General features: G+C 40.1%; 1 protein-coding gene across 3 annotated transcripts; it reads right to left on the reverse strand.

Moving 5' to 3' along the window:
• Positions 1-34,035: 34,035 nt before the first annotated feature.
• CCDC85A (coiled-coil domain containing 85A) lies at positions 34,036-241,039 on the reverse strand. 3 transcript variants are annotated; one of them, XM_061156292.1, is made up of 6 exons: positions 240,085-241,039; positions 231,393-232,344; positions 80,599-80,675; positions 45,972-46,106; positions 42,801-42,920; positions 34,036-35,098 (listed from the first exon to the last, which is right to left on the reverse strand). In XM_061156292.1, the coding sequence occupies exons 1-6, from the start codon at positions 240,340-240,342 to the stop codon at positions 35,009-35,011; spliced, it is 1,632 nt and encodes a 543-aa protein (XP_061012275.1). In that variant the 5' UTR covers positions 240,343-241,039; the 3' UTR covers positions 34,036-35,008. The 3 variants fall into 3 exon arrangements, with proteins under 3 accessions (XP_061012275.1, XP_061012273.1, XP_061012274.1); XM_061156290.1 differs by lacking the exons at positions 42,801-42,920; positions 45,972-46,106; XM_061156291.1 differs by lacking the exons at positions 42,801-42,920; positions 45,972-46,106; positions 80,599-80,675.
• Positions 241,040-288,358: the final 47,319 nt, after the last annotated feature.

Below are 288,358 nucleotides of genomic sequence, written 5' to 3' on the forward strand. Positions count from 1 at the left end.
AAGATCTTTTCTGATAGCTTCTGATCTTTTTTATTGATGGTTGTTCTGCAAATATGTGATTTTGATGTCCCTGTGAAAGGAGCTGAGCTAAGTCTTTGTACTCCACCATCTTGGCCAATCTCCTTAAGAAGGCTTTCTCAAACTGTGCAAAAAGCAGAAGTCATAAGGGAACACTAAAATTTTTCCTACATAAATATTTTAGGTTGGGAAGATCGCCTGGAGAATGAAATGGCTACCAACTCTAATATTCTTGCCCGCAGAATTCCATGGACAGAGGACTGAGGCCACAAAGAGTTGGCCAAATGAGCAACTAACAAACAAGAAGTAATGAAAAAAATTGGGAAAGATATGTGCAGTACATAAAGCACTCAGGCATACTAAACAAAATATATAAAGCCCTAAAATTTAAAAAGCAACCTAGAAGACAAATGGTTAAGTATGTGGACTTCAGGAGGAAAACCAAATGACAATAAATATTATTATGGTTAATCTCACTAACAGTGGGGTAAAGCAGACTAAAATCACAATGAGATACTATTTTATACTTATCGGATCAACAAAACCTGTTGTACCAAGATCCTATGTACCAAATGCTAAGTACATAGGTAAATAGATCTCTTGAATGTTCTACTGGTACATAGACACAATCATTCCAGGGGACAAGCTGGTAATATATTATAATTGAAGACATTCATATCCTTCAAACAAATCATTCCATTTCTAAATGTATATTCTAGAACTCTGGCACAGGGGCACAAAGAGAAATGCACAAAGGTTTTCACTGAGCTTTGTTTATTTTGCTACTATAGATTATTTGGTTATTACAATCTAAAATAATCTAACTTTGGGTCAAAATAAATTGTGGCATATTCTTATGATGAAAAATTATGCAGCAATTTAAAAATATTAATTAGATCCTCATGAATTAATATATACGTATCTCAAGTATTGAATGAAGAATTTGCAGGATAACATTTATGTAAATGCATAAAACATAAGAACAATTTTCTATACATATGAACATATTTATGTTATAAAAGTATGAGTGGAAAGGACACATAAAAACCCTGGAACACATTTTACCTTTAGAATGGGGAGAACGAGATAAATACAGAAGGAAATTCAAAAGAGACTCTGTAAAAAATATTCTCTGTTAAGAGTGAATCAACGATTAGCAAAATGTCACCATTTGTTAAAACATTCTCTTTTCACTAAATATTTGAAATATTTTATAATTTGGAAAAATGGGCAATCTCCAAGTCCAGAGTTTTATTAACATCTCTGGTCCCCTTTTATTCTTGGAAATTCTAAAACTCCTAGGATTCCTTTATTTTCCTCCCAGTGGCCCTCTCCCATCCTCCACTGATACATTTCCTTGCCCCCTCTCTTCTCAGCTCCCAGCATAGCTGGGTCTGAAATACTTCTTCTCACTCTTCCCACTGCATTTCTACTGTCTTCCTTTACCATTGAGACTCTGCCTCAGCACTGTTTTATTTTTTTTCCCAGATGGATTGTCAGATGGAGGAGTTGGGAGAGGTGACATAACAGATGAAAATAAACAAGCAAAAGGAAACAGGAAGGCCATGAAGCCCCACTGGCGATTTTTTAAAAATTATGGTATAGTTGACACTTTCGGTCATACTGCATAGTGATTTAGTATTTTTGCAGATTATACTCTATTATATGTTATTACAAGATAATGACTGTAATACCTTGTGCTATAGAGTAAATCTTTGTTGCTTATCCATTTTATATACAGTAGTTTGTTAATCCCATACCCCTATATAAGTCCTCCCTACTTTCTTTCCTGTTTCATAGCCATAAGTTTGTTTTCTATATCTGAGTCTTTTTGTTTTTACAAATACATTCATTTGTATCTTTGAGATTCCACACATAAGTGATATCATACAGAATTTTTCACTCTCTGATTTATTTCATTAAGCATAATATTATCTAGGTCCATTCATGTTGCTGTAAATGGCAGTATTTCATTCTCTTTCATGGTTGAGTAATATTCCATTGCACTCATCTCACACGCTAGTAAAGTAATGCTCAAAATTCTCCAAGCCAGGCTTCAGCAATATGTGAACCGTGAACTTTCAGATGTTCAAGCTGGTTTTAGAAAAGGCAGAGGAACCAGAGATCAAATTGCCAACATCCACTGGATCATTGAAAAAGCAAGAGAGTTCCAGAAAAACATCTATTTCTGCTTTATTGACTACGCCAAAGCCTTCGACTGCGTGGATCACAATAAGCTGTGGAAAATTCTGAAAGAGATGGGAATACCAGACCACCTGACCTGCCTCTTTAGAAACCTGTATGCAGGTCAGGAAGCAACAGTTAGAACTGGGCATGGAACAGCAGACTGGTTCCAAATAGGAAAAGGAGTACATCCAGGCTGTATATTGTCACCCTGCTTGTTTAACTTATATGCAGAGTACATCATGAGAAACGCTGGCCTGGAAGAAGCACAAGCTGGAATCAAGATTGCCGGGAGAAATGTCGATAACCTCAGATATGCAGATGACACCACCCTTATGGCAGAAAGTGAAGAGGAACTAAAAAGCCTCTTGATGAAAGTGAAAGAGGAGAGTGGAAAAAGTTGGCTTAAAGCTCAACATTCAGAAAACTAAGATCATGGCATCTGGTCCCATCACTTTTTGGGAAATAGATGGGGAGACAGTGGAAACAGTGTCAGACTTTATTTTTTGGGGTTCCAAAATCACTGCAGATTGTGATTGCAGCCATGAAATTAAAAGATGCTTACTCCTTGGAAGGAAAGTTATGACCGAAATAGATAGCATAGTAAAAAGCAGAGACATTACTCTGCCAACAAAGGTCCGTCTAGTCAAGGCTATGGTTTTTCCAGTGGTCATGTATGGATGTGAGAGTTGGACTGTGAGGAAAGCTGAGCGCCAAAAAATTGATGCTTTTGAACTGTGGTGTTGGAGAAGACTCTTGAGAGTCCCTTGGACTGCAAGGAGATCCAACCAGTTAGGAGATCAGTCCTGGGTGTTCATTGGAAGCACTGATGCTGAAGTTGAAACTCCAATACTTTGGCCACCTCATGTGAAGAGTTGACTCATTGGAAAAGACCCTGATGCTGGGAGGGATTGAGTGCAGGAGGAGAAGGGGATGACAAGGATGAGATGGCTGGATGGCATCACCAACTTGATGGGCATGAGTTTGAGTAAATTCCGGGAGTTGGTGATGGACAGGGAGGCCTGGCATGCTGCGATTCATGGGGTCGCAAAGAGTCAGACACGACTGAGCGACTGAACTGAACTGAATATTCCATTGTGTATGTATATATGTGTATGTATATGTATATTTTGTATGTATATATACACATGTATATGTGTATATGTATATATGGTGTTTGTGTTTCTTACATGTCTTGGCTATTGTAAATAATCCAGTTATGAACTTTAGGGTACAAGTATCTTTCCAAATTAATGTTTTCATATTTTCTGGAAATATACTGAGGAGGAGATTGCTAGATCAGATGGTAGCTCAATTTTTAGTTTCTTGAGAAACTTCCATGTTGTTTTCAATGACTGCACCAATTCACATTCTTCCCAACAGTGTGCAAGAGTTCTCATTTTCCCACATCTTAACCAACATTTGATATTTATAAACTTTTTGAAGATGGTCATTCTGATAGGTGTGAGATGATAGCTCCTTGTCTTTATTTGCATTTCTCTAAAATAATTAGTGATGTTGAGCATTTTTTCCTGTGCCTGTTAGCCATCTGTATGTATTCTTTAGAAAAATGTTTATTCAGATCTGCACATTTTATGGTTGGTTTATTTTTTCTTTTTTGAATTATGGTTGAATTACAATATTGCATGAGTTTCATGTGTACAGTGTAGTGATTTCATTTTATTTCAGAGTATGTTCTATTATAGGTTATTACAAAATATCAGATGTAATTCCCTGTGCTATACAGTAAATTCTTGGTTGCTTACATGTTGTATCTATAGTAACTTGTATCACTTCATCCCATACTTCTAATCTGTCCATCACCTTTTTGGTGACCATAAGTTTGTTTTCTTTGTCAGTGAGTCTGTTTTTGCATATAGACTCATTTATACTATATTCACTATTCCACATACCAGTATATGTAGTGTTTGCCTTTCTCTGTTTTACTAAGCATAATATTCTCTATGTTTATTAATACTGCTGAAAATGGAAATATTTTACTCTTTTCAATGATTGAGTAATATTCCATTGTGTATTAATATATAATTTCTTCTTAAGCCTGTTAATGGACACTTGCCATGTTTCTATGGCATGGATATTGTAAATAGTGCTTTTATAAACATTAGGGTGCATGTATCTTTTTCAATTAAAGTTTTCACTTTTTCCCAGATCTATACACAGGAGTGAGCTCACTGGATCATATGGCAGCTCTATTTTTAGTTTTTTTAGGGAACCTCCATACTATTTTCCATAGTAGCTGCATGAAGTTACATTACAACCAACAATGTATGAAGGTTTTCTTTGTTTACACCCTCCTTATTATTTATTATTTGTAGATTTTAACATTTTTATTATAGTAGATTTAAAATATTGTGTTAATTTCGAGTGTGCAGCAAAGTGAATCTGTAGTACATATACATATACCTACTTTTTTTTGCATTCTTTCCCCATATAGGCCATTACAGAGTATTGACTAGAATTCCTTCTGCTACACTGTAGGTCCTCATTAGTTACATTTTACATATAGTGGTGTATACATGTCAACCTTAATCTCCAAATTTATCCCTTCCTCCACCTTACTCACGGGTGTTGTTTTCTTCCTTACATCGGTAATTCTATTTCTGTTTTGTAAAGGTTTGTTTTTACCCCTATTTTAGATTCCACATATATGCAATATCATATGATATTTGTCTTTCTCTGACTTGACTCTGTGTGACAGACTCTAGGTCCATCCACATCTCTACAAATGACCTAAATAATGCATTCCTTTTCATGGCTGAATAATATTCCATTGTATACATGTACCACATCTTCTTTATGTATTCCTCTGTGGATGGACATTTAGGTTGCATCTGTGTCTGGGCTATTGTACACAGTGCTGCAATGAATATTGGGGTGCACATATCTTTTGAAATTATGGTTTTCTCTGGATATATGCTGAGACATGGGATTGCTGGATCACATGGTTGCTCTATTTTTTAGGTTTTTAGAAAACCTCCATACCATTCTCCATAGTATCTGCACCAGTTTACATTACTACCCTCAGTGTAGGAGGGTTCCCTTTTCTCCACAGCCTCTCCAGCACTTATTGTTTGCAGACTTTTTGATCATGGACATTCTGACTGGTGTGAGATGATACCTCATCATAGGTTTTTTCTGTTTGATTTTTGCATTTCTCTAATAATTAGTGGTGTTGAGCATCTTTTCATGTGCCTGTTGGGCATCTGTCTGTCTTCTTTAGAAAAATGTCTATTTAGATCTTCCACCCATTTTTTTGACTGGGTTGCTTGCTATCTTGACCTTTAACTGCATAAGCTGTTTGTATATTTTGAAGATTAATCCCTTGTCAATTGCTTCATTCCCCAATATTTTCTCCCATTCTGTAGGTTGTCTTTTTGTTTTGTTAATGGTTCCCTTTGTCTTGCAAAACCTTAAGTTTAACTAGGTCTCATTTGTTTATCTTTGTTTTTATTTTCATTAGCCTAGGAGGTGAATCAAAAAAAAATCTTGCTGAGATTTATGTCTAAGAGTGTTCAGCCTATGTTTTCCTCTAACAGCTTTATAGTATCTGACCTTACATCTAGGTCTTTAATCCATTTTGAATTTATTTTTGTGTATGCTATTAGGGAGTGTTCTAATTTTATTCTTTTACATGTGGCTGTCCAGTTTTCCTAGCACAACTTACTGAAGAGACTGTATTTTCTCCACTGTACATTCTTGTCTCCTTTGTCATGGATTAGATCATCACAGAAGCATGGGTTTATCTCTGGGCTTTCTATCCTGTTCCATTGGTCTACATTTCTATTTTTGTGCTATACCACCCTATCTTGATTACTGTAGCTTTGTAGAATAGTCTAAAGTCAGGGAGCCTGATTTCTCCAACTCCGTTCTTCTTTCTCAAGATTGCTTTGTCTTTTGTGTTTCTATACAAATTGTAATTTTTGTTCTATTCCTGTGAAAAAATACCATTCGTAATTTGGTAGGGTTTACATTGAATCTGTAGATTGCTTTGCATAGTGTAATCATTTTCAAAACATTGATTCTTACAATCCAGGAACATGGCACATCTCTCCACTTGCTTGTGTCATCTTTTATTTAATTCATCAGTATCTTACAGTTTTCTGAGTGTAATTCTTTTGTTTCCTTAGGAGGGTTTATCCTTAGGTTTTTTAATTCTTTTTGACTCAATGGTAAACATGGTTTATTCTTTGATTTCTCTTTCTGATCTTTCATTGTTAGTGTATAGGAATGCAAGAAATTTCTTTGCATTAACTTTTTATCCTGCAACTTCACTAAATTCATTGATGAGCTCTAGTAGTTTTTCTGGTGGCATCTTTAGGGTTTTCTATGCATAGTATCATGCCATCTGAGACAGTAACAGTTTTACTTCTTCTTTTTCAATTTGGATTTATTTATTTTTCTTCTCTGATTGCCTTGGCTAGAACTTTCTGTTGACTAATAGTAGCAATAGTGGGTATTTTTGTCTTGTTCCTGATTTTAGAGTAAATACTTTCTGTTTTTCACCATTGAGAATGATGTTTGCTGTGGGTTTCTCATATATGGACTTTACTATGTTGAAGTAGGTTCCCTCTATACCCACTTTCTGGAGAGCTTTTTTATTTTTTTTTAAATCATAAATAGATGTTGAATTTTGTCAAAAACTTTTTCTGCATCTATTGAAATGATCGTGCATTTTTTATTCTTCAGTTTGTTGATGTTGTATTGTGGTATATCACACTAATTTATCTGCAGATATTGATAAATCCTTGCATCCCTGAAATTAATCCTACTTGATCATGGTGGATGATCCGTTTAATGTGTTGTTTGATTCTGTTTGCGAGTATTTTGTTGTGGCTATGCTCGTATTTTGCGTGTCTATGCTCGTCAGTGGTATTGACCTGTAATTTGGTGGGAGGGATGTGGTGGTATATCTTTGTCTGCTTTGGTATCACCATGATGGTGGCTTTGTGGAATGAGCCCTTAAAATTTTTTGGAAGAGTTTTGGGTTGACCTCCCAGGTGGCTCAGTGGTAAGGAATCTACCTGCCAATGCAGGAGACACAGAGACATGGGTATAATCCCCTGGACAGCGTGATCCCCTGGAAGAGGAAATGGCAAACTGCTCCAGTATTCAAGAGACTGATCTAAGAAAATATTACTGGGATTTTTATGAAAGAATGTTTTACCTATGTTCTCTTCCAGGAGTTTTATTATGTCACATCTGATAGTACTTTAAACCATTTTGAGTTTATTTGTATGTATGGTAAAGGGAGTGTTCATTGATTTACATGTAGCTGCTCAGCTCTCCAATCAATATTTGCTGACCAGACTGTCTTCTCTTCATTTCTTCATTGTATATTCTTGCTTCCACTGTCATAGATCAATTGACCATGGGTACACAGGTTTATGTCTGGGCTCTGTATTCTGTTCCCTAGGTCTACATGTCTGTTTTTGTGCCGGTATCACACTATTTTTGGTTATGTACCATTGTAGTATAACATGAAGTCTGGAAGGGATACACATCTAGCTTTCTTTTTTTCTTGTAATTGCTTTGACCATTCTCACTATTTGGTGCTCCCATATGAATATTGGAATTATTTTTTCTAGTTCTGAGTAAAAATTGTCATTGATATTTTGATAGGTATTGCATTAAATCTGTAGATTGCTTCCAGTAGGATCGCTCAGTCAGTCAGTTCAGTTGCTCAACTGCTCAACTCTTTGAGACCCCATGGACTGCAGGACACCAGGATTCCCTGTCCATCACCAACTCCTGGAGCTTGCTCACACTCAAATACATCAAGTCGCTGATGCCATCTAACTATCTCATTCTCTGTTGTTCCCTTCTCCTCCTGCCTTCAGTCTTTCCCAGCATCAGGGTCTTTCCCAATGAATCAGTTCTTTGTATCACATGGCCAAAGGATTAAACTTTCAGCTTCAGCATCAATCCTTCCAATAAATATTCAGGGCTGATTTCCTTTAGGATTGACTGGTTGGATCTTCTTGCAGTCCAAGGGACTCTCAGGAGTCTTCTCCAACACCACAGGTCAAAAGCATCAATTCTTCAGCACTCAGCTTTCTTTATAGTCCAACTCTCACATCCATACATAACTCCTAGAAAAACCATAGCTTTAACCACACCTCTTTTGGCAAAGTAATGTCTCTGCATTTTAGCATGCTGTCTAGATTGGTCATAGCTTCTCTTCCAAGGAGCAAGTGTCTTTTAATTTCATGGCTGTAGTCACCATCTGCAGTGATTTTGGAGCCCAAGAAATAAAGTCTGTCACTGTTTCCATTGTTTACCCAGCTATTTGCCATGAAGTGATGGGACCAGGTGCCATGATCTTAGTTTTCTGAATGTGGAGTTTTAAGCCAGTTTTTTTCACTCTTTTCATTCACGTTCATCAAGAGGCTCTTTAGTTCTTCTTGGCTTTCTGCCATAAGAGTGCTGTCATCTGCATATCCAAGGTTACTGATATTTCTCCCGGCAATCTTGATTCCAGCTTGTGCTTCTTTCAGCCCAGCATTTTGCATGATGTGCTCTGCATGTAAGTTAACTAAGCAGGGTGACAATATACAGCCTTGACGTACTCCTTTCCTGATTTGGAACCAGTCTGTTGTTCCATGTCCAGTTCTAAGTGTTGCTTCTTGACATGTATATAGATTTCTCAGGAGGCAGGTCAGGTGGTCTGGTATTCCTATCTCTTTCAGAATTTTCCACAGTTTGCTGTGATCTACACAGTCAAAGGCTTTGGCATAGTCAATAAAGCAGAAGTAGATGTTTTTCTGGAACTCTCCTGCTTTTTCAATGATCCTATGAATGTTTGCAATTTGATTTCTGGTTCCTCTGCCTTTTCTAAATCCAGCTTGAATGTCTGGAAGTTCACAGTTCGTGTACTGTTGAAGCTTTGCTTGGAGAATTTTGAGCATTACTTTGCTAGTATGTAAGATGAGTGCTACTTTAATAATATTAATTATTCTAATCCAAAATGTAGGATATCTTTCCATTTATTTACATCATCAATGTTCTTTATCAATGTTTTCCGGTAGTTAGAGTATAGATCTTTCACATCCTTAAGTGAATTTTGTTACTAGATATTTCATTTTCATAAATGTAATTTAAAATGGGATTTTTCAAACTTTACCCACCTGATATTTCATTAGTGTAAAGAAACATAACAGATTTCTATATATTAATCCTGTTTTCTACTACCTTGCAGAATTTATTCTAATAGTTTTTGGGTGGTGACTTTGTGGTTCTGTGTCATCTGCAAAGAGAGACACTTTTACTTCTTCCTTATCAATCTGGATAACTTTTATTTCTTTTATTGTCTTATTGCTGTGGCAAAAAGTTCCAATACTGTATAAAGTGAAGTGATGAGAATAGGCATCCTTTTCATGTTTTTTCTAAATTTAGCAGGGATTTTTTTTTCAGTTTTTAACCTTTAAGTATGATATTGGCTGAGTTTCTCAAAAATGACCTGTATTATGTTGAGATTTGTTCCCTGTATAACTACACTGGTGAGATTTTTTATTTGAAAAGATGTTGAATTTTGTCAAATGTTTTTTCTGCATTTAGTGAGGTTATCAGGTATTTTTTTCTTTCCTTTTGTGAATGTGATGTATTACATTTATTTGCATATGTGGATTCATTCTTGTGACACTGGAATGAATCCAACTTGATCATGGTAGATACTTCTTATGTATTGTTGAATTCATTTTTCTAATATTTTAAGATTTTTGCATCTGTATTAATCAAAGATACTGGACTGTCATTTTCTTTTTCATAGTTTCTTTGTCTAGTTTTGGTATCAGGATGATGGTGGTACCATAGGATAAATTTGTGAGTGTTCCCTCTTCTTCAGTTTTTTGGAACAGTTTGAGAAGGATAGTTGCAAGTTCTTTGTATACTTACTAGAATTCCCTAGTGAAGCACTCTGGCCCTGGACTATTTATTCCTGGGTGGTGTTTTGTGTGTGTGTGTGTGTGTGTGTGTGTGTGTGTGTGTTTAGAGAGTTTATTTTGCTTCTAGAGTTTCATCTGTTCAGATCATCTATTTATTCTTTTCTTGGTCTTGGCAAGCTGTATACTTCTAGAATCTTGTCCTTTGCTTCTAGGTTGTCCAGTTTGTTGACATTTAACAGTTGATAGTATTCTGATAGGACTTTAAGGGTATTTCTATTGTATGAGTTGTTATTTCTCTTCTTTCAATACTTACTTTGATTTTTGGGTCTTGATTTTCTTCCTGGTGAGCCTGACTAGGGGTCTGTTGATCTTTTTTCTTAATCTCTTCAAAAAGCCAGCTCTTGGTTGTATTGATCATTGCTCTTGTTTTTTGATCTTTGTGTCATTCATTTTCTCTCTGATCTTTATTTCCTTCCTTCTTCTGACTTTGGGCTTGTTTTTTCTTATTTCTCTAATTCTTTTAGGTGATAGATTAGGTTGTTAAGATTTTTTTCTTTTCTTCAGGAACAACTGTATTTCTGTGAACCTCTTATAGCTGTTTTGCTGCATCCCATAGATTTTGTGATTCTATTTCTGCTTTATTGACTAGAAAACAAGATTCTCCTTCTGCTTTATTGACTACACCAAAGTCTTTGAATGTGTGGATCACAACAGACTATAGAAAATTCTTAAAGAGATGGTAATACCAGACCACCTGACTTGCCTCCTGAGAAATCTGTATGCAGTTCAAGAAGCAACATTTAGAACTGGACATGGAACAACAGACTGGTTCCAAATTGGGAAAGGAGTATGTCAAGGCTGTATATTATCATCCTGCTTATTTAACTTAAATGCATGGCATATCATGTGAAATGCTGGTTTGAATGAAGCACAAGCTGCAATCAAGATTGCTGGGAGAAATATCAGTAACCTCAGATACACAGATGATACCACTCTTACGGCAGAAAGCCAAGAAGAACTAAAGAGCCTCTTGATGAAAGTGAAAGAAAAGATTGAAAAAGCTGGCTTAAAACTCCACATTCAGAAAACTAAGATCATGGCACCTGGTCCCATCACTTCATGGCAAATAGCTGGGTAAACAATGGAAACAGTGACAGACTTTATTTCTTGGGCTCCAAAATCACTGCAGATGGTGACTACAGCCATGAAATTAAAAGACACTTGCTCCTTGGAAGAGAAGCTATGACCAATCTAGACAGCATGCTAAAATGCAGAGACAAAAAAAAAAAGCGGAGACATTACTTTGCCAAAAAAGGTCTGGTCAAAGCTATGGTTTTTCTAGGAGTTATGTATGGATGTGAGAGTTGGACTATAAAGAAAGCTGAGTGCTGAAGAATTGATGCTTTTGACCTGTGGTGTTGGAGAAGACTCCTGAGAGTCCCTTGGACTGCAAGAAGATCCAACCAGTCAATCCTAAAGGAAATCAGCCCTGAATATTTATTGGAAGGATTGATGCTGAAGCTGAAAGTTTAATCCTTTGGCCATGTGATACAAAGAACTGATTCATTGGGAGAGACCCTGATGCTGGGAAAGACTGAAGGCAGGAGGAGAACAGCAGAGAATGAGATAGTTAGATGGCATCACCAACTTGATGTATTTGAGTGTGAGCAAGCTCCAGGAGTTGGTGATGGACAGGGAATCCTGGTGTCCTGCAGTCCATGGGATCGCAGAGTCAGACACAACTGAGCGACTGAACTGAACTGAACTGATCCATTTGTTAATATCCACTTTACAAAATTTACTTTAGTTGCCCCTCTATTTGGTGCATAGACATTAATAAGTGTAATATTCTTACTGAATTGATACCTTTATCATTATATAATGCCTTTCTTTATCTTTCTCTATAGCTGTGTTTTAAAGTTTATTTTGTTTGATATGAATATTGCTACTCCCACATTCTCATCATTTTCCTATGCAAGTAATATCTTTTTCCATCACATCACTGTATTCTGTATTTTGCCCTGAAGTGGATCTCTTGCAGACAATATATTGCAAACTGTTTTTGTTTCTTTTAATTGAGGTATAGTTGCTTTACAGTGTTGTGCTACTTTCTACTGTACAATGAAGTGAATCAGCTCTAAGTATACATATAGCCCTTCCCTTGTGGACCTCGCTCCCACCTCCCACCACCCCACCCATGTCAGTCATCACAGAACACTGAGCTGAACTCCTTGCACTTTATTGTCAGTTCCCACTGTCTATTTTATACATGGTAGTGCATTGGAGAGGAGGAGGCAATGGCACCCCACTCCAGTACTCTGGCCTGGAAAATCCCATGGACTGAGGAGCCTGGTGGGCTGCAGTCCATGGGGTCGCTAAGAGTCGGACACAACTGAGCGACTTCACTTTCACTTTTCATTTTCATGCATTGGAGAAAGAAATGGCAACGCACTCCAGTGTTCTTGCCTGGAGAATCCCAGGGAAGGTGGAGCCTGATGGGCTATCATGTATGGAGTCGCACAGAGTTGGACACGACTGAGGCAACTTAGCAGCAGCAGCAGCAGTGTATTTATGGGACTTCCCAGGTGGCAGTAAAGAACATTCTTGCCAATGCAGGAGACATAAGAAATGCAAGTTGAATCCCTGGATTGGAAGGAGTCCCTGGAGAAGGGCATGTCAACCCACGCAAGTATTCTTGCCTAAAGAATCACATGGACAGAGGAGCTGGGCCGACTATAGTCCATATGGTTGCAAAGAGTCAGACACGACTGAAGTGACTTAGCACACAGGCACGCACATGTATTTATGAGCTTCACTGGTATCTCAGATGGTAAAGAATTTGCCTGCAATATGGGAGACCCAGGTTTGATCCCTGGGGCAAGATCTCCCAGAGAAGAGAAAGGCTACCCACTCCATTATTCTTGCCTGGAGAATTCCATGGACAGAGGAGCCTGAGAGCCTACAGTGTTTTATGTCAGTCTTAATCTTCCAGTTCATCCCTCTAGCCATCAACCCTATGTCCAAACATCCACTCTTTATGTCTGCATCTCTGTTTCTACAAATAGGTTTATCTGTACTGTTTTCATGTAGCCACATATATGTGTTTTTATCTTTCTGACTTCTCTCTGTGTAACAGATTCTAGGTCTTCCACAAATGACTGATTTCTTTTCTTGTTATGGCTGAGTAATATTCCATTGTATATGTGTACCACAATTTCATTATCCATTCGTCACTGGACATTTAGGTTGCTTTCATGTCACGGCTATTGTAAATAATGCTGCAATGAACATTGGGGTGCATGTCTCTTTGAATTAAGATTTTCTCAAGGTATATGCCCAGTACTGGTATTGCTACATCATATGTTAGTTCTATTTTTAGTTTCTTAAAAATCCTCCATACTATTCTCCATAATAGCTGTATCATCTTACTTACATTCCCCCCAACAGTACAAGAGGGTTCCCTTTTTTCCACAACCTCTCTAGCATTTATCGTTTGTAGATTTTTTGATCATGGCCATTCCGACTGGTGTGAGGTGAGTGTTGCATTAAAGCGACACTGTAGATTTAATCTTCATTTCTATAATAATTAATTATGTTGAGCATCCTTTCATGTGCTTTTTAGCCATTTGTATGTCTTTGGAGAAATATCTATTTAAGTCTTGCACTCATTTTTTTATTGGGTTGTTTCTTTTTGTGATATTGAGCTGAATGTGCTTTTAATATATTTTGGAGACTAATTCCTTGTGAGTTGCTTTATTTGCAAAGATTTTCTGTCATTCTGAGGGTTGTCTTTTCATCTTGTTTATGGTTTCCTTTGCTGTACAAAAGCTTTTGAGTCCCATTGTGTTTATTTTTGCTTTTATTTTTTTTACTCTGTCGCTGTTCAGTCACTAAAGTGTCCAACTCTTGGGACTCCATGGACTGCAGCATGCCAGGTTCCTCTGTCTTCCACTATCTCCTAGAGTTTGCTCAAATTCATGTTGATCAAATCGGTGATGCTAGCTAACCAGCTCACCTTCTGCCACCTCCTTCTTGTTTTGCCTTCAGTCTTTCCCAGCATCAGGGTCTTTTCCAATGAGTCAGCTCTTTGCATCAGGCCAAAGTATTAGAGCTTCAACATCAGTCCTTCCAATGAATATTCAGATTTGTTTGACTGGTTTGATCTCCTTCCAGTCCAACAGACTCTAAAGAGTCTTTTCTAGCACCACAATATGAAAGCATCACTTCTTCGGTGCTCAGCCTTCTTTACAGCCTGACTATCACATCCATACATGACTACTAGAAAAACCATAGCTTTGACTATACGGACCTTTGTCAGAAAAGTGATGTCTCTGCTTTTTAGTACACTGTCTAGATTTATCATATCTTTCCTCTTAAGGAGCAAATGTCTTTCAATTTCATGGCTGCACTCACAGTCTGCAGTGATTTTGGAGCTCAGGAAAAGAAAATCTGTCACTGTTTCCACTGTTTTTCCCCTTCTATTTGCCATCAAGTAATGGGACTGGATGCCAAGATCTTAGTTTTTTGAATATTAAATTTCAAGCCAGATTTTCCATTCTCCTTTTCCACCCTCATCAAGAGGCTCTTTAGTTCCTCTTCGCTTTCTGGGATTAGAGTGGTATCACCTGCAAATCTGAGGTTGTTATTTCTCCCAGCAATCTTGATTCCAGCTTATGATTCACCCAGCCTAGCATTTCACATGATATATTCTGCATATAAGTTAAATAAGCAGAATGGCAATGTATAGCCTTGTCATGCTCCTTTCCCAATTTTCTACCAGTCAGTTGTTCCCTGTCTGGTTCTAACTGTTGCTTCTTGACCCACATACAGGTTTCTCTGGAGATAGATAAGGTGTTCTGGTACTCTCACCTCTTTCAGAACTTTTCCATAGTTTGTTGTGATCCACACAGTCAAAGACTTTAGCATAGTAGGAGGTGGTTAAAAAAGATCTTGCTGTGATTTATGTCAAGGAGGATTCTGCCTATGTTCCTCCAAGTTTTATAGTATCTGGCCTTATATTTAGGTTTCTAATCCATTTTGAGTTTATTTTTGTATATTGTGTTAGGGAGTGTTCTAATTTCATTCTTTAACATGTAGCTGTTCAGTTTTCCCAGCACCACTTGCTAAAGAGATGGTCTTTTCTCCTTTGTATTTCGTGTCTTCTTCATTATAGATTAATTGAGCATAGGTATGTGGATTTATCTCTGGGCTTTCTATCCTGTTCTAAGGATCTATGTTTCTTTTTTGTGTCAATACCATACTGAGTTGATTACTGTAGCTTTGTAGTATAGTCTGAAGCCAGGAAGCCTGATTCCACCAGCTCTGTTCTTCTCTCTCAAGATTGCTTTATCTTTTGGGTTTTCATACAAATGGTAATTTTTTGTTCTAATTCTGTGAAAAAGCCATTGGTAATTTGATAGGGATTGTACTGAATCTATAGATTGCTTTGGGTAGTATAGTCATTTTCACAGTATTGATTCTTTCTATCCAAGAACATTGCACATATCTCCATCTGTTTCTTTCATCTTTGATGTCTTTCATCAGTGTTGTATAGTTTTCTGAGTACAGGTCCTTTGCCTCCTTAGGTAGGTTTATTCCTAGGTATTTTATTCTTTTTGTTGCAATGATAAATGGGATTGTTTCTTTAATTTTTCTTTCAGTGCTGTGACTGTTATTGTATGGAAATGCAAGAGATTTCTGTGCATTAATTTTATATCCTGCAACTTTACCAAATTCATTGAGCTCTAGTAGTTTTCTGGTGGCATCTTTAGGATTTTCTATGTATAGTACCATATCATCTGAAACAGTGACAGTTTTACATCTTCTTTTTAATTTGGATTCATTTTATTTCTTTTTCTTCTCTGATTGACATGGCTAGAACTTCCATAATTATGTTGAATAATAGTGGTGAGAGCAGAAATTCTTATTTTATTCCTGATCTTAGAGGAAATGTTCTCTGTTTTACATCAGTGAGAATGATGTTTGCTGTGGGTTTGTCATATACAGACTTTATTATGTAGAGGTAGTTTCTCCCTATACTCACTCATTGGAGAGTTTTTAGCCTAAATGAACTTGAATTTTGTGAAAAGCTTTTTTTTCTTTTCTTTTCTTTTTTTTTTTTTTTTGAAAGAAGAGAAGCTAAAGGCAAAAGAGAAAGGAAAGATATACCAATTTGAATAGAAAGTTCCAGAGAATACCAAGGAGAGATAAGAAAGGCTTCCTCGGTGATCAGGGCAAAGAAATAGAGGAAAATAATACAATGGGAAAGACTAGAGATCTCATCAAGAAAATTAGAGATACCAAGGGAATATTTCATGTAAAGATAGGCACAATAAAGGACAGAAATGGTATGGACCTGACAGAAGCAGAAGGTATTAAGAAGAGGTGGCAAGAATATACAGAAAAGATCTTCATGACCCAGATAACCACGATGGTGTGAGCACTCACCTAGAGTCAGACATACTGGAATGCAAAGTCAAGTGGGCCTTAGGAAGCATCACTACGAACAAAGCTAGTAGAGGTGATGGAATTCCACTTGAGCTATTTCAAACCCTAAAAGATGATGCTGTGAAAGTGTTGCACTCAATATGTCAGCAAATTTGGAACAACTCAGCAGTGGCCACAGGACTGAAAAAGATCAGTTTTTATTCCAATCTCAAAGAAAGGCAATGCCAAAGAATGTTCAACCTACCTCACAATTGCACTCATCTCACATGCTAGCAAAGTAATGCTCAAAATTCTTCAAGCCAAGCTTCACCAGTATGTGATGCATGAACTTCCTGCTGTTCAAGCTGGATTTAGAAAAGGCAGAGGAACCAGAGATCAAATTGCCAACATCTGCTGGATCATTGAAAAAGCAAGAGAGTTCCAGAAAAGCGTCTACTTCTGCTTCATTGACTATGCCAAAGCCTTTGACTGTGTGGATCACAATAAACTGTGAAAAATTCTTCAACAGATGGGAATACCATCTACCCCGTGAGAAATCTGTGTGTAGGTCAGGAAGCAACGGTTAGAACTGGACACGGAACAACAGACTAGTTCCAAATCGGGAAAGGAGTATGTCAAGGCTGTATATTGTCACCCTGCTTATTTAACTTACATGCAGAGTACATCATGCAAAATGCTGGGCTGGATGAAGCACAAGCTGGGATCAAGATTGCTGGGAGAAATATCAATAACCTCAGATACCCAGATGACGCCACCCTTATGGCAGAAACTGAAGAGGAATTAAACAGCCTCTTGATGAAAGTGAAAGAGGAGAGTGAGAAAGCTGTCTTAAAACTCAACATTCAAAAAATGATGATCATGGCATCTCATCCCATCACTCCATGATAAATAGATGGGGAAACAATGGAAATGGTGACAGACTTTATTTTCTTGGGCTCCAAAATCACTGCAGATGGTGACTGCAGCCATGAAATTAAAAGATGCTTGCTCCTTGGAAGAAAAGCTATGACCAACCTAGACAGCATATTAAAAAGCAGAGACATTACTTTGCCAAAAAAGTTCTGTCTAGTCAAAGTTATGCTTTTTCCAGTTGTCACATACAGATGTGAGTTTTGGACTGTAAAGAAAGCTGAGCACCGAAGAATTGATGCTTTTAAACAGTGGTGCTGGAGAAGACTCTTGAGAATCTCTTGGACTGCAGTGAGATCCAACCAGTCAATCCTACAGGAAAATCAGTCCTGCATATTCATTGGAAGACTGTGCTGAAGCTTTAACTCCAATCGTTTGGCCACCTGATGTGAAGAACTGACTCATTGGAAAATACCATGATACTGGGAAAGATTGAAGGCAGGAGAAGAAGGGGACGACAGAGGATGAGGTTGCATGGCAACACCTACTCAATGGACATGAGTTTAAGCAAGCTCTGGTACATGGTGATGGATAGAGAAGCCTGGCATGCTGCAGCCCATGGGGCTTCAAAAAGTCAAACATGACTGAGTAACTGAACTGACTGATTGAGATGAGATTATATATGTTTTTTATTTTTAATTTGTTAACATGGTATATCACATTGATTAGTTTAGGTATAAAGGAGAATCCTTTCATCACTGAGATAAATCCATTTGATCATGTTGTGTGATCTTTTTAATATGTTGTTGGATTCTGTTTGCTGGTATTTTGTTAAGGATTTTTGTGTTTATGTTCATCAATGATAATGCCCCAAATTTTTTTAGGGGGGGATATCTTTTTTGTTTTTGATATCAGGATGATGGTGGCCTCATAGAATGAACTTAGGAGTGTTCCTTCCTCTGGAATATTTTGGAAGCATTTGAGAAGGATGGATGTTATCTCTTCTTTAAGTGTTTGATAGAATTTGCCTGTGAAGCCATTTGGTCCTGGAATTTTGTTTGGAAGATTTTGCCACTTTGTCTTTTCATCAGATTATTTTTTTTGTTATTTAAAGTAATTATTCTTAGGCATGTACTTATTGCCATTTCTGTCCTTGTTTTCTAGTTGTTTTTGTTGTTGTTCTGTTTTTTTCCGTTTATGGTTTGATTTTCCTTGTAGTATGTTTGAGTTCCTTTCTTTTTGTTTTTTTATAAATCTATTTTATGTTTTTGATTTGTGGTTATCATGGAATTTAAGAATTTGACACGTAACTATATCTATTTGCTTTAACCCGAGTCATTAAATTTAAAAGACATTCCAAAAGAGCTATAATTTTGTATACTCCTCACCCACATTTAGTGATTTTCGTGTTCTGTTTTATATCTTAATGCATATCCTTTTACTTTTTATTGCAGTTATAAGCATATTTACAATTTTGGACTGTTCTTAATCTATGTACTGGATTATTTAAATAATTTTCAATTCTTTCAATATATTTGCCTTTCGTTTTGGGATTTTTCTCTTTCCTTTAGATTTTTGTGTTTTGTTTTCTATTTTAAAAATATCTTTCTGATTTGCATTTCTCTGATAATGAGTGATGTTGAGCATCTTTTCATGTGTTTGTTAGCCATCTGTATGTCTTCTTTGGAGAAATGTCTGTTTAGTTCTTTGGCCCATTTTTTGATTGGGTCATTTATTTTTCTGGAATTGAGCTGCAGGAGTTGCTTGTATATTTTTGAGATTAATCCTTTGTCTGTTTCTTCATTTGCTATTATTTTCTCCCAATCTGAGGGCTGTCTTTTCACCTTACTTATAGTTTCCTTTGTAGTGCAAAAGCTTTTAAGTTTCATTAGGCCCCATTTGTTTAGTTTTGCTTTTATTTCCAATATTCTGGGAGGTGGGTCATAGAGGATCTTGCTGTGATTTATGTCGGAGAGTGTTTTGCCTATGTTCTCCTCTAGGAGTTTTATAGTTTCTGGTCTTACATTTAGATCTTTAATCCATTTTGAGTTTATTTTTGTGTATGGTGTTAGAAAGTGTTCTAGTTTCATTCTTTTACAAGTGGTTGACCAGTTTTCCCAGCACCACTTGTTAAAGAGGTTGTCTTTTTTCCATTGTATATCCTTGCCTCCTTTGTCAAAGATAAGGTGTCCATAGGTTCGTGGATTTATCTCTGGGCTTTCTATTCTGTTCCATTGATCTATATTTCTGTCTTTGTGCCAGTACCATACTGTCTTGATGACTGTGGCTTTGTAGTAGAGCCTGAAGTCAGGCAGGTTGATTCCTCCAGTTCCATTCTTCTTTCTCAAGATTACTTTGGCTATTCGAGGTTTTTTGTATTTCCATACAAATTGTGAAATTCTTTGGTCTAGTTCTGTGAAAAATACCGTTGGTAGCTTGATAGGGATTGCATTGAATCTATAGACTGCTTTGGGTAGAATAGCCATTTTGACAATATTAATTCTTCCAATCCATGAACACGGTATGTTTCTCCATCTATCAAAACCACAATGAGGTACCATTACACGCCAGTCAGGATGGCTGCTATCCAAAAGTCTACAAGCAATAAATGCTGGAGAGGGTGTGGAGAAAAGGGAACCCTCTTACACTGTTGGTGGGAATGCAAACTAGTACAGCCGCTATGGAAAACAGTGTGGAGATTTCTTAAAAAACTGGAAATAGAACTGCCATATGACCCAGCAATCCCACTGCTGGGCATACACACTGAGGAAACCAGATCTGAAAGAGACACGTGCACCCCAATGTTCATCGCAGCACTGTTTATAATAGCCAGGACATGGAAGCAACCTAGATGCCCATCAGCAGATGAATGGATAAGGAAGCTGTGGTATATATACACCATGGAATATTACTCAGCCATTAAAAAGAATTCATTTGAACCAGTCCTAATGAGATGGATGAAGCTGGAGCCCCTTATACAGAGTGAAGTAAGCCAGAAAGATAAAGAACATTACAGCATACTGACACATGTATATGGAATTTAGAAAGGTGATAACGATAACCCTATATACAGAACAGAAAAAGAGACACAGAAATACAGAACAGACTTTTGAACTTTGTGGGAGAATGTGAGGGTGGGATATTTCAAAAGAACAGCATGTATACTATCTATGGTGAAACAGATCACCAGCCCAGGTGGGATGCACGAGACAAGTGCTCCGGCCTGGTGCACTGGGAAGACCCAGAGGAATCGGGTGGAGAGGGAGGTGGGAGGGGGGATCGGGATTGGGAATACATGTAAATCCATGGCTGATTCATATCAATGTATGACAAAACCCACTGGAAAAAAAAAAAAAAAAAAAAATAATAATAATAATAATAAAATAAAATAAATAAAAATATCTTTCTGTTCTCCTTTTAAGGTAGGTTTAGTATGCTGAATTCTTTTAGTTTTCACTTGTTTCAGAAGTCCTTTATCTCTTCTTCTATTCTAATCCAGGAAAGAGTATCCTGGATTGTAGTTTTTTCCCTTGTAGGACTTTAACTACATCATGCCACTCCCTTCTGGCCTGTAAAGTTTTCTGTAGAGAAATAAGCTGGAGAGCCTTAAGGGAATTTCCCTTGTGTATCACTTTTTCCTCTTGCTGCTTTTAGAGTTCTATTTTTAAACTTTTACCATTAATTATATTAATATGACTGTTTGGGTTCATCTTTATTGGGACACTCTGTATTTCCTGTACCTGGATATTTCTTTCTTTAGATTTGGGAAGTTTCCAGCCATAATGTCTTCAAATAACATTTTGAATGCCCTTTTCTCTCTTCTCCTCCTGAAACACTTATTATGCAGTTGGATGGCATCACCAACTCAATGGACATGAGTTTGAGTAAACTCGGGGAGTTGGTGTTGGGCAGGGAGGCCTGGCGTGCTGCAGTCCATGGGGTCGCAAAGAGTCAGGCACGACTGAGCGACTGAACTGAACTGAATTGAACATTCTTTATATTACCCCAAAGATCTTGTATGGTATACTTTTTTGGTCTCTCTCTCTGTATTCTGATTGGGTGATTTCCATTATTCTATTTTCCAGATCACGTAAGCATTCTTTGTTGTCATTTAATTGACTGTTCTTTGCTTCCTGATGGCCTTTTATTTCAGCTGTTGAATTTTCTATTCTTGATTGTTTTATCTTTATACTTCCCATTGCTTTTTACTGTGTCTGCATTTCTATTGATAATTTTCTTAATTCAGTTAACATTTTTATTACCACCCTTTTGATCACAGAGTGTGGTGGACTGGTAAGCTCTGTTTATTACTCTTTCAGGGATTTCTCTTGTTTCTTTGTGCTCAGTCACTTGGTCATGTCCAGTTCTTGGGGACCCAGGGACTATAGCCCACCAAGCTCCTCTGTCCATGGAATTTTCCAGGCAAGAATACAAGTGGGCATCCATTTCCTACTCCAGGGGATTTTCCCAACCAAGGGGATGAACCCCTAACTCTTACTTCTCCTGCATTGGCAGGCAGATTCTTTACCACTAGTGTCATCTGGGAAGCCTCAGGTATTCCTTTATTTGTTCCTTTAGTTGGGTATAATTCCTCTGCCTTTTCATTTCACTTTACTGTGGCCTTGAGGGTTTGTTTCTATGTTGGAGCAACCTTGTACAGAGTGTGTCTGTCCAAAGTCTTTGGTACAAGGGCTGGTTTTGGTATAGACACCAGTCATGTCTTTGCTCAGGGTGTGCTGGCCTTTATCTGATAGGAGGTGCAGTTGGTGTTGGAGAATGTAAAACCTGTGCAAGATGTCATGTAGAACTTGCTCTCTGCTCCGTGTATGTCACTGCCCTGTTGGTAGTGGGTTCTGCTTCCTAGTTGTTGGAGTAGAAGCCCTGAGGGTCATCTTTGATCAGGCTTCACGCCCTTGAGGGCATGTCCTGCCCCAAAGGAGGTGATTGCTAAAGTGATTCCCATGTGGTGATTCCCACATGCACTGCCTGTGTAGATGTCTACATCTCTGCTTAGAAGCAGACCAAGGTCACATCCCTTCTCATCTGTGTTCACACCAGATCTAGTCCACGGTTATGTTGTGGAATAATCTGGGACTGACGGTATGGCATTCTCAGGTGGCTGCAGTGTTGCCCAATATCTGGGCTGCCTCTGTGGCAGTATTCTCTCAAGACCTGTCTGCCCCAGATCAAGTGCTAAGTTTTGGTGTGGAATGGGCAGGGTCAAGGTGGTCTCATCGGGAGATGAACCCCTGCATGCTCTTGCAGCGCATGGCTGCCACTGCCTGCCTGGACCACACCTAAGTCCCCCAGGTGTCTCTGCATAGCTAGGTTCTGAGTCCTTTCCCAGAGCTCGTCTGCCAGTCTTCCAGATCTGAGCTGCGGTGCACTCCTATAACATCGCCTCTGGCATGTGCTGACAGCGGCCGCCACTGCTCCATGCAGATTACACACCAGACACTCATCTGGGTCTGTGTACCTAGTCTAAGTCTCTACCCAGGGCCATGACAACTTTGGTACAGAGTGAGTGGAGCCAGGGTGTTTGCCCTGTTTGGACGTGGGAGTACAGCAGCGAGGTGGCAGCCCATAGTACAAGACTTTCTCCACCCTGATGGTTGGCAAGCCAGCACACATGCACTCCTCATGAGCAGAGTTTGGGCTTCTCTAGCCCTGCTGTCTGTGTCAGTGGTTCTCCCAGCAGCCAACAGGATTTGTCTCCTCCACACAGGCCCCTAGGACTAGGATACCCAGATTGCAGTTTGACTGCTTGCTCCATAGGATGAGGGTTCTACGGTGATGCACAGTTAGGTCTTTAAACCATTTTGAATTTATTTTTGTATATGGCATGAGGAAATTGCTTGTTCTAATCTGCTTGTTCTACAAATGACTGTCCAGTTTTCCAAGCACCACTTTTTGAAGAAACTGTCTTTTCTCCATTGTATATTCTGGCCAGTTTGTCATAGATTAATTGACTTTATGTTTGGGGGCTTATTGCTGAAATCTATTCTGGTCCATTGACCTATTTGTCTGTTTTTGTGTCAGCAGCATGCTGTTTTGATTACTGTAGTTTCATTGTCTATTGTCTGGGAGGGTTATAACTCCAGCTTTTCTTCTTTTTTCTGAAGACACTGTGACAATTTGAGGTCTTCTGTGGTTCCATGTGAATTTTAAGATTATTTGTTGTTGCCTGTAAAAAATGTGATACCTCTCTGTGAGGTGTGCCTCATTTGATTTGCATTTCTCTAATTAGTGATGTTGAACATCTTTTCATATATTTTTTGGCCATCTATATGTCTTCTTTGGAAAAGTTATCTATTTAGATCTTCCATCCATTTTCTGATTATGTTGTTTGTTTTTTGATATTGAACTACATGAGCTGTTTGTATATTTTGGAGATTAGTCCCTTGTCAATTGCTTTGTTTGCAAATGTTTTCTCCCATTCTGAGGCCTGTCATTTTGTTTATGGTTTCCTTTGCTATGCAAAGGCTTTTAAGCTTAGTTAGGTCCATTTGTTTTTTTCTATTTTTATTGCTCTTTGAGGTGGATCAAAAAAGATGTTGCTACTATTTATATCAGAGTGTTATGCTTATGTTTTCCTCTAAGAGTTTTATAATATCTGACCTTATATTTAGGTATTTAATCCATTTTGAGTTTATTTTTGTGTACAGTGTTAGGAAGTATCCTAATTTTATTCTTTTACATGTAGCTGTCCAGTTTTGCCACCATCACTTATTGAAGAGACTGTCTTTTCTCCATTGTATATTTTTGCCTCCTTTGTCATAGATTAGTTGACAATAGGTATGTGGGTTTATCTCTGGACTTCTTATTTTGTTCCATTGAAATATATTTCTGTTTTTGTCCCAGAAACATTGGTTTTTTTAGTAGCATGCTCTTTAGTGTCCACACGTTTGTCCTTTTCTCATTTTTGCTTCTGTAGTTGAGTTCTAATTTTGTACTATTAAGGCAAGAAATAGTGCTTGATATAATTTCTATCCTATTCAATTTGTTGAGCACTGTTTTATGCCCTAGTATGTGCCTTTCCTGGAGAATGTTCCATGTGCACTTGGATGTGTATTATGCTGTGTTTGGATGTATTACCCTGTAGAAGTCAATTAAATCCAACTCATCAATTGTGTCATTTAATACCACTCTTGTCTTGATTTTTCCATCTGGATGAGCTGTCTGTTGATGTCAGTGCAACAGTTAAAATTTCCTACTATTATTGCACTACCGTCAGTTTCTCCCTTGAAGTCTGTTAGTATTTACTTTATATACTTAAATGCACCAAATATAGGGGCACCTATGTTAGTGGATATTATAATATCCTCTTACTGCATTATTCTATCAATATATAACAGCCCTATTTGTCCTTCATTATCATCCTGATTTTAAACTCTATTTTGTCTGATATGACTATTGCTATCTCTGCTTTCTTGGGAGTTTCCATAGAAACTTTCTTTTTCCCAGCCTCTCACTTTGTGTGTGTATGTCTTTTGCACTGAAGTGTGCATATTGCAGGTTCTTATTTTATTTTGTTTTTTAAAATCTAACCTGCTACTATGTCTTTTGATTGGATCATTTAGTTTGTTGATATTTATCATAATTATGGATAGGATGTACTTATTGCCATTTTAATCATTGTTTTCTGGTTATTTTTGTAGTCCTTCTCTGTTCATATTTTTTTGTTTCTTTTGCGATTTGATTATATTTTATAGCATGATTGGTTTCCTTTTTATTTTTTGTGTCTGTTGTAGGTTTTTGATTTGTGGTTACTAGGAGGTTCTTATTGTTGACCTATAATTATATCTACTTGATTTAAATTGATATTCATTTAATTTCAAATTCATTCCAAAAGATCTACAATTTTTACTTTCCTTCCCCATTTCTTTCTAATTTTATATTTTCTATCTTAAGCTTATCCCTTAACTGTATCATTGTTATAGTTGCTTTTACAAATCTTTGTCTTTTAATCAACATACTGGCTTATTTAAATGATCTTCAATCCTTACTATATATTTGTCTTTCATATTGAGATTTTCCCTGTTCTGAACACTCTTGATTCTTTTCTATTTAGAGAAGATACTTCAGTATTCCTTTTAGGGTAGGTTTAGTATGGGCAAATTCCTTTAGATTTTGTTTGTCTCCTGCTGCAGTCCATGGGGTCGCAAAGAGTCGGACATGACTGAGCAACTGAACTGAGAAGTTCTTTCTCTCTCCTTCTATTCTAAATATTTAATAATCTTCCTGGGTAGAGTACCCCGGGTTGCAGCTTTTTCTATTTCAGGACTATCACGCCAGTCCCTTGTGGCCTGTAAAGTTTCCTTAGAAAACCAGCTGACAGCCTTATGGGAATTCCCTTGAAAAACTTTTTCTCCTGCTGCTTTTACTCTCTTTTTGTCTTTCAGTTCAGTTCAGTCACTCAGTTGTGTCCGACTCTTTGCGACCCCATGGACTGCAGCACGCCAGGCTTCCCTGTCCATCACCAACTCCTGGAGCTTGTTCAAACTCATGTTCATCGCGTTGGTGATGCCATCCAACCATCTCAACCTTTGCCTTCCCCTTCTCCTCCCACCTTCAATCTTTCCCAGCATCATGGTCTTTTCCAATGAGCCGGTTCCTCTCATCAGGTGGCCAAAGGATTGGAGCTTTAGCTTCAACATGTCCTTCCAATGAATATTCAAGGCTGATTTCCTTTAGGATTGACTGGTTGGATCTCCTTGCAGTCCAAGGGTCTCGCAAGAGTTTTCTCCAACACCACGGTTCAAAAGCATCAATTCTTCAGCACTCAGCTTTCTTTATAGTCCACCTCTCACATCCATACATGACGACCGGAAAAACCATACCTTTGACTAGATGAACCATTTTTGGCAAAGTAATATCTCTGCTTTTTTAATATGCTGTCTAGGTTGGTCATAGCTTTTCTTCCAAGGATCAAGTGTCTTTTAATTTCATGGCTGCAGTCACCATCTGCAGTGATTTTGGAGCCCAAGAATATAAAGTCTGTCACTGTTTCCATTGTTTTCCCATCTATTTGCCATGAAGTGATGGGACCAGATGCCATGATCTTAGTTTTCTGAATGTTGAGCTTTAAACCAACTTTTTCACTCTCCTCTTTCATTTTCATCAAGAGGCTCTTTAGTTCTTCTTCACTTTCTGCCATAAGGGTTGTGTCATCTGCATATCTAAAATTATTGATATTTCTCCCAGCAATCTTGATTCCAGCTTGTGCTTCATCAAACCCAGTGTTTCTCACGATACACTCTGCATATAAGTTAAATAAGCAGGGTGACAGTATATAGCCGTGACATACTCCTTTCCATATTTGGAACCAGTCTGTTGTTCATGTCCAGTTTCTAACAGTTGCTTCCTGACCTGCATACAGATTTCTCAGGAGGTAGGTCAGGTGGTCTGGTATTCCCACCTCTTTCAGAATTTTCCACAGTTTGATCCATACAAAGCCTTTGGTATAATCAATAAAGCAGAAGCAGATGTTTTTCTGGAACTCTCTTGCTTTTTCGATGATCTAGTGGATGTTGGCAATTTGATCTCTGGTCCCTCTGCCTTTTCTAAATGAAGCCTGGCTTGGAGAATTTTGAGCATTACTTTGCTAGCGTGTGAGATGAGTGCAATTGTGCAGTAGTTTGAACATTCTTTGGCATTGCCTTTCTTTGGGATTGCAATGAAAACTGACCTTTTCCAGTCCTGTGGCCACTGCTAAGTTTCCCAGATTTGCTGGCATATTGAGTGCAGCACTTTGACAGCATCATCTTTTAGGATTTGAAATAGCTCAACTGGAATTCCATCACGTCCACTAGCTTTGATCACAGTGATGCTTCGTAAGGCTCACTTGACTTCGCATTCCAGGATGTCTGGCTCTAGGTGAGTGATCACAACATCATAGTTATTTGGGTCATGAAGATCTTTTTTGTATTGTTCTGTGTTTTTACCTTTAACTTTTGCCATTTTAATTATGACATGCTTTAGTGTCAATCTGTCTGGGCTCATCTTGTTTGGGACCCTCTGTGCTTCCTGTCTGAATATTTCTTTCCTTCTTTAGGTTTGGAAAGTTTTCAGCCATAATTCCTTCAAACAGTTTCTCGAAATCTTTTTTTTCTTTCTTCCTGTAACCCCTATATTGGCACCTTTGATAGTATCCCAGAGATTTCATATGTTATACTCACATATTTTTATTTGTCTGCTGTTCTGATTGTATGCTTTTCATTAGTCTATCTTCCAGATAATTTATGCAATCTTCTGTGACATTTAGTCAGCTATTTGCTGTTTTTAGTGTGCTTTTATCTCAAATATTTAATTATCTATTTTTTTGAGCTACTTCTTTATAATTTCTGATTCTTCATGAGAAATTAACTTTGTTTACATCAATTTTCTCCCCTAATTCAGTCAGCCTTATTACTACCAATATTTTTGAATTATCTGTCTGGTAGATTACACTCTGTTTCATTATTTTTTCACAAGTTTTCTCTTGGTCTTTCAATTGAGAGTAGTTCATACTTTCATTCTATTTAACTTTCTGTGTCTCTGTGAATTTAGGTGAAACAGTTACCTATTTTGTTCTTGAAGGGGTGTTCTTATGTGGGAATGTACCTGTGTAAACAGCATGTGTTCAACCCCTTTGATGTGGGTGCCAGTCATGTCTTTCCTCAGGGGGTGCTGGCAGCTATCACTTTGGTAGGAGGTTCAGCTGCTGATAGAGGAGCTAGAGTCTGATAGGGGTATGAGGCAGGACTTGCTCCCTGCTCAGTGGCCATCACTGCCCTGTCAGGTCGGGGAGTCTTCTTTCAAGTTGCTGGAATAGAATACCTGAAGGTTTGGCTCAAGCTAGCTCCATTCCCTTCAATTGTGTGTTTTTCCTTCTCCCCCCACTGGGACCTTTGTACCAAAGGAGGGCACTGCTGAAGTAGAGTTGGTATGCTCACAGAGGTCCAGTGCTCTGCCTGTGTAGGCATCTGGGGCTCTGCTCAGATGTAGCACATGGTGCATCTTTTCCCCTGTTGCAACCACCTTAGATCTAGTGTTAGACTATGGCATGCGGTGGACAGGGCCAGAGCATTCACTTGGCTTGGACTGGGGATCTCTCTCTGCCATGCCTGAGGGCAAACCAGCACCTGTACACTCCTCAGGAGTAGAGTCCAGACTTCTCTAGTCTTGTTATCTGTCCTAATGCTTTTCTAATCAGTCAAATGGGCTTGTCTGCTATACATAGGACCCCAGGACTGGGATACCCAGTCTGTGCCTTGAGCCACTCACTCTCCAGGGTGAGTGTTCACATGTGCAGTCTCCCTTTTCCTCTTGGTCCCCTCCCAGGTGGACCAATCCTGGCTCAGTGCTTTTCTTCCCATCCTACCCAAATATGTCTGTATCTTTCTTACAGCATTGATTTTATAGGAAACCTTCTGCCCATTTCTAGTTTTTTATAAGAAATTATTCCACATGTAGATGTATTTTTGATGTGTTTGTGGGAAGAGATAAGTTCCCCATCATCTTACTCCATCATGTTGACCTCCCTTCTGCTAATTTTTATTCTACCACATAAAGATAACATAGAATCTCTTTTCTATGACAGCAGTTAGAGGAATCAGTTGTTTGAACACACTCCTTGTTCTTCCCAATACAACTAAGCCATCATCATAGAATATTTATCCTGCAATTTTCCACATCAGGAGACCAGGTATTCAATTCATAGCATTTAAAGTGTACAATATTAGTAACAGAATCCCAAATCAAAAACAGTAAGGAAATTTGAATCTCTAAGAGTCCAGAATTAGGGTAGACTCCAGACAAGGTATAATCCATGTTTCAGCTCCCTTCTTCACAGTTCTCTTGGCCCTAACCTCCCCTGTATGCATGCTTTCTCCTCAGGATGACTTCTCAATGACAGTCAGTATGGTTTCATGCAACAGACAACTCTTCCTTATACATCCAAAAAAAAAAAAAACTTCTTCCCCAGTAAAATTTAGATGAACCCTGTTAGATCATGTTGCCACAATTGGGCCATAGGAATGTTTTGTACTGATGGGCTGATGCTGGGCTTCCTAAACCAATTACTGGCAACTAGCATGAGAGTACCAAGATGAACTCTGAGTCTAGGCTTTAGAATAATCAAGGTTCAGCGATAGGATTGGAAACAGCTTCTCCTCATTCTCTTGGGCAGTGTCTTTCTAAAGCAAAGGCGAACTATCTTAGGAAAAAGAGAAAAATGAATCTTGGATAGCCAGTCAGTATGGTCACTGTTGAGTGGTAGGGCTAGACTGAACCTGGTGAATGATGATGGTTAAAAAAGACAGAACAAAGCCCTCCCTAGAGACTGTTATCTGGATTGTCAGAAACTCATTCTCACCTAACCCAGATTTTTGAAAAGGGAAAACAGATTTTGTATAATGCTATATTAAGTCCATGCAGGTTGACCCATACACAAAAATGGCCCATAGAATCAAAGGCCAATTTCAGACCCTTTGTGCTTCTTTATAACTGCATTCCTGATTAGCATATGAATCCTGTTGCCATGGCAATTACAGTGGTATATATTGTATGCTGTCACTTTAGAACAGGATCTAGAAAACTAAAGGTCCTAGAATAGAAAATGAAAGCCTTCTTGGTAATAGGATCAAATGGAATTATAACTTGGGTGTCAAAACTGAGAAACACTTCCACAAAATGAGAGGCTCTTGTGTTTTACAGAGACATTCTGAAATTTCAGTGAAATGAGACTATGCTTCACTTATGATTGCTCCTTGCTTCCAAATGGTTTTGTGGTACCTTTAACACTTAAACTCATAAAATAGGGCAACTAAACAACTAGGAAAGAGAAGGAAGAAGGAAATGTAACAAAGTGAGAGAAATGTTGGGTGGTGTTTGGTTGTATACTCATCTTAATTTCCATATTAGCCTGCTATGTTTATTCTACTACTTGCCTGAAGAAGAGGTAAGGATTCTGGGTGTGGGAGATACTTTAGCCTCTTTAAGTGCAAAGGAGTGGTGGGACAAACTTTTAGGCAAGATGTATCATTAGCTAAGGATCTGAACACAGAGGGTCCCTTTTCTACTGGGTGTTACCAATCTGAAAACTTTGCACTGTGTCTGATTCAGTCATGTTTCTCCTCTATTCTAGCCTGGGAGTAATTATCTCTTTTGTTCTCTGCCTGAGCGAGGGAGGGAGAGGTTATAGGCAGGAGTCAAAAAGCCTGACTACTGCCAATTATCCCAGGATCCCATACCGTGGGTGTATCAAACTCTTCCTTGTTTAACATCCTTGGAGCCATGACTCCTTCTTAAACAATAACCTCCATCATGTATTTTGAATTTTGGATCTATTCTTCAATAAGATAATGTTTTGTTTCCCTTCTTTCAAGAATTCATCATAATTGAGGGTCTACAGAGTACACTATTTTTTTCATGTTCTACTGGAATTATGAGTTTATTAAGTATCTTTTCCACCATTTTTAGGGTTCAAGGCAAGAGGGAGAAGCTGTAGTATGTACTCATTCTGCCATTTTGAAGTGAAAGTGTTCTCAGACATTTCTGTGGTGGCATGAAAAATAAAGAATTAAATGGTTGTGTAAATTGTTTTTCAAACTGTGAGGCTGCGCCATGACAGGCAGCCTAGATTAAGAGTAGGCCTGGTTTTCCAGGGTAACATGATTATCAGGCCACCTGGAGCCAGCCAATCAATATGCGCCCAGTAAGGAAAAGGGAACCTATCGGGAAAGCTGAAAAGCCCGCGAACGCCCAAGTTTGAAAAAAGCCCGCGAAGGTTTGAGCCAATAAGATTACTTTGCAAACATGTAACCAATCTGCTTAAGCCAGCTACCAACTGCTTATGCACACCTTTTAAATTGGGTAACAGCTCAGGCTCAGTGCTTTCTGACCCTGCACTACTGCGTTGGTTGCGGCAGTGAGCCCTGACTCGAGTCAGCAATAAACTTCCCTTTTTTTGCGAGTTGCATTGTCTTGGAAGCCTTCTCTCTTCCCGCTCGGGGATTCGGACATGAGGCATAACACAAACATACTCTTCCTATGTGAGAATCAGACAAACACCCTTTTTCTGCATTTCCAAAATCACAGTCTATGATTGGTCATGACAGGGCCTGTAGTAGGCTGAATGAGATGTAAAGGACAGAACCTGGAAGTACGTATGCGCAGCTAGAATCTCTATGTGGTAGATTGTCCCTTCAGTGCTGATGTGGGCCCTTCCCCCAGCCTAATGGTATAAATTGCTCACAGGTCTAGGCTCCAGGATCTTAAAGGACTCACCATTGTTTCTTGTGAACTGTCAAGATCATTGAACTTTGGAACTAGGAAGACTACTAAAAAGCTTAGAGTAACTCAGATGTTATCTCCATTCAGCCTATCAGGACAGTGAGGCTCAATGAGGTTAAGTTATTTATTCAAATGCACAAAGCTAATAATAGTCACATGCTCAACTTGCTGCCCCAAAGTCAGCCTCACTAAGCCAAAGGCCTTTTATTCAATGCTGCACTTAGTAAAGCATACTGCTCCAGCTCAACATGCTGACACTAACTTGTACTGCATTTAATCCCACAAAAAAATCTACTAATCATACAAAGTCGTACCATATGAAATTGCTGTTTTTATAATCCAAAGATGGTCAAATATTGGTAATCTCATATGGTTCAGTCTGATATATTGTCCTTTAATTGTATAGTGAGATGGAAAATTTTTTCTTTGAGAATTAAATATATGAATTCCTCATAGAAGTATATCTTGAGCTTGTTGAGAATTTACCTTGATAAGCCAGTCTGAAGTAGGCAGATCCTTTCCGAGAATGGGTGATAGGATTTCTAACAGAATCAGTTTGTCTTTGCTGTGAAGGAGGATGAGTCAACAGAAAGCTTGCCATGGAGTGAAAACTCTGGAAATGAGAAGTCACGAGGAAACGTAGCACTTCCTCAAGATCACAAAATGGGTATTTGAGGGAAACTTATCTAGGTCTCAAGGATAAAGGAAGCTCTTCCTGGTACCCAAGATACTATGGTTCCATGTATTTCCTTAACAGTCACATCCTGAGTAAGGAACCAAAATATGCTAACTCATGTGATAGTGGTAGACATTCTTGAAAAGTTCATTGAATTAAAGAATAAGATTGTCAGTATTTTGCTGGATGCCACATACGATCTAAATATTCTTTTGTGCATTTAGCATGTGCTAGAAACTTATAAAGCATGAATTTAAAAAGCTTAGATTCTGATAGACTGACAGCTTCAAGGCTGGTAAAGGTAACCTACCAAGATATGTAAATTAACCTTTTTTTCCAGGGAAAATGAGATAAATAATCTGGTCACATAAAAGAAGGGTATCACTCAGTTTTACTGATAAAAATGTTGGGCAGTAGCAAGATTCAGACCCTGAGCTGTCCATCTACTATGCCATTTAAAGTGGGGACTAATGCTAAGTGTAAGAAGCCTTATTCCACAGTGATTTCCAAGAAGTATGTCTGTCCTCTGACTTGCATCTTGTCATTCTTTCCTCAAAAGTGCAGAAGTCTCTTAGAGACACCAAGTTGTCCATTTCTTTAATACTTCCCTTCTAGTTTATATCCTTCTGACTACTAATATTTTAATAATAAATAATTGAGGTTTAATATTAATCTATATGAATTAAAACTAAAAGATACCTAATTTTTAAATATTCTTAAATATCATTCTAAACTTTTTAACTACATTATACTAAAAAAATAGTGAATTAAGGAATCTCTAAATATTAAATCCCTCATTAAGAGCATATTTAAACATGCCTTTGTTTTATATTATTATAATTACTGTCATACAGGAGCAATATGATACTTAGCAACTATGAGAAATCTCAATTTAGGGAAAACATTTTGAAGGAAAAAAACACTGGGATTAAATAATTTATTACCATTGCTAAGATGAACACATATACTTGATACTCAATTTTAACTTTAGAACTTTAAAAAAATAGTTTTAATACAGTATCAAAATTTACACAAGTATTTTGTCAAAAGACCAGTGTTCCTTGTATTAGCTTCTGCAGGCTCTACTGCAGGCACAAAACTTTTTTAAAATGTCTTCAGAGTGTAGGAATACAACAATTTAAGGATGAAAGCTTTTCAAGAAAAGGTGTAAATATAGTAAGCAATTTTCCTTTATAGAGTAATAATATTCTTAAAATATATAACATTTTAAAAGAAAAGCTTAAATGGTAACCCAATTACAATAATTAGAAAGATAATTCTATAGCAAATTAATTCATAAATATTTTCTGAGAACAGGACTGCCTTTTCATCACAATAACATTCAAAAAAGTGTAACAGGTCCTTCATCAATGACAATTAATACATGTGTAATGAGCCCATTTAAAAACAAGAGCAACAGAATATCTGCTATGAATCAAATCTGAGTAATTTAGAAGAAAACTAGGAATCACTGCATTCCTACTTTTATAATTTTATATTACAATATAAAGTTAGCATTCGGTCAGAGGCCTCTTGCACATTCATACAAGAAACTATCATTGCATTTGAATAAACACAAAATACCTATCATAGCATTTCCAATACACACAGTCTATTATTTTATATATATATATATATATACATATATATATATATATATATATACCAAAAATAAGGAAAAACTAAAGCTAGCACACCTCTTTTCAAATCTCAAGCAATCTGAACGAGAGCTTTTAGCTTCAATAATGAAGGACATGCGTCAGTTTCATAAAACGTTAAGATAGCTGCTGTAGGCTAAGAAAGCTTTTTTCATAAATGCAGTGCAATATTTTAAAGTTTACAGAAAGTTTATTAAATATAACAGCATGTCTAGCAACTAAATTGTAGAAATTGACATCTCACAGCTGGAAACACTTAGAAAAATTGTTTGCTTGTTCTTTAATTGAAATTGTTAATATTAACATTAATGAATACACTGAAGGTGGAGCTTGATATGTCCCCAAGATGTGTCTTCATGAATAATACATTAAGATGAAAGAAAAGATATATTTACTTTGATTAATTTAAGTAAATGGCACTCTGATAATGCACTCGACAAAGTCCTGCTACCCTTCTAGCTGGTAAGGAAAACTGATGTGGTATTTTAGTACCTCAAAAGTCAAAACAAAATCCAAGAAACCTAACCTTATCTTGCATCCAAATTAATTATGCATCAGGAACTAGTATTTTATTGACTAAAATATAATAGGTTACCAACTCTCCAACTTGGGAAGCTGGAAACCACTTGTTATCTTCAACAACATGGTAGAACACTCCCACCATGATATGCAATGATTCGATTCTATCAAAACCACTGAGGCTCTACTGGACTCTTCCAATCATGCAGGTTTCCCCATTACAATTTCAGACCTGAAGAGTCAAAAACATTTTAGTTCTAATGAAAATATTGGTACCAAAATGGTGATTTTCAAAGCTACCTTGTTTAAGATGGACTGTAGTGAACATCAAAGTGAGAGACAAAAAATACAACTTCAGCCATACTAAAGTTTTTCGAGGGAAAATATGTGCAATGTACAATTACTCCAGGTTTGTGGAAATCCACTCTTTCCTCTCTTATCTCTCTTGCAGTGGTGATGTCATGTTTGAAAGAGAGTGCGTCTCACATGGGTCCCTTGTACTGGTTTCCAGACAAATGTTGCCTAATTCCAGGACACGAACCTGCAGCATCTCCAAGTTTCCTCCATACAACCTTAAGAAAAAGAAGAAAAAGAGTAAGCATCTTAATTGTCCTGTTCCATACAGGGGTGTGTATGGTTTTTTTTTTTTTAAGGGGGGAAATCTATGAGGACAAAGAGGAATATAAGACAAGAGACAAAATATTCACACGAATGAGCTCAAAAATAAAATGAAATGTGATGCAAGTTTGTAAATCATGAGAACTGCTCAACAGACAGGAGTGCTATGCTTCTTTAGCAATCAGGGTCAAAATTACAGAATGATATGCCAACTTACACTGGTTATGAGACTGGTCCTCAACTCTGGGCGTCCACTAGGAATTACTCTTAAACAGGTAGGGTCATCTATTTTTTTTAAAGCTGTCAACATGATTCTAATGTGTAGTTAAGAATATATGAGCAAAATCATCCTGGTTCCTATATTATACATCTAAAATGAGGAATACCAAAATGTTAAATAACTAAGAACAAAAACTCCTTCACTGTCTGTAGTGGTTTAAAGTCCTGAGCTAGTAGCCTTAGGGTCACTAGTAGATTTCCCTTGTTTTCCCTGTAGAATGGGGGGCCTTAGTTATCATAAATCTTAGCTACCCAATAATATATCTCAGATTACCACAATAGAAAGCATTCAGATGCAGGGAAAAGATAAAAATAAATTCAAGAGTCACTAAAAACAATATGTTAAAAATTAGGCTATTTTAAAGGGACAATAGCAAAGGGTGAGATTAATAAGTAAAACCACGGAATCCAACAATGACATACCAATATACTACATTAAGAAACCACATAGTAACAGTCATAACTCTCAGTGTTTCCCTGTTAGGATTATGATCCGATTGATTACTTCCACATAAATTTACACTGCTCTAACATGAACACAAACCAGCTAGTTCATCAATACTTCTTTGTTTTCTGTTTTAAAAGAGCAGATATTCCAGGGAAGCAGATTTCTAGTCATAGTAACACATAAGCATGTAGGGGGTCTGTCTACCTTCATTGTGAAACCTATGGAACTATTCATCTCTGTGTGTTAGCAGACACTACTATGTGGTAGAGATGTCCTGTCATATTTGAAGGGACTGTAGTTACAGTCCTTAAATATTTGGGAAGGAATTTCCTAGTAGCTTAGATGGTACAAAATCCACCTGTAATTCAGGAGGCCTGGGTTTGATCCCTGGGTCAGGAAGATCCCCTGAAGAAAGAATTGGCTACCCATTCCAATATGTGTGCCTGGGAAATCCCATGGACAGAGAAGCCTGGCTAGCTACAGTCCATGGGGTTGTAAAGCGTCGGACACAACTGAGCATATCTAGCAGTGAACAGTTCAGGCTGTACCCAAGGGAGTGAGGAAAGTGTCCTTTCTCAATGTATGGACTGAAGAGGGACACATTCTGAATCAGGAAGCCAAGGAACACCATGGACTTTCCCTTTCTAGCCCTTAAATGGTATTACATCTACCCAGAAGGCTTTCACATCTTGTTTAGAAGCAAAGGATAGATTCAAATGATCAGGAACAAAAGGCATTAGATGATGACAACTCCTAAGTCTTGTACACAACTCCCTCTTCAAGTATTCAAATGTAGAACGTAATAGGCCTTACCCCTGAAATTATATGGTAAAAGGAAACTCAGAGAAGACAGAACTTTGAAATAAGCCAAAGACATTAAGACAGGCACAGAGTAGTGACTTGTTAAATAAGTAAGAGAGCCGAACAGTGGGTGTCTGAGATGGTCACTGAGATGGCGGCCCATCAAGTGTCTCAGCTGTTCTCAGGGAACTGACAAGGGCCAAACAGAAAAACCTAAGATAAAACCATTACTACGAAAAGATAGATAATATACTGTTTCTTAGAGGACAGTATATCTTTGTGGTAGAGCTGGGAAGAGACTAGAAGCACTACATGCTTACTAATCAAAATGATGGTGCTGTGAAGAAAGGTTGTTAACATCTATAAAATGGAAAGACTATCTAGATGTTAACAACCTATTTCCAGAAAGAATACCAGAGACGGATATAAACCTGAGTGTGTTAACTGATCTCACATTATGAGAAAGCTTTACATTTCTGTAACGCTTTGTAAAAGCCCATAATTCCTCTAACAGGTTTCATAATCTTATGTACATTATTATTTAGAAGTTTTGAAACTGTCCCACAAACTGTATTTTTGTTTATTCTCCAATATTTGCTATGCGTTCTTGATGTGGATATAACTTACAATGGTGACACAAATATTTTAAATCAGCACTTTTTTTTCTTATGGCTTTTATATAGTTTCCAAATATAACAGTGCTAACAATCAGATTTGAACTAACTTACTTTTTTTGTTTCTCAAATTTCAGTGACCAAAGGCGAAAACAGAAAAGATGCCCTAGAGAACTTTCCAAAGTCAAAAGCTCTTGGATTTCTGAAGGCAACAATAATTACCACTGTGTGTGTCCTTTTGAAAGATTTTCGGAAATACAGGCAAATCAAGATCAATGCAAAACTAATCAAGATCCAATTCATTAGTGGGTCCCTTCTCTAAGAAATAAATTTTCTAATATCTAAAAATATTTCATCAAAAAAAGAGACAAGAAACAGTCCTGTGTTTATTTAGAAAAATTCTGGCATTAAGCACAATAGAGATGGTTTCCTCTGTAAGATACAGTGATTTTCATTCTTGAGAAAGAAAATGGAAGTGCCTAGATTCACTACAATTGGGAAAGTGGAAAGAACTGGTCCTCAAAGAAAATCTGGGTATATGCCTGACTTCCCTATTCATTAGAGGACAAATTGGGGCAAGTAACTTAATTTCAGAATCTTAGTTTCTTCAAGTATGAAATGAGAGTTTCTACCCTGACTGCCCAAGATCTGGTGCAAAACTCAGACTTCTGAATTATGAAGGAGCCTCAATATGACTGAGAACCACTGAAGGTATAACCTCCTATGGTCCCTTCCAGTTTTACAATTCCTAATGTTTGAACTTTAAAATTTACCTGAGGGAGGTGTTCAAATTGAAAAGCTTAAGAACAGACAAAAAGCTACATTTAGGAAATCATGACATGATGCATTTCATCATGCAAATCAATCATGATGCATTTAGGAATGACATCTAGAACCAATGACCATTTGAAAAGAGACAACAGATATGTAAGAAAGAAAAATGACAACACAAGCAAGCAAGAGGCTGTATGTGCTGGGGCAAGAGTGCTACATGCCCATGGGGCTTATTTAACATTTCCTGGATTCTAGGAATGCCTTGGGGACCAGATACCTGGTCCTAATAGCCTAAAGCTGAAGGGTATTTCTAAGCAATTTTGATATCCTAATGAACAAACGATAAAAGCACAAGGGAATACCAATTCAAATCAAAGCTTAAGATAACTGACCATGAATTTTTGCTTTTAACAAATGTCTTCCCCATCATATTCTACTTAGTTTTTAAGTAAGTTCCACAAATTGATTAAATGATATATCCAAAGCATATGACTCAAAAATTAAGATTAATCAAACCCAATAATGATTACATAGGCTAAGCATTGTGAAAATAGCATGTCTTTTTTTTTTTCCCCACTGTATTTCTGTGATTTCATAGGTAGATTTCTGTGTGGCCATCTCTTAAGTTCATATCTATCGCTTACTGTTTTGAGATACTGCTGGGCATGACATGAAGCACACATCATATGAATGAAGAACTTAGCAAATATTACCTATTGGGTTGGCTAAGAAGTTCGTTCCAGTTTCTATGGGAAAAAACAGAACAAACTTTATGGCCAACCCAATATTAAGATGGTGATTTTTTTTCCCCAAGTATTGTTACAAATAATCTGCAGAAGGCTGCGTTTTCTTTGCTTATCATAGGTTTTTAAACACTGCTCTTTAAGGACAATTATGAAATGGAAACTGATTTATTTTATCAAAACTAGTAACATTTTAGGAAATTTATTGTTCAGAAACTTTCACAGTTCATTCTGGAACACAGAATTGGCTGATTCTTGCTCACCTGCATATTTTACATGATTATTGTGTTAAAAAATACTGCAATAACATTTACTAAAGAAAATCAAGGGAAGGTTGGTTTTACTTTCACATAAAAATATAAAGGCATTTGGCCAGCATTTTAAAAAGTAGGTATTCATGAAGCAAAATCTAAGCTATGATGAGGCTTTCAACACAGAATACACAATAAAGCACATTAAACTTACATTGCACATTTCTCTGACTATAGCTTTTTCTGTCTCACTAAGGTCATGTTCATACTCTTTACCCTGTTGACGATCTATAGTTTCCTGAACATCCAAGACCTGGATTTGTTGAAAAAGAAAAGCAAATTTCACATGGAAAAAAAAAAGTTTGTTAGTTATGAACAAAAATCATCAAGGAGCTCCACTTTGTAAAAAGAAAAAAAAAAAAAAACCTTAGTTTTTTTTCCATGTCTGCATATCAGAGTAGGTTAGTATATGGCAAAATCTTTTAAAAGAGTTGATTGTTCTGAAAGCTATCTGGAGTCAATTCTACTTGATTTTCAAATGGCCATTAAGAGCAATCTACTGCATCACTAATAGTCAACTGAATTCATTTATGTCCAAAATAATTAGATACATTTAGTTAATTTGGTCATTAAGATAAAGCTGACTGTCAACCATTTGGAGATAGTCAATAAATCTTGCTCCATTGTTAAGACTGGCATGTAATTAATTATATTACTCAACAGTCCAAATGATATGTAGACACGGCCTATAGAAAAAATGACTAAAAAGGATAATAGTGACAGGTGAAACTTGTCGGAACCCATAAGAACTTTTAACATGAATGTTACTGATCTCAGAGTTCTTGCCTTGATGTGTTCCTGGTGCCTAGGACAGGACTATGGAGATAGCTCTTTGACAAAAGCAAAGAGAAGCAATGGCTCTCCAGTCATGAAAATATGTGAGCAACACTAAGTATTTTTCATTTTTCATCTGAGAATGAGATGCTTTTAAACAATTTTAGATTCTATCTCTCTAAATTATTCCTAAATGAATTGAGAATAAGATTCTGTTCAAAACGTCTTTAAAAGTTTCATGCCAATACTCTATATAGTACAAAAGAAGACAAAACTTTGGCCTTGAGTGCTATTTGTTATTTTTCTTTACATCAGCTTCTAAATCAAATCGCTGATGTAGTATTAAAAAAATGTTTCTCCTAAAAGCTCTTGTATAATCCACAATGAACTGTAACACTGCTAAACCCCTTGGTTCTATTGCCACGGTCAATGCTGATGGCCACACCTAAAGGTGTCATCTGAGAATTCACACTTAAAAGCCTGAAGCAGAACCCTACAGAGTCAGTTCACATTCTTTTCATACTTAGAGGAAATTATTGATGATGCTTAATGAATATTCATAGAAAACTTAAAGCACTCCTTGGAACAAGCTCATTTGCCCACAAATTCGATTTGTTATGCACCTGAGAGAAGTGTACTTCAAATCAGTTAATTTCTACTAAATGAAGTGAAGCTCCAATTAATAGTTATGAATTTTAAAGCAAGAAAAATGTGGCATATTTCAAGTGGACTAATTCCTCACATTGATTTACAACTCTTTCCCCCAAACTATGACCATGGAGTTTATTAAAGTTTAGAAATTTTTAAAACTTTACAAGAAGATAAGAAACTGAGCCACTGTTTCAACTACTACTTTCAGAACAGAAAAATCTTATGAGATAAATCAGCTCTAGATTGGTAGCTTTTAAAAACAAAACATGTCAAGAGGCTACTTTTTTTTAATGTTGAGATATTCCAAAGATGCGTTTCCCAGAGGCTATGTTTGCACATATTTCTGTCTCAACTCATGGAAACAAATGCATTCTATATTCAAGAGCTTCCAGTTACCCAATCAAGGTGCTTCAGTTGCTCAGCATTACCCATCAGCCAAGTGGGGACACTTAATGTGTTCTGATTATAACATAATATCTTCCTCTCAAGATAAAATTTTGTATGAAAATTAGAAAATGAATATGGAGAAAACTGAAGAGCTCTTCCTTGCCGTCCCCTTCCTTTTAGGCCATACTACCACAGCTGCATTGAGAATCTAGGGAAAGATGGCAGTGTGACCCACTATACCAATCTGATTCCAACTGCACCTGTCATTGAATAAGGCAATGGGCTGAAACAGGTTTCAGTTTGGAAAGCAGGGCATTGTGTCATTTATGGAGTATATGTAGATACCAATACCACAGGCTTGAAGCCACTCCATTTTTCCATTTCTAAAGTGCTTTCAGATGCTAGTGTCTGATTTATGCTCAAGTAACAGCTTGTTTAGCATGCTGTTCATACTAAACAGTATCCAAGTGCTGTTGCTAAGAGCAAGCCAGTTGATAAACCAGCAGCTGTCAGACAAAAGGCAGGGAGGGCCCCTCATTCTGGTGTGCCTTCCCACAAATTCCTCTCAGTTGTTCATTTTGTGAGGTTTCCCAATCGAGACAGGAAACACCACGTTCATTGCCACTGGCCCCCAGCATAGTTCTACCACCTCCCCTTGTCTGCAATCTGTAAGTGCTTGGGAGAAGCACACTCATTTTATCTAAGTTACAGCAAAATGTAATGAGGGAGCTAAATCAACTGCTAAAACAATCATCCTCAAGTCAAGTAAATATTTTGAAGTTCTCATCTACTTCTTTGCTTTTTCGCATGCCAAGGAAAGTGTGGCATAGGAGTGCCTCATCAGCCTGTGGATAAATCATTCTGAAACCAAAACAAATTTAGAAAAGTTGTGAAATCCATGTGGCAAAAGCAAGACAGGTCTGTGCGACCCCATATACAGTAGCCCAGCAGGCTCCTCTGTCCCTAGGATTCTCCAGGCAAGAATATTGGAGTGGGTTGCCATTTCCTTCTCCAATGCATGCATGCATGTTAAGTCGCTTCAGTCATGTCTGACTCTGTGCGACATGTTAGGAATTAGAGATAATTTGGAGGACAGTATTTTATACTTTGGAGCTGATGAAATTTCAAGGAATTGTCTCAGTTTTTAATACGATTTTTATTGCCTGCAGTTTCTTCTTAGAGAGGTAAATATTTATATTGCATATTATTAATTTTACTTATTGGAAAGCTCATTACTGATAAAGAAAAATAAATGATAAATTTAAGCCACATCTTTCGTTAAGTTATTGCAGAATCTTAATTATAAGCCAAAAATAAAATATCTTTATGAATAAAACCAGATGTCTATTTCCTAATAGTCTATAAAGAGGCATTAACTAGAGTTTGAAGACTTAATTTCTATTTAGTGGTGACCAGAGTAGGTTTTTATTTATTTGAAAACTTTTTTTAGTAAGTTGCACAACATACTTCAGTTGCAAAAAGAAAAATATGATATCCTTCCTTATTTTGGCTATTAAGTTCCTGTATTTGAAGACGTCCATGCTACAAACATTGCACAGAAAATACCTGTAACAATATTTTACACATACATGCACATCAGACTTCAACTTCAATGCAGGTAGATATGAATCACATTACTCAAAACAAAATGATAAAATCAGAGATTCAATTCAACCATAAGTACTCAAACCCACTATTAGTTTATAAAATTAAAATCATTCTTCAAAACTTAAGATTAAAAACAAAATTATACCATAGGGGTCAAAAAATAAAGTATCTATGGTTAAAACGAGACCGTGAGGATTACCAGACTATAGTGAACAAGCCACAACACAACTGAAGTACTGAAGAAATGGTTGTACACAGTTGGTTACCTTAAGAGAGTGTACCACAGGTTCAGGCTGCTGAGAAGGTGTGGTATGTCCACTGAAGCTAGCTGGAGAGTTGGGTGAACTGTTACTCCCATCAGCCCCTGATGACAACCTAAAAGAACCCTTAGTAGAAAATCAACAACTTTGTTATTAAAACAAAAGTCGTTTATAACTGAAGAGATGTCATTCAATATTCAATATGCCAAATGAGAATTAGCTTTTTCTAGCCTGTCATAAGATGCTATCAACTTGTTAACTGGAATACACTTGCTGCTTGACCAGCAAAAAAAAAAAAAAAAAAAAGTAACCAAGAGCCATCTCTATGCATTTCCAGATGCCAGTTCTGATTTACTGAAGAGAGCAATGCCCCCTAAGGAATGCCCATTAAGAACATTTTAAGAATGATTTTTGAAACTTAAAGATACTCAAGAGTAGGGAATTTGTGAGTTACTCCACATTTGAGTTAAACATGCTCACTCAGCATGACAAATGCCATATTCCATATGTCTCAGAAAATGCAGATACATCACATTGGAGAAATGGTGTCCCTTACCTATGGCGGAACATTTCCCAAAGAGATTTAACCACATGCAACATTTTCTTCAAGAATTCTCTTATTTTATGAATTTTTAAAAAATGAAAAAACAGATTGCACATTACATGTTTGTAGTTTAGTGACTTTTCAACTGAATTGCTGAGAAGTCAGAACCTTGGCATTATTAATTTGATCTGCAAAGTCACAGTCGCCCATACAGGAAATGGGAAAAAGTAAAAATGTCACTTTTTCCAGGGTTCCTTGGGAAAAATACTAATGAATCAGGAAAGAAAAAGAATAGCAGTGACCTACCCTCCTAGCAAAAACAGTCTAGTGGGAATTTTCCTGTTTTTAGGGCCTGAAAGATTTTCATTTCTATCCATCAACAAATCTGCAGATTTTTTCACACCTACTAGATTAATAGCTGTTCCCTTTAACTTGATCCTATGAATCTAATCCCCTGAGAAGGAGCCATGGAAGGTGCATCATATGTGGATTCTCGGTAGGAAGAAACAACAGTGATCTGGGACATTAATTTTCTAGCATCTTCAGGAGCGCTTCTATGTTGTGCATCTTAGGGATGGGTGGGAGGAGCTGAGCACAGCAATAGTTACAGGTGTGGGTTTTACACAAACCATGCTAACAACTCTTGCTATTGATTTTTACAGAGATTATTATTTATAATGAATTGGGACTATCTTCTCCCTTCCCTCGTCACTGTCCTTTCTATCTATATGTCCCTGAAGGCTGTCCTTGCCATCTCATAAGCCAACTGAGGCCATGTTCTTTCCTATGCAACCAGGTCAGGTCCTGCCCCCACCCTTACTAGCCAACAGGGAGAGGAAGCCATGGATTATGGCATTTGGGTGACCTTCCAGCTTCTGCCTGCCACTGCAATTAATGATGAAATTAATAGCAGGTGATGACACAGGACATACATTTATCACAGCCCGAACCCCCTCTGGGAAAAAACATAAGGTTTGTTTTGTTGTAATTTGAATCAAATCAGACATAGAGTACCTAAAACAAATAGTAGAAAGTAAACTATATGAAGTTTAAAGATGATTAATAACAGGCACATGCCCTCCCTCCAACCACAAATTTGGACATTCTCTTCCTTTGTGGAAATCAAATATTTCCAAAACAAATGAGTTCTAAAGGAAGCTCTTCCCTGAAAAGTTCTGGTTCTCTACTATTCTCTTTCCTTACCAGTACCACCCTTAGGAACTCTTTGGAAAAGGTTTCTGAGATTACACAGAGTTCACATCCACGTCTCATTTGGGCTCCACAACTGCAGTGCTGTTTGCTCTGAATGGTAATCTAACTTGTCAGGCAAGATCCTTCCCCCTCTGGAACAAACTCTCTTCAAATTCTTCCTTTTCTGCCCAGCCTGTTTCAAATCCCAGACCTGGCAAAATGTGGTAGGCATATCCAATTCTAGCTTCTTTGCCCTTGGGCACAGGACCTCTATCTTTCAGGGTAATTTGGTTTAAGAGAATTTCTGAAATCAATGATAAGTAGCTTCCCTAAACCACATCCTTTGGGCAATTTAGCATTTGTTTAGACTTAAGGACAGTCCTGCCTATTCAGAAAGGCATACCCTTTTATTAAAGAAGTCTCACCACCATCATCATAAAAGCTACAATGGAAGCTACATGGGCGGGGGAAAGGGGAAAAGGCGGTGGTAGGCAACTTATTCAGGGATTCAAGCTCTACTTCAAATTTGCTTTGCAAGTCATGGACTTAATCATCACTAGAAAGGTAAAGGTCCATATTTCATGTAGTTTTTGTGAAGCTGCAAATGTTACTGAATGCAGGTTAAGTTGTATACTAATAGATGCTAAATAGTTTTCTTGATTATAACAGAAACAAGCACCTCATTCTTTCTGTCACATCTCATTTAGTTACTATAAAATGAAATTTTAGATTTCTACTGCTTATTGGTAGAGTTTTATCTGGGCTTTCTCTAGGCTCTGGGCTCCATCAATACACATTCTCAGTTGAATAATATATTTTCACTGAAGTACTTTTTAAAATATGCTACTGGGTAAAATACTAGCACAAAAAATATTTTAAAAGAGTCCCTTGGAGTTTATTTCAATAAGATTTAGCCTGCTTATTTAAATTGTATCTTGGCTGACTCAGGAGACAGGGAATTTAAAAAGAAAAAAATCTTACTGAAATTGGAAATGTGAGTCCCAGCTTTGGGGTTGCTTGTTTTCAAGCTACACATGACCACACACAGTGTACATACCACCTCTTGGGTCAGCGGTAAGTTTGAAAGGGCAAGGAATAATTTTCTGAGCTGGTCTTGACACTTCTGTTGGTGTCTAACAGTTCATTTTCATGGTCACTAACTTTAAACCCCTTTTCAAAAAAAAGGTGCAGGTACCTTTCTCCTTCTTCAATGTTTGGGGTTATTCAACTTTCACCTCCAGGTTCAGGGGGAAAAGCACTGAAGATGACTGTTGAGAAGATAAAAGACTCAATTCCCGCCTTCCCTCCCTGGATCTGGACACACAGTGACTTTATTTCATGTGTGCAGACTTGTTCTCTCCCCCCAGTATAACTTTTCCGCTAGCAACAGAATCCATCTGGTTATGCACAAGCAAATCAGCAGCTGACTCATCTTCACTCACCGGGAGAGTGGGCAGGCATCGTCCTATTCCTCGGCACCCTTGCCACCACTGCAAGACCCGCCGGGCTCTGGGCCCCCAGCCTTTCTCCATATTTGAGCTGTTTCTAGTTGGAGGTTGCCTTCTATTCTGGGTGGCCTTATATTTGGAACAATATAGTACAATCACTCAGAAAAATGCTGTTTCCCAAGTCTCAAGAAAGCAGATAGAACAAGAAGCTTAATGAAATGAACCACAATGACCACAATGGCAAGCTGTAACATGCACCTCTAACAAGGGAGAACATTAAAAAACTCATGAAGTCCTGTATGTAAGAGCTAATATTGATTTTTTTTTTTAAAGTTTTGGGCAGAGGTATAACTAATTCTCAAGCTATCAAAAAGATAGATGATAATGCCAAAATTCTACCAAAAAAAAAAAAAAAGAGGAAGCTATTTATACAACTTAATTTTGTTGGTTTTATTTGTGAGAAATAGAGAATTAACATAAGGTCTTCTAAGTATTTAAAGTGATAACTTCATAACTTAGAAATTATTAAAATGCAGTTGGGAGCACTCAGACCTTATGTTAAGAAACACAAGTTGGGTAGATATATTCAATACTCAGAAAAACTGACACTGCATTAAATTCTCAGCAAAATTTCTATACACTGAGGAGCATATAATGAACTTAGAGATCACTATTGCAATAAACTATTTTACATGGGGCATATACATAATTATCAAGATTTGTATTAATCAGTCATTTCCCAAGTTTCTGTACTGGTTATAACTAGAGCTATCACATAACTGACATAAAAAGAAAATACAAAGAGTTTTCATCCCTAAATTTCAGGTTTTTTTCCATGACCAAACTGTAATTTTATTAAAATGAACAGAAACAAAATGAACTCATTTGTCCATAATTTCCTTTCCCTGCCAACTTTCACTAAGACCTTCTAAGAATGCTATGTCCTAAAGAATAATAAGCAATTTTTGAAATATAGAAAACCTGCAAATATAGTCTAAAAATTCCAGTGTCCAAACATTTAAGTTAATTTTAGGAGACTGAAAATGAGAAACTAATTTTTTAGTTCTCATTAATCTGTTATTTGCTTTATGGTAAACAGCACTGGTCTAATTTTTACTTTTCTCAGACTTTTGGAGGCCGAACAATAAAGAAAATATACCATGGTATGAAGTGAAATCAGAAAGGGAGCAATGTCGACCAGCATTTGGTACTCACAAAAATTTTCTCTGAGTCTACAAAATAAGTATGAGTTACCTATTAAGTAAGAAAGTCACACATATTCTTCACATATAGCAGAGAAAATCATATATTTGCATTTGAACCACAATGATCATTTCCTCAAAGCAACATGAATTTAAACTTTGCTCTCTCAGTAATCATCTCATATGTCAGTGTCTATATCCATCATAAAGAGTTATATCCAACAATTTATAATATGGTGGATGGCTGAAAAGTCACCCCCCCTCTGAATCTGCACAGTTTTGTTCCTGGGATTATAATTAGCAATGAATGCAGGTTTTTGTTTTTTTTTGTTTTTTTTCCACAAATGAGCTCTATATTCTAAAATTGGTTCTCTCCAAGACTTACACATCTCACAGATTTCACGTTTTTTGTATCCAACAACCAAATAAAACATAAAAATTTCTTTCATTTGTATTTAATGTGGAATGAGATTAAATCCCAATGCCTCTCCACTGTAACAAAACTTATTACAATAACCATGAAAACTAAGGTAATATCTATGACCAGTTAGAAGCCTACTAGAAGAAGCAGTCATTTATTTTCATTTTCAGAAAGTTGAGACAACATGCAATAGCAAATTTTTCAGTATCTTGTAAAAGGTTCTTTTTAAACATACTCAAAGCAGATTGTAGAGGATTAATCTCATAAAAGGGGGCAATATATGTATTCATGCCTTGAGAACCCCATGAACTGTATGAAAAGGCAAAATGATAGGACACTGAAAGAGGAACTCCCCAGTTGGTAGGTGCCCAATATGGTACTGGAGATCAGTGGAGAAATAACTCCAGAAAGAATAAAGAGATGGAGCCAAAGCAAAAACAATACCCAGTTGTGGATGTGACTGGTAATAGAAGCAAAGTCCAATGCTGCAAAGAGCAATATTGCATAGGAACCTGGAATGTTAAGTCCATGAATCAAGGCAAATTGGAAGTGGTCAAACAGGAGATGGCAAGAGTGAACATCAACATTTCAGGAGTCACAGAACTAAAATGGACTGGAATGGGTAAATTTAACTCAGATGACCATTATATCTACTACTGTGGGCAAGTATCCCTTAGAAGAAATGGAGTAGCCATAGTAGTCAACAAGAGTCCAAAATGCAGTACTTGGATGCAATCTCAAAAATGACAGAATGATCTCCATTAATTTTCAAGGCAAACCACTCAGTATCATGATAATCCAAGTTTATGCCCCGACCAGTAATGCTGAAGAAGCTTTAGTTGAATGATTCTATGAAGACCTACAAGACCTTCTAGAACTAACACCCAAAAAAGATGCCCTTTTCATTACAGGGGATTGGAATGCAAAAGTAGGAAATCAAGGAATACCTGGAATAACAAGCAAATTTGGCCTTGGAGTACAGAACAAAGCAGGGCAAAGGTCAATTAAGTTTTGCCAAGAGAACACACTCGTCATAGCAAACACCCTCTTTCAACACAAAAGAAGACTCTACACATGGACATCACCAGATGGTCATTACCGAAATCAGATTGATTATATTCTTTGCAGCCAAAGATGGAGAAGCTCTATATAGTCAGCAAAAACAAAACCAGGAGCTGACTGTGGCTCAGATCATGAACTCCTTATTGCCAAATTCAGACTTAAATTGAAGAAAGTAGGGAAAACCACTAGACCATTCAGGTATGACCTAAATTAAATCCCTTACGATTATACAGTAGAAGTGAGAAATAGATTCAAGGGATTACATTGGATAGACTGCCTGAAGAACTATGGAGGGAGGTTCATGATATTGTATAGGAGACAGGAATCAAGACCATCCCTAAGAAAAAGAAATGCAAAAAAAGAAAAATGGCTTTCGGAGGAGGCCTTAAAAATAGCTGTGAAAAGAAGAGAAGCAAAAAGCAAAGGAGAAAAGGAAAGATATACCCATTTGAATGCAGAGTTCCAAATAATAGCAAGTAGGGATAAGAAAGCCTTCCTCAGTGATCAGTGCAAAGAAATAGAGGAAAATGATAAAATGGGAAAGGCTAGAGATCTCTTCAGGAAAATTAGAGATACCCAAGGGAATATTTCATGCAAAGATGGGCACAATAAAGGACAGAAATGGTATGGACCTAACAGAAGCAGAAGATATTAAGAAGAGGTGACAAGAATACACAGAAGAACTGTACAAAAAAGATCTTCACAGCCCAGATGATCATGATGGTATGATCACTCACCTAGAGTCAGACATCCTGGAATGTGAAGTCAAGTAGGCCTTAGGAAGCATCACTACAAACAAAGCTAGTGGAAGTAATGGAATTCCAGTTGAGCTATTTCAAATCCTGAAAGATGACGCTGTGAAAGTGCTGCACTCAATATGCCAGCAAATTTGGAAAACTCAGCAGTGGTCACAGGACTGGAAAAGGTCAGTTTTCATACCAATTCCAAAGAAAGGAAATGCTAAAGAATGCTCAAACTACCACACAATTGCACTCATCTCACATGCTAGTAAAGTAATGCTCAAAATTCTCCAAGCCAGGCTTCAACAGTACATGAACCATTAACTTCCAGATATTCAAGCTGGTTTTAGAAAAGGCAGAGGAACCAGAGATCAAATTGCCAATATCCACTGGATTATCAAAAAAGCAATAGAGTTCCAGAAAAACATCTATTTCTGCCTTATTGACTATGCTAAAGCCTTTGACTTTGTGGATCACCACAAACTGTGGAAAATTCTGAAAGAGATGGGAATACAAGACCACCTGACTTGTCTCCTGAGAAATTTGTATGCAGGTCAAGAAGCAACAGTTAGAACTGGACATGGAACATCAGATTGGTTCCAAATAGGAAAAGGAGCATGTCAAGGCTGTATACTATCACCCTGCTTATTTAACTTATATGCAGAGTACATCATGTGAAACGCTGGGCTTGATGAAGCACAAGCTGGAATCAAGATTGCCGGGAGAAATAACAATAAGCTCAGATATGCAGATGATACCATCCTTATGGCAGAAAGTGAAAAAGAACTAAAGAGCCTCTTGATGAAAGTGAAAGAGGAGAGTGAAAAAGTTGGCTTAAAACTCAACATTGAGAATACTAAGATCATGGCATCTGTTCCCATCACTTCATGGGAAATAGATGGGTAAACAGTGAAAACAGTGACAGACTTTATTTTGAGGGGCTCCAAAATCACTGCATATGGTGATTTTGCAGTCATTAAATTAAAACACGCTTGCTACTTGGAAGAAAAGTTAGGACTAACCTAGGCAGCATGTTAAAAAGCAGAGACATTATTTTGCCAACAAAGGTCCGTCTAGTCAAGGCTATGGTTTCTCCAGTAGTCATGTATGGATGTGAGAGTTGGACTATAAAGAAAGCTGAGTGCCAAAGAATTGATGCCTTTGAACTATGGTGTTGGAGAAGACTCTTGAGAGTCCCTTGGACTGACTGCAAGGAGATCCAGCCAGTCCGTCCTAAAGGAGATCAGCCCTGAATATTCATTGGAAGAACTGATGTTGAAGCTGAATCTCCAATACTTTGGTGACCTCATGTGAAAAACTGACTCATTTGAAAAGACCCTGATGCTGGGAAAGATTGAAGGCAGGAGGTGAAGGGGATGATAGAGGATGAGATGGTTGGATGTCATCACCAAGTCAATGGACATGAGTTTGAGTAAACTCTGGGAATTGGTGATGGACAGGGTGGCCTGGAGTGCTGCAGTCCATGGGGTTGCAAAGAATTGGGCAGGACTGAGTAACTGAACTGAACTGAGCTGATATGGGCCAGATTTTCACAAATGAATAAACTCCTTGAAGATATCATTTTAAAGGAAAAGGTACTCTTTTAGAATCAGGATTATTGACTTTCTACTCATTTCAGCAACTTTCTTGTTTCAAATCAGGTCTTGGAAAAATGTATTCTGGACTGGCCATCATTTTTGACCTTCAAGTAAAATATAATGAAGGTTTTCTGCTAGTTCTACAGTTGTCAATCATGCTATTTTTTGAAGACAGATTCACAGAATATAAATCATCAGTAATTCTGGTTGGAGTGATTTTTGGCAAATTCAGAACCTGAAGTGGGGACACCCAAATTCTATCCATGAATTTGGAGAACAATTCCCAAACACCTTAACAAAGTCATTTCCTGTTTTCTAAGGAATTCTATTTTGCTTTGTTTTCTTCAGTTTTCCAAAAATTCAAATTCATTTTTTTCCTAAAAAGCATGCATGAATGACCCTGCTATTGAAATCTGTGTACTCATCAACTACTTTATATACAGTTAACCTGAAAATTATTTAGTATTTAGTATTCTATTTAGCATTTATTTAGTATTTTGCATATTATTTAACATTGTTCTTTTGTTAATAGCAAAGGAATGCTGCACATCCAGACGTATAAGAAGTAAATTACAGATCACTTAATATGTGGTAAGTACTCATTATAAAAGTCACAAATTCTACTATTATAAACAAATACCCTAGATCAGGAAACAAAGCACACCTCAACATAACATAAGCTAAAATTACCACCCAAAACAGACAAACAAAAAAAACACATAGCCTAAATGTGTCAGCTATGATGACATAGCTGACATCATACTCAATGGGTGAAAAGCTAAAAGCATTTCCCCTAAGCTGAGCAACAAGATAAGGATTTCCCCTCTTGCCAGTTTTATTCAACATGGTGTTGGAAGTCTTAGTTATAACAATCAGACAAGAAAAAGAAGTAAAAATACTAATTGAAAAGAAAGAAATAAAAGTGTCACTGTTTACAGATGGCATGATACTATACAGAGAAAATTCTACACATCACCAAAAAACTACTAAAGCTCACCAGTAAGTTAAGTGAAGCTGCAGGATACAGGATTTATACACAGATCTGTTGCTTGTCTATGCACTAATAATGAACTATCAGAAAGAGAAAGCAAGAAAACAATCACATTTAAAACTGCATCAAAAAGAATAAACTACCTAGGGGTAAACTTAACCAAGGAGGTAAAAGACCTGTATTCTGAAAATTATAACACTCTGATGAAGGAAATTGAGGATGATACAAATAAATGGAAATATATCCTGTGTTCATGAATTGGAAAAAAAAAATAATATTGTTAAAATGTCCATACTATTCAAAGGAATCTGCAGTCCTAATGCAATCCCTATCAAAATATCTGTGACATTTTTCACAGAACTAGAACAAATAACCCTAACATTTATATGGAACCACAAAAGACTTAATAGCCAAGGAAATCTGACAAAACAGAACAATGCTGGAGCTATCATGTGCCTTGAATTCAGACTATACTACAAAGCCACAGTAATCAAAACAGTATAATACTGGCACAGAAATAGACACTTAGATCAATGGAACAGAATAGAGGGCCCAGAAGTAAACCCACACACTTATGGTCAATCAATCTATGACAAAGGAGTTGATAATATACAATGGGGAAAAGATAGTCTCTTCAATAAATGGTGCTGAGAAAAACTGAACAGCTACATGTGAAACAATGAAATTAGAACATTTACTTACACCATATACAAAAATAAACTCAAAATGGATTAAAACCTACATGTAAGATCAGACACCATAACAGATGAAAACATGGGCAGAACACTCTTTGACATAAAGCAGCAATGTTTTTTTTGGATCTGTCTCCTAAGGCAAAGGAAACAAAAACAAACATAAACAAATGGGACCTAATTAAACTTAAAAACTTTTGTACAACAAAGGAACCCACTGACAAAATAAAAAGACACATAATGGGAAAAAATATTTGCAAATTATATGCCCAATAGGAGTTAATATTCAAAATATTTAAAATTCATATATATTTATATAACTCACATATATATATATAAAACTCATATATATACATATGAGTTTTAAAGCTCATATATAAAAGCTCACAATACTCAGTATCAAAAAAAAATCTGACTAAGAAATGGACAGAAGACCTAAATAGACATTTCTCCAAAGACACACAGTTGGTGAACAGGCATAAGAAAAGATGATCAACATCACTAGTTATCAGAGAAATGCAAATCAAAACCACAAAGAGGTCATCCTGCTCACATCTGTTAGAAAGGCTATCATCAAAAAGACTACAACTAACAAACACTGGTGAGAATGTGGAGAAAAGGGAACCTTTGTGCACTGTTGCTAGGAATGTAAATTGATGAATTCTCTATGGAAAATGGTATGGAGGTTCTTTAAAAAACTAAAAAGAGAACTACCATAGGATCCAGCAATTCCACTCCTGAATATATATCTTAAGAAAACAACAACATTAATTCAAAAGGATACCCCCCAATGTTCATAGCAGCATTATTTACAATAGCCAGGATACAGAAGCAACCTTAGTGCTGACAGATGAATGTATACAAAAGATATGGTAACCATGCATGAATGATCCTAGTTCCATAACCAGGGACTGAACCCACACCCCCTACATTGGAAGCACAGAGTCCCAACTACTGGGCCACCAGGGAAGTCCCTACTACCCTTTTTTTATGACATGATATCTGGGATACTTTCTATTATTTGTCCTTAAAATAACTGACCTTTGAAATCAAGGAAAAAATATAAAACCATTCAAATTTTTAAAAGATCATCTAAACACAAAGAAAATACTTACTGTCCCAGAATACTTCTTACTTATGGTCCTGGAAGAAAATTATTGCAATTCACGATGTGACATTTAAGAGAACTAGCAAGATAAAGCTTTTGTGATTATCTTCTTGCTATTTTATGGTTATATTTTACTAGTTCTAATAAAATTATATTTAACTGACACTCTAGAAGCTTCCAGTCTTTTGCCTCATTGAAGTACATTTTTTAAAAGTCTTTAACAAGAATAGGAGAATATTATGTTTTTATATTTTATCATAAATACATGCTTCCCACTTTGATATAAATCAGATGTAAAGCATTTGTAACAAACATTAGAGTCCAGCCCCCTTACCTATTACAGAAAGCCAACTATGAAAGCCTGAAGATTGATCGGCTAAAGTGGTTTCCTGTTAGTTAAAGATGTTTAATTTTTTATAAATCCTGAAGCTAGGTCAAATTATCAGACTGTGCGCCTCATACCTCATGAAAATGCATGCCTAGTTTAAGAGTGAGGATGAATTATCTTTTTCCTTATTATATGGCAAGAGCAGATGCTTTGGAAATAATATTTTGCTCAGTTTGATCAGTCTTCATTCTGACATATTGCAATACTGCAACAGCACACAAACAAATGCTCAGATAAGAAGAGATTTTAAAGGTCACTTTGACAAGTCTTTTCCAACAGATTCCTGAGAATAGACTTAGAATTGCTAAGAGACCCTCTGCTTTGGTCTAATAGATAATAGTTGACCTGTATTCACAGAAAAGTACTTCTTATTTAAATTAAAGAATCTATTCAATACTACCTTAAAATATTAGATAATTTCCTAGATTTACAGATATTCATTTTTTCATTTCACATGTATTTACTAAGCACCTACCAAAGATAATATCCCATATGATGCCAAGTACATTTCGATTCCAAGAAATTTCTGTTGAAAGAAAAGCGCAGTAATTTTGTATTGTTGACTATAGGATCACAATGCTTAGGTTCAGAGTCTTAATCTGATACTTAGCAGAGGCATGACCTCTCTGTGCCTCAGTTTCCTAGTCTATAAAATGTGGATAGTAATGCTACAATGGAGCATCAGTCTACAGGTTTGGTTACTTACATGAAAAGAGCTTTACAACAATGCCTGGCCCACAGTAAGTGCTAAGTAATTGCTGTCATTATCACAAATGTTTTATCTTTGCTTGTCAACACATTTTATAACTTGTTTGTCAATCTACTTTCACATGTTTACTATTTAGAGCAGTTCTCAACCTGAGGTGATTTGGCCCCCAGAAGGAGATATTTGGCAAAAAGTCCTACAGATATTTTTAGTTGTCAAAGCTGGGCAGTTTCAATAGGAGTCTAGTTGGTAGAGGACAAGGATGCTGCTGAATATCTGACAATGCTCAGGATAGGGACAGCCCACTACAACAGAATTATCCAGCCCCACGTGTCAATAGTCTCAGGTTGAGAAATCTGAATGTAGTGAACGTAGTGAATCTCTGAATTTTGCATGTGAAGACAAGTTGCCCACAAGATTGTGATGGAGCCTGTGATGATTTTAAAGGAAATTCTCTGAGCTTAAGACCTCAAGTGATCTAAGTATAAAGACATCTTTATTTCCACCTCCCCCCCCCAAAAGCAAATTACTCTTTCTAACAAAAGGCATAGTATTAAAAATACCTGATACATCCTACTGTAATAACACTAGCAGAAATAGCACACAGAATGGGCAGGCTCAGGGCAGCAGTCCAGAGGACAAGGAACTGTCAGAGTGGAGAGAGACAACACGCTGCAGCGCCTTGAAAACAGAGACACCAATCCCACAGAGAGTAAAATTGGCAGAGGTGCTTTGTGGACATTATGCGAGAAAATGAATCTACTTAGCAAAACAAAAGGTAAAGATTCTGCCCTTAACTTTAAGTAGTCACACCAAGAAAGAATAAAATTGCCCACAAATAGAAATGAGGGCTCTGACACATGAAACGACATCCCAGGGCAGATGAGATCACGCTGTGATAGGCAGAGAGGAATCAGAGAACACTGGACTAGAACACGGACCACTCTCTCCAGATGTAGCTAAGTCTGTTAACATGTTTGTCTCCTCAATAGGAAGAAGACTCCTTGAGGGTGCCTCTGAATCATAACAGCTCTCAGTTACTAAGCCCCTGCTACGTGTTAGGACTCTCCTAAGTGCTGTCAATTAAAAGATTATTAAGAGTAGCTCATATGAGCTTCTACTATATGATAATATCCATTAAGACATGAACTGTTGGCCTGCCGCTTGTTCTTAGTAATTTACACTTTGTAGTGACTTTGTTTTTTCTTTTTGGCTTGGGGCCCTGAAGGTCTTCTATTCCAGGTACGCATCCTTTAGCTCCTGGGCTGCAAGGAGATCCTGTAGATCCTAGGGAGCATCAGGACTGACCCATGGGCTTGAGGAGGTCAGAATAGAAGCATGTTAATAACTGATGCAGAAGAACTGGTACATACCAGATGAACATCAGCTGTGGGCCCAAGGACTTTGTCCACTCCAGACCCAGAATTGAGGCCACAACAGTTACATAAAGCTTGCAGCTGTAATTTTCCAAAGATTTTGAGACTTGAGATTTGATGAAGTCACCTAATGAATTTGTTGAGAATTGTTAGCAACTCACTTTGGAGTACTATGTGAGTCATGGTATAAATGAAATACAATACGGTTCCAGTTCAACACAGTTATTTAGAGAGTAGTCTATTTCCTATTCTAGCTTTCTGCTCTCTGGGTTTGCAGTTCCCATGATAGTTTTCTGGATCCCATGCTTTTCTTATTTCATACTGGTGTGATCCTGGATGTCACTCTCTTGATTCTGGTTCCTTCATATTTATTCACATTCTTTCTTTTATTCTGGAACAGGTGTTGAAATAGTTTGCTTTCATCCTGACTCTGACGAACAAATCATGTTCATGGGGACTCTCATGGTTTGACAGAAGGTGTAATTACCCTGACCGCTCACTGCAAGGTGAGCTCATAAGACTGTTGTTCATAGCCCTGTCCCGTTTGATAGTAATATTTCATGTATCATGGAGCTCCTTAAGGTCACTGCACTTGACTTTTATTATCTCTATAATCATAATAACCAGTATCCTATCTCCACATAGAAGCTGCTCAATAAACTTAATATATTAATGGATAATAAAAATCTATGTGCAGGACAGTGGGTTTTTCCTCTATCATCTCAGAAGTAGTTGTGTAAATGCTTTAATTGTGTGTCTGTGTACTCTGTAATTAGTAGGTACTCAACGATTTATTGAGTCATTAAAGCATACTTCTAGAGTGCCAAAATGGTCTGAAACAAATAAAACTGACATTTCTGTGATGTCTACCGAATTTAAACACAGACTAAATTTCCATTCTTTTTTCTGATTCATCAGAATTTAAATATAGACTAAATTTCTATTATTTTTTTCTTATTAGCCAGAGCAAAATTAATTTATTCTGAAAATCTTAATCACTTCCTTCTATTTCTAAAGCTGCAGTGAGCTCAAATATGTTAAAGGGGGAAAAAAAGTAACTGAAAAGATTACTAGGAATGGTTAGCAAACCAAAAGTAGAAATAAGACATTATGGAGGCATCCAAAGTATATGGTGATTTCCATCAAAATCATTGTATAATGCCAAACACCAAACGGTGAATATAAAAAAAGTTATTATCAAAAGAGGTATTATTCTCAGCTTCATTAAGTCAATCTATAGGCCAGTCAATCTATAAGTATTCACAAGTTCCCAGCTAAGGATTCAAGAAGGTACTATTCATTCATTGACCAGGTGGCACCACTGGTAAAGAACTCACCTGCCAATGCAGGTTAGACATAAGAGACATGGGTTCCATCCCTGGGTCAGTGAGATCCCCTGGAGGAGGGCACAGCAACCCAATCCAGTATTCTTGCCTGGAGAATCCTATGGACAGAGAAGCCTGGCAAGCTGTGGACCATGGGTCGCACAGAGTTGGACATGACTGAAGTGACTTAGCCTGCTATGACTCATTTATCATGCCAAACAATGTCTAAGACTGAGGTCTGTGACGTCACAGTTGAGGTGGTGAGGAGCTCCAATTCAGACAACCTGAAATTTTAAGCAGTTGTCACATTCAGGGAAACAGGAAGTTGTTCAGAAGAATGTGAGGCTAGAACATTAGGGACAGGGTAGCAAGAAATGAGGCTGACATGAACGGCAAGAGGTGAGATGATGAAGAACCTTCTATAACATATAAAGGATTTGAAATATTATTCTATGATGAGGCATGAGCTGCATGACAAGACCTGATGTGGTTTGGTAGATTGTTCTGGGAATAATGTGGAGCTTGATCTGGGTGGCACAACACTTGTACTTAATCGCTCAGTCACGTCTGACTCTTTGCAACCCCATGGACTATAGCCCACCAGGTTCCTCTGTTCATAGGATTCTCCAGGCAAGAATACTGGAGTGGGTTGCTGTGCCCTGCTCCAAAGGATCTTCCCAATCCAGGGATCGAAGCCAGGTCTCCCACATTGCAGGCTGACTCTTTACTGTCTGAGCCACCCAGGGAAGCCCATGAATACTGGAGCGGGTAGTGTATCCCTTCTCCAGGGGATCTTCCTGACCCAGGGTCTGAACTGGGGTCTCCTGTAGGTGTGCTCTTTACCAGCTGAGCTACCAGACTAGCTGGTATGAAGACAAGCTAGTCTGGGATGAAGTCCAATTATGAGATTAACAAAGAAGTTCAAATGAACAATGATTACTCATCACCTACACTGGACAACAGCTGAAAGAATAAAAAGGATGATATTGATGGATTAAAGGGAAGGAACTTATGAGCTTTAATATTTATTTGAATGTAGGTAGGGAGGCTGAGGGAGGCTGAAAGAGGACTCCAGGATGGGGACCAGCTAACTGGTTATGTCATTAAACATAGGAAATACCAGGGGAAGTAATATATCTAACCCTTTCATCAGATTTTAAAATCAACATCAAAGAGGGAATTAACAGTATAAAGCACAAAAGCATCTTTCTCACAAATATTCCCCAAAATGGTTTACTTCTGACATGTAAAATAGGAGCTTGCAAAATATTTAAATTGTAAATGACTTGAACTTCATGCCATAATGAAAATATGTTCTTGGAAAAGAAAATAATTCTGAAATATCTATAACGCCAGGTGAAACCTGCAGATATTTAAATGCAGTTTCCGAAAATAATAATAATAAGTGAAAGTAATTACAGAGGTTAGCAGGATGCCTTTTTACAAGAAGGAGAGAGGGCAAACCCCAGGAAGAAAAGAGTAAATATCTTGAAAGGGCCAGAACAGCCAACACCCTCTGTCTCTGCAGCCAGAGCAACAACAAAGAATAACAACAAAGGCATAGCAAAAAAAAAAAAAAAAGCTATTCAACAATAGGTAGGAAATGTGGACAATTAGATTTACATCATTCTGTAAAGTAAAGAGTTTACGTGCTTAATTCTTGTTCTGTATTAACCATACACCTCCCTGCTGAGAAAGATTGAAATTTCTAGGGCAAAAGAAAAAATAAAGATGATATCTAAATGGGTTTCCAATCAGGTTGACATTAAATAGTAAGTGTACAACACTGTTGTTGAGATAAACATATCTGAATATTTTTAAGTCTTGAGCTTATAAAAAAGGTGGTGGGGGTGGGGAACAAGGAAAGCATGAAGGGGAGTGAGAGTTCAAGGCCTAGAACACAAATGACTGTGCAGATGCAAAATCAAAAAAGTAATGCTAATTAACACTGCATTTGGCTTGCAGAGCAGAGCTGAGTAATGATTGTGTTAAACACCTCAGCAATTCAGAGCCCAGTGGAAGAGCTAGAGTCCCGGGGAGTAAACAGAAATTTAAGACAAATCCTTGTGAGGTGGTGTTTGCCGGTTGGGCTTTGGCAAACGGAAGGATCTCCAGTTTTTTCAAAGAGTCTTGCATTCCACAAGAGTCCCACACAAAATGGGAGGTCAAGATACAAGAGAGGTTAACAGAGAAGTGCAAAGAGTCAGCTTCATCCAAGGGCGGTTACCACCCTAGGACAGGCATTCATAACACAAATAAGGACACTGCCTGTCAGACTGCAGCTCCGCTGTGCCAGTTGTGGAAAATGCTACCCCGGAGCAATTCACAATGATCTGAGTGTGAAAGGTTTATAAAAACCAGAGTGGCCCAAATGAACCGAGACCCCATAGCCTCTGCTACACATGGCAGTAATATCACCAGTGGGGAGAACTGAGATCTCCCATCAGTGACAGCACCATTAGAGCTCAAAAGGAAGCATCACGGGGACTTGAGCTCAATTTTCACAAACAGCTCTTACTAGGGAAGGAAGAAAATAAGTGATTTTACAAATATGTTTATTTCTGCACTACTTTCTAACATAAACAATTTACTCCCCTCTCCCCTACCTCTAACTTGTGCCATGTCCCAGGGCACAGTCCACAAACCACTCCCCCCCCCCCCCGCCCCAAAAAACATGCATTCACAAAAATTGCTTATTCAGTCCCGTAGTCGTGTACTCTTTCAAATTTTTATATTCAGCACTGACTTTTCCCAAGTTCCATGTATCTGACTCTACATGTGACATCTCGTCTGTGTCCAACAGCTCACCTTTCCCACAGCCCGAAGAACTTGATTCCCCTGAAACCCCTCACCTGCTCCTTCCATGCTTCCCCATCTCAGTAAGAAGCGCCACCAGTCACACATACAGCTGCTTAGATCATAATCCAAGGGTCATCCTTGATTTTCCCCTCAGCCACCATTCACTGCGCAGTCTCTGTAAACATCTCCTCCTGGGGTGGTCAGTGCCGAACCCAAGCAGTTTCTTTCCTCTAGGTCCACATCCAATCTGTCATGAAGCTCCATCAGCTCTACTTAAAGATATAGCGTTGTGAATCCCACGCCTCCTCACCATTTCCACCCCTACTTCAAGCTACCATCAGTCCTCCACCCTCCAAAACAGCTCCCTAATGAGTGTCCCTAAGTCCCCTCCCCCTGCCTCTACCATTTTCATTCCAGTCTCCACCCAGCATTCACAGAGACCTTTGGGAAATGTAAACAGATGACACCATACCCTCACCCAATCCCTCCAATGGTTTTTCATTAACTAAGACCCAGAATCCACCCACTTGACCTTGGTCAATAGAGCTCACAGGGTCTGTCCCCTGTCTCAGACTTCACTTCACGTCGTGTTACTCTCTGTTCCAAGCATTCTGTTCCAGCCACTCTAGCCTTGTAGCTCCTGTTTCCTCAAACACACCTATCTCAATCCTACCTAAGTCTCTTGTCCTTGCTGTTCTCACTTACTGCAATCCTCTTTTCCAGTCATAAGCCTTTCCTTCTTTCAGGCCTCTTCAGATGTCACATCCTAGAGAGGTGTCTTCTAACTCCACGTAAAATACCCCTTACTCCAGTCACCATTCAATTTTTTACCCTGCTTTTGTTTTCTTTACAGTTATCATCACTTCCCATTACTATGTATCTATGGCTTTCAAACAATAATTCACCTATTAAAATGTTAGCTGCATGACTATTTTATTCAGGGCTGTATCCCCACTGTCTGAAACAGTATCTGTATATGAGGGATGTAAAAAAAATACTTGAGGGGTAAAACACTGACTGAGTTGCCAATACAAGTCATCAGCCTCCCATAATCTACAGCAATTCCATTCCCTATTTGTTAGGGGTTGTTTTGGTTATACTAAGAAAAGCAGAGAAAGCCCAGTGATCACTTGTTATTGAGTGACTATCACTGAACCAATTTAGCAATAAATGTCAGCATCTCTCCTTCCAAAAACTGAGGTTACTGCTTTTGTCTAGCCTATATGAGCTTCTGGGAAGAAAAGACGGAATAACTGAAATAGAAAGCAGTTTTACCTTACCCTTTCATACAGATTTTTTTGACAACAGCTAATGCCACAAACCAAGTCTGCCTGGTTAAAAATTTTTATTTCTCCTGAAATCTCTCCTGAAGTCTCTAGGTGAAGAATTCAAGAGAAATAAAAAGGGCCAGAATTATGAGATCATTACCTAAACAAAGGAGCTGGCTAAACTTTAAAATGCACAGCTAAATTTTTTCTGAAAAGTTCTGAAAAGTGACATTATAAAGCTTTAAGAAAGGCAAATTTAAAAAACAGATTAAAGTTAGAATTTCTGTAGTAGTATTATCCTGGAAAACAATCAGGTCGATGAGTAGATAAGTTTTCCAAGGTTAGAGTTGTCTTTAAAAACGAAAGAGAGAGAGAATTTTGCTAACCCACGAGAGATGACCCAGGGACTAATGACTTCCATAAGCAACTCACTGCCTGACCCTCAGCAGGTCACTTGTCCTCAATGCTAAAGCAGAGAGGCGCCTGTCAATTAGCTTCACGTGGTGACTGAGACAGGGGACTAAAAAGCTGATTGCAAGGTACTCTGAAAACAACAAGCAATACAGAGAAAGGCTTGCTAATGGCTACGTTGCCATCAGTCACCATCTAAGCATTGCGCATGCACTTAGTTCTTTTTAAGCTCCCTTCTTCCTCTTGACTCTTCTGATGTCAATCACTCCTGGTGACAAAGACAAGTGAAGATTCCCCTGTTTCTCTCACTCATTTCTCATTTCCTGATCTAGCCTTTGTATTCCTCTTTTGTTTCCAAAGCACCTTCCAGATCCCCTATGAAGTAAGAGATTGTGTGTGTGTGTGTGTGCACGCGTGCATGCACGGGTTTGGTTGCTCAGTCATGTCTGATTCTTTATGACCCCATGAACTAACTGTGGCCCATCAGACTCCTCTGTCTGTGGAATTTTCCAAGCACAAATGGCCAACTGAAGGCCTTTCTTTCCTTTCCTTTCTAAGCACACACAGATCATAGTGAAAGCCACATATTTGACAAAGATGATGAGAGAGAAGATTAATATAAAGGACCTGAAAACATACAATTCACTTCATTCCTGTCAGCGATCTCCCTATATTTTCATTCTTTCATGAAATGCTCTCACTAAAGGGAAAGGGAGATTAACTGATTTCTGACCTCCTCCCAAGCAAGAAGTGGTTTTCCTCATTTATTGATAAACATGGATTTAAAATTTTGCTTGTCTGTGAAGGACTTTATAGAAATTCACATTCTTTCCAAGCCACCAACCATATGGTATCTATTAAAGACAAGCCTGCCCCATGTTATCTTCCCAGCCATCTCCTGAAGGCAGGCAAGAATAGCCAGGACACAAAACCAATATAATCACTCATTCACTAAGTGCAGATTCAGTCACCATATGTATGTGTTTCAGAAACACACATATTCCTGTTAGCATTGCAACTGTCCTTGTAAGGGAGGACTTGCCTTTTCAAGTCAAATGCAAGCACCTTGATCAACAAAATTCTTCCAAAGCTAAGTCGTTTGTTAGGAAACGATACCTTTACTTTTGCTCAACTACTCCTTTAGTTCAATCACTTTTCAAATCCCAAATACTGATAACATGTTTGGAGATGGTGAGACAAAGGAACTTCAACCAATGAAAAAAATAATACTTATTGAGAAAACTATTTGCATACAATAAATTCTTTATGCACAGATGAAAATTTATGTAACACTGAAAATGTTAGTCACTAAGTCGTGTCTGACTCTTTGTGACCCCATGGACTGTAGCCGGCCAGGCTCCTCTGTTCATGGAGTTCTCTAGGCAAGAATACTGGAGTAGGTAGCTATTCCCTTCTCTAGGATATCTTCTATGAGAGACCAATTTTAAAAAAGGTATTAACAGCTAACCCAACTGACACACAAATGTTTTTAGTGTAGGACAGGAGTCAGCAAACTACTCCCGACTGAGTTAACTCCAGCCCCTTTTACCTATGCTATAAAGTCTTTTTAGAAAACAGCCAAACCTATTCATTTAGATAGTCTGCATTTGTTGTCATCTGTTTTGGTTCTACAATGACAGACATGTGATGCTGAAACATACTGTATGGCTTTCAAATTTGAAAACGTTTACTATCTGCCCCTTTACTTAAAAAGCACCAACCCCTGGTATAGAAGATAACAAGGTCACTGCCAACCGGAATAGTCTGGGAAGCTTCTGGAGAAGGAGGTAAGCAGTTAAGGAGAGACTATAACTGAACCAGAAGATAAGTGATGTAAGTGAACAAGTATGTTTTTTTCCTGAGTACTCATTTATCTAGAGGCTAGAAATGTCCTTAAGACTGATAAAAGGATGAGACCTTCCCATGCTGAGAAAATCATTATTGGAGTGCTGAAAACTCTCAGTGAATAGCAAAGCAGATGGACTAGAAAATTAACTGGGTCTCTCAGCTAATTCCCAATTCACACCTCAGTGGTACCACACCAGAGGTTTGTCTTGGATGGTGGCAGAGACGTTACTGGTTAGGGTGTTTTCGTAGCTATCTTGTTTCAAGAGAAACATACTTGCCACAGGACAAGTTTCAGCAAAATGGGAAGAATACTATGCTAGTAGCAGTACCTGAAAATCTGCACACAAAGCTTGTCTCTGCCCATTAGTGAACATATACTCACCTGCAATAGGGATAATCACAGAGACCAAGGTCAGAATGGGAACCAGTACCAAGATGGACTCAATGTTGGTCCAGTCCTCAGGACCTCAACTGTTACTTGCGTTGTGGTTTAGTGCCTATGACCTAAATGAGCCTCCTGGGTGGATGGGAGAAAACTATTACATCCTGTGCACTGTCTGCACCCTGAGGGGGACCCAGCTGCAAGGGTCACAGACTCTTCTAAGTCACCTACCATACTGTGGGCCAAGCTGTTTCTCAAAGAAAGAAAGGTTCATTTTAGGCTATTACCACATCATTTAAAAGAAGGACATATTCAAATAAAAGAATTAGACACTATCTTTTTTATAACTTACAATAGGATATCTCCGTGGGCTCTGAAAACTTAAGATTCTGAACAAACAGAAACTTAAAACTAGTAGGATTGATGCCTTCAAACAGAATTACCATAAAAAAGACATAAAATAAAAAGCATACTTTCCACAAAGAATAGCAAGGAGGGATAAGAAAGCCTTCTTCAGTGATCAATGCAAAGAAATAGAGGAAAACAATAGAATGGGAAAGACTAGAGATCTCTTCAAGAAAATTAGAGATACCAAGGGAACATTTCATGCAGAGATGGGTACAATAAAGGACAGAAACGGTATAGCCCTGAAAGAAGCAGAAGATATTAAGAAGAGGTGGCAAGAATACACAGAAGAACTATACAAAAAAGATCTTCACAACCCAGATATGATGGTGTGATCACTCACCTAGAGCCAGACATCCTGGAATGTGAAGTCAAGTGGGCCTTAGGAAGCATCACTACAAACAAAGCTAGTGGAAGTAATGGAATTCCAGTTGAGCTATTTCAAATCCTGAAAGATGACGCTGTGAAAGTGCTGCACTCAATATGCCAGCAAATTTGGAAAACTCAGCAGTGGCCACAGGACTGGAAAAGGTCAGTTTTCATTCCAATCCCAAAGAAAGGAAATGCCAAAGAATGCTCAAACTATCACACAATTGCACTCATCTCACATGCTAGTAAAGTAATGCTCAAAATTCTCCAAGCCAGGCTTCAGGAATACTTGAACCATGAACTTTCAGATGTTCAAGCTGGTTTTAGAGGAACCAGAGAGTAAATTGCTAATATCCACTGGATCATCAAAAAAGCAAAAGAGTTCCAGAAAAACATCTATTTCTGCTTTATTGACTATGCCAAAGCCTTTGACTTTGTTAATCACCACAAACTGTGGGAAATTCTGAAAGAGATGGGACTACAAGACCACCTGACCTGCCTCTTGAGAAACCTATATGCAAGTCAGGAAGCAACAGTTAGAACCAGACATGGAACAACAGACTGGTTCCAAATAGGAAAAGGAGTACATCAAGGCTGTATGTTGTCATCCTGCTTATTTAACTTATATGCAGAGTACATCATGAGAAACGCTGGGCTGGAGGAAGCACAAGCTGTAATCAAAATTGCCAGGAGAAATATCAATAACCTCAGATATGCAGATGACACCACCCTTATGGCAGAAAGTGAAGAAGAACTAAAGAGTCTCTTGATGAAAGTGAGAGAGTGAAAAAGTTGGCTTAAAGCTCAACATTCAGAAAACTAAGATCATGGCATCTGGTTCCGTCACTTCATGGGAAATAGATGGGGAAACAGTGGCTGACTTTATTTTGGGGGGCTCCAAAATCACTGCAGATGGTGATTGCAGCCATGAGATTAACTCCTTGGAAGGAAAGTTATGACTAACCTAGACAGCATATTAAAAAGCAGAGACATTACTTTGCTGACAAAGGTCCATCTAGTCAAAGCTATGGTTTTTTCAGTAGTCATGTAAGGATGTGAGAGTTGGACTATAAAAAAAGCTAAGTGCCGAAGAATTGATGCTTTTGACCTGTGCTGTTGGAGAAGACTCTTGAGAGTCCCTTGAGCTGCAACCAGTCAACCCTAAAGGAAATCAGTCCTGAATATTCATTGGAAAGACTGATGCTGAAGCTGAAACTCCAATACTTTGGCCACCTGATGCGAAGAGCTGACTCATCTGAAAAGACCCTGATCTTGGGTAAGACTGAGGGCAGGAGGAGAAGGGGACGACAGGGGATGAGATGGTTGCATGGCATCACTGACTCAATAGACATGAGTTTGGGAGAGCTCTGGGAGTTGTTGATGGACAGAGAGGCCTGGTGTGCTACAGTTCATGGGGTCGCAAAAAGTCAGACACAACTGAGCAACTGGACTGACTGAATAAGACAATAAAATATTTTTTTTAAAGCAATGAGATAACAAAATTAAATATATTTTCCTGGGTTAAAGACCAGTTGAAGTATGATTCACAAATTACTCTGGCATCACTTATAGCCCTGAAGCCCTGAGAAACCACCTAGAATTGAGAGATGTCTTATCGTATTCTGGTGACTGATTCTGAAGGACCTTGTCAATACCCAGATCCTGAGCAGGGCACTTATTTTAAGTGAAAAACATTGGAAGGGAAGCTGTCCTTACCTGCTCTCAGGCCCATTTTGATCTTGTTCTCAAGTGTCAAAGGCTCAATATAGCTGGTTCCCTCACCAAGAGAATCCTCTCTAATAACATGAAAGCTGGGAGGCTACATGAGCCACCTTCTTGACAAGTGGCCATTTAGTAGAGGGTCCAGTCTTCAACGGACCTCTCCAACATCCTTTTTAATTGACAGTGAACATGAGCTGCCATCACTACCTACCATTTGCAGAAATTATCAGCAAAGACATGTGAGTTTTGCTGGTGAAGGATCTGTGCATTATAACAGGAGTGGGATGAGAACAAGGGCTGAAAAGTGAACAGAATTTGTCCCAAACAAGATAACAAATTTCAGAATGCAAAATCGCTAGATCCCCCTTTGTCTAAAACTCTGTCAGAAAGCAAGCATCCAGATTCTATCTGCAGCTTCTGTTACCTTCTGGCCCTCAATACATGCCTGGCACCCAAAACAATAAAGACCCATCATTCCCACACAATTTATTTGTGATCAAATTTACTGGAGTTGTAATTTATTTCTGAGTGTGTATTTTATGTTTTTCTTTTATGATACTTCTGTAGCTAGGGTTATTTTTAATAAATTTCTTAGAACATGAAAGTGTTTAAATTAAAAATTTAAAAAATCCCTCTTTTTAACATTAAGACATACCTGCCCTGAATGTAAAAAACAGCCGAAATATTTTGATGATTAAAAAGCCTTTTTTAGAGCCAGCTTTTATGTAAGCCCAGGATGGCTCCCATCTGGTCGTGGGTTTATTAGTTATTTGCTGTCTGTCAAACATTAGAACTTTTGCTTCACATGTTGTTTCTGTTGCAAATGGGAGGCATTTTAGGTAAAAAAAAAAAAAGACAGTATCAAATTTCTTTATTTGCTCTACTACATTTAAGTCAGATTTATATTTCTTCTGTGATCCTTACATTTCTATATCCAATCTTTTTTCTAAGAGCAATAGCTGGATGAATAAAACTACCAAAATACTAATTAGTCCAAGAGTTTTTAAGCAAGGTTAGCTGTCTCCTTATGTTTTATTTTTCTCTGTTTTAAAAAACAACAATTCGAAACTTGCTTCTACTCCACTAAACTATATTACGGAAGTTACAAAAATCTGAAAGAGGAAAAAAACTCATAAAGAGGACTTGATGATCTGTGTGCCTTGGCTAAAGCACTCCTGAAATCACAAGTATCTGAGATGAGTGGATTTGTATGAGGTATCAAAAAGTTAGGGTATAAGATGTTCTCCCAAAGGAAAGAATTACACCAGGGAAGAGACACTTAAATCAAGGATAAAGAAATACTTTCAAAAGGGAGGAAGAGTCTTTAAGTAGACTGTCCTTTCACTAATCATACCTCTTCCTTCCCACCTCCAGTGCTGGGTTTAACACTAAAATCTTGTGGTAAGAAATACTTTTTCTATGGGCTTTGGGCCTGAAACAAGGTGGATGACAAATAGGAATTGGGGGATTTTCTCAGACCAGAGAATGCCCGGAGCCCCGATCACAGGAGCCCTGGGAAAGGGCCAGGACATCACTGTAGCAGCCAGTCAACAGCCCAAGTCAGGACCAAACTTAGGAGGATAGGGAAACCTATACACTTGAGGGGGGAGCAGCTCCCAAAGGCAGGCCCCCAAGGGCTGAGCACAGACCCCATCCACCCACCCAACTTGTGCTGGCCTGGCCTCAGCAAACAGTCTACCATGACGTTCAAAGGAACACCACATTTACACAGGTATATGGGTTGCTTTTCAAAGTACTCCACTGCTTAGCAATACAGAAACTGCATTGTAGAATTTCTAGATTAAATTTTAAATAAACCCTAAATCCAGCCCCTACAGACCCTTAGGTCATAAAACAATTAAGGGGAAGCCTGTAGTGTATTTCATACACTTTTTCTTCATATTGCTTCTCTACATATGCTTTAATTAACTTCATACATCAACACATTACCAGTTTATACAGATTCCATGGCACACAATCCAAAAGACAGTATATAAGTGTTCCATGGGAACTGTAAAAGCAACACTGATCTCACAGTGTACCTCCTACCAGCATTCTTTCAATCTCTGCGTCATCTACCATATCCAAAGAAAGGCCTGGTTCACTTCTTGCTGGCTGCTGTTTCAGATGCTTTAGTCTACAGTCATCTATGAGAAAAATCAGTTTCCTTTGAAAGAACATTTTCTTCCTTCTGTAGATCCCAGTATATCTGCCTTTGATGCACTTGCAGGTCCTCTTGCATTATTTTCCTCAGTCCGGCCACACTGCAAAAGACTGTCTGATACCTCATATCTTTGTCATCTCTTTTTCACAGTACTTTATTTGGGCTTCTCTCTGAATCGAATTCCTGAAAAGTATGTTACATTTTAGAATAAAGGATACACATTGTTTTGGCATAAATTAGAGGTAAATAATAAAAGTTGATTTCCTAACATTTCCTACACTGGTGTTCTCTTTCATCATAATTTTAAAAATTGTGTGAAATATTCTCCATTTATTATATAAAATCTTTTGAAATATTTTAAATATGATTTTTTAAAAAATGTTTACATTAGTTTTTCTGCTCAAGAGAGAATATCCTAAGTTCTGGTGATCTTTAACTATCATTGGTATCAACTTTGAAAACACATTTCTTCTCAAATGATACTACCTCATAGATAATACTGCATTTTCAAAAAGTAATAAGGCTGTTCATACTTTGGGGCTCTCTTTGAAATGTTGTATTCACAAACTGGATGTAGAGCACAGCTCAGTGATGCTTGAGGGGTATCACGGAAAGCATGGAAGAACAAAAAGCCTGTGCTCACCAGGTGATGAGTGATACCCATCCATATTTCACGTGGGCTCCTCATTATCACTGGATAGAACCAACTCAGTCATCACTGCATTTCTCTATCTGTTCTGGACTACAGACCCCTTCATTCTGGGGCTTAGTAGTTTTGCATGGTTTTAAGACACATACTCACTTTTATTTGTCCTTGGGTTTGGAATGTTCAAGGCTGAAAGGAACTAAACTTTCCAGTCAACAGAGGCTTTTGTATCTGACCGGAGAGAAATCCATAAGCAATCATTACTCTCATCTTGGCTCTTTTTAAATATGTATACTATAGGGAAAACGAGTGCCTTTATGTTTATTACATATAATTTTATATAAAGAATAAAAATACACATTAAGGGGACTGCACATTATCTCTCAAAATAGACATAAGCTGACATGGCCCAGACTTGAATGTGAGCCCCATTATATGCATACTTGATGTGATATGAACCTCAAAGTTTTATACACAAGACTGTATGTTAACTTAAATTTAATAGCTATCTGATGAAATTTCATTAACATTACAACACAATGAGGTAGAATAACCCACAATGCACACCTGTAAATAAAAGATCCAATCCAGTGTCAAGTTGTAGTTTTAGGGAACTTTCTATCAGAATTAAAAGGGGCACACCTCTTTTGTGCATACATTACACAGACACTCAAACTTTCTCTGGATAAAAAGTCATGGATTTCCAGTGTTCCATCAGGATGCTATAAAAGTCTTAGAGGAAAACACAGGAAGACCATTCTTTGACATAAATCATAGCAAGATCTATTTTGACTTACCTCCTAGAGTAATGAAAATAAGAACAAAAATAAACAAATGGGACTTAATGAAACTTAAAAGCCTTTGCACAGCAAAGGAAGCCATAAACACAATGAAAAGACAACCTTCACAATGGGAGAAAATATTTGCAAACAAAGCAACTGACAAGGGATTAATCTCCAAAACATGCAGATAGTTCATGAAACTCAATATATTTTTTTTTTTAATTTGCAAAATATAGGGCTTCCCTGGTGGTCCACTGGTTAGGAATCTACTTTGCAAATGCAGGGGACACTGGTGCAATCTCTGGCCCAGGAGGATCCCACATGCCCTGGAGTAACTAAGCCCAGTGCGTCACGGCTACTGGGCCAGCACTCCAGAGGCCAGGAGCTGCAACTACTGAAGCCTGAGTGTCCCAGAGCCCGGCTCCAACGAGAGAAGCCACCGCGACAGGAAGCCTGCACACCACAACAAAGCGGAGCCCCTGCTCACCGCAACTAGAGGAAACCCACGCAGAACAACAACTCAATGCACTAACAACGACAAAATTACAAACAGTAAATGCTGGAGAGGATGTGGAGAAAAGAGAACCCTCTCACACCACTGGTGGGAATGTAGATTGATATATCAACTATGGAGAGCAGTCTGGAGAGTCCTTATACTGAGAAAATCAAAATTCAAAAAGACACATGCACCCCAATGTTCATTGCAGCACTATATACAATAGCCAGGTCATGGAAGCAGTCTATGTGTCCATCAACAGATGAGTGGACAAAGATGTGGTTCCTATACACAATGCAATATTAACTCAGCCATAAAAAGGAATGAAATTGGGTCATTTGTAGAGACGTGGATGGACCTAGACACTGTCCATCTGTAATTCTTATACAGACTGATGTCAGAAAGAGAAAAACAAATATTGTATATTAACACATATATGTGGAATCTAGAAAAATGGTACATATGAACCTATTTGCAAGGTATGAGTAGAGATGCAGATGTACAGAATGACATGTGGACATGGGGGATAAATTGGGTAATAGGGACTGACTTATATACAGTACCATGCGTAAAATAGATAATTAGTGAGAACCTGCTGAATAGCACAGGGAATTCAGCTCAGTGCTCTGTGGTGACCTAGAGGGGTGAGACTGGGGGCAGGGGAAGGCAGTGGGAGGGAGGTCCAAGAGGGAGGGGATATATGTGTATATATACATAATTGATTCAATCTTCCTTTTTAATCAAGCATTTAAGGTTCACAGAGGTTAGGGTTCCGTCCTGGTCCAACAGCTCATTAGGTCAAGTCCTCAGTCTTGTAATTCCTAGTCGGTGCTTGGTCTAGCATATTCACAGTGACTCCATTAATTACTTGTTTACTAAAAGCGTCCAAAATCATGGCTGACCATGTCTCAGCTTTTAAAAGCAACTTAGTTATGTTTTGCTTATTTTTCACACAATGATAGCTTTTAAAATATAATTTAGGAAAATCTCAACTCACTTGGAAATATATTGACAAACTGTCTTCCTTTGTGAAAGAATATAATTATTTGCCTATATTACATTTATTATTTATATTGTATTTATACTTAGGAAATAGATATTGTTTATATTACATTTATGTTTGTCTACTTTACACTCTGAAGATATAGGTAACTGCCAATTATTAAGACACATCAATTTTAATTTTTATTTTAAGTTACACATTTTCCTCAGCGGCAATAGCATGCGTGTGTGCTCAGTAGTGTTCAACTCTGCGGCCCCATTGACTATAGCCCACCAGGCTCCTCTGTCCATGGGATTATCCTGGCAAGATACTGGAGGGGGTTGCCCTTCCCTCCTCCAGGGGTCCTTCCAGACCTGGGAATCAAACGCGTATCTCTTGGATCTCCTGAAATGGCAGGCAGATTCTTTACCACTGTACCACCTGGGAAGCCCACACACTTCCTCAAGCTACAGCAAAGAAACAAACTGAACATTTAGATTCATAAGTGAAAAAATGCCTAAACTCTACTGTAGGAAAGGGTGGAACCAGAGATAAGAGGAGGATAGAACATGGTTCAGATGCCTCTCCTCCATCAGTCAGAGAGGTCATGATCTCCAGCAGGAAAACAGAGATGAGAATGAGGCTGTGCTCCAATGGGGGTCTCAGCACCTTCACAAGTGTCAACTAACCATGGTGTCATAACTTATTTTATATCCATATTTCAGTAGTATTTAATTTACTTAATTTAATCCCCAAGTCAAATATGATACAACATTTCCCACCACATTTTTTTTTAATGTTTATTTATTTGGCTGAGCCAGGTCTTCTTTGTGGCACATGGAATCTCAAGTTGTGGCATGTGGGATCTAGTTCCCAGACCAGGTATTGAACCTGGACACCCTGCATTGGGAGCGCTGAGTCTTAGCCACTGTACCACCAGGGCAGGCCCTCCACAACTTTCGATATGACTGTTTTCTTACCCTTAAAAAGGAGCAAGAAAAGGGAAGACTGTTCCATCTCTACTTTATAAAAATGTTTTGACTCAACTCTGGATTTAAAAAAAAAATGAGTAAAGAGCCATTACTATAGCACAAGGCATCGTTAATTTCTCTTATAGTTCCATCTCAAATTTTCCCCAATATTCCTCCATATTGCTTCTCATTCTTTGACTCTAGTTGATATTACTAGACAGCAAAACTTTGTGCTCAGAGCGTCCCATCATTTTTGGTGACAAATTCTGTCACAGACAGGTAACAAAACTGCAACTATTTTTATGGTGATGACAAATGAAAAACCTTTTTAAAAAAATGCCTTTGTGATTGAATTACTAACATACCAGTATAGCTATAAAAAGACAACATTGTTGAATATGAATTATTGACACCACAGCACTAATAACTGAGTACCTTTTAAAATCAATAATTATATTAATAAGTTTAATAAGTAGTATAGCTGCATTTCCTATTGCATTTCTACTTCATCGATTTTCTCTCATTAGAAATAAGATTTCTCATCATGAAGCAGATTCTCAAACAAGAATTCTTAAGCATGAAGGGGTCACTGAGGAAAGCTATAAATACCCTCTTAGAGAGAGTCCATGTTGTCATAGACATTTTTCCTATGAGCTTTACTTTTTTATATTTTCTGACAGATTTTCGATTTTCCCTTAACCTAGTCTCCATGTATTTAGATTCTCCATCATGACTTTCCTCCATTAATTTACTTTCCATATCTATTTGTCTCTTTTATTCCAATACACCCACACCACTTGTGTAGCACCCATCTGTCCTTTGAAAACTCTATTGAACTACACATAAAAGCTTTTTTCCTTGTGCTTAATTATATAAATCATGGTGATTTAGAGAAAATCATATTCCACAAGCACTGTTTCTCTGGTGGAGGTCTATTTTCTCCCCAAATACGACTAGCAGCAACCAACCCTTAACGGATTTAACTAAACTCTCTTATCAGTAGCATCCCGATTCTACTCAGGTTATGCAACGTAAGTAGAGCTGCTATTCATGAAAACAATCTTTTTACACAAGTTACTCCTCAGGAGTGTCACATGCGAATAACAACAGGAGGATACCACCACTCACTTGAAGCCTCCTAGAAAGCATCACTGTGTGTCTCCTTTTGTGCAACTGTTACTGAATTTTCCTTCTAGAGCAATTACAGCTCAAGAAAAGCCAAATATATTTATGACCTGATAAGGCAAAAATGATTTGCAAAACATAAAGTCAGAAAAATCTGGAAAGCAGAAAGAGTGACACAATCAATAAATAGCTCCACAGCAAAACAGGAAGAACACAGGAGGCAAATCTACATGTCAGAGAGAAGCACCCCCAGCCTCATCTCTGCCCAGCGCCTGGCAGTCTGCATAAACACACAGGTGAGGGGGCCTTTCTGAGATGTGATGCTGGACCTGGGGTGCGTTGCCATGGAAGTGAGGAGCCCGATTTCCTCAGCTCCAGTGTACCCTCCTCAGCACTTCTGGGAACAGTGACAGCTTCTTTCTTTTGTTCAGAAACAGTTCTAGAAACGACCCTGCCCCTTGCCCAGAACACTGAAAGACCGCACTGTTTTGAGGCCACATTGCAACCAAATTACATGAGAGGGAGATTTTTCATTTCCATTCCTAAAATTAGCCTCTTGCATGTGCGCTAGCACAACAGAAATAGAAACACTTGCTGAAAGGGCCCACTCAGTGGCGATCCAAGTTGCTAGTGTCTTTCAAACACACAGCTGAACCCATAGGGCAGGCACAGGACACTAGGCACACTGATTCTGGAAACTGGCTCTAAAATGTTGGTCTCAAGAGGTGGGTGGTTTTTTCTGGAGAGGGTTTCTGGGGCACAGAGGACATACAATGCTTTCCTAGCAGATGCATGTGCCAGAGCATTAGAAGAAAAAACAGATTTCCCAGTAAGACTTGTAATAAATTTACTTAATTGACTTTTCAGCAAACTGCTTGTTTCTTGTCTCTAACCCTCTCCATGATGCAAGATTCAGACTCAACACAAATTACATGAGAGGGAGATTTTTCATTTCCATGGGTGAAAATAGCTTTAAAAATAATAGTTTTTACCTTATGGTTGTATCTGAAAGGTAACTGATGTCTTTAAAGGATACTACTTATAATAAAATCATCAGATAAGTAATCATCATCCACTTTAAGATATTTTCTCCTGGTGAACAGACTGCATCTCAGACATAGCACATAAACGCTATCGGTTAGGTCTGGATTAAAAAAATCTTTGTGACCATCAAGAAGAGGACAATGGAATGAGTAAAGACATCCAGGCAAGGGTTTTGAATTTAGGCTAAAATATCAAATGTCACTGGGATATGCCTCAAAAACCACTACTGCATCTACTAATTTCCCTGCTCACCTGCCTCCCAATCATCTGAACGGAATGACCGTCTCGGACCACATGCTGTGAAATACCAATTTCTAAGTATGTAGATATGAGTCGGTGTGTTTGTATAATACAATTTTATGATTCTAAAGTATTTTGGAAATGTGTCAGGAAGGAGAAGACTCTAAAATATGTTTTTCTTTCATTTATGATGGATACTGCATCCTGAAGAACAGTATTTCCCTGAAAGCAGGGCCTAACAAATCTTAGATGGCTACTCAGATCTAATGTTAATTCTTAAGATGGTGGTGGTTTAGTCGCTAAGTCGTATCCGACTCTTGTGACCCCATGGATAGTAGCCCACCAGGCTCCTCTGTCCATGGGATTCTCCAGGCAAGAATACTGGAGTGGGTTGCCATTTCCTTCTCCAGGGGTTTTTCCCGACCCAAGAATCAAACATGGGTCTCCTGCATTGCAGGCAGATTCTTTACCAAATGAGCTACGAGGGAAGCCCGTTTCTTGTTTTTTTTTTTTTTTTTTTTTAAGATAAATGTTTAAAAAAAGAATTTGACAGTAGGACAAAAATAGATATAGCAGCTTAATTCCAGTGAATTAAGTTAATGGTATGAAATGAGTAAAGGCGGCACTGTGTGTACACTAGAGAGAAAGCTGAACAGGCCTACTTCTTGGCCTGAGACAGTCTGCAATTAGCTGTCTGACCAGGCACTATACTCCCAGACTCTGTGAACCTTATATGCCTTTTCTAAAGGAGGGGGTTGTCCAATCTGATACAAAACTAAGGTTCTAGTCAAACTTGAAAATTTATAACTTTATCCAGAGCAAGCTGTGTTTATGTGTAAATATACATGAAATAGGTATGTTCCTTTTAAATTTCATATAAAATTCCTGGGACTTCTCTGGTGGCCCAGTGGTTAAGAATCTGCCTTCCAATGCAGGGAATGCAAGTTTGATCCCTGTTCGGGAACTAAGATCCTACATGCTATGGGGCAACGAACACCCAGTGCAGCCAAAATAATAATAGTAATAATAAATTTTATATAACTACAACTTTATACCATCTTGGGTCCTTTAGTTACAAATGGCTATGTATGACCTTGTGGGTAAATCTACCTTATTGGATTTGAAAGTTAATGTAATTTCATAGACAGCAGCTACATTTATTTAAGTAACACACAATTTTCATTTAGGGTTCATATCATATTAAGTGGGCTTCCCTGATAGCTCAGTTGGTAAAGACTCTATCTGCGACGCAGGAGTCCCCGGTTTGATTCCTGGGTCAGGAAGAATCCCTGAAGGAGGGATAGGCTACCCACTCCAGTATTCTGGCCTGGAGAATTCCATGGACTGTATAGTCCACGGGGTTGCAAAGAGTCAGACATGGCTAAGCAACTTTCACCATATTAAGTATATACATAGTGGAGTTGATAGACCAGTCTGAGCATTTTTATCATTATATGTATTATAAGAAGGTAGATGCAATCATTTGAAACATTTTTAAACATAATTTGTAAAAAATGTTGTTAGTTTAAGTGTTCAAGGAAGAATATCCCAGGTCCACGTTATTTTTAATGACCATTTCTGCCAACTTTCAGAAATGCATTTTCAAGGTTTACCCATGTTGTCTTGTATGGCAGGATTTCCTTCTTTTTTAAAAGGCTGAATAAAGATCTATTGTATGTTTATACCACATTTTCATTATCTTTTCACCTGCTGATGGATATTTAAAGTTGCTTCCATATCTTGGCTATTGTTAACAGTGCTGCAATAGACATAAGAGTGCTAATATCTCTTTGAGATCCTAATTTCAACTATTTTGGGTAAATTGTCTGGAAGTGGGATTGCTGGATCAAATGGTAATATTACGGCAGGAGAAAGAAGCCAGTCACAAAAGGACCAACATCACATGATTTCACTTACATGATGAGGTATCTAACACAGTCAGACTCATAGGAGCAAAAAATAGAATGGTAGTCACCAGGAGTTGGGACAGGGGGAGGGAGAGATGAAAAGTCACTAAATCTACATGTGTAAAATTTTCAATATGCAAGGTAAGTTCTGAAGATCTAAAGTACAATGTTGTGCCAATAGGTAACAAGACTGTATTATACACTGAAAAATCTATTGAGGGTAGACCTCATGTTGTCTTCCTCACAAAATTTTAATAACAGTATAAAAAAGCATTTTCTTTTCAAATAATACCTAGCAAATAATAATAATGCATTTTCTGAAATTAATGAGACTGTTCTTACTTTAGGACACCTTTGAAATACTGTGTTAACAAACCGGACTTCCAGTGCAGCTTAGTTGTCCTCGGAGGATAATTCTGTGCTTACTAGTGATGACCTCCACAGCAGCCGTACTGACATTTCATCCACACCTCCTGTGAGCTCCTCTTCACCACCAGACAGAACCAAACTGAGTCTTCACTACATTTTTCTATTTTATAAAAAATCCTTCATTCTGGGACCTGGTAACTTTGCATGGGTGGAACACTGGACCCAAGCTTTAATTACACTTAGGTCTATGAAATGTAAGAGCTAGGAGAAACCTTGTCATTTACATATTAGGAAATGGAAGCCTTTGCAACTACTCCAAGAAAAATCCACAAGCATTTATGACACTCATCCTGGTTAGTTGTATTTCTAGGGCAAAGTTGTGACTTTCTGTTCATTATATACAATTTTATATAAAGAATAAAAGTAGGCATTAAGGAGATTCCTTCATCCAGGAAAGGTTTTATGTAATTTAGTCTAAATACTCAACCAACAGCAAGGAACCTTGCTACATCCACAAAAGGTATCTGATACACTTGGAATTCCAATTGTCCACTATATTCTTATTCCTGCTTATCCAAAGACAAGTGGACTTTTTTTTTTTTAACAAACTTGGGAATTAAAAAAATAATACATTCTAATCAAGGCACAGTGAGCAAGTTCTTATAATTGAAAATCAAGTGTTCAGATACTGATACTAATTTATACAGGGATGTCAGCTTGTCACATTGAACTGACCTTGCAAATCAGCTCACATCATGCAGTCAGAAATTGTTTCTGAAGGGAAATTTCATGATTAAACATCTAAGAATAAGTTACATATGTCTGTGTTATTTAGTCCAAGTCTAAGACTTCTACAAGGATTCAGTTGACATGATTCCCACTGCTCTGAGGTCCATTTACTATATTCCATCCTCAGATCTGATCTACTGTCCATGTTTTCAGTTTTTTTTGTTCATTTTGTTCATTTTTTGCTCGCCAATTTCACTTCATTTCAGTATTTATACAAGTAGTTGCAAATGGTGATTCTATCATACCTATCTTAGCTATAAATGAAGGCAACACTCTCAAGTACAGAATTTTAAAATGAATAATATTTTTGATATTTTTGAACTGAGTCAGATTATATTCATTGCATAAGTCCAAGAGAGTATTGTAAACAATAGATCTTCTCTGCATTAAAGTACTTTAGACACAGAAAAAGCTGAATTCTAAAAATTATTTTTCCTTCTTAACATCCATCACTGAAATCAGCAAGAATCTGACAATAATTGACAACATCTTTTTTCTTTCTGAAAAGTACATATGATAATGGTGCCTCCCACATTAATAACATCCTAGGTTCAATAAAATATGGGGTTCTTAGCCCTTTCTTGTAGAGAAAACCAAACCCAAAACCAACAGCAATCTTCTTTGATGAAAAACAGTAATGCACTTAAAATTATATGAATTTGTAAAAAATAAGTAATAGCGTCTATTCTTAACTACGCAAATATTTAAATACACATGTGCATATCAGGTATAGTTGAGGATTCTTCTGATTCCCCTTCAAGACCTCTAAAACTCACTTTCACAGATTTTTAAAAATCAATTTTATAATTATTTTCCCATTTGTTTGTACCTCTTTTTCAATAAGACAGCACACATGCATATACCCAATACTTGGTGTAAATTTCAATTCCCACTCAGAGCAGAAGCAAGAAACACACCTCTTTTTTCCCTCTCTTTTTGTCGCTTACAATCCCAGTTGCCTCAAAGACGGCATAACATGTATAAGATAAGCTAATCACATTTTTTAGGTTTCTTGGAACAGAGAAGTTAGATGTTGTCATTGAAGGTATTAGGATAGTCATACCCTGATCCAATATAAAAAGGAAAATGGCAAAGAAATTTTAAAAATACAAAGTATAAAAGAACACGAGAAAAAACTCTACCAGTAGTATTTTATTTCATAATGCAAATAAACCTTTCTGTCATCATAAGCATTGACATATGTACAGTTTGAGAAGGGTGAGAAATAGACTCATTTCATTTAATCTCCAATGACTGACCAATAAAAGAAAGAAAGAGACATTCCTACATCCAGTACCTGACAGTCTAAACCATCATCAGTGAGCAAAACTAGTTTAAAAACAAGGTTTAAAAGACCTAAAACAGCTTTCCAAAGTCTTTGGTTAATTCTTTGTATTAATGTTTATATATCTTCTCCTGAATTATAAACACTCTTTGTCTTGACATTTAAATTGTTTACTGTTAGAGGTTTAATTTTCTCTTAGTCACTGATGGAATAGAAAGAGTCACCAGAATGTAGAAAGAACACTAGTGACTAAATGTTGAGAAAATTCTTTTTTATGAAATATTAAAATACATTACTGTTTACCTGTCTGTCAAGGAAACCAAGTCAGAATTAGCAGATTTGTTCAACTCTTCAACAAAACATTTCCCAAGAACCATGACCTCAACCAACATCATTCCAAGATAAACAGCCCGTGGAAAAAAATAAAATACATATTTAAGTAAAATATATGGCAAGGCCTTAAATCCCACAAAAGGTACCATTTTATATTCATCCAGGAAAAGAAATTAAGCCCCAAGGTAAAAACTATCAATTACTGTCATTTCTTTGTTGCACTCAAAGTGTTCAATTATATCACAAAAAATTTTAGGAAGTACTCATTTAGTTAAAACATGAAATCTTCAAACTACCTGTAGCTCTCCCTAGCTCATACATTAGCACATTTTCCACCGAAATAAAGTCCCTTTCCTATGTTTAACAACAACATGCATGACAGATGTGAGCAGGACCATCAAAGCACTTTCTACCCTTGTTTTCTCTTTCTTCTTCCTTACAAAATGGTATGACATTCTTATTTTAGACATATGTACCCTTTAGTATCATGCTTAAGAATCTGGACAATATGATGATTCATTATGAAAAGCAGTCATGCTGTACATTGATGAATGACTATTGACAAAATGATGTCTATCATTTAAAGAAGAAAATGTAATTGAGACTTTAAATTCCAAATAAAATACTATAACTCAAATGACACTGACTAGCTGTGAGCTTCTAGAAGTCACCCACCTGGGGCAGCATGCGATTTTCTTCCTCCAGCTGTCTTACTCTTGCCTCCAGCTGCCTAACATAGGACAAGGTTGATTCTAAAATTGAAAAGAAAGAACTCACATTATACACACAGGTCTTGTTTGGTACACTGTCAGGCTACTTCTGGCTCCATTTATTTAAATCAGGTAGTGACTACTTAGTCTGATATTTAGAAAAAAAGATCTCTCCCCAGAAAAGCTATAACAGAAGCCATTAAAACTCTAAGCGGTTTGAACAACTGCACAATGTTAAGGAGAATCAGAGAAATACATAGGTGGTAAGATCGTAGGTGTCTGTACACCACGCAGCCTTCAGAACATTAGACATTTTGAAGATAGTTATTGCCCCTTATCTACTTATTTTGTGCATTTTGAGCTTTCCCATACATAAGCCTTCTTGTAACATTCATTATAACCAAGCTAAATTACAAGGTCTTTTAAAAAATTGAAAATAAAATATTTTGAATACCCAGCTGCCTTCATTTTCTCAATAAACTTTTCAAATATTAAGAGGAATGGTTTGTTCTTCTCACAAATCTCTAGACACCTATGACCGAATCTAGGGAACAGCTACAAAAGGGCTAAGTAATAAAGCTAGTCTCAATTTTGACTTGATTTTGGCTCAAGTTTTTCCCTATTTAGATAAGTCAGGGCAGACTTGAAAGTTGTTGTTTTCCTTTCTTCAACAAGCTCAGGTGTGTGCTGACAGCTCAGAATCATGTTAGTGTCTGTGAAACTCTAGATTTTATAGCTTTACATTATGAAAATGTGGTCCACATGTGGGAAAAGGTGGCGTTTCATTCTGAGCAACCATTTGACAGCCATGCTTCTTCATTAAACCGAAAATAATCCAGAGCATAGCATCATACTGCAACATAGCTGGAATTCATTCCTTAGCCAAGAGCAAACATACTTCAGGTACAGTGAAATGTACCTGACCAAAGAATTCCTCCAGAGCACACTTAGACAATTAATATTGAAGCAACAGATCCTCAATACATGTTCTTCAGCCTCAAAAATACAAAAGAGTAAGAGGTAAGGCCAAGTTGGTAGTGGATTTAAGAAGACAGCATTTGAAGCCCCTGATAGTCTGCACTTAGGATGACTATGTGTGCAGATGAATACCTTGACCTGAAATTCGTCATGGAAACTCTATAATTTTTATATGAAAATTGGTTATATGAGCCCAGTTCCATTTTGTGACCTCCAAAGCAACAAAATAACATTTTATTTTCTTAAAACACATAAGAAACTTCAGTACTTAATTCACAACATAAAAATTAAACTCACCCTTACCTGGTTTATAGCCTGTTTTCATAAATGTTTGCAGAAGTTCCCATCACTAACATTAATAGAACCATCCACTGATCTCACACCAATGATGATGACTTGCCCTGAGCATTTCTCAACAAGACAGAAGAAACACAAGGTAGAGGAAACTGGTGACATTTGCTAGAAATATGTTCTCATTCTTTTTTAGCTCAATGAAATGTTATGTGTTTGCCTTACGGACTTCAAGAGGAGAAAAAGTGTCTGGTATAAATGAATAACAAACTTACTGATTTCATGAATCTGTTTTACTCTAGCAAATGAATAAGTGATTTGCTGATCATCAAAATGTGAATGTATAACAGATTCCCTGATTTACACAGTTCTACAAGCTCCCCTCTCTTAAAAACAAAACAAAACAAAAAAAAAAAAAACTTAATAAATGCCATTGAAGTGAAAAGGTGCTCAGAAACAGTCTATGTAAACCATGAACAGATACAATCCTTTTATACTTTGTTCACAATTTATACCCTATCTTTATTGTACTTACTGCACTATCCTTAAGGCTAGGGTACTGAAAGGAGCTATACAGAGTGATTTAGGTAACAGTCGAAATGCTACTGAATTTTAACTCAATAACTATCTTCAGTCGCTTTAATCTATTTCTCTTCTTTAAATCTTTGTAGTTTACATATTTGATGACTCCATTAAGTTTCTACTTACATTATGAAAGGCATATCATGTCAATTCCTAAAAATGGGAAATTCCTGAATTTGGAAAACATTCCTTAACTGCAATTTTTACTGTCAAGTTACAACAGATGAATTTCAAATATTTGTTTCAAAGCATTCACTGCAAATATGGGCAGGGACAGGAAATGATAGGGAATATTTTCAGACAGGCAACGTAATGAGACAAGTTAGCTCTACAGTAAAGGCAGAGTTAAGGAAAGTCTCGAGTTCATTTGTTCCACACAAGTGTTTATTGTGTCACTGATGTCCGTCAAGGCACTCCTGGGGTTGGGATGGAGAGAAGGCCAGTTATTGGAAGTCTTAAGTTTCTCAGAATGCAGACTCCATTTTAAGATTACATGCCCATGTGCTTTGTTCCAGAGGGTCCTGTTCTTCCAGGTTCAGTTTCTGTTGCAATTATTACTTAACAATGAACGGATACAATGAATGGAAAGACTCCTCGTGTGTGTGTGTGTGTGTGTGTGTGTGTGTGTGTGTGTGCGTGTGTGTGTGTGCGTGTGTGTATGGAGGAAGAGGGGACAGGAAATATAGCTGATCTGCATAAATAAATACAAAAATTCTCACTGTTCACTGTTTAGTTCATCAAGAAATTGGTTATATACTGGTTTTACATGGGTGTAGAGCAGGCACACTTTTTTTCTGGAATATACTAGAAGATCATCACTGAATCCCTGAGTCCCTATATGAAGAGCTATTGAGGAACCATTCAATCTTTCAATTGTGACATGACAGAAAAACAAATATTTGTTTTGTTAAACCTTTACAACTTCAAGATTTGTTACTGCACCATAGGCTAGCCAAGCCTGACTACTAGTACATAATCAAAAATGGTACAGAAAATATGTAAACATTTTAATAAAACATAAAAGGATAAACTGTAAGAAACTCCACTTCAAAAAATACATCACAATCCACATCCTAGTCCTAGTTGATCATTAGAAAAGAAAGATAAAATCTTTTAAGAACAAAAAAGAGCCCTTTGTGTGCTGGAATATATTTGACCATGTCTGCGACAGTCCCTTCCGCAGACTGCTGCTTCCTTTCCCTTTCTTTCTCAAGGACCTTCCAGTCCTTGAGATGTCAACTCTAAGCCAAGCTGGTCTTTCATTACACCCAGGGAGTGTGGAGTACAGCTGTACTCCCAAGAGAAGTATATGACAGAAATAAGTGTTTTTATTATAAAATGATACATACATGCATGTGCATGCACACACACACACAACTGCATTAGAACATGCTATCATTTGAACTGATAGCTACATTTATACTAGTGGCTGACAGCTGTTAAAACAGATTTTGGGTGTCATTTTTGGCTTTCAGAACTGTAAGGATGAGGTTCCAAAGTAGCAGCAAGATTCCCTGCAGAAAATAGCCAAATATGAGGCTATACATAGATGTCCAACATATTAAAGAAGGATGCTATCTTCAAGGAGTGTATAAAGAGTTGAGGGGAGATAAGGAGGGGAAAAAATAAAGCAATAAGGTAATATGATATTCTGAGCTGAATCATGTGAAACAGGAGTACGCAAAGATCAATACTGTCTGTGGTTCTTCTGAAGAAACCTCACTAATGGATCAACAAGAGCTTCAGAGATCAGACAGAAGCCAGTGAAGTCACAGGATGAACAAGAATGATCCTGCTATAAATGAGGGAGAGAGAAGGAATTTACATGAAAGAAGAGAAGGGGATATACTGGGAGCAGACAGAGGAGAAGCCAGTTACGTCCCAGTCTCATGGATCTGAAGAACCAATGTCAAATCACAGATATGCAGATGGTGAGATTTGCTTTTTACTTCCGCCAAGAGCATTTTCTATTTCCACCCTGGGAAATCTACAGACATCTACACATTAGAAAAGCTAGGTGAAACAAACAATACCACTGTGAAATTCTAATGACATTCTCAGGATTTTTTGGGCAAATCTTGATCATATTTTCAAGGCAGAAACCATTCTCTCCATGTAACTCACTCTCTTTTTTGAACCTATATGGAACATGAGTTCACAGTATCTCTTGCAATAAAACAAGTCTAAGAAACAGTCAGAAGAATTCCACTAATAAACATCTTCTAATTGATTCCACTTTTAGAATTGAAATATACCTAAGCGATTCCCTAATCTAACCTATCCCTAATCCCGACTCATTTGGCAGATGAGAGAATAAAGTCCAGAAGCTAGTGAATTTGGCCTCTGACACTGGGGATTAGCTACATACATCCAAAAGATTTTGTTTCATTCCTGGGGCATCACAGGGATTCCCACTGCGGATCTTCTAATCACTGAAATGTCAAGCTTCTCACACAGATCATTAAATTCTAACTTCTTTTATTTTTTCCTGACTTTAGATATTCTGGATGGACTTTTACCTTTAAAAGAACTTGATATTCTCCTTGGACAACATCCTGGACTTGATTTCACTTCAATTTACCTGAAATGCATTCAGTCATATAAAGTAGCTTGACTTTTTTTTCTCTGCTAGTTTGAAAATACCCTGGTCAAAATATTAAACCCTCTAATTTCCCCTTTGGTTTCTAAAGTGATGTTTCTCTCCCTGGAGGACTCCCATCCATGAAATCAGCCATGAGTTCCTCTGCTCATTGTACCTAAAAGGTTTACTGTTGATATTTGCAACTGTCTAAGGTTTGTCAAACTTCTAAGTGGTTTTGGTTAGACAAAGTGCCATCTGGTCTTTAAGATTTCAGGGCAAAAAATAAAATTTGGTAATGGTCCATTCTAAAACACATTACAGCATTTGGAAGGATGTGCAGGAGGAAAGTCATCTGGAAGACTTTTGCTGCTAAGACAGGCCTTAGCATTTCTGAGGCTAATAAGTTAGTCTCCCTCAGCCAGAGAAAGTCTAATGGCCAGATGATTTCAAATCCGTAGGCAATCTCTTTAATAAACTCCAAACTCTAAAGACACTCCTTGAATTAGTTTCAAATTAATCCCACCATCCACAGGCTTTTACATATTCCTAAGGGAAAGTCTTCAGAACTATATATTTTAAAAATTATTATGGTTCTAAAAGTGTTACTCTTTCTTCCTCAGGCAAGCAAAGTTCAGCCTCCTACTTAAGAATTAATATTAGCTCCAGAAGTATAAGTGATTACCATTTCTCACTATAATTTGATACTTTTCTTATTAAAAAAAAAATCTTGTTGGCATCAGCATTTTAGGATTTGACTGGATATTTAACTCAGACTGCTTTATTGGCAGAGATAGAATTTTTTATTTTTAATGGGATCTTTAATTGTCCTCAGTAGGTTAAAAAAAATGATGTCAGGTCTTGCTCTGGTTCATCATCTACGAAGCTAATTCTACTCTTGTCAGACCTTTCTCTAGGTGGCAATCTGAAAGAAATATGAGATGGTTATTTTCTATTCCAATCCTCCCAAGTGGAAACCTGTTCACTGTTTTTCACTGACCCCAACTTCTCTTTGCTCTTGGTCTCTGCCCACATCTTCCCTGCCAAACAATCTTTCTCAGTCTAGTCTATAATCCTTATTCCTCTATACATGTTATAAAATACAGCTGTATAATAAGATGCAGAAAAGATTTCTACCTGTGTATGCTGCTTGGCTAGTCTCTACCTCTGAAGATCAATAATTGTACAATTTTAAATTCTTCTCCCTCCGTAAGTGCCTTTCAGTTTTCCTTATCATTTGCCGAGAAATCATATATTGAGTGTCCTGGGATTTTTCTTTACATAGTTGTTTATGTTGTTGCTGTTGTTCAGTCGCTAAGTCGTGTCCGACACTTTGAGATCCCATAGACCACAGCTTGCCAGGCTCCTCTGTCCTCCACTATCTCCCAGAATTTGCTCAAATTCATGTCCACTGATTCAGTGATGCTACCTAACCATCTCATCCTCTGTCGCCTCAATCACCTCCTGCCCTCAACTTGTCCCAGCATCAGGGTCTTTTCCAATGAGTTGGCTTTTTGCATCAGATGACCAAAATATTGGAGCTTCAGCTCAGTCCTTCCAATGAATATTCAGGGTTGATTTCCTTTAGGATTGACTGATTTGATCTCCTTGCTGTTCAAGGGACTCTCAAGAGTCTTCTCCAGCACCACAGTTCAAAAGAAAGCATCAATTCTTTGGCACTCAGCCTTCTTTATGGTCCAACTTTCACATCTATACATGACTACTGAAAAAACTATAGCTTTGACTATACAGACCATGGTCAGCAAATGATATCTCTGCTTTGCTTCCAAGCAGCAAGTGTCTTTTAATTTCATGGCTGCTGTCCCCATTTGCAGTGATTTTTATGTTATTTATTTTCACATTTTCATTTCTTGCCCAAATATGCTACATTAAAACATTCCCTTAAACCCTACACAGTAACTGCTGATGTTCCCTGCAGGGATTTAAGACACACTTGTTGATTTCCTGTAATATCAATTCTTGGTCGTCACCAATAGTGATTATCTGCTGTGTACCAGACACTCTTCTAGATACTGCAGATAAAGCAGCAAGCAATAGCAAGAGCGATAAGCTTGTGAGTTCATGATAGCACATTTCAGAGGGGAAGACAGGCAACGGAAAGCAAATACACTCTTTTGTGAAGGCAACATGAGAAACAAAGGCAGCAAGACAGAGATCTTGGGAAGAGAGATGAGCACAAGTAGGGCTGCATGAGGAAGCCTGGCCTGGGAAGAGTTCTCTGGGGAAGACAAGCTGCAAATAAGTCAACTATGCAAATGGCAAGGGGAAGAGAATTCTCCCCATCAGGGAGGGAAGGGTGTGCACAGGCTCTGCTGCAGAGTCCCTTCTGGGGTCTAGCTGTGAAGGGGGAAGGGACAGCAGCTTGAAACTGGGACCTGTTTATCTCATCACCTTTCTCCACTACTTACACTTTTAAAAAACCTTGTGTTCTCTTTGGCTATTTACACTTAGACCTAGACTTTAATCCTTTGACTATTTGGTTTCCTTTGTGACAAAAGCCTTAGCATTCCACTTGGCTGCATCCTCTCACACACCCTGCTTCCCTCCCATCAGGAAATTCTGTTGACCCTGCTGCCAAAATATCCTGAAAACCCAACCTACTAATAGTCTCCTAACAGGTGTCCTCTCTTCTATCCCTACTTCCTTTCCTGGATCTACTATCATGCAAGATCTATCTCAAACCCACAGCAGCCAGGGTTTTCTTCCTAAAATGATGTCCCATCACGTCATTCTTTTAAACGCCACAGGAGCTCACCGTTTTGTTCCACATAAAAGTCAAAGTCCTGGGGCTCCTCTGGTGCTCCAGTGGTTGAGAATCCGCCTGCCATAGCAGGGGACACAGTGTCAATCTCTCGTCCAGAAAGATCCCGGACGTGCCACAGGGCAACTAAGCCTGTGCACTGGAGCCCAGTAGCTATAACTAGTGAGCCTACTTGCCCTACAGCTCCTCCTTCAAAATGAGAAGCCACTGCAATGAGAAGCCCACACACAATTAAAGAGTAGCACCCCTGCTCTCCGTAACTGTGCACAGCAACTAAGACTCAGTGCAGCCAAAAATAAATAAATATATACTCTTAAAGTCAAAGTCCTTAAAAAGCCCAGCAGGGCCCCATGTGATCTGGATACCCGGCAAGTCACCTCCCCCAGGCTTCCTTTCTATTCCCAAACATCCCAGGGACACTTGCTTTTGTTGTCCAGCTTCTGGGCTGCTGGTCCCCCAGGGAGATGCTTGGCTAATTTCCTCACTGCCCCCACCTCCAACCCACATCTTCCTGATCTCTGGTAGCTTGTTCTATTTCCTTATTTTTCTTCAAAATACGCTATCACCTTCTATCATATAAACTGTCTTATTCACATGCTATGTTTACTCTATAAGCCCCATCTCTCCTCATCAGAATGTCAATTGCAGGAGGCAGGGATCTTTGCTGTGTTGGGTGATGCACTCCACGTGCTTAGAATGGTGTCTGGCACCATAAAAATTTATTGAATAAATCAATAAACCAATTACACAGATAGTGTCCTGAAAGGTCACTGTTTCATAGGACAAATCTACACGTTTCAATCACACCAGGGAAGACAGTTTTTATTTGAATGGAGCCAATATCAATTCGGTTGTGCCACTGAACATGAAGAACATTCTATAGAACACTAAACTTTGGGGGAAACACTGGGGAGGTTCTCAAATTATGTCAGATCTAATCATTGGTGGGCCATTTTGGTAAGAAAATCTAAAATGTGTTTTCATCAGGCTCAAAAAAAAAAATTGTTCTGTATTGGGGAGGGTGGTGCATGGAGAAGGAAAAAGGGCAAGAAGGAAAGTCAAGGTGGGGGAGAGTAGGAGGAATAGACAGAGAGACAAATATAAAAAGAGTCATGGAAAATGCGCCAATATGAAGCATTTCTGCCACTAGTATCTTGGAACACAGTATTTCCAGATGGAAATTTGCTTAAATTGATAAGGTTCCCCCTTTTGGCTAGAAATGCCACTGGAAGGAATTTAAACTTCACCTGGACATTCCCCTCCCAGCCCATCCCTGCAACGGAGGGGTGTGTGACGGGGAAGGCAGGAGAGCAATCACATCTGTGGGGCACCGGGCAGGGGCCAGCTGGGCCCTTTGTGAGGTGCCCTGAGCTGTCAGAGAGCAGCCTGAGGAGGGCAGAGAGCAGTGGTCTGTGTTGAAACAGGTTATGTTTCTTCATGAAGAGAAAAACCTGTCATTTCAAAGGAAAAGAGAACAGAGCAATGTGCTGTCCTGTTTATTTTAATTAGAATGAAGGCTGGAAATGAAGGCCTTTCCCGAGAATGCTTTGACAGGAAAAATCACAAGTGCTATCTCCTGAGAGTGCCATGCAAGGGATATGTTTTTGGAAACAATCCAGAGTTTGTTTCACTAATTATTTTCTATAAAAGAGTAAACAGTTAAATGAATATGGAAATCCAATGATGTGCACATAAACCAATTTAGAAAACAGAAAAGAAATTCAGGGCCTATGTCTTAGCTTTGTTTCAGAAAATAATCACCGGACATTTTTCAAGTTTCTCCTCTTTCCAAATGAGAGTGTTTGTAAACTGAGAGAGAATGGCATTTTGTTGCCTCTTTGCCAACATCCACCCGTACCTATTCCTTGGGAATTAGCCCCTGGTTGTTTCAGCTTCCATTTCTCTCTAGAAACGAGAGGCTCTATATGGCAAGTCCTTGGCCTTGTAGTTACATTCCAAGTTGTCCTATGACTCACACAGCTCTATGAGTGAAGGTGCCCCATAACTTTTGGTTGAAGAAATGAATGAATGTCCTCGTCATTCGGTTCCCAGCTGCTCTGGTTGCTTCTCTAAGTTTGGTGTTCCCAGAACAGTTTGAAGCATTTAACTCAAAATCCAGTCAAATTTCCACCAGAAGATCACCAATAACAAGCAATCTAAACTGATGTCTGGCTTAGAGGAAGTTTGTGTGCCCTCAAATTGCTTTCCCTTTGACTTTGCTCTTTGATAGCATCAACCCTATGAAGGAGAAACTAGATAAGTAGCACTGAGCTGGCCTAAAGGACGGGTGACTCCATGGAAAATATTTCAAACTCTAAATAGCTGTTTAGTGTATCATTTTAAGTTGCCCTGGGTTAAAATGTGCCTTACTTTCCACTGCTATGTTGCTGCTGCTGCTGTTGTTATTTCCCAGGGAAAAATGACTGCCTTTTCCCAATGCTGGAGGATAATTCATGTCATTTTAAGAAATGTAACAATTTCCTTCAATGTATGTGGCCCCCTTGTAAGTGCATCTTGTCAGCACTGTTAATGAATGAACAAGGAAGCAAATCTATAAGAAAACAGATTTTCAAAAGACAGTAAGCCTATATAAAAATTTTTTCTTTGGATAATTATTTTGATTTTTATGTATATTTAGATGTTTTTAAAAGCCTATATACAATAGCTTTTTATTGTCATACTTTTCTGCAAAATAAAATATTTTATGGCATTGTACAGCAAAGCATCATTAGTTTGAATTTCATCAATTGGGAATTCATAAAAATTTTGTTCAATTCTGCCTATATATAATCTCTGCATTGGCTATGAAAAGCAGTGGGCAAAACAAACTCAGAGAGTGACAATTAAGAAATAATTGCCTTACATAAGAAAAGCAAAGTTTTGACAATGTTTTAGCATTATCTATCTATACACAAAGTGATATAGATAGATAATGGATGAGTCTATCAGATAATGGCTACATTATGTAGCCATTATCTGATCTATCTAAACTATTGTAGCCAAATAGTTTAGATAATATTGGAAAGACAAAATACTGTGGAACTTTTTTTGTTGTTGTTAGCTATTTTAGTTGTATTAACAAGCACTTTGGACTCAGTTAAGATACATTTATTAAGTAATTACTATGTGCTACACTCTCGTGTGCTATATTCACTCTACTGAAAATAAAAAGGGCTCTTCTGCTCAAGGAACACTCTAGTATGGAAGACAGATGGACAAGCAAACACCAACATATAAGTAGGCACACTGCTCCCCTGTACACTCGCCATAACTTTAGCTGAGATCTAGATCATCAGAGAAGACCTGAGGCATCCAAACTGAAGCTTGAATGTAAAGTTTCTGGGAACAAACTTTCCAAATAGCAAGAATAAAATCTGTAAAGTTCCCAAGAAGGGGATGAGCCAGAGGCGCTCAACAAAAAGAAAGACTGTAGTGATCTGAGAGAAGTGAGGGGAGATGAAGTTGGAGGAGCAGAGACAAGACCCACGGTGTCAGTGAATCAACAAAAGGAGATGTGATTTTGTACTATTTGGAGCAGGGAACCATTGGGGAAGGGAGACTGGTACATTACAGTGGCATCAGTTCAATGTGTTGGTCACATCAGAAAAGACCCTCTTGCTGGGAAAGATTGAAGGCAGGAGGAGAAGGTGAGAGAATCAATTCCTAGGCAGTTTGATAAGAAGTCCAGGGTCTCCCAGAAGGAGAAAGGTGTCTGAGGCTCTCAAGGAGGGGATAGGGTTCTGGCAAGTTCAAGGAGGAAAGGACAAACTTTTTTTTCCCCTACATTTCTTAGTAAGGATTTTATAACAACAATACATTCTGCTTGAGGGCAGTTTCTCCTTCCTGAAAAACTTCTGACTAATCCTGTTCTTTCTATTGTTAAGTTCTAATCCTGTTATCTTAAAATGTAAATTGTGGGAACAGGTCTAGTAAGATCTTTACAACCTTGAGACATTCTTTTGATTTATTGTAATAACAAATTGAAAAAGTATATAACTCCTTTTTCTAAGACTAGAGAGGGGGCCACTCTCCTTCCCCCTTCTGATATAGATGTCAGAAGCTTTCTTTGTCCCTTTTCACTGTAATAAAACTCTGCTACACAAAAGCTCTTGAGTGATCAAGCCTGGTCCCTGGTCCCAAAGCCAAATCTTCTTCTTCAGAGATCACCAATCTGACATTGTTCACAGTAAGCTATCAAAGGGAATTACAGAGGATGAGATGGTTGGATGCCATCAGTGACTCAATGGACATAAGTTTGAGCAACCTCCAAGAGATGGTGAAGGACAGGGAAGCCTGGTGTGTTGCAGTCCATGGGGTTGCAAAGAGTCAGACACAACTGAGTGACTAAACAACAACAAATCTCAGAAGTCTTATTAAACACAGCCAACACAGGGCACCCTGGATATGTTCACGATGGTTTTCATGCCCTTTGATTTCAGAGACACCTGATCATAGTGCAGGAGGGAAGGGCAAGTTCTAAGAAAACTTTGTATCTTTCTCCATTCCCAAAGATTCAATCATCTTGTCTCACTAAACAATTACCAGGCAACAAACAACAGACTAATAAGTTTGGTCAAGCAAGTATATCAGATGATACCCATAATAGCTAATAATTTTAATTTGCCTTATCATTTATCAAGCACTTCACTAAAGGGGCAAAGGCATTTTTCACATGCAATAATGCATTTAATCCTGAATGCAAGATCATGAGAAATGCTGGACTGGATGAAGCACAAACTGGAATCAACATTTCCAGGAGAAATATCAGTAACCTCAGACACGCAGATGACACCACACTTATGGCAGAAAGTGAAGAAGAACTAAACAGCCTCTTGATGAAATTGAAAGAGGAGAGTGAAAAAGTTGGCTTAAAACTCAACATTCAGTTGCAGGATATAAAATTAACACACAGAAATTCCTTAGAAATATCTGCTAACAATGAGAAAGCATAAAAAGAAATTAAGGAAACAATACCATTCACCATTGCAACAAAAATAATAAAATACTTAGGAGTATATCTACCTAAAGAAATGAAAGACCTATACATAGAAAACTATTAAACACTGAGGAAAGAAATCAAAGAGGACACAAACAGATGGAGAATATACTGTGTTCATGGGTTGGAAGAATCAATATTGTGAAAATGGCTATACCACCCAAAGCAATCTATAGATTCAATGCAATCCCTATCAAGCTACCAATGGTATTTTTCACAAATAATTTCACAATTTGTACGGAAATACAAAAAATCTCGAATAGCCAAAGCAATCTTGAGAAAGAAGAATGGAACTGGAGGAATCAACCTGCCTGATTTCAGGCCCTACTACAAAGCCATAGTCATCAAGTCAGTATGGTACTGGCACAAAGACAGAAACATAGATCAATGGAACAGAATAGAAAGCCCAGAGATAAATCCACGAACCTATGGACACCTTATCTTCGTCAAAGGAGGCAAGGATATACAGTGGAAAAAAGACAACCTCTTTAACAAGTGGTGCTGGGAAAACTGACCAACCACCTGTAAAAGAATGAAACTAGAACACTTTCTAACACCATACACAAAAATAAACTCAAAATGGATTAAAGATCTAAATGGAAGACCAGAAACTATAAAACTCCCAGAGGAGAACATGGGCAAAACACTCTCCGACATAAATCACAGCAGGATCCTCTATGACCCACCTCCCAGAATATTGGAAATAAAAGCAAAAATAAACAAATGGGACCTAATGAAACTTAAAAGCTTTTGAACAACAAAGGAAACTATAAGCAAGGTGAAAAGACAGCCCTCAGATTGGGAGAAAATAATAGCAAACGAAGCAACAAAGGATTAATCTCAAAAATTTACAAGCAACTCCTGCAGCTCAACTCCAGAAAAATAAATGACCCAATCAAAAAATGGGCCAAAGAACTAAACAGACATTTCTCCAAAGACATATAGATGGCTACCAAACACATGAAAAAATGCTCAATATCACTCATTATCAGAGAAATGCAAATCAAAACCACAATGAGGTACCATTACACGCCAGTCAGGATGGCTGCTATCCAAAAGTCTACAAGCAATAAATGCTGGAGAGGGTGTGGAGAAAAGGGAACCCTTTTACACTGTTGGTGGGAATGCAAACTACTACAGCCACTATGGAGAACAGTGTGGAGATTCCTTAAAAAACTGGAAATAGAACTGCCACATGACCTAGCAATGCCACTCCTGGGCATACACACTGAGGAAACCAGATCTGAAAGAGACACATGCACCCCAATGTTCATTGCAGCACTGTTTATAATAGCCAGGACATGGAAGCAACCTAGATGCCCATCAGCAGATGAATGGATAAGAAAGCTGTGGTACATATACACTATGGAATATTACTCAGCCATTAAAAAGAATTCATTTGAATCAGTTCTAATGAGATGGATGAAACTGAAGCCCATTATACAGAGTGAAGTAAGCCAGAAAGATAAAGACCAATACAGCATACTAATGCATATATATGGAATTTTAAAAGATGGTAACAATAACCCTATATGCAAAACAGAAAAAGAGACACTGAGGTACAGAACAGACTTTGGGACTCTGTGGGAGAAGGTGAGAGTGGGATGTTCTGAGAGAATAGCATTGAAACAAGTATACTATCAAGGGTGAAACAGATCACCAGCCCAGGTTGGATGCAAGAGACAAGTGCTCAGGGCTGGTACACTGGGAAGACCCAGAGGGATCGGATGGGGAGGGTGGCGGGAGGGGGTATCAGGATGGGGAACACATGTAAATCCATGGCTGATTCATGTCAATGTATGGCAAAAACCACTACAATACTGTAAAGTAATTAGCCTCCAACTAATAAAAATAAATAAAAATGAAAAAAAAAAAAAAAAAACCTCAACATTCAGAAAGCTAACATCATGGCATCCAGTCCCAAACACTTCATGGCAAATAGATGGCAGTGTCAGACCTTATTTTGGGGGGCTCCAAAATTACTGCAGATGGTGACTGCAGCCATGAAATTAAAACAGGCTTGCTCCTTGGAAGAAAAGCTATGACCAACCCAGACAGCATATTAAAAAGTTAAATTAAATATTACTTTGCCAACAAAGGTCCATCTAGTCAAAGCTATGGTTTTCCCAGTGGTCATGTATGGATGTGAGAGTTGGACCATAAAGAAAGTTGAGTGCCAAAGAATTGATGCTTTTGAACTGTAGTGTTGGAGAAGACTCTTGAGAGTCCCTTGGACTGCAAGGAGATCAAACCAGTCAATACTAAAGTAAATCAGTCCTGAATATTCACTGGAAGTACTGATGTTGAAGCTGAAACTTCAGTCCTTTGGCCACCTGCTGCAAAGAACTGACTTGATGGACATGAATTTGAGCAAGCTCTGGGAGTTGGTGATGGGCAGGGAAGCCTGGCAGGCTGCAGTCCATGGGGTCTCAAAGAGTCAGACACAACTGAGCGATTGAACTGAACTGACCTTCAAGTAAGCCAGAGTCAGCCAAAGTAAGTTCAGTTCAGTCGCTCAGTCGTGTCCCACTCTTTGCGACCCCATGAATCGCAGCATGCCAGGCCTCCCTGTCCATCACCAACTCCTGGAGTCTACCCAAACCCATGCCCATCGAGTTGGTAATGCCATCCAGCCATCTCATCCTCTGTCGTCCCCTTCTCCTCCTGCCCCCAATCCCTCCCAGCATCAGGGTCTTTTCCAATGAGTCAGCTCTTCACATGAGGTGGCCAAAGTATTGAGGTTTCAGCTTCAGCATCAGTCTTTCCAATGAACACCTAGGACTGATCTCCTTTAGGATGGACTGGTTGGATCTCCTTGCAGTCCAAGGGACTCTCAAGAGTCTTCTCCAACACCACAGGTCAAAAGCATCAATTTTTCGGTGCTCAGCTTTCTTCACAGTCCAACTCTCACATCCATACATGACCACTGGAAAAACCATAGCCGTGACCAGATGGACCTTTGTTGGCAAAGTAATGTCTCTGCTTTTTAATATGCAATCTAGGTTGGTCATAACTTTCCTTCCAAGGAGTAAGCGTCTTTTAATTTCATGGCTGCAGTCACCATCTGCAGTGATTTTGGAGCCCAAAAAAAAGAAATCTGACACTGTTTCCACTGTCTCCCCATCTATTTCCCATGAGGTGATGGGACCAGATGCCAAAGTAAAGCTATCAAATTTCTAGTTCAAAAACCACCACACCACCCCTGGCTAAGTGCTTGGATTTGCCAAATCATTAGGTGCTGCTGAGCTTAAGTTGCTCAGTCATGTGCAACTCTGTGACCCCATGGACTATAGCCCGCCAGGTTCCTCTCCTCTGTCCATGGGATTTCCCCGGCAAGTATACTGGAGTGGGTTGCCATGTCCTCCTCCAGGGGATCTTCCCAACTCAGGGATCAAACCCGGGTCTCCAGCATTGCAGGCAGATTCTTTATTATCAGAGGCACCAGAGAAGACTGTCAAGTCATTAACGGGCTTAATGAACACAGATACCTTTTACAACATGCTCTTTGAACAATTTTACAAACTTCTTACAATTCAGAAACCTACAAACCAATCAGTCCTAAAGGAAATCAGCCCAGAATATTTGGTGGAAGGACTGCTGCTAAAGCTGAAGCTCCAGTACTTTGACCACTTGATGTGAAGAACTGATTCATTAGGAAAGACCCTGATACTGGGAAAGACTGAAGGCAGGAGGAGAAGGGGATGACAGAGGACAAGATGGTTGGATGGCATCACTGACTCAATGGACATGAGTTTGAGTAAGCTCTGGGAAATGGTGAAGGACAGGGAAGGCTGGCATGCTGCAGTCCATGAGGTTTGAAAGAGTTGGACATGACTGAGCAACTGAACAACAATGACAACAGGCTTAGAAGAAAATTCTGGACAAAGGCAAAGAGCAGTTTCTTCTGGCTTACTGATGTCTAATCTTCTGGCTTACTGATTCTAAGCAGCAGCTGCTTTCCTGGATTCACTTCTGAACTGTTGGGGAACCCAATGAAATGTTAACCACTTTGCTTAATTTAATGTCACAGCTACCAATGCTGTTTACCATTCTTCCTGGTGAGAGCAAAAGGAAATCTGATATACATCACCTCGTAGGCACCTGGACAGAAGTTGGTTATTCCCCCAAGGCGAATATCTCAACACAGTATTTCTAAAGTAATCATGCTTGGCCACAAAATCCTATAGACACTCAAAGTATATATCAATATTTAATGAGTCATGAGAAATAAGAGCAGGTACAATGAACTTGTACATCTAAAGTAACTGTAATCACCAAACAATGATGTTTCAAGCTCTGTACAGTCTGAAATTATACATACAACAATGGAAAGCATATTTTAACTTCATTTTAGCCCTGCAATGAATTTACTAAATTCTGTTTACACTAATTCCCAGATTGATAATGTATTATCCTAGAAATGTTATGTGCTGTATTATAAAAATGACATCATTGAATCAATGATTTTTATTCACCCTCACAAAATATAAGAGGGCTTCTTTAACTTTCAAAGCAGATGGAATTGAAAATCTTTATGTTTTCATTTGTGTTAACTCTTCTCAGTGCAGTCTCTATTTAGGGAAAACCTTAAGTTATAAATAAAAGAAATGCATGAGTCAAAAAGTAAAAGAAGAAATAATACAGAGTGTGAAATCCTAAAATAAACTATGAAGTCCACGTTCCTTAGGGAAGGGACTGTGCTTTTTTTTTGCTTTATAACCCAAGTTTGGCACCAATATTTAACTTCAAATAGATGTTAAACTAAGGTGCATGCCTCTTCAACATGAAAATGACCTTTGAGTATTTTAAGTATTAAAAACGTCTCTATAAAGTTCAAGTGTATGTGAGTTGAAAGAAAGTCCAAGCAGGTGACTTTAAGGAAGAAGTGTAGCAGTGAATGAAAGAAGCAGATGTGAAATCAGATCACAATAATAACATTTCCCTTTAAAACACATTAAGAAAAAAGGTCTACCTGGTCTCAGATGGGTTGAGTGAAGGATTCTAATTAAAACAATAATAATTAAATGATGTTTTTACACCCTTGGGAAAATTTCATTCTAAAGAGATATCTTAGGGCGTGCTAGGTGGTAGGAGACTGGTCAAAGAGATACCTCTTGCCTGTGTATTCCTACAATTAATAATTAACATTATTCTATTCCTACTCCTCTGGGAGTACACTGCTCTGGGGGTGGGTATCATCATCATGAAAAGATAATTATAGTCTAATATTTCTCCTTGAGAATAAAGCTATGCAAGAATTTACAACAATGCAAGAAGCGGGGGGCAGGATCCACTAATGCAACTGTTTATAAATACATCCTTCTCTCCTCTATGGACAGCTCAGCTTTCTGCCATTAGCACCAACCAACCAACCGGGGCTTCTGTTTGTGGCTATTAGCTTAGCAGATTTATTGAGAAAAGGCTTCTTAAATCATCACATTTGACCCAGGAATGGGACAAGATAAAGCGTTTTTAATTTGCTGTGTGTCCATAAGAAGTACATGGGAACATTAAGATAGAATAAAACGGTAGGTCCACGGCCCATGTAAATTCAAATCCATAGAAAATGATGAATGCCTCTTAAATTTACAAATGTATATATCTTTCCATAATGTCCAGTTTAATGAACTGATTTATAAAGAGATAAATTGTCTTAGTCTAAATAACAACTCACTTGAAATTTATTTTCCTGTTGCTGTCTGTGTAGCCCCCAAAGACATTCATCTGGGATCTGGTATAGATTAGTGGTGAAGAGCATGGAACCAGACTGCCTGAGTTTGCATCCTCACTCAACCACTTTCTCTGCAGCCTTGTGTGAGTTATTAAACTCTGTTTCCTCATTTGCAAAGTGGATCAGTAACAATCATCCACTCTTGATGTAGGTACCGAGTGAATTACTGGGTGGAGGCACCTAGGACAGTGCCTGGCACAGGGTAAGCCCCCACTATTAACACTCACCGCCCTTCTAGTGCTCAGTGTGGCCCTGGGAGCACCACCAGCACCGCTGGCCCTCTGCAGCGGGGCAGGCTGCTTGCCTGGCCCTCCTCCTTCCAGATCCTTAATGGCAGACGGCACTGTGCTCCACATGTGTGCTGTCCCCTATGCACATGCCTTTCACATGCTCTTCAGCCTTGCTCTCTGGCTACTCTGTCTCAGCCATACACGTGAACCCTGGTAAGTCACACCTTCCGCTGAGCGCAGCCTGACCACTGCATCAAACACTGAACATCAGCAAAGAGAATCTGTGAAATGGGAGTGAAAACCAGCTGAATACAAATGGGTAAGAAGATTCAAAGGAAAGGGAATGCCTATGTTTGGGAGCAGCACTAACTAAATGTGCACACACCTCATCTGATTAGTCTTTAAGTGACTAGTGACCCTCTGGCTGTTAATGAACACTGCATTTAGGCCAAAAAAGCATGTTTTTTTTTTATACAGCAAATGGTTCAATGTTTCAGACGTGGAGTTATAATGGAGAACAAACAACTGATAAGCAAGAAAATAAAATCATTTGAAATGTGCTAAGGGTGATGACAGAGTGGCTGGAGAGTTAGAGAAGGCCCCTCTAAAGAATGAGCATTTAAATTAAGAAATAATGACTGAGAGCCATGGTTTAGAAGATGAGCATTCTAGACCAAAGGGGCAGTGCATGCAGAGGCTCTGTGGTAGAGATGAGCAAAGTATTTATTTATTTATTTTTAATTAGAAAATATAGAGACTTCCCTGATTAAGTTGTTAAGAAACTGCCTTGCAATGCAGGAGACATGGGTTCAATCCCTGGTCGGGGAACTAAGATCCCACATGCTGTAGAGCAACAAAGGCCACATCTACTGAATCCTGGGTGCAGAATGAGAGTCCATTCACCACAACGAAAGATCCCACATGATGCAACAAAGACCCCATGTGCTGCAACTAAAACCTGATACTACCAAATAAAATAAATAAATATTAAAAATAAAATAATTCAGTACAATTAAAAAGAAGAGTATTAGGCACCAAATCTGTATCTGGTGGTTAGGTTCATGTGACCCCTTCCAACTCTAAAACTCCATACATCTCTCTAGAAGGTGATGTACTGGTAGGTACAGATAAGGCAGATTAAACGGGCTCTAGCACTCTGGACTGACTATACAAAAACGCCAGAGGAAAGCATTTTAGTAGATGATGTGCATAAGCAGTCATCTGCTTTCATCACAGGAATATAGAAGATGGATTGGATTTTATAAGTTTTGTTATTATCTGGTTGGTCAAAGAAAGAGTAAAGTGGTCAAAGACAATCCCCCATCTTCACAATTTAAAGACCATGGGACTTGAGGATGAAGGAGATGCAGACAGAGAAAGTGGGACTTGGAGATGACACCACAGCCAAGCAGACCCATGAACGACCCGGAGTTTAAAGAATCATTAAAAAAATTTTAAATTTCAAAGGCTGTTCATGAACTTCACTCACACTGCTCTGCAGGACTTCTGAAACAAACACCCTCTTCAAGTCCCTTCTGAAAAATTCTTTTCCAATTATGAAGACAACTCCAATATTTTAGGTAAAATTTCCTCTTAATGAGGGAAGAGACAGTCTGAGGATAGATAAACCGAGTTGCCAGGCTGTGTTTAATTTCTCACTCAGTCTGGCAAATCAAGAGAGAAAGCCTTAGTTCACACATTAATATTTATGAAAAATGGCATAATGTTCCATTTGGAAAGAAGATTTGGGGGAAATGCTACATCCAGCAAAGCCAGCTCAGGCTCTCTGGACTGCAATCTGCTTCTGCAGGTATGCCCCTTAATAGGGAAGGTAAACTTCCAATTAATGTGGAATTTCTGTTGTAAAAATATCTTTACAGATAAATAGATCAAAGAGAGGCCTCGGAAACCACAGCAACTATATATTTTAATTAAAGTTTGCAGCTCGAAAGGAAAATCTTGAATAATTGGTGCTTCCAAGTCTTTGCTGAATTGGCTTAGCTATGGGAAATACAGGCTTTTAGTAACAAAAGAAAAAGCTTCCACTTTACCATCTTCCATTTACTACACACATCTCTTAGAATGTGAGATAGCCTGAGTTAATTCTCCAATACGTGAAGCTAAAATTTGCCCTCTGAATAGAAAGTCCACTTGAACACAAAATAGAAGAAAAATTACAACTCTGGCTTAGGAATGTTTTTCCAGCCACAGGTAAGATGTACACAAAAGATATTATTTTAAAAACCTTTTGACAACTACCATTAGTACTCTCAATTTATTGAATGTCAATGATGTCTGTTTATCATAGAAAAGTGACATTTTGCTACTTTTTGAATAATTGCCTGAAACAGAAGTGGAAATCCTTAACCACATACTTATTCAACAAACATTTTATGGGCAGTCAACCATGTGTCTGTATGGAAAAAAAAATATCATAATAGAATATATTTAACAGAACATTCCCATACTATGTGCATTCTGGACACTATGCTTTATTTTCACAATAATATCATAACTATTTGACAGATAGGGTGACAGTGATCTAGTGAAGATTAGTGACCTTTTGTAAGTACTAAGACTGTGTCTGTAACTGCAAGCCAGTTCAAAGCTTCAATAGAACCAGTCAGTTAACTTCATCAACAGCCTGTCAATAATACCAAAAATAAAACTCAGGTAAATCACTAGAGTCATCTATCTATGCACAGGAAAAATTCCAGATGGAATCAGACTGTCCTTGTCCCTAATAATGAAGAACATGTTGTAGGAGAACCATATAAGTGTCTGTATGATCATATAAGCATCCCAGCAAAGATTAATAGTTAAATGCCATCCAAACCAAATGTGGCACTGGGGCAGTTCTTGTAATGATTCCAAAAGGAAACAGCAACATTTTATTTGAAATGTATAATCTCCTTTGCTGTCAACTAAACCAAATATCTAAGTTTTACAATAAATATGTCTCAGGAATATATTGTTACTATTTATTATTAACATTGTGCTCTCCTATCACCAACTGTATCCGGTCCCAGGTCTGCCAACACCAAGTCCCCCACTGAACTGACTCTTTCTGTCATAAATGGGAGTTCTATGCGTTGCCACCAAGCTGGCAAAGTTCCAACTTACAATTAAGCAGGGCAGCTGGGATGGGATTCTTCCTGTCTGAGGTGGACACATTCATTCTCTCAAGTCCTGCACGTCCACTTGCCACCACAAAGGGGAAGTTCCCATGATCACCCCCTGATACAAAACACTGCCTCGCACACAACGGGGCTTAAGAAGCCTTTCCTTTGAGGAGGTGTGATTTACATATGCTTTTGCCTATCTAAATATGGTCCCTCTTCTTTGTAAGATCTACATTTCCCACCTGTCTTTCAATAGTTGGCCCTCAAGTCCTTCATCTCAGCAGAGATTCCCTTGACTAAGTTAGTCTGTCACAGTCACTCCCATCTCTGAATTCATACCACACTTTGCCTTAACTCGATGTAATGCTACACAGAATAACACTGGATTCCATTCTCATGTATCCATGAGAACAGTCGTCCTACCTCCCCAGTTGTTTCAGTCCCCTGAAGGCAGAAGCTTGGTTGATATTCCATGGTGTCAGGGACAATGACAGACACATAGTATAAGCTGCATAAATACTTTCTATGTGGTAAATATTGCCAGTCTCAAAGTCATTTCCATAGCTAGATTCAGTCACTTCAAAAATAGTCACTTTTACTTCCACCAAGTTTTTTAATGAAATTTCCCCATTCCCAAAAGACTTCTGGGAAAAAAGTTATTTATGCAAAATGCAGCCTGATAAAACAATTAGTATTTTTCCTACTCTTGATTACAAAATGTTTAAACAGATTGCATTTAAGAAGTTACCTCAGCCAACCCAATGGGAGGTGGGGTGGGTGGGCAGAATTCCAAAAGTTTATTTGTAAACCAGTTGTTGGGAAAAAGGAAAACACGTTCCAAGTGACTGACATAATGCCCCCAGTTGGGGGGGGTCGGCAGTGTTGTTCATCTTCCAGCAGCCTGTAACTGATGAAGCCAAAGGGGCTGAAAGGAAGAGACACGGCATCAGGGAGGCTGACTTGACGCCCAACATCAAGGCTCTGGGAAAGGAAGGAGGAACAATTGCAGGCACCCTCCACACCCCTTCCTCTAAATCCTGATTGGGAATCAGGGACCAGTGCTCCCGTGCTGGGGGTCAGGAAATTCCAAAGAGCAGTGAGTCTCCACTATAACTTTCAAGAGGGAAGGAACGCCAAGTTAAAGTAGAAAGGAAAGGACCAGTTGTGGCTCCTCAACCGGATGGGCCATTTGTGTATCCGTGGCCTCTTAAAGGAATGATGGATGTACTTGGGGTACCCTCCACTGGCAGGCATCTGGGAGATCGCTGAGCACAGTCTTTGTCAAGCTTGAAACTCCCCCACCAAGTCAACACTACTTTGGGAGAAGACACGCCACAGTCCATCAGTTTGGGAACCACTGGGCTAAATAAAAATCATCACAGGTCACCACCGGCTACTGGAAGATAACAATGAATATTGTAAATCTCGTCAATGTTGAGGAAAGACAAACCACGCAACATTTCCCAAACTATATGAACACAGGATGCTTTTCCAGAAGGCAGCACTATGCAGGTCATTGGGTGGAAAACACATACGAACCCATCCTCTGTATTTTACAGATGAGACAGCTAAGTAATTTCTGGAGACAGCAGGGTTACTATACGGAAAAACAGGAGTAAGATTCAGAACTGTCCTACTCTAGAGCTGCACTCTTTCTTCAGAGCACCTCCCAGTTTCTAACTGCAACTCTGACCACAGAATCCATGGTTAGGAAGCTGTGGCTCAGCCCAACCTCCTCTCCTCACTATCCTAAGGCTCTGCCTTTCCCCTCCTTCCACAGCTAAGAGCCCAAGCTCATTCAAGATCACCCTTGCCTCCTGAACTACTCTACTCTACTTAATATCAGATCCAATCTCAACTGCCTGCTCACCTGGATCTCTGCAGATTACCAGAATCCTCATCTCAAGGTGGCTGAGCCAAAACCTGTTGCCCTTTTCAATGCTGACTACTGCCTGCAGCAGCCCCATCTCCTGACACCACATGCTGGCTCCCTCCACAGGCCCAACCCTGACTATGAGGTCCCCCATAGCCTCAGCGGTCCAAGCAAAGTCCCCGCCCTCCCTGTGAATACCTGGTACTCACATCCTATCCCTGTTCCTTCACCACCCAGCTAGCTATTTGTTGCCACAGGCAACATCATGTACCAGGGCCAGGAGGACAACCTTCTGCCAGGGCAAGTATCCATGGTAACCAGATGGGGCCAGCAAATAGAATTAAATTCCACAGATAATTCCCCAAAGTTAGCTTAGCTGATAGATGATTTATCAGAGCAGTGGACATTTGGCAAAACCAAGTACATTGGGCTCCAAATCCTCTTTGTTGCATTGTGGTCTGCTGGGCAAAGACATGGCTTAAAGTGAGAGTCTAAAAAAGACAGCAGTCCTAACCTTAACAGACCTAGAGAAAAAACACTGTCTAGGAAATGAAACAAATGCAGGCAGGAAGCAAATCAGGATATTAGTTCTCCGTATTCCCACTCCAGATTCAACAACATTTATCAAGGGCCTGTGATGTACCAGGTAATATAAGGAATATAAAGAAATGTATAACACACGTGAGATTTGCACAGACTAGCTAGGAAAGTAAAACTGAAATGCATAAGAAGATAAATATGATTTAAGTGACTATTAAGAAAAAAACAGAATGCAAAGTTACCACGAAAAAGAATGTGACTAGCTGTCAACTGAATAGTACAAACAACAGTAGCCATGAATGGTCAGACGATAGTATGACAATTACTCATCTCTGCTCATAATAAGACTCTGAGGATACAAAAGCCGGTAAGACCATCTGACTCATTAATTCTTTGATCAAATGAGCATGTTAAGCCCTGAGCCATGGAGGGTTAGACAAAATGGCGTATATGAAACCGTCTGGAAGCATGAAGAACTCTACAAACTCAGTTATGCTCTTGTATTTCAGGATCAAGAACTAGACCACCAAGTCAATTCTCTTCATGTGAAACTCCAGAAACATGATATTAAATCAGCTTCAGGGCTAGTGAATATTGTCAGATTTTCATCATTAGAGATGAATGTAATTAGCACAGAGAAGACACTCAATAAATACCAAATAAATGACGTTAAAATCAAACTGCTGTGCAGATAGTATTTCCTTTTTGCCAAGTTAAAATCCTTAAACTTGCTTTATAAAGTGGACTCTCATAAAGCAGATCATGCTTTCCCTCTGAGACTATACAGTAATTGGATGTTTATTTCTGACCAACGATTTGGGATCACAGCTGTCACAAATATAACCTACAGGGTCATAAAAGCAAAGATGGAATAATCGTAAATCTTCATAATCACGGAATGCACTAAAGTTCTTCTTCAAAACCCTATAATAGAGGCATCTTGCATGGTACACAATGATTACACAAAGGACCCAACACATCATAAACTGTACCTACATCAAAATACAACCCCATTATATTATAAATTCAAACCCAAACCACTGCAGTAACTGTAATAAACATTTAATTAAAAATGATTTTCTTGCTGGCTTAGCACTGTCTCCAGCTACTCAAACACAGTACGAGAAATTCTGATTTAAGCTTCAATTTTCTCCCAATAAGTGTCTCATAATAGAGGCATTCTAAATCAATCCATCAACTGAGAGCTGCCATTTAAAGAAAAAGGTTTTAATAGATGCTTTCTAGTGATCGTGACAGTGATGCTGGTGTCTCTACACCTCAAAAATTACTTTGTAGGTCACCATTAACACAGCACGTCTCTTCTTTTGCTCCTACTTCCTGCTTTAGGCACAATTAGAAAAGCATATGTCCAATGTCACACCTCAACAGTGCCACCAGGAAGCAAGTGCCCCCCATCCTCCTATCTATAACAGTCTCTGGTTTAACAGACTTCTGTGTATAGCAGTGCCTTTCCACCATTAATGTGCATTCAAGTCACTTATGGATCACCTTAAAGTGTAGGATTTTGGTTCAGCAATTCTGGCCTAAGATGACACTCCTGTTGCTAGTCTCGGTACTACCCTTGAGAAATAAGGTATTAGAATGCTGCAGATGCTTGAATCCCTGCTCTGCCCTCCACTAGCTGTGAGACCCTGAGCAAGTCATTCAGCCTGTAGAGCTGGTCTGACATCTGCAAAAGAGAATTTCCACTGCTCCATTTTTGGAATTATTGTAAAGCTCTTAGTAAGGTACCTGACAGATAACTAGATTCTCATTAAGTGTTAGTTACCTTCACTTTATTCAAAAGTCATCAAAATGAACCAAACCACAATAATAACAGATCATTAGCTTAAGCTTCCAGAAGCAATCTGTAAACAGCTCTTATCAAAATTGCTAGAAGTCAGCAATGGCCAAAATCCTGTGTTTAAATATTGATGGAAAGTGTCAAATGGAAAAAGGCACTGGGACCTGAAGGATGGTGTGACTGCTACAATGTGATGAGGGCAGGAGGAAAATGGGCAACAGTTAAAGACGGCTATGAGATGTTAAAGTTTATATTCTCTTCCTCTGTCTCTTCCCCTGAGCCTTATCACTAGAGAGGACCAAGAATTCTGAAGAAATGCTAGAACAAAATACAAATCAAAATTATTCTCTCCCTTCTGTATTTCAAGTCAAAATATCAACATATAAGAATAACATATCCACAGAAATGTTTAAGGACACTGCCACTGAACTTATAGGAAATCTGGGTAGAAAGGGTCATATTCGACATTCACTCCCTAACTTAAAAGTTGCCAGCATTGCAAGGATCAAGAGTTCCTGGAAGGTATGAATTTAAGAGACAGACAAATGGCTCAAGCTGTGGGAGGAATAGGGATTCAACAGTCTTTGCTTTCTGCCTATGCACATCTATAAACCTGCAGTGAAAATTTTGATAGGATTAATTGTTTCTTCCTGAAAAGCAAATGCAATTTTCCGTACAACCTTGTCATATATAACTCCCAGATATAGCCGTATATTTAATACAAACTTAAAACAAACTACTAATAATCAGTCAGAGAACCCAGGGAACATGAAATCAATTAAGAATGTGCTCAGATAATCCAATAAAGTAAAGCGAAGTTGATCAATTTTTTGTTTATTTGCTTGATCGGTCTAGTTGGATTGATTTGGTTCTTAATATAAAATCATTATCGTGGTCCAACTTTGTAAGGACCTCATTATAAATTAGAATAAAGGAAGTCCATTTTATCTAAACAGAATTGTTCTGAGATTCCTGTTGTGTCCTCCCATGAACCGTGGGACTTCTTGTTGCTTCTGGTAGCTGCAGTTGACAGAATAGAAAGGTAGATTCCATCAAGAATATATGCTAACCTCCACAGCATCTTAAGCTGGTCCATGGTCCACTAGAAATTGCTTCATGTATTTAGGAGAAATCCTGTTCTCCAGACTTGCCTCTCACTTTGTCCAAATAAGCAAACCTCTGCCCAACAATCACTTGCATCAGTGAACATGGCCATGACATTTCATCCAAGGCATGTCTCTGTCTCCCCTGAGACTACAAGTACATAGGTTAAACAGTAGTTGGAACCAGAGACAGCAAATAACTCCAGCCCTCCCACAATTGGATGGGATCAGGAATACATCATTTCTTTAAGTCCCTGGTTCTTCATATGTCATATGGGCTAAACTGAGATTCATGATGTGACCAGTATGATTCCTCCAGGGCCTTATGCAAACATACAAGAAAGAAAACCCATTTTCTCTGTTAGGCAAAGTGCATATTAAATTATAAAAACTCAAGAAGCAGAACTTCCCTGGTGGTCCAGTAGCTAAGACTCCATGCTTCCACTGCAGGTGGAGCCAGTTCAACCCCTAGTTAGGGAATTAAGATCCGGAATATTGCATGGTACGGACAAAAAAAAAAAAAAACCAAAGAAGCAAACAAACAAAAACTCAAGTAGCAGCCATAATGTTTAGGCATGGAGCTAGACTTATATTTAGCCAACTGTGCTGTGATGAATTCAGCTTCAAACCCCACTGTCAAAACCCCAGCACCTTCTCAGAAGCATTCAGTTTCCTAGTTAACATCCTTTCCTGCCCTCAGCTAGCACAATGGTCAAAGTCAGTGACAACTTTTCACAATGGAGTACATGATGGCTTCTTTATTTGTTCAAATTCCTTCCTAAAGCTGTTGAATAAATATGACCATCAAAAGACAAACCAATATCAAGTAGATTCATTTCTACTGCCCTAATCAAACTGCCCCAAAATTGATTTTCAAAATCCCTTTTACTATTAATCAAATGTTATAAACAATCTTGTCACCTCACCCATGAGCGTCACCATTACTTTCTGAGAACTATTTTATACAGTGCTATTAGATAAGTTATCACTATATCATCAAACATTTTACAAACTAAGCTTGTGATACCAAATAGGGTCTGTGAAGCTTTCACGATCATGAAGCTGATGGTCTCACTTAATGTGTTGTAAGTGGAAGCTCATAAAACATTCTTACAAAACGACTATATCTGCAGAGTTGCCTACCAGATTCAAGAGCTGGTTCTGATTTCAAGAAATTTAACCATTACAAGGATTCACATCATAAGTTACTTATTTTCTTTATTCTGTCTTCAGACAAGAAATAAAATCTAAAAAGTTTACTCTGTAAAGTTATCTTATGAAAAAGTTTTGCTATATAAATTCATATACTATGGTTTTTTTCCTAATTTTTCCCACAGAAAGAATGCCCAGATTCCCATATAACCAAAATAAATTTCAATAACTCTCAATACAGCAGACTTATCTTATTAATAATAATATTTTCACATTAGTTCTAGAAGAGGCAGTCTCAAGGTCACTTTCAGAGTCTGGAACTTTGGAAACTGGGGAATTCACCTCTCTTTGCCACATCCAAAAGGGAATTCTGGTTTCCAAAGAGAAGAATCCCCTCATTTCCCCCAAAGGAACAGCCTTCTCTCTCTCCAGGCAACAGCCTGTAAGTTGCAAGGCTAGAACTCCAAAGCCAAAGAAACTTGGACTATACAGTACATGATGCACAGATTCAGTGTAATTAGAGACCTGTTAAAGGCCTGGAATCAGTGGACATCTAAAATACAAGTTTCCTCCCACTCACAAATAATTGCCATTTTGGCTGAACCCCCCTTCTTTGCTTTCAATGAATAGTAGTATAAAGAGTGACAGAGCTTTATAAAAAAAATATCCACAGTAGGTTATGATTAGGTTCAATTTTCCAGTTGAGGGAAAGTGAAGTTCAGGAAATTCATCTCTCCAGTACTCATTAATGTTCAAATAACTAGCAGATAGCAGTCAAGATTTGAAGCCACATCTTTCTGAGCCCAAAAGAAAGTACAATCTTGTTAATTCCCATGTTAAGTGGATCCTCACAGTTCCAAATGTTGTAAATAAATCCCAGTCTAAAGTGACACTGGCTGAACCCAGAACCCTTACATGGATCTATTGATGACAGCTCCCCCAACACTGCCCTCCATTTTAGTCCAAAATAGGTTAGGCAGGAGCAAGGAGGAGTTCTTTCTACAGAGATATAGACAGCTTGCTAGTATACAGACAGCTTGCAGGTAGCACAGTGGTAAAGAATCCTCCTGCCAGTCCAACAGATGTGGGTTTGATCTCTGGGTTGGGAAGAAAATGGCAACCTGATCCAGTATTCTTGCCTGGAAATTTCCATGGACAGAGGAGCCTAGTGGGCTACAATCCATGGGGTTGCATGACTATGTGACTAAACAATAACAATATAACTCAAAGAGTAAGCTTCAGAACAGAAACATTTTAATGAACATCAATTAAATCTCTCTCTAGTGGAAGCAGCTCAGATATTCTTCTTCACTAGAATCGATGACTAAATTGTGGTACATCCAAACAATGAAGTATTACTCAGTGTTAAGAAGAAATGAACTATCATACCATGAAAAGACATGAAAGAATCTTAAATCTACAGTATTAAGTGAAAGAAGCCAATCTGAAAAGACTACATACTGTATGGTTCCATCTCTATGACATTTTGGAAAAGGCAAAATGATGGAGATAGTAAAAAGATCAGTGGTTGCCAGAAGAGGGGTGGGTGGATGAAAAGGCAGAGCGTAGAGAATGTTCAGGGCAGTAAAAGTAACCTATATATTAAGATGAAGGATATCTGCTATTATACTTTTGTCCAAACCCACAGAATGTACAACACCAAGAATGGACCCCATGGTAAACTATGGATTTTGAGTGATTAGGATCTATCAATGTAGGTTCATCAGTTGTATCCAATGTACCACTCTGATGAGGGATGTTGATAGTGGGGGAGGCTATGCACATGTTGGGTAGTGGGTATGTTGGAAAACTTTGTACCTTTCAATTTTGTTCTAAGTCTAAAACGTCTCCAAAATATAGTCTTGAAAAAGGGTCTCATTTGAAAAAATGTCTGAAAATGGTGAACTACACCAGCTTCTCCATGACTAGTTTGAGGAAATGTCAAGATTTACCCACGATGGCTTAGGCTGCTGTCAAACCACCAGGTCACCTCTTTAAATATCTAGTCACACTAAGAGAGGAAAAACAGAATGCTCTCAGACTGAATTAACTTCAGAATGGGAGTGACTCACATATAATGTACTTTCTAAAGACATTTCAGTGTTTGCTACTGACAATAATGTCATGAAGGCTGTGTTCAGAAAGGCCTTTCTTCCCTGCATTGTTACTCACACCAAGCTTACCTCCACTGCCAATAGCCACTACTCAAAAAACTCAAGAAGTCAGTCCTATATATGAGTCATAGCCACCTCTCTATACATAACAGATGTACTTGGAAAAGACTTTTTTTTTTAATAAATCAAAGTTTTTATATGTCAGATCATTTTATATCAGGTTTTCTTTAGTCTAAGGTATATTACATCTTCTGCAGCAAAGCCGGAAGCAGGCAGGAACATCTTGATATTGGAAGGAACAAAACTATATAACAACCATTACAGGCTCTTCTATCAACTTTGCTTCACTGCAGATCAGTGCTGGGATGCCCTTGGGCTCTGTGTGCACCCTACTATTTCCACTTAAGCTATCCCTGGATTCCCCATCTTTCCTTGCTAAGTAAAATAGCACATATATGGACAAGGCGTGGGCCTTGAAGTCACGGAATCATTTGTTCTAATTGTGGTATTGCCAATTACTAGGTACACTACCGTTAACTGACTCTCTTTCCTTACCTGTAAGATGAAGATAACAATATTTTATAGAATCCTCTAAGAATAATAACTGCCACAAAATAATCAATGGTAGGCTAAATATTATCACTTTTACATGCAGACATCAATAAAGAAGAGCAAACCCAAAGTCTCCATTCATCAGTGTCACTCAGTAGAAGAAAAAGGGCTATTTGTTCAACAGATATTAGTTCATTAAATTTCTACACCACCTCTTATCATTGTGCAAGGTACCAATGTCACTCCTGCAAATGAGAGAGACCAGTGTGGGGCTTGACTGAAAGCTGTCCTGATTCACACTGGACTTAAGCCCAGTTTTTTTAATGCACAAATGATAATTTCTTATTATGGAACTAATACATTTCATAATGATAAATTTCATTATTTGCTATTTTTCTTGTTTTGCATACCTAAAAGCAGGCAATTGCTTTAAGTGGTCATATGCAAGAAAAGAAAGAAAAATGAATTTTAAAACATTTACAATAAACTATTTAAAAAGACTCCAATTTCAACTAGTTAAGACCCTAGAAGTAAATTATGAAAGTGACTGCCTAAACATCTTTGGCTTGGGCTGAAGTTCTAGAAATTCTTTAAATGTTTAACCTTATCTCCAGCTTAAAAATCTAAATTATTAAGAAAGTCACATAAATTTTGAATCGAGTAAAATCACTCATTCTGAATTTTCAATCAATCAACCTAAATAAGGCAAAATGCCTTTCCAAGATAACGAGGGCTGAGAAAGAGAAGAATGTAAACCACTTTGGACAAAAATCACATTGAATCTGGCAGTAACCTACTAGATCATCTTGTCCAGAAGGACAGGTGCTGCATCTTGCTCAGTGCTGTAACTCAGCACCTAGCCCAGGCCTGGCACATAGTAGGTGTTCAATAAATATCTATTACCTGTGTGGGTGCATGCTCAGTTTTGTCCAACTCTTTGTTGGACAAATGGACTTTGTTGATCCCATGGACTGTAGACCACCAGGCTCCTCTGTCCATGGGATTATACCAGCAAGAATACTGGAGTGGGTTGCCATTTTCTCCTCCATCTCTTGCCTGACCAACTATCAAATTGTTTACTTGATACCTGGCAGATCTCCAGCTAGAAACAGTCCATGCTATGGACTAAACATGTCCTCAAATCCCTACAGTGAAGCCCTAATCATCACCCCATGTGATGGTATCTGGAGGTGGAGCTTTTGAAAGGTAATCAGGTCATAAGGGTGGAGCCCTAATGAATGGGATTAGTGCTTTTTTAAGAAAAACACAAGAGAGATGGTCTATCTTCTCTACCATGTAAGGATACAACAACCAGGAAGAGGAAATCATGCTGGGACCCTGAATCTTAGACTTCCAGTCTCTAGAAGTGTGAGAAATAAAATTCCATTGTTAAGGTACCTAATCTGTGATATTTTTGTTACGTCAGCCCAAGTTAAGACAGGCCATGACAGTGGGTAACTACATGCAATAAAGACAGTAAGTAAAGCAATTCTGAGTTATTATTTTCACTATGGTTATGCAATAAGTTAAAATTTGAATATTTCTATAAAACATTTTCAATCCAACTCAAAAATTGCTACTAAGAAAGACAGAAGTTCTTCTATGCTCAAGTCTCAAAATTTGTGGTACAGAAGAAGAGGCTAAGACCATCCTGTTTGTGTTTATCATTGTAACCACATCATTGAGCACAGTATGGCACCTAAAGATTTAATACAATTTTTGTGAAGAAAGTGAAAGAAGGAACAAAGAGCATGAGAAAGGAGGGAATCTCTTCTTGGAACAATTTTATAGTTCAACTGAAAAGAAATGTGTCAATCTTCAAATTGTCATTTTTGGTTCTGAATATTATTATCCAGGAAACAAGAGTACTTGATTATTAAATCAGCAATGCTGATTACAGAATCAAAAGCACTCTACACAGAATTAAATTCAGCAGTTAATCAAAAGCCAATGTGCCCACTTGTAAATATCAATATCAAATTTTAAGCATATAAACCAGCCAATCAATTAAAACTGAGACCATGACTTTAATCAGTGAATGCTAAGATGCAATTTGCTGAATTCTTCAAGTAAAGAAATTTAGGTCATTGTTGAAACCTGTTAAAAGGTAAATTAAGGCACATTAAAATTTTGAAAAGCCTATAAGAAAGCATTTATTGGCACTGGGAAGTACTAAACCAAAAGTGGCTGAAGTTCCACCAAGAGTAACTGGGGGCAAATTTTTCATAGTGAAAATGTGAAAGCAAAGAATTTATAGCTTCCCTCAGTATATACAGGGGACTGACTGGTTCCCCTGCAGATACCAAAATCCATAGATGCCTGAGTCTCTTATATGAAATAATGTAGAGTATTTGCATATGACCTATACACATCTTCCTGCATACTTTAAATCACCTCTAGATTACATTACCTAAAACAATGTAAATGCTATGTAAAAAGTGGCAAAAAATTCAAGCTTTGCTTCTTGGAACTTTCTGGATTTTTTTTTTTTTTCTATCATGGTTGAATCTGAGGATACAAAACCCCTATCTAGGAAGGATCAACTGTAGTTGACTATTTATAGAGTAAGTGGTTGGTGGTTGCCTTATTTGAAAGTCTCATTGACTGTTTGTGACTGGGTGTCCTTAAGTTTCATTTTCTTGTATTCAAGTGTATTCACTCTGATTGAGGTTTTGGTTAGCTCACCTAAGTGACCAAGGCATCAGTGACCAGAACCTAATGGCCTCCTTATCATAATACTTTAGCAATCCTGATCTTCTTGCCTTTGGGGCACATACACAAATTATATAAATTCTCAGTGTAGTTATCTACTGGCTGTTCTCTTGCCTTTTGAATGCATTTGGATGCAGAGGTCATATACTACAAAGAGAACTCCCCTAACTGCAAACACAGGGCAGTATGTTTTAGCTTTTAAAAGTATAGGAACTAGAGACTACCCAAGCTCAAGTCCCAGTTTCACTACTTACTAGCTGTGAGTAACTTACTAGGGTAGGTTACTTGGGCTCTCTGTGCTTCAATAAAATGGGGATGATAATAATATTGGGTTGACCAAAAAGTTCAATAAGACCTGAATAAACTTTTTGGCCAACCCAATACCTACCAGACATACTTATTGGAAAATCAAGTTAACACCTGTATCTGCTACACAGTCAACTGTTTAGTAAATGTTAACTATTACTAACAAATTTATATATTTGCCCCCCATTCCTTAAAGTCACACTGTGTCAATAGCATTATATTCTAATCATACAGTCATTAAAAATTTTTCTAATAATCCTAAGGATAATCTTCCATTGATTATTAAAACATTTTAAAATTTCTAAACATTTAAAATTAAACATTTTAAAGAAAGTTTACTAAAGTCAGACATTTTCTTTAAAATATCTGAGATAAGGACTTTCCTGGTGGTCCAGTGGTTAAGAATCCACCTTTCAATGCAGGAGACATGGGTTCAATCCCTGGGGTTAAGGAACTAAGATCCCACATGCCATGGAGCAACTAAGTCCTCACACCCCAACTACTGAGCCCCACACCACAACTTGATAGAAGCCCACACACCACAATGAAGAGCTTGCATACTGCAACCAAAAATTAAAAAAAAAGAAAATTTTTTTTTTAATATTTGAGACACATTTCTGTCTCCCAGATTCCCCCATGAATAAAACGAAGTATCAGGCAAATCATTTTTTCATACATTTGCTATTTCAAAATTTCTCAGTTTCACGTTCCTCACAGTATTATTTCAAGTGGCCCAACAGTTCTCCCCATAACTTGAATTTCCTATGCTTCCACCAGCACAGATGCAAATAAAATCACAGAGTGTTATTTCACCTCATAATTATGTCTATTTGGCCCAGTGAATTCTCACATAAATGCACCAGTCCTAGAGGAAATTATCAATGCCACTGCATAAAAGTCAAACCTGCATGCATATCATGTTCCTTAGAATTAAAATTCTATTTAGAATCCATCTGCAGTGCAATTGTTTAGTGTGAGCATGACAGTGTTTCAAAACATTATTTATTTGAAATGTCACTTCTGTGAATCTCCCCTTAAGTCCAGAAAGCCCAAATAATAGGTGCTATCTTCAATAAAAACCACAAAATGTAAGGTGAACCTTCCTGTCAGTGGCACTGGTCATGAAATGGAATGGGACTGCAGAAAACATGTCACATTTCCCAATGAGAATGCACGTACAACAGCCCAATTCACAGCAATGCAGGGAACCATCACAATTGCTACCTAATTGAAATAACTCATGTAACTGCTGCTTTCATCTGATGAAAATCAGTAGGACAAAGAGATCCAACATCTACTTCTTCCTCTTTTTGTTCTAATCTTTATCTCTTTCACAGCTTCTCCTGGCTTTCCTTGATATGATGAACTTCCTCAACTCTTAGCATCAGTTCCCAAAAATGCCCTTGCAGACTCTTGGCTTCCAACCAGCCTACACTAGGACAGACATCAACCAACTTATGACTCGTCCATTAACAATGCCAGAACATAAGAGTCTAAACTATACTTAATACTTATCAAATAACTGCTCCTTGCATTCACCAAAGACAGTTCAAAAACTTTTAATGGGTATTGGAATTTTCTTCCTGCAATCAATCAATCAAAAAAAAAAAAGAAAGAAAGAAAGGACCTGGTAGTTTTTCATCTGCACTGTAAACAGAGCAACCATTCAGAGAGAGAAGATGATCAGGCTCTCATAAAGGCAAACTCCTCTTTCTCCCTAATCTTTTGCTCCTAGTAATTACCAACTTTAGAATGCCTTTACTGGCTGGTATCTTTCAAGCAAAGCCTACTTATTCTTTCAGATTCAGTGTTCAAATCATGTCCTGCTCATGACAGTCCTTGCTGATCTTTATCCATTTCTTCATGCAACAAATACTGATTAGGCATGGACTCTGGTTCAGGTCTCCAGCCAAGAACTGAGGGTGCATCAGAGTAGAAAATAACAGTTGATGTCCTCTGGGTTCTTAGTCCAGCATTATATCTTTAGAACTATTTGAGTTTGAACTATGACAGTACGCATATTCTTTCATTTAAACATTACATAGGTGCACGGGCATGGGTGCCATAAAGGACAGACAGGACATAATCACAGACCTTAGGCAGCTTTTTCTGAGTCCAGCACAGGGGACAGACAAGTAAGGAACTGCAATGTAGGGAGATCGGTTTGTAAAAGACTGGTATACGGGGATATGAAAACACAGAGAAGGATTCTTTTTAGGTTGAGGAGGAAGCTGGAGATGCCTTCACAGTATAGCACATAAACAAAGGGCAAGGACAGTGTGTCCTAATGCAAAGACAATGCAGACAGACATAAGGGGACAACAGTAGTGCCAGGGAAGTGGGGGAGAGGCCAGGAAGGCGGGCAGAGGTCAGGAGATGAAGAACCTCTTCCTATCTTCACAATGCCCTTTGACCAGGGCATTGGATAGCCACTGAAAAGTGATAAATGGAAGAACAGACCAGATTTGTGTGATAAGAGACGGGTATATAACAAGCTAAGAAACTAGAACAACTTAAGAGGACAGTATAATTTTGTAAGTAGCTAATGGGGAGAAAGATAAAATTTAAAAAAATATTCAGAAAGATCATGGAAATTGGGACAGAGTTCATACTACGAAGAGTGAAGGAAGAAAGTGATGGATGCAAGAGAAATCTATGTTCCCTGATGATGGGTGCAATGTTTCAAATCTCTTTTGTATCACAGTGCTTACTCACTGAAGCATATAGCACATAGAAGACGGTTTCAATAAAATTTAGCCATCTGATCATTTTGGAAAAAAATCAGGGTGTGGAGAAAACGGAACTTTCCTACACTGTTGGTGGGAGTGTACATTGGTACAGCTACTCTGGAGAACAGTATGGATATTCCTTAAAAAATCTAAAAATGGAGTTACCATATGACCCAGCAATCCCACTACTGAGCATATATCCAGACAAACTTCTAATTCAAAAAGATACACGCACCTGCCCCCCCCCCCGCCCCCCGTATTCACAGCAGCACTATTCACCATAGCCAAGACATGGAAACAAACAAACTGAATGTCCATTCACAGATTAATGGATAAATAATATTTAGTGTATATACATATATATATACACACACACATACACACACACAATAGAATATCACTCAGCCACAAAAAGAACAAAACAATGCCATTTGCAGCTTTTGGAGCAACATGGATGGACCTAGAGACTGTCATACTGAGTGAAGTCGGACAGAAAGACAAATATCATGATATTGCTTAAAAGTGGGTTTCCCAGGTGGCACTAGTGGTAAAGAACTCATCTGCCAGTGCAGGAGACACAAGAGAGGTGGGTTCGATCCCTGGGTCAGGAAGATCCCCTGCAGGAGGACACCTGTCTGTCCATCCTCCCTGTCCATCACAAACTCCTGGAGTTTACTCAAACTCATGCCCATCGAGTCGGTGATGCCACCCAGCCATCTCATCCTCTGTCGTCCCCTTCTCCTCCTGCCCCCAATCCCTCCCAGCATCAGGGCTTTTCCAATGAGTCAACTCTTCACATGAGGTGGCCAAAGTATTGGGGTTTCAGCTTCAGCATCAGTCCTTCCAATGAACACCCGGGACTTATCTCCTTCAGGATGGACTGGTTGGATCTCCTTGCAGTCCAAGGGACTCTCAAGAGTCTTCTCCAACACCACAGTTCAAAAGCATCAATTTTCAGGCACTCAGCTTTCTTCACAGTCCAACTCTCACATCCATACATGACCACTGGAAAAACCATAGCCTTGACTAGACGGACCTTTGTTGGCAAAGTAATGTCTCTGCTTTTTAATATGCTATCTAGGTTGGTCATAACTTTCCTTCCAAGGAGTAAGCATCTTTTAATTTCATGGCTGCAGTTACCATCTGCAGTGATTTGGAGCCCCCAAAAATAAAGTCTGACACTGTTTCCACTGTCTCCCCATCTATTTCCCATGAGGTGATGGGACCAGATGCCATGATCTTAGTTTTCTGAATGTTGAGCTTTAAGCCAACTTTTTCACTCTCCTCTTTCACTTTCATCAAGAGGCTTTTTAGTTCCTCTTCACTTTCTGCCATAGGGGTGGTGTTATCTGCATATCTGAGATTATCGATATTTCTCTCAGCAATCTTAATTCCAACTTGTGCTTCTTCCAGCCCAGCGTTTCTCATGATGTACTCTGCATATAAGTTAAATAAGCAGGGTGACAATATACAGCCTTGATGTACTCCTTTTCCTATTTGGAACCAGTCTGTTGTTCCATGTCCAGTTCTAACTTTTGCTTCCTGACCTGCATACAGGTTTCTCAAGAGGCACTACTATATATAAAATAGATAACTAGTAAGGATCTACTGTAAAGCACATAGAACTCTACTCAAAACTCTGTGGTGTCCTACATGGGAAAGGAATCTAAAAAAGTATATGTGTAACTGATTCACTTTGCTGTCTACCTGAAACTAACACAACATTGTAAATCAACTATACTCCAAAAAAATTTTTAAGAAGAAAACAAATCAGCAAAGCATTTATCTTAATGGGTCTAAGTCCAGATTAAAAGAACTAAGATATGGTAAAATAAAAATAATGAAGAAAGTCATGTCTACTAATAAGATACTAAATAGTAATATCATTTTCAAATGGTTGACATTTTATTTTAAATGGGAAAGAAATTATTCCCTTGGAAGTTTCAACCTCATTCTTTATCTTCAGCCCTACAACATACATTCAAAAATGCTACAGTAAGCTTTGGGGAACCTAGGGTTTACAGTCCTACATAAGTCCCAAATGCCTTGCAGGTGGAAGTGACTAAACTAAGAAGTGAAGGATTTCTTTGAAACTTCAATTATCAGAAATATATTCAATCAGAACTCTCTAAATCCACTAGAGTGTCCAGTTTGCAACTGTCAGCATGTCCTATGAATTAAGTACTATAATCAACATCTCAGAAGACAGTACACTACAGTCACACAAGAAGAATGACAGACACTGAGTGATCACATTAGCAACATATTATTCCAGCTTGAAGAGCCCCAAAGAAACTTTGTTTTTCTTTTCTTTTCATCCTCCCTGTTCAATTTTAACCAAGTACTTATCAATTTTGGGTCTCTGTTTCTTTATCTCTAAGATAGTCATAGAAATAGTTCTTACTTCACAGGGTTAATATAAGGATGAAATAAGTCAATATGTATCAAATATTTAGAAAAAGACTATAAATGCCCAGTATTTCCTATTATGTTTTCTTTTAGATGATAAACGTAATTCTATGACAAAAGTTGAAAGCATATTGTCTCTGGATTTTATAAGATATCTATGACTAGAAAACAAGTAATTATTTCCAGCCATCTATAAGCTTTACACCCGCATCAAGGAGAGAATAGAAAAAAAACCAGCAAGTCCATTCAAAGCGGGCATGACAAGTGGACAGGAAAGGCACTGGCCTGGCTCCTATCTCTAGCTCTGCAAGACACAGAGCACAAATCTTAGCTTCTCCCCTACTCAGGTTATCAGCTTAAATACACCAACAAAGTCTTGTCAATTTAATCTGCCTCACAGGATTCATATGAGCATCAAATAAAGGAAAAAGAGGGAAATGCAATTTACTAAAACCCTCATTCTCAATTCTTATACCAGGCTGACTGTAGAGAAGGGTATAAAAAGCTTAGAAGAGCTGACATAATACACACTAATAAATATAACACATATGTTCACAGTGACTCTAACAGAGATATTTGTAAAAATTAGCTTTATGTTGCAATTATGACATTAGTTTAATATTAGGTATATGGCAGAAAACAGAGGAAACAAAGATATCTTTGTATTCAGAAAATATTATCTGAACACATTCACCTCTATTTAGATTTTATTGTCCTTAGCAAATAGTGCAAAAGCAAATACATTTCTTCCAAACAGCTTTTCCTCCTGTAATCATGTGGTTAGTTTTTCTGGTCCAAATTTCTGAAAGCCATGCCCATCTGGAGGTGGGATGCAGGAAGTAAACTTATGTGGGCCAAAGCACCACATGTTATTCTCGGTGGTTTTACAATCAGTCTCATTTCTGTCCCTCAGTGTTTCTCAGTTCTCTGAAGTCCTTCATTATATTTCGCTTCATCATGCCTATCAAGGTATCTACTGCCCTAGGGAAAACAAAGTCTTCAACTGATGGTGCAGCTCTATTTATGGTCTTTTAAACTCTATCTTTAGTTTAAGCCATTCTTTGTGCAGAAAATGTCTATCTCTTGTCTCAGAACATAAAAAAAAATTCAAATTCCACATTGCCTACAAAGTTTTTCCCAACACCCCAAACACCATCTCTAATGGCCTTTCCCTTTCTTTCTATTCACTTGGTGTTAATCACATCTTATCCAAAAACTCACTCAGCCTGATATTCCGTGTTTCAGAATAATGCCTCAAGAAATTTGGCTTGAAAAGTAGGGCCAAAGAAGCTATATTTAATGGCACCTTAGGGGATTCTTTTCTTGAGTGGTAGGAAGGCCACACTCAGAGGAAGTCCCGCCACTAATTCATCCCATGACAGAATTCTGCACACACACTCACACACAAATACACACATTTAACGACCACTGAGTAATTTGATTTGCCTCATAAATACTTTCATGGCACTTTATTATTTCAGTAAAAGCAGTATCCAAAGTGTAGAGGTTGACTTCTTTTACATTTTCTGGTACAAAAACTTATTTTATGCAACTTGAACAGATTAAAAAACAGTTGGGGGGGGGGGAAGTTGAATATTACTGTTTCCATTCATTGCTGCTTATAAGATAAAGCCAGGGTTTCAAAACCTGTATTACTTCGATGCTGCTGCTGCTGCTACTGCTGCTAAGTCACTTCAGTCGTGTCCAACTCTGTGCGACCCCATTGACGGCAGCCCACTAGGCTCCTCTGTCCCTGGGATTCTCTAGGCAAGAACACTGGAGTGGGTTGCCATTTCCTCCTCCAATGCATGAAAGTGAAAAGCGAAAGTGAAGTCGCTCACTCGTGTCTGACTCTTAGCGACCCCATGGACTGCAGCCCACCAGGCTCCTCCATTCGTGGGATTTTCCAGGCAAGAGTACTGGAGTGGGGTGCCATTGCTTTCTCCAACTTAGATGATAATCTAGACTAAAATTTACAGTTTGTAGAAAAAAATTAATGTGATTAAATGTGACTCAAAACATAAACTCTTAATGTAAGATTCCCTGTCTTTCCAAGGCAACCAACACAAATGCAATTGCACTAGGAGAAATCGTCATCCCAGATTCGAGATGACAAGAGTAGGCCAGCCCATGTGACTAGAGTGCCCCATACTGCCACCTATTTTTATATCAGGTTATCTGTAACTACTTTGGAATGCTTCCTTAAATCCTCTGGGGGAAAAAAAAAGAGACTGTAACTGAGTTTACAAACAGAAAGGTATTCCATCCTTGAAAATTCAGGTAGTACTATGCTAGAGTGACCCATGTTTTCTGCATTTACAGTCTCTTCCACCTAACTAAGACACACTGATCATGTTCTAGGGAGCTCTCTTCCCCTGATCAGGCTCAGCCTCAGTCCAACGTGACTAAATCTGACATTATAATAGGGGGAGGGGGAGAAGGGATTGCTGGGGAACTCTAAGTCAACTCACTGACAGATCCATCATTGTATTATACTTGCTGATCAGTCAGTTCAGTCACTCAGTAATGTCCAACTCTTTGAGACCCCATGGACTGCAGCACGCCAGGCCTCCATGTCCATCACCAACTCCCAGAGTTTACCCAAACTCATGTTCAGTGAGTCAGTGATGCCATCCAACCATCTCATCCTCTGTCCCCCTTCTCCTCCCGCCTTCAATCTTTCCCAGCATCAGAGTCTTTTCAAATGAGTCCGATAGATACACCACCTGAATCTATTTTCAGTATCAAGAAAAAGTGCTTTCTATGTTTACCTGTTCAACAAATATTTATTTAGAACCTACTTTGTATAACATATGGTATTTAACTTCAAGAGTCTTATGGTTTGACACAAAAGTCAAACTCCAAACTCCATCCATCTCTTCCCCACAGAACCACGTCCTGTCCTTCCCCCCGACTAATATCTCATTCTGTGTCTTGATAATCTGTCCAGCAGCTGGCTCCTTCAGGTCCAGGGCCCATAGAATCCTTTCTGTGAATATCAGTCACCTTGGAGGGGTCTGGTCTGCCTGGATCCACATGAACTGTCTGTCTCTGAATGCTGGCAGCTCTCAGGGCCACCACTAGGATACCCCTTTATGTCACCCAGGCGCCTCTTACCTGCCACCATTCTCTCCAGATACTACACTCCCTTATTCCCCAGAATAGTGCTTATTGAATGTGCCGAAGGTCAAGTCTCCTGGCCAGCTGCTCATCTCGTTCAGTTTTTCCCAAGCTGGCAAATTTCACTCTTCAAGTCCCGATTTTGCCCTTATTACACCTGGGACATCTAAGAAATGGGTCCCCCTTGTACTCGGACTTTAAGTGAACTGCTGTAGGTCTCTAGTTAGCAAAAACCCATTTCCCAGCCCTGCATCAAACACCTTAATCCAGCTGTAAAAAGCAATGGGGTGGGGATGAAAGCTGATTTCATGAGGATAACAGCAGGGATTAGCAGCTAATATTACTTCAGGGAGCTAATTCCGTCTGTCTTTTTGCTTACAACGAGCCGTTCCTCACCCTGCTCAGTGTCTTGAATCAGGACAAGTGTTCACCAGCCACCATCCTTTCCCATCTCCACAGCAGCTGGAATCTCCTCTTCCGAGTCAGACAGACTGTAACTGACCACCCTCCACTCCCAGCATTTTCTTTCTAGTGTTCATGTTGCTCATCCAACAACCAGCCCACTTGCCAAGGAAATGTGTTTCCAGTGGCAAAGCAAGGAAACAAAAGGCATCTGGGCTCCAAAACAGAGAACAGCCTTGGGATCCCAGGCAGACATTATGAATCTTAATTCTAGACTGCAGCACTGATGCACCCAGGCAAGGACATTAGGAAAGACTAATCAAGGAAGAAATCAGCAGGGGGCATCCATGCAGTGGATGGCTGACAGCACTCTAAGCTCAGCGCAGCCAAGGCTAATAGCCTCCTTACATCCTTCCCGCCCATTAAAGATGCCCTGAAAACAAGCTACCCAAGAATCCTGCTGCAGTTATCACAGTTACCAAATTGGCAGGCCATCTTCTCTAAGTGCACTAGGCCAAGAGCTGAGGATTTCCTGTGCACCCTTGTCTCTTCCCGATGGAGTGCAGTGTAAGTGGAGTGAGCGCAGAGGTGTCGCGATAAATAATGCATGAGAACTACAGGTGCAGAAAGCTGTATTCAGACCTGCCAGGCTAACGCATGCCTAAGCACTGCTCCCCACCCCCCCCCCCCCCCAAGCCCCGTCCCCTGGCATTTGCTACAATGTGACTGGATTTGCTACTGTGTGTGTCCACAATGGTAATCCAAATGACAGAGCTGAGGAAGGATCAGTACCTTTGATCTGGTCCTTACCCTTTACCCAGCTGCTCTGTCCACTCTGCTCTGCAATCCTCTCCCAGGCCTCTCCCCATCTAGACCTTTGCAATTTGCCTAGCTAATAAATTCACAGCATTTCCAAGGCCACAAAAGTAAACAGAACTGATGTATGCAGCTAAATACTCTTTATTAGTGAGCCCACAAATTTCTAACCTTACAGAGCTTTATTTGCAATTAAATTAGCTGCCTCTCCTAATTTCCAATTGTTCTCTACTCTTTAGATTGGTGATGTCACCATGAACCATTCAAGTGACTGCTCGGACTTCAGTTGTCCTAGAAAGAGTGGAAGAAAATCTAAAAGTGGAAAAGGTGTAGTAGGCTCCAAAGATACCTTAAACTCATCAAATCCTTAGGATTTGATATCACATATATTAAAAGACCTGGAGGAGGACATGGCAACCCAGTCCACTGTTCTTGCCTGGAGAATTCCCATGGACAGAGGAGCCTGACAGGCAACAGTCCATGGGGTCACAAGGTCAGACATGATTGAGTGACTAAGTACACACACTTACATATTAAAAAGATATTTCTCAAACTTTTCTGAATTAAGATATTCAGCTGGGCAGAAACAGAAGTAAGGATCTAACTACTTACTGGAAGTATTAACATGTGCCTCTAACCAACTGTGGAACAATATTACTTTTTCTCCACAATGCAGACTATCACGTGGTTGAAATGAAGGCTCTCCTGCATTTAGGAGACTCCAAGATCTGAAATTCCATGATGTTTCCTATCTGTGCAGGCCTCTGACTGGAACTTCTTCACACACCAGAACCCTCACTTCTGAAATTACCTCTGTATAGAACACAGAGCACTGGATATTACTTCAGTCTTGCATATTGTCTCTCCTGCTACCATTTCTCAACCAGGACTATTAAGTCAGTTTCCAATTATCCCCAAAGAGCACAGGTTGCCATTTAGCAAATGCATCCACAAACAAGGAATCATCATGTTTCAACATAACATCAACCCCAGGAAGGTTCCATGGCTGTGCAAGATGGCTCCAGGGTTTGGAGCGTGACCTTGTAAATTTCTGCAGCCCTGTATGGAATAGCACAGCCTGGGAATCATAGCTAAACCTTTCCCAGAGTGCAGGTCATAGAGATTTAAACTTGGAAGGTTGGAAGGTACTGCCATTTCACAGACTTCTTTTTTTTTTAATAAACAACCCTAAACATTGCCAATAGTTGGTGCCAAGCTCTGTCTGCCAAGTGCCACCCAGTTTGGCCAAATGGCTGGGGGAGAATGCAGCTCTGTAACCAACTCAATGTACTAACACCTAAGGCCCCAAAAGCCTCTCAGGAGGCAAGCTCTGACACCCACCTGAATTTAGTGAGAAAATATTTCCCACCACCTACACTATTGGAATTGACAGAATGGTGCATACCCTTGGTCCTTGGGGACCTCAGTGTAACAGAGAAAACCTACCAATGAGAAACCACTTTCCTTGGCCCTGCACTGTGATTCCATTTGAAATATATAAGCATTTAGTTGATTAACTCTCCCTCATTACATAGCTACATCACAAATGCCATAACCCTTGGCCCTAAAACTTGAACAACCACACACACATGCTTTGGAAACAGAAAAATGTACATAGGTCACATAAAGGTCACATAAGGGAAAACACAGACAAGTACAAAGACTGGTGTCCAAAAAAGCTAAGAGAAGGATGTGGTTTTCTAAATACAGAGCTAGAAGAAAGGCATTGCCTCTCTGTTGTCCTGAATATGTTTCCCGAACTCATCCATACTCCACTTAACACACTGATAAGAATTCAATTCAATGAAGCAATGTGGCTTGGCTTGCTTCTCATTCCCCCGATCATTTTAGTGCCATTGTGGGAAGCATTTGTAATGTGCTTACAGATACATGCCCCCACCTCTCAACAAATAAGTATTTCCTCAGTAAATCCCGCTGAGAATGCACTCCAGAAAAAGCAGTGCTTGCAAAACATCTCATGTTCATTTTTCAGAATTCAGAATGAAGTGACTAACCCCTGATATACAATAAAAATGATTAAATGCAAACACTACTGAGCCTCCATAATAAATATTTTATATATTAATACCTTTTCAAAAGTCTTATATCATTTTTACAGCTTTTGGTACAGCATTATTCTATTTTAGTACATGCAATGAAATAATCTTTCATGAAAAAAGTTGGATTTTCCAGTCCATTTTAAATAAGTAAATGGATAATTATTGTGTTATTAATTTTCTACGTAAATTGTTTAAGCTGTTCTTTCCTCTTTCCATTATTAGAGATGGTTGAATCCTTCCCAAGGGAAATGGAAAATTCCTTCCCAAGGCAAAGTGTTTCCTCCCTCGAATCCAAGACATATAATCCAGGTGCTCTCTCCTATGATTTTTACAAAACAAGTCATAAAATCAGTGAAAAGCACTGAGTATAATGCCTGCTTAATGCTCATTCAATGTCAAAATCCACTAGCATTCCCATCTCTGCTCTAGAAGCCACTTTGCTTAGGAGAAAACAGCAGGTGGGGACCACTTGATGCCTCCATAGAGTAACAATAGATGTCTGGTGATGCTGCTTTCTCCTCTGACAGGCTTGGGTGTGCTTCAGTAGTCTCCATTCCTTGCACCTAGAGATTATCCTGCTAAGCGAAGTAAGCCAGACAGAGAAAGAAAAATATCTTATGATATCGCTTATATATGGAATCTAAAAAAAAGAAAAAAATCAATGATATAAATGAACTTATATACAAAGCAGAAAGAGATCCACAGACACAGAAAAGATATCTGTAGTTACCAAGGGAGAAAGGTGAGAGAGGGATAAATAAGGAGTTTAGGATGAATAGATACACACTAGGATATACAAAATAGATAACAAGGACCTACTGTATAGCACAAGTATACTCAATATTTATTAATAACCCATAAATCACTATATTGTATATCTAAATTAACACAACAGTGTAAATCAACTATACTTCAGTAATAAAAAAGTTTCTATTCCTTGTTTTCATTTGCTATTTACAGAAATGGGAAAGAAGAAAACTACCACATTCCAGGGACTCCTCATTAGGTATGATAAACAGCTTTTATAGCATCCTGGCAGTTTAGCAATAGGTCATTTTCTAAAATACGGGACACACCTTCTATGCAGGTGCTATGACGGTAGCCAAGGAGGCACACGCATGGCCGTGAGACACATTTAGAAGCTTCTAGTAAGTGGGAAATATTAAGGAAGAGAACAAAAAGAGGCAATGAGAGCTACACCCATGAGATTCTGTCAGTGTGCTCAAGTTCCTGATGTTATTTTCACATAGAAGAAAGGAAAATTGCTTCCTGTAGATTTCACATTTTAAAAACTGACTTCTTTTTTCATTTTCAGGGCTGCCTGCCTCCCGTCTTCTTATCATATATGTAAGAAAGATGTCAACACTTTACTGACTTAATTGGGAAGTGGTAGAAAACCTGTCAGCTAAATTTGCAGAATCCTGACCCAGAAACCCTCAGGCTCACAGCACGTGGGCAGCCACCTAAGGGGCTTGGCACCTCCCCCTCTCACCAGGCCTGTGCCTGAAGCTAGAAGCTACTAGGTGTGGGCGGGAGAGGGATCCCCCAGGCACAGTCTTCTCATTCCATCCCCCAAAGAGCTTCCTGACATTAGATAGTGATGCTAAAGCTCCTGGGAAGAAGTCACTACACAGACCCTCTTAATTTGGACAGAGAAGATCTGGAACAAGAGTAGCAGCAGAGTACCCCTCCTCAGAGAGAGGGGTCATTTCTTTTCAGTGGAACCAGGCACCACTATCCACTCCGACTGCCACCCTCTGAGGACCCTTAGGATGGACTTCAGGAGCATCCTTTCAGAAAGAGGTCAACCTCCTTCCCACTAATCATGTGTAGGCTGAGTTTCCAGATCACAACAACAGAAGAGTGAACAGCATGCTATTAATCAGTTAGACTTACAGCACAGCCCATAAGCAAAGTCTGGCCCTTTGTAAAGAAACCTACCCATCCTGGAAGATGACAGATTAATAAACACAAAGGAAACCTTGACTTAGGTCTTACCACATCAAACAAAATAAAATTTAGGCTAAAGTTCAGAAATAATGATGTAATGCTCTTAAAAACAAGTGTGAGGGAAAAATAAATAATAAACACCTGGGCTTCCCTGGTGGCCCAGACAGTAAAGAATCTGCAATGCAGGAGACTTGGGTTTGATCCCTGGGTCTGGAAGATGCCCTGGAGAAGGGAATGGCCAACCCACTCCAGTATTCTTGCCTGGAGAATTCTATGGACAGAGGATCCTGGTGGTCCAAGGAGCCACAGCAGAGTCGGACACGACTGAACTAACATGCTTGTCAAGTTAACTTCTTTATTTGAAGCTGTGAGACTATTTTTAGAGGGTGAAATTTAGGTAGGTGTTTGACTTATTAAAAAAAGAAAGAAAAACAACTGGTCAATGAAAAAGACCTGGGCAGGAAAAAATGTAATATCTGGGACATATTCCTTCAGCAATCTGGATGTTATAAATACAATGTTTGAATCTAATACTCTTTATCAGGTAATGCATATAGTTCAATGACTCAAGTTTCTGCTATCACATGTTTAGTCTTCATGACTACCAAAATCACTGCTGGAATTTTTACTACTATTAACAACACCAAACCATTCTGAGAATTCTGGGTACCTAGCAATGGGAGGTTGGAGAAGGCAATGGCACCCCACTCCAGTACTCTTGCCTGGAAAATCCCATGGATGGAGGAGCCTCGTGGGCTGCTAAGAGTCGGACACGACTGAGCGACTTCACTTTCACTTTTCACTTTCATATATTGGAGAAGGAAATGGCAACCCACTCCAGTGTTCTTGCCTGGAGAATCCCAGGGACAGGGGAGCCTGGTGGGCTACCATCTACGGGGTCACAAAGAATCGGACATGACTGAAGCAACATAGCAGCAGCAGCAGCAGCAATGGGAGGTACTGGCCTTGGGAACCACCAAGTACTTCCTCACAGCTAAAGCTCTCTTCAAAGCAGCAAATCTCATATTAGACTTAGGGTCTTCTTTTGTCAATAGAGGTATAGTTGATTTGAAAGTGAAAGTGTTGGTCACTTAGTCGTGTCTTACTCTATGCAACCCCATGGACTATAGCCCACCAGACTTCTCGGCCATTGAAATCTCCAGGCAAGAATACTGGATTGTAGTTGATTTACAATGTTGTGTTAGTTTCTACATACAGAAAAGTGATTCAGTTACATTATAGGTTTTCAGATTCTGTTATATTATAGGTTATCATATGATACTGGATATAGTTCCCTGTACCATACAGTAGGGCCTTATTGTTTATTTTATTTGTTATTCCAAGCTCCTAATTTATCCCTTAAATCTTAAGTGTGAGATTTCTATAAGTTCTCCCCTCCAGCTCAGCAACCTGGAAACACTATCCTCTTTTCATTCATCAGTCCCCAAATTCTGATGCTGCTTAGGTAAGGGTTTTATCTGTCATCGCCAGTCAGTCCCTATATGATTACAGACCAAGTGACTGAAAACGACGCGAATCCTCAATTCTGAAATTTTTCCAGTAGTCATGTACGGATGTCAGAGTTGGACCATAAAGAAGGCTGAGTGCCAAAGAATTGATACTTTCAAATTGTGGTGCTGGAGACTCTTGAGAGTCCCTTGGACTGCAAGGAGATCTAACCAGTCAATACTAAAGGAAATCAACCCCAAATATTCATTGGAAGTACTGATGCTGAAGCTGAAGCTCCAATCCTTTGGCCACCTGATGTGAAAAGCCAACTCACTAGAAAAGATCCCAATGCTGGGAAAGACAGAGGACAGGAGGAGAAAGTGGCTACAGAGGATGAGATGGTTGGATGGCATCACTGACTCAATGGACATGAGTCTGAGCAAACTCCAGGAGATAGTGAAGGACAGGGAAGCCTGGCGTGCTGCAGTCCATGGAGTCACAAAGAGTCGGACACAACTTAGCAACTCAACAAGAACAACAGTTCTGAAAGGAGTTATCTGGTTAGTATGAACAAGAAGATAAATTAATTTTAAGAGGCCCTTCCAAACTAAGAATATCACTGACTAGATAACACTATTGTAACCATTCCTACAGAATGAAAAGCAAACACCATGAGCTGGAAAACTGACTTGTAAGTCCCATTTATGGTACATCTTTGGCTTTTCTTTCACACAGTCCTCCAGCATAGAACATTCCAACTGGGACAGCTAGTAGGCAGCAAGTAGCTCATTAATAGGCCACAGACACTGATCCCCTCACCGACGGGAGCAGCCATCCAGTGCCCAAGGGGCCGGAGTCCTGAATCTGTGCTTCTCCAGCCTGGTCCATTCACTCCACTGTGCTGTACAAGGCTCTCATTTTCTATATGCGCCATGACATGACAAGGCTGAGTATGTTACATTCCTCCATCTGGGCTTCACAGGATTATTTCGCTTTAAAATACCCAGAAATTTACACCTACATAGGTATGCACATTACTTCATTTTTAGCTTCTTTTTATAAATGATCTCATCAATGTTAGCCATGATGGGATGGGCTGGGATGGCACTAAGCCAGGGACCAAAATCCACAATGCCTTTGTGGTCCCTTTGGAAGAGACAGGTATAAATGCCATGTCCAAAGGAACTGTGCAGTCCTGTAGACCCCTGGTAATCCAGAACAGATCACGTGGAATGTTTTTCATTATTTGCCTAGGTTTGAGGCAGTTACAAGTGACCTACAACATTAAAAGCAGGCCAGACTAATTTCATGTCTCACATGTATGCATGTCAGTTGCTTCAGTTGTGTCTGAGTCTGTGCAACCCTATGGACTATAGCCTGCCGGGCTCCTCTGTCCATAGGATTCTCCAGGCAAGAATGCTGGAGTGGGTTGCCATGCCCTCCTCCAGGGGATCTTCCCGACCAAGGGATCAAACTTGAGTCTCTTAAGTCTCCTGCATTGTAGGCGGGTTCTTTACCATTAGCACTACCTGGGAAGCCCCCATTATCCTGCAAAGCTCCAACCACACTGGGCTCTGATGGCTCCTCAAATGTCCTTTCTTACTTCAGAACCTTTGTGCTTACTGTCCCTCTGATCTCCCAAATTTTCACAGAAATAGCATCTTTTCATCTTTTAAGTTTCAGTTTAAACATCACCTACCCAGGGAGGCCTTCTCTAAGCGCCCTAGCCAGGGTAGCCCCCACCATCATATTCCCTCTCAGAGCCACAGTCCAAGACTTCACAGCCATCACTACTGGCTCTTTTCATTATCTTCTGAAGTGTTCCATGGTCTATGGATGTGTTCTTCCAACCTCTCTCTCACTAATACCCTGTCACTAAGGCCCAGTACAGTGCCTGTCTCACACTGGAGGCTTCACCAGCACTTAAATGACTAGTAAGTGAAGAGATGAGCCACAATATGGCTGGATCCATGTACGTATATTTTGTTGTTGAGCCTCTACTCAAAGATTAAGAAATCAAGATTCTCTTAATTCTCTCACTGTTCTATTTGTATTCTTTGATACTTGTCTCTGAAATACATTTAATTTTCCCAAGATCAGAGTTTCCCAATTTATCACCGGCTGTACTAATAAGGACTACCACACAACCCACACAACACAGTTTCTGTAAATCATCTCCCATCCCCCAAATAGAGTTACATGATCAAATGAATCTGGGCAACATGCCACATTTTTTTTTTTTTTTTTTGCCTTGGAAATTCACAATGCCCATTAACATATTAAAAGCTCCAGAAGAATTTCAGTAAAGAAGCCTGGTTATCCTCATTTAACCACAGCTTTAAGATTTTCCACACTTGTTTGACAAAAGCACCAGTTTTTTGACCAGCACCAATGAACATCCGTAAGAACTAGTATTTCACAGGATACACCAGGGAAACAACTTTCTTTATGAATATGTAGAAGATGCCAAATGTAATTTTCTTAGGAGACATTTGCCAAATTCAAGGTAAATATGTATTGGTGCTATAAACTTGAAACACTGAAAAAGGTAGTTAAAAGTCAATGATCCACAGGAAGCTCAACCTGGTACTCTAGGCTGTGACAGCCTAGAAGTGTGGGATGTGGTGGGAGGTGGGAGGGAGGTTCACGTGGGATGGAACATATGTATACCTACGGCTGATTCATGTTGGTGTATGGCAGAAACCAATGTAACATTATAAAGCAGTTATCCTTCATTCAAAAATATATTTTTAAAAAGTCAGTGATCTAGAGACCAAAGGTTAATTATATGATTTCAGAATTACGTACACTATTTCCTTTTCCTATTTGTCTTCTGGATAGTTAAACAATCATCATTAGTGACGCTATCGAGTTCAAACTCAAGCTGAGTAAGCCTGGAAGAGTTAAAGAGCAAAATTTCGCCATAAACACAAAGAGAATTCATTGCTCTCATTCGCCATTGCTAAGAGGCAAAGAGTCAGGCATGTCGAATCATAAACACGGGAAATGGCAAAAAGCTATTCTCTTGCCCTGGGCACCACAAACGATGAATCTTCCTAAGGCCCCCTTCTAGCAAAACCAGGAAAAAAGCACACTGAAAAAATAGATATGTCATGTTAGTATTGGCAAAATGTTACACCTTCAGCATTTACATAAATGATGTAGTTAATAATTCAGAACCAAAACAGCTAGAATGACAGATAATGGATTAAGTTGAAGACTGATCTCTGAGTGACTATAGACAGAGAGACTGAGAACTCACTACAACTTGAATGTCAGCACTGATGTAAGAAAAGAGGAGGGAATTGGAGAAGGATGTGACCCGCGGTAGTACAGTGCAGAGAACCAGATCACAGCAGGAAAAGATGGTTTGAGTCAAAACCAGGACCATCACTACCCCAACTCCTCTGGGATAGGGTCTGACTGAGACCCTAAGGGCCAGAATGAGCTCTTCAACTTGATCCGTGTGAAGATGATGATGGAGGGACAACTGAGAGGGCCCTTTAAGATCTGGTGTGTGTCTATCTCTCCAGCTCCATCTCTCACTGTCCCCTACTGTGACTTCTGCCTTAACTGTTTTGAACTCTATATTCTAAGCAAATGAAGCAGCTTCCCAAGCATGCCATTGTCTCTCAGGCAGCTCCCTCTGCTTAAAACACCTTAAAAAGTCTGAGTTAACTGCGTCTCCCAGGGCTCACACAATTATATCAGAATAGCTATACTATGCTGGGAGAATCCCATGGACAGAGGAGCCTGGTGGGCTACAGTCCATGGGGGGGTCACACAGAATCAGATACAGCTGAAGCAACTTAGCATACATGAACGCATGCTGCCTAGTCTATTTACTTGACAATTTATTGTCACGCTTATCCTCAGTGTCTGTCACAATGAACAGTAAACAGTAATATGTACAGGTGAAAAGAATAAATACATGAAAAAAATCTATGCAGAAAGAGAGACAAGGAGTGATAATGTGAGACTGAATTCAGCCAATAATCATAAATCATGGGTCCTGGTGCCTACTGACTTGTGAATCTATATACTTTCACTGGACATGCTGATGGCAGCTTATGCAACTCTGCCTGTGCTGTAACCGGGAACCCTGGTCTGCCTCCCCAGACTCCCCAGTCCCCTCCCATCTCTGCTAACACTGTTGAGTCACTTGCTGTCATGTCAGTGAATCCCTCAGAAACTAAAGGGTCACCATATATGGGGCACAAGGTTCTCTGCACACTGACCTTTAGAAATAATCATTACTTTTTCACTAGAGAGCAAATGCCATGCCCCCCTCCTCAAGTCATCTGAACTATTAATACAGACACCGAACTACAAATTTGCAAGGCTCATTGATTAGGAAAATGGTGTTAATTGTGGTGCTCTGGTTTCAGAATCTACAATTTCATCACCACCAATTTTTTTTTTTAATATTGATTTGAATTCAGCAATGGTAGGGAGAAGCAGAAACAGGGCCCCAGGAGATGAAGCGTATTTCTCTAGTGGTGTGCTCTAAAATACACCACTGAACTTAGTTCTCAAAATGTCACTTTCATGCCAAATTAAAGGTAAACATAATTATGTGTAATACATCAAAAGTGCCTAATTAAAACATTCTTTGAGGCTAAAATATGCATACAGACATAACCAATTCTAACTTATTTCCTAATAATTTCATTATTTATTGAAAAGTACCAGTCAAAAACATTAAACTGGATTGCGTTTATAAGAAGAGCTTAAAAACCGGCAGCAATTTTCATCCTAATTCATTCTTGGTTTCTTGCTTTGTGAAATCTATAAACATCTGATTATTTTGATTTTAAAAGGGGAAGAAAACAACAAAAGGAAATTTTAGGGATGGAGAGGAGGTTAGTGAAGGTAAACCCTGGTGAGTCACATTGAGTTTGCTTCAAATAAAAATGCTAGAATTGTGACCAGATATAAAACTATACATCACACTAATATAAAGCCCTCTGTCTTCCTCAGTCCACCCATCCCTCTGCAACAAATAATGACTATAGCATCAGTGATCCCTTTCAGCAGTGGGGAGGGAATTGTCAATCAGCTCCCAAGCATTGTATTCAGAGGTGAGGCTGTCACCAACTCTGGAAAGCAAGGAGACAGGTCCTAAGGCTTCCGCAGAGAGCCTCTTCCATGATTTGTGGCAGTTCTTGGGGAAAAGGAAAAACCTGAAGATAACAGAGAAGGAACTTAAGAGGCCTAAAGCCCTGCTCCAAATTGGGAAGAAAATGTCACACTCCCCAAAGTAGTTCACATCTATATGCACAGAATGTTGCGTGCTGGGGCTACAAGGTCCCATTTCTTAAAATCAGGCAAACAGTGAAAAGGAAAAGAATTCAAAAAGGGTAAAGGTGAGAAAATAAAAGAGAAATAGCAGATTGGAGCCAAGAATGAAGACCCACATACATACTGGGTCTGAAAGGCTGAGCCTGACATATTAATGTATCTGGTAGACAAAGGATGCAAGAAGACAGAGAATCAGTCATTTAAGTTTAACATGCATCCGACAGAGAATGTTACTTCTACTTCTAGTCCTGATACAGTAATTGGGACTGGCCTTGCCTTCCTGGCATAAACAACTAAAAAGTTGGATGGAATATTAACAACCGTTTTCAGACACTCAACAATAGGCAGCGGAAAATCTTCGAGAGAAGGGAAACCTAACGAAGTCTGTAGATCTCCTACAGGTCCCTGATCAAGGGCTGGGATGGACAAGTGAACAGGGAGACCCTGGAAGGCCAAAATAAATGAATGTTCCAGGTGTTACACTAACGCGAAGAATCACTGGAGCTCAGCTGTAGCCAGAGTGGGGAGACCTCACCACACACCTTAACCTTCAGTTAAGACCACAGAATGGCTACACTTTGGAAAAGCACCACACCCTAAGGAAAGGTCATCCCATAACACTAAAAAATTAGTAAGGACTTAGGAGATCTGCTCAACACTATCAACTAATGAACATTTAGAAATGGCTACATCCAGGAATGTCAGAATTCACATTCTTCTCAATTACAAATGGGTTACTCAAGAAAGAGCAATAAAAATCATATTATAGAGTATGATATACAAAAACAATAGAATTATATTGGAAATCAAGATACTATATATAAATACCTAAGTATTTAAAAGGTAATCACTTATTAGTAACTTTTTTATTTAAGAACAAATCAGAAGGGAATTTGAAATTGATGAGTAACAAAAACAATATATCAAAATATATGGGATGTGGACAAAGTGCTTAGAGGGAAATGCAGAGATTTAAATACTTAAAAAAGATAAAAAGGCTTAAGATCAGTTATCTAAGTTTCTTTTTTAAAAGGAGCTAGACAAAAGTGAAAGAAATGGTAGATCCAAAACAATTAGAAATAAGAAATGATAAAGATAAAACTTAATAGAGTAAACACAAACACCAGTAAAAATTTAACAAAGGTAAAGGTAATTAATTTAAAAATTAGGACAATTAATAAACCCTTAATAATGCTGATTTAAAAAAAGAAAAACACAAATTGCAAATATCATAAAGGAAAGATGGTATATTACTATAGATCCTACACATACAGCAACTATGTAATAGAAACTTTAAAAACTTAGATGAAATAGATACATTCCTTGAAAAATACAAATTATCAATATTCTATTCAATAAAACCAGCATAACTATGATACCAAAAAATCAATGTAATTCACTCTAAAAGAATAAAAAGAAGCCATATTGTAACAAGAGACAGAGAAAACATATTTGACAGAACACCTGTACATGATGAAAACTCGGGAAACTGGAACAGAAGGGCACAACATTACAAAGGACATCTACAAAAAAGTGACAGGAACAACTGGACATTCAAACTCAAAAAAAGAAAAATGAATCTAGATCTTAGACTCTTCACAAAAATTAACTCAAAATGGTGCACCTGGAAGAAAAAATCACATTAAACAAAATGTAACAGATACCAATACGAAACATCAAATGCTTTCCCTTTCTTAAGCTCAAAAAGAACTCTCATCACTTCTATTCAACATATTGTTTGAGTTCCTAGGGTCGCAAAGAGTCAGACATGACTGAGCATGCGTGCACATGTCTATTAAGGCAATAAAAATAAACAATATATATTGTAAAATGAAATAAAAATGTTTTTATTTGTAGATGACATGATTCTTTTCCTTTACACAGATAATCCTAAATATTTTACTAAACAACTACTACAATAGGAGAATCTAATACTGTCACAGGATAAATATAAAATATCAACTGATTTCTATATACAAGCAAAAAAAATGGAGCAATTCAATAAAAAATGAAATCTTTAGGAATACATTTTTAAGAAGAAATGCAAGGCTCCTATTCTGAAAAAAAAAATGCTAAGAGATGAAACAAACCTAAATAAACAGAGGATAAATTAAAAGACTCCATTATAATTGATATATAGATTCAATACAACCCAAATTGAAATTCCACCTGATTTTTTTTTTTTTGGAAAGTAAAAAGTTGACTCCGAGATATATTTGATCTCAAATGATGGAAATAATCTTAAGAACAAGGACTTAGCATATCTGATACCAAGACTTTCTAGAAAGCCACAGTTATCAAGACGGTCTTTTAGACAAATATAACAGATCCACAAAAAGTTCCATGCGTATATGATCAAAGGATCTTTAACAAAGGTACCAGTGTAAGACAGTCAATGGAGAAAGAATATACTTTTTCAACAAATTGGGCTGGAATCAGGATATTCTTATGGAGTGGGAAGAACCTTCAATTCCTTGTATTAGTAACAAAAATAAAAGACATTAAAGGAATAATAGATCTAAAAAGGTAAAACCTAAAGTGATAAAAGTTCTTTAAGTTAAAAGAAAGTTAGCACAGAGGATAACAATGGATAGGCAACACTTTCTTAGAAAGGACAGCAAGTACAAACTCAAATTTTTTGAACGGATACACTGGACTTCATCAAAATTAAAGACTCCTGTTCATCTAGAAAATTAAATATTAAGCTAAAGATGGAAAAACTATTCACAATGTGTAATATCAAACATGCTTATCTGACAAATGACTTGCTTGCAAATATATAGAGAACACCAACAATTTAATCAAAAAGATGAACAATCCAACTTAAGAAACCCAGAATAATTGCACACTTCATTAAAAAGAAATACAAACAGCCAATACACACATCAACAAGTACTTATTACTTATCAGTTCAGTTCAGTCATGTCTGACTCTTTGCGACCCCATGGACTGCAGCACGCCAGGCCTCCCTGTCCATCACCATCTCCCGGAGTTGACCCAAACTTCTATTCATTGAGTCAGTGATGCCATCCAACCATCTCATCCTCTGTCATCCCTTTCTCCTCCTTCCCTCAATCTTTCCCAGCATCAGGGTCTTTTCAAATGAGTTGGTTCTTTGCATCAGGTGGCCAAAGTATTGGAGTTTCAGCTTCAACATCAGTCCTTCCAATGGACACCCAGGACTGATTTCCTTTAGGATGGACTGGTTAGATCTCCTTGTTGTCCAAGGGCCTCTCAAGAGTCTTCTCCAACACCACAGGTCAAAAGTATCAATTCTTCGGTGCTCAGCTTTCTTTATAGTCCAACTCTCACATCCATACAAGACTACTGGAAAAACCATAGCCTTGACTAGAAGGACCTTTGTTGACAAAGTAATGTCTCTGCGTTTTAATATGCTATCTAGATTGGTCATAACTTTCCTTCCAAGGAGTAAGCATCTTTTAATTTCATGGCTGCAATCACCATTTGCAGTGATTTTGGAGCCCAAAAAAATAAAGTCAGCCACTGTTTCCACTGTTTCCCCATCTATTTGCCATGAAGTTATGGGACCAAATGCCATGATCTTAGTTTTCTGAATGTTGAGCTTTAGGCCAACTTTTTCACTCTCCTCTTTCACTTACATCAAGAGGCTCTTTAGTAGTTCTTCACTTTCCGCCATAAGGGTGGTGTCATCTGTGTATCTGAGGTTATTGATACTTCTCCCAGCAATCTTGATTCCAGCTTGTGCTTCTTCCAGGCCAGCATTTCTCATGATACATATAAGTTAAATAAGCAGAGTAACAATATACAGCCTTGACTGACTCCTTTTCCTATTTGGAACCAGTCTGTTGTTCCGTGTCCAGTTCTATCTGTTGCTTCCTGACCTGCATACAGGTTCCTTAAGAGGCAGGTCAGGTGGTCTGGTATTCCCATCTCTTTCAGAATTTTCCACAGTTTATTGTGATCCACACAGTCGAAGGCTTTGGCATAGTTAATAAAGCAGAAATAGATGTTTTTCTGGAACTCTCTTGCTTTTTCAATGATCCAGCAGATGTTGGCAATTTGATCTCTGGTTCCTCTGCCTTTTCTAAAACCAGCTTGAACATCTGGTTCTAAAACCAGCTTGAACATCACAATTCACGTATTGCTGAGGCCTGGCTTGGAGAATTTTGAGCATTACTTTACTAGCATGTGAGATGAGTGCAAGTGTGCATCAGAAGAATGCAAACGAAAACCACAAGGTACCATTATATACCTCCCGGAATGGCTACAATTTAAAAGCCTGAATACTGTTTGAGTATGTGAAGTAACTAGAACTCTCATGTACTTGATGATAAGAGTGCAATGACTTTCAGAAATAATCTAGCACTTTTTTTAAACAAAGTTCAACATATACCTATCCTATGACCTATATTTCCACTTCTAAGTATTAACCAGAACAAATGAAAATGTATGGGTACACACACAAGGCATTATTTAAAATAGTCGCAAACTAGAAGCAACCCAAATGCCCATCAACACAATCATATATAAACAAGTTGTGCTATATTCATACAACTGAACACATTTTTTAGAAAATAATTAACTGATGATAATGGAGAAAGGGATGGCAAGCCACTCCAGTATTCTTGCCTGGAGAATTCTATGGACAGAGGAGCCTGGCTGGCTACAGTCCATGGGGTTGCAAAGAGTCGGACACGACTGAGCAGCTAACACAAACACACAACTAGTGATACATGTAACATGGCTCTGTCAGGCATGTCCTTCCCTCTGTCTGAGCTACTCCAATTCACCTTCCTAAACTCAGAGCAAGAGTCACCCCCTCTTAGAAACCCAGCAGAGATAATGCTGCTTTCTCTACATTATGGTGTTTCCTAAGAAGAAAATATTAAGAAGTAGCCCCTTAGAAGGCTCCAAGGCCACATCTAGAGCCTTATCTTACTCATGGTTGCCTTCCTTATGCTGAGCAGTATCTTGCACACAGAAAGGGCTAAAACATTTTATCTGAGAGAATAAATGAGAGAACCACTAAAGATATGAATTCTGTCAAGGATTTCTTCCAGAAAACACTGAAATGTAATATCTGAAGCAATCATCTTACAGCAAGGCAAAGCCTGAGTACTGCCTATGACTTTAAATAACCAGTGAATTTTCTTGTGCTTCCATGTCTCTGGTGTCAAATGGGGAGACTGGTTAAACAATTGCTAAAAATTCTTCTCAAATCCAAAAGTCTGGGGTGCAAGAAGGAGAAGGGCTTAATTTAAAGTAGGAGAGATTCTAGCTGGACAGAAAGAAAGAACATCTTAACAAAGAAGAAAATGAGGGACATTTTGGGGTTCTGCTCCCAGAGTTTTCAGGAGAAAAACCAACCAACCATCTGTTTTAAAAGGTTGAACCATGCCCTGAACATGAGGGGTCATACAAGATTATTTTTAAATTTTACCTCCTTTCCCACTTCCTAATTATTATAGGGTGCAGACCTCAAAGGTACAAGTAGAAATTCCCCACTGGGAAAGACTAGGGGAAGGTTTATCAAAGAACTGCCAACTTGACACCAGGACTCAGCTTCCTTGTTTAAGCTGAGCTACTGTAAAGGAATCAAACTGTCAGAGGTACCATCAGCAACCCAGGGAGAGAGCTTACCGGACACCTGGCCCTGCTGGTACACCACTGACCACGGGCTCCAGAAATGTGAGAAAGAGATTCGAGTTGTCTAAGCCAGTCTATGGCATTTTGTTAAGGCAGCCCAAACAGGCTGAGATATAGGTTACACTTAACAGATTTTGATGGTTAACTTCATGGGTCAACTTAGCTGGGACATGGCACCCAGATGTTTGACCAAACACTAGTCTAGATGTTTCTGTGAAGGGATTTGTAAATGTGACTAATATTTACAATCGATAGATCTTAAGTAAAGCAGATTACCTCCATAATGTGGACCCAATCAGTCGAAGGCCCTAAGAACAAAAATATGGTTTCCCTAAAAAGTAAGTCAGTCTATCTCAAGACTACAGCAAAAGACTCTACCCGAGTTTCTAGCCTGCTGGCCTGCCCTACAGATTTGGACTCATTAACCTTTAGCCAGATTTCTGATATGCTACCCAGCCCCATAAACTTCAGATTTACCACCCCTCCCCAGCTGTCCCTTAAAATAAATCTGTTTTCCTCTTTCTCTCTGTGTGTATCATGTATATATGCTCTTTGGTTCTGTTTTTTCTCTAAAACTCTGCCTAATACACAAGTTAAGCAAAATGGTACAACACACACATGGAACATATCAAACAATATAGCAAATAATTATGACTAGGAGAGAAGGGGACATGAAGAAAGAAAATAGCACATCTTTCCCAAGTTATCTTTAAGAGTTAGGGGCAATTTCATATGACCCAGCAATCCCACTCCTGGGCATACACACCAAGGAAACCAGATCTGAAAAAGACACGTGCACCCCAATGTTCATCGCAGCACTGTTTATAATAGCCAGGACATGGAAGCAACCTAGATGCCCATCAGCAGACGAATGGATAAGAAAGCTGTGGTACATATACACCATGGAATATTACTCAGCCATTAAAAAGAATTCATTTGAATCAGTTCTAATGAGATGGATGAAACTGAAGCCCATCATACAGAGTGAAGTAAGCCAGAAAGATAAAGACCAATACAGTATACTAACACATATCTATGGAATTGAGAAAGATGGTAATGATAACCCTATATGCAAAACAGAAAAAGAGACACAGATGTACAGAACAGACTTTTGGACTCTGTGGGAGAAGGCGAGGGTGGGATGTTTCAAGAGAACAGCATCGAAACATGTATATTATCTAGGGTGAAACAGATCACCAGCCCAGGTTGGATGCATGAGACAAGTGCTCGGGCCTGGTGCACTGGGAAGACCCAGAGGGATCGGGTAGAGAGGGAGGTGGGAGGTGGGATTGGGATGGGGAACACATGTAAATCCATGGCTGATTCATGTCAATGTATGACAAAACCCACTACAATATTATAAAGTAATTAGCCTCCAACTAATAAAAATAAATGAAAAATAAATAAATAAAAATTTAAAAATAAATAAATAACAAGTTAGGGGCAATTTGCAGAGAGGTGTGTGTGTGTGTGTGTGTGTGTGTGTGTGTGTGTGCACGCGCTTAGTCACTTCAGTCATGTCAACTGTTTGCAACCCTATAGACTGTAGCTTGCCAGGTTCTTCAGTCCATGGGGATTCTCCAGGTTAAGGATACCGGAATGGGTTACCATGCTTGCCTCCAGGGGAATCTTTCCACTGAGATCAAACCCAGGTTTCCTGTGTCTCCTGCACTGCAAGTGGATTCTCTACCATTGAGCCATTGGGGAAGACCTTACAGAGGTACACTATTTTAGACTTATCTGATTTGGTTGATAAGCCTAAGCAAAGAAGTTAAAGCTTTTAATACTGTCTACCATGATTATGTTTAACTAAGTGAAAGTGTTAGTCGCTTGGTTGTGTCCAACTCTCTGTGACCCCATGGAGAGTAGCCTGTCAAGCTCCTCTGTCCACAGGAATTCCCCAGGAAAGAATACTGGAGTGGGTTGTCATTTCCTTCTCCAGGGGATCTTCCCAACCCAAGGGTCAAACCCTGGTCTCCTGCGTTGCAGGGAGATTCTTTACTGAGCTACCAGGGAAGCCCCATTATTATGCTTGCTTTAACCAATTTTGTGTTTTTCCCTAGAGATAATAATGGCCTTCAATATTTAAAAAATAAAAAGGAGTTTTCCCATTTGCAGAGTTTTCAATTCATTCATCTTTAATATTTGCCAGCAGATTGCCATATGTCTGACAAAAAATTTTTCCCCACAGTGAACCAACATCAGATAGCCTAGTAACTCGTTTTTCTCCCGGGGTCCTCTCCTGGAGTCACCTCCAAGTCCTCTTACTCCTCACACCCAGATCTACTCCACAGCTGTCATCCTGGGACTCCCTTTTCCTTTCAATGTTGCATTGTCTTTTTTATGGAACCCATGTCCTCCTCTTTCTTGATTTATTTACTCATTTTGTTGGAGTGCATCTTCTAATGACTTTTCAAGAAAGGTTATATGGAAGGTACATTTTAAAAACACTTTTATCCCTGAAAATATCATTATTTTACTTCACAATTGTTTGATCATTTGCTTGGGTATGAAATATTAAGTTGAAGGTAACGCCCCCTCAATTTCAAAGGCGTTGTTCCTTTGTTTTCTAGAACCTAGCTGGTGTTATTATTATAAAGTCTGACTCTAATTCCTTTGTGTTTCTTTCTCTGCCCCCCACCCACCCCCATCCCATGTTGTAGAATTCTACAGTGGTCTAGGTTTTACTCCACGTACTAAGGCATTCAACGTACCTTTCAGAAATACATGTCTTTCGGAATTTCGATTTGTTCAAAAACATGTCTTTTTTTGCTTTTGTTTTTGTATTGCTTCTATGTTCATTTCCTGTCCTTTTTGTTGATCTCTGTAGAATTCATATTGATTTGAACCTCACAGGGTGATCTACTTTTCTAATCTTTCATCTCCTATTTTCCATGTTTACTTTTTATTTACTTTTTAGGAGAATTATTTTCCAAATTTTCCTTCAAATTTATTTCAGCTATGTTTTTATTTACAAGACTTCTTGTTTGTTCCCAAATTCTTCCTTTAGCATAGCATCATGTTAATTCATAAGTAAACTACCATCCAAAATCTCTTTAAGAATATTAACTGTGGCTATTTTGACTTTTTCTTATCTCTATTTTTATACTTTTTTTTTTCAGTTTGTTCATATTAGTGTTTCTTCCTTATTGAAAGTTTCCTCTAATGCTTGTGACCTTTGCTTGCATATTCATATTTACAAGTTAAAGCACTAAAAATCTCAGTGGGAGCTTGACATATACAGGCTTGGCTTGTTGCCTGGTAGCTTCACTGAAGAGGAATCAATCAGAGAGAAGATGTTTCTTTTTTTTCTGAAGAGACTCTCAAATGTAAGGATCTGGAAATCTTTCCATCCAGGAGTCAGGCTGTTTCTCAAGACACTAATTTTCTGCTCTCCTGCCTCTGGAGTTCTACGTGCAGTTCACTGAATCTCCTTGTTTTCGCCTGTAATTTATCTTTGCCCCCTGCTATATACATGATACTCCCAAGTACAGAGCTTCCCAGCTAATTTGTCAAAAAAGAATCTCAGTTCTATGAGAAAGATAGGAGAGGTTGGTGAAGCAAGTATCACAGGACCATGTCACATACAGAGGGACCGATGATCCCCAAACTTACAGCTTCGTATGAGATATGTAAGATCTCAATTTTATTTATACACATAGCAATGAACATATCAATAAAGATTTAATAAAAACTTTAAATGAAACCACTTACAATAGAATAAAAAAAAATCAAATATCCAGGAGCACATCTAATAAAATATGAATGCGACTTCTCCATAGAAAAACAGAAAAAGAAAAAACTGAGAAAAATTAAGAAGAGTTAAATAATTGGACTGATATATCTTTGTCCATGGATTGAAAAGCTCAATATGGTAAACATATCACTTTCATCCAAACTGATGTAGTTTCAATGCAATTCCCCAAGAAAGGGAGAAACATCTAGGTACTTGCCAAGTCCATCAGCTAGACAGTTGTGTTGCTACAAGCTGGTCTAGTCACTGCCTACAGGCCTAGGTGTTTTCCTGTTAAACAATTCCACTGAACATGAATACTGGAAAAGAATACCCAGTGCCCATGCTGGATCAAAACAAGGCTACTCTGTAACCAAGTCTGGAAAGAGACAGGACATGAATATTGTCAACCCACAAACTACCAAAGAGTCCTCTATACTGGCAAAGATGAAACTGTAGCTTCTTTACCGATTACAACTCTGGCTTCAGTCTAATCTTGCCTCTGAGGGAAGATTTATTGAGATACCCAATAATAGAATTAGCCCTGTCTTCTGACAATGTCTGATGCAGAGTAAACACATACTTCCTTAAACTTTCCATAAAATCATGTAATACAAACCTAAATTCTACAATAAATCTTTTAAAATACCATCTAACTGAGATATCCTGTAGTTCCTCATGATGTACATTCTCTCTCACTACAATAAGTAATAAATTCAACATATTCAACAAGTATATTCCTGGCCTACTTTGGCTGAGATCATTGCACCTGGTAAGCTTATTCCAAAAGCTGAAATATTATTGTCTATTGTCAAAATTATATGAATACTTTCTAGTTACACCTTTCTTTGAAATTTTAGCATAATTCTACTATTTCTGGCTAATATGTTGTTAAATAACAAAATTCACATCAGTAAATTGTAAGGATATTATTGGCCTCATTCAATGATTCATGAATCGGGCAGCATCCCCTCTAGCAGAACAAAAGACATTCAGAAGAACTGTACAAACTGTAAGTATTTTATAGGCAGAAGGGAGTGGGGGAAGAAGTTATATTACTACAAAGGGGACTGGTTGTGGCAATATCACTGTCCTGTAGGGGATGATAAGCATCTACCAGGCAGGTTACCTCACTAGTAATCAGGCAGATCCTGGTCCAAAATTCTAATTCTGAGAGAGGCTAAAAGCGTAATTAAGTTAACTCTGTTTGGTAACATTGGGAGTAGCATAAGTGACTGTGTTGTCTTATTTCTGATAAGCATTTGGACTTGTGGATTTCAATGTTGTTGTTTAGTTGCTAAGTTGTGTCTGACTCTGTGATCCCATGGACTGTGGCCCGCTGGGCTCCTCTGTCCATTGGATTTCCCAGGCAAGAATACTGGAGTGGGTTGCCATTTCCCTTTCTAGGAGATCTTCTTGAACGAGGAATCGAACCCACATTTCCTATGTGGGCAGGAGAATTCTTTACCACTGAACAACCAGGAAAGCCCATGGATATCAATGACTTCAATGTAATGAGAAAACTGCTTTCATTTTGGTAAACATCCCATGTTCATTTGGGGAAAATGTAATAATAAGGTATATGAAGAAATATAAAAAAGACATTTTTTAATTGTTCATTTTAATATTCTCTGTCAATATGACTAAGTTTATTAGTTATTTTGTTCAAATGTTTCCCCTCAACTGGGATTTTTCTGCTTGTTCTAACAGGTATCAAGACATTTATATTAATGCCCCCATCCTGGGTTTTTTTTTTTTCTTTTAAATTTGCATAGTTTCTTTCAGTCCAACCTTATGAACCTTCTAAACAAGACTATTTTGGCAGTTTTCAGATCTATCACATTGCCACCATCTGTAGTACCTGCTATCTCTAAGACCATTAGGTTCTATAAGATGAATCTACTTGCTTCTGGGCAGTATACCCCTCTGTAAGATGTTAAGTGGTAGCTTCCTCTGTTTTGCTAAGTTGGTTACCACTCCTCTTTCTGCATTTGATCTTGCTAAACTTTATTCAAGTCTACTATCCACTAATGCCACTATCCCATTTTCTTTAGCCTTAGGTATTAATACCATTTAATAACTTTACTGGTGTTTGATAGTAGGACTTCCCTGGTGGCTCAGATGGTAAAGCGTCTGCCTATAATGTGGGAGACCGGGGTTCGATCCCTGGGTTGGGAAGATCCCCTGGAGAAGGAAATGGCAACCCACTTCAATATTCTTGCCTGGAAAATCCCATGGGTGGAAGATCCTGGTAGGCTACAGTCCATGGGGCTGTGAAGAGTCAGACACGACTGAGCGACTTCACTTTCACTTGGGTGGAGAAGGTGAGGAGAGAAAAAACAAGTGGTCTACTCATCATATTAAACTGTGTCCAAAGTCCAGGATCACCATATTAGTCACACACACACACACATATTCAGCTTGACTAACATATTTAGAAATGAAACCCCACCTCACCCAGTCCTCTTAGCTTCCCACCAGGTTCAGGCAAAAGCTGGAAGAAGACTGGAAGTTCACAAATCCAAGTGCTGCATAACTTGGCTTGTACCTTTCCCTCCATGTCATCAATGCCATCATTTGTCAACGACAGCAGGGACCTGGCCAGGGACAGTCTGCCACTGATAGGAAGAGCTTAGATCGGTTTCTGCCCCTGAGCATGCCATCTTTATGCTCTGTTTGAAGCTTCCTGGTCTGGGGCTTCTCACCTTCCCCAGATGGAGGGAATGCCTCCCCTTGTCTCTGCGCCTCGTCCGCCATCAGACACAGAGACCTGTTCAGCAGTGGAGACCACAGTGGTCTGAAACTCTGAGGCAGAATAATGCATCAGGAGCAGCTTGACAGGGAGGGGGAAAAAAAAGACTGAAGGATTTATTATTACTTGCTTGCCTCTTTATAAGGCAACCCGACCATCTCTGCCCTGAATCTCACCTGCATAACTCTGACACCTGCTGTGTAGTGTCTGTGAACCCAAAAGAAAGATGCTCCATCAAATAGGGAAGAAAGAAGCTCTGGCTCATGTAAAATGCCTCCCACTTCTAGTTAGCATTCCCGCCTTCTTGTCATCTGAGCCCTGCCAGAGCTTTGCTGCCTAGTCCAATCTTGTGCTTGCCTAAGCACACAAAGGATCTACCCACCCTCCCATTGTGCTCTGTCCAACTGTAATCCACTACTCAAATTATTCTTGTCTTTACTGAAGACCAGTTTCTGCTCAGAATCCACAGTTCCTCAAAATTGACCCACATCTGACCCAAATCTGATTCTAGCCTCAAAACTCCAGATTAGTAAATCCTACAGAAGAGGTGATGTAGTACACTAGCAACAGATTAAACACTGGAGTCAGACAGACCTGGATTCAATTGCAGCCCTGCCACTTATTAGCTCTGGGGTCTTGAGTGATTTATTATAACTCCTTAAGCCTAGTTCCTCAACTGGAAAATAGAGATAATAAATTTTAATTCACAGGGTTGTGAGGATTCAAAGAAATATTACAGCAATTATCAATTAGCAGAGTACATAAAATAGAACAAGCACTTGATAAGTATTAGTTCATCCCAAAACCAACTTAAACCAATAATAAATCAGTAGTTTCCCCACGGTGTACAACTTAAGACTGTTTGAGAAGCATGTGGCCCCTGCCTGCCTTGCATTCCTAAATTAATTGCCTTTATCTTTAGTGCTGATTTCTGCTTCTAAATGCTTCTAAATCTTCCAACCCCCATCCAAACACAATGCAAAGCCAATCTTTCAGAGCCATTACAATAGTCAATGTATATTAAAATAGCAACAACAAAAAAATTAAAATGGGATGTTGCTACAATTAATCTGAACGTGTAAAAATAACTACAAAAATAACACCTAGGTTTAACAGTTCTTGATTTAAGTAGAAACTCAACTATACTCCTAAGTACACAGTAATTGACATAATATTGCAGATATCCACAAAGTATAGGTCACTTTTCATCCCAAGTTTTTAAATGGAAATGGTAGGATACTATTGCGTTCAAAGCTTTTCTTGCTCTTTAGTATTTTATTATCACATTCTCTTTGGAAATCAGACTGGTAGCAATATTCTATTCAATTACCTAGAACCAGACATGGAACAACAGACTGGTTGCAGATTGGGAAAGGAGTGCATCAAGGCTGTATGTTGTCACACTGCTTATTTAACTTATATGCAGAGTACATCATGTGAAATGCTAGGCTGGATGAAGCACAAGCTGGGATCAAGATTTCCAGGAGAAATATCAATAACCTCAGATACACAGATGACACCACCCTTATGGCATAAAGTGAAGAGGAACTAAAGAGCCTTTTGATGAAAGTGAAAAAGGAGAGTGAAAAAGCTGGCTTAAAACTCAACATTCAAAAAACTAAGATCATGGCATCTGGTCCCATCACTTCATGGCAAATAGATGGGGAAACAATGGAAACAGTGACAGACTATTTTCTTCATCTCCAAAATCACTGCAGATGGTGATTGCAGCCATGAATTAAAAAATGCTTGCTCCTTGGAAGAAAAGCTATGACCACACTAGACAGCATATTAAAAAGCAGAGACATTACTTTGCCAACAAAGGTCCATCTAGTCAAAGCTGTTTTTTCACTAGTCATGTATGGATGTGAGAGTTGGACTATAAAGAAAGCTGAATGCCGAAGAATAGACGCTTTTGAACTGTGGTGTTGGAGAAGACTCTTGAGAGTGGCTTGGACTGCAAGGAGATCAAACCAGTCAATCTTAAAGTAGTAAGATTAAAGTAATAAGATTAAAGTAGTAATCAGTCCCGAATATTCACCGGAAGGACTGATGCTGAAGCTGAAACTCCAATCCTTTGGCCACCTGATGCACAGAACTGACTCATTGGAAAAGACCCTGATGCTGGGAAAGATTGAAGGCAGGAGGAGAAGGGGATGACAGAGGACAAGATGGTTGGATGGCATCACCAACTTGATGAACTTGAGTTTGAGCAAGTTCCGGGAGTTGGTGATGGACAGGGAAGCCTGTCATGCTGCAATCCATGGGTTTGCAAAGAGTCAGACATGACTGAGTGACTGTACTGAACTGATATATCTAATGAATTATTAATAATAGAAAAATCTATGTTAAGGTATTGTTCGTTGCTATCAAATTATGAAATTATATGAATACTACTTACAAAAACAATGCTAATTCCTCCACAATTTTTGAAATCTTGTCAATTTTCAAGAAATCAAACCTTTCTGGATCCTACCACTAATTACGGTAATGGAAAGGGGCAAATTAGCCAATCCCAGCTGACACAAACACATGTATACATTCACCTGCCAAGATCTTAATTCCTGCAGTAGAATGAACAGGTTGGGTATCCTTGACAGGCTATTTCTGCACAAAATGAATCTGACACTCACTTAGCCTGACAATGCCATTACTGTAAGAAATCATTTAGCAGACAAGGCTCCTAACAGAAGTCCAACTGACAGATATGCACACTTCAAGCTAAGTATAAAATAAAAATCACCAGCAAAGCTAATGTGGAAGGAAAAAAAATCTAATAGTGCTGTTTCTGGTAATGAGATAACCCAAGGGAATGAATGGGTGTTAACTCCGTCTTATGCCCAAGAGTCAGCCTAACTTAAAAAGCTGATTCAACTTCACACATACATACACATACCCTCACTTTAAAAAGAAACAACAGCTTTCTTTCCTGGTACTTTTTTAGCGAGGGGGTGGGTGGCACTAATGGGAGGAATGAGACACCATCAATTAAATACAAGGAGGTTTTAAATTCACATGCTTAAATTAGGAGGACTGAATGTGACCCTGGGGATTGGCACTGCTGGTGAGGCAAAGTGCCATACTCTTCCTCTAGGGAGCACTCTTGGTGATGGACTTGATGAATCCTCAATACATATTAGCAGAGACAAATTTACTGTGATGATAATGAAGCTTAATCTTTAGGATTCTCACTTACATGGGCCTCTTCCAAGGACTTGGGAGGAGCTCCAGCAATGTGTTCATAACAGATTTGGATTTTTGTAAATTTTGTAGAAGTGAGATCTGTTACCACCACCATTGAGATTGCTTCCTTCTACCCCAAATTTTCCTGCTTCACACACACCCTGTCAAACAAACACCCTGCCAGGCAGTGTGGTAACATCCATGGGCAGGTTGGGATCCAGCTAAGGAGAAGTTGAGTTGGGAGGACATTAGTTGGGATTTAGGAGGATACATTTATGTGCTTCCGTGTAAAGTAAATTATTACTAGGGGTCCTGGTGGAAAATTATTTTCAGGGACGCTCCTGCCATACACAGTCCCAATTCCCCCTGCATCATGACCCAAAGATGTAGGGCCAGGGACTGCAAAATAAATGTGGTCTGCGTCGCCTAGCACCAAAAAGAAATGAGGTGTGGAAGGAGAAAACAAAGGTTGAAATACATGTTCAAAGCCAGAAATCAGTCTATATGGAAAAGTCTTCTAAATCTTAGAGAAAGATATTTTCTGTGAAAGAAACTGGAGTTTCCCAAATTTGACAATAGTGCTAAAAAACACATGACATTACTAATAAAATCTAAAATTTTTCTAAACTAATGATAAAAAACAAAGTCCAATCAATGCTAATAAAGGCAAGATAATTATCTAAGCTCTTTGTAGAAAATATCACAAAATCCATTGCTGTATGAAGTGGATCAAAGACCATGCAGCCAAAAATGTTCTTTGAAAATCAAATGGTAGAAGCAAATACAATATTACATAATTTTTCTGGATATTTATGATAATGGTGTTATTTGTCAGGCTTTTTTAATTTGTTGGGATTTTTCTCATTCTAAATAGTCCATTCGTACTTAATCTATTGTTTTTCCTTTAAGAGAGCCTCCAAAATTTTGTGCTTCAGGTCCCATGAAACCTGGATCTGCTTCTGAATAGTAGATCCTTGTTTTCAATATTCCACAGAATAATGGAAAATCATGACTGATATATATGTGAAAGCCTCAGAAAATTCAAAATTTAACTTAATCTTAACCTGGAGAGCTCATGTAAATCTTCTAAAAAATAATGAATACGTTAACCTGGAGCATAATTGGATCTAACATCTCCTTTAATTTGTATAAAAAGTTTCAAGGGCATCATTTAACCATCATACAGAAGAGTCAACATAGACAGTCTATGAGATTTATCCTTGAAATTTACTTTTAGGAAAAATTGTTGACATAAGCCTTTTGAGCCTACCAAACTTCACACCAAACACCAATGGCTCTAATTCCACTACCATTTAGCCTGTTTCTCTAAATTATGTTTGAGGAGAAAGTTTAAATATTTCTAAATCCTGATAGTTAGATTTTTGACTAATTACAGTTAAGTGTAATTCTGACTGAAGTTCAAAACAGTCCTGAATTACAGTGAATCCCACTCCCCAGTGTTTCTAGTTGAAATATGAGTCTATTTGGTCGTCTTCTGAGGTTAACCATGTAAAACACAGCCAGATTTATGCTCCATGAGGGCTGTGAGCACTCAATAAACCTACCCCAAAGACCCTCCCCACCCCCACCCCCCGGGTTCCCTCTGGATGCCAGCACACCAAGCCATGCTGGCATGCCACATCCTTCCCATCTGGTCCCAGTCGGAGTGAACACAAGGGTCTATGCACTGTGATGAACACACCAATTACCTTTTTGAGAAAGAATAAAAAGCTGGGTGGATCAAAACATCGTTCAAATGATTTAGGTGTGTACCATATGTAAAAAGGCCATGAGCACTTGAAACACTATCATTCCCAACAGGTTTAATCAATCTTTTTACAAGTCTGCATCTTCTTGTTTAGGGAAAAAAGATCAGAAATGCAGTACTGGTTGTTACAGAGATCTGCTCAGGGAGCTGGCTTGACTCCTGTTCTGTAGCCTTCACTAGGGATGGTGCAAACTGGCAGGAAAATGGGTCTGGGGGGTGGAGGAGGAGGAGTTCATCTCTATTTTTAGGGTTGGTAAAAACAGTTCCACTTTAGAACAGCTTTTACTTCTCAGTTGGAAATATCACAAACCAAGCCCCCATGAATGTATTTCATTGTCCATAATTACATATTACACTATCTCTACACTGTATATATATTTTTTTAAAAAGCTAAGGCCGTCTTCATGTGTGCAAGCACAAGGAGATTCACAAATAGAAAAATCTTTAAAGACCTTGTTCTCAAATAGTCACTTTTTATTTAAAGCAAACCATATTCCACCCATTTAATGTCAAAGGTCTTTTTATCCTATCTTCATATAACAACAGGGAAGTCTTAATTAACTGCTAACATATCTTAAGCATCCTCATTTGGACAACTTACTAAGGGTCAGGCTATAAGTAGCGACCACAGCAGTGACAGTGAAGAAAAGGGAAAGAAAACTGAACAATAGGATTCAGGAGGCAGATGAGGCCAAGCAAGACCCTCAGTGAAAACACAGTCGTGAACCCTAAATCATACACTTCAAGGCTTTCTTCAACTCATCTCATATACATTAAGGTTAACCTTCTTTGGTAGCTGTGTTAGGAGAACTGTCCTCACAGAAGGGATCAATCTAGAAAGCTGATTTAACTACAGGCAACTTTGACACTGCTGGCAAACTGGTATCAGAAGGACAGCTGTTCTTTCTATAGTTGTCCTTGCCTTCTGATGCCTCTTCTTTTCTCCTCTTCCCTTTTCCTACTCCTCAAGTAAGACTTAGGGGTGCCAGCAGTATCCATGAGCAATGCCTCCCCTCTCCTCCCTTTGGCATTCTGGTGGATTAAGTTCACACAGTGGTATGTACTAAGGAGAAAAATAAAGGAAGGTAGAAGAGGAGGAGGTTAACACCAGAATGAGGCCATAGTGTTACAGGCAAATCCGGGAAAGCCTCCTTACAGAGGTGACATTTTACCTGAGATTTAAATCAAGGGTCTAAATCATGCAAGGATATCCAACTAGTCCATCCTAAAGGAAATCAGTCCTGAATACTCACTGGAAGGACTGATGTTGAAGCTGAAACTCTAATACTTTGGCCACCTGATTTGAAGAACTGACTCATTTGAAAAGACCCTGATGCTGGGGAAGATTGAAGGTGGGAGGAGAAGGGGATGACAGAGGATGAGATGGTTGGATAGCATCACCTACTCGATGGACATGCGTTTGAGTAAACTCTGGGAGCTGGGGATGGACAGGGGGGGCCTGGTGTGCTGCAGTCCATGGGGTCGCAAAGAGTCGGACACAACTGAGCCGAACTGAACAGAACCGTACAAAGCACCTAAAGGTAAAAGGGACCAGTACACACAGAGGTCCCAAGGCAAAAGCATACTGGGTGTGGCTGAAGAGCAGGGTTGCAAGGGTGGCCTGGAGGGGAGTAAGTGAGGTGAGGTGTGTTGGGAGGCGAGATCAGAGAGAAAGGTGGGGGCAAGATCACAGAGGGCCTGCCTTCTGAGTCCTTTAAGGACTTCTGCTTTCAGACTGTATGAAGGGAAGCTATCAGGAGGGTTGAGAATAGAATGACAATCTCACTCTGGCTGCTGTGTGAAGAACAGACCATGGGGAGCAAGGGTACATGTAGGGAGACCAGTTATGAAGCTACTGCAAAACTCTCAGAGAGAAACCACAGTGGCTCAGACCAGGATGACAGGGGGGTAGGTAGGGAGAGTAGGTATGCTTTGAAAGCAGAGTCAATAGGATTTGCTGGTAGTTTGGACATGAAACTTCAGAGAAAGACAGGATGTGAGAGAATCAAAGGTGACACGTGGGTTCCTGGTCTGGGAAACAGAAAAGATGGTGAAGATGGTGTTACTCTCTATGAAAACAGGTCAGGCAACCCAAGGAGCAGGTTTTGGAGGATGAGGATATTAGACATTTGGTTTTCGACAAGTTTGAAATCCTACTGGATATTCAAGAAGAAATATCAAATACAAGATACAAGAATACAACAATCTGGAATTCTGGAAAAGAGGTTCAGGCTGTAGGTAAAATTTGAAAGTTAAAAGCAGAGAAATGACATAAAGGCTGTATGAGTGACACAAAATGGGATAAAATCATCTACAGAATAAGGAGAATGGAAAAGGGAAGGGGGTTAAGAATTGAAACCCGGGGCAGTTGAATGTTTCAGTTTGTAAATTGAGGGAGATAAAATCAGGAAAAGGGGCTGAGAAGGAGTCCCTTCTAAATCATATGTGCCCCACTGTAAAAGGAAAATGAACTAGTTCACAGTTCCCAAGAGCCATGCCCCCCACTGCTCAGGTGTCTACATGGTCCCACTCCGTCTCTTGCCAACAAACATGACTTCTATACACACAGGAATGCACTTGGGATTTTCCCAGCCAGGGCTTCATGGAGCCAGGAATTAACCTCGAGCATCACTCCACTCATCTAACAAGGCAGGCAGAGAGGGAGGAAGGGAACAGGGACTGCAAACTTCAAGGTGGTGTATGATTCAATTACATAGAATACTTTCCCAAAGGAAACAAAACCTCAAAAGTAAATTACTCTGCTTGTCTCCAAACATTCATTCAAGTATTAAAGGAGAATTTACTTCTTACTAAAACTTACAAAGATTAACACTATCCAGGAGCTCTCTGAATGTGCTCAGCAGTGAAGACAAAGAGCCCGGGATGGTCAACTCTCCTTATGCCCCGGGACTGAGCAATCTAAGTCTGCGGGGCTCTCTACGGAAACTCTATGCCTCTGGATTAGGCTGCGTTTCTATGAGATGTGATAGTGCCCAGGAAAGGTCAAGTTTTACACTCTAATTAAGTACTTTCACTTGCTTTGTCTGCTCACAGTATTTCTAGTTCTGTTCTGCAACTACGTATTCATTTGGTCTCTGCTGGTCTCTTTGTTAATCAAATGCTTTAAGTGGTCTTGAAAAAGAAATGTTCTCTGAGGCAACTCTTATTTCTCAAGCATTATAATTGAAGCTGTAGTTATATTTTGCCAAAGTAGTGGAATGATCCAGTCAGGGGAGAAGTGGGCAAACCAAATGCCCTGTTTAGAGACACGTGGCTGAGTCCTTAAACTTTCTATTTGTAAGCTGTTGTGCTGGCATCACATGGACATCCTCTGCACCTTGGAGCTTGCCTGTGATGACTGGACTGGAAGCAAGAGACAGCAATGCCCTGTCTCAACCCTCCTCTGAACACGAGGTCCGACCCTGCCGCAGTTTCTCATAAACGCAAGCGCCACCACATACCAGTTACCACAGAGACTTTAATGAACCCCTAACAATGTGTGGATTGCTTACTGATGGCCGCCACTGGGAATGAGTATCTCCCAGTGAGGTGAAGACAACCTTGATTACCTGGGGGTACCTGAGTTATACCACTTTATCCAGCAGCACCTAATTGCCCAAACCCAGCCTTCTCATTCAGAAAAACCCTTAGAAACTAAGGAAATCTGGGTGAAAGTCATTTTTGTATTAGACTGAGACATTTCCAGCAATTAGTTACAGAAAAAAGTGAAACAAGTCTGTGAGCAAAGCCTATCATTCTGTTTGAGATAAAGACCCAAAATATCTGATGTATTCCTGTTCATACCAATTAAAAAAAAAAAAAATACAAAACCATTATTAAGTTGGCCCTGAAAAAACCACCCTACAGTTATCCAAACCTCACTCAAGACTTAAGTACAAGAGAATGAAATCTTGTCATCTGCAACAACATGGATAAACCTTGAGGATATTATGCTAAGGGAAATAAGTCAGGCAGTGAAAGACAAAGTACTGTATGATCTCATGTATGTGTGCGATCTTAAAAATAAAAAAACAAACCCCAAACTCCTAGATACAGAGAATAAATCAATGGTTACCAGGGGCTAGGGCTAAGGGAGCAAGTGAAATGCCTGAAGAGGATCAAAAGATACAAACTTTCAACTGCAAAATAAGTCATGGGGATGTAACATACAGCATAGCGACTGCCTTAATAACAGTATATTCCATATGTGAAAGTTGCTAAGAAAGTATATGTTGAAATTTCTCAAGAAATTCTGTAAGTATTATTATGGTGATACCAGACTTACTATGATCAGTTAGTATACACACAAACACCAAATCTCTATGCTGTATACCTGAAACTAATTAATAATGTATATTAATTACACCTCAGTGGTAAAAAATTAAAAGTGGAAAAAAAATTTTTTAATATTAAAAATAGTAAAGCTAAAATTATACTGACTTTAGACATATGTCATAATTCAGTAGATTTTCAACAAATCAGTGAAGTTAAAAAACAATGAAAAAAGACTAAAAAATTCAATTTTAAGATGGGTTATTATACAGCTATAAGTGAAAGTTGCTCAGTCGTGTCCAACTCTTTGTGACCAAACAGACTATAGTTCATGGAGTTCTCCAGGCCAGAATACTAGAGTGGGTATCCTGTCCCTTCTCCAAGGGATCTTCCCAACCCAGGGATTGAACCCAGGTCTCCCACTTTGCAGGTGGATTCTTTACCAGCTGAACAATAAGGGAAGCCCTTGTACAGCTATAGACTAGCCCATATCTCCACTGACCCTCTCAAATTTCCTCTACATTCCCACTCCTGATCATGGAAATTTCACCACTAGAGAAAAATGGTTCATGAAGTTGTCTCTTCTTAGCTTCAAAATACTCTAAAATTCTCTAACACAGTATATGGCAAATGTTCATTGAGTACATACTAAATGAATGTATGGTTAACTGCTTTCATTTGCTCTTTTCTAGTTGCCAGGAAAGTAGGTGCCAGAGTAGCCAGGACAGTAGATGCTAAGATGGGGTTAAGGAGTGAAGAGTCAGCATGTGGCTTGGTTTGAATCTCTGAGCAACTGAGAGATTCAGTACATGAGTCAAGGGCATCATTAAAGGATATGTGAAGGGTGCTCCAAAACTTCATTTCACCTACAACACAAACTTGCCCCAACACTAGCACTATTTCCACCCTTCAAATAGCAAATGTACAGCTAGCTCATTCTAATTTCACCAGATGGAAAGTCTTCGAGAACTGGGGCCAGGCTATACTTAACAGGTCTTTGATGCTCACTCAGTAAATGTCGGGACTAAGTAAAATGAGGCATTGCTTCAGTTGTGTCCAACTCTTTGCGACCCCATTGACTGTAGCCCACCAGGCTCCTCTGTCCATGGGTTCTCCAGGCAAGAATACTGGCGTGGGTTGCCATGTCCTCCTCCAGGGGATCTTCCCAACTCAAGGATCAAACCCACATCTCTTATGTCTCCTGCACTGGCAGGCAGGTTCTTTATCACTGAGCCACCAGGGAGCCCTAAAATGAGGCATAGATTGTGTGAATACAACCGAAGTGATCCTACTGTGCTGTAATGAATGCATGCAGAATTTCAGACTAGCTTAAATGTGGTGAGTCTTAGCATATGAATTTGGTTAAGTGGTGTATGAACATTCGGAATGGCAGCAGAGCTATGCCTGAGTCACTTTGGATGCAGGAGGATATGCACACAGCATCCTCAAAGGAAGGAAAGAGGATGGAACACCCGGGCTTATAAATTACCAATCTCACTGTCGTTATTTCCCTCTGCAAGGCTCAGTGTCTCAGTTCTAGCCCAAGAATAGCACCATATGTTTATACAGCCCTGTGGTTTTCAAAGTGCGACCGCAGGTTTCTTCACAATCTCCCTGATGAAGGAGGTTTCATTATCCTCATTTGAGAGATGAGGAAATGGCATTTCCAAGAGGCTTTGCATATTTCCCTGGATCACTCAAAGACAGGGCTGATCTAAGATGCAAACCCAGGGTACTGACTCAGGACTATTCAGGGCTGTGTCAACTTCATTCCTAAAGCAGATCTGTTTTTAAGAGATGAAAACTAAAAACTAAACAAAATTGTATGAAATGATTTTCCAAAGGCAAGGTGCATTTAAATTTTTTTTTGCTTTTTGCAAAGATCTATAAGAATCTAATAATCAAAGGTTAAATGCCCTGGAATAATACAGAGACTACTCAGGCTAAATAGGATGTTTAGCCAACAAATTGAATCACTAGGAATATTTTTTAAATGACACTGTTTTATACACCCAATCAATATTTTCCTTATACTAAAGTAATTACCTGCCAGGTATGCTTCCCTGACGGCTCAGCAGTAAAGAATCCACCTGCCAAGGCAGGAGACCCAGATACAATCTCTGGGTCAGGAAGATTCCCTGGAGAAGGAAATAACAACCCCCTCTAGTATTTCTGCCTGGGAAATCTCATGGACAGAGGAGCCTGCAGGGCTATGGTCCATGGGGTCGCAAAAGAGTCAGACATGACTTAGCGATTAAACAACAGCAACGGTTACTATACTTCCAGAGCCAGTGATTTTACGCTAACTCCAGGCACCCTCACGCACAAAATTCCCAGCAGCAGCACCTCGTGGAGAGGACACCCAGGTCATGAACGTGACACGATTACTAACACAGCTCCGACCTGCTCATCATGCTAAACTTCAGAACCACGGCACACGGCTACTTCTGCCGGCAGGTAAGTTATCATCACCTAGAGCAGCTCAAGGAAAACTGGACAAATATTATCATGTTTGTGAAAGCCCATGTTTGAATAAAAAGTTCCACTAATGTTTTATTTCAGGCATGACATCTCCCATTATGGGCAGGGGCAAATATCTTCTGGAAAGAGCAGTGATCAAAGGAAAGATTCTTGTGATTCTTTGTTAGAATCAACCTTTATCTTTCACCAGTGCACCCAGGCTGATTCAAGCTGAAATCCCTAGGAAAGCCAAGCTCCAGAAAGTCTACTCTCCAGCAGGAGACCAAATGGTGTTTTGGCAAGGGCACACATTCCTGATCATCTCTTGCCTGCTGCCCTGTCCATTTTGCCCTGCTGTTGTTGTTCCTTACTATCTTTCCAGATGTCAAGATGCAAGCTGATTTTCAAATTGGTATTTCTCTGCTCACCGTCAGTCTTAATGTTTTACGACTCTCTGGTTTACTTCACCTTCTACTTCTCCTGTCTTAAATGCTAGTTTGCTTGCTAACCCACCACCTCACATTTCCCAACTCAATATGAATATTTGAGTAGGTTTGGCCAAGGGAGTCCTGAGGTCTCCACAGAACAGACTCATAAGGAAGCAGGTCCACTGGGGTCCAATGGAGATGTTCCAGCTATCAAGACTGTCCCCCAAGATGAGCTATGGGAGTTCAGCATTCAGTGTCTGAGGAGACAAAGAGAAATCAGACCTGACCTGGGCCATCAGCAGTGTATCTGAAGAGGCCCAATGTGGCAAAGGACAAAGGTACTTTGTGGTTTTCACTCCATTAAGGCAATAGAGGGCCAGCCATGCAGGTAGAGTTCCAGGTGATCCCAAACCCAGAGAGGAGCACTAGGAGGAAATAGAAACAGTTGCCCAGACTGCAAATACCAAGGGGCTCAAGGGAGGGCTACAACTTTGTGGACACCCAAGGGCCAGAATCCACCACATCCATATCAGACATGGCAGTACAGAAGCAAAACTAAATCCACCTCCACCCGCCAGCAGACTGGAAGCTCCCAGCGTGCACATTCCCATCCTGCTCAGGGTGCTCAGGGACTAGATGGGCCTGAACTAGAAGCGGGAGGCCTAGAAGACCAGGGCCAGGAAGTGGTGCCGGGGGGACCAGGGCCCACTGGCTCTGTGGCCATAGCTTTCCCTCTTGTCTCCTTTGTTCTTTACCATTTCATGACATTAATTCTGATATGTCAGCCTCTAGGAGTGGGGAAGAAAAAAGCAGTCAGTGCATATGATCCTGTCTACAAAAAGTGAGCCATGTCCCAGACAGTATTAATGTACCCCAATGTTCACTGCAGCACTATTCACAACAGCCAAGACATGGAACAACAGACTGGTTCCAAATAGGAAAAGGAGTACATCAAGGCTGTATATTGTCACCCTGCTTATTTAACTTATGTGCAGAGTACATCATGAGAAATGCTGGGCTGAAAGAAGCACAAGCTAGAATCAAGATTGCTGGGAGAAATATCAATAACCTCAGATATGCAGATAACACCACCATTATGGCAGAAAGTGAAGAAGAACTAAAGAGCCTCTTGATGTAAGTGAAAGAGAAGAGTGAAAAAGTTGGCTTAAAGCTCAACATTCAGAAAACTAAGATCATGGTATTCGGTCCCATCACTTCATGGCAAATAGATGGGGAAACAGTGGAAACAGTGGCTGACTTTATTTTTGGGGGCTCCAAATCACTGCAGATAGTGACTGCAGCCATGAAATTAAAAGATGCCTACTCCTTGGAAGGAAAGTTATGACCAACCTAGATAGCATATTAAAAATCAGAGACATTAATTTGCCAACAAAGGTCCATCTGGTCAAGGCTATGGTTTGTCCAGCAGTCATGTATGGATGTAAGAGTTGGACTATAAAAAAAGCTGAGCACCAGAGAATTGATGCTTTTGAAATGTGGTGTTGGAGAAGACTCTTGAGAGTCCTTGGACTGCAAAGAGATCAAACCAGTCCTGGGTGTTCATTGGAAGGACTGATGCTGAAAAGTTGAAACTCCAATCCTTTGGCCACCTGATGTGAAGAGCTGACTCATTTGAAAAGACCCTGATGCTGGGAAAGATTGAGGGCAGGAGGAGAAGGGGACAACAGAGGATGAGATGGTTGGATGGCATCACTGACACGATGGACATGGGTTTGGGTGGACTCCGGGAGTTGGTGATGGACAAGGAGGCCTGGCATGCTGCAGTTCATGGGGTTGCAAAGAGTCGGATACGACTGAGTGACTGAACCGAACTGAAGACACGTAAGCAACATATACGTCCGTTGACAGATGAATGGATAAAGAAGACATGGTGTGTGTATGCACATTGTGTGTGTGTATATATACACAATGGAATATTATTCAGTCCTGAAAAAGAATGAAATAATGTTATTTGCGACATCATAGATGGACCTAAATGTTAAATTACTAAGTGAACTAGCCAGAGAAAGACAAATATCAGATATTGCTTATATATGGAATCTAAAAAAAAATGATGTAAATGAACTTACAAAATAGATTCACAGACATAAAAAACAAACTTGTGGTTACCAAGGGGGAAAGGTAAGGGAAGAGGAATAAATTAGGATTTTGGGATTAACATATACACACTGCTATAAAATAAATATGTATAAAATAATCAGCAAGGACCTACTGTATAACATAGGGAACTATACTCAATATTTTGTGAAGTGAATTGGAAGTTGCTCAGTCGTGTCCAACTCTTTGTGACAAAATTTTGTAATAACCTACAATGAAAAAGAATATATATATTTATATATATATAGAATATATATAAAAATATATATATAAGAATATATATATATACAAGAATAATTATACTTATAAATAAATATAAATTTCCTTTTTAAAAAAAGGGAACAAAATAGTATCAATAAGGTACCCCTACTACCCCTGGATCCCAGGTCTTTATTCTTCACCAACTTTCCTGCTCTGTTCATCCTCAGTACTAGTAAGCTCTGCATAGCCCTCAGCTGAAGGAAAAAGCCATAATCTATGTCACTATAAACACATGACATCCAACCTTACTTGATCCTCAAGGTTGCCTAATTATTTTATTCATCTCACATTGATGCGGAATCACCCAACACTCGGCAATTATCCTAGACTTTACCAAAGGGCCTCAGCTCACATCTTACCCATCTATTTACACTGAGGACTTTATTTCACATTTTAAGGCAAAGACTACAGAAATCCAACTTAAAGTGCTCCAAATTTCTTTCCATCTGTTTCAAAATCACTCTCTATATTTACCTTCCCCCTCATATCTCAGGAAAAAATGTCCCCTCTTCTTGCCAAGCCAAACCCAGACTTGATCTCTTTCCCTCTTGACTTGTGCAACTTTATGAGTTCCTTTCTCTCATAATTCAACCGCATTTTTCTACTGACTCCCTCTTTGTCACAATCATATTCAGGTCTCTCCTGTCCTATATCTCATTTTCTCTTTTAAACTACGACCTTATTCTCCCAAAATTCTAGATGGAAGAGTCTGTACCAGGATGCCAAACAGCCCCATCCCACAGCCACCTTTGTTTGGCACAATTCTCTATGAAGAAGGACACAGGTTAAAGCCAGGCCAGGCCATGGCTGATGGTAGAGCATGGCACGGGGAAAGGGAGCCACACTCAACACACTGCCTTTATCTCCCCACCACCCACTCACCCCTGAATTTCTTGCATCCTAGCTTTCAGTGAGATCCTAGTGGTTACATCCACAGACATTTTTCATTCTTCATTTTTCTTGTACCCTCCTACTGCACACTTTCTTCCACTGGTTTCATTCTTCTCCCTCCCTGGCCATTCCTCCCCATCTCCTCCCACAGCCCTGCTTCCCTCCTCACTTCTTCACTGCAGGGGTGCTCCTAGACCCAGCCTTCTACTTCCTTCTACATCCGCACATTCCCTCCTCAGAAACTGATTCACTCATTCAATGCCATGTCCATGGCTCCCAAGCTGACATCTCGAGGAAGAACGTCTCTGATAAATTCTAATACATCAATGATTTAAGAAGTAAAAATCCAAACCTGTTATGCTAGCTGACCCCAATAAAGAACAGTTCTGATTTTCCCATTCCTGTTGATGAAAAGGATGTCAACATCTTATTACCATCTTCCATCCCTGTTTCTTTCCCTCCCTCAGTAGCTAACGCACAAAAATTTGACAGCAAGAGCATCTTTGTTTTTTCTCCTTCATACCAATTCAAGATCAACTATCCTTTAGATCTTTGCAACTGTTCGTTTAGATCATCAAAATAACTTCCAAACTCATCTCTCTGCCTCTAACCCTTCTTATGCATACCTGGACCTCATTAGCCTTCAAAAATATAGTTTCTTCCACTCCCCAACTTAAAAAATTAACAACTCCTCATTCAGGCATCTAAGAGCCTCCAAAATATGCCCAAACCTACCTTCCTCCTAGATATTTTTTATGTAACTTCTCTACCCCTACCCCTCACTTCTGCCTGACTGTGTGGTTGCATACCCCTCACCTTTGCCCACCTCCTGTTTCCCTTCCACTGCCTTATGCTCTTCATTGTAACTTTACCCCATTTCCCCATCTTTCTCTTTCACTAAACCACCATAATTGGGTTTATTTTTTACTTAGGGTCCATTTTAAACACTACTTCCTTCATTAAAAACTTTCCTGATTCCCTGACTGAAAACACTACCTTCCATTTTTGAACTTCCACAGTACTCTGGGTCTCATTTTTGTCACCCATCACGGTCTGGGCTGCATGATTATTTCTGCCACCTCCCCAACACATACGCACATATATGATAATACAATACTATTAAGTTCTCTGAAGTCAAGGGTTGAATCTTATTTAAGTTTGTGCTTTGTGCTTCGAGAATGTAACAAGACCTTGCTCAGGGAGGGTACATGTTAAATGTCTGATTAAAAGCAAACTGAAGTCTATAATATGGTAACTTCTAAGGTCATGGACCATTTGAGTTATTTTGCATTCATGGTATTGGAAGGGTGGTACTATGTGGACTTCAGGTCAAGGTTCCCTGTGTGAGTGACCTCTCTCCTTTTCTTTCTCAAATATTTTGACAAGTTGAATCTGTCTGAAGTTACTACCAGTTATTTTTAAAACTCTCAAGCACAAAATGAAAAGTAAATGGCATTTATCCAGCAATACTTTACAACCGGTACCTGTTCTTTTTTGTTTGTGTTTCCTTTTTAATGTTTTCAGATGAGTCTGCAGGACTGTTCACTCTCTTCACAACTTCTGAAGTCACAGGGAGCTTACCAGTCCCGTGTAAGCTTACAGCTTACAGTACGAAGCAGTCACTCACACAACTTAGGCACTCAGCAGGAGACCTATTCATCTGGCTGGGCAAGAGACTCTAATCCAGACAATACCTGAGTCACCTGTGTGGCTCTTAAATTAGGATAAAAATGGCTTGCCCTACTTTGAATTTTTAAAATGAACACTGCAGACCTAACCCTCTTAAAAAAAAAAAAAAATCCAACTTAATGCTGCAAATGAATTCTGATGGGTATAACTCATTCCCTCCTTATGCATGAGTTATTTTAGTCAACTACTTTATAATTGAATTTTCTTTAGGCAATTCACAGCTAGTCTGACTGACAGGTTTTAAAGTGATAACACTGATCAATAGGCCACCAAGGACACATTGTGCTCACTTAATAAATAGTAATAAGGTGCCTGACATCTGAAAGATAGTCTCATTAATTAATCTCAGACACAGCCCTACAAGCTACCTTGACTCCGCTTTAAAAGATCTGTAATCCCTTATAGTCAGCAGGTTGGTTCTATGTTCCCATAAAAACATAGCACAATAACATACACAATTATTCAAAATGCAACACTTACTCTTATTTTTAATTTCACAATAATAGCCCTTTCATAGAGTCCTCAGTATTTCAGCCTGTAATCAAGGTATTTTGGAATTCTGAGCTTTGTAAAGAGCTAATTTGAATATTTGATCCCACCAAGAAATTTACTGTATTTTCCAGGATCACAAACAGGAAGCCTTTAAGGACCTTGAATCTACATGGGCTATGTACATCTTCTCATCTCTTCTATCAACCCTTTCATCACCTCAAATGCTTCTCTGTATTTTCAAATGCCCCTCCCATCTACTGCTTTCAGCTCTAAGAAAGAAATGCCCCCTCCCACCTTGTTAGCAAGGCTAACTTTGTACTCTGCTCTGGTCTTTTCTAAATTCTTCCTGTATTTTCCTGTATTCTTCCTGTATTTTCATTTTCTCTTTCTCCATATCATTTCTATTCTATGCTTATCATCATATCCAGAATTTACTCTCCCCTCAAAAAAAAAAAAAAAATCCCTGAACCCATGACTTCAATAATGACCCAGAGTTCCATTATTTCTTTCTCCTTCTAGCTGATCATCAATGATGTTCTCAATTCCCTGGACCTGATGAGTGGCTTTGTTTTCCATGTTCTCAAATATCTACAGCATTTGACAGTGCTGGTTGCTTCTTCCTTCTGAAAGTTCCCTCACTGGCTACCATAACTCCATGTACTATTCTCCTGGTATTGGCTGCAGGAAAGTGCTCTCCAAGATGACCTAGAGTCTATAATACAGAGTGAAGTGTGTCAGAAAGAAAAATAAATATTGTACATTAATGCACATATGTGGAATCTAGAAAAATGGTGATGAACCTATTTGCAGGGCAGGAATAAAGATGCAGACATGGAGAACAGACATGTGGACACAAAGTGGAAAGAGGAAAGTGGGATGAATTGGGAGGTTTGGATTGACATATATACACAACCATGTGTAAAAGAGAAAGCTAGTGGTGACAGGCTATATAGCACAGAGAGCTGAGCTCAGTGCTCTGTGATGACCTAGAGGGGTGGGATGGGTGGGGAGGTCTAAGAGGGAGGGGGTATATGCATACATATAGCTGATTCACTTCATTGTAGGCAGAAACTAACACAACAATGTAAAGGAATTATACTCTAATAAAAAATGTAAAAAGTCTAAATACACTAATCCAAAAAAAAAAAAATAAGACACAGTTCTCACTACCTTCCTTCCCTCCAGTAGTTTCACCCATGGCTCCGTATTTGTACTTACACTTAAAATGCCATCTCCAACCCTCCCTTCTCTTGCAAGGTCTAAGCCCTGCATTTCCAACTGTCTGTGGGCATCTTCTCCAACCTAATACCCCAGACTAAATATGATCTCAGCCAGACTTACCCTCTTCCTCTCAAAAGCCTCTATCATTCCCTTAACCTTATGAATTGTACCTTAACTCCACATCCACCCAGGTGCTAAAGGTTACCTCTTTTCTCCCTAACTCCTTCCTCTCCTTTACTACCCACTTTTTATTAACCACCAAGTCATTCTGACATATCATTTTCATGGCCACTGATATGCTTTACTCCTTTGACATATCCATAATCATTACTCCAGAACATGTTATCTCTGTCTCCCAGTTTCCAGCAGTTAGGTGGGGTCATGCAATCAGCCTGGCTAATGGGCTGTGAGTGGAAGTAGGTTACTTCTGGATGGGAATTAAGAAAAGCAAGGCATGGGGACTCCATGTGTTGTCTTCTCATTTTGAACCAGCCAGCAATGCTCTCGAAGGGGAAACCACCATCAGCTGGGATCCCCTAGGGCCTAGGAAGAATAGGAATCTCCTCACCAAGGTATATCATTTACATAGGGAAAGGAGGAAGCAAGCCTCTTTAAAGTTAAGCCCCTAGAATCTGGGGGTTAATGTGTTATTCACACATTACCTAGCTGGCTTTCTGTCTTGCCTCTTCAAACGGCCCTATTAGATATGCTTTTCTCAGCTCCTTCTCCTACCCAAATGATACTATTCTTCTTGCACCTTAATCATCACCCTCCCTAGGGAAGCCTTTGCCAATGTCGCTAGCTAGATCCAATCCCTATTTATAAGCTCTCATAAACCATGTATTTCTCCCTTATGGGATACATCACGAGCCTGCAAGTACCATTAAGAGCAGAGATGCCATGCTTGTTTTAGGTCACCATGGAAACCCAACAACCAGCACAGCATAAAGAAATTTATACACGATTGGGAACTGAGTCAGTGTTGCTCATCTTTCTATTTACAGTGTCTAGCACAATGCTTGGTACAATATTTGGTTTTTACTATTAATTAAATTATATGGTACTATCATAAACAATAGACATGGAAAAAAATGCCTTAATCACCTCTATTCAATTGTTTCAGGGCAAGATTCACATTTTTATCCATCTTTAAATGACTTTTTTATTGGCGTGTGTTGTGTTAGTTTGTGCTGTAGAGCAAAGTGAATTAGCTAGACATGTACAAATATCCACTCTCTTCTAGACTCCATTCCCATGTCATTACAGAGCACTGAACAGAGATCCCTGCGCTCTACAGTAGGTTCTTATTAGTTATCTTTTATATATACTGAGGGAAGTCAGTCAGATAAAGACAAATATATATGATCTCACTTATATGTGTAATCTAAAAAAACTGTACAAAACAGTTTACAAAACAGGAATTGAGTCAAAGATATAGAAAACAAGAAAGAAAGGTGGGGGGATCAATTGGGAGATCAGGATTGGCATATACATATTTTTATTCTTGGTATCACTGCTCCCACCACCACCATAGGTATGGGGACACAGCATCAATAAATCCTGCAGAGCGTCATCAAAGCGACGCTGGGCCCTCTGTGAGCTTGCTGAAGAGTGCTTTATGAGCTGCAAATAGAAAGTAAGATTTGTCCTTTCATATTCATCAAATTCAACAGACCTCCGAATACTTAATCTAGCTAACTCCTGCCTGCTAAAAGGGAAAATACAAACTACATATTAACATACACACATCTATGTGCTGTGTGTGCTCAGTCGCTGAGTCGTGTCCGACTCTTTACAACCCCTTGGACGGCAGCCCACCGGGCTCCCCATCCATGGGCATCCTCCAGGCAGTAATACTGGAATGGGTTGCCGTGGCCTTTTACAGGAGATCTTCTCAACCCAGGGACTGAACCCAAGTTTCCCACATTGTAGGCAGATTCCTTACCATCTGAGACATCAGGGAAGCTCAAGAACTCTGGAGTGGATAGCCTATCCCTTTTCCAGGGGCTCTTCCTGACCCAGGAATGGAACTGGGGTCTCCTGCATTGCAGGCGGATTCTTCACATACATCTACATATACACACATATTTGGTACACATGGATAGCTGTGTGTGGGTATCCATCTATGCATGTTTGTGTATCTCTTCCTCAGGAGTACAGAGGAATAAGTTAGGAGATAGAAGAGGAAATGTAACACATTCTATTAATACCCACATGTGTCAATCTATGACTTAGAGCCATCACAGCCAGCAACTGCTCAGATGAACGCAAAACTAACCACACCTGTCCTTGGTTTTGCCAACTCTTTCCCAAATCTGCATTCTTCACAGCCACTTCAGTAGAGCTGGCAGATGGCATCAGTGACTGACATCACCCTTCTGCCACTTTTCCAACCACAAACCTAGAAGTCATGCTTGACACCTTCCTCTTCCAGTCCCTAAAGCTTACCATCAACAAGTCGTGTCAATCCTTGCTCTGAAACATCTCTCAAATCCACCCACTTCTCTGCATTGCTGCTGCCGCCCTTAACCAAGCCACTTCCTCTCTGGATTAGAATACTGAAACAAGCTTCTAACCATCTCCCTTTATGCACCCTGGCTCTTCTCCAGTCCAAACTTCACCCTATATCCAGAGCCATCTCTTCATAAAAAGATATCTGATACCCTCCCTCTCTCCAACTCTACTGCTTTTAGGATGAGACACAACCTCACATGATGGTTCACAAGACCCAGCAAATTCAGTCTTACCTTCCTCTCCAGACTCACTCTGCACCTGCCTCTTTCTGCACATCTCATGCCAGTCTTCTTTCAGCTCCTCAAATGCTTCCCACTCCCTTTTGCTACAAGAGAACCCACCTGGAAACTTCTCCCAGTCATCACCTGAATTCTTGTCATTCTCACCCTTCAGCTCTCAGTTCAAGCACACTTCCTCAAGGAGGCCTTCCCTGGCTTCATATTTGATCCATTCTCTAAACCAACCCAAAGGCATCACTTTGCCAACAACAGTCCATATAGTCAAGGCTATGGTCTTTCCAGTAGTCATGTACGAATGTGAGAGTTGAACCATAAAGGCAGAGCACTAAAGAATTGATGCTTTCAAACTGTGGTGTTGGAGAAGACTCTTGAGAGTCCCTTAGACTCCAAAGAGATCAAACCAGTCAATCCTAAAGGAAATCAACCCTGAATATTCATTGGAAGGACTGATACTGAAGCTGAAGCTCCAATACTTTGGCCACCTGATGCAAAGAGCCGACTCACTGAAAAAGACCCAATGCTGGGAAAGATTGAGGGCAAGAGGAGAAGGGGGTGACAGAGGATGAGATGGTTGGATGGCAACATCAATTCAGTGGACATGAACTTGGGCAAACTCTGGGAGATGGTGAGGCACAGGGAGGCCTGGTGTGCTGCAGTTCATCAGGTTGCAAAAAGTCAGATACAACTTGGTGACTGAACAACAACAAGTAAACCAACCCACAGTGTTACAGACTGCCATCAGAGTTCATCCTCCAACAGGGAGCAGCACTTGAAGAAGATGTGAGGGGGGCACTTCTGGGTGCTGGTAAGTTCTTGATCAGTTTCAAGATCTGCAAGCTGATCAGTTTCTTGATCTGGTGCTGGCAACACAGGAATGTTGAGGTTGTGAGAATCCATCAAGCCATATACTTATAATATATGTCTTCTCCGATATGTATATCATACTTCAATAAAAAGCTTTTACAAGTACACAGGGCACCCTGATCCTAATGTATTTTTTCATTTGTGTATCTTGCCTCTGCACAGCTGCAATTTCACATCATTAGAATAACATTTAACATTCTCCCATTAGATGATCAGCTCCGTGGAAGTCGGCTGGGTGCGCTCTTCAGTAACTCTGCACTGCCCGTCCTAGAATATGACGTGATTTGGCCGGTGAGACTATGGTAAAATGAATTTCACAGAAAATTTTTAAATGGGTCACAGTGAATGGCACAGACTATGTGACAGGAAAAAGAATGGTCTCTTTCTCTCCTGCAGTGGACATTCCACTCCCTTAGGGTCCCCCCACCACCACCCCCGTGCTCATCTGGTGTGAGGAAGCCCAAGCTCCCCATCCTGGAAAGACCTGTGTCATTCAGGAAGGCAGAATGAAGAAGCTGTAGAGGCGCTGTAGAAGGGAGGGAAGTGGCGGCGTCTCAATGGCAAGGACAGGACAGCACGCGGGGGCCGCGCAGGCAGAGGAAGCAGGGAGCCGGCGCCAAGCTGGCCGTGAAGGGACAGCACAGGGGCCTCCGGCAGCGACGCAGCCCACGGGAGGCTAAGCCAGGAGGAAGGTGCAGCTTAGGGTAAACAACGTGAAGAACAGAGAAGGGAAAAGAAACGGTAGAACCCACTGGAAATGAGCAGCTGTGAAGGAAACAGAGCCTGAGACTAAATGGCAGCGGAAACGGCAAAACCACCATACACAGAGGCAAATCCAAGAGCAATTTTCTTTCTCCACCATTTTCCTTTATCTTTCACTCTTACTGCCCACCTTTTCCAGAGAAAGTAGCCACTTTTTCACACATTCACCAAGCACCCAATATGCAGCAGGCAATGGGCTGACATGGGCTCACAAGGCCTTAGATAACCACGAGGAGGAAACAGAGCCATGTCAAGGCAGAACTACTTCCAGTCAAGTCAAATGCACCCATGCCCTCCTTTCCCCAAAGTCTACAGGACTATCAGTGTATCTTGGCGTTACTTAAAGGATCCAGGATATGAGCCTGGGGGAGGAACTGACAAGGTACACAGCACTGATAATATCAGATGAGGGAGAGTATTGGACCAAAACCACCCAAAAAGAAAAACAAAACAAGACAACAGCAAAACAAAAACGGGGTGGGGGAGAATTACACTAGAGTGGAAAGAGAATAAACAGGAAGCAGAATAGAAAGCAAAACAGAAGAGAAGGGAGGTCAGGTAGGCATAATGGAAATCTGACAAAAAGAAAGGCGAGACTTTCACAGTAAGAGCACTGTGCCCAAAATCCTTCAAATGTACTCCTAACATTTCTGTTTGTTCTGGCTCAACAGACCATCTCTGGACACAACAAATAGTCAATGAGCAGAGAACTGATGGCTGAAATTAACCAAACACCTCAGTTTTCCTGGATGCATCAATATTTTTAAAAGCAGCATACAATTTGAATCATGTTACAATCCTTCCAATATGTTCACGTCTTAAAACCCAGGAAAGAAATCCCTACTCACTGCTTCTAAGGAGACCTGGAATTCTCCGTCCTCAGCCTGAATGTCCTGGCCCTGGCCTCCATCCTGGTTTCTTCCTCGTTCAACTGCCCTGCCAGTAGCCGGAGGTGAGCTTTTCTTCACATTTATCCAAGGAAGATATCTTGATACGTTTATCATCTTGTTCTTGACACACAATGCAATATCTTTCTCAACAATGGGCCTAATAGAAAGTCTGCATGTCTTCTAATTCAAACTAAGAACACTTTTCAGAGTACTCATGCACAAGCATGGGTGCATGGAAATAACTGTAAAACTCCACTGCAGCCTCCATACCAATTTCAGATAGGATCTAGGGGACATTTCTATGGCTAAATATTAGGAGAGCATCCTAACTTATAATCATAATTTTTGAGCAGACTCCCCCCAAATGTAACAAGTACCAAGCCCGTTAAAGAGTTAATATTTGTTTCTAGATGCTTCTTCTATCCCACAAGGCCCTTGCCATCTATTGCACTCCCCGATAACCCCTTGACTGCACACGGTAGGGAAGTGAACTCTGTGAACACACAGATTTCATGGACAGGGCAGGGCCCTGCCTGCCCTTCATGGCTGCTGGCTGATGGCATTTACTGCCTCAAGATCCTCAAAAGCAGAGCTGATGCAAAGAATCAGGCGATGAAGCCATTTAAATAAAGCTATGGCTGGGCTTGGCAGTGTTACAGCAAATTAAATTTTAATGAGACACGGAAAACGCTGAACCTTCGGAAAGTTTATCAGAGGAAGGGGCATCTGAAGGACACAAATGCTCCAGGGCCCAGGCATAGACACAGAGGGATAACTACATGCCACCGCCACTCAAGGTCGAGAATTTGCAAACACCACAGACATCCAGAGAGGAGAGACTAGCCCTCTGCAAATATACTGGTATTTTTCACTCAGAAGGCAAAGCAAATTGATGCAAGCTTCTTCCTAAGGGCACAGAGAAAACTAATATGTAATGAGGTCGAGTGAAAGATGCCACATGTACAAGGGTAACTGACTTAAATACAGCTGCTGACCAAAGACCCAGTGACCTCCAAGCTGCCACAGTGTGTCTTCTGAGGTTGGTTTCAGGGACGGGCTCACGGATGGGCTATGAGCAAAGACATTCCCTGTGTCCTTGTCTGGATTCACTCTCCCCTTCTCCACCCTGCTCTGTGCCCCAGAAAGCAGCCTCATCCCAGCTTCTCTGCCTTTGAGCATTGGGCTCAGATGATAAGAAGACTTGGCAAGAGATGGGAGTCAGAAAAGAGAAAAGATTGGGGTTCTCTCCCAGCCAGGCTGTGGTTTGGCAGTGGGTACATGCCCCTACTTCCGGTGCACTCATACCTGGGGGCCCCTCTCATGTTGATAGCCACGGCTTCCCCTTGTGCGCTTGTCCCTGTGGGCCTGATCCGTATGGACTACAGCAGTGGCTTCTCCCAGCCTCTGGCTTCCGCCTGGGGTGTCACTGAGCAGCCTTGTAGGACACTGGACAGAGGGCAGAGAGCGAGGTCCTGGTTTTCATTCTCCCAACAACTCCCTCCCATGGCACTGTGGGCTGGCATCTGACACTTCACTGAAGGTGACAACCCCTGCCTGAACCTTTGTCAAGGAGTTCACCTGTTTTTTCAGAGCCCTGACACAGATACCCACATGATATGATCTTCAGGTCAACTACAACAGCTGTGAGTGTGGGTTTTAAGGTTCAGTTCTCTGATTATCAGTTTTGATTTTTGCCAGTCAATATCATGGAGCTTCCCAGATGGCTCAGTGGTAAAGAACCCACCTGCCAATGCAGGAGATGCAAGTTTGAGCCCTGGGTCAGGAAGATCCTCTGGAGCAGGTAACACACTCCAGTATTCTTGTCTGGAGAATCCCAGGGACAGAGGGGCCTGGTGAGATACAGTTCATGGTGTCGCAAAGAGTAGGACATGAATGAGCAACTGAGCATGCCACAGTCAGTATCTCTGCTATCTTGGACCAGTGACCTGCCCTCTTCAAGCTTCCTCGTCTTGGGGATCCTAAAAGAACCCAGATCAGAGTGTTGTCATGACAATTAACTCAGGCATGTGGCATTGAGCCTACCCTCACCATGTAAAAGTGCTTGACAAAGTTAGTAATTACTATTATTATTTACAACAATTCCTCCCTGGCTTTTTTCTTTTGCTGAAATGCTACCTGCCTGAAACTCCCACTTTTGTGATAAGCCTCTGCATTGCCAGAAGGCACTTGTTAAAATAGAAACACCTTGAGAATATCGGGGAAATCTCTGTACGTTCTATTCAATTTTTCAGTGACCCTAAAAAATAAAGTCTATTAAATAAAAAAAAATAAAAATAAAAACAGAAACACTGCAGGGACACACGACCCATCCAGCAGCTCGGACCACCTATCACTTTAAGCAATTATGCGCCCAGAAGGGACAAGTGTGGTAGGCAGGACTGAGTGCACCGCCACAAGAGCCCTGAGAAGCCAGGGCCTTCGAGCAGAAACCGAGGCTGAGAGAGAGAGGCCAGCCACAAGGCAGAGAAGCCAGCACCGGAAGGCAGGCAGACAGGCACCCAGGGCCTGTGTCATCTGCTTTCCTGTCTTCCCAAGAGCAAGCCTGACATCACGGACCAAGCAGCATGGGGATCTCCCGAATGTACCACCACACCCCAGCTCCTAATCAGGAAACTAGGGCTGTCCCCAAACCAGAAGTCACCAAGGCTGGAGACCCTAGCAAGGAAGCCCCTTCCAGAGCCAGCCAGGCCCAGAATAGACTCTTCACCCTAGATCCATCGTCCTTCCTGCCAGCTGGCAGGACATTCTCCCTCTTGAGCCAATGCTTCTGTGGAATATTTAGACAGCAACAGCATTTATCACAGTGATATATTCTGACTTCCAGAAATAGAGACATCTAGAAACAGCCATCTGAGTAATATCACTTATATCCCCTGTCACTCTCTCACACAATCCAGGAGAGAGAAAGATAAAGTTGCTGTAATTTTCCCCTGAGCAAGGAAAGTATGAGTATACCTGACATGTCTCCCTGCTCCCCGGCAAGTGCGCGGGGTGTTTCTGAAGCACTCTCCTTTCCCTCTCTAGGTAGTTTCAGGTACCAGCAAAGCATGGGTCCCAATTCCAATATCCTCAGACTCCCCACTTGTTTGTTCCATCAATGCATTCCGTCCTTTCTTGGAGAGGATTAAACAGGGCCACATTCCACAGAACTGTATGAGAAGGGAAAAACATCTCTCTTCTGTGTCCTTCACATCCTCTATGATGCCTTTACTTTGTTTATATTTTAAAGGGTCTAGTCTTTTCCATTTCACATTTTTATCAAAGTAGAAAAGAAGACACTTATCAATCCCCATCAAAACAAGACAGTCTGGAAATATCCAAACAAAACATTTCAAGGATATAAACAAGGTGGCTTCAAGGATCCTATTAATTCTTTCTGTGGGCTCCTACTGCATTAAAAGCTAAAATACTCTCAATGAGAAAAAACCTGGACAACACTCCAACTGCTTTAAGAATGCAGAGGGACACACCGGGTGTGTGAACCATGCAAGGCAGAATTGCGGAAGAAAAATATATCTTCCAAGTTTCTTTCCTCTTCCTCCCAGGGACAAAAAAAAAAAAAAAAAAAAAGCTACCTGTCACAGTCCAAGTCTATAGTTCCCAGATAAATATTAAAATAAAGTTTAAACTTCTCAGCATTCACTGTCACTAGATATCAGTAGGTTATTGTTAGTCTCCCAAGCAATGTACTTTCATTGCAACCCAGTGTCAGAGAGCCTCAATGCCAATCCAAACAAGAGATCATGACAAAATAGGACAAGTTCTAGAAATTCACTATGTTCTGGTCACCTTCAAATTCCCCCACATTAGACAATCAGAGTCACACACCCTAGTCAGTCATGGTTCCTAGGCAGAACCTGTACCATGGCATAATCATGTTTTGAGAGGATATCATTTAGCCTGTAGCATATCTGAATCCCCATAATAAAATTATAAAATGGAGCTCCGGTGAATTTTTATAAGAACAATAGTTAAGATTATTCTAATCACAACTCCTTCAAATCCTTCACACAAGGATGCAAGGATGACTGGAATGGATTGTTCTTTCTCACAATAAATATTTTCAACCATGAAGTCAGAAGAGAAAGGCCCTAAAACCATTAACCTTTGAATATAAAACAGAGCAGAAACAAACACAACAAAAGCTACATTTTTAGCTTTAAAAAAAAAAAAAAAAAACTCAATGAAAGAAATCTATGCATTAAAAACTGTAATGTTGAAATCAAAGTTGACTATATTCTCATGTACCAAATTCCCTCCTCCTCTTATGTGTTCTCCTTTATTACTTTACACTGACTCTTCTTTCTAGGAATTTCTTTTTTAAAAAGTTGTCCTTTCTTCAAAGGTCACCATTTAAGATGTCAAAGGGAGCTGCAAATTAGAAGAGGAAAACACGCTGACATACTAGGGAAAGGTCTCTTGGCAACAGCCCTATTCCCCACTCTCCTCACCTTCATGAAAGTCTGTCCTTCCAGCAACTCGCTGTGAATGTCCAAAACCAAATGAAGCGATGATCCTCTAATGGATCCCCAATGCTGACACTGTGATCTGCCTTTAAATGCCAATTCCGGTCACACTCCTCCATCATCTCTCATGATATAAATTTCATTAATTTAGCTTAAAAAATATAGAAGGCATCACAACATAAAAACCTTTTCCTCTCAAGACAGAAGCCTGCAAATCAAGTTGAATTTAAATTCTACCCATGACCAAGTAAGAGTTATCTCAGGAATGCACAGTTGGTTCAACACACGGAAAAAGAAAAAAAAAAAACAATGTAATAGACCATATTTATAAAGAACAAAATCACATGTGATAAAAATCCAATACCTTTTCATAATAAAATGGCTCAACAAACTAGGAATAAAAGGAAATTTTTTCAAGCTGATAAAAGGTGTCTATGAAATACCCACAGCTATCATCATACTTAATAATTAAAGACTGAAATTTTCCTACTAAGGTCAGGAACAAAATAAGGATGTCCCCCTTTCACTACTTCTATTCAAGATCATTGGAGCAGGAAATGGCAACCCTGTATTCCAGTATTCTTGCCTGGAAAATTCCATGGACAGAGAAGTCTGGTGGGCTACAGTCCAAGGGGTCACAAACAGTAGCTTTTAGGTATGGAAATTAGGCAAGAAAATAAAATAAAAAGCACCTATTTGGGGGGGAGGGTGGAAATAAAAAACTCTCTTTCTGCAGATGGCAAGATCTTGTACATAGCATCCACAAATAAACTACTCAAGCTAATGAATGAGTTCAGAAAGGTTTCAAGATACAAAAATCAACTGTATTTCTATACACCAGCAATGAACAACCCAATATGAAATTAAGAAAACAATTTACAAAGGCATCAAAAGAGTACAACACTTGGGAATAAATTTTACAAAAGAAGTGCGAAATATGTACACTGAAAACTACAAAACTGTTGCAAAAATTAAAGAAGGCCTAAACAAATGGAAGGATATCCCAGTTCACTGTTGTGAACACTTAAAATTGTTAAGATGTTCAGATGATCCCCAAACAAAAATACTCCCCAAATACAATACCTATTAAAATCCCAGCTTGCTTTTTTGCAGAAATTCCCAAACTCAAATACCCAAAGCAATTCCAGGGCGCCGGACCAAACAAAATAATCTTGGGGAAAAAAAAAGTTGGAAGACTTACACTTCACATGCAAGATTTACTACAAGCTACAGTAATTAAAACAGTGTGGTAGTGGCGTAACAACACATAGGTCAGTGGAATAAAATAGTCTCAAAATAAACTCACATTCACAGTCAACTGATTTTTAACAAAGATGCCAGGATATTTCAATGGAGAATAGTCTTTTCAACAAATGGTTCTGAGATAACTGTATATCCACGTTCAAATGATATTAAAATTCTAGCTCGTATCATATATAAAAACTAACTCAAAATGGATCAAAGACCTAAAAGTAAAAGGCAAAACTAAAAAATTTCTTAGAAGTAAGCATATGCATAAATCATCATGACCAGGGATTAGAAAGTTGTTTCTTAGCCATGACACCAAAAGCAAGAGCAAAAATAGGCAAACTTGATTTCATCAATATTAAAATTTTGTTGTGCTTCAAATGACACTACCAAAAAAGTGAAAAACAGACCCTAGAATGAGAAAAAAATTTGCAAATCATGGTGATAAGCACCTTCTATCTGGATTAAATAAAAACCTTGCAATCCTAATAAAAAGACAACTCAATTTTTAAAATGGGCAAAGTATTTATCCAAGCAATATAAGAAAAAGGCCAGTAAGACATGAAAAGATGCTTACTAGTCTATAGGGAAATACAAATCAAAACTTCAAGATACAGCATTTATACCTATTAGGATGGCAATGATCCAAAGAACAGACAATAACAACTGGTGGCAAAGATGTGGAGGAGATAGGAACCCTCACATATTGCCAGTAGGAATGTAAACTAGTACAGCCACTTTGGAAAATGGTTTGGCAGTTGTTCAAACAGTAACACACAGTCATCATATGATTGGAGCCATTCTACTCTCAAGAGAATTCAAAACATATATCCACACAAACACCTGTGTACAAATAGTCATAGCATCGTTATTCACTAGTCAAAAAATTGAAATAATTCAAATACCTATCAATAGACGAGCAGATAAATAAAATGTGGTACATCCATACAATGGACTATTATTCAGCCTTTAAAAGGACTAAAGTACTGATACATGCTACAATATTAATGAACCCTATGAGAAATGCTGGACTGGATGAAGCACAAGCAGTAATCAAGATGGCTGGGAGAAATATCAATAACCTCAGATATGCAGATGACACCACCCTTATGGCAGAAAGTGAAGAGGAACTAAAAAGCCTCTTGATGAAAGTGAAAGAGGAGAGTGAAAAAGTTGGCTTAAAGCTTAACATTCAGAAAACGAAGATCATGGCATCTGGTCCCATCACCTCATGGGAAATAGATGGGGAGACAGTGGAAACAGGGTCAGACTTTATTTTTTTTGGGCTCCAAAATCACTGCAGATGGTGGCTGCTGCCATGAAATTAAAAGACATTTACTCCTTGGAAGGAAAGTTATGACCAACCTAGATAGCATATTAAAAATCAGAGACATTAATTTGCCAACAAAAGTCCGTCTAGTCAAGGCTATGGTTTTTCCAGTGGTCATGTATGGATGTGAGAGTTGGACTGTGAAGAAAGCTGAGCGCTGAAAAATTGATGCTTTTGAACTGTGGTGTTGGAGAAGACTCTTGAGAGTCCCTTGGACTGCAAGGAGATCCAACCAGCCCATCCTAAAGGAGATCAGTCCTGGGTGTTCATTGGACGGACTGATGCTGAAGTTGAAACTCCAGTACTTTGGCTACCTCATTCAAAGAGTTGACTCATTGGAAAAGACCCTGATGCTGGGAGGGATTGGGGGCAGGAGGAGAAGGGGACAACAGAGGATGAGATGGCTGGATGGCATCACTGACTCGATGGACATGAGTTTGAGTAAACTCTGGGAGTTGGTGATAGACAGGGAGGCCTGGCGTGCTGTGATTCATGAGGTCACAAAGAGTCAGACACGACTGAGCAACTGAACTGAACTGAAAAACATTTTACTAAATATTGCACTAGTATTCCATAACTTCTTACAGAAAAATCCAAATGAACTTTTTGACCAACCCAATGAAAGATGCAGACACAAAAGATCACATGTGGTATGACTCTATTTGTATGAAATGTCCAGAAGAGGCAAATTCATAGAGACAGAAAGCATGTAAGTGGTTCCTTGAGATTGAAGGAGCAAAGAAGGGGGAGCAACTGCTAATGTTTCTGTCTGGAGTGATAAAAAGAACGAGATCTAGGATTAGCATTAATAATAGTTTCATAATTCTATGAATTTACTTAAAACCAATGAATAGTACACTTTAAGGGGGCAAATTGTATGGTATATGAGTTATAACTTAAAACTTTGAACTTTAATGGCATGTAGATTTTAAGAGTATGCAAATCTTGGTTTAAAAAAAAAAAATCAAGCAATTCCACTAAAAACTTACCATGAAACAGATAAATATATAAAATGACAAACTAATAAAAATATCTAAAGTTAAGGGAGTCTTTAGAAGTATGATTACAGAGAATTTCCAAGGAAATTCTTAAACTAATCATCCCATCATATTACCACTCTCACTGAAGGGTCAGGATAACGTGCTTGCTGAACAAGGCCAGACAATCCAAACCTGGAAAGTGTCTTTATCTTGGTCTGAAGATTCCAACTCAGTAACTGTTTAAGAAAATCCTTAGTCAAACAAAGTTTATCCCCCCAAATTTTTTTCCCTCAAAATTTTTTAACAAATCTACATGATATAAATGATTTATTTCTCAAATAAGTAATTTGAGAAATAAATTACAAATAAGTGAATTTTACAAGGCTCCAGATCCCAACCTAGTTGGTGGAAAGTGTTTGGCTCTCTCCCAGTAACAAGTAGCTTCCTACAAAGTTACTTTGAAGAGGGAGCTGTCACACACCAGATAAAACCTACACTGAGTCATTTGTCAGCCAATACAAGCCATTAGTCAGCCTGGCTTCATAAGCCTATCACTTCATGGCATTTCTCTTTTGGGCTTCATCATCCAGAATTCTCTATCCCTCTTGTCCACTTTTAAACAAAGAATAGCATGACATGTACCTTGCACACGAGGACATTTAATTATCTCTTTTCTGACCCAAACAGACTTTCTGTGCCTACTCCACAGTCATACAGTGACCCTGACAATTGGCTCAATAAAAAGACAGTGAAATGTCTACTCAGAGAACCTCAAAAAGCACACCCTTCTCTCTTCAGGATTTTAAATTTCAGCACACCTTAGAGAGGAAATCTGTCTCTCTGTTGAAGCTACTTTGCATTTTTTTCCAGCTGCCAAGGGGATTCTTAAGTATAAGGATCCATTTTGCTTTTAGATTAGTACCAAGTATATGGATATGATGTCCATCTCACAGGGAAACATAACGTGAAAAGATATAAAGTAGTTAAATAACCTTTAGCAAACATCCGCTTCACATGTAAGGCTACATGTGTACATGATAGTTATCAACTGAATCAATCCTCTGTGAAAATGACTGGTTTTGTTTAGACTGACCCATGATTCAAAATAGTACAAGTTAATCACTCTTGCCCAGAACTTAGTAAGTGATCAGTTCTTTGAAGCAAAAACAAGTCCCTGATTATGCAAACGAACTGCATAATTTGGTCACTCCAATTAACCAAGATCCCTATAAAAACAAAGCCTCTAAGTAATTTCAAAGTTTTTTTCATATTCTCAACATGTTTGCACAATGTTCAATTACGGGCTACACAGACTGCACCAGAAATGTCATAAATAACAAGGCCTATTTTTAAGAAAAGGCTATATTATACATTTGTATTTTAAAAAAGAAAAAGTTGAGTGCTAGGTACTGATGTGACATCAACCTACTACCTCCTGGCAGAGCGGCCCAGAGGAAAGAGCGGAAATAAACAGGACAGGCAGGCAGCCCTGTATTCAAAGCCCAACCTGGCCATGAATTGGCTGTGGGTGAACTTGAGAAAGTCACTTTATTTCTTCAAGTATCTTCTTTTAACTCTGGAAAATGGAGATAATTATATCTACTTTTTAAGGTTACATGAGGATGCAACAATCACTATCTCACATACCACAGCAGGTGGCACAAGACCCACCATCCATCTCTATGCCTGGAGTAGGCACCTAACCTATACTGTTTTCATTTACAAAAGAAACAATACTTTAGTACTCATTTGTCACAGCAAATTTGTTTTATTATTATCATCCAGTGGTTAGAGGTAGTAGAGCATCACAGTTGAGAGCTCCAGCAAACCAATAACGAGACTTAACTGTGAATCCTAGCGGCACTGCACCCAAATAAGTAGACTCACACAAAATTTCTTAACCTTCCAAACACATTCCTTTTCCCTTGTTCTTCCAGTCCCTTTGTCTTTAAAATAGGGATGAGACATTCACATAAATTGCCTAACAAGGTGCTTGATACACATTTGGGATTACTGCTATTACTTATCAAGAGTCTTATATGAGTTTTTTTTTTTTTTTCTTTCTCTTGAATTACTTTATGTACCCATCTGCTGAATCTCCATCATGGCAGCAAAAACAATATCCCAGAAACACCTGCAGACACCTGCTTTCTGCCTCCTGCATCCAAGCTTCCTAGCCAAATGAGCTAGGCTTGCCTGTTATCTGAATGATCATTCTAACTGTAATGAAAATAAGCTTGAAGAGCTAATGATAGATGCTGCATGCTAAGTCATGACGGGAATCTAAAGAGGACATCCAGCTTTGCCAGGGTGCACAACCACATCTGAGCAAGTGACTCTCCAGAATGGCAAGGTCTGGGTCAGCTCACCTAGTGAGGCTAGGTCTACTCCAGGGAGAGGCCTAATAGAACAAAAATGCTGAATTAAGCACTATGTAGAAATGGCCCTTTGTACCAAAGCAGCAGTTTGCACAGATTAGCAGCCAGTTAAAATATACATTTTGATGAGCCATGTAAATAAGTGCTAGGAAAGCTGGACAAGACAGATGGAATCAATATTCCTAAGGGGAGGGGACTGCTTTGTAACTTCCGTGAAAGACTCTGCATTACTCACACACTTGGGCATAAGAACGAGTAAGGATGATATGGACAGAAGGAGCCTGACAAATCTGCACAAATGTGAGGCTGAAATTCTGAAGCAGCCACCTATGGAGAGAAAAGAACTTACTAGGGAGACCTGGATTCTCAAACCTCTTTCACTAGGTAGCCCAGGATACTGATTTTTATCTCATCTGCCCTAAGTCATCACCCCTCATCCTGATACTATGCAGAGTATTTTTAAGATTCTGAAATGGAACGTGCAAAGTGTGGGAGGAGAGCTAAAAAAATAAATTTCTCATAAAATGCCAAGAAGTGTGCAGGCTCACACCTCCTCTATCCTTCCATTCATTGCTCTTCCTCTTCCCTCCACAGAGACCCTTCTCACCTCCTCTCTCCTTACCATCTGCACTAGACTCCAACTCAAGGGAGAGGCCAAGTCTGGAAACGGGTTACAGAAAACACAGGTCACACTGTGCTGGCCCTCCTGGTCTCCCAGCTACAGGTCCCTCCCAGCTCCCTCCCCACTCCATTCCATCAGACACACGATAGTGTCACTTCTCTGCTCAAACACAGGGAACAGCTTCCGACTGCCCACTTAACACCAGCTGGTAACTCGTAGCACACACAGGGCATCAGGACTGTATGAGGCTTTCCTTCAGTATTCCCGGCGCTCACAGTGACCCTGGAAGAAAGGTATTCTGCTATTATTGTTGTTATCCCCAGTATTCTTCCACCTCCATATCTGGTCACATCTGTACTTTCAGTATCATTCCTTGAGCCCTCAACAAACTGAACTTGCTGCTTCTTATTCAAGCCTTTGGCTCTTTCCCTTTGGTTCTTGCCTGTGGCTCTCCCTCGGACAGAAACGTCCTCCTACTTCTCAGGCACTTCTTTTCAAAGGAGGTCCAGACACACTTCCTCCACAAGGACTTCTTATACCTCTTAGCCAAAAATAATGTTTTCTCTTCATCAATAGAGATATTTTTGTAGCCTACCAGGCTCCTCTGCTCATGGAATTCTCCAGGAAAGAATACTGGAGTGAGTTGCCATGCCCTCCCCCAGGGGCTCTTCTCGACCCAGGGATCAAACCTGTGTCTCTTACGTCTCCTGCACTGGCAGCCGTTTCTTTACCACTAGTGCCACCTGGGAGGCCCTCTCTCATTGGTAAATTCTGTCTTTTCTCTAATTTACCTTTTTCATTTATATGTAAAAAACAGTATCAAAACAAGCCTTCTACAGTCTTATATTTTTCAAAGTACATCTACTAATGGTTACTCAAAGCTCTGGTTGACTCTGCAGTAAGTGGACCTGAAGACATTAAGGGAAGAAGCAATGCAGAAAACTTTCTGTGCCTACTTAATCAACTAGTCTAAGTGACAAGATTATCCACATTTCCATTTAGTGAAGCTTGCAGATTAGGAGTAATAAACTAATATTTAGCTTCATGCTTTTTCTCTATCACTTTGCACACTAGAGAAGACGGTATTTCAGTATTTTTAGCTTGTTCATAGGTCTCCATGGACGTTTAGTGTAAATTAATGACCCTGAAACCTTACATCTATTTTGTTGCTGATTTTAGTAAACTGTTTTTCACAACCTGAGATCAAGTTATTTACACTCAGGCTTATAAGTATTTGGGAACATCTACTAAGCTGTTTCTATCAGCAGACATGATAGAACTGTTCAACTTTCATAATATGCTAATTATTATTCAACAAATAATTAGAACATAGCATCTCCCCTAAGTCAGCAAACAGGCAGGACAAGAAAAGAATGTGTAAACACTCAGGTGAAGGAAAATGAATACATAATCGAAGGATTAAAAAGATTAGATGAATTCTGAATCTCTTTAAGAAAGGTCTAAGCTGGCTCTGGAAAAACATGCATATTTGAAAGGGAAATGGAACCCAGAGAGGAGAAAAAGGTAGATGATGAATAATGAGGGACTGACATGTAACAGGCAAATATGAGAAAAAGACTAAGGAGTTACAAAATGAATGAAGATGAGAAAAAGCATGAAACACAAGGGAAAATCAAAATCAACGGAGGGTGAATTTTTTAAAAAATCAGAAAAATAATTGTAGCCAAGACATTCTGAAGGGATAAGAGCAATAGTTAGACAGGAAAAGCTAAGGAAGCCTGCGGTGTTGAGGCGGGAGGTAGGGGAGGCGGTGGTAAGCTGGAAGTGTAATTCCACAGCTGTTTACTGAAGTCCTAACTCAGGACAAGATGTCATGTCAAGAGCTGCAGAGCCCACAAGACAAAAGAAGACAGACCTCACTCTCCAGAAGCCTAATGAGACGACGAAAACAAAGCTAGCACGTACCTAAAAACCATGATAGATGGCAGATGGAGATGACTACCAGGAGTGAAGAACCCAGCAATGAGGAGGAAAAGGACTAAGCTCCATAGTAAAGGACATGACCCACCATCATTGACACACTTGTCCATGAGCACAAGAGTCATTCAAGAGAAGAGAGAGTTCAATAAACACATGAAAGCCATTCTCAGACTCACAAACACAGCATAGGAGAACTCCAGTAGAGAAGGGGTCTGCAAACTCTGGGCCCTATGCTAAATCCAGGCCATTGCCCATCTGTACATGGTCCACAAGTTACGAATGAGTTTTATATTTTTAAATGGTTAAAAAGAAAGTTTTTAGAACATATTTTGTGACATGTGAAAATTATATAAAATTCAAATTTCAGTGTCCATAATAAAGTTTTACTGGAACACAGCCACGTTATTACAGATTGTCTACGGTTTCACTGGCACTATAATAGCAGTTGAGTAGTACTAAGAGAGACCTTTTGGCCCAGAAACCCAGCCTAAATACTTACTATCTGGGTGATAGTAAAAGCTGACTGACTTCTGCTTTAAGAGCATGCCAGGCCTCTTCAACACAAATGTCAAGCATGAATTCTGTCGCTTTTCAAAGGATGAGACAGGAAAGCTGTGTAGTTTTGTCATCACACAACAGACTCTGTCGTGACAAGGACAGGGTTCAAGTTCTGGTCCCTCAGTCACCGGCCATGCAATCTGCCAGTTTATTTAACTCGTTAGAGCCTCAGTTTCCTCACCTGCCCAGAAGAACACTATCAATCTACACCAACCAACCAGCAGTTAGGCTTACCAGGAGCTGGACGGGCTGTGAGTTCTTGGCCTTCACCTTTTAGCTCACATAGAAGTTCTTCTTTCACATGCCCATTTGAGGTGTTTATATGTACACAACACAAAGGCATTGGCCACACAGGGGCGCAAAAGACAAATCCCAAACCACAAATCAATTGTTTTGCTAACATCAGTCATTTTTAATGCCTTTCTAAATCACAAATCCCTTTGAGTATAATCATGCATTCATTTACCCAACAAATAATTGAGTTCTGTGATTCCCTGTTGGAGAAACAGACAACAAATACAAATCTATATACCCTTACACACATTCATATATATTATAGTTTTATATATATATATCCACAAAATTTTATTATGTACAGACATATGGAGAGAGAGTCAACAGACTGGATGTGGAAGATGAAGAAATGCAAGAAATTGAATACAAGTAAGACATTTTTGGTATGAGCAATTTTGGGTGCCATTTTCTAAGATCAGTAATTCCACAGGAGAAGCAGCTACAAGGAAGAAATCCTGAGTGTGCTTTGGGGCAAGATTTAAATACCAATCAGACACCCTAGTGATAATGCTGAAGAGGGATTTAGAGAGAAGAGTCTGACATTCTTCAGTAAAGTGATGGATACAGGCACAGATTTGAGAGTCCTCTGTACTAAGTTAGCATTTCAAGCCCTCGGACCAGATGAAATGATTTAAATATGCAGATAGAAAAGGGGGGGAGTACACAGGAGAGCACCCTGGGGCCCTTCAACACTGAGAGGTCAAACAGAGACGCGAGGAAGGTCTAAGAGAAAGAACAGCCGGAGAAGTAGGCAAAGGGAATACGAAGTCACGAGAGTCTACAGTTAAGAGTATTATTAATACAAGGAGAAATGGCCCTCCTTGTCCATTGCTGGTGAGCAGCTGCAGCCCTCTGGGATCACCAGGATGGAGGCAACTCGGACAGAGTCACCTCAGTGAAGCGGTGGGCAGTGAAGAGCTACTGGAATGGGATGAGAAAAGAATATGAAGTGAGGAAGTGAAAAGCATAAATATCTCTGATGAAACCAAGAACTTTTATCCCAAACCAAAAAAAAAAAAGCACACTAACATATGAAGCATCAAGTATTAGGGGACTGAGGGGATTACACAGCAGAACTCTCTAGAACTATGAACCCCCTAAGGTTCTAGGCACTCCATTAAAAAAAACCTCGGTCCACAGTGGAAACATACCGCCACAGCAAACTCCACATGGCCAACCAAAACCTACAGTCATGAAAACATGGACAATTCCAGGTATTTGGAGGTCTCCTGTCTTTCCCATGAAGCTCGTTCCCTTTAGACTGTGTCTCTTTTTCATGAAATGGAGTCACTGAGATTCAGAATGATTCCATAGGCTTCATCATGGGGAACTGAGTCACTCTAGCTCTTTCATGGACTTGTTTAAGAGACCCTGTTCAACTGGGGGGGGGGGGGGTGGGGCGGGCATCAGAGCTCAGATACCTTAATCCTGTTACCTGACTTGCTTTTCCTGCCACCTCAAGTTTGGGAGACTGTGGCTAGCATAAGGATTTTACCAAGAAGGCAGTTAAAATATTCTTATTTTTCCAGAAAAGACTCTAGTGCCAAGTTAAGCAAATGAGTAGCCAGGACATCATACCGTCAGACCCTACAGAGCCTGAATTTTTAAAAGATAAAGTAGTATTCATAGGACTAATTTTTTTCCACCTCTCATTTGCTCCTAAATCTCAACTTTGGCAGGCATGTTGCCCTTTCATATAGGGGAAAGATACCAAACCATGTATGCCAGGCTTACCACGTTTCTTACAGCCATGCTGAGATGTAATGCACAGATAACCAGGGCTTGTCTGGATTGTGCTTTACAACTCACTTAAGCACAGACACCAACTTTTAGTAGCAAAAGAATCAGAACCAGAAACAATTTATGCTTGTTCTTCTATCTCCTCCAGCAGCCCTCTACCAAGCACTAACCCTTTCAGAAGGCCAAACCAAGGTGAGGACCAAGAACCAAGCGCTGAGTTACAGCTGAGATCCTTCCATTCATGGAGCTCATTTTTTGATGATGAAAGATAACTAACTTAAATAGCCATGTGTCTAACTATATGAAATTTTCAAATGGAGATACACACACACACACACACACACACATAAAGAAACTTTCAAACTGGGATTATTGTTTTTTAAAAAATCTAAGAGAACAGGGTGGTCAGGGAAAGACTCTCAGAAGAGGTCATGCATGAGCTGAGATCTGAATAACAAGGTGTCGGCCATGGGAAAAGCTGAAAAAGAGTGTTCTGTCTATGCTTTTAAAATCTTGCTTCCAATATCAGACTTGGAACCACTGGAAAATAACCTAGATTAAGCCATTTAGCAGTAGTATTGCTAACAGCAGAAAAAATAAATATGAACTCCTGGGATTGCCTATAAAAAGGAGTGAGTCATTACTTCTTTTATGAGGTTTTCAATGACTAATTAAGAGAACAGGGAGCCCAGAAAAATTACAACTGCTTGTACTTTTACTGCCTGTGTCCACGAATTACATCATCTGCCCTCGGCATCTATCCCTAGAGTAAGTCTATGTTGCTAAATTATCAGTCATGACTTCCTAATATCATAAGCAGGGAAGGGTTCAGTTCAATTAGTCTAAGTAATTGTACAAATTTCATGCAGACTCAAGAAAAGGACTGAAACACAAAAAATGAAACATGAGATGCAGAAAGTAGAATGTTGAATATGCTGGGCTCAATGCTGGGACTTCCCAGGTGGCACAGTGGTAAAACATCTGCCTGTCAATGCAGAAGACTCAGGAGACATGGGTTCAATCAGGAGACATGGGTTCAATCCCCGAGTAGGGAAGAACCCCTGGAGTAGGAAATGATGACCCAGTCCAGTATTCTTGTCAGGAGACTTCAATAGGCAGAGGAGCCTGGTGGGCTTTGGTCCATGGGGTTGCAAAGAGATGGACACAACTGAGCATGCATATAATGTTGCCTAATACCTTGATAAAATTTCACTTGTTGATTCTGATAATTACACTGTCCAGTATTTTTTTTTTAATTCAAGCATAATTTTACTGACAACATCAATATCTGTATCAACTTCACTAAAATTCTCTGACAAAACGAAAAAATTTTCCTAGTGTAATATCAGAATCAAAATTCAGATACATCCTGCTGCTAAAGCAAAGTCAGCTCAAAGTGAAAGTCATTGATTCCCTGGTGAAAACCCATTTGCTGGGACTGATTCATTTTTGCCTCAGATAAAACACAGACAGTGTAGGCTATTTAAGCCTAATTTGTACCATATTGTTTCAAAAAATTGATCACTTTTATGTTTCATTTAGGAAAAAAAAGACCAAGACAAAGATTTAGCTGTTTGTAACTGCTGCATCATCTTCAACATGGTTCTCCTACCTTTAAGAATGAGCGAGTCTATGATTACCTACAGCAAAACTCAGAATCCACCTGCCAATGCAAGAGATGCAGGTTTGATCCCTGGATTGGGAAGACCTCTTGGAGAAGGAAATGGCAACCCACTCCAGTATTCTTGCCTGGAAAATCCCATGGACAGAGGACCTTGGCAGGCTATAGTCCATGGGGGCTGCAAAAGAGTCAGACACGACTTAGCAACCAGACAAAAACAGCAAAAATCAGAGGTCTAAGATACCAGCAGTATGCTGCTTTTTCTCTAACTTTCCTCTCCTCTCCCCTATATTCCAATGGAATTAAAGAAATAGAAGGAGGGAGGGAGAAAATGTGTAGACTTCCATGTTACTGCCACCAATACTCAAGTCTTACAGAATTTTGCAGAACTAAGGTCTAAAATGACTGGCATTCACTCACTCAAAGCTCTGGCCACAATTACTAGCTACAATGTTCACAACTGTACCTAAATAATGCTCGTTTAAGGTCCTCTATTAAAAACGAGGGAAACATCAAACATGTCTTAAACATTCAACCAAGCAAAAGGAGGAAATGAAATGGATGAGAAATAAAATAGATATTCAGAGACAGAAGTATGCCTTGATCATGTAGGATTAAGCCTCTTATAAGCTAACACCAGAACAGAAAAAAAAAAAAAAAAAAAACACCACTGGATATGCAATGACAAGTGAAGCTTTAGATAAATTCCTGCCAAGAAAGCAAAACTTGCCAAGAGAGGTATGCAGGTCCTAGTTCAGCTGACGAAAGTAACTGCGTCACAGCAATCCCGAACTAGGATAAACAGTATAGGAAAATCCTTCATTGGATGAGAGAGAGAGATTTCTAACCAGGAAGAAGTCCAGCGTCTTCAGAACCATCAGCAGCATCCAGGTCTCTTTTTATTTCAGTTGTGCAATGGGAGAGCCTTATCCTGAAAGCTCATTATTTAAATATATTATCATCCAATGAATACAAAGTTTAGAAGGTTGATGAAAACGTATCTTCTCTCAACTTGATTCTGAATCTTAATGAGGCCACATCAAGTGGAATTAAAGAAACAGAAGGAAGGGGAAAGAATGTGTAGATTTCTCTTACTGCCTTTAGACACTTATCAAATAATAAAGACAAACATACTGTACACTTGTAGTATATAAGTGTGTTGTCAGGCAGTGTGTTGTCTCACTTAATTCTGAGAAGCACCTTATAAAAAGGTGGGTACTATTATTAGCCTCAGCTTATAGATAAGGAAACTAGGGCACAGATAAGTTAAGAAACCCTAACACAGAGCTTGGAAGTAGCAGTCAGAAAGCATATCAGTCTGGCTGGCTTCCCAAAGGAAGTTCTTAGTTACATAGTTATTCCTTGATGCTCAACAGGAGACCTTTAGTCCTCAGCTCTGCTCTGTGCTATGTCCTTTAAAAAAGCATCTCTTAATCTCTCAGCAACTCAGTCACCTCTCTGACTCCGAAATAGTACAGATTTACTTTACAAGTCATAGTGGAAGCTCACAACAGGATGAAAAATTCTGTGGGGAGAACACTGGTGTCCAAACTACTGAGTCACACTTTTTGAAACAGGTAAGCTCACTTTGAAAAGGGCACTCAGACCATCAACAAACGTCATAACAAGTCCACAGCAGGTTCTGAAAAAGCCCTTCAGGGGCCTTGAATTCTGACAGGGGAGAGAGGTTAAGCTTATATATAGTTATTATAACATACAATAATTAAATACACCAAGAAGATGGAGTAGGTCTCAATGTGTCAGACAATGGTTAGGGTTTGTTTCAGAAAGTTTTCCTGGAGAAAAATGGCCTGTGGGCTGTAATTTTTTGGAAGGAAACAATGAAAAAAAAAAAAAAAGAATATTCCTCCATATGTAATGGATAGCCTGGGCAAATCTACAGATTGTGAGCCTGTGTTCCGGCCAGAGTATCTATAAAGCTCAAATGGACAAAAACTAATTTCTACTTAAAATATTTCTTAGAAGACAAATGAAAGAAAAATATTGCTGCCATGCTGTTTTCTTCTACCTCTAGGCTATTTTTCCCCAAATAATGAAATCACTTTAATAAAAAAATGAATAATAAAACCCTGAACTATTTTTAAAGTCTGAAAACATTATATCTTTCTTTCCGTTGCCAAGCAACATACATTTGCTATGATAAAATCTGAGACCTTGATTAACATTCTGAGTCATATAGAAAGGTTATAGAAACAGGATATCTTGATTACAGAACGAAGGTTTTTTAAAATAAATGAAAAGAAAACAGTAAGAAATGAAATAGGACTCATATCAAACCACTGCATTTTTACACTGGAAACAGAAAGCCATGAATTCTTCAATTTCAGAAAACTCAAAAGTACAGGGCTAATAATAAAGGGGGATTCTATGCAGATAGTCAGATTGCCGCAGCCATATGAAAACATAGCAATGTCACTGCTACTACCTGAGCTATAATTAAGTGCTTTCAGTGACTGAATGGTTTTTTGTTAGCTTTCGCATCTTTCCGCACTAGACCTCACCTAGCTGATGGTAACAGAGCTGGGTAACTGATGGTAAACAAAGCAAAATGAATAGAGTTCTTACTCTCAAGAAATTCATAGTCTAGAGGAACTTGCTGCACTCACCATCCTCATTTTATAGATGAGGAAATTAAGTAACTTCCCCACAGAGCTAGTTAGTGGTAGGCGTGGAATGGCAACTCAAGTCTGTTTTGACTCCAGAATCTACCATGGTTCAATGCTTGTGCCCTAACTTGAGAGGTGAAAATTCCATTGTGCCTCACAATAATATCACACCTAGAAAACAGTAGTTTTAAAAAAAAAAAAAGAAAACAGTAGTTTTTAGTTCTATGTGACTTGTTTTAAAAGGAGACTTGAATTCCTCTAGACACATTCTAGTTTGTCAATCAGGAGAGTGGAATATCTGGAAAATATATTAGGAATACTCTCCAGGTTATATGACTAGCAGAGAAGATTTAGGTGGCGATGTGATACATATCTATATAACAGAAAATTTTTACATAGAAAAAGTATGAGACTTATTCTATAAAGCCTTGAAACAAGAGTAGAACCAAAGATAAATTAATGGGTGGAAGATAACAAGGGGCAGATTTCAATTCAACAAAAAGAGCTTTTTTGACACAAAAATTTGTCCAAAATTGATTATAGGTGGTTTCAGAACAAAATGAAGGCGCTTCCCTGGCGGCCCAGTGATTAACAATCTGCCTGCCAATGCAGAGGACACAGGTTCGATCCCTGGTCAGGGAGGATCCCACATGCTGCAGGGCAACTAAGCCTGCACACCACAACCACCAAGCCTGTGCTCTGGAGCCGCAAACAGCAACTGTTGAGCTCACCTGCCACAACTGCTGAAGCCGTCACGCCCAGAGCCTGTGCTCCGCAACAAGAGGCGCTATCCCAGTGAGAAGCCCGCACACTGCAACCAGGGAGTAGCCCCTGCTCGCTGCAATAAGCGGAATCTGGAGCACAGCAACAAAGACTCAGCACAGCCAAAAATAAAAATAAATGATTTTTTAAATATGCTTAAAAAATGAAGTCTCAGGAACTAAAATTCTTCACATGGAGAACAGCCAATAAACCATGGACAGTGATATGGATGATGTATGAGAACTCGAGGTTGGATCAAATAGTTTCTAAAAATCCATCCACTTCAATATGTTGTCATTCTAGAGGAAAGTCTTTAGTTTTTGACACATACGTACATACATATAAAATTCAGGTAACCAGGCATATATTCCCACATGTAGAAGAAAAAACTCGTTTTTAATTTTTTTTAATTATGTTGACTATATCAAGGAGAAAAGGTTCAATGAGGTGCCTATTTATCTTTGACAACTCTTTTTAAGGTTTGCTGAAAAAAATCAAAACAATAACAGCCAAAATATAGCAGGAGTGGGCTGAAGGAAACCCAAGAATCAAGAATCAAAGAAGAGTTAGCAAATATAAATGAATATTCAAAACTCTAAATCCTCTACCAGCAAATCTGTAAGGTTTCCAGTTCAGAGAATATATATTGGTCCTATCACAGGACCACTGAGTATCACTGTGCATTTTATAGTCTCTGAGAATTGCACTCCGTGGAGTTGTTCAAGGCATAATTTGCCAGGCCATATGCCCCAACTCTGCATATCCCTCATAAACCAAGAGAACATAACCAACTCTCTTCCGGTTAGAAGAAACATGTTGAGTTCCATATCCACTAGTGCCCATGACCTTGTAAGCTCAAGTTACCTTTTCACCAGCCCCTCATGACAGAGGATGGTATGTATTTACAAGACTGGCTAAGACAGTGATCAAATTAATGATCCTGACTTCACTGGCCCACTGCTCTAAGAAAATAAGCTAAGCAAGCACCCTGTCTGCTGCTGCTGCTGCTGCTAAGTCACTTCAGTCGTGTCCGACTCTGTGCGACCCCATAGATGGTAGCCCACCAAGCTCCCTGTCCCTGGGATTCTCCAGGCAAGAACACTGGAGTGGGTTGCCATTGCCTTCTCCAATGCATGAAAGTGAGAAGTGAAAGTGAAGTTGCTCAGTCATGTCCGACTCTTAGCAACCCCATGGACTGCAGCCTACTAGGCTCCTCTGTCCATGGGATTTTCCAGGCAAGAGTACTGGAGTGGGTTGCCATTGCCTTCTCCGGCACCCTGTCTGGTTGTGGCCAAAAACAAAATCAAAATCAGCTCACTATTAATAAAAATAGTAATAATTTCTTTTTAAAAAAGTTCACTACTTTTCTGACCTTGAACTTTTTTTTTTTTTTTAACAAACCACCTATGAAAGACAGAAATTTCTTTTTTTCAGCTTGTCCCTGACTTGCAGTTAAGGACTGATAATACAGAACTGCTTGAGATTTCCCACATATAATATACAGTATTATTTAGCTCTCTTCCTTTTTGTCATCCTAGGAGATTTTCTGCTGAGAGCAGAGGGTACAGAGGCTGGAAAGAAGACTTACCTATGGTGTTAAAAGGTCTGAAACAGTTAGAGAGGAACAAGAAAAAAAGATGTTAACTGAGTCCAATATTTTTTTTAATGTCTAATTTGCAGATATGATGTTAAATACAGAAAATTCTAAGGAATCCATTAAACTATCAGAACTAATAAATGAATTCAGTACGACTGCAGGATATAGAAATCAACTCCATCTCTATACAATAGCAATAATCGAACAAAAATAAAGAAAAACCAATTCTATTGACAAGGCCATCAAAAAGAATAAAGCACATATAAACAGATTTAATAACAGAAGTGTAAGACCTATACACTGAAAACTCCAAAACATGATTGAAAGACATTAAAGAAAATCTAAATAAACAGAAAGACATCCAATGTTAATGAATCAGAAGACCTGATACTGTTAAGCTGACCATATTCCCCAAGTTGGTTTCCTGACTCACTGTAATCCCTATCTAAATGTCAGTTGCAGGACTTTTGAGTGGTTAACAATCTGAGCTCCCAGTACAGGGGGGGCCTGGGTTCAATCCCTGGTCAGGGATCTAGATTCTACATGCTGCAAATAAGACTTCACACGTTGCAACTAAAGATCCTGCATATGGGAACTAAGACCTGGCACAGCCAAATAAATATTTTTAAAAATTTGAGCTGCTTATTTTTGAAAAAATTAAGAAACTGATATCAAAATTCATAGAGAAATTCAAAGGACCCAGAATATCCAAAATAATCATGGAAAAAAAAAAGTTGGATGATTCACATTTCCTGATTTCAAACTTACTACACAGCTGCGGTAATCAAGACAGTATGGTACTGGCATAAGGATAGACCTATAGACCAAATGAAGAGAACTTTCACAAATATAACGGTTTATTTTTGACAGAGGTCCCAAGTCCATTCAATGGGGAATAGTCTTTTCAAAACTGATGCTAGAGTAACGGAACATCCACACGCAAAGCAATGAATCGGTACTTCCTACCTCACCCCATGCACAAAGAAAAACACTAAATGGTCTTAGACCCAAATATAAGAGCTAAAACTATAAGACCCCTAGGAAAAATATGGGTGTAAAACTTTCATGAGCTTGCGCTAAGCAGTGGTTTCTTAGACATGACCCTAGAAGTACAAGCAACGAAATGAATTGGACTTCAGCAAAATTAACAGCTTTTATGCTTCAAAGGTGGAGAAGGAAATGGCAACCCACTCCAGTATTCTTGCCTGGAGAATTCCATGGACAAAGGAGCCTGGTGGGCTACAGTCCATGGGGTTGCAAAGAGTCGGACATGACTAAGCAACTAACACACACACACACGCACATGCTTCAGAGGACAATACTGAGGACAAAATGACCTATAGAATGGGGGAAAATATTTGTAAATCTGATATGTATACTTGATAAAGGACCTGTATCTAGAACATATAAAGAAGATTTACAACTTAAAAAAAAGGAAAAGAAAAAGAAACACAGCTTTAAAATGGGCAAAAGAGTTGAACAGACATTTCCCCAAAGATGACATACAAATGGTCAAGCACATGGAAAGATGCTCAAAAAACCGTGACGCTACTTCATATCAACTAGGATAATAATAATAATAAAAAAGACAACCACCAGCGTTGGTAAGGATGGAGAGAATTGGAACTCTCATATATTGTTAGTGGGAATACAGAATGGTTCAACCCCTTTGAAAAACAGCTGGAAGTTCCTCAAAATGCTAAGCATACATCATATGGTTGCCATGTAACCCAGAATCCCACTCCTAGGTATTTATTCAAGGAATAGGAAGACATATGTCCACAAAAAAAAAACTTTCATACAATCATCCACAGTAGCTTTAAAACAGCCAAGATAAGAAAACCTAAATGTCCATCATCAGATGGAGGGATCAAAACATGTGGACTATGCATACAACGATGCATATTATCTGACACTAAAAAGCAACAATATACAGATAGATGCTAAAAGACAAACTGTGAAAACATTATGTCCAGGGAACGCAGTCACAAAATAATTATATGATTCCATAAAATCCATTATAGGCCAATCTATAGAAGCAAAATATATCAGTGATCTCTTTGGGGTTGGGGGGGAGGGGAGAAATGGACTACTAACGCGCATGGTGTGTGCGTGCGTGCTCAATCACTCAGTCGTGTCTGACCGCATGGACCAGAGCCTGCTATGCTCCTCTGTCCACAGGGTTCTCCAGGCAAGAACACTGGAGTGGATTTCCATGCCCTCCTCCAGGGGAATCTTCCAGACCCAAGGATCGAACCCACGTCTCCTGTGTCTCCTGCACTGGTGGGTGGATTCTTAACCACTGGCATCACCTGGAAAGCCTTGGGGTAAATACAGATTCTCTTGGGGAAAACTAAAATGTTCCCAAGTCTCAGTCATGGCTGTACAACTGAATATACTAGACATCATGGAAGTGTACACTTTGAATGGGGGAATTTTATGATATAGGTTATATTATCTTAAAGATATAAAAGGAGGTGAAAAGGTAAGGTAAGCAGTAGGGGAGAGGAAAGAAGCTGGGTAGGAGGGAAGGAGAGGAAAACAAAAAACACCATTAGACTGTTGAGGCAGATTCTAGAGGATTCTTTAGGGCTATGGAAAGATCCATCTCATCACGGCTCCAACAAATCTCTGATGAAGCCATTCCAGATGACTGTATGGTCAGACTTTGGGGCAGCAACACTGACAGTCAGAAGAATACAGTGGATGAGGTACAGAAGTAAACTCCCCTTCAGCCCTTTAGACTTCTGCCAAGGCTACTTGCTAAGAATATCAGATTTTAATTTATAGTAATTTTTTTCACCTTTGATGTAATGAACTGTCCTTTAAAATGATAATTATTATATCAAAGATGGAAGCAATGATATCAATTCCTATTTTCAGGGGATGAGACCAAGAGAGAACTATTGAGGTTCATCCATTTTTCAGGACACTGTGAGAGCAATGGTTGACAAACCATGGCTCAGCGGGCCAGAACCTCCTACCTGTGTTTGTAAACAAAGTTTTAGGGGAACAGAACCATGCCCATTCATTTACATGTTGTGCATGACTACTTCTGCACAGAGTTGAATATCTGTGACAGAGATTCATGACCTGCAATGTCTAAACTATTTACTCTTACTCTTTACAGAAAAAGTTTGCCAATTCCCACTCTAGAGAAATACAACCAATTTGATTTTTAACAAATAATTTATACACCCAAATTAACAGTCTCCTTTTCAAAGCATTCACCTTCTTCAATAGTTTATATTTATTTCAGTGATGCCACCATCGCTCTATGCTTTTCTGAAATTCTCCTTCTGGGTTGTCTTTTAAGATCTGAAATGCATATCCTAGCAATGGAAAACCAAGGTAAGTAGCTATTTGGATCCAAGATGATAAATGAAGACGGGTAAACTTATCACTGGTTTAAAATCAGGTATGACTTTAAATAACCCACTCCAGTATTCTTGCCTGGAGAATTCCATGGACAGAGGAGCCTGGAGGGCTACAGTCCACAGGCATGCAAAGAGTCAGACGGGACTGAAGTGACAGCACGGCACAGCATGACTTGAAATAATTCAGCTGGTATTCCCATGAAGCCTGCAAACTGTCTTCAACAGCAATTTCAAATGAGTTCCAAAAATGACTTGAGTAGAGACAGCATCTTTTGAATAATTGTTGGCCCTCCTACTGTCATTATTTTGAAGAAGAAAGCTCATTTGGATGTATAAAGTCAAATATATTGGCTACATTCTCTCTTTACCTCCCAGTCACATCTCCTACTGGGGACTTTGGATACATTTATTATCAACGGGTGGGCAAATACGTCTGATATGCCCCTGAATATTATGTGCCAAGAAAACAGATTTACAAAGACATTAACTCTCCATGGTTCAATTATCCTTGATGGGCTTTCTGATAGGCTGCACATCTTCTTCCCTGCCTAGGTCCAGAAATTCATTCCCCTGTAATAGAGAAGAGTTCCAGCCCAGTGGCTCTAACAGAGAATACCCCTCTATGCATGACTGCACATAAAAAGGTGTATGGGGGGGTGGGCGGGTGGGGGCGGCTTGCATTTCAAATAATTCCCAAGTCTTTTGCCTAAGATATGGCCTGATGGGGGTTATTTCATTAATTTCAAAAGTTTGGAGTCATTTTAACAAGGATAAATATATGCAAAGACCTTTTCTCAGACTGTACTGTCCTGCTCACAAAAGCCAGTGCAAAATGCATCACCTAGATGTTCTAGTTTTGCTCTCTTCTTTCAAGTGCAGTGAGAAATTCACACTTAAACATTTAAAAGTAGAGTGAGAAATATGTTATCTAGCAAAAACTTGCTCAATTTTTATGATTCTGTTTTTCAAATATTTTACCACTTTCTTGCCCAATTCAAATTTGACAGCAATTTTCATTAAACAACTTACCTTTACTGAATCTTTCCATAGCACTTGATTTACTTTTCATAGAAAAATAACTCTCAGTTTACTGTTATAGTTCATCTATCTACACAGTATTTTAACCAAATTTTAGGATCACAGCAAATGTAATGGACAATAAACAGGTTTGGGAATACATACAACTAACTCCTGGTAAGCAAACAGTTCAACTAGTGGGAGAAACTGATGAGTGTACCAGAGTGAGTATTCTTCTAGCTGGAATGGCACTGGTCAGTATGCTTTATTGCAAAAATGAAAATACTCATTGTGTTAAGTAGGAAAAGTGAAAGTTAAGTGCACATCTACTACACTGTATGTGCATAGGTGGTATACAACTTCATGAGGTTGATAGTTTAAAAAGCCTTGCACACAGGCTGATTCTATCTGAGTAGCCGTCTATGAGCCCAAATCTATCCAAGACATTTTAAAGAAATGATTTGTGGTTCATCTCTTATTCATAAGTGAGCACTTGTTATTTGTGTACCAGGAAATGGAGTCAGAAAAGCAAAGAACCACAGAAAAAAGAATTAGGATCTTAAACTTGCATGTTTTCATAAAACAGGAATCTGTTTTGAAAAGCGACAGAGACGTACTCTGATCCAGTGGACCAGGGGTGGGAGGGTGGTGAAGGCAGGGGTGACGAAGGCTTTGGTGGGAATGGAGAAACCATACTAGACTCAGTCAAGAGACCCTACATCCTTGGCCACCTGAGTATCTCCTTCTAGATCCATGGGGAAATTTATTATATGTTATTTTTGGTAGCCAGGAGACAGAAGAGGTTATTGATGGAGACCAACCTTTATTGCTGTTTTGTTAAGTGAAGCCAGTCATACTTAGCTTTTAGACAATCCATTTGTGGTTGGTCCTATCACTAAGTGCACTGACGTTGCTGAAGAGGGATCTTCTGGAATGCCACTTAGCTACCGAGAAGAAATGACAAAGTACAAGCCGCCTTCTCAGAAATGTCTGACCTGCTAAACTGTCTGCAATAAGTGAGTTTCTGGAAAACAAAGTACTACCCCCTCTGTGTCGTTCTTTGTGTCTAGTTTATTCTTTGAAAGTACATTTGTCTTTCTTTAGAGTCATTATTATAAAAGGTAAGCTGTTTTCAGAAGCTTAGTGATAGATTCCTGGCTTGCTATAAATAATCACATCTTATTCTCTGATATGTCAATAGTTTAGTGTTTTGTCTTTATATTCTACAAGTTTGGTTTCATAAAAACAAAATCCCTAAAATATTTATTCAGCATGTGGAAGGTATCTGATTTAGCAGTCTTTTTTTTTTCTGATTTAGCAGTCTTTTAAGGGAAAAAAATATAATAGTGGAGCAATGGAATTTTAGATTAAATAGAAAACAAAATGAAAAAGGAATTAGAATATTTGTGCTTAAAGCGACAAGCAAAGATCTTCCCAGAATACTGACATCTCAGGCTTCCCCAAGTATGCCATACTTTTATACTTAACTCTTTCCTATATTCCACTGGCCTTCCTTAGCAAATGTCAGAATCTTTACATCTTTAGAAACTTCAGTGAAGCTCTACCTCGTTCCCACATAGTCAATGGCTCCCTACACCTTGCTCCCATAAACCACCACACTCATGTCTATTACAGTTATTATAGTCTATTGTTTCTGATACTAACTCCTACTATATTTCAGTCTCATAAAGAAAGGGACAAATTCCTATTCTCATTTGTATCTATCTCACAGTCTAGGCTTAATTCTGACACATAATGAACATTAGAAAAATATTTACAGAATGGATGAAACAGAAAAAAGGAAAATGTCTGCTTGTAGGTGGCAAAACAATGATATTGTTCAAGTGGAATGGAAGAAAACTAAGCTTACACTTTCTTTAGTAAATGGTGTTATACATACGGATCTCTGAGAGCACAAAGTGGGGTGAACAGCCAGGTGTGAGGCTAAAGTGGAGTAAAACTTGCAAAGCAAGCCGGGGATGGGGGCGTTCCAGACAAAGGAATGAAGCAAAGGCACAAAAATACCAAATAGCTGGAAGGGCAAGAGGAAGATGAAAAGGCAGAAGACTAAGTTGTTTTTGCAGCAGGATGAAGGAGGGAGTGGTCAGGAAAAAGAAGCTATTTTAAATGGATACATTTTATTATATGCAAATGATGCCTCAAGAGAGGATTTTAAATACAAGATCACAGAGTATTTTAACTATAGTTGATTCATAGTATCCTGTTAGGTTCAGGGGTACAGGGGTCATGGAGTATTTTTAATGCCATCTTGTTTGTTGTTGACACACCCTCTAACACTGCATTTAGTTATTTCTCCATATACTGGTACATCTTTTTTCTCCACAATTATTCTACAGAGATCCCTGAGGGAAAAGACTGTGTTGTTTATCTTAACCTTACTCATCTTCACCTCCTTAAGGTCTAACATAAGGCATGGCACATTGTAGGTACACTATACTACTGCTTCTGGCACAGGACCTAAGGGCCCAGAAGAAAATGTGTGTGTGTGTGTATAGGCGCACACACATAAAATAAAGTCAGTGTGAAGGCATATTACAGTCTAAACAAAATTCAACAATGGTACCCCTCCATCACTACCAACCTCCTTAGTACATTGGTGCTCATGACTATCCTACTTCAGTTCAGTCACTCAGTCGTGTCTGACTCTTTACAACTCCATGAACCACAGCACGCCAGGCCTCCCTGTCCATCTCCAACTGCCAGAGTCTACCCAAACTCATGTCCATTGCGTTGGTGATGCCATCCAACCATCTCATCCTCTGTTATCCCCTTCTCCTCCTGCCCTCAATCTTTCCCAGCATCAGGGTCTTTTCCAATGAGTCAGCTCTTCGTATCAGGTGGCCAAAGTATTGGAGCTTCAGCTTCAACATCAGTCCTTCCAATGAATATTCAGGATTCATTTCCTTTAGGATTGGCTGGTTTGATCTCCTTGCAGTCCAAGGGACTCTCAAAAGTCTTCTCTAACACCACAGTTCAAAAGCATCAATTCTTCAGCACTCAGCTTTCTTTATAGTCCAACTCTCACATCCATACGTGACTACTGGAAAAACCATAGCCTTGACTAGACAGACCTTTGTTGGCAAAGTACTATCTTACTTAATATACTAAAAAATGGAAAAGTCAGGGCCTCACAGTTTGGGAGGCATTTCATAAACTAAGTATGTAGATAATAAGTAATTAGCACACCCTTACAGATAAAAGTGTTTTCTGAGCTCAGTAATATATTTACACGTTCCCTCCACTCCTACCTCTGGTCCTCCCAACACCTTCTAAGGAGTAAATTTCTAATAATTCAAGAAGTTAAATGCTATCTCCAAAAATTCTAATATTAAAAATCTATGAGAACAAGACAGCTTGCCCAGTTCCTTCTGACCCAGTCTCTTCAGCAAGTCACAACACAGGAAAAAGGTGAGGACTCTGCTAGATGGACGGAGGAGGCAATGGCAACCCACTCCAGTACTCTTGCCTGGAAAATCCCATGGACGGAGGAGCCTGGTGGGCTGCAGTCCATGGGGTCGCTAAGAGTCAGACACAACTGAGCAACTTCACTTCTACTTTTCACTTTCATGCATTGGAGAAGGAAATGGCAACCCACTCCAGTGTTCTTGCCTGGAGAATCCCAAGGACAGCGGAGTCTGGTGGGCTGCCGTCTATGGGGTCACACAGTCAGGCACAACTGAAGTGACTTTAGCAGCAGCAGCGCTAGATGAAAGCACCATAAAGGGACAAAACAACTAGATGCAAAGAGTGACTTGCAATAGAATCTAGGCTAGACTAACAAGTTCTAAAAGATATTTTGGGGATGATCATTCAATTTTGAATATGGACCAGGTAATACATAAAATGCAAATTTACTGACATGAAACACTAGTGAGCACTAGTTGGAATAAAAGCAGATTACAAAATAGCATGTAGAGCATGATCATTTTGCTTAAAAAAGCATGTGCGTGGAAATGGATATAAAAAAATTTACAGAAATTTATGGTAATCTCTGGTGGTAGGAAGATGGTGTTTACTTTCTTATATTTTCTATTTTCTACAATGTACATCTTTGCTTTTATAATAAAAGTTGTTTTTAATTTTAAAAAAGCAGTTAGGTAACCTAGCTTCTTTAGCAAGCATAGTTTTGCTTTAAAATAGTTTAGATCACTATATTAAGACTATAGTTTCCATTTTTGTTTTCAAATTCTTCTTTCTCACAAAGATATTTAGCACTGTATCCAAAGTTACAATGTACAATGTATTTCCTGAAATTACTTAAGGAGCATTTTGACTGAGAAAAATTTTACATTGAGGTTTATTCTTCTTTTTTGCTGCTTTTGTTTTGGTTCCTAAGCAAGATTTTTCACACAAGATGTTGTATCAGACAAGATGCCATATGTCCTCAAAGCTCAGCAGGAACAACTCAGAGTCTGTAAAACAGATTTAATGATGCTTTTTCATAAATTGACTTCCCTATGATCCTTAAAATATGCACATATTTTGAGAAACCAATAATCAGGCAAACCTAATTAAGAAAGATAATTATAACTAACCAAAAAGGTTGGCAAATCACATTTAGAGATGTATATTCAGATATTTGCCATGAGTTTCATGTTCAATAAATATAATCCTTGGATAATTAATTTACATTAAGTTTTCAGAAAAAAATCATTATTTTGAGCATTTTGCTTTTATTCCACATAGTTCTTTTTCCCGTCCATGCTAGATGTTTATGCCTTTGGGAAGAAAACACCAATACCTTACAAATGCTGGCTCTCTTGACAGAGCATCAACATATGAGGATACAAAAGTGAAAATTCATTATCCACTTACTTTGTTTAATACCAAACATTCATGTATTTTAAAGTATCAAAAAGATATAACTGCCAGTAAAAAAAAAAAAAGGCTAAGTAAAAGGATTCTCCTCCTCCAAAACCAACCAAAAAATTAAATAAAGAAGAAACCTCTTTGGAACAAGAAGTGACAACTCCACAATGGGAACTATGGAGCACATCTCAACCACAGAGGTAATGTTACCACCCATACTTCCTCATACATCAGTGGAAGTAGGTTTTCCTAAAAGTTCAAGTCAGATGAGGCCTAAAGGCAGAGGAGGCCTATCCAATGACTAAGGCAACCAGATGCAGAGTTTTAAATCTGGGGAAAGGGGTGGGGGGAGTTGGGAACTTGGGATGGTTATAGGAAAGTAAGGGCAGTAAAGACATAGAACAAGTAAGAGTATAATAGGAGATACCGCTAAAAGAGAAACCTGTTTTTTTGTTGTTGCGGTTTTTAAATATGTTACCTCTGACCTAACCTTAGAGGAGGGAGATTTTCAGAGGAAAAGCAGTCAGGTCAGGAGATCACAGAGTCTCTTACTTCGCTGGTATTGCCATGAGTCACATCACCTGTTAAAAGCTAAACTCTAAGGGAAGACTACCCCAAAGGGAAAAAAAATAGCCTATTTAATGAGAGGACTTCTGAAGCAAAAACCAAAACTACAACCAAAGATTGTCCCAGTTCACATTCCCCTTACCCCATGAGCAAAGATGAAGAACATAAAAAGAAAAACAATGAAACAGATAAAAATTTCAAGCTAATAGTTTCCAATGTCTGCGGGGAAATTTTAGATAAAAAGGCTCATTTAAGGGACTTTTCTGGTGGTCCAGTGGTTAAGAATCTGCCTTCCAATGCAGAGGATGGGGATTCAATCCCTGGTCGGGGAACTAAGATCTCACATGACTTAGGGCAACTAAGCCCATGTGTCACGCTAGAGAAGCCTCCACTTTCCTCAGGAAAGAGCCATGTGCCACAGTGAAGACCCAGTGCAGTTCAGTTCAGTCGCCCAGCCGTGTCCGACGCTTTGTGACCCCACAGACTGCAGCACGCCAGGCCTCCCTGTCCATCACCAAATGCCAGAGTTTACTCAAACTCATGTCCATTGAGTCAGTGATGCCATCCAACCATCTCATCCTCTGTTGTCCCCTTCTCCTCCCGCTTTTAATCTTTCCCAGCATCAGGGTCTTTTCTAATGAGTCAGTTCTTCACATCAGGTGGCCAAAGTATTGGAATTTCAGCTTCAACATCAGTCCTTCCAATTGATATTTAGGACTGATTTCCTTTAGGATGGACTGGTTGGATCTCCTTGCAGTCCAAGGGACTCTCAAGAGTCTTCTCCAACACCACAGTTCAAAATCATCAATTCTTTGGCACATAGCTTTCTTTATAGTCCAACTCTCACATCCATACATGACCACTGGAAAAACCATAGCCTTGACTAGATGGACTTTTGCTAGCAAAGTAGTGTCTCTGCTTTTTAATATGCTGTCTAGGTTGGTCATAACTTTTCTTCCAAGGAGCAAGCATCCATTAATTTCACGGCTGCAGTCACCATCTGCAGCAATTTTGGAGCCCCCAAAAATAAAGTCTGTCACTGTTTCCCCATCTATTTACCATGAAGGTGTTTGGGGAAGCACACTGACCAAAACCGCCCACCCTGGCCAGGCACCATAGTAACCATTTGCATGAATTGTTTTACAACAGGAGGTCCTGCTAAGGGACGCGGAATAAGCCACCACCAACCAGAAGGGTTCGGGAAAGGTCAAAAGGAGACACCATATGTCTGACCACCTCCCAGAATCCTTCTCTCTGGCATCCATCTTGTCTGAACAAAGCGTGCACCACCAGGAAGGACTCTGAGTCCGAATGATTGGCTAAAGACAACCCGGAAACTAATCCCATCACCATAAAACCCGAGACTGCAAGCCATGTGACAGAGCTGTTCTCCTGGGTTCCCCTACCCTAGTGCTCTCCACCTGGGTGCCCTTTCCCAATAAAATCTCTTGCTTTGTCAGCACATGCGTCTCCTTGGACAATTCATTTCCAAGTGTTAGACAAGAGCCCACTTTCGGCCCCTTCCTGCAACAAAGTGATGGGACCAGATGCCATGATCTTAGTTTTCTGAATGTTGAGCTTTAAGCCAACTTTTCACTCTCCTCTTTCACTTTCATCAAGAGGCTCTTTAGATTTTCTTCACTTTATTCCATAAGGGTGGTGTCATCTGCATATATGAGGTTACTATTATTTCTCCTGGCAATCATGATTCCGGCTTGTGCTTCATCCAGCCCAGCATTTCTCATGATGCACTCAGCATATAAGTTTAATAAGCAGGGTGAGAACATACAGCCTTGAAGTACTCCTTTACCGATTTGGAACCAGTCTGTTGTTCCATGTCCAGTTCTCACTGTTGCTTCCTGACCTGCATACAGATTTCTCAAGAGGCAGGTCAGGTGGTCTGGTATTCCCGTCTCAAAGAATTTTCCATCGTTTATTGTGATACACACAATCAAAGGCTTTAGCATAGTCAATAAAGCAAAAGTAGACATTTTTCTGGAACTCTCTTGCTTTTTCGATAATCCAACAAATGTGCAGCCAAAAATAAAAACATTTCAATAAAGTAAAAAGCTCAATTAAAAAAAGAAACAAGTTTCAAAGAAATAAGATGACAAGGTCCAGATTTAAAAAGGAAAGAGAGAAATGGAAATATTGCTGAGACAAAAAACATCACAAAGAAAAACAGATGGAATGAATACAACTAAAACTACAATTAAAAACAAGATGGACAGGATGGAGTAAGTCATCTTAAAAGGAAGGTGGGGGAAAACACAACACATATAATTGGTGTTTTGAAAGAACAGAAAATAATTAAATGCAGAAAAATACCCACCCTCCAAGTATAATGGGCATCATTGGTGGTCAGGAAGGAACAAATGAACACTTGTATTCTAGTTTCACCTATCAGACTGATAAAATTTAAGTCATACAAATAGCCATTATTGGTGAGCATTTCATCCACTGTCAGTGAGAATCGAACTAGAAATGTCCACTCTGGAACAAGTGGTATCATCTAGGAAAGCTGAAGACAGACACACTCCATGACTCACTCATGGCTAAGTACAATCCTAGCCATGGTACACATGTTTACATGAACCAGTATACATGTATAGAGCTGTTCAAAAGAGATGACTTTTTTCATAATTGTCAGAATCCAGTAACATCTGTAAGCCCATCAGCAGGAGAAAAGATTCACATTTTGTGGAATATTCATGCAATAGACTACTTACTACCCAACAGGGATCAGCAAAGTTTTCTGTAAAGTGCTAGATAGTAAACACTTTCTACTTTGAGAACCTGTGATCTCTGTTGCAATTACTCAACTCTGCCATGGAAACACAAAGGCAGCCAAAGACACTACACACACAAATCAACTGCCATGTTTCAATCAAACTTTATTTACGGACAATAAAATCTGTATGTCATAACTGTCACACCACAAGATATTATTTTTCTTTAGACCTTTTAAAATATCATTTAGAAATTTTAACACCATCTCAGCTCGCAAGTCATAAAAACAGGCAGCTGCCTAGCCTCCAGGTCAGAGTACAGCAATGAAAATATACAAAGCACAGCCAACTGCAGAAGACTCATGAATCTGCAAACATGAGATTAAGTTTTTTAAAAAGTGTGCAAATTCCACATATAAGTGAGATCATTAAAATTTTTTTCAATTTAAAAAGTTCAAAAAGAATATATGCTAAAGAGGAAAATTATGATTATATCAATATAGATACAGCATTTAACAAAAACCCAACACTCTTAAACCAGGAATAGACGAAAACGTCCCAAGTTTGATCTCAAACATCTACAAAAAGCCAACAGCCAAGTTCATACTGGATCCTTTGCCCCTAAGATCTAGGACAAGGCAAGAACGTCCTACCTCACCATTCCTATTCAACATCACACTGAAAGTCCAGCGAGTACAATAAGGAAATAATATACAAATTGGAAAGGAAGAAATAACATTATCTTTGCTCACAGGTGACATGATTTTCTATGCAGAAAATGCCAAGAGGTGGGGAGGTGAAGGAGGGGAATACCTCCTGGATCTAACTAATAAGCCAGTATGGTAAGGTTACAGGATAGAAGGTTAATACATAAAAGTCTACTGCCTTCCTGTATATCATAAATGGATAACTGAAATGTGAAACTTAAAAAACAATACCATTTATAACAAACGGAGAGCTATGTTCACAGACTGGAAAACTTACTGTTGGCAAGACATCAGTTTTCCCAATCTGATCTACAGATTCAATGGAATCCCAATCAAAATCCCAGAAAATATTTTGTGACTATCAACAAACTGATTCTAAAGTTAGAGTCCCCGAAATAAAAGTCCCCAAATAGTCACCACAGTGCTGGAGTACAAATTTTGAGGACATGCACAACCCAATTTCTATAATCACAAAGCTATAGAAATCAACAGTGCAGAATTAGCAAAAGCATACACATCAATGAAACAGAAAAGAGCTCAGAAACAGACCCACATAAATACAATCAATTGATCTTTGACACATAAACAAAGGTAATCAAATAAAACTGATGCTATCCATACACACAAAAAAATTGACAGACCCTACATCTTTCACAAAAAAGTCAAAGTGGATCACAGACCTAAATGTAAAACATAAAACACTCAAAAAATAACAAAGAAAAATCTAGGTGACCTTGGATTTGACTATGAATTTTTATATATACCACCAAAACATGATCCATTAAGAAAAAAATTGGTAGATGTCATTAAAACTAAAACATTCTGCTCTACAAAAGACACTCCACAGACTGGAAGAAAATAATTGCAAAACACATATTTGATAAAGGACTTATATCCAAAAACACACACAAAAAAACTTAAAAGTTCAGTAAAACAAATGATCCATTTTAAAATGAGTAAAATATCTGAACAGATGTTCACCAGAGAAAATATACAAGTGGCAAAACAAAAAAACACTCAGTGATTTAATGATTTAACATCATTTGTAATTAATAAATCCATGCAGTGCAAGTTTAAGTAAACCAAACTAGACCATTTCAGGAAATGAATGCTGACGTAAGACTACAAGAAAAGCAAGGAAACAATGACTCTCAAAGTCAGGTTAGGGTCCTCCCAAGGGAAAGAAGGGGCCATGATTGGGAAGGGATAATAGGAGTTTTGCGGAGGCAGTGAAGATTTGGGTCTTCACCCAGGTGGTGGTTCCCTGAAAATTTGGCTTATATAAACAATTCTTACAACTGTACAATTTAGTTTCATTCCATTTTCTCTACATTATGTTACAATAAAAAAGTTTAATATTTCAGTGATATAATAGAATAATAATAAAATTTAAAAGCATCAATAGGGTATCCTCCACCCCAGGAAAAACAATTCTGAAGCATCATCAAGACATGCTCAGGGGAAGTTTACTGAAAAACTAGGCAGAAAAAGTCACATTCATGAAAAGGAAAGTCAAGTTGGCCTTATATTTCTCTACAGTAATCTTCAAAACAAGGTGGGGGGATAGATTTATCTCAGTTTATAAAACAATTTCTGTCTACCTATCATCTATAATATGCATGGGGAGCTGTGTAGAAGGTTCACAAATTTGAAGGATGTTTTTAGCTGGATGATACAACTTTGGCTTTTTTTTCCCTTTTTTATAATTTTTCTGGGTTGCTTAAATTTTTTCATTATATGAAATTTTTACAAAAACAATGAAGTCATTATCATTGAGGATGGGGAGGAGGTATATCACATTTCACTTTGAGGTTAAAAGTCCAGACTCCAGATTCAAACTGCCTGAGTTTGAATTCAGGTCTGCCAGGAAGCAAAATCCATTGTTAACTATGATTTACACATACTCTTCATTTCCATTTTTCTTTACTTGTACAATCTTTAGCTCATCTTAGATACTAGGAATTTGGCAAGCGAGATAAAAGAAAATTCACCCCCTGGGGAATTAGCCTCCAGGTAAAGTTTCCACCTCTGATACCACTAACTTTCACTTAGTCTCCAAGCAATAGGGCCATCAGTGGAAAATCCTAACCCATCTTAGACATTTATGCAGTACTTACTATGTGAAGGTTCAATCTAAATGCTTTAAATATGTTGATTTTCTTACTATTCACAACATCCCTGTAGGGTAGTTTTACCACCTTCTTCCTATGAATGAGCAAACTAGGTTCAAAAAGTACATCACTTACCAAAGGTCATACAAATAGCAAGTGGAGAAGCTAAGAAATAAAATCCCATCTGGCCTCAAAAGTCCAGACATGTATAATATATTCTATATACAGTAACATTAATTTCGTCCCTAGGAAACTGTGTTTACCAGTGTAGACTTGTCTCTGGAGAACGTTCAAATCACCACCTACTATCAGTCAAGCTGAGTCCCCAGTGCCTGTCCAACTTTACTGGACACATCCGGTACCACACCCTGCTGCTGATTGTGCACCCTCTCCCCCAAATTCCTATTCACTAGTAAGGCTTCCTCTACCCAAACTGGGCTACGTAAATGTGATTGGCTCACATTTATAAGAAGAGACTATTTGGGGTGGTTCTATTTTCAGTTATTAGACTTTGTTCTTTCTATGCCTGAGTTGAGGCAAGGGATAAAGAAAATCACTTCAACAGCAACTTTTTTACACTTGAAATAAATACACCTAATATCCAGTCATTAAAAGTGCATTAGTCTCCTTCCAAGGGGTTCCTAGAGTACATAATAATAAAAATTTTAAGAGGAAGCTCAATCCCTGTTTGGCCTAGATCCTAGAGTCTGGGTATTCAGTCACAAGTCATCAATCTCCCCTCTCCTTCAACCGCCTAGAAAAAAAAGCAATTCCTAGAAAAACTGCTTTTGGTTGAAACCTGGGTAATTTTAGCCTCGGCTCTTGGCAACACAAAGAGCCAGCTGCAAATTACAGCCAAATCTAAACTCTTCGTAAGACAAGACTGTGAATCTCAGCTGCTCCTGCACTGCCTTGCCATCGAAGCCCTTCTGAGTTTCTGTCTATAAGAAGTGGGAATGAAATACAGCTCCACATGAAATACTGACCTAAGACCATAGAAACAGTCAACAAAGGACCAGGTCTAAGCAGTTAGCTTGAAACTGAAATTCTAGACACTCAGAGCATGTCAAGCACTTCTTTCTTCTTTTATAAAACAAGAGTGACCACAGAGAATCTTTGTAAAGCTGTCAGCTGACATAACAGTACAGAACCCTGCCCAGGACTGAATGGTCAGTTGAGAGCGCTTCACCTTTCGTTCCCTTGATCCTGTGATGGTATATCCTCTATACACATCATTAGTGACAATTAACTTGCAATCTGAGGTTTACTTGCTTCTAAGTTGCTGCAATTAAAGTGACAAAATAAGGAGCTAAGACATGAAGGAAATGGCTCTCCGATTATCAAACAAAATATTTAGGTGTGCAATTATTTCCCTTCTGGAGAAAGGAAAGAAGGGACCTTACATTTGTCAACTTCCACTCTTACCTGCTACTTACATTTTATAAATATGGTGAGGCTCTATGAGATAAGCTGTCCTCTAGGATGTGTAGTTCAGGAAAGACTAGAACCAGAATTTGCAGAGTGCCAGGCTCCAAGTTCACATCCTACTCACTGTACCTCGGTGCTTCCAAGAGAATTATTGTGAAAATCTGAGTTGCTCACTGAGGGGACTAAGAAATGAGTCACAAATGCAGGTACACACAAAGGAAGGTTGTTCTTGACATTTACCAGGAAAGACTAGATTTAACACTTTCTTTTGTAATATACACAAATATATTATCACAATACAGGCTTCCCAAGTGCCATTAGGGGTAAAGAATCTGCCTGCCAAAGCAGAAGACATGAGAGATGAGGGTTTGATCCCTAGATCAGGAAGATCCCTGGAGGAGGGCATAGCAATACACTCTTGGTAATCGGCCACCTACCTGTATATGTCCTTCTCATCTCTAATATCTCCCATTCCAAACTGTCCTCTGTTTTATAGTGATCTTCCTAAACTATCAGATCATGTTAATTCTCTGCTACTGACAGTAGTATCTCTATGCTAGGACAGTAGCATCTCTATGCTTCCCATCTTTTAACTGGGAAGATAATCCACTGAGGTGTAATCTGTGCTTGTATTGGCTGTGTCCTGTATCTGCACTTGTATAAATGTATTATCTTACTCATGTATTCATTTCCTTATTTCTTGCCTGGAGAATCCCATGGACAGAGGAGCTGGGTGGGCTACAGTCCACAGGGTCACAGACATGACTGTACACATGCACATTATCAGAATATATAGTTTTCAGAAAAAGATCTTGCCCCCTTCCCCCCCCCCCAAATATACATTTGTATACATTCCCTTTCAGTGTGAAGAGCACAGAGAAGGATGCCTTTCCCCCTCCCAAAGAATAACTTGAAACAGGATTCTCTCCCCCATCATAAATTTGCCCTTCCACAAGAGTAATTTTGGAATGGAATCACTGGTGGGCTTCAACCAGTCAACCATTCCATCAACATTTACCAACAGCCCTACATATGCCAGGGATTGATATACAGAGACAAAAGATAGTTTCTGATTTCAAGAAATGTAAACTGTAATGTGAAAGCAGGTGGTAAACACATTATTATACTGGAAAAATACTCTGGAATGTCACAGAAACCAAAAATTGAGTTGGGACAGAATGGAAATGACAGAACACCAGCAAAGGCTTCCAGTTTAGAATATGGCCAGGTGTACCCGGCAAGTATTTGGGAGCAAGTGGCCAGTTATGACCAGAGTAGCTTATGGTGTGAATGTCCTGGAGGGGGTAAGAGCAGTTTGGATTGAGGTCTAAGAGCCATACGCAGTTCATTCTGTTAAGATATTCTGTGCCATTTTGAAAGAAGGCTGAGTTCTATCCAGAGGCATAGAGGTGCTACTGTTAGTAGCAGAGAATTAAAGTGATCTGATAATTTAGGAAGATCACTGTAAAACAGGACAGTTTGGAATGGGAGATATTAGAGATGAGAACATACAGGTAGGTGGCCAATTACCAGAAGTACTAGTGATGAGAGGCTGAGCCAAGGGAGCAACAGTAGGTACAGGGGATCGAGAGAAGGAATATAGAAAAAGTTAAATAAATTTGACAGCCTAGGGTGATGGGCAAGGAAAGGACTGGATAATATCCAGTATTCCAGCCAGGACAATGATACCTTCACTGGAAGAAGAGAAGTTGTTAAAAATTAAAAAGGAGACAACAGCACTAGTTTTAGATAGTTTTTTCTTAATTTTTTAAACCTGTGGTTGCTTTATTTCTAATATTCCTACTAGTGCAGCACCAATAAACAAGAACTTGATTATTTACAACAACAGTGGTAACACCCACAGGATATTTTAAAATAAAAAACAAATGGCTTGGCCCATCTTCCCCAAAAGAAGGAAATGCACACGGCCAAGAACAAGAAATACGGAAATGAATACATGGGTAAGACAACACATTTCTGCAAGTGCAGATATAGGACACAGCCAATACAAGCACAGATTACACCTCAGTGGATTATCTTCCCAGTTAAAAATCACACAAAGCTTCTCAAAAGGACTTTACCATGTGAGTCCACTTCGCATTCCACTCCTTTCCCCAAATTACACACTTAGATTTATCATTATGAACGTTGACAAAAGAAACTAACTAGAATTTAGGGTTCATCTACATTTGGAAGTACAAAGGAAGAGCAATAATTCCTTATCCAAAGCCCTCTGGGGCAGTCAGATGGTAGAAAAGAGTAAAGTATCAATATTTATTGCATGTATTAGTAATAGGGAGATGTGTTTTGCCTCCTTGAGCAGTTTTAAAACAAAGTTGCAAATTCCTCAACACTTAGCCCAATGAGAGGAGGGTTATGATCTCTCTTTACAACTTGGTGGGCTTGAGACTCAATCCATAATAGAGGGCAAGGAAAGTGACACAGTATGACCTCAGAGGATAGACCCATAAAGGCCAGGTGTCTTTTGCCTGGTTCTGCTGGAACTCTTGCTCTTGGCTCGCTGAGCTGCCAGGTAGCAAGCCTGACTATCCTGAGGTTGCCAAGTCACAGAAGACACAGACAAAGACCACATGGAAAGACCGGGAGCCGCACACAGATTTGGAGGGTGCCCATGCAACCCCAAGATATCCCAACCCAAGAGTGACATGTGAGCAACAATACCTCCAGATGATTTCAGCCTCCAAAATTTATGTCCCCGGGGCTGAGGACTCAGACACTGTAGAAGAAAAGCAAACCATCTCCACTCCAAATTGTACAAATTTCTGACCCACGGGATCCATGAGTGTGATGAAAGGGTTGCTGTTTTAGAATTCTAGGTGCTGAATGGTCTGTTACCCAGCAATGGAAAACTAGAACACCTCCATTAAAGAGGCAGCCACTACTGCATCTGCTGACCATGTGGGGGTGCGTGACCAGCAACAGAAGACCCTCCCACTTATCAAGAGAAGACAGAAATTTAGGTTTGTACGCAACTTTTCCAACTGCTAGAAAACTGTGTGGGCCAAATGAAACATGACTGTGACTGGATCTGGTCCTTAGATCATTAGTTTGCAACTCCTCGTGTAGAATGTAGAAGCTACAGCGGCACAGGCCTCTTTCAACAAGCACATGGTCAGTGAGTGGGTCAGACCACCCTGCCGTCTCCACTCTGCACCACACCAGCTTTCACAGCTGCTTCTCGTTAGACAACACTAAGAAAGAAACAGCTCTAGATAAGTCTGAGACACTCCCCCAAATGTTCCTAAAAAGCACTCTAGGATGTGCTTTAGTTTTTAAATCTCCGAATGATTTTAAGGTCCACACTCTAACACCCAAAGCCATGGGGTTGATGTTAAAATTCAAGGACCACTAAATTTGGAAGTCACAAATGTGAGTTCAAGCAGCCAACCTGAGATCCACAGTCTATAAAGCAGAGCTGGAGAATAAAAGTTCAACTGGAGAATAAAAGGGAGCACTGAGCCTAGTACCTAGGGCTGGGTTGTGTATTGTGCTTAGTCACTCAGTCATGCCCAACTCTTTGTAACGCCATGGACTGCAGCCCGCCAGGCTCCTCTGTCCATGAGGATTCTCCAGGCAAGAATACTGGAATGGGTTGCCATAGCCTCCTCCAGGGGACCTTCCCAACCCAGGGATAGAACCCAGGTCTCCCACATTGCAGGCAGATTCGTTACCAGCTGAGCCACCAGGGAAGCCCAAGAATACTGGGGTGGGTGGTCTATCCCTTTCTCCAGGAGATCTTCCCAACCTAGGTGTTGAACTGGAGTCTCCTGCATTGCAGGAGGATTCTTTACCAGTTGACTTACCAGGGAAGCCCAGTACCTAGTAGTAAGCTCAGTAAAACATAAAAGAAGATCCCCTGGAGAAGGAAATGGCAACCCTCTCCAGTCTTCTTGTCTAGGAAATCCCATGGAGAGCAGAGCCTGGCAGGCTACAGTCCATGGGGTCACAAAGAGTTGGACATGACTCAGTGAGCGAAAGCACCCATAAATAGAGGAATAAATAACCATTTCAATAGGTGATGTGTCCCATCTTCCTTTAAAATGTATTTTGGCATCTCCACAAAGACAAAACCACAACCCAGTCTAAATTCACTTAGGTCTTAAACTGATGTGAATTATTAAGTCTCTAAAACAGAAATGACAAATTCTCCCAAGTTTCTATCTCTGATGGTGACCTAGCAGTACAGCTAGTTCATTACAGCCCAATACAGAATAAAACCTTTGCCAAAAATGAAAGTATAGACAACCAAAAAAAAGGTCACTTTGATTTAAACTATGAAATAGGAAATTTTGTATATGAGTCAACACTGACTTCTGGGGGGAAAAAAAAAACACTCTATTCATACCCAGGTCTCCCACAATGCAGGCAGATTCTTTACCAGCTGAGCCACCAGGGAAGCCCATTTGTATCTCTAAGTTTTACCAAATATCACCCAGGCCTAAATTAATCTTTTTGTGACTAGGATTTTGCTTAATTTTCTTTATAAGAAGCAGAGAAAAGAAGGCACATGAGAATCCACAAGAATGTTTACTTTCAAATAGGTTGCATTCAACAAATTAGCATTCTGTTTACTTTCTTTAAAGTCACTGTGCCACAGCCTTCTGTAGAAGGAAACTACGATAGAAATTATCACATCAAGACCAAATAAGAAAGACAACTTGAATATGAACTCTGACAGCAAATTCAAATCTGCCACCATTCTTCCATCTGCTCAGAGAAATATGGCTCAGAATGGCCAGACACTGACACCATGGCCAAAGGATTCCTTCCTTCATTTCCTTTCCGCCTGATTTAGACCCCAGGCACACACGCACAGGAAGTTCTTGTGATGGTGAAGAATGCCTGCTGCCTCCTATCTGTCACTAAGGATACAGTTCATTGCAGCAATGCATTATAACCGAGGGATTTCTGAGATTCCGTATGGGGTACAGAAGGAAGTTCTGGTTTCTTTGGTATTTATGAAAGGATTCTGGAGACCAGAACATGCCAAGAGTTTACAAGGGGACAGGAGGAACATCCTTACTACCAGCTCTCCTGATAATGCTCTCTCCTCCCCTGCCCCCCTTTAATCACATGTACTGAGTGAGCCTGGAAGAGGGGAATGAGGTAGAAGCTGGAAATTATTATATTGAAGTCTGTCAAGTCACTGTGAAAGTTTCTCTGACTCAAGCTGGGTTCAAGACACTTCTTGACCCAATGGCAAGTGGTTCACCATGGGCCCAATAAATTCTAAGCTTCCATTCATCAATCCAGGCTCTTTTTGATTTACATGAACCCAGGATTCCAGAAGCCCTGACTATAGGAAAGCAGAGGCTCCTGTGTTGCTATAAAAAAAAAACACCACTGCTTCAAAATGGTCTGCTGCAATGAACTGTATCCTTAGTGAGTTTTAACACCTTGGTAGTGGTATAAGATTAGGCATATGTTTGTGAGAGGGAGTATGTGTGTATAAGAGAAAGGGCAGAGATCTAGAACAAAGCCTCATTTTATAGATAAAATTACCAATTTATCTTTTCTTTCTGAGCTAATATAATTTAGTATCCTGAATAAAAGCTGGCTTTTAAATAAATAAATCTTCTGATCAGAACTCAGAATTGAGTCAATGGGTCATTTAATGACCCTAAAACTCAAACATGACCTTTTCAAATGGCAACCCACTGATGTAACAATAAAGATCAAATTTATCTAATTAAGCTAAGAAAACAAATTCTGCCCAAGTAGTTCCACAGAACAGAGAGGAAAAGGGGAGGCTCCAACAGAATAAAGTTATTTGTTGGTTGATTCAAGGATAAACATTAAGTTAAATTTCTCTAGAAAAGTTTGTCACTACTATGATAATCACTCAAAATGACCCGCACACACCTCAGCAGCTCCAGGTAGAGGTTAACAGAAGCTTGGTTTCCTTCAAAGAATTTACATTTTGTTTCTTCTCCAGCCCCAGAGGGCATCACAAAATAAAGAACAGATGGTAGAGACTAAAAGAGGAGACCCTGAAGGTGAAGGTTTTTGAAGATGCACTAATTTAAACATCTACCTCTGAAAAAGACAGTCCCCAAGCCTATAAATTAACCTGAATGTGTGTTTTCATAACATGCCTATCATCACAGCTGAGACCCAAGTTCACACCCTCAGTGACAAGAAGAATCAAGAAATGGTGTTATCTGGGACCATCAATTCTCTGGTCCAGAAACCCAGCTCGTGCATCCAAATGTTGCTTCTTTTGGCCTCTCTGGGTTAGATCATGGGTTTTCAAACTTTGTAAAAGTCACCTTTGTTCCACAGAAGCTTAAGCAGAAGTGTGAACAAGCCAGTTCATGCAGGGCTGCTCCAGGTGAAGGGCGCCTGTGGTCACCTGCAGCCGGTGGCAGAGTCTGGCTCCTCCCACCCCTGCCAGGGCTCGGTGGAACACTTTAAAAACCATCCGAGACTGAATAGACAGCAACAAGGGCTAAACTGAGGTCAAAACAGTAAATTTGGCCCATATCTGAGCGACATCAGAATGAATGAAACATAAAGGCTAAATTAGGTTAATTTTACATTACATCAACCCAAAGGTCAACAAGTTCCAAGAACATTTTTCTCACTTTATTGTTTTAACAGAATTAATTTATTGATTTGCACCTAGCAGTGTATGTCTGCTTTCTGGAGAATGAGGCTATATTTTCCCCAAAACCTTATCACATATTTATTACTGACTGAAAAGATACTAGTTAGAAGATGGGTTTTCTTAGCTGATGACCCTCATTGTAAAACTTGCCCACTAAAAAAAGAACTGTAACTCAGCATAGCCTTTGCTAGAAAAACTAATGGAAGAAGATTAAATGGGAGCATAAATTTGGGTACATAAAGCCCTCACGCACTGATCACTGTAAAATTTTTTTCCTTCAGGAATCCTAAAGAAAAGAAACAAAGAAATTAAGCTGAGTTATAAAATCCTAACAAGGGATTTTTTTAATGCTAATGAACTAGCTTTTCTGGTCCATTTCATTTAATCAAAAGGTCGCAACAATGGAAAATATTTTACCTTCCTCCTAGTATGAGAAGTTAATGTCTACTAGGAAACAATATTGGAAAGCAATACCCTCTTGTAACCTAGCCTCTACCCACTTTGCAGCATCACCTGCCACAACCTAACGAAGACATCCAGCACAGACCTTCTCCCACCCTCATGGGTCCTTAATACCATTTGTGCATTTCTGGTTCACATTGTCTCTTCCAGACATCCTCAACCCACCTGCCAGTGAATCCAAATTCGACTCCTCCCAAGACCCAGCCTGACAACAGGGCTCCCTGAGCGGCCAGCACTGATGTGACAGAATGTGAACCCTCGCTCAGGCTCACAGAGGCCCACAGCACCGAGAGTTCCCTCTGTCCACCTGGCTCATAATCACACACCTCCTCCCACGGACAAGGTGGGCAGCTAATTCCTAGTATGAAGGGCCTGTGGCTCACTCTTCTGCTCCGCCTCATAGAGGATGTATCACCAGGCTGCACCCACACGGAGCATACAAACACTTGTTGAATAGATGTGTTTATACCCATGTCCTCAGACGGTAAAGAGTCTGCCTATAGTGTGGGAGACCCAGGTTCGATCCCTAGGTAGAGAAGATCCCATGGAGAAGCAAACAGAAACCACGCCAGTATTCTTGCCTGGAAAATCCCAAGGATGGAGGAACCTGGCAGGCTACAGTACATGGGGTTACAAAGAGTCCAACACGACTGAGCAACTTCACTTTTCACTTTCACAAATGCGTCATTTTCAATCATCTCCCATCTACACATGAGACAGTGGAGATACTTAAAAGCAAGTGAAACATGAACAGAGTTTGGTTTTCTGCTACCACCCACACTCTTGAGTCTTTTACCAGCTCATGCTTCTCCCAACTGTCATTTATGTTTGTTTGGCTATGTTGTTTATCTCAGGACATGCTGTGATTAGCCTTTAATTTGTTGTAATAAATCTGTTACCCCTGATACTGCTTAGAACATGTGCCTGGCTGATAAGCCAAGGAAAGCTTTACAATGGAACTTTGCTTTTCCCTTCGGTTCATGGTACCTACTCAGTTTCATCGAAGAGTCTCCCTCCAAGGTAGTTCAAGCTCCAGCTGTGAAGTTATAGGGTTGAAGTGCTAAATAATGGAAAGAATGCCTCCTCTTTCACCCCAAGATTCCAGGAAAAGGTAACCAACATCTGGCTGGATGGGACATAACAAAAACATGAACAGTATGGTGACACTGTGTCACCACTGGCTTATTCTCTTCCGATCTTGAGTTGATTAAACCATCCTCTCCCATTTGGTACAAAGGTGGCAAAGAGATCTGAGAAAATCTGGTCTACAAAGGAGCAGAAAGTAAATTCCTCCACTCTGATTTTCCAGAGCACTGTCCCACTAAGCAACAGGGAAATAAGAATCGACCCAGAACGCATTTTTCACCCATGGCCAACCTATTTGCAGCCTACCATCTGAGACCACCCGAAGAGAAGAAATCTTACATCAGAAGAAATCTTACATCTTGGGATGCTACAAATCCCAAGACACCTCCGCTATAGCCTCTAGAGCTCCCTGTTCACCCATGAGGTATTCAATCATTACTGTCGCCATGCCAAAGGGGACTGGGTCTGTTTGGACATTGCTGGGTGAATGCTGCAAACCCCACAAGTTCCTGACAAGGCAGAGAGATGCAGGGCAGGACTTAGTGCCACAGTTCTCAGACGGTGCCAGACACAGTGAACCTTTCACCTGAGCACAGAAGCCCTCAAGGGTAACATCCTCACTGCTCTGTGAGGAGCCCAGACCCAGCTGCACAAACTCTGGAAGAAGGCAGGTGGGCTCACACGCAGAGAGAGGAGCCCCAAGTCCAAGTTGGTCAGGCCCTCAAGTTGATGTCTTCCCGTCCTTATGAGAGGAGGAGCAAGAAGCTGGAAGTGGTACATGGGCTGTAGTTTCTGGCTTCCATCAGTTCACCTAGACTCTGCCTAAGTGAAATCAACATTGTGGGTTCTGTGTTTATCAACATGTCAAGCTGTTGAAACTGGATTTTCTATGATGACTGAGATAAAAATAAAGTCCACAAACATGCTGGGCACTAGACATGCACTTCACATTGCATCCCGGAATCTGAAAGCCAGGCTATATGTTGTTACTATTTCCAAAAAAAGTTTAGTAGAGATGTATCAGTACAATGTGAGGGGAAAAAACTACACTTTAGCAAATAGTATCTTTTGTTTCTAAATGTTCAAATGATCTTTTGTGTGACAGACGGTGTTAATAGATGATTGTTTTACGGTAGCCCTTACCTAACAAACATAGAAAGTTGGCAATTCTTGGTTTTTTCTCAGGTTTTATACATCTATAACATCCAAATTCTGAGACTACTGACTTAGAAAAAATGTATTCCAAGCCCCTTGTCTGAGAGGTAAATTATTGTGCCCACTGAAGTGGGTGGTGTCCTAAAGGTCATACAGCAAAGTGCAACGTTGAAAGTGGCAAAGCCAGTTGTATACCCAAGTCTCCTTTTATGAAGTTAGGGTATCACACTTTAACTCCATGAAAAAATGTAATAATTTTTAACTGTTTTGAAATACGTTTTAAATAAATACCACTTAAAGGAAATTTATAAGACTGCTTCATTGTTCTTAAGTTATAAAGCTAGTGTGCCATATGCCAATTTAAGGATGGCTAGAGCCACGTGGTGCTGGAGCAACTGTGAGGAGATACCCCACACCCAAGGGTAGAGAAGCCCCAGCAAGATGGTAGGCACAGGAGCTTGGCACTTGTCTTCCGCTGCTTGGCGCTGGAGCAACTTTGAGGAGATACCCCACGCTCAGGGGCAAAGAGAAGCCACAGCAAGACAGCAGGAGGGGCGAAATCACGTTTAGAATCAAACCCCATACCTGCCAGAGACAATCAGGTCTCAAACATTATGCACACCAGGACCCAGAGACCCCACAGAGACCGAGACAGAACTGTGTTTGAGTGTCTCCTGAGAGGCACGGGTCAGCAGAGGACTACTGCAGGGGCAGGGGCTCTGAGTGAAGCAAATCTGGGTATGGCATAAGCCCTCTTGAAGGAGGTGACCATTAACCCCACCATAGAATCATAGAACCCCTTCAGAATTTACACAGGACTGGGGAAACAGACTCTGGGAGGGCACAAACAGAACCTTATGTGCACCAGGACCCAGGAGAAAGGAGCAGCGACCCTTCAGGAGACTGACCCAGACGTGCTCATGAGTCTCCAGTGGCAGTGTGGGCTGGCAGTGGCCTGCTGCAGGGCTGGGGACACTGAGGGTACCAGTGTGTGCATGGGAACTTATGAACCCACCATTATTTTCATTACCTCCACCAGAGTTTGGCCTCAGATCAAATAACAGAAATTTACATTAAAGATATACTGCACGTGGCCCTGCCCATCAGAACAAGACCCAGTTTCCCCCTCAGTCAGTCTCTCCCATCAGAAAGCTTCCATAAGCCTCTTATCCTTCTCCATCAGAGGGCAGACAAACTGAAAACCACAATCACAGAAAACTAACCAATCTGATTACATGGACCACAGCCTTGTCTAACTCAGTGAAACCACATGCCATGCCATGTAGGGCCATCCAAGATGGACGGGTCATAGTGGAGAGTTCTGACAAAACGTGGTCCACTGGAGAAGGGAATGGCAAATCATTTCAGTATTCTTGCCTTGAGAACCTCATGAACAGTATGAAAAGGCAAAAAGATAGGACAATGAAAGATGAACTCCTCAGGTCAGTTGTGCACACTATGCTACTGGAGATCAGTGGAGAAATAACTCCAGAAAGAATGAAGAAATGGAACCAAAGCAAAAACAACATCCAGTTGTGGATGTGACTGGTAATGGAAGTAAAGCCCAATGCTCTAAAGAGCAATGTTGCACAGGAACCTAACATGGAATGTTAGGTCCATGAATCAAGGCAAATTGGAAGTGGTCAAACAGGAGATGGCAAGAGTGAACATTGACATTTTAGGAATCAGCAAACTAAAATGGGCTGGAATGGGTGAATTTAACTCAGATGACCATTATATCTACTACTGCGGGCAGGAATCCCTTAGAAGAAATGGAGTAGCCATCAAAGTCAACAAAAGAGCCCAAAATGCAGTACTTGGATGCAATCTAAAAATCAGAATGATCTCTGTTCATTTCTAAGGCAAACCATTCAATATCATGGTAATCCAACTCTATGATCCAACCAGTAATGCTGAAGAAGCTTAAGTTGAAACGTTCTATGAAGACCTACAAGACCTTCTAGAACACCCAAAAAAGATGTCCTTTTCATTATAGGGGACTGGAATGCACAAGTAGGAAGTTAAGAGATATCCAGAGTGACAGGCAAATTTGGCCTAGGTATATAGAATAAAGCAGGGCAAAGGCTAATAGAGTATAGATCTCTTCAAGAAACTTAGAGATACCAAGGGAACTTTTCATGCAAAGATGGGCACAATAAAGGACAGAAATGATATGGGCCTAACAGAAGCAGAAGATACTAAGAAGAGGTGGCAAGCATACACAGAAGAACTGTACAAAAAAGATCTTCATGACCCAGATAACCATGATGGTATGATCACTCACCTAGAGCCAGACATCCTGGAATGTGAAGTCAAGGAAGGAGGCCTTAGGACGCATCACTATGAACAAAGCTAGTGGAAGTAATGGAATTCCAGTTGAGCTATTTCAAATTCTAAAAGATGAGGCTGTGAAAGTGCTGCACTCAATATGCCAGCAAATTTGGAAAACTCAGCAGTGGCCACAGGATTGGAAAAGGTCAGTTTTCATTCCAATCCCAAAGAAAGGCAATCCCAAAGAATGCTCAAACTACCACACAATTGCATTCATCTCACATGCTAGTAAAGTTATGCTCAAAATTCTCCAAGCCAGGCTTCAGCAATACATGAACTATGAACTTCCAGATGTTCAAGCTGGTTTTAAAAAGGAAGAGGAACCAGAGATCAAATTGCCAACATCTGCTGGATCATCGAAAAAGCAAGGGAGTTCCAGAAAATATCTGTTTCTGCTTTACTGATTATGCCAAAGCCTTTGACTGTGTGGATCACAATAAACTATAGAAAATTCTGAAAGAGATGGGAATACCAGACCACCTGACCTCCCTCCTGAGAAATCTGTATGCTGGCCAAGAAGCAAGTTAGAACTGGACATGGAACAACAGACTGGTTCCAAATTGGGAAAGGTGTACTTCAAGGCTATATATCGTCACCCTTACTTAACTTATATGCAGAGTACATCATGAGAAATGCTGGACTGGATAAAGCACAAACTGGAATCAAGATTGCCAGGAGAAATATCAATAACCTCAGATATGCAGATGACACCACCCTTCTGGCAGAAAGTGAAGAACTAAAGAGCCTCTTGATGAAAGTGAAAGAGAAGAGTGAAAAAGCTGGCTTAAAGCTCAACATTCAGAAAACTAAGATCATGTCATCTGGTCCCATCACCTCATGGCAAATAGATGGGGAAACATTGGAAACAGTGACAGACTTTATTTTGGGAGGCTCCAAAAATCACTGCAGATGTTAACTGCAGCCATGAAATTAAAAGACGCTTGCTCCTTGGAAGAAGAGTTATGACCGACCTAGACAGCATATTAAAAAGCAGAGACATTACTTTGCCAAAAAAGGTCAATCTAGTCAAAGATACGGTTTTTCCAGTAGTCATGTATGGATGTGAGAGTTGGACTATAAAAAAAGCTGAGTGCTGAAGAATTGACGGTTTTGAACTGTGGTATTGGAAAAGACTCTTGAGAGTCCCTTGAACAGCAAGGAGATCCAACCAGACCATCCTAAAGGAAATCCAGCCCTGAATATTCATTGGAAGGACTGATGTTGAAGCTGAAACTCCAATACTTTGGCTACCTGATGCGAAGAACTGACTCATTTAAAAAGACCCTGATGCTGGGAAAGATTGAAGGCGGGAGGAGAAGAGGACGACAGAGGATGAGATGGTTGGATGGCATCACCGACTCAGTGGACATGAGTTTGGGTAAACTCTGGGAATTGGTGATGGACAGAGAGGCCTGGCGTGCTGCAGTCCATGAGGTTGCAAAGAGTCAGACACGACTGTGCGACTGAACTGATCTACATATTCCTTTAAAATGTGAAATTCCACCTATACCTACAAATGTAAAAATAACTAGTTATGTTTTGTCAATAGGTATAATAGTAGTAACCTAGCTCTCTTTTTTAAATAAATGCCTACTGTATACATGGCTATTCAGACTCTAGCAAGAACAATGTTTCCATCACAGATTTATGTGCTAGGCCAATAAAACCCAAAGTGGACAATTTTGAGATTACAACAGGAAAAAGTCAAAAGTAGTTTAGGGTGAAAACCATATGGCATATAGTGTAAGAGTAAGAAGGACTAAGTATTGCTCTCCATTTAAGGGCTAAAGGGACACTGCAAAATCAAGCAATTTTCAAGCCTGTTCCTTGATTCCTAACGGTTTCTCATGAAAATCACTACACTGAGAAAGCTATTTATGACAAACCACCTGAATAATGTTTATTTCTAGACCTCTAATTGATCATAATCGTAAATGTATTCTGTTCCAAAGTGCCTTGTATACACAATAAATGGCTAAATTCAGCCAGTCCCCCTGCCCTCCCATATAGCTCCATAACCAGGTCAATTCTGGTTGGGTCCTATAACAATGAGGCAGCTGACCTGGCGAATCACGTAAGACTGCTGCCTATTAGCAACAAGGAGCACCACAAATAGGTAGATCTTTTGACATTCCTCACGGCACCCCGCTCACTCAGCCTTTGTCCAGTAATTTCACTCTCTCCCCTTCTTTCCTGTAAGTTGACTCTTACATCACTTTCCTTTGAGTCACTTGGAATCCATCACGTACAGATACGACTAAGTGACTTGTCTTTCAGGGTTATATTATACTGTTTAGGTGAATAGGTGAACTGGCACTTGCTGTTTAGGAAAATTGAAGAGATGCTGAATTAACAAGCATAGTTAATTTAAATTCTCAAGAGTAGTTCAACAGACCCGGCTGCTTGGAACAGAAATTTGCAACTCAGATATTCTGACCTTTTAAATGACATCAAAAGTGTAATGAAAGTGTACTTTACTTCTGCCGACAGTAGCATAAATCAGAAAAACGGGCTTAATTAGTTTTGTTTGCAGTAAGCAGAGTTATTAGAAACACAATTCCTTGAGAGCAGTTGGTGTTGCCATCTGGTCCAACCCCTTGCTCCTGGTCTTTCCTTCTGTTTCTTGTGGTCCAGAAGCTGACACTTCTGCAGACAAAGCCCTTTGGCTGTGAAGACAATCAGATGTGTGAGGACAGGACTAACGTCAGCCCATCTTCACAAGACTATTGATCTGGAGGAATGTGGTCCTGGGGTGGGATGAGTCCATGTGTGAGGAAGAAGAGTAAGAAGGCTGTTGGTCTCTCAAGCAAAGAGCAGGAATATTCCTTCTACTAGGGATGCACTTCAAGACTTGTTCACCCAGCTGTGAACAGTTCACCCCATCTAACTGAATCAGGGGCAACCGATCCCAGCTCCCCTCCTGCATCTCCAGGTCTCCTCTGTAACTTCTCTAGGCCCAAGTCTACTGACATCCCCCCGTCTCACTCATCATTGCAATTCGCTGGTTTTCTGGAATTTCCAACAGGAATACAGGAAGACTGGTCTCCTATTCCATTTAGCATCTTTGTTAACACTACCCCTATATCAAGCATCTTCAAAGTCTGGAAGATTAAATATCTTTATAAAAGTGATGCTTTGCCCTGGAGTACACAGGATTCCAGTTTACTAACTGGCAATTGGCCTTGGACAACTCACTGAACATCTCTGAAAGTCAACTTTCTCAATCAGAAGTGCATGAAATGGAGAGGACCTTACATCTCCATCAAGTCGGAGCTCAATGGACTTGATGGACATGAGTTTAAGCAAGCTCCAGGAGTTGGTGATGGACAGGGAAGCCTGGTAGTGTGCTGCAGTCCATGGGGCTGCAAAGAATCAGACATGACTGAGCGACTGAACTGAACTTACAGCTCCAAATGTTATCAGAGAGTGTCCTAATTGTTTAGTGGTGAAATAGACATTCTCAATTAACCAAATAAACACATGTACAAACACGTGTATTTATGCTCCCAAATGCAATTCACACTTACATTTCTAAGACAAGAGGCAGTTATGGACACTCAGGAAGCTGCAGCTGCACATCAGCCAAATCAGGGTCACCCCTAAAAGCCAAAAGATGCCCCCCTCAATAATTGGAAGAAAGATGAGAGGGCCTTTCAGTTTCCTTTATAATCAAGACTAGAAGACAAAATTCTGAGTTTAACATAGCAATGAACATGTCTGACTAGAGAAACCAACTCAGGAATCAGAGACCATCTTCAAAATGTTGGTCATCAAAAGGTAACCAAAACATTCTATCCCTCAACCATAAGAGCAAGCAAAAATGGTGATATAATTATCTTGTCTGTGAGATTTTTAAATGTAAGTAGTCACTTTCTTTTATGTAGCTGAAAATGGAAGGAGTCATTCAGTATTTTCAAATTCAAAGCATTTAATGTTTGATGAAAAATGCATAGAAGAACACTCAAGACTGTGCACATGAGAGAGAAAAGCAAATAATTGAAACATAAACTTAGAGCAATCATCAAACCCAGCCTTTCTCCTTTACATATCCTGTCTCATAGAAAAGCCCACGGGAGGCCTAAAAAACTAGGATCTGAAGAAGGAAAAAACTAAAAAATATCACTCCCCATACTTTCATCTATTTATAATTGAATGTGTGCCTAATTTCAAACCAGGGCCAAGATGAACTCCCAAGACTTTGTGCACACTTCCATAATGATTCAAGTATGTTAGCACTATAATACATTTAACTCTCTGTGACATGAAAACTGTAAACAACTCAATGGTGTGAATAACTTAGCCACTGTCTTTTCTTAAGGAAGACAAACCAGTATTGCCTTTATAAGGACAATGAATCAAGCTGCTATTCTTCTGCTCTTTTCTCTAAACACCTCTTCTGCCACTCTGCTGCTCAAGGATCTCCCCTCTCTGAAAGAGCAGCCACTCTTTCTATTGGAAACTCTCAAATGGCACTCTTAAAGAGAAGGCAATTTATGTCAGGAGCAGCAGTAACTTGAACCTCACTCTTTTGCAGATTAGAGACAGAAATTAGAGCTGAGATTTCACACATCTGATTTCTCAAGTGTCCCATGGTCTACTCTTGATGTTGAATCACAAATTTCCTAGAACTCTTGAAGAATCAGCCCATTTCATAAAATGAAACTTTTAATATTTCCCAGGATCGAGTTCGAAATAAGTGTTTTTCTTCAAATGTTCACAAAGCTTGTCATAAACACTATGCATTAAAGTAGGATTAAGAGCAACCTGGTTGTTCTGTAGTACCCAAGGAGCAAAAATTGCTGAGTTGCTAACAGGTTCTCCTGCTATCAGGAAAAATGAGTGCTCCTATGAAACTGTGTGTAAGCTGAAATAGCGTAAAGTGAAGCAGCAATTACCTCAGACACATCTTGCTAACAGATGCACAAAGCGAATGGAGATAAAGCACAGATGCTCACAGACACAGTGAAAAGCTACGGTGGCCTGATGCTGAGTATGCTTCCCAGGGAAGGAGCTTGGCGCTGCCACCCTCACCACTTGGGGTACCCACTGCCTCTCCAGAGGCTCACTGCCAAACCAACCCTGAAAGCTATTTTTGCTTTTCACTTTCCAAAAAATTGAATATCTTCTTTAGATTTCTTTAGGTTAGCAAAAACAGGTACTAAGGTAGGTCTTCAGTAGAGCAAATTTTTGAAAGGTAGGGGGACCCCTGTATTACAGAAACACTTCAATTATCTGAAACACAGTCAAGACCCAGAAAACAAGCAAAAACAAACTTTTTCAGCCCAAATAACTGATAAATGCATGACACATGGATCATTCACTAAAGTCCATGCACTTTACTCACAAAAGGATACTTCAAGGTCACTTACTCTTGTAAGTGACTAGATCAACACAGTTCTTTCTAATCAGTGTGGTTATCCATTTTCCCAAGGTATGACAACCATTAGAGCAGAGAAGAATTTAGAAACAGTGAGGAAATGAGTTAAAATCAGGCCAGGTAAGGGCAGCAAGGAATACTGCTGACACCATGCTGGTACTAGAGTGACTGAAAATCTATTAAAAGTCGATATTGGAAAAAAAAATAAAGAAGAACCATCTAACATGGGGACTCACAGCTCTATCTAGCTTCAGAGTTTCTAAATATCAGAAGTGGCTGAAATGAGAAATTTCAGAGTCTAGGGGCATAGACTTCAGCACATGTGTACATGCTAAGTCACTTCAGTCATGCCTGACTCTTCGACCCTATGGACTGTGGCCACCTCTGGAGACACACAGGCTCCTCAGTCCATGAGATTCTCCAGGCAAGAATACTGGAGTGGGTCCCCGTGCCCTCCTCCAGGAGACTTCATCACACACTAGCCCAATGGTGCTACACAAGCAAAACTTTTCTTTCAGTTTTTGCAAGGTTTGGCTTCACATTCTTACTTTTGAGCAGTGGAGCTTAACTAATATGATCCCCACACTGACGTCTCCAGAATAATCTATCATTACTATGAGTAAATGTAGAGCCTTATAGCAATCACTCTGTCTTATTCATTTGACACTTGTGAAAATGACTTCTCGGATGAAATGGAATAGTCACCGTAATTTTGTTGTAAGTTAGGCTTTTTCTGAATCATTTCAGTTAAAAAGATGAAAGCATTACTAACTCAAGGGTATTTTCCTACTGTGCGTATCTTCTGAAAAGTTGCAATGGACCCCAAACTACAAATGTTTAACTGATTTCAACTAGGTCTAAAGAGCACAACCATGATCAGCTGAAAGTAATTCATCTTCAGCTTCACAGCTTATGTGACTGAACCCCAATGCATTTAAAGATGTTTGCTAAACAGAATCAATCAGCTGAATGGCTGGCATTATTTAAACATAACATTAAAGTTATTGAAATATATATATATATAAACACATACACACAGAGCATATAGATGATACAGATAATCTCCTTAGAAGATTAAAATGGTCCCCAAGATTTCAAGAATGTTTATAGCTTTGTGCTATTATTGCCAGTGCAGCTGAAAACCTTACATTCTACCAGAAATTACCTCTGTAAGCCATCTAGGTTTTCTAATAATAGTTTGCCCCTCAGATAGTTTGCAATATCTTAAACTATATTTCCAATATTAAGCATTCTATGTCATTAAATCAAATTTATTCTTATGATAAATGCAACAGGCTTTGAATAAACAGGTAGAGTATAATCGATTATATTTTTCAAAAAGTCTTAAAATTGATGTCCTATCAAAGAGTATATAAGGCTACCAAATTACCATACTGAAGCTTGAAGATCAAAAACTATTATCAAGGCCTTTAACCATCTCTGTGTCAGCTCACACAATAGAAAATATACTCAGAGAACCTCAGTTAAAAATCAGTTCTGTAGTATTTCTGTAACTGTAACTGCTGACATTTTTCTCCCAAGAGACAGTCAATTTCTGTTGTCCAAATGCATTCATAAGTGATGGTCTGACTTTTTCTAAGCAAAAATAAAAGATTGATGAGAGCGATCACTCATGCTGTAATGTACCACTATTGAACTCACAGTGCTGGGCTCTTCCACACACAGGTTATCTCATTCCTAACAGACAAGGCCATTTTTGTGTTATCAGCATCTTTCATCTACTCATTAGTAACCTCAACAGAGAATTAGAAGCAATCTTAAAACTCAAGGTAAAACCTATAAACTGAGAGATCTGAAATGTGGGGTTCTCTTGTGGGAAAAAGCCACTAGGATGGCAGATGCCATGTGATCTACATGCACTGAAAATAAGTTAGAAACCCCCATGCTTCTTTATCTCGACGTGAAGGCTTTAAAAAGTAGCCTTAAGTGATTCATATGTCAGTTTCCCCAAATTAACCTAATAATCCCACCCACCAAAAACTCAAATTTTCAACCCACACCCCCAAAGATAGCCTTGGGCTGGGGTTGTGAGGGGTGCAATTTTTCAGTACCTGCTGCGATCAGTCCTCTCAATTCTGGAGGTCAGCAAAGGAAAGAACTTCCTTCTTCCCAGGCTGCCTAGGTGTTTAAGAGCTTCACTCACACCAACCTATCTTATCCAACAACCACGCACCTTGACTAGGGGCTTCCACCTGGTCTGCTTATTAGAATCACCTGAAGGGTTCTTTTTTACAATGTGCCCACAGCACAGTGCCAGAAAAAAATCAATGTTCATCAGAATGTGGGGTCCATGCACCAGTGTTTTTACAAAATCAGTCCAGTGATTTTAACCTGCAGCCAAACTGAAAAGCGCTACTCGAAAGCAGTGATTTTGAACCAGGGGCAATCTTGCTGTCTCGCTACCCCAGGAACCTCTGACAGTCGTCTGGAGATACAATCGTCACCACTGGGGGTGGCTTACCGGTAGACCAGTAAGTCGGGAATGCTGCTACACCTCCCAAATCACACAAAATGATTCCCTCACAATTTTCACCTGCTTTGTGTTCAAGCAAAAACATTTAAGTGCTCATCCAAAACACCCATCACTCCAACCCCACACGGAAGGACTCTGTAAATGACTCAGCAAATTTGCAATTTGGGATTTACCTCGCTGCTGATTCCTATCTGTTTATAAGCCAGTAATTCAACCAAAGTGTGTGGGGATTTAAAATTTTGAAAAGTCATGTCCATATAAAAAATTAATTTGTAACAGCAGGATAAACACAAGCTACCAGTGCCCAAGTTTCCAGGCTGATGATCCATAAACATCTCATCGTGCCTCTTCATTTTCCAATTAATTACTGAAATAAAAATGCAATGCAAATAGACTACAAATACACTTTGGTGAGGATATCAACTGCAGAAGATTTGTCACTTTTGAAAGGGAAAACTTGAAGTAAACTAGAAACTATGGTTTCATTCTAAAGAATACATCTATGTTACATCAAATCTTTAAATTAAAAATTTTTTTTTTTTAATTTTCCTGTGAAATTAGTCTGAACTCAGGCAATAAGATTCCATGATGTAATGTCCTCTCAATCTAGAGACAGACCTTACTTAGCACAAATTGCTTAAAAATTGCACCTAAAATCCCTTCTGGTGAGTTAAATCGTACATTAATTAGAGACGTTCTTTATTTAAATAAGTCCTTTTGCAAGAATAATTGTTTTGTAGGTGAACCACCTGCCCTTAAGTAATCTTTATTTTGGTTCAAGACACAAAATTTCCTCAAAATAGTGTGTACATTTACTATTCATGCTAGTTAAAAAATAATCAAGAAATAGAAAAGTCATCAACTTTATCTTCCCGTTAACCCATTACCCCCGAAGTCAAGTTTCATAGCTGATGATACATACATCCTCTGATAGCAACACAACCAAAATATCTTTTTAAGAGACTTTCATCTCTTATGAGAACTGCAGAGCTGAGGCTGCCCTGCCATCAGGCTGCTCCTCCACCTCCCGAGCAAGAGCAAGCGAAAGTGAGGGCGCCATCAGCAAAGTAAAAGCCCCCACCAGCCAGGCGGTGGCCTCAACACAACAGTGAATTAGCTTCTCCTGGCTTCTACCTCCCAGCACACACAACTGAGAAAGCAACAGCATCTGCCCTTTCCTGCTCTTTCCAGTTCCAAATCTGTGCTTAAAATATTGGATGTATTAGAAGCCAAGCTTCAGGAGTCAATTTTCAGCACTATAAGATTAGGATGAAATGAAATCCAACAGGTAAATCCCCAAGTATAATATTGAAATTTTACCTCTTTGTGTCACTGCTAAAATTGGTGGCCTCGACCACTGCTCAGAATTGACTTCACGCAGACTCTGGGGCAGCTTTCAGATAAAGTGAAAAACCTCAGATACTGAAAATTTTTGGATGCAAAAACTCCACTTCATAAAGCCAGTCATTTTAGTTCTAACTCGGCCACATGTAACATAAAAGAACTGTGAGAATTTTTTTTTAAAAAAACAGAAAACCATTTTCTCTCACGTTCAAAGTGGTTTCAGAACCAAGATGCAGAAAATTAAACCTCTTCCAAAAGGTTTGGAGTCAGGTTTAGGGCTGCTTCAGCAAATGTAGTGGCTCTTAATGCTTTGGAAAGCAAAGGAATGTTCAAACACATCTGTACATTTTAAAGGGAACATTTAAACAACCAGAAAGATGACTCGCAATGTAAAAGAGTATGCTACTCAGAATACCTTTGAGGGACTTTTATGAGAGGATTGGGTGGGTTTTGACTGAACTGGGAAGGAAATCATTTGATGCACTCGAGATGGAAAGAAAAGTCACAGATTCCTGTTGAAGTCCCCAACACAATGCAAAACATCCTCAAGGTAAAGTAAGGCATGTTTACAGGCAGTGGCAACCCAGTTTCAAGCCATTTAAGGATGCCCTAGTTCTTTTTTAGTGTTATTGTTTCTCATAATAAATACTTATTTCTTCCTGCACATAAGCTGTTAACTGGATTCAGAAACCTTTGGTCACCTGTTTCAGCAGAGCCCTGTAGGAAACTACACACAACTAGGAAAATGTTCAAGATAGAGCAATCTTAGATTGGTTCTATTTTTATCTTCAGTGACCAAAATCTCACCCTGACTATTCAGGGTCCCACAGAATTATTATTCCTCTCCTTCCCCTGCCCCCTCCTCCCCAATATTCTCCAGGCTACCTGATAAATGCATAAAACTAGGACAAATGGAGGGGGAGTAACACGCATCATAATTTGGGGGCAAAAGTATGCTGCCCTTCCCCACCCACCTCCAGGCCAGCGCCTGCTGGCACCCGCACTTTCTTACGTGGCTGGCAAGCCCTTCATCACCTTAACTGTCTACAGAGTTGCCCCAGTTCCGCAGCACGTACTGACCCACCGTTCATGCCACTGTAGACATTCCGGTGATGGGCTGACACATCCTCTTGCGCCTGCCTTCGGAGGGTGCCCTCCCTGCTGCTGCTGCCGCTGCCGCCGCCTCCACCCACGTGTTTGTGATCAGGGCTCCCCCCGAAATGCTGTTTGAGGTGCTCGGGGCTGGTGCCCCTGACCCTGGGGAGGTGCTCCAGGCTCCCACCAAGGGCGTGTTTCTGCAGATGCTCGGGGCTTCCTCCGCTGTGCCTGGGGTGCTCCGGGCTGCCCCCGGGCCTGTGCTTCTGGAAGTGTTCGGGGCTCCCGCTCAGCACGTGCTTGGGCAGCGTTTCCGGGCTGTTCCCTGCGTGTGGGTGCCTCTGCTGTTCTGGACTGCCCTTGCACAAGGGTTTGTGGTGCTCGGGGCTGGGGCCTTTGAGCGCTTTGGGGTGATCTGGGGTCCCGGAGGCCCTGGCTTTCTGCAGATGCTCCGGGCTGGCGCTCCCGTGCTTGGCGTGCTCCGGGCTGCCCTCCGGCCTGGCTTTCTGCAGGTGCTCGGGGCTGCCGCCGCCCGCGTGGTGCTTGTGGTCGGGGCTGTCGGTGCTGCCCGTGCTGGAAGTGCTGCTGCCGTCGCCCACGTCCCGCACGTAGGGTGCCGCGGCGGCGGAGAGCTGGCACAGGCTGGCCTGGCTGTCGATGGAGCAGCGGCTGCCCGCGCAGCCCGTGCCCTTCTCCTCGTCCAGCAGCACACACAGCTCCTTGAGCTCCATGTTCTCCTTCACCACCTCCTCCTGCTTCACCTCCAGCTCCTTCAGCTTCTGCAGGTATAAGGCCACCTCCTTGTGCATCACCCCCGCCGTGTACCGGCCCAGTCTCTGCCACTCCCGGGATACCCTCTTGCCCTTCTGCCGGTCATCATCCAGGAAACAGCAGAGGTCCCTCAGTTCCTGGTTGTCCTCCTGGAGTTTCTGGTTAATATCCTGAAAAGAGACACACAGCCATTCAAGGGAGGTATGATCATGTATGGGCCGGGGCACCGGGCTCACACTTCCTGGGAGCTGGGAGTCAGAAATGGGTGAATTCTCTGTGATGTTAGGGGAGGAAGTGAGAAGGTGAGCAGAAGCTAAAGATGCCTAGCTATCCATAAAAATAAAAATAATGGATATTGATTATGCTCCCTGCCCCCTGCTTTACTTGCATTATCTCATCTACTTCTCACCAAACCCTCAGGGGATAATGGTTATCATGGGTCTTATACAGAATGGGAAACTGGACCTCGAAAAGCTTCACCTGTCCAAGGTCATCCAGTCAGTCTTCAGGGAGCAGCCAGTTCATTAACAGGAAATCGGCAAAAAAAAAAAAAAAAAAAAACAAAGACAAGGGTCCCTGCCTCGCCTTCAAGGAAGAAAGATGGCTGCTTGTGACCTGTGAAAGACTTAAAAGCTCTGAAGCAACAGACTTTTCACCACTGCAAATAAGAAACACAGCCTTGGTGTTCAGCCCGTGACATGGGATTCGCTGCCCCATCCCTCTCTAGGGAGCAGCATAATTGCCCTCTGGTGGCGCTTCAGTCCTGCACATCCAGCCCCTTATTGCCACCCCCAGCCCCGAAAGGTCTCCCACGCATCTCATGGAAATTCAAGCTCTTGTGTTATATTCAGACTCCCCACCCCAAATCACACCTCTCAGCACACGCCACCTCCACCCATCCTGTTTCTCTTCATAAAAATCTGTAGTTGTGCCTGGCACCTCCTTCTCCCTCACCTCCCATTTGCAAGCCAAACACATCTCCTGAACTCTACCTCTGAAATTTACCTTGTCACCTCCATGCTTCAAACCCTTAAAAGGGTCTCACTACCCTTAGGATAAAGTGCAAAATCCTGTAAGTCTCAAAAGGCTCCCCAGTCCTCTTAACTGCCCTACTTCTCCAGCATGAATGGTGATTCCTTCATGAATATTTAGTAAACATCTATTATGTGCAAGGTCTTAGTCCAGGTGCTAGGGAGAGATCAGTGGGCACAGCAAGGACATTGACTGTGGACCTTGACCTTGAAGGACCTCGACCTTCCTATGGCTTTCATTTTGGTGGGAAAGACTAGCAAAAATTACAGAACGTAACATCATATAGTAAAAAGTGCTGGGAAAAAGACTAAAGCAGGTGAAAAAATACTATCTATAAAGAGAAGGCACCTCTGCAGAGAAGGAAAACATCTGAGCAAAGACCTGGGTGAAATCAAGGAGCAAACATTTGTTGAAAGAGAGAAAGGCCAGTGTAAAAGCCCTGAGACAAGTGTGGCTCAAGCTGCAGCAAGGTCAGCGGACCTAAAGCGGAATGAGCAAGAGGGGCAGAGTGAGGAAGAAGGTCTGGGAGGCGAGGTCCAAGTGGGTGGGTGCCAGGGCTAGGGAATGTGGGCCACAGCAGCCACAGGAAAATTCTTAACTGTTGAAGAGCTGAGGCTAGAGGACTGACATGATGTGATTCGTTCTATAAAGAATCACCAGTGTTGTGTGCAGAAAAGAGTTTGCTGGGGGGTAGAAGGAGGGAGTGACTTGAAGTGAGGGAGACAGGATAAGGTGAAAGCTGGAAGACCAGCTAGGAGGCTACATGGTAAGTCCAGGCAGAGGGAGATGCTGGCGGCTACTACCCACGGAGGCAGTGGACAAAGTGAGACCATTCCTCCCCATCATGCGCTGAGCCCCACCCACGCTGGCTGGTCTCAGGCCCAAGGGACGAGCCCATCCCCCTTTCATTCAGATGCTTCCCAGCCTCTACACAGCCTTTATGACACTTCCCCATAGAAGCCATCCCCGACCACTAATCTAAAGGAAGTCCTCTTCTGTGCTGGACCCCTTCAGCATTCCCTCTGTTGGGCTTTTTACAACTTCTAATCACATGTGGTTGAGTGTAACTATTGGTCAAGTCTCCTTCACAGGACCAAAGTCATGAGAATGGAGACCCATCTATTCCTTTCACCTCTGTGTATCCCACACACAGCACCACTGTGGATACCTGAAATCAAGGCATTCAGAATTAATTGTGAAATCCCCATTTCGTCTCCATTCACACATAGTTAAAGGGGTAGCTGTTTCTTGAAGCACCATCCTTAGGCAGCTGCCTAAGATTTCCCTTGCTTCACAAAGCCTGAAAACCTCTGGTCTTGTGACTGTCAGACAACCCAGAACTAGAGGCAGTCGGAGAGGGGACCTGATTCTCTCAAACTCAGACTGATTCCAACGCTTTCCTTGATACTGACTAGAAAGTAAACCATAAAACATCTGCCAACCATGCCTGGCACCCCCCGGCAGTCATGAGGCCTAAGGCAGGAGTGAGTCTCAAGGCCTGCGGAGAAAGAGGATCAGTGCAGCTTAGTTTTCAACTTGATTCTAACTCCTGGCATTACCAATGGCTCTGTTTCCTTCTCTCTAATGCCCATCCAGTTCTTCCGCTTCTCAGCGCCACCTCTGACCTCAGGCCTGCTGTCTCCAAAAGCATCCCCAGGCCTCCCAGCCTTGATCTGCCCCAGCCCCTAACTTCCCTCATTCATTCCAATTCAAGCTCTCCCTGGCCAAACTGATTTTCAAACACTTTCCCTGCAGGTGACATCTCTCCTGCCTTCATCACCTCCCCTTTGCCAGGGAAAAAGAAGAAACCCTTGGACCAGGCCTGAAAGGCTTTCTCCTGCCTTTCTACCTTTAAGTAAGTAAGTGTTAGTCGCGAAGTCGTGCCTGACTCTTTGCAACCCCATTGACTGCAGCCCACCAGGCTCTTCTGTCCATGAGATTTCCCAGGCAAGAATACTGGAGTGGGTTGCCATTTCCTTCTCCAGAGGATCCTCCCGACCCGGGATCAAACCCAGGATTCCTGCACTGCAGGCAGATTCTTTACCAACTGAGCTACAAGGGTCCTTTAGCTCCCTCTAATTATGAACCAGCTAACTAGGAACCCTGATTAGGTCTACCTTTCCAACTAGAAAAAACGACCTTGTCCTGTCTGTGAATTCGCCTAAGAGGAGAGCTTGCTCTAAGACTCCACCAGCCCTAGAAGAGCACCAGGTAAGCAGGCGCACCAGGTCTGAAAGAATGAATGATAAATTTCTACTCACTGCTTAATGCCTGTGAGAAACACTCCCTAGAGCACTCATTGGGCATCATTTTTTTTTTTCTTTTCTAATGTAGATGGCTTCTGGAGGGCAAGAATCCATTTCAATGTCTTTCTTTGCATATTTGATTCATCTGACTTGGTGCACTACACACAGTGAATGCTTAATAAGTGTTGATGGAGCGACCAACCCTTTAAAGCCCTAGGCAAGTGATCCAAACAAGACACAGCTCTAGCTACTGACAAAAGGCTTCTCATTGTTTTCTGCTAGCTCCTGCTGTGTTGGAGCCTATAGTAATAAGAGAATAAATTATCCCTTGAGACGGGTGCTTTATGGAAAATCAGAAGCTGTGGATATTCTGAGAAAATAATGCTAAACAAAATCAATCTTTTCTCAGCTTCAAAAATTCTTCCACATTTAGCTTAATTCTGGTATTTCACAGAAAGTTCGAGTCACATTCTTCTTCATCTGAATCTCCATGTGAAAATTTTACCTTTTGACTATCGTACAACTATTCCTGTTTCCTCCAGAACTGGGAAGTAAATAGGACTTGTGCCACCATGGGTTGCTTCCCAAATGGTGTGAAATATATACATGTGACTCCTGAACAAGCTGGGGGCTAGGGGTGCTGACATCTGGCCAAGTTGAAAGCCATTCAACTTATAGTCGGCCCTATACACACCAGATCCGCAATCATGGATTCAACCAATGGCACATCATAGCCCCTGCAGTATTTACTGGTGAAAATATCCCTGTAAAAATGGACCTGAACCATTCAAACCTGTGTTGCTCAAGTGTCAGAATTCTAGTTGAGGTTGAAGGGACAGGTATTGCCTCACTCAGTTTTATCAGTATCCCCGTTTTTTCATTTATTCACTATTCCTTTTGTTCACTGCATGCACGCTAAGTCGCTTCAGTCATGCCCGACTCTTTGCAACCCCATGGACTGTAGCCTACCAGGCTCCTCTGTCCATGGGATTTTCCAGGCAAGAGTACTGGAGTGGGTTGCTATACCCTCCTCCAGGGGATCTGCCCAACCCAGGGATCAAACCTGCATCTCTTATGTCTCCTGCATTGGCATGTGGGTTCTTTACCACTAACACAACCTGGGCTCTTGCAAATATTATGTACTCTCCAATTTTTAGCTATTTCCTTTGCCTTCTAATGAATAGCTAAGCAACCAGCTTGATAATAACCTTGTGAGCTAGTTTTTCCAAATCTGTCACTTTAAGACTTGGGTTGTCTTTTTCAAAACAGTGTTTTTTTAACATTGCAACAGGCCACTAGATGTTACCCATTTGTCTAAAATAGGCTTTCAAAAAGACTAAATGTATAATCACTTGAAATTCACATCATCCCAAATTTCGTACATAGGACTGTCAAGTACTACGTGTGTGTGTGAGCACGCTCAGTCACTGGGTCCTGTCTGACTTTCTTATGACCCCATGAACTGCAGCCCGCCAGACTCCTCTGTCCATGGTATTTTCCAGGCAAGAACACTGGAGTGGGTTGCCAGGGTATCTTCCCAACTCAGCGACTGAACCTGCATCTTCTACATTGGCAGGTAGATTCTTTACCACTGCACCATCAGGGAAACCCCTCAAGTACTATAATTGAGGTTAAAGAATTATTTCGTTATTTTTCCATCATTGCAGGATGGGGAATTAGTGTGTTGGAGAGCGAGGAGGAAAATTAATGTGCTGCAGATAAATCCATAGAGATTCAGTTGCCCCCAACCTCCCCTGGCAAAACTCTAGGCCAGAGAGCTCTGTGAGTGCTGGCACATATTCAGAGAGCAGGAATGTGGTTCTCAGGAATTCATCCCTTTCAACATCAGCACCCTAACCAGAATCTCCTTTCTCGAACCCCTTTTAGGAAGATGCATCCCCATCAGAGAATGTCAACCAGTCAAAAGAAAAAAAATCAGCTTACTTGGATCATTTCATATCTGTGTGACCTTAAGAAAGCTATTGAACCTCACTGGGTTTCTTCATCTGTGTATGATTTAATCTTCATCAAACTTCATGCAGAAATAATATACCCATTTAGCAGATGAAAAAAACGAAAGCTCAAAAAGGTGAGCTATTTGCCTATGCTACCCAAATCATCAGGGCCCAAAACCTTTCACTTTCTACTGCTCCACCCCACACCACCAAGCGAGTGCTTGGACTGAGTCATAGGCCCCTCAAAGGATGAGAATGACGTTTCCATCTCCCCATGTCCACAGCCACAGTACCACCTAGTAGCCTTCAAAATATTGAAATGCAATTTCAAAGGCAGCTCACAGAAAAGACATTAAAAAAAAGGAAGCAAAGTGTTATGGCCTTAATTACTCCAAACTTATAGTCTTCAGCTGAGAGTCCCAAACCAACAGAGGGCAAAAAATAAATTCCCTTCCTTACAATTAAATGAAAATAAATGTACTATTACTTATTCAGTCAATGACATTTATGGATCAGGATGGTGTCTATGGAAGCTCTGAGCTGAGATGAGGAAAGGAAGGAAGATGGCTGACCCCTTGACAGTGCTTTACCACAGCCCTGGGGGTAGGAATGATGGGGATGAGGAGTAGAGGCTGTGTCAGATAGTAACCTGCTCCCGTCATTTCTGAACTTGGTGGACTGGTCTCGAATTCCAGCCACAAGGGAGATTACTTGGGGTGTAATAGCTGCTCTTAATTGGCCGTATAGGTATTCCTCTAAATGAGGTTACTGGAATCAAGACCAGGTCCCCCATTCCCCACACCACTTACACATAGACTTACACACAGTCCACACAAACGAAAAGAACTTTCAAGTATTTCTAAGCACTTATGTCAATGCTCCACACTATCAAAACCTCTAGGAAATTAATTACAAACTCTTTCAAGTCCTATTATAGTTCAAGCCATAGAAGAAGATTAAATTGGAGGACGATGAACTATACTTGGGTCCAGCTTTGCCTAGGAAACTGGGACTGATCCAGAAGATGCATGGCTATACATACTTATGCATCGTCACCTGATGACAATAACCACCATTTTTGTAGACAAGTCCAGAATTAAACCTTTGCCTACATTATAATTTATTGTCACAACCCCCAAGGCAATGGTTACTATGATTTGCATTTTATTAATGAGTAAAATGAAGCTCTGAGAAATTAATTACCCAAGCTCATCCACCTGGCCAAATGAGGATTCTACTGTAGATGCAAACCCACCTCTGAGATGATCTCCCCACTACCCTGGCCTGCCTCTAATCCCCCAAGAGTCTAGTACTTAATGAATAGTCCATTAGGAATGAATCAAACCAAAAGAGAGATTAAGCCTTAGGGTTTTTCTAACTGAGATTCCCCCAACCGCACCCACTCTAGGGACTCTATGACAGTCAGCTGGAGCCTCAGGGCAGGGCCACCTCCACCCGGAGTCGGCCCAGCACCCAGGTGAGCATCTTGCCTTCTGCCCCTCCCACTCCCCTTTGCCCCAGAATCCTAGAACTGGACCGCTGAGGAAATTCGGTTAGCATCTAGGGCCTGAGAAGTGGGGTGGGAGTGGAAAGGGGACAAGAACAGCATGTGCCTGCGGGGATTTGCTCCCCAGGTTCCTTCAGAGATTTCGTTTGTGTCTGGCTTCCTATAAACAAAAGAAGAACAATGAGAGGAAGGAATACCAGGAGGCACCAGCGCAAGCAGTGAGGAAAGGAAGTTTGTGGTACACACGGGCAGGGCGGTTCCCCACCACTCATCTGCGGCAGCCACTGGGGCGGGCACACTGCAGGCACACTCAGAGGCTTCCAGGCGAAAAGAAACTTAGTGGGGATTGGGGGCTTTACTGTTTTGCTTTTCTTTTGTTCTTTTCTTTCCCCAATAGCAAAGAAAGGGAAAGCATCATTGGCTGACACTTGAGGTACCATTTCAAAACCCTGTGCTTCCCGCACTGAGTCCCTCTGCCCTTCACCCCAGGCTAGATGAACTTATAATCAAATCGGGGGCAAATGGTACGGTCGGGCAACCCCAGACGATGCCAGTCTAACTCGAGGAGAAAGAAAGCATCGGAACAGGTAGAAAACAGAACGGGAAGGCAGAGGTAAGCTTCTCTGCAAGATGAGACATAGCCCAGCTCCAGCGATGGCGCCGGGCTTCACCCTGGGCGCTCCGTCAGCCCCTCTCCCTAGCGCTGTCCCTTTCTTCGCCTTATGCCCCATGGGGAAGTCGTGGCTCCAGAGCAACCGTATCGTATCCCTGATCCCCAAGGGCGAAGGCGCCCTGGACTCAACCCTAAGCTCGTTTTTGTTTCCTGCCTGGCTGTAACCCGGCTCCCCAAAGCACCGATTTTCCAGGTTTCCCGGGAAATTAAAAATTCCGCTTGCCTATCGCTGACCTCCCAGCCTTCCGACATCCCTGGAGCATGCTCCTGGGGCCACGAAGGACCACCGAGCTCGACGCTAGCGCGCCCCATATGGGGAAGAGGAGAGAACCAAATGTCTCCGAAGTTTGGAAAAGTTTCCAAAGGGCTCGGGAAGGGGAGCGGGGGATGCAGACAGGGAGAATGGGGAGTACTACCTGTTGACGGGAGGAGGGAAAGTGGTCTGGCCCCACATCCCCGGGTGCCCAGCTCCCCGCCCTGCCGAGCGCAGCGCTCACCTTGAGCCCGCGTATCTCGCCGAGGTGCAGCTGCAGGCGGCGGTTGACCTCCCGGATGAGGTTGCTGTGGTCCAGCATCGCGCTCACCTTCTCGGCCTCAGCGCGCCGCAGGCAGCGGATCAGCTCCTCCTTGCTCCACTGCAGCAGCTCCTCGTCCGACACTTTGGACAGGTCCTCCACGGCGGCGGCCGCAGACGGGCCGGCAGAGGTTGGAGGACAACTTTCCGCCGCCGATGCGCCTCCAGCCGCTTTCGACATGGTATCCGCGCGGTGGCAGGTGCGAGTGGGTGGAAAAGGCAAAGCGACTCCCGAAGACGCGGGCGCTGCGGGGCCGCCTCCGCCCACACCCCTGTGCGCTCCAGCGAGTCAGCTGCACCGCCCAGGGGCCGCTGGGTTGGGGCGGCAGGGGTCGCGCTGGACGGCCATCCTACCTCGCCATCTCCGCGCGCGCGCCCGCGCACCCCCAGGGCCGGGCAGCCACCCGCGCGCTGCGGCCAAGGCACATCCCGACTCCGCGCAGGTCCATGGTGAGGGGCGCCGGGAAGCGGGTGCCGCTGGGGGAGACACTGGGGAGCCGCACCCCGGTTCCCCTGCCCTCTCTGCTGCCCTAATTCGAGCCTGTCGCCCCCTACACTCTCGCACGCACACAACGCACACACGCTCACTTTCTTCCCCCTCGCTCAGCTGCAGCCCCCGCCTGCTAGCCTCGCAGGGGCGCGCTGGGCCCCGCGGCACCTCCGGAGCTAAGCTAGCGCTGTCGCCGCTGCTACCCGGGTGATCCGTGCGGACGGCCGGCTGCGCTCCTCCGACCTCCTTCGCTGCTCCCGCCGCCGCTCTCAGGGAAGCCTAGGATTTGCAGCGCCGAGCCGAGGAGGGGTGGAGGCTGGGTGGGAAAAGGCTGGATCGGCAGGAGGAGGAGCCTGGAGCCAGGGCCGCCCGCAGCCGGCCGCACCTCCCGCGCGGGCCGGACGCAGCTGCAGCCGTTCGCTTGCCTGCTGGGATGCCGAGGCACGCTCTCCGCTGTCCCGCCGGGGAAGGCCGGGGGTGCGGCTTGTCCTGCGCCCCGGCGCGGGCGGGGCGAGAGGAGAAGTGTGACAGACGTGACGCTCGGGCTTTGGAGGCTCGCGGGCGCCACCGTGTGACCGAAGTTACTGCCACCTCCGCCCCTTGCCTGCCAGGCTCGTTACCGGGCAGGGGAAACAGCTGTGAGCAAAAATGAGAGCTACTTGAAGAAATCGGGGTTCAGGAAAAGATGGGTAGGACGACATGAGGGTAACCGTCTGAGTAAACTTTGGAGGACGGAAGAAGAGGTCGGCGGCAAAGACATCAGAGGGCTGTGAGGAAGGAACGTGTCAGAAAACCCTCTAAGAAGGGGAAAAAGAGGCTTCTGGGCAGTACTCTTTAGGGACCACACACCCTCACACTCACCACAGCAGGCCTCTGTCTTGTCTAAAAACCCACTACTTAGTGAAGAAGCTTAAGGGGAGGTTCTGGATCTTTTATATTTTTGTTTGAAAAACATCAAAGCCTTAAGGGAAAAATAAAAACTCCTGCTTAGGGAGGGATTTGATTTAGGTCGTACCTGAATGGTCTACTAGTTTTCCCTACTTTCTTCAATTTAAGCCTGAATTTGACAATAAGGAGTTCATGATCTGAACCACAGTCAGCTCCCGGTCTTGTTTTTACTGACTGTATAGAGCTTTTCCATCTTTGACCGCAAAGAATATAATCAATCTGATTTCGGAGTTGAACATCTGGTGATGTCCATGTGTAGAGTCTTCTCATAATCAAATCTCTTACTTGATTCCAGTAATACAGTGGAAGTGGGAAATATATTAAGGGACTAGATCTGATAGACAGAGTGCCTGATGAACTATGGCTGGAGGTTCGTGACACTGTACAGGAGACAGGGGTCAAGATCATCCCCAAGAAAAAAGAACACAAAAAAGCAAAATGGCTCTCTGAGGAGGGCTTAAAAATAGCTGTGAAAACAAGAGAAGCCAAAAGCAAAGGAGAAAAGGAAAGATATACCCATTTGAATGCTGAGTTCCAAAGAATAGCAAGGAGAGATAAGAAAGCCTTCCTCAATGATCAGTGCAAAGAAATAAAGGAAAACAATAGAATGGGAAAGATTAGAGATCTCTTCAAGAAAATTAAAGATACCAAGGGAACATTTCATGCAAAGATGGGCTCAAAAAAGGACAGAAATGGTATGGATCTAACAGAAGCAGAAGATATTAAGAAAAGGTGGCAAGCATACACAGAAGAACTGTACAAAAAGATCTTCATGACCCAGATGATCACCCAGATGGTGTGATCACTCACCTAGAGCCAGACATCTTGGAATGTGAAGTCAATTGGGTCTTAGGAAGCAACACTATGAACAAAGCTAGTGGAAGTGATGGAATTCCAGTTGAGCTATTTCAAATCCTAAAAGATGAGGCTGTGAAAATGCTGCACTCAATATGTCAGCAAATTTGGAAAACTCAGCAGTTGCCACAGGACTGGAAAGGGTCATTTTCATTCCAATCCCAAAGAAAGGCAATGTCAAAGAATGCTCAAACTACCACACAATTGCACTCATCTCACACGCTAGTAAAGTAATGCTCAAAATTCTCCAAGCCAGGCTTCAACAATATGTGAACCGTGAACTTCCAGATGTTCAAGCTGGTTTCAGAAAAGGAAAAGGAACCAGAGATCAAATTGCCAACACCTGCTGGATCATTGAAAAAGCAATAGAGTTCCAGAAAAACATCTATTTCTGCTTTATTGATTATGCCAAAGCCTTTGACTGTGTGGATCACAATAAACTGTGGAAAATTCTGAAAGAGATGGGAATACCAGGCCACCTGACCTGCCTCTTGAGAAACCTGTATGCAGGTCAGGAAGCAGCAGTTAGAACTGGACATGGAACAACAGACTGGTTCCAAATAGGAAAAGGAGTACATCCAGGCTGTATATTGTCACCCTGCTTGTTTAACTTATATGCAGAGTACATCATGAGAAACGCTGGGCTGGAGGAAGCACAAGCTGGAATCAAGATTGCTGGGAGAAATATCAATAACCTCAGATATGCAGATAACATCACCCTTATGGCAGAAAGTGAAGAAGAACTAAAGAGCCTCTTGATGAAAGTGAAAGAGGAGAGTGAAAAAGTTGGCTTAAAGCTCAACATTCAGAAAACTAAGATCATGGCATCCGGTCCCATCACCTCATGGGAAATAGATGGGGAAACAATGGAAACAGTGGCTGACTTTATTTTGGGGGGCTCCAAAATCACTGCAGATGATGGCTGCAGCCATAAAATTGAAAGACGCTTACTCCTTGGAAGAAAATTTATGACCAACCTAGATGGCATATTAAAAAGCAGAGACATTGCTTTGCCAACAAACATCCATTCAGTCAAAGCTATGATTTTTCCAGTGGTCATGTATGGATGTGAGAGTTGGACTATAAAGAAAGCTGAGCGCCAAAGAATTGATGCTTTTGAAATGTGGTGTTGGAGAAGACTCTTGAGAGTCCCTTGGATTGCAAGGAGATCCAACCAGTCCATCCTAAAGGAAATCAGTCCTGAGTATTCATTGGAAGGACTGATACTGAAGCTGAAACTCCAATACTTTGGTCACCTGATGCAAAGAACTGACTCATTTGAAAAGACCCTGATGCTGGGAAAGATTGAAGGCGGGAGGAAAAGGGGATGACAGAAGGTGAGCTGGGTGGATAGCATCACCAACTTAATGAACATGAGTTTGGGTAAACTCCCGGAGTTGGTGATGGACAGGGAGGCCTAGCGTGCTGCAGTCCATGGGGTCACAAAGAGTCGGACACGACTGAGTGACTGAACTGAACTGAACTGCTCAGGGAGGCCTAGATTTTAAGGTCAGCAGTCACCTCCTCTCTAAGTACGACCCCTTAACCAAGCTGTAATGCCAGTCAAGGCTGCCCTGTATTACTGCTCGGCCTTTTATGGTGGTAATTTCTGGAAGGGGTACCCTGTGTCCCTGTGTACTGTCTTTGGGCTACAAGAGTCTCTTCCCCTATCCTCAGTTCTGCTCTCACATATGATTCACATGGAATCATCTGAGAGGAAAACATTTGTTTTTGCCTGAAGAAGTGGATGCATTTGGTCCTGGACATGTCACTTCAGTGTATACTGGCTGAAGTGACATGCCCAGGACCAAGAGTGGGGCATGTCATGGGGCATAGGATGGAGACAGGGTCAGAAAACCACAGAGAGTTGCCCCCAAGGGACTTCAGAAAACCAGGGTGCAGAGGCAATCTCTCTGTCCAGTAGGATGAGGATCTAAATCAGAGGACCACCCCCTGACCAACTGCTCAGTGTATGTCCCCTGATAAAGCTGCTACCTGTTAAGAGATGATCGCTCAGCGACTTCTGAGACCTGACTTCCTGGAGAGCCTGAATGGTGGTGTCTCCCTTTGACCTTGATGCCCTTTAAGTTCCCCTCCACTTAACTACACTTCAGACAGGTTTCTTCCTGACCATCCTGAAGGTCCATGACTTCCCTTTCCATAGAACACTTACTTTAGAAGATTTTTCATCATAAATTCTTTCTCTGCTCTCTTGAACTGTAGATCACCTCCCAGCTTATCACTAGTATTACCACCCAGAAATTCTTTCTCAGGGACCTGAGAGCCATCCCTTTGAAATGTGATAATCAAGGAAGACCGTGACCTAGCTCTCTGGGAGGTAGAAGCCTAACTTCAATGAGTGCCAGTTAGCAAACACAGATGGCTCTTCATGTCAGCTAACATCCCCCAACACCCAGACTCCTCTAGTACCGTTGACCCTTAAACAACAAGAGTTTGAACTGTGGGGTTCTGTTTATACCTAGAGCTCTGGCCATCCATCTACATTTGAAGCAGGAAGGAGGTAGAAGTAGATGACAAAAGTTCTCTTGGTAACATGACCCAGTGAATCTCATTTATATCTTAATAGTCAGGGCTTACCATCTGACCACCTCCCAGCTTCACGGGAAGCTAGGTAAGCACAATAATGTTTTTCTAAGTTAAGCACAATAATGTCACAAGTAAAATCAAAATTGTGTTAATAAGAAATAAGGAAACTAATATCATAAAGCCAACTAACAGTTTCATATGCAAACCTTAGCAGGGGACTCTGTATACAGTAAATGGAGGTATCTAAAACCAGCCATTAAGTGACTCTGCGTCATCAGATCCCAATGGTTTTACCTCATTTGTCCTTTTGAATTAACTATTCCATAATAGCTCACTATTGCCCAACCCAGAGTCTCATTAGGTCTCACCTGAGTGTCTGCACTGGTTCTTCTGACTCCAGCATCACTTCTCTAGAGTTCACACAACTGCCCAAATAAACTATCTAAAACAGTCAAGTCAAGCTGTTTCACTCCTCAGGAAGGGTGAATCACTGCTCATCTCAACCTCCATGTATAATTCATACCATCTCTGCCCGGCGACTTTGCAATAACTCCCACCAAGGCAGCAGAGCTTCTCCTCTCTCTTGATGATTTTGTGCTTGGCCACAGGACTTGCTTTCCTAATGGAAAGGGGGTGCCCCTGAGAGTGTATCGCTTCTCTGGTGAGAACTCACCCGCCTGTACTTTCACAGTTTAGGTGGAAAGAGCTAACCTTGGGTGGCTGCTGTTGCTTCAGTCTGGGCCCCACACACAGTCACCCTGCAGCCAGGCCCCCCTGCCCTTGTAGACTCAGATCTGTGTGCAAGAATGTGTGATTGTTAGTAAGCCACGGAGTTTGGGGTATCTTTATTGTGCAACATGAATGCGATAGGAGATACAACTCTCTTGCTGAAATCCCTTCAGTGGCACCTCATTCTCTTCCCACAGGGCAAAGCCACATTCCTTAGCAGAGCACAGAGGGCTGGCACAGTCTGGCCTTTGCCTACCTTGCCTCGTATTTCATACTTATCCAGTGCCAAACTGCCCATCGCTCCCTATGGGCGCTCTCCATACCTCTGTGCCCCACTGATGCTCTTCTCTCAATGCGTCTCCTGCCTTTTCCCCTGAACAACTCACATTGATTTTTCCCATGGGCACCAGCTTCTCCAGGTCCCTGGCATCAGCCCACACTCTTCAGTGGAAGCAGGAGTGAGTATCCCATCTAACCTCCAGTGCGGACCATAGCTCAGCACTTGAAACAGAGTATCAACTACAGAATAGTATAGGTAGAGACTCAGACTAACCCAGCTCGATCCTAGTTGAAAGTTTAGCTCCAGCCAGAGTTTAATATTCTATCTTTCGTATTGTCTCCAAACCCCACAGACTCCCATCATCCCCTACAGAGCCCCTCAGGACCACGGGAGATGCTTGCTATTGAGGACATTGCTGAGTATATTCCACAGTGCATTGTCATGACACTGCATCCTCCTCCATGAGACTTCTTGGCAACTCATTAGTTTTAATCTTATGGAGACTGAATTATGCAGCTGGTAAGCATTCTTCGTTGCACTGGCTGCTGGGAAGTCAGATCCAAATTTGTGGCCCACATTCAGCTACTTCAACAAGACTTAAGGAATATAGTCTGTTGACTAACTCTGACTTCTGTCATTTTTTTTTACTTTCAAATTCCCTTCTCCAAATTTCCAAATTTATTTTTACCTTGTTCTGTATGTATATTTGTACATTGTCAGATACATACATCTGTAATTTTTAAAAAATTTTTAAATTTTTAAAAAAAGGAACAAAAGGGAAAGAGAGGTCTTTTCTTTAGTCATTGACCCTGTATGTTTTGTCTCCCATTTACTTTGATGTCTTTTCCCTCTATCAGCCCTAAACTCTGTCAACAAGGCCTGCTTCCTACTTAAAGTCAGCACTTAATAAAGGAGGGAAACAAGGAGAGAACAAGCTTCCTAGAAGCTTTTGTTCAGAATTTTTTATCCCCCTGGTTTGGAATGCCTCTTCCTTTTGAAAATATTAATTACTGTTTGGCATTCGCTATTATAGAAGTCAAAGGAGTGCTTTGCAGTTTAGAAAACTTTTCAGATTTTTCAAAATTGTTTAAAGGTAGGATATTATGGTGCTCAAATGCTGCGAAATGCTCTCAGGTGACAAGTTTATTCGCTGATGATGCCAGGGTAAGTAATGATACTGCATCAACAAGGCTGAGCTTATCTCATTGTATGTGTGTTGTGTCAAGTAACACAAGCAGCCATTGAAACATCCTATCTTGCTCCCCCAAGGGCCCGTTTCCCAGGCAACATTTCAAAGCTCGAGGGAAGTACATCAGACTTTAGCTTTGGTGTCTAATTCTGCATCCAGATCCAACATGGCTTTGTGTGGAGCTAGGAAACAGCTGAGATTCCCAGCTCTGGTGAGAAACCTCTGGGGGTGGTGGATATTATTGATGGTTGACTCCAAAACATGTTTCTGCCTCAAGCCAATGCGGAAATGCTTTGCCTTGATCCAGCCCCACAAACAGGACATTTAGGAGCTTGCTGGTTTTTATTGTACTTTGTTCTGCCAAGTACTAAGGCAGAAACTTCCAGGCAAGTGTTAATGTCACTGCCAGAAGCACCCAAGGGAGAGAGGTTCAGTCGACCTGATCGTCAGTGTTGGGATCCCCAGTGTCTCCGGGCTCATGGGAACAGCAGCTCTGCCCCCTCACATGCACAGTCTCACAGCTGCACCATGGGTGGGATGAGGCATGCATCTCAGGAAGTGAAAGCAGAGGGTACGTCAGGAGCCCCTATTTTCTGGTGTTTGTAAAGGAAACAGTCATACCCGTTCATGGTCATCCCTGGACCTTTAATGCTGTTGCCACTGTTAACCCTCCTCCGGTCTTTACTCCACAGATTCTCAGCCTTGATTGCATATTGGAATGACCAGGGCTTCTCCCTAGAGATTTTTGATTTGATAAGTCCGGGGTACAGCATACGCATTGGGTTTTTTTTTTTAACTCCTCACATGATTCTGTTGTGTAGCCATTTGAAAAATACTGTTAGATGGTGTAGATGGACTAGAAATACAGTACAAACCACAAATACAAGTCACAAATGAAAATTTAAAACTCCTAGTTGTTTAGTCCCTAAGTCATGTCTGCCTCTTTGTGACCCCATGGACGGTAGCCCACCAGGCTCCTTTGTCCATGGGATTCTCGAGGCAAGAATACTGGAGTGGGTTGCCATTTCCTTCTCCAGGGAATCTTCCTGACCAGGGATCGAATCTGTGTCTCCTGCATTGGCAGGCAGGTTCTTTACCACTAAACCACTGGGGAAACCTGCAAAGTTTCTAGTGGTTTCTTTTTAAAGTAAAAATAAACAGGTGATACTAATTTTAATAATAGGTATCATTTACCCTAATGTATCCAAAATGTTAGTTCAATGAGTAATCAACATAAAAATTATGAATGAGATGCTTTGCATTTTTGTAGTAACCTTTCAAGATCTAACATGAGCTTTATGCTTACAGCACATCTCAATTCAGACAAGCCACATTTCAAGTGCTCAATATCCACATGTGACTAGTGGCTTCCAAATTGGACAGCACAGATATATTCCATTTGGTGGTGGGGGGAGAAGTGGAAGAAAGAGAGTGGTGCCTGTGGTGGACTGAATAAAGCCCTCAAAGATATCCTGCACTAATCCCTGAAAGCTATGAATGTTACCTTACATGGTAGTAACAGACGTTGCAGATATGATTGCATTAAGAATCTTGAGATAGGTCAGTAGCTTATCCCAGTAGGTCCTGCATGAGACCACATATATCCTTATAGAAGGGACATAGGCAGAATTCCCCAACAGGGGAGGAGAGGGCTATGTAACCACAGTGACTGGGACTGGAATGATGGGGCTGCAAATAAAGGAGTGCTGGCGGCCACTAGAACCTGGAGGAGTCGAGGAACAGTCTCTCCTGAGAGCCTCTGGAGGAAACACAGCCCTTCCAACACTTTGATTCCAGCTGCTTAAGACTCATTTCAGATTCCTGGCCTTCTGTGAGAAAATAAATTTCTATTATTTAAAGATGCTAAATCTGTTGCCACAGTAGGAACTAATACGACATGATACCAGTTATAACAGAGCACTTCCTTTTTATCTGTAGTGTTGTAGTCATCACAGCCTGTCTTCTTTTATAGCTAGTTGAATACCTATTGATATTTTCTTTCTGAGGCAGGGATATGCATATTCATTGATGAACCCTCACCACACCCAGCCAGTAAGGTGGTTGCCGTAGGCACCAGCAAAGGTTGTTCAGATGCACCTGAAGTGCTGCCTCCAGGGTGCCCATATTGTGTGTGCTCCAGAAAAGCATGAAAGGAAGGCTGCCTCCAAGGGAGATCTCTATCTGACGGAGCGACAACAGATCACAAACATCTAGACATTCACTTGGTCCATTGTAACACCTGCCTGCCCTAGTCTCTTGAAATGTCTTTGAGAAGCAGTAACCCCAGGAGTAGAGAAAAGGAAGAAAGTGCTAGAAGCAGGAACTGCCTACCAGGTCTGATCTTCGACACAAACTTCAGCAGAACTAGCCCACCCCCGCCTGTCCCAGGGCAGACCCACCCCCACGAGACCAGGAATTGTTTGTCTCTTTGCTCAGCTGCCTGAAATAGACATAGTTAAGAGTCTCACAGGTGAAAATACTTTTTCACATGTCTGCTCAATACGATAGCTTTCCTCCTAACATGGAGATCAGCTGCTCTGAGGGTGTGTAAGTTTGATTAGGAAGCCTGCTCTTAGGCAGCAGGACAGTCTCCTGGCAGCATCAGTACCACCTGGGATGTTGCTTATCATGCCCCCATATAATTTTAAATGATAAATGACAGAGCAAAAATTGAAGTACACACTGTCCTTCAGAACAGAAGCTTCCAAAATGCTGTGGGCACACTACACTGGAGAACTCTCATGGGTGAGTACACGGTTTTACTGAATCCACGATGGGGCCAGGCGTTTTATTTCCTTTTATATAGGAGTAGTCCAAGGCTCAGGCCAGACTCTCACAGTTAACAGAGTATCATCCGGATGATAGTCTTCATCCAAAGAAAACAGGAGGAGTTTGAAGATTCTGCAGGTGACTTTCTGGGCCCCAACCTTCCATACAGCCTTCAAAGAATGGCATGGGGTCTTCAGTGGTGCACTGAGTCCCGAGTGTTCAGAAATAGCAGTAGAGCAAGCATAGGATGGGAACAGCCTCTGAAGGTGACATAAAAGGGGTTCTTATGCCTTTGCCACTGGGAAAGAAAACCTAATTGCAGAATATTTTGCAAGGAAGGGAGTTGTAACATTTTTTTGTCTTTTGGTTTGTCTGGTAGCATCTACAGAAGTTGCTAAAGCAGTCTCTTTCCCACAGGGATATTTGCAAAGGATGCTGTCTGCCTCAGCACCACTGTGCTGCTGCTAATCCCTGCCCCTTCATGTTGCAGCCTTAATGTCACTGCCCCAGAGATACCATCACTAATCAGGTCATCGGAAGGACCTACTCCTTCATCATGGGTTCATCACCTTATTAGTCTACTTTATAACACTTTTCATTTGAAATTGTTTCTATTTTGTCTGTTTGCTTTCCATTTTCAGCTGGGAAAGGCATATAAGGAGGAAGTATGTTTGTGTTGTGCCTCACTCATGGTATCTATTCGGAAACTCTTTTTTAATAACTAGATAAATTGCAGATGTTTAATATTTGCTCATCTGCCCAGCAAGCCCCTAATCACTCTATGCTTTATAACAGTACAAATCCCCCAACACTGGAAGGCTGATACAGTTGGTCTGGGGTGAGGTCCTGGAAATGTGTATTCTAAGGTTGCTCCTTGCTAACCCTAATGTGATCAGTCCATGGAACAGCACGCAGGACCCCGTGCCTGCCTCCTCACACAATTTGTATTTGTTCTCTTTGCAGTGAGAGACATGGCAATAACCTAATTCACACACCCACTTTTGGATCTTGGGGATGTCTGAGTGTATCTTGTGACTCCTATTTGCATATGTACCCTTGTCTAGCCACAAGAAGGCATAAATAAAATTCAGGGCTAATGTTACCTCCTATACACCATGAGTTAATGCTCCCCAGTAAGAAGGAGAGACAAAGACCACCAACATGGTGGGAATTGGGGGGAATATTCAGGGCAGCTAAAGAACTCCACTTTCTGGAAAATGTATCCCAAGTTCCTTGGAACCTCAAAGTGACATACATCTTTTGGGGGTTTGCAAAAGAACCAAAAGGTAGACCACCTAAGGATGGCCACGTGAACCCTATGCAGATTTGAGTGATTGGAGATCAATACTAAATACTCTTTTAGCAATAGATGGGGAATGAAGCTGGAAATGGCAGTGACAGGGAGCAGAGTCCACAGCCACACAGTAGTAACATCAAAAGGAGAAAAAAAAAAAAGAATTGAGTACCTGAGAAATTAACATCACTCTGTGCCTTTACTCTTCATGATGTGTTCCGAGGACCAGCGGCATGGTCTTCACCAAAGACCTTGCTAGAAATTCAGAATTGCTGCCCCCCACTCTGGAAGTACTGAATGGGAATCTGCCTTTAGACAAGCTCTCCAGGCAATTTATTAGAACTTGAGAGTTTGAGAAGGGCTGGATTCTTGGCCTATAACTTTAGCCTCCTAGAATGATGTGTGACTATGAAGATCACAAAACTTTAGAAGATTGTGTAGGAATCTGTTATTAATGCTCCTAAATACACTGTGTCATTCTTCATAGGGGTCTTTCCGGAGTTGGAGGTGTGGCTGTGTTGCTTTAATCTGCATTAAATGACCCAGAGGGAAGGTTACATAAAAGTACAAGAAATCATGAAACCAATATAGACAGCATCTGAAAACAAAGCAAAAGCAAAACATGGGTTCTCTGGTTCACTGGCTTCCATCTTCTCCCTGGGGCACAAGAAACTCTTAACAGTGTGGTAATATCATTGCCGCTCTTTCTCTGCCCGCTGGGGATGGGCACCAACAATAATTCTTACTCTGAGGCCAATATGTCAGATTCTGCAAACATGGCCTCACATCCACTCTCTCTCTTTTGTGGTGACCTGTATGACACCCCAGCGCCCTGACTGCCTATGTCTTGAGGGCTTTTTTAAAATAAATTGTTAAGCAAACAGGCCTGAGATGTATGTGTGTGCACATTTGTGCACACATGTGAGCATGTATTTGTGTATGTGTGGATTCTTGCCTTTACAGCAACTAGAAGAGACTATGGACAGTGAGAGTAGAAAACTCGATTAAAATATATAATTATAATCCAAATAAGCACGGTTATTTTCTCAAAAACATAAAAAATCTGCACCAGCTAGGATCTCCTATTTGTTCTTTGATGAAACCATGCTCCTACTTATCATATTCTACTTTTCCTAAGAAATAAATGTTTCTACAGGCATATATTTTTAAAAATTTAGTGCGACTCTTAGCATAGATATAAGGTGTTCAATGAACAGTAGCTGTTAGTTTAATTATTGTAGTATCCAAGAATGACAATTGCACATACTGTGAATGTTTAAATCTCCACTGATTATCTGAACATTAACTTTGAATATTTTAGCATCCAAATCTCATCACCTTTGCTATGAGACAAAGTTCCAATTCTACAATAAAATTTTCAAAGTGTAATTTCTTTCCTGAGATACAAGTTTAATAATCTTATATTGTGATATATATTAGAATTCATAATCTCTCTGAACCCTCAAAAGTTATACAAAAGTTTTTGAAACCAAGGAGAGAAAAGAAGTGAAATGCGTCGAAAGAGCATGCTAAGATTCTAAGCATCTGTCAGGCCTGTGAGGAAGCCTAGAAAGAATCCAGGAGTCCAGACAGCAATTTGACTAGAGAAAAAGCCTGACCCCTAAAAGCCACCTTGCCACAGGGACATCCCTTTGCAGCTCTGTTACCACACATTTAAAATGAGAATAAAACAAGCATTCATCGTCCTTCCCTGTATTAAAGCAGAGAAAGGAACATGTTTTGAAAAGTGCACACTGCCGTACCAAAATGCAGCTTGACTATTTTGTGTGGATAGCACTTATCCCCAGTTTGCTGTATCTCTTTCCAATCAGCAAAGGTGTTCTCAGGGTTTACTGCTAATGCAGCAGAGAAACTAAAACCTTTAATTGCTTCCAGCCCTCTAGAGCTATAAGAATCATCCAGAATATTTATATTCTCATGCTGTGACTAGGAGCTTTAAACCCCCAGTCAAACTCTAGGCTACACAGCGGTGGAGGTGGACATGGTTTTTCAAATTATACTTATCAGCCCCCTTCCCACTTCTCCACACCCAGTGCCAGAACCTTCGTTAGTCCATATGGAAATTTTCTGTGAATTAGTGCATATATATATATGCACTAATAATAAATATATATATATATATATAGGGGGTGTGAAATAAGGAAGTTATAGACACTGAGAAGTCCCAAGATCTGCAGCTGGCAAGCTGGAGATTCAGGAGAGTTGATGGTCTCATTCCAATCTAAATTCAAGGTCTGAGAACCAGGAAAGCCAAGAGTATAGGTTTCAGTCTGAGTGAAGTCCAAAGGCCGGAGAAGACAGATGTCCCAGCTCAAAAGCAGGCAGAGAGGAAATTTTCCTTTATTCCACCTTTTGTTCTATTTGGGTTTCCAGTGGATTGGATGAGGGCCCCTCATGTTGGCAAGGGCCATCTGCTTGACTGAATCTACCTATTCAGATGTTAATTTCATCCAGAAGCGCTCATCCAGACACAGGTAGAATCATGTGTGACCAAATATCTGGGCACACTGTGGCCAAGTCAGATTGACACATAAAATTAAGTAAGGTGCATGGTGGACTACAGGCCACATTCCAGCCCCCATCTGCCCCTCGGCTGGGCACAACAGTGTAGAACGCAGTCTACACAAGCACAGGCAGGGACCTGCCCACTGTTTTAACAACTGCTCTAAGAAATGGCCTCCTCTTCTCCAAGTTCAGGAACTTTATAGTGGCTTCCTCAATCCCACCATGTTTCTGGACTGATCATGGTTTAGACTCAGGCCCCTAAGAAGGTACCTCATTTTAGGAGTTGTTCTGATGAAGCCTCCTTTTATGTTAATTTGTATTATTTAAGTTTTTACTTATTTATTTGGCAGCACCTGGTCTTGGTTGTGGCACACAGGATTTTCAGTCTTTAGTTGCGGCATGTGAACTCTTAGTTGCAATATGTGGGATCTAGTTCCCTAACCAGGGATCAGGCCCCCTGCACTGGGAGTGCAGAGTCTTAGCCACTGGACCAACAGGGAAGTCCCAAAGACTCCTTTTAACTTTTACTAGGGCTACCCAGACAAGAATCTGAGTTACGTGACTTATGTAGGTCAAGGGTACGATGCTGAACCCCTCCTTTCAGTGGGAGAAGCACAGCTTTTCCCTGGACTGGCAGGTCTATGTGACATATTCAATCTCCCCTCAGAAATTGAAGAACAGAGAAAATAAAAAAATAAAAAAAACAGGAAGAGGACAAAAACCAAAATGAGTCTACAAAATAAGGACTCATGTAATTGAACAGGGAAATAAATGGAAAAAGCAGCTGCCAAAGCATTCAATGAGTACTGAGTCTCAGAAATGGCATTTGTGCAGAATGGTAGCATACAGAATGACTCACTATTTACCAGTCACACACAAGGTGCTGTCAAGTTCAACACTGTGAGACAATTAGGAATGGAAAGTGTGATGCCAGGAGAGTAGTGGTGTAGGGCTGGCATCGGAAAACACACAAAACCTACCTTTATCACAACCCTAACAGATAGGAGGGTGGTGTGCAAAATTCCCCCACCCAAGGTTCACACATTCCAAATATATATTCCAAGGTTCACACATTCCAAAAATAAGCAAAGGTTGCAATAAATGGTAGTTCCAAGTGAGTTTAAAAAAAAATGGTTTAGATGTTGTTAGCTAAGAAATATAAACAATGCAACTAGGGAAAACTGGGGAATATAGTTCTTGCTGTGGTGATAGGTTCAGAAACCAAACATGACTCTGATGTGAAAATGCAAGTTTTTTTATACTGGAAGAATAAGCATAAATTAGTTTGCCTTAAAATAAACTTTCATGGTTCATCCCTGAGATCTGAAAACCTGGAAAGGGGTCTCAAACCCAAGGAGGCAGAAGTTTGAGGGTGGGGTTTTTAGGTGATTTTCCTCCCACAGAGTGTGAAATTCTGGCTTCTGCCTGCCATGTGGAGATGCATTTATAGCCTAGCCTTGTAAAAACTCCGATTAGTCATCATGAGTGAACCTCAGTTCCAGGTCAGCCTTCCCACTAGAAACCAAGGACTAGGCTTCCCAATGCCCTTCACAATTGAATCTCCACTCAGAGAACCTGGACCTCAACCTCCTAGGGAAGAAGCATCATCATCTTATGTCAGTCTGTCCACCTCCTTCCAGCAACAGTTGCATGTTCAGTGGTTATCAGCCTGATTCATCCAAACCTGACCTCCTGAGAGTCTTCCAAAACTGATCTCCCTGCAGCCTTCCCCATCTCAGCAAATGATCACTGCATCCTCCCAGTTACACAGACCAAAACCATGGAGTCATCCTTGACTTTCTCTCTCACACCCTCAATCTAATCATCTGTAATTCTGTTGCTCTACCTTCAAACTATATTCAGAATTTGACTGCTTCACACCTCTTGTGTTGTTGTCACCCTAACCCAAGCCACTACCATCCTTTGCCTGGATTATTGCTGTAGACTCCCAATTATTGCCTCTTCCTTTGTCACCCTGGTTCTGTTCTCAACTGAGGTTAATGTAAGTCAGATCATGTCACTCCAATATGCAAAACTCTACAGTGTCCCCTACCATGAGAGCTGAAGTCCTTAAAAGGACCTAGAAGGCCTTGCATGTCTGTTCTCTCTTCCCTCCAGTTGGTATGTCTGTGACTGTTCCCCTGTCCACTCTGCTTCAGCCACATTGACTTTGTCTGCTTCCTTTAACACACCATAGCCAACCTCATGATAGGACCTTTGCATGTGCTTGTCCTCCTGCTCATAATACTCCTGTCTCAACTGCCTCTCATCCCCTCACTGCCTTGAAGCTTTTGGGTCTCAACTGAAATATCTCCATCAGAGCTTCCCTGGCCTCATTATTTAAAATGTAACCCCGTCCTTCACCACTTCCAAACTCCTCCCAATGAGGGTTGGCAGAGGAGGAGGAGGGTGGTCTGTCTCTATATAGCACCAGGGTCCAAGGCTGTTTAATATCGTTGTCCTGTAAGCTACACAGTCTGGAACATGCGACCTCCTAGGTTCCAGAGAAGGGAAGAGAGAGCTCAGAGGTGGCGCACTGGCCATTATGTGCCTGGACATAGAAGTGGCCCATGTCACTTTCATGTATATTTCATTGGCCAAAGGGCCAATGCCAAAGGGCTAGGAAGTGTAGTAGCACTCTAAGTGCTCAGGAAGGAAAGGAGGGAAAGACACGGGTGGATTCTACACCATGAATTACAAGCCGTTTCCCTGGAAATCCCTCACAGCCTGAGCAATAGGGACCCTTGCCTCTCTATCTTATTGCTCTAAGATTCAGCATAGATTGATTCCTTTTCACTCATCCATTCAACAAATAGTCTTTGAGTGTCTCCTACATGCCAGGCATTGTGGGTGATGCTGAAGATACAAGACAAGGGGTAGTGTTGTATTCCTGGCTGTGGTACCCATGGGAAAGTGTGATAGGCACAGCACAGTACATGACCCCAGCTGCCCGCACCTGAAGTCAATGACGTGATGCACATGCTCCCTGGACAGACGTGCAGGAAGGATACAACAGTCTTAACCAGGAGTGTTGGTGTTCCAAAGGGGTGTTATCAATGTAAGCTTTCCTGAAAGTTCTTGCAGTCTTCTCAGAAACTAGTAAATCTACCTTAGACATATGTAGCCACATAACTAACCATGATCTCCTTTATTCAAGAAATAACACGTAAATGTTCATATGATCTTCCCAGAATGATGAATTAATCACAAACATTTATTCTTCTTTGAACTTCACGTCTTCACCATAGAACTTTTTGCAGCAAACTAGAAACAGAAATCTGAACATGCTCACAAGGGTAGAATTTTTCTAATGTGCTAATAGTGGAAAATGTAAGATATACAATATTTATGAATATAATTTATGTAAATTAAAAATGCATATACTCAAAACCACAAAACACTATATATTCTTCAAGGAAATGTGTATATCAAATATATGTGTGTGTTAAACACACTAGAATGGCACTTATGGAAGAGAAGAGAAATGAAGTGGGGATCAGGATGAAAGAAGAGGAAATAAACAAGAGGGCTTCTAAGCATGGGGCATAGTAATAACATGCCATCAGCTGAGGAATATGATTAACTTGCCAAATATAAAAATTTACTTTCCAAATTCTGTTTCTTTTCTGAAGAGGCACTCTGAGAATATTTGTTGAATTGATTAATGAAAAGGTATCAATCTAAAATTAGTATTTAAAGCAATGAGACTGACAATGCTTCCTTCTGTACTTATATATTCTGATCTAAGCTCAGAGTTAGGCCTATATGTAGATAAAAATAATATATCATACTATCATACTTTTTTCTTTTGAATTGACAAGCATAAAAAGTTGTAACACACCTTGCTAGCTAGGGTGTAGAGAAAACAGCACTTTCAAATTACTGTTAAGAATGTAAAATGGGGGCTTCCCTGGTGGCTCAGCAGTAAAGAATCCACCTGCCAATGCAGGAAACATGGATTTGATCTCTGATCTGGGAAGATCCCACATGCTGTAGAGCAACTAGGCCCGCCCTTGCTCCACAACTATTGAGCCCGTGCTCTAGAGCCCAGGGGCTGCAACTACTGCTCTGCAACAAGAGGAGTCATTACAATGAGAAAACCACACATCACAACAGAGTGTACCCCTTGCTCACTGCAACTAGAGAAAAGCCCATGCAGCAATGAAGACCCAGCCTTTAAAAAAATGTAAAATGGTACATCTTTCTGAAAAACAATATTTACTAAAAATCCAAAAGAATATTTATAGTCTTTCACCCAAAACTTCCATTTTAAGACTCCATCATAATAAAAATAATCTAGGTACAATCATATTTATATAAAATTACTTTGAGGCAATGTTACTTGCAACAATAAAATTGCAAATAATGTAAATATTCAGAAACCAGTTCAGTCGCTCAGTCGTGTCCGACTCTTTGCGACCCCATGGATCACAGCACACCAGGCCTCCCTGTCCATCACCAACACCTGGAGATTACTCAAACTCATGTCCATTGAGTCGGTGATGCCATCCAACCATCTCATCCTCTGTTGTCCCCTCTCTTCCTGCCTTCAATCTTTCCCAGGATCAGGGTCTTTTCAAATGAGTCAGTTCTTCACATCATGTGGCCAAAGTATTGGAGTTTCAGCTTGAACATCAGTCCTTCCAATTGAACACTCAGGACTGATCTCCTTTAGGATGGACTGGTTGGATCTCCTTGCAATCCAAGGGACTCTCAAGAGTCTTCTCCAGCACCACAGTTCAAAAGCATCAATTCTTCGGCACTCAGCTTTCTTTATAGTCCAAATCTCACATCCATACATGACCACTGGAAAAACCAAAGCCTTGACTAGACGGACCTTTGTTGGCAAAGTAATGTCTCTGCTTTTTAATATGCTGTCTAGGTTGGTCATAATTTTTCTTCCAAGGAGTAAGCGTCTTTTAATTTTATGGCTACAGTCACCATCTGCAGTAGTTTTGGAGCCCCCCAAAAAAAGTCAGCCACTGTTTCCACTGTTTCCCCATCTATTTCCCATGAAGTGATGGGACCAGATGCCATGATCTTAGTTTTCTGAATGTTGAGCTTTAAGCCAACTTTTTCACTCTCCTCTTTCACTTTCATCAAGAGGATCTTTAGTTCTTCTTCACTTTCTGCCATAAGGGTGGTGTCATCTGCATATCTGAGGTTATTGATATTTCTCCCAGCAATCTTGATTCCAGTTTATGCTTCATCCAGCCCGGCATTTCTCATGATGTACTCTGCATATAAGTTAAATAAGCAGGGTGACAATACACAGCCTTAACGTACTCCTTTTCCTATTTGGAACCAGTCTGTTGTTCCGTGTCTGGTTCTAACTGCTGCTTCCTGACCTGCATATAGGTTTCTCAGGAGGCAGCTCAAGTGGTCTGGTATTCCCATCTCTTTCAGAATTTTCCACAGTTTATTGTGATCCACACAGTCAAAGGCTTTGGCATAGTCAATAAAGCAGAAATAGATGTTTTTCTGGAACTCTCTTGCTCTTTTGATTCAGAAACAGAGGACTGTTTAAATAAATTTTGATATAGCTACATGATGGAATTATATTTAATATGCAGTGATATAAGAATATGTTTATAATATATTAATAAGTAAATATAGCAGTCTAAAATATGTCACATAATTCCAATTTTAAAAACAGGAAGACTGTATATTAAAATAATGTTAGCTATCTCTGCATTAATAATATATTAATTCAATGAGTACTGAGTGGTGAGATTATATAAGATTCTTATATTCTTTGTTCTGATCTATAGAGGATATTGTTTTAGTTGGAAAAATACTATAATAACAAACATCAGTGTATATATCAGATTATAATTTCTCCTGTTATACTGTCTCAAATGCATGAAAAAAGATGCTCATTTACATGCTAATTTCTTAAAATGAAACACTTTCCTGTGTACAGAATTTTCAAATCTTTGTCACATTTCAAACATTATTCAGTCATACTTAGATGTGTCACCTTGAGCCACTAAATCATTCCCATGTTAATAATTAAAGAGAGTCATTTTGAGATAAGAATATGGATAAAAAAATATTCCCTGGAATTTTCTAGACCTTAACCAAGAATTCGTTGAAACATTTTATGAAGCTTTTGTTTGTGATTAAAATCAAGGGAATCCATTTTATCATCAACATGAGTGTTCTTACAGTTAAATCATGTCAAGACAAAAGATAAATGACAAAGCATTATGACCCATTTGAAGCTAAGAGTTCTATTAAAACCCAGGTCAGCTTTTCTTTAATAACAAAGAATAAATGTTATTTAATATTTTTACTCTGAAATATAAAATCATGGAAGGGTAGAGAGATAAGCAAGGGCTGGATAGAGTCAAAATTCAAACACTGATATATTTTCTATTCCTCTATGTGTAATTGCTAGCTGTAGTATCTTATCACTTTAATAAATAAATCTTCTTGGGGGAGGGGGGTAATTAAAAAACACATACATGAAAACAAAACTAATCTGGATCAAGATTTAAATTTCAGAGACCAAATGTTAAATCACATTTTTTAATTCCACTGTAATGAGTATACCTGTAAAAGCAAACATCATATTTTTAGTCTGTTAAGCACAAAAACTAAAGAAAATGAGAGGAAAACTAGGCCAGCCAGGTATGACTTAAATCCTGTTTGAATTCACAGTAAAGGTAACAAATAGATTCAAGGGACTAGATCTAGTAAACAGCATGCCTGAAGAACTATGGACAGAGGTCTGTAATATTGTACAGGAGGTGGCGAACAAAATCATCCCAAAGAAATAGAAAAGCAAGAAGGCAAAGTGGTTATCTGAGGAGGCTTTACAAATAGTGGGAGAACAAAAAGAAGTAAAAAGCAAGGGAGAGAGGGAAAGTTACACTCAGTTAAATGAAGGGATCCAGTAAATAGCTAGAAGAGACAAGAAGGCCTTCTTCAGTGACAATGCTTAATAATAGAAGAAAACAGCAAAATGGGAAAGATTAGAGATCCCTTCAGGAAAACTGGAAACATCAAGGGAGCATTCTGCCCAAAGATGGCCACAATAAAAGATAAAAATGGCAGAGACCTAGTAGACACTGAAGAGATCAAGAAGAGATGGAAGGAATACACAGAAGAACTGTTTAAAACGATCTTAATGAAACAAATTACTACAATGGTGTAGTTAGTCCCCCAGAACCAGACATTCTGGATTGTGAAGTCAAGTGGGGCTTAAGAAGCACCGATGTTAATAAAGCTAGTGGATACAATGAAATTCCAGCAGAACTATTCATATCTTAAAGGAGAATGCCATCAAGGTTTTGCATTCATTATGTCAGCAAAACTGGATAACCCAGCAGTGGCCACAGGACTGGAAAAGGTCAACTCTCATCCCAATTCCCAAGAAGGGGAGTACCAAAGAACGTGCAATCAGACAATTGCACTCATCTCCCATGCTAGTAAGGTCATGCTTAAATCTTGCATGCTAGCCTTCAGCATTATGCAAACCAAGAACTTCCAGATGTCCAAGCTGGGTTTAGAAAAGGAAGAGGAACTAGAGATCAAATTGCCAATATTCACTGGATTATAGAGAAAGCAAGAGAATCAGAAAAACATCTACCTCTGTTTCATTAGCTACATTAAAGCCTTTGTGGGGATCATGACAAACTGTGGAAAGCTCTTAGAGAGATGGGAATACCAGACCATCTTACCTGTCTCCTGAGAAACCTGTATGTGGGTCAAGAAGTAACAGTTAGAACCCTGTATGGAACAAATGATTGATTCAAGATTGAGAAAGGAGTACGACAGGGTTGTCTGCTGTCACCCTGTTTGTTTAATCTATCTGCTGAGCACATCATGAGAAATGCCAGGCTGGATGAGCTACAAGCTGGAATCAAGATAGGCAGGAGAAACATCAACAACCTCAGATATGCAGATGATACCACTCTAATGGCAGAAGGCAAGGAGGAACTAAAGAGCCTCTTGATGAGGGTGAAGGAGGAGAGTGAAAGAGCCGGCTTAAGATTAAACATTTAAAAATCTAAGATCATGGCATCCAGCCACATTACTGCATGGCAAATAGAAGGGGAAAAGGTGGAAGTAGTGACAGATTTCTCTTCTTGGGCTCCAAAATCAGTGCAGACAGTGACTGCAGCCATGAAACCAGAAGACAATTGCTTCTTGGCAGGAAAGTGATGACAAACCTAGACAGTGTGTTGAAAAGCAGAGACATTACTCTGCAGACAAAGTTCCGTATAGTCAAGGCTATGGTCTTCCCAGTGGTCATGTATGGATGTGAGAGCTGGAACATAAAGAAGGCAAAACGCCGGAGAACTGATGACTTCGAATTGTGGTGCTGGAGAAGACTCCTGAAAGTCTCTTGGACAGCAAGGAGATCAAACCAGTCAATCTTAAGGGATATCAACCCTGAATATTCACTGGAAGGACTGATGCTGAAGCTGAGGTTCCAGTATTTTGGTCATCTGATGCAAACAGACGACTCACTAGAAAAGTCCCTGATGCTGGGAAAGATTGAGGGTAGATGGAGAAGAGGGCATCAGAGGATGAGATATCTCGACGGCATGACCGATGCAATGAACAAGAACTTGGGCAAACTTCAGGAGATGGTGAGGAACAAGGAGGCCTGGTGTGCTGCAGTCCATAGGGTCGCAGAGAGCCAGTGAAGAACAACAGCACACACCAATACAAAGATTGAGTCTTGGTAATTACAGGAAGGGTGCCATATTCCAAGGCAAAACATTTACAGTTAGCATCATCTGATGGATAGTATATCTTTTTTTAATGGTTAATTACTATTTTAGAATGTCACTAAGATTTAGAAAAGTGTATGATTTTTGTTAATCATACATTTGTAAACCTGTCTGCCACCTGTTACTTTCAACTACTGGCTTCTTTGATATAATTTTTAAATTGCATTATGTAAATGACTTAAGTTATTATGAACAACCCATAAGATCAGATGTGTTTAAAACTCATAAATGTGGCTACCATGAAAACCATTAATTAAGAAATCAATTTTGATGTCTTGCTTTTTTAAAAATGATAATCCTGGCTAGATAGCTAACTCCTATGATATACCATCCTCCAAACAGGAGATATAAATCTACACTATACTGCTAAGGACTGAATGTATTCTCCCAAAATTCATATGTTGAAGCCCTAGGCACCCCATTCCACATGGCTGTATTTGGAAATGAGGCCTCTAAGGAAATAATTAAGGCTAAATGAGGTTATAAAGCCAGGGCCCTGATCCCACAGGGCCTTATCACTCTTTCCGAGAGAACACAGAAAAGAGATCATGTAGAAAGAGACTCACAGACTTAGAAAACAAACTTATTTCAGGAGTTTAGAATTGAAATGTACATACTGCTATATTTAAAATGGATAGCCAACAAGGACCTACTGTATAGCCCAGGGAACTCTGCTCAATGTTATGTAACAACCTAATTGGGAAAAGAATTTGGAAAAGAATAGATACATGTATCTGTAAACTGAATCACTTTGCTGTATATGTGAAACTAACACCACATTTTTAATCAACTATATATGCATGCACGTGTGCTAAGTCACTTCAGTCATATCCAACTCCTTGCGATCCTATGGACTGTAGCCCACCGGGATCCTCCGTCCATGGAATTCTCCAGGCAAGAATACTGGAGTGGGTTGCCATGCCCTCTTCCAGGGGATCTTCCTGAACCAAGGATCCAACCTGCATCTCTTATGTCTCCTGCATTGGCAGGCAGGTTCTTTATCACTGGCACCACCTAATACCATGGACTAGGTGATTCATACAACAGAAATTTATTTTCTCACAGTCTTGGAGGCTTAGAAGACCAAGATAAAGTTTTGGGCCAGTTCAGTTCCTGTGAGAGCTCTTTCTTATGAATGACTGACTTTTATACACCCATGACCTCTTTTTTAAAAAATATCTTCTAGCCTCCAGGACTGTGAGAAATAAATTTCTGTTGTGTGAGCCACCAAGTCTATGGTATTTTGTGATGGAAAGCCCAACCAGATTAATACATAATTATTTCAGGTAATTTATGTACTTGTTTGGTACTTAAATATGTTATTGACTGACTGGATTCTACTAAATACAAGCTTCTTTTACTATCTGGACTTCAATTCATTCTGCAAATTGGGGGTTATGAATGTGTGGCATCTGTGCCACCATTTTCTGAAAGAGAAAGTCTCTCAGTCCTGTCTGACTCTTTGTGACCCCTTGGACCATAGCCTGCCAGGCTCCTCTGTCCAAGGAATTCTCCAGGCCAGAATATTGGAGTGGCTAGTCATTCCATTCTCCAGGGGATCATCCCAACCCAGGGACTGAACTCAGATCTCTTGCATTGCAGGCAGTTTCTTTACCATCTGAGCCACCAGGGGAGCCCATTCTCTACTCCTAAATAAAATGGTAGATATTGCTAACTAATCATGATATTATTTCCTCCTGAATCTAAAGCAGACTTTATAATCCTTATCAGCAATCCAAGCAGCCTTCATCAGTTAATGAACTAGACATTTAAGGTGAAATCTATCCATCATTCATGGGGTAGACATAAGCACATTGAATACTGATATTATCTTATTTCTATCTTATAACCCTTCATGTGATAGAAGCTCAGTAAATACTTATTGAATTAAATGAATTGTATCCTGAGTATAAACCTTCTATAAAGAAAGATCCCTATACAAGACCTCTGGGCCTTGAGTCAAGATAAGCTCTACACGAATGCGTGAGAAAGAGAGCATCATGTGTACTTTTAACTTTGACTGAATTTTCATCAAGTATGAATAATGAGTCATAATGAGGATCATAAGAATAATTCATAACAATAATACATAATTCATACTAATGAATGGTGCATTATGCATCATTATATGCAAAGTTCAAAGCTGGAAGATACAAGGACATGAAGGAGTAGAAAGCTCAGCTTTGTGCCTTGAAGAACTTCCCATCAAGTTGAGATCTTAGACTTTACACGTGAACATCTAACTCACAATATGAACAGAATGTGACAAAGGCAACTGCCAAGTGAATGGTTTTGACAGTAGAAGCACCAGTGTTCAGGGGGAGGGAAAGATGGTTTCAGGTTCCCCAAACAGGTGCATACTCTCTACAATGCTCCACCCTATCATATGCAAAGCAGATGGAGAGGAATGACTTTCTTCTTTCTTAAGCAGCCTGGGAAATGCTCTGTGTCCTCCCTTTGATGACTCAGTAAAGTCTTGTCATCCTGATTTACGATGTTCGAACTTTCAATAGCAAATCACAGCAACAAATAAGATGTGAGGCTTCAAACCCACCTTTGGGGCCAAAATTCTAACAAATTGGTTGGTTTCTTACTCTAAGGCAGTTATTTCTTAGGGCTACATGTAACTTACTGAGTTAAGTAAAGTGAAAGTGAAAGTGGCTCAGTCATGTCTGACTCTGCGACCCCATGGACTAAACAGTCCGTAGAATTCTCCAGGCCAGAATACTGGAGTGGGTAGCTAGCTGTTCCCTTTTCCAGGGAATCTTCCAGGTCTCCAGCATTGCAGGCGGATTCTTTACCAGCTGAGCCACAAGGGAAGACTGAGTTAAGTAAGGAGAGCAGCATTTAAAATTTCAACTAAGAACAAATTTGGCCTTCCTGGGCTAGTGGTAGTGAAACACCATTATCCTCAAAATTAGCAAGAGAATAGCCTCTCACCCAACACATGGTGAGCAATAGGCAAGTATGTATTAAAACTATTAGCATTTGATTACAGCGAAACTAAATTGTTCTGAGTCTGATGATTTTCTGTTTAAGAGGAAACTAGATAAAGAAGGGAACACATCGTTTCCCATGCATGAGCTTTCAAAATACTCTTTAAAGACCCTGAAACTTGTACCAAGTGGCAGCCAGAATTTTTAGAGCAGTTCACTCTAGTAGAAACCAAGAATAATGTCCCAGATTACATTTTCCCTGGCAGTCATCCAGTTTATTTATAGAATGCGATAAAAGAAATAGTCCCAGGCTCCATGCTGGGTGCCATAAACAGGCATCCCCTGTTCTCCTCTAAATTAAAAAAAAAAAAAAAAAAAAGCAACAAAAACAAAACAAAAAACAGGGAGAATCTTGTTTTCAAGATGTAGAACCACATCCTCCCACCTACAACCCTTTACCTTTAACCCCCGTTCCCTAGGACATCTGGATCTCAGGATAAGAGGAACATGGAATCTGGCTGATAGAGCTACATATTTTTAAAATTAAGGGTTAAAATGACCTCATGTTTAAGAGCTGGCAATTGGTAGAGCTTTCTGCGTTTAACAGAGGAAAGTTTTGTGTCACCAAGTGAATCATTTTCTCCAGCTGTAAACAAATAATTGAAATAGCACAAAAGACAGAAATACTGAGAAAGGGGACAAGGAAGGGTGAAGGCTGCCACCCTTATTCTTGTTTTTGAGAAGGTAAATGGGCACAGAACTCTTCCTGGTCTTACCTCTCCCAGACCAACTGTGAAAGACGGGGAGAAGGGGGGCTGGCAAGAGCGTGTCTCTCCATCTGCTCTCCCTCTCATCACCTGCTCAGTTGCAGAAATCATCGTGTAAGTGGTTTCCTGGTTCTTCTCAAGAGAGAGATCCCCAAAGGAATCCCCAAAAAGTGATGAGTTATTTGGCTGGAATCCCAGGATAAGAGGGAAGAAGGAAAAGAAGAGGAAGAAAATCAACATTGTTGAGCTCCTAGTTAATGATAGGCATGTTTAATCTACTTAATTCTAGCAATCAGATATGAGACACTGGATTCAGATGAGACCTAGATTTGACTCCCAACACTGTCACTTACTAGCTGTATGACTAAACCTATCTGAAAGTCCATAGTCTTGTCTGTAAAGTGGGGTTGCTAATAATACTCTTCTAGGCTTATGGAGATGATTAGGTGAGGTCAAGCATGTGTACTACTTATTGTAATAAATGATGCTGATTCATATCAACGTATGACAAAACCCACTGAAAAAATAAATAAATAAATAAAGGGGAAAAAAAAAAGAAAAAAAAAATGAGCTCTGCTCTACACATGAAATATATGACTCCGAGGTTTAGGTAACTTTCCTTCCAAGTGACACCCGAAAGACAGCATATTTCCTCCTGAGACGATGCCTGACTAGTTCTAAACGTTATACAAGTATCTGCATGTCTTTAAAAGGCACGAACATTCTATACATCCAGGAGTTACTTGGTAAAACCCCTTCATAATAATGTGAAACAAAGACCTTTGAAAGTGAGCGTGAGATTGTTTGTGTGCATCAGTGCCTGCCCCAGGCCATCCTAGTGGTCAGAGTGAGAACCCAGCTAGTCGAGGGCTCCATGGAGCTCCTTCCAGACAGACCAGGCTCCTCTGTTACCCTCCTCTACCCCTCTTTTGGGTGGGTTCCCTCACACTTCCTTCCTCAAACTTCAGCCACAGCACCCCTGCCCCACTCCTTCTGATGAGGTTTTTACTCATGTATATTGTGATAGAAACAGAATTCTCACCAAATATTACTTTCTCTCATATATTTCCTGACCCCCTTAAAGCTACAGGGCCACCTGACTAGTTCTAACCAATAAAACGTGTCCAGAAGTGACATATATCACTGTTGCACTGCGGAAGTGAAAAGCCCATGTCAGATTCTCCAGTCTTATTTCTCCTGCTGTGGGGCATAAAGTCTGCATGACACAACTGATGCAGACAATAAAGCAGCAGAAACTTGGTTAGCTTGGGTCCCTGAATAACTGGGTGGGACAGATCATCACACCATACCACACTGGATACCTTGTATAAGATATCAGCTTTCATTTTATTAAAACACTGATTTGGGGCTGTGTGTAATTATAGCACAATGTATCATACTCTAATTTATGCAAAATGCAATTCCTGCCTGTAAGTTAGACGTGAATCTCTTATTCTTGGCTACCTCTCCATGATTCCCATGTTGGTTCTCATTTTGCCTTTTTGATCCCAGTATGCTTTGCAGCAAGTGTAGAACCTGAAGTTGTACTCACCTCCCAGGATAAATTATCTGAATTCCTTCTTCCCCCTTTTACCCTAAACCCTACCTCAACCCAAGTTGGTCAGGAGCTGACCCAGCTGGAGATTAAGTCACCAGAATACAGAATGGAACAGGGAGTTTCCAGCTGAAGCAGAGTCACGAGAGCAAGGGAGGTGAAAGAACTGAAATTGAGAGATTAGATGGGGGCGCTCAGAAGTCAGAGTCTTGGATCTGAATGCTTCAGGATGGGAAGATGAGGCCAAGGGAAAAGTGAGTCATGATCAAAGTTTGGATAGTCCTGGACACTTCCCTCTAGCTCTGGTTGGTGTACCCCTACTGGATAGGCAGGTGAGTTTTCTGGGGTCAAGAATCCAGCCCAATCCTGGTTGGCTTCAAGGATCAGGTGCCTACCAGCACAGAAGCACCTACCAGTCAGCTGTGCTAGGTGGTCCATTAAATTCTGTTATCCATGCTAATACACTGGGAAGCATGGTTTATTCCATGCACCTTGGTGCAGGGTCCCTCCTTCTCTCCTAAAGCAGCAATTCATACATATCTTACCAGTGGGCTCCAACCTAACATGCTTAATAACTTGCTTCCTATTCTAAAAGCTTACAGTCTTTCACTTGCGTAATGCAATTTCCCCAGAATAAGCACAGAGCTAATTGAAGAACTTAATGACTAATTTCTCAAGCCAAACAAGATATTCACATTACCTTTTGACATTCAAGTTTGTGACCAGATTATCTGATTTGGCTGTGAAAGCAATAATCACACCTTACACCCCAAATAACATCAAAAACCAATGTGCAATGGAAAAGTTAATTAAGATTATGAAATATTAATTATCCTTTTTTATCTTTTCATTTAAAAAATCCATTCTTCCTTCATTTGCTCTATATTCAAAGCTGAACTGTAGATGATGTATCTCTGAATTTACATGGTTATACCCAGTGATATTTACAAGATAAATCTTCATACCACACACTGAATATTTGATGAGAAGCAGCACACTGCCCAGTATCTCCTCTATTATTGATACTCCTCATATCTGGAGAAACTGTAAATCTTTACATTTGGACCAAATTAAGTTTGCAATTAAATGAAAAGTCAAAAAAACAAAATCCATCTACTTCAGGCCTCCAGGTATAGTGAGAGGAAATGATGCTATCAATGAACTTTCTAAAATGATCCAGTCTAAACCAAGCCAAATGCTTTTACCAGGAAGGAGCACTGAGTTCACTTGTAGAATGGCTCCCTGGCAGCTCAGACGGTAAAGAATCTGCCTTCAATGCAGGATACCCAGGTTCAATCCCTAGGTTGGGAAGATACCCTGGAGAAGGGAATGGCTACCCACTCCAGTATTCTGGCCTGGAGAATTCTATGGACAGAGGAGCCTGGCAGGCTACAGTCCATGGGGTTACAGAGTCAGACACATCTGAGCGACTTTCATTCACTCACTCCCACATCACTAAATTCCACTTGACTATACTTAAGAACAGATTTCATTCTTCAATTGTTTTGCCTTTTTCACTTTGTGCATATGGGACCTCATATATTGTATCTTATTCACCTTTTGCCAATGTAATAATCCCCATGTGCCTGCTAATGCTGAAGAAAGCAAGAGTTCATGAAAATATGTGCATTTAAAATCTGAAATTCTAAGCTATTTTCAAATACTAAACCCCTTTCTTTTATCCAAAGTTGGTGGTACTCAACCTATGAATGTGGTATCAATTTAACTTTTGTCATGCTTTTCAGACTACATTAAAGTCTTATTTGGTGTTCTTAGGATGTTGGTCAGTGTATTACTAAACAGACAAACCAAGATAAAATGGAGTAGCTTACCAGAGACACATACCCAGCCCTAGATTTTACAATTGTCGTAGATCTCTTGTGAGAAACTTCTGAGGCGTCTGTCCCAAGATGGGAAGTGTGGAGCACCCCAGAACCAGTTAAAGCTGCCAAAATCGTGAAAGGAAGTATGACTGACCCGTTGACCAGGATACCAGAGCTGGCATCATCACCCCTCCCCCACCTCTGCATTCCAGAGACTTCTTGTAACAGCCTGAGAGAGCTCCTTGGTCACTGAGAGCATACTTGCTACCCTTAGAGCAGGCAAGAGTGCTGAAGAGTTAGAGTCTCCAGGAGAAGCCTCCAACCAATGACTCACAGGTCTGTCTCCACAGAAATAGTCCGTGAGTCTGGCTTTTTGCTAGGAGGGAGACTTCATTCTCTTGGTTCTCCTTCAAGTGGCCTCAGCTCATTGGTCCATCTTTATTGTCCACCACAGTCACCATCTGACAAATAAAACTTCACTGAACTTGGCTTCTGCTTTTTTGCCTCTGTCTTCAGACTAAGTGCCCCTCCTCTCCAGTTTTCCACCTACTGAAATCTTGCATATACTTTAAGACTTATTGAAGATGCCACCTCCTCTTGAAGCCTACCTTTATTGACCCCAGCTAAAATTAACCCTTGCCTCTTTAACTATTAATACAATAGAGATTTTATAGCTCCCTTAGCATTTATGCATTACTTCTTCCAATACTTATTGGTAAACTCATCTTATTTTCATGCATTAGGTCAAGAGGTTGGCCTATATAATTTCTAAATTTTCTTGCAGTAATTCTCTATTTTGTAACATCTGTAATTTTGTAACTAATATCAACTGTTCACAAACTTAGGGTGCATATCTTTTTATTTTTAGAATGGCTATTACACTACCTCTTATTCTTTTTTCCCCCCTAGATTTATTAAGATATAATTGATATATAATATTATATAAGTTTAAGGTGCAGAATATGTTGATTTGATACACTTATATATTGAAAAAAACCACAGTAGTGTTAACTAACACCTCCATCACCTCGCATAATTACTGTGTTTTTTTGGGGGGTGAGAAAATTTAAGATTTACTCTTTCACCAAACTTCAAGTATATAGCAGAGTGTTATTAGCTATAAGCACCATGTTATATATTAGATTCCTATTGTCAAGAGTTTAGTATGTCTTTCTTCCTTGAGATTTCCCCTATACTTGAACTGCTCAATAATTCTAGGGAGGCACTGTCCAATAGACCTTTCTGCCACGATGCTTCTCACATGTGATTATTGAACACTTGAAATGTAGTTTGTGCAAATGAAGACTGAACTTTTCATTCCATTTAATTTTAATTAATTTAGATTAAAATTTAAATAGCCACATGCAGCTAGTGACTACCATATTGTTTAATATAGTTCTGAAAGCTTCCATAGTCCCAAAACATTTACTCCAACCTCTGCACCAAGTTGAGTATCACTGGGTTCAGTAACCATAATAGCTGATGTTCCTCCCACCAAATGTTGTTGCTTATAGAAGTTCAGTGCTACACTGCTTGCTCACAGTCTCTGGTCCACTTATTTGAAGAGGAGGTGACAGAACCCTGTTCTTTCTACTGCAACTCTTTGGGAACATGATCTCACTCCCTTGCACTAACCTTGGCCAAACTGCGCATGCCTGGACTCAGATCCTTTTCACCCATTTATCCCTCCTTAGCTTGCTATTGTTAGGGCAATGAAAAGTGATTTCTCATCACAAGATCACTCCAAGTGTTCAAATGATCTATACCCTCAGGGTCAGCCCCTGTCTAAAATTTGGCAGGTCTTGAGGTTAATTCTTAGACACTAGAGGACAGTGGTGACTTCACTGTATTACTCAAAGCAAACAAAATGGACTATTGTTTTTATGGTGTGATTTCAGGACATTATTATAATGCTGTGTCCCATTCCCTACCCTGAAACTTTGTAAATTGGTCAGTGAAACTAACTTGAGCAAATAGGAAATGTGTTGGCAGGACTCTAGGATAGCTCAGAGAATCACAGAGAGCTTGCCTCCCATGCTCTTAGCAGGACAGCAAGGGCAGTGCTGAGTATCTTAGAGGAGAACAGATTGCTCATCACCTGGGCTCTCCCGACCCCAGGCGCTCCTCATCCTCTGTCTGCAGACAGTCTCTGTCACCAGCTGTGAACATGGCACCACAGCTGTGTTAGGGGAAGCACACTGACTGAAGCCGCCCACCCTGGCCAGGCACCATAGCAACCATTTGCATGAGTTGTCTTACGATAGGAGGTCCTGCTAAGGAACGCAGAACTAATAAGCCTCCACCAACCAGAAGAGTTCAGGAAAGGTCAGAAGGAGACAACACATGTCCAACCACCTCCCAGAATCCTTCTCTCTGGCATCCATCTTGGCTGAACAAGGCGTGCACCACCAGGAAGGACTCTTAGTCAGAATGATTGGCTAAAGACAACCCGAAACTAATCCCATCACGATAAAACCTGAGACTGCAAGCCATGTGACAGAGCTGTTCTCCTGGGTTCCCTTACCCTCCTGCTCTCCACCCGGGTGCCCTTTCCCAATAAAGTCTCTTGCTTTGTCAGCACACGCGTCTCCTCGGACAATTCATTTCTGAGTGCTAGACAAGAGCCCAGTTTCGGGCCCTGGAAGGGGTCCCCCTTCCTGCAACAGCAGCAAACTTGCATCCTTGTGGTTCTGTCATCAGAGAGGGCAGCTGCCATTTAAGAACTCACAAGGAAGAACTCAGAGGGCATGTCTGGATCCATCACCGTGGTCTGGGAACTAGGGACATGTAAAATGATGACAGTCCTCTTTTAGACTACATACCAGGGACTGAGGGGAGAGGAGGAGCTTTCCTCAAAAGAAGGGGCAAGACATGACCACTGGAAAAATTTTTGTGGTCAGCTACCTCACTATGAGTATGGGGCACAGGGAGAACCAAGAACAAGCCTTTGAGGAAAAGAGGGGCGAGAGTTTGCAAAACAATCGCCACAGCAAGTCCCACTGTGCCAGACTACCATCATAACATGTACAGGCGGCCTGGTGTTGGCCAAGCCATGGCCTTCTCCTACTCAACTCCAGTCTTGTCATCCTAGGGCTACACTGAAGAGCATGGGGCAAGTGCCTCCAGTTTGCCAAACTCTCCCATAAAATCCCTCAGTACGGAACTTTTCTGTAAGAAACATGCTGCCCTCCGAAGCAGAGCTAAGCCTGATTCCCATTCTCTCCTCTGTCAGCTTCAGGGTATTTCTCAGGCACACTATGCTTCTTTCATTTAACAAATACATTGTCTAGGATTTGAATAATAATAAATGTAAAATGTATCAATGATGGATGACAATGTATTTTAAGACACAAATATGCTAAAACTAAGGATGATCCCAAAATAGGAAATCTACCCTAGGGGACAGTCCTCTTGGCTGGAGAAATCACACTCCAATTCACAGTATTCACTGAATAGAGCCCAAGGCATTCCTGACCTTTCTGGCCCCTACAATGGTTTACCACATTCACTCAAATGCAAATGTGTGCCTGCAGAGAGAACAAAACTTTCAAAGTCCTTTGGAGAAAAGAGCCTTTTCAGCTGGATCTGCACCTTCCAGAAGCTGCTCATTTAAGGAGAAGGGGCAGTCCTCTTGTGGGCCAGATCAGATAAATCACCCCAGCCTTCAAACAAAGCAATCCCATACACAGACTGCTCACAGCCTGTATGAGCCTTGAATATCATTGCCAACTGCCAGTCTTATGAATATTTCCAGACTGCATGCATGCTAAATCGCTTCGGTCTGACTCTTTGCAACCCTATGGACCATAGCCCACCAGTCTCCTCTGTCCATGGGACTCTCCAGGCAAGAATACTGGAGTGAGTTGCCATGCCCTCCTCCAGAGGATCTTCCCAACCCAGGAATCGAACTCAAATCTCTTATGTCTCCCACTCTGGCAGGTGGGTTTTTTAGCCACTAGTGCCACCTGGGCAGCCCAGACTGGCCAAATCCAATTTTAAAATGTGGTATAAACTGTGTAAAAATGAAAAGCAAATGCATCATCTGTCTCCAAAATCAGCTTCTCTTCCTGACTTCCATGTAGTTGTCAGTGAAAATACTATTCTCTCTATAGCCCAGGCTTTGGACCTCACCTCCTGATACCTTCTCTCTCTCAGTCCCTGCATGTAGTCACAAAGCCTAGCAGTTCTTCATCCTTGTTTTTTCCTAGCCCATCCTTTGTGCTCCTGCCCCCTGGCACAGCTCTAGTACCATTTGGGCTGAGAGCCAAATCTGGCCCACCACCTGTTTTGGGGAAATAAAACTTTACTGGAACACACTCATCCTCACATTTCCACATTATCTGGTTGCTTTCACGCTATAATAGCAAAGCTGAAGGATTGAGACAGAGACTGTTGCCTCTCAAAGCCTGAAATATTTACTATGAGGCCCTTAACAGGAAATATTTGCCAACTGCTTGCTCCTGTATATTATTCCAACAGGTCTGCTAAGTCACTTCAGTCGTGTCCGACTCTGTGCATCCCCATAGATGGCAGCCCACCAGGCTCCCCTGTCCCTGGGATTCTCCAGGCAAGAACACTGGAGTGGGTTGCCATTTCCTTCTCTAGGGCCTGAAAATGAAAAGTGAAAGTGAAGTCACTCAGTCATGTCCGACTCTTAGCGACCCCATGGACTGCAGCCTACCAGGTTCCTCTGTCCATGGGATTTTCCAGGCAAGAGTACTGGAGTGGGGTGCCATTGCCTTCTCCGGCAACAGGTCTACCCCACTCTAATTTCTTTCCTGTTCTTTCTACTTTTTCAAGTGTCCCCTAACCAATACCCTGTACTCAACGATTGATGGATTTTATCTCTCTCTCTCAGACACACACACACACACACACACACACACACACTGTTTAAAACTTACAAAAGAGCTTCTCATTACCCTTAGAACAATTCCCAATACTATGTTCTACACGAGTGGGTGTGGCTTACTTCTCCTACTTGCCTCCCCACTCCATACTCCAGGTGCACCGGCTGTTCTTGTTGTCTTCCAGCATCAAGTTCTTCCTGTTCCAGGGCCTTTACACCTGCTGCTCCCCTTGAGTGCAACCTTCTTACACATCCACTTTCATCTGAACCACAGCTCTCATCCTTTAGGTCTCTGCATCAATGTCAATGCCTCAGAAATGAGTTCACCCTTCCTGGTGAAGGTTTCTCTCACTCTGATCTCTTCTACTCTTCTAGTAGCCTCTCCTTTTCATCCATGGAGAGAAATTAAGCATGTATTTGTTTGCTTATTGTATAGACATTAGTCCATCTCACTGATCATAATTAGCTCCATAAGGCCAATGATTATGTCCATTTTACTTATCATTCCATATCCAGCAGCTGTCAAATCATACTTTTTTATGAATGGATGACCTTCTGTTCATTCTCAAATACGATTCTCTCTTTGGCCTGGTACACTCTGGTTCTATTCCATTTTCCAGTCCTAGTTGGATGCCTTACGCCAGATGAACTGAGATAACCAGCATTTCCCACATACACCCTTTTTCACTTTCCTCATCCTTCTCCTCCACTGCCTTCTCTATCATTTTTGCTTAGGAAAATCTTTCTCTTCCAGTCTTAATTCAAGCAATTATCTTAGGACACTGTGTAATAATTAAAATAGTTTGAATAATATAAAATCAAAGGCATATTTCATAAGGATGCTTACTGAAACAATCTTTAATATAGTTTCATACTCTCATGCCAAAGTATACAATTTATCAAAAGAAACTCTCTGCGGAAAGGCTATGATGCATTCCTGATTCTCTGATAGGCTTCATTTAGAGACAAATTTTAGAGTGTAGATGAATGACTCACATAACCTTCAGGTTGTTTTCCATTAATATTTTTTCTCTCAGCTTCAGTTTGGAAAGTAATCGAGTACTAATGAGTACTGACAGGTACCTTTACTCTGTTTCAGTTAAACTGAGCTGGGGAATAGAATTGACAACTTTGTGTGAAATCTGAGGATCCTGACTGAGACTCATGCCAAAGAACAAAGAAGTCCAACTCACATCCAGTGATAATTCGGTGATAACAAAGTGCACCCTATGTCAACCTTGATGAGGTGCTATACCAAGGATATGGCAACCTGTCTACTGAACACTTTTAACTCATCATCATAAAACTTTACCATCTGCATAAAAGAGAATGCTTCAGGGTCTATGGCCTATTGTCTACATTCAGTTTTTCAGAAGAGATAGCAAATTATCCCCCCAAAAGTTAAAAAGGAGTGAGGCTACAACACATTTCCATTGTGAGTATTCTTGTCCCCTCCCTGGTTTCACACATAAAGAGTATAGCTTTCTTTTGCTATTGTTTCTGGATTGCTTACTCATAATGACCTTGTTTTTGGCAAGAATCCAAAGCATTTCTTTTATGTTGCCACAAATCGACAGCTTTCTGTTACAAATGCAGTTGTAATTGTAGGATTCAAGTATAGGGATGTATACACAGATATATGCATACCCAAATTTTATTCTCCCTCATAGTTTCTTTGTCAAGCGTGAATGTCATGTGTAGACTCCATAGCTTTATTCAAGCCATTTATGACTCTGCTGAACCTGACAAGACCCACAATAGCTTCAGCATGCCTCCAGTCTCTTCCAGTAACATTCACTATGAATCAGTGCCCTAATCAGTGCCTCAACAAGCTCTTTGCCCTCATATCCAGTCCTTTGACATGAAAACATTAGACAAATAATATTGAGCTCCTACTGTGTAGCAGGCATCTTGCTGGGGACTAAAGTTTCAGCAATTTAAAAAGAGAACATTTCTGACCTCAGTTACTAATGAAAGCTTATAAGTGGGCCATAAGTTTTTTCCTTTGAGATGATTTTGTTTGCTGCCTCCTGTACAATATTATGGACATCTGTCCTTAGTTCTTCAGGCACTCTGTTTACTAGATCTAATCCCTTGAATCTATTTGTCACTTCCACTGTATGTTCAGCTGGAAAAGACTCTTGAGAGTCCCTTGGAAAGCAAGGAGATCAAACCAGTCAATCCTAAAGGAAATCAACCCTGAACACTCTTTGGAAGTACTGGTGCTGAAACTGAAGCTCCAATACTTTGGCCACCTGATGTGAACAGCTGACTCACTGGAAAAAAACCTGATGCTGGGAAAGATCAAAGGCAGAAGGAGAAGAGGATGATAGAGGATGAGATGTTGAATGGCATCACCGATTCAATGGATAAGAACTTGGGCAAACTCCAGGAGATGTTGAGGGACAGGGAAGGCTGGCATGCTACAGTCCATAGGATCAGGAAGAGTTGGACATGACTTAGCTACTGAACAATTACAAAGTCACATTTATAAACATAAATAAATAACATTTATATACATAAGTAACATTCTTATTGAATCAGCCACTATTTTAAGCACTTTAACTGTATTGTGTCATTTGATCTTAAAAAAAAAAAAAAAAATCCCTAAGGAAGGTGATATCCTCTATTATTTAAACAGAAGGAAACTGACATTTAAAGAGATTAAGTAATATGCCCAAAGGCACTCCTCTAAAAGTGGTAGAGGCAGGATTCAAACCCAGATACTTCAAAACTGACATATTTAACTTTTTTGCTATTTAAGACACCATGTTTGGCCATGCAGTTTGTGCACACTCAATTCAGTACAGCCTGTACAATCCCATATAGCAGCCTGAAGCACACCACCGTATTTCCTTGCACTATCCTTTTCTACTGTTCAAGACAAAATAAACATAAAGATGAAGGGAAATAAAATGGACAAATTCTTAGGAAGACATAAATACTGAAACCAACAAAAAGAAATAGAAAATCTGAATAGACATAATAAATAAGGAAATAGAGTCAGTAATTTTTAAATTGTCTACAAAAAATTCTAAGCCCAATTGTCTTTACTGATAAATTCTACAAAACCTTTGTAGAAGAAAACTAACATGGCATAAAATTTCCAAAGAAGAAGAGAGGACACTTCCAACTCATTCTTTGACACAAAAAGCACAAGCTATAAAAGTGAAAAATAAAATGATTGCAAAGGGCACCATCAAGAAAGTAAAAACATAACCACATAATGGGAAAATATTTGGAAATTAAATAACTGATAAGGGAACTAGTGAGCATAATATAAAAAATCCCTTATAACTCGATAATAAAAAGACAACCCATACTTAGGAGTATATCTACCTAAAGAAACAAAAGACCTATACATAGAAAACTATAAAACACTGATGAAAGAAATCAAAGAGAACACAAACAGATGGAGAAATATACCATGTTCACGGATTGGAAGAATCAATATTGTCAAAATGACTATACCACACAAAGCAATCTACATATTCAATGCAATCCCTATCAAGCTACCAACAGTATTTTTCACAGAACTAGAACAAATAATTCACAATTTGTATGGAAATACAAAAAACCTCAAATAGCCAAAGTAATCTTGAGAAAGAAGAATGGAACTGGAGGAATCAACCTACCTGACTTCAGGCTCTACTACAAAGCCACAGTCATCAAGACAGTATGGTACTGGCACAAAGACAGAAACATAGATCAATGGAACAGAATAGAAAGCCCAGAGATAAATCCACGAACCTATGGACACCTTATCTGTGACAAAGGAGGCAAGGATATACAATGGAAAAAAGACAACCTCTTTAACAAGTGGTGCTGGGAAAACTGGTCAACCACTTGTAAAAGAATGAAACTAGAACACTTTCTAACACCATACACAAAAATAAACTCAAAATGGATTAAAGATCTAAATGTAAGACCAGAAACTATAAAACTCCTAGAGGAGAACATAGGCAAAACACTCTCCGACATAAATCACAGCAGGATCCTCTATGACCCACCTCCCAGAATATTGGAAATAAAAGCAAAAATAAACAAATGGGACCTAATGAAACTTAAAAGCTTTTGCACTACAAAGGAAACTATAAGTAAGGTGAAAAGACAGCCCTCAGATTGGGAGAAAATAATAGCAAATGAAGAAACAGACAAAGGATTAATCTCAAAAATATACAAGCAACTCCTGCAGCTCAATTCCAGAAAAATAAATGACCCAATCAAAAAATGGGCCAAAGAACTAAACAGACATTTCTCCAAAGAAGACATACAGATGGCTAACAAACACATGAAAAGATGCTCAACATCACTCATTATCAGAGAAATGCAAATCAAAACCACAATGAGGTACCATTACACGCCAGTCAGGATGGCTGCTATCCAAAAGTCTACAAGCAATAAATGCTGGAGAGGGTGTGGAGAAAAGGGAACCCTCTTACACTGTTGGTGGGAATGCAAACTAGTACAGCTGCTATGGAGAACAGTGTGGAGATTTCTTAAAAAACTGGAAATAGAACTGCCATATGACCCAGCAATCCCACTTCTGGGCATACGCACCAAGGAAACCAGATCTGAAAGAGACATGTGCACCCCAGTGTTCATCGCAGCACTGTTTATAATAGCCAGGACATGGAGGCAACCTAGATGCCCATCAGCAGATGAATGGATAAGGAAGCTGTGGTACATATACACCATGGAATATTACTCAGCCATTAAAAAGAATTCATTTGAATCAGTTCTAATGAGATGGATGAAGCTGGAGCCCCTTATACAGAGTGAAGTAGGCCAGAAAGATAAAGACCAATACAGTATACTAATGCATATATATGGAATTTAGAAAGATGGTAACAATAACCCTATATGCAAAACAGAAAAAGAGACACAGATGTACAGAACAGACTTTTGGACTCTGTGGGAGAAGGCGAGTTGGATGTTTCGAGAGAACAGTATCTAAACATGTATATTATCTAGGGTAAAACATATCTCCAGCCCAGGTGGGATGCATGAGACAAGTGCTCAGGCCTGGTGCACTGGGAAGACCCAGAGGGATCGGGTAGAGAGGGAGGTGGGAGGGGGGATCGGGATGGGGAATACATGTAACTCCATGGCTGATTCATGTCAATGTATGGCAAAAACCACTACAATATTGTAAAGTAATTAGCCTCCAACTAATAAAAATAAATGGAAAAACACAACAAAACAACAAAAAAAAGACAACCCAATTTTAAAATGGTCAAAAGATTTGAAAGACATTTCTCCAAAGAAGACATGCCTGAACAGGCAACAGGCATATGACAAGATGTTCAACATCATTACTCACAGAGAAATGCAAATCAAAACCACAAAGAGATATCACCTCACACCCATTAGCATGGCTATATTAATAAAGACAATAACGACTGCTGATGAGGATGTGGGGTATTTGGGACCCTCATAGATTGTGGGAATATAAAATAGTGCAGCCAATTTGGAAAACAGTCTGGCAGTTTCTCAAAGATTAAATATAGAGTTAACTCAGCAATTCCAGTCCTAATTATACATGTGAGAAAAATGAAAGCATACATCTACACACAAACACAGTATTATCCATAATGGCCAGAAAGTAGAAATAACCCAAAAGTCCACCAAGTGATAAATGTATAGATACAACATGGTATATCCTGATGATGTAATGTTATTTGTTAATACAAAGAAATGAAGTATTGATACATCTACAACATGGATGAACATTTTAAACATTATGCTAAAAGGATCAAACCCAGGTCTCCACCATGGCAGGCAGATTCTTTACTATCTGAGCCACAAGGGAAGCCCAAGAATACTGGAGTGGGTAGCCTATCCCTTCTCCAGGGGATCTTCCCAACCCAGGAATTGAACCCGCTGAGCTACCAGGGAAGCCCTAAGTTAATGAAGCCAGCCACAAAGGGCCATATATTGTATGATTTCACTACATGAAATGCCCAAATTGTACCTCAGATGGTAAAGAATCTGCCTGCAATGCAGAAGACCTGGGTTCGATCCCTGGCTCAGAATGATCCCCTGGAGAAGGGAATGGCTATCTACTTCAGTATTCTTATCTGGAGAATCCCATGGACCGCGGAACCTGGTGAGCTACAGTCCATGGGGTCACAAAGACTCAGATACGACTGAGTGACTAAAACTTTCATAGTGACAGAAAGTAGACTTGTGATTGCCTAAGGCTGGTGGGATTGAGGGAAAATAGGCAGTGATTGCCAATAGGTACAGGTTTCTTTTGGGTTTGAAATATTCTAAAATATTCTACATACTTGAACAAAAATATACTAAAATTGATTGTGGTAATGGTTGCACAACTCTGAATATACTAAAAAAAAATTGAATTGTATACTTTAAATGGGTGAATTGTAAAATCTGTGAATTATAATATAACAGAGTTGTCACTAAAAATTGATGTAGAAAGAGTGGGATGGAGGGAGAAAAGAATCGGGGGGCAAAATTCTCTTTAAATATGAAACATTAAGTAACATTCATTTCTCTCTCCCCAAATGCCAACAAAATACTGAGAAAAAAAAATTTTTTTTTAAGGCATAATCTCTTTTTTAAAAGACATGACAAATAATATGGGAGAAAAACTACAACCAAGGGGAGATGTCAACACAATTTTGAATGCTGGAAAAGTAGATGTATGAGTGTCATCCCAACATAGCAGACTCAAAAAAGCTGAAAACCAAGCTTATATGGAAAGACAAGATGGAATATTTGCATGCCAGAAAGCACCAGAAAGTCTCAGAAATTGAATGCATTGGTTACTTCTGAAGACTGTGCTATGGGATGAGGCTGATAATAGGAGCGTTGGTTGAAAGTTTACATAAGGAGGCATTAAGTTCCCTTCCTACACCCATGGAATTAGGCAACACACCCGATCACCACCTCTATGCCCTCCCTGACTCTGCTGCTGCAACGGGAGAAAGACAGGTGGTTTTTCTTCTGCATAGGAAGTGGGTTTCAGACTCCAGGTTCAGGACTTGGGCTCTGGACTCAGAGACCCAAGACATGGATGAAGGAGGATTGAGATGATCAACTAAAAACAGGGGAATGTAATCAAATGTGTGGAAAAGTAAAGTATAAGAATCTCACATAAAGTAAAACAAAGTGACAAAAAGATGGTAAATAAGAGAGAAAATAATATTGGAGGATTAATCCAGATGGTTCAACATTAAGATTATAAGAGTTCTAAGCATGGGTGGGTGACAAATGAGATCAGGAAAAAAATGGAAGGAAAATTATTTTTTTTAAAAATGCAAGAAATTTTTCTAGAACTTGAATGTGCTTCTAAATGAAAAGGATGTGTCAGGTATCCTGCAGAATGCCCATCATTGCAAAATTTCATAATACTAGAATTCTGGAAGAGTATTTTTTCAAATTTCTAAGGGAAATTCTGTCCAAGACAGATTTCTATACTTAACAAAATGACTGGTCAAGTGTGACGGTAGAATGTAGAGCAAGGAAGAGGAATCATGTAATCCACGAGATCAGGATTCAACACAGGAGAGAAACAAAATTCCCAGAATGATGGTGAAGTGGAGCCTCTGGGTAACAGCTGGGCTGCAGGCCTAGAGAATAGGTGGAGCAGATGGAAACAAAGGGTAGGAGAATTTTGAAAGGCTTATCTCCAAGGGTAGGGAGGGCAAGACATTACTTGAAGTGATGATCTTATAGAAAGAAGGGCTCAGCCTTCAGGAGTTTAGGGGTGAGCTAAATAGATTAAAAAAAAAAAACAAAAAAACAGAGCAACTTAATAGCTCTAGAGCAAATAAAAGGTACTATAAGAAAAGAAGAGTAAATTTAGAGGTGGTTGTTGTACAGTCAGTAAGTCATGTCTGACTCTTTGCGACCTCATGGATTGCAGCACGCCAAGCTTCCCTGTCCTTCACTATCTGGTGGTATCTGCTCAAACTCACATCCATTGAGTCGATGATGCCATCCAACCATCTCATCCTCTGTCACCCTCTTCTCCTCCTGCCCTCAATCTTTCCCAGCATCAGGGTCTTTTCCAATGAGTCAGTTCTTCGCATCAGGTGGACAAAATACTGGAGCTTCAGCATCAGTCCTTCCAATGAATATTCAGGACTGATTTCCTTGAGGATTGACTGGTCTGATCTCCTTGCAGATTTAGAGGTACATAATTATAATTTTGGTGTCCTTCCAAGATACCTGGTAAATCACTTTTCCTCCTCCTCACCTAAGTTTTGAATAATTTGATAAATAAAACTAAGGAATTTAGGGGAAAGATAAAATACCATTTTCATTCTTTATGATAAAGGTTGATTTGGCTAAAGTAGTTTAGTTGGGAGAGCCAAATGGACTGAACCCCAGATTGGGCATATTTTCTCACCCAGCAAGGGCAGTGCTCCAGGGAGTGCTTGTTCCTTGGTAATGAACAGTTTCCAGGGGGGCAGAAGGAAAAATAACTGATCCAAATTAACCAACCAAATCAAGCTACTCCTTCTCCCTGAGAGAGAAGGATATGAATAACTACGTTGGGCAGAGAGAACAGAGAAATCCCACCTCAAGGAAGAAAACTTCAGGAGTGGGTAACAGGCTTCCCTCCTGACAATAGTGATGCCAATGTGAAGAGTGATTTCACCAGAAACTATAACAGAGCAATCTAAGAAGGGTAAGGGAGTGCAGACATTTACGACAGTGGTGGCATTAGAGAGCTAAATCCCCATTCTCAAAAGAGAACTGCAATAGCTGGTATGAAAATGAAAAGCCAAGAAATGATAGAACATGTTAAGAGGCAGTAAGTAGCCAAAGGAGAGGAGCAACCCCACGTCCAAGGAGTGGCGGCTGTGTGGGCACAGGAGGGCCGAGAGGAGCTACTTCATGTTCAAGGTCAGGAGGGGCAAGAGAAGACTGCACATGGACATCACCAGATGGTCAACACCAAAATCAGATTGATTATATTCTTTGTAGCCAAAGATGGAGAAGCTCTATACAGTCAGCAAAAACAAGACCGGGAGCTGACTGTGCCTCAGATCATGAACTCCTTATTGCCAAATTCAGACTTAAATTGAAGAAAGTAGGGAAAACCAGTAGACCATTCAGGTATGCCCTAAATCAAATCCCTTATGGTTATACAGTGGAAGTGAGAAATAGATTTAAGGGACTAGATCTGATATAGTGCCTGATGAACTATGGACGGAGGTTAGTGACATCATACAGGAGACAGGAATCAAGACCATCCTCATGGAAAAGAAATGCAAAATGGCAAAATGGCTGTCTGAGGAGGACTTACAAATAGCTGTGAAAAGAAAAGAAGCGAAAAGCAACGGAGAAAAGGAAAGATATACCCATTTGAATGCAGAGTTTCAAAGAATAGCAAGGAGAGATAAGAAAGCCTTCCTCTGCGATCAATGCAAAGAAATAGAGGGAAACAACATAATGGGAAAGACTAGAGATCTCTTCAAGAAAATTAGAGATACCAAGGGAAAATTTCATGCAAAGATGAGCACATTAAAGGACAGAAATGATATGGACCTAACAGAAGCAGAAGATATTAAGAAGAGGTGGCAAGAATACACAGAAGAACTGTACAAAAAAGATCTTCATGACCCCAATAATCACAATGGTGTGATCACTCACCTAGAGCCAGACATCCTGGAATGTGAAGTCTAGTGGGCCTTAGAAAGCATCACTACTAACAAAGCTAGTGGAGATGATGGAATTCCAATTGACCTATTTCAAATCCTAAAAGATGATGCTGTGAAAGTGCTGCACTCAATATGCCAGCAAATTTGGAAAACTCAGCAGTGGCCACAGGACTGGAAAAGGTCAGTTTTCATTGCAAAGTGTTCAAACTACCACACAATTGCACTCATCTCACACGCTGGTAAAGTAATGCTCAAAATTCTCCAAACCAAGCTTCAGCAACACGTGAACCGTGAACTTCCAGATGTTCAAACTGGTTTTAGAAAAGGCAGAGGAACCAGAGATCAAATTGCCAACATCTGCTGGATCATTGAAAAAGCAAGAGAGTTCCAGAAAAACATCTATTTCTGCTTTATTGACTATGCCAAAGCCTTTGACTGTATGGATCGCAATAAACTGTGGAAAATTCTGAAAGAGATGGGAATACCAGACCACCTGACCTGCCTCTTGAGAAACCTATATGCAGGTCAGGAAGCAACAGTTAGAACTGGGTATGGAACAACAGGCTGGTTCCAAATAGGGAAAGGAGTATGTCAAGGCTGTATATTGTCACCTTGCTTATTTAACTTATATGCAGAGTACATCATGAGAAATGCTGGGCTGGAAGAAGCAAAAGCTGGAAATCAAGATTGCTGTGAGAAATATCAATAACCTCAGATATGCAGATGACACCACCCTTATGGCAGAAAGTGAAGAAGAACTAAAGAGTCTCTTGATGAAAGTGAGAGAGTGAAAAAGTTGGCTTAAAGCTCAACATTCAGAAAACTAAGATCATGGCATCCAGTCCCATCACTTCATGGCAAATAAATGGGGAAACAGTGGAAACAGTGTCAGACTTTATTTTCTTATGCTCCAAAATCACTGCAGATGGTGACTGCAGCCATGAAATTAAAAGGTGCTTACTCCTTAGAAGGAAAGTTATGACCAACCTAAACAACATATTAAAAAGTAGAGACATTATTTTGCCAACAAAGGTTCATCTGGTAAAGGCTATGGTTTTTCCACTGGTCATGTATGGATGTGACAGTTGGACTGTGAAGAAAGCTGAGCACCGAAGAATTGATGGTTTTGAACTGCGGTATTAGAGAAGACTCTTGAGAGTCCCTTGGATTGCAAGGAGATCCAACCAGTTCATCCTAAAGGAGATCAGTCCTGGGTGTTCATTGGAAGGACTGACGCTGAAGATGAAACTCCAATACTTTGGCCACCTCATGCGAAGAGTTGACTCATTGGAAAAGACCCTGATGCTGGGAGGGATTGGGGGCATGAGGAGAAGGGGACGACAGAGGATGAGACAGCTGGATGGCATCACTGACTCGATAGACACGAGTTTGAGTAAACTCCAGGAGTTGGTGATGGACAGGGAGGCCTGGCGTGTTGCGATTCATGGGGTCGCAAAGAGTTGGACACAACTGAGAGACTGAACTGAATTGAACTGAAGTAGCCAAAGAAATAGGTGAAAACAGCTCTAAGAGTAGAATGTGGTAGCCTTGGAGGAAGGGCTGGGTGAAGAGATGCAGAGCAGAGAACTCCTACTCTTTCAACATGGACTTGTCTGTAATGCTGTTGAACTTAAAGATTTTGGGTTAGGTTGGATCAATGAAATTGCCAATATTTGACTATGTATGACCTTAAAATGGCTATCCCATGTACACGAACATATGATTGCATAGTTCAACCTAAAATTTTAACAGAAATTCAATTTTAGAAATTTTCTAATGGAAGGCAAAGGAATGTGATCCTTGGAGAACTTTCTCTGCCCCTCTTTCTCTGGTTTGTGTGCTTTTCCCTGGAACCCCCTCACCCCCATTGATATACCTATGTGTGTGGTTCTACAGCATTGTCATCATCTGACCCTGTCTCCTCTATACTGGTTGTGACTATTTTGAGGGGATGACTCTTTTTATAAGGGAACCCACACAGCAGCAAGCCCAAAGCAGCCACAGTATTTTCTAAATGACATAACCTGTGTTAACAACCTTCATTGGGTCTTGGACCCAAAGCTTCCTTTCCCAGGTGTTTATAATACCTGGGAAATAACTCCTTATAATAACTCCTTATATCTCCTTTATAATAACTCCTTATGGCTTCTTGACCTTCTGGCTAAGATCAAGTATAGTATGTTCTTAACAGTTTAATATAATAACCCTTTAGTAGACTATCATAGGATTTTTCACAGAATCTACAACAAACTCACTACTTGTAATTTGTAGAATCTACTATAGTCTCCTTTTTCTTAAGGAAAAAAAAAAATTTTTTTTTTTTAACAGAAACCTGATCTAGGCTTCCCAGGTTGCTCACAGGAAGAACCCACCTTGCCAATGCAGGAGACACAGGGGATCTTCCCTGGGTCAGGAAGATCCCCTGGAGGAGGAAATGGTAACCCACTCCAATAGTCTTGCCTGGACAATACCATGGACAGAGAAGCATGGTGGGGTATAGTCCATGGAGTCACAAAGAATCAGATGTGACTGAGCAAGCACACACACATTTTTCCATTCAGCTTCTCACCATGGTCCACGTTACATATTTGGAGGTTCTCTCAACAGTTGGAGTGATGTGTGTGCACCAGGAGACCTGACCTCCCTTAGGTGCTCTGGAGGCCAAATAATGGAGCGGTTTAGCTCTCAGACTCAGATGGCCAGGGTAAAATTTATGTTCCTTCCCTTCCCCTAATTACATGAAACGTAAATAGTTTCACCTTCATAAGTTTATGGTTTCTAATATCTAAGTGAGATAGTGCCTAAAACCACAGAGTTACTGTACAAATTCAATGAGATGATGCAGGAAGCATTCAGATATGTCACTGTTACTCTCTAACATGGGTTTCCTCCAGTCCGGACTTCTAGTTCCCTTTCATTGATATATGTTCTACGATTTTCAATCCAAAGGTCATTCTTTGTTGCCAAAATAATGGTGAAAGAAGAAGGAAAAGCTCTGATTTTTTTTTTTAATTATTGGTCTGCACACAAGCAAAACTCCAGGTAACAGGCCCATTTCCCACCTCTGCCTTGTGGAGTTACTCTGAACCTAATTTTACGGGGTTTGTTGCCCTGAACATTTCTTACTAGCTCATGGGAACTGATGTCTGTACAACATTGTTCCCACAGGGTGTGCCTCTCACCCCTGGCTCCAAGTGCTCACTTCCCTCTACAAGTATACTTCTGAAATGACAACTCATCAGAGAGCTCCAGTGTAGCCACCCTGGTTTTTCTAAGCACCCATTTTTACCTCTCACTGGGTGTCTGCATTTGTGCAGATGAAGTACCATGGCTCTGAGAGCTCCTCATCCCTCCAGGTACCTGCTTTTCTCTGAATTCCAGGACCCAGGGACTCAGCCTCACTCAGGTCCAGCTTTTCTCCCGGCTCTCACTGCCTCAGCGAGTCTCGCAAGGCTCTTCTCACTCACCACTACCCTCTCTTGGCTAGAATTAGATCTCAAGCAGCGATTTTACTACTTACTTACTTTCTAAATAAGCTGGGAAATAATAGGTAATCAGAAAAACCCTATTTGTGTGAAGGTGTTTGGGGAAACTTACAGTATAAATGAGTAAGTACCGGTTTTCACTCAAAGAAGCAACTCTAATTCTGAGACTTTCTGACAGCCTGCTTAGCCAGCAAAGGAGAGAGTGTTTGGTGCCCTGGATAAGTTCTTGGCATCCTTTAAATCATGATCTTTACCCAAATGGCCACTTCATCTAAATGAGAACCATCTTGGTGATGAGATGAGAAGATGCAGGTGCTCTGCCATCATCCCTTTCCTCGGAGCCTCTGTTTCTCAACTGTAACATGAATGTGCTGAAATGGGTGATCCCAAAGGTGGTCTTATTACCATGAAAGTCTGGGGATTTTAAGTAGACTGAGGGTTTAATAGACTGAGGATTTTTCCTGATAGCTAATGTTTGACCTAATCAGACAGTAAAAACTCTGCTTGCAATGCAGGAAACCTGGGTTTGATCCCTGGCTTGGGAAGATCCCCTGGAGAAGGAAATGGCAATCCACTCTAGTACTCTTGCCTGGAAAATCATGTGGACAGAGGAGCCTGGTGGGCCACAGTCCATGGGGTTGCAAAGAGTTGGACATGACTGAGCGACTAACTCTTTCACTTACTTTAAAGAAAATATTATGTCAAGGAAGCATATTATATTCCCGTATCAAGAAATACATAAACATCCCATCTCTTTCCATATTTCCTTTTATATA

This window comes from Dama dama, chromosome 11 (assembly GCF_033118175.1).
Source record: "Dama dama isolate Ldn47 chromosome 11, ASM3311817v1, whole genome shotgun sequence".
In the NCBI taxonomy this organism is placed as follows: domain Eukaryota; kingdom Metazoa; phylum Chordata; class Mammalia; order Artiodactyla; family Cervidae; genus Dama; species Dama dama.

Coding starts and splice junctions, on each gene's coding strand:
- CCDC85A (XM_061156292.1), bottom strand. CDS start 240,342: ATGTCGAAAGCGGCTGGAGGCGCATCGGCGGCGGAAAGTTGTCCTCCA. Junction 80,676..231,392: donor TGTCTACAGTGGCATGAACG/GTGGGTCAGTAC, acceptor TTTCAATTTTAG/AATCAACCTTGTCCTATGTT. Junction 35,099..42,800: donor CTGTGGTACACTCTCTTAAG/GTAACCAACTGT, acceptor CTTTTTCTTAAG/GTTGTATGGAGGAAACTTGG.